General features: G+C 40.8%; 2 protein-coding genes across 18 annotated transcripts; both read left to right on the top strand.

Annotated features, from left to right (window-relative positions):
* Positions 1–23147: 23147 nt before the first annotated feature.
* On the top strand, positions 23148–98834 carry PDCD1LG2 (programmed cell death 1 ligand 2). Of its 11 annotated transcripts, none has more exons than XR_014301565.1 (9): positions 23153–24025; positions 35119–35187; positions 45944–46249; positions 55275–55541; positions 61789–61923; positions 67243–67292; positions 87219–88057; positions 98275–98497; positions 98615–98834. XR_014301565.1 is itself a non-coding variant. In XM_082694328.1 (7 exons), exons 2-7 carry the CDS (start codon positions 35133–35135, stop codon positions 77962–77964), a joined length of 819 nt encoding a protein of 272 aa, XP_082550454.1. In that variant the 5' UTR covers positions 23153–24025; positions 35044–35132; the 3' UTR covers positions 77965–80361. The 11 variants fall into 11 exon arrangements, 4 of the variants coding, with proteins under 4 accessions (XP_082550455.1, XP_082550453.1, XP_082550454.1 ...); XR_014301567.1 differs by lacking the exons at positions 98275–98497; positions 98615–98834 and adding an exon at positions 91833–92169 and having other exon boundaries at positions 87219–87457; positions 87998–88057; XR_014301571.1 differs by lacking the exons at positions 87219–88057; positions 98275–98497; positions 98615–98834 and adding exons at positions 75528–77411; positions 77536–77689; positions 77959–80361.
* A 26183-nt stretch (positions 98835–125017) lies between these two features.
* RIC1 (RIC1 homolog, RAB6A GEF complex partner 1) lies at positions 125018–267642 on the top strand. 7 transcript variants are annotated; one of them, XM_082694266.1, is made up of 26 exons: positions 125018–126406; positions 159246–159353; positions 188675–188754; positions 210197–210304; positions 216186–216328; positions 216633–216766; positions 220856–220947; positions 227999–228087; positions 234989–235133; positions 235790–235838; positions 238289–238441; positions 240110–240313; positions 245393–245431; positions 245763–245873; positions 246613–246702; positions 247317–247477; positions 248444–248582; positions 256198–256314; positions 256790–257518; positions 258983–259141; positions 259230–259366; positions 261173–261459; positions 262078–262266; positions 264233–264410; positions 264552–264740; positions 265532–267642. In XM_082694266.1, exons 1-26 carry the CDS (start codon positions 126263–126265, stop codon positions 265818–265820), a joined length of 4263 nt encoding a protein of 1420 aa, XP_082550392.1. In that variant the 5' UTR covers positions 125018–126262; the 3' UTR covers positions 265821–267642. The 7 variants fall into 7 exon arrangements, with proteins under 7 accessions (XP_082550392.1, XP_082550391.1, XP_082550390.1 ...); XM_082694265.1 differs by having other exon boundaries at positions 262075–262266; XM_082694264.1 differs by having other exon boundaries at positions 216630–216766.
* The last annotated feature ends 331 nt before the right edge of the window (positions 267643–267973 follow it).

The raw sequence follows: 267973 nt of genomic DNA, 5'->3' as shown, positions 1-267973 counted from the left end.
TCGCCAGGTTTACACACTTCACAGCACCCACCACAGCACACCCCCCCCGCAATGTCCATAACCCCACCACCCTTTCCCAACCCCCCTGCCCCCAGCAACTCTCAGTTTGTTCTGCAAGATTAAGAGTCTCTTATGTAAAACCATTTCTTTTTTTTTAAATCGAGATTAATTTTCCAGGGCGCCTGGTGGCTCAGTCGATTACGTGCCTGCCTTCAGCTCAGGTGGTGATCCCAGGGTCCTGGGATTGAGCCCCACATCGGGCTCCCTGCCCAGCAGGGAGTATGCTTCTCCATCTCCCGCTGCCCTTACCCCCACTCGTGCATTCTCTCTCTCTCTCTCAAATAAATAAAATATTTAAAAATTAATAAATCAAAATTAATTTTGTATTTATTATTTAAATTGTATTTTTTAATTAAAAAAGTCTTAAGTTGAAATGTTTAATTTTTCCTTCCACAAAGTAAAATAACTGAATTAAAGTTGTGTTGGACTGAAGGTCTAAGTTGATCATCTTAATAATTTTGGATTTTTTTATTATGTTAAAATTAAGTAGAATTTCTTTTCTTTTTCAGTTTGCACATTTAAAATTCTGGCATTGATCCCTTTTTGATTCATCTGGGCCTCTCAAGTCAGTAAATGCTGAGCTACCACAAAACAGGAATTACTTACATAAGATAGTGTAACTTATTTAGGGACAATTTAGAAAATGTTTATTTGGATAGCTATGTTTTGTTTTTAAGGAAAGGTACTTCACATCTTGGTAATTTCAGAACAGACTGTTCTCTAGTGGAGAGCATTCCTCTTTTTACACCTCAAGTCAAAAATTTCTGTCTATTTTTAAGTCAGATTGAAAACAAAAGATAGCAAAACAATGACCTGCTTGGTTTCTCACTAAACAGAACTGAGCCTGTAAGTGAGAACTTGTCCTCTTTGTTTAAACAAACATTCATTCAGTGCATACTGTATCTCCTAGACTCTATGTAGAATAGAGAGATGAACCCACGGTCTAAGGTACCCTTGAAAACACAAGGACTGAAACATACTATCATAAATTGTGGGCACAGCTTCTCCTCCCAAAACAAAAGACAAAAATAACAGTGTTTGAAAAGCCACTGCAGCACCAGAAAGTAATTAAAGCAGTCTGAATTCAACCACTATACTCTGTACCACTCAAGTCATATTTTATCAAGGCTTTGCACAAAAAAAAAGAAAGAAAGAAAGAAAGAAAGAAAGAAAGAAAGAAAGAAAGAAAGAAAGAAAGAAAGAAAGAAAGAAAGAGAGAGAAAGAAAGAAAGGGCTTTGCAAAGTTCTTTAATGTATTTTGGTGCCTCGTTGGTCCTAACCCGAATGTAGTATTTTTGTGGTTTCATCCGTTCTAGTGCCATATCAGAGCACTAGAACATATGAAAGAGATTAAATAAATAGTATTAAGATTTTTAAAAATATTTACTGCATCTTGGGCAATCTTCTCCGTGCTTTGTGTGTGTGATCCAATCAGTCTTCCTAAAAATCTCTGTGAGGTATATACTGATACCACCTCTTCCCCTGTTTATCTATCCTTGGACTCTTCTGTTACATTGATCAATTCATTTGTTTTGTCCTTGGGGTTTTTCGTCTAGAAAATGTTGTTAAATTAGTATTAAAGGGTTTGAAATCTTACTCTTGGCCTCAGGACAACACTTGAAGTTGTGATTTTTTTCATCTGCAGCCCTCGCCATGCTGTGGCAGGCACCAAGGCTCCCACCCTGGGGGAATTTACACAATGAGAAGATACTGCATCTCTTTCTCCTACTGTTTTCCTTCCCACTTTCACCCCAAATCTTTATTCAGTCTCTTCCTCTCTGAATATGTTTGTCTCTTTATAAGTATGAAAGCATACTCACCACTTACTTTTTTATTGGATATCTTCTCCTCATGCATTATTTTAAAAGCAGATGAATATGGGATTTAATATATTTTTTAAAAAACAGGAAATTAAGTTATACTAATCTATGTATGCTTAAATGAATTTTTTCTACTATAAATCCAGTGCACTCTAATTTTAGAAAAATATTTTGGTCTTTCACCCTGAAAAATAGATATTTGAATTCTACAAGGAAGTGATTTTATTCCAATTTAGCAACCGCCATAAAATGATATATCCTTTCTATTTTAACTTAAACATCTATAATAAAAAATAAATATTGCATGTAACTGCATTCCTAGAATATTTGCTCATAGCCACAACATTGTAAGAGCAAATAAACTTTATCTCATATTCTCACATCTGGAGTAGAGTAGAGTCATGTAACAATATGCAAAGCAAATTTCCTGTTGGGATGTCTGCTGGCCCCATGGGACAATACTTGACTAAAACAAAAACAGTGGGTATTGTCTATCATTTCCCCATTCTGTTAATGTTTTTTTGGGTTCCCAGTCACTGGAACCAAAATATCAGGACCACATTTACTCCTCTCTTTTCCGCATAACTGAGCTTCAATATTGATCTAATCCTCTTTCACAGATCTCTTGTTCCAACTACTTCTTTGGTGAACTCTCTGATACCATACCCTTTGGGCCTTTACATCAGAATGTTCATATTTGTTCAAGCAATAGGAAGACCATTATCTTAAATAGCAAGAAGTATACAGGTAGAATGGCTCTGTCTCTGTTTCTCTGTAATTCTCTTGGCCCCACTCTACTGGGTGGTTGACTCTATGCCCAAGCTTTTATCATGACAGCTGTGGTAGTTCCACACCCTGGTCACATGCCCATCCCAAAACCAGTTGTTGGCAAGGATTTACTCAGGAGTCCGGTATAAAATCATCTTTCTCTGTGTCACAGGAGGATAGATACCTTAACTAAGTCAGGGCCTTGCCACCATGGAAGATGGGGGTTTGAATGTTGACAGACAACCAACAGTGTCTCCTCCAGACCCTAACTACTTCAGTTTGAATAAAAGCAGCTTCCTCCTGATCATGCTCCCTGCCTTCTGTTTTTAGCCCCCATTTTCTCAATATTTATAATAAAGCCACTATAATTCTCCTTCAACATATTTCTGTCATCATAGCACTTTCTTTTTTTTTTTTTCTTTTTTTTTTTTTTTTAAAGATTTTATTTTTTTATTTGACAGAGAGAGATCACAAGTAGGCAGAGAGGCAGGCAGAGAGAGAGAGGAGGAAGCAGGCTCCCTGTGGAGCAGAGAGCCCGATGCGGGACTCGATCCCAGGACCCTGAGATCATGACCTGAGCCGAAGGCAGTGGCTAAACCCACTGAGCCACCCAGGCGCCCCTCATAGCACTTTCTTAATACTCTGGTGGCTCCTCACTGAGTGTAGGATAAACTCTGAACACCTTGGCCTCCCCATTTAAGACCCCCACAATGAGCTTCCAACCCTTTATCCTTCCTTCTCCCTATTCCCTTATAACAGGCGTGGGCATTTTAAAATTTTCTGTAAAGGGCCAGAGAGTAAATATTTTGAGCTTTGTGGGCCCCATGATCTCTGTTGTAACTACTCAACTCTGCCATTATAGTGTAAAAGCAGCCTTACATAATATGTAAACAAAGGAGTGGGGCTATGTTTTGATAAAACTTTATTCACAAAAACAGAGTAGACCAGATTTAGTCCCCAGACCACACTTTGACTAACTCTGCCTTTTAAAAAAACCCTTACTCCACTGACCCTTAAACTGCCATAAGCAAAACCCCTTTAAAGCCATAAAGAAGAAAAAGAGGTTGTGGTTTGAGGCATTGCCACACACGTGGGCTATTTGGCAGGCTCTGGGCTTCACATATGATACATCATCAAAATTTACTATAGCAGCAAGATATTTTGTAAACGGGGGTGTCTGGGTGGCTCAGTGGGTTGGGCCTCTACTTTTGGCTCAGGTCATGATCTCAGGGTCCTGGGATGGAGCCCCGCGTCGGGCTCTCTATGAGACAGGGAGCCTGCTTCCCCTTCTCCCTCTGCCTGCCTTTCTGCTTACTTGTGATCTCTTTCTCTGTCAAATAAATAAATAGAATCTTAAAAAAAAAAAAAAACTTTTTTGTAAATATATTAATTCAATTATCATACTGATTCAAAGATCAAAAGATCTGGTAGGGTTCTATTTCAAATCTTTTCCAAGCTGTGGTACCTGGGTTGCTATACTGAGACAAATAAATGGGTTCATTTCTCTGCCATGCAGATAATGTCTGGGCAAGTCATCAGTTCAACTCTTCTCCCTATCCTCACTGGGAGATACACACCTTAACTCATGCAATCTTTTTTTTTTCTCCATAATGCTATTACTTTTTTAAAATTGTGGTAAAATATACATAACATAAAATTTAATCTGAACCATTTTTAAGTGCACAGATATATTCATGTTGTGCAATCATGACCACCATCTCCATAGCTCTTTTCATCTTAAAAATTGACACTTTATACCCAGGGAATAATAACACCCTATTCCCCACCTCACCTTCCCCTTGGCAACCACTCATCTACTTTGTGTCTCTATGATTTTGATTACTCTAAAATATTTCTTTTATGTGGAATCACACAGTAATTGTCTTTCGATGACTGACTTATTTAACTTAGCATAATGTCTGTAAGGTTCAACCAGATTGTAACACATGTCAGAATTTCTTTTCTTTTTAAGGTTTAATACTACTATTCCATTCAATGCATATGCTGTATTTTCTTATCTGCCCATCGGCACCTAAGGTTGCTTGCAAGTTTTAGCTATTTTAAATAATGCTGTCATGAACATGGACATACAAATATCTCTTTAGAGATCAATTATTTTCTTCATATATATTCAAAAGCAGAATTGGTGGATGATATGGTAATCCCATTTTTAATTGAGGAATTGCCACATTTTTTTCCACAGTGGCTATATATTTTACATTCCCATTAACAAGGTGCAAGGTTTCCAATTTCTACACATTCTCACCAACATGTTATTTTCCTGGTTTTTTGGCAGTAGCCATTCTAGGGTTTGAGATGGTATCTATTATGGTTTTGATTTGCATTTCTCCTATGATTAGTGATGCTGAGCATCTTTTCATGTGCTTATGTGCTATTTGTGTGTATGGGAAAATGGGTATTAGTTTTATTTTAAATGTTTGGGAGAAATCACCAGTGAAGCCATCAGGTCCAGGACTTTTCTTTGTTGGGAGATTTTTTTTTTTAAGATTTTATTATTTTTTTATTTGAGAGAGAGCATGTGAAGCAAGTGGAGTGGGAGAGAGAGAAAGAGAAGCAGACTCCCCACTAAGCAGGGGATCCCAGGACCCTGGGATCATGACCTGAGCCAAAGGCAGACGCTTAACTGACTGAGCCACGCAGGTGCCCCATTGGAAAATTTTTGATTACTCGTTAGTCGTTTGAATCTTGTTACTAGTTATAGTTCTGTTCAGATTTTCTATTTTTTTATAGCATAGTTTTGGTAGATTTTATTTCTAGGAATTTATCTATTTCATGGATGTTATCCAGTTTTTTGGCATATAGTTGTTCATAGTACTCCTTAATAATCCCTCTGTTTTTGTTGAATTAGGGGTAATGTCACCACTTTGATTTCTGATTTTGATAATTCAAATCTTTTTTTCTTAGTTCATCTATCCAGAGGTCTGTCAATTTTGTTTTTCTTTTCAAATAAACAAATTTTGGTTCCATTTATTTTTTTCCTGTTGGTTTTCTACTCTCTTTTTTGTTTATCTCTGCTCTAATCTTTATTATTTCCTTCCTTCTGCTAGCTTTGGGTTTAATTTGCTGATCTTTTTCTAGTTCCTTAAGTTATATATAGTTGGGCTGTTGATTGGAGATCTTTCTGGTTTTTTAATGTGTTTATAGCTATAAGTTTCCCCTTAGGACTGTTTTCACTGCACTCACAAATTTTGGTTTGCTGTAGTTTTTTTTTCATCCATTGCTAAGTATTTTCTAATTCCCCTTGTGATTTCCTCTTTGGACCATTGGTTGTTTAAGAGGGTGTTGTTCAGTTTTTAGAAATTTGTGAATTTTCCAGTTTTACTTCTTATTGATTTCTAACTTCATCTATGGTGGTCAGAGAAGGCATTTGATGATATTTATCATACAATTATACCTATAGTGTGATGTGCATTTGAGAAGAATCTGCTGTAATCTGCTGTTGTGGGGTACAGTGTCCTGTATATGTCTGACAGATCTAGTCAGTTTGTTGTGTTGTTCAAGTCCTCTATTTACCTACTGTTTATTCTATCCATTATTGAGAGTGGGGTATTGACATGTCCAGCTATTATTATAAAAAGATTTCTCCCTTCAATTCTGTCAGTTGTTGCTTCATATATTTTGATGGTCTGTAGTTAGGTTTGTAAATGTATTTATAAGTATTACATCTTCTTGCAAATTAAATTTTTATTAATATATAATGTCCTTCTTTGCCTCACAAACTTGTTGGTTTTAAAGTTAGTTTTGTCTGATATTCGTATAGATGTCCCTACTGTCTTTGAGTTACTATTTGTGTGGAATACATTTTCCAACCTTTTACTTTCAATCTTTGGACCTTTGGAGCTGAAGTGTCTTATAGACTGCATATAGTTGGATTATGTGTTTTTTTTTTTTAATTTTTTATTTTTTATAAACATATATTTTTATCCCCAGGGGTACAGGTCTGTGAATCACCAGGTTTACACACTTCACAGCACTCACCAAAGCACATACCCTCCCCAATGTTCATAATCCCACCCCCTTCTCCCAAACCCCCTCCCCCCAGCAACCCTCAGTTTGTTTTGTGAGATTAAGAGTCACTTATGGTTTGCCTCCCTCCCAATCCCATCTTGTTTCATTTATTCTTCTCCTACCCACTTAAGCCTCCATGTTGCATCCTGTTGATCTTTGTTTTTTGATAGGAGAGTTTAATTGATTTGAATTTATTGATTTATTTATTTAATTATTTATTTATTTGACACAGTGAGAGAGGTAACACAAGCAGAGGGAGTGGGAGAGGGAGAAGCAGGTTTCCTGCCAAGCAGGGAGCCCCATGTGGGCCTTGATCCCAGGACCTTGGGATCTGAGCCGAAGGCAGATACTTAATGACTGAGCCACCCAGGGACCCCATAATCCACTTAAATTTAAAGTAATTATGGATAAGGTAGGACTTAGTTTTGTCATGTTTCTATTTCCTGTAAGCCTTATAGCTGTTTTGTTCTTCATTTAGTGCATTACTGTCTTCTTTCATGTTTAGTTGATTTTTTTTTTTTTTTGGTAGAGAGATGTTTAAATCCATTTCTCTCTCTCACTTTTTTGTGCGTATATATTCTATAGCTATTTTCTTTGAGATTACCATGGGATTACATTTAACATTCTAAATTTACAATGCTCTGATTTGGATTTATGCCACATTAACTTCAATAACATACAAAAATCCTGATCCTTTATGCATTGTCCTCATCCATTTTGATTATTGAAGTCACAAATTACACCTTTTATATAACATAAAGTAATAATTCTTTTTAGCACATTAATTTCTTAAATCATTTAGAAAACAAAAAGTGCATTATTACCATAATTCTAGCTTTTATAATTACCTGTATATTTATCTTTACTGAGATTTTATTTCTTCATTTGGTTTCGAGTTACTGTCTATTGTTTTATTTCACCCTGCAGGACCCCCTTGAGCATTTCTTGCAGAGCAAGTCTAGTGTTAATAACTATCAGCTCACTGCCTTCTGGCTTCCAAAGTTTCTGATGAGAAATCTGCTAGTTATTTTATTGAGGATCACTTGTATGTGATGAGTTGCTTCTCTCTGCTGCTTTCAAGTTTCTCTGTCTTTTAAAAGTTTGACTATAATGTGTCTTAGTGGAGTTCAGAACTTAAAGTTCATTGAGCTTCTTGGATGCTTATATTCATGTCTTTAATCAAATTTAGGACGTTTTCAGCCATTATTGCTTCTGAGAAACAGAAAGAAAAGACATAAGTATGCAGGTCCTGGCTCATTTGATGGGGTGCCACATGTCCCTTTGGCTCTGTTTACCTTTCTTCAATGTCTTTTCTTTCTGTTTCTCAGACTTGACAATTTCCACTGTCTCATTCTCAAGTTAACAGATTCTTTCTTCTGCCCATTCAAATCTGCCTTTGAATCCCTCTTGTGAATTTTTCATGTCAGGTATTGTACTTTTCAGCTCCATAATTTCTTTTTGGTTTCTTCTTAGGTTTTCTCTCTCTTTACCATCTTTCCATTTTGTTCATACATCATTTTCTTGACTTTCTCCATGTCATTCTTTAGTTATTTGAACACCTTTAAAAGTCGTTTTGGAGGGGCGCCTGGGTGGCTCAGTGGGTTAAGCCGCTGCTTTCGGCTCAGGTCATGATCTCAGGGTCCTGGGATCGAGTCCCGCATTGGGCCCTCTGCTCAGCAGGGAGCCTGCTTCCCTCTCTTTCTCTCTCCACCTACCTCTCCATCTACTTGTGATTTCTCTCTGTCAAATAAATAAATAAAATCTTAAAAAAAAAAAAGTCATTTTGGAGTTCTTGTCTAGTAGATCTGCCATCAGGTCTTTTTCAGGGATAGCTTATGTTGATTTATTTTTTTCTTTGCACCATACTTTCCTGATACCTTGTATGCCTTATTTGTTGTTATTGTTATAGAAAACAAGACATTTGAATCTAATAATGTAACTGGAAATCAAATTCTCCACATTCCTCTGAGTTTGCTGCTTTGTTACGATTTTCTTTGTTATTATTGTTATTGTTGTTGTTGTTGTTGTTGTAGGCTGTCTCTGTACCAAGGATCAAACTAAGGTGTAAACTTAAGGTCTTCTCCAGTCTTTCCTGAACCTGTTCCTTTCCTTGGCCATATACAGTCACTTTTACATTTTTTCCAATATATGCCATTGTTTTAAATGTCCTCGTCTTTAATGTCTGGCTCCCCAGAGGGAAGAAAGAGAAAAATGATAGGGATGGAGTAAGGAAAAGGGTGCTGACCCTTTAAGACCCCTGGAAATCACTTCAGCTGGATGTGGAGGGGATTGCAGCAAGGAGAGGAGGTGCAACAACAATGGCCACTGCCTCTTTGTCTGTACCTCTATGATCTGATCCAGCCATCACTGATCAGAGCACGGATCCTCAGTATTGGGAGGACAGAGTCTTTTTCCCCTTCCCTGGCTCCCACAAGCTGTGTGTGAGCTACTCCAGGAACATGTGCATAGCTAGCTTCCTGCCGCAAGACTCAGGGTGGGGAATGGGCAGCTGCTATTGTGCTATGAGCTGAAATGTATCAGAATTAACTGCAATTTACCATGCCTTCCCCTGCAAATGGCAGAACTTCCATAGACTCCAGAGTTCCTGAATAGCTGTATCAGACAGATTCTGTCAATGTAATTATTGTCCAGGTGGTGAGACAGACTCCTGGTGCTTTTCTACTCCATCGTCTTCCTCCCACCGGCTCATGCAGTCTTATCCAGGGATTACACTGCCTCCATCTCCCTGGCGGTGGGGGAGGGACAAAAGACAGAAGAAACAAAAGGTTATAATCTCAGGATTATATCCTGAGATATACATCTTTCCATTTTGTTCATACATCATTTTCTTGACTTTCTCCATGCCATTCTGTTAGACCTACATGTATCAAACACTGGTGAAGAGACTGCTTTAGTGACCCACCATAAAACATGCCAATGGTTAAAGTATTTCCAATAGTTATAGGAATCACATACATGTCAGAAAAGACTAAAGTTTGGCTTGTTTATTTAGTTAGTTTGCACCTATATCAACAAAGAGTATAATAAAACTCTATTAAAAAATAGGATGGGGCGCCTGTGGGCTCAGTTGGTTAAGTGTTCAACTCTTGATTTCAGCTCAGGTCATGATCTCAGGATTGAGACCTGCATCAGGCTCTACTCCAGGCATGGAGTCTGCTTGAAATTTTCTCTCTCCCTCTCCCTCTGCCCCTTTCCAAACCCCCCTCCCCCAAAAAGAAAAGAAAATAGGATAGTAGAGTGAGTGAGAGCAGGGGCTCTAGAGTTAGGCTGTTTGGGCTTGAATTCTGGATGTACCGCTTCCTGTTTATTTGACCTTGGATAAGTTACTTAACTTTGCTTCTTCATGTGTATAATGGAGGCAATAATAATATCTCACTTAAGAGAGCTGTTAAGATAATTATGAGTTAATATGTAGAAAGAAAAAACCTCAAGCACATTATAAATACTGAATATGAGTTGGTGGAAGAATATATATGTTCTGTCCCTAGGCATGTAAAATTTCTATAAACAAAAGGACAGAGTCAGTATCCACCTAGGTAGGCAGTTTGCTCTGTGTAGTCATTCAGGGACTCAGATGGTTAATGGCTCTGTTATATTCAGTATGTGGTTTCCAAAGTTCCCTTGTCGGGGCGGGGGGGGTCTCCTTACAGCTTATTAAGCTAGAAAAGTACAGAGAAGCTGGATGGAAGGATTTTATAAGCCAAGTTTGGAGACAGTGCACATTTCCTCTCCCCTTCCATTGGTAGAAATCTATCACACGATCATACCCGTTGCAAGGGAGGCTGGGATGTATCGTCTGTATGTCTAGTCTGCTGAAACGAGAGGTGTATATGAGTTTGGAGGGAGAGCTATCAGTGTGGGTTATAGCTGATCATCTAGACAAAACCATATTGGTCCTGGTATCCCAGCAAGAAGGGTATATTGAATTGAAATAGCTATAATGTCATTGGCCTCTATTGCAGGTATTTTCACAAAGCAACTGTTTGAAACTGGTCATTACCTACAGATGAGGACGTTCTTCACTTCATCCCCCGGTGTACTTTCTAAGTGCATTCAGAAAAAGGTCCCTTTTTTTTTTTTTAAAGATTTTATTTATTTATTTGACAGAGAGAGATCACAAGTAGGCAGAGAGGCAGGCAGAGAGAGAGAGAGAGGAGGAAGCAGACTCCCTGCTGAGCAGAGAGCCCGATACAGGACTCGATCCCAGGACCCTGAGATCGTGACCTGAGCCGAAGGCAGCGGCTTAACCCACTGAGCCACCCAGGCGCCCGAAAAAGGTCCCTTTGATCTTGATGCCAAAATAGTTGTGTTTTCTTTTTTTCTTTTTTAAGATTTTATTTATTTGACAGAGATCACAAGTAGAGAGGCAGGCAGAGAGAGAGGATGGGAAGCAGGCTCCCTGCTGAGCAGAGAGCCTGATGCGGAGCTTGATCCCAGGACCCTGGAATCATGACCTGAGCTGAAGGCAGAGGCTTTCTGCATTCAGAGCCACCCAGGTGCCCCATAGTTGTGTTTTCTCAAGTGAGAATTTGTTTTGTTTTACCACCCAACCTGGAAATATTATTAATTGTTTAAATGTCCATTGTTGGCTTGGAAAGCTTAGAGCCAATTTTATTTTTTCATTCAACTAATATTTACTGAGTATTTACTACATATCAAGCTTTGAGCTAGATTCTGAAGGTGCAAGAGACAAGAGAACAGACACAGCATGGCTCCTGCCTCGTGAACTTGCTCCGGATGAGGGTCTGGGGGTGGAGATGGAAATACGTAATAAGCAACTGCATGCTCACATCAGGGGCAACAAGACCCATGAATAAGAGACCAAGGTAAAATTAATCAGTAAGGAACTGATTTTAAACACAGTGAGTAGGGCAGGAGCTTCTTTGAAAAGCTAACATTTAAACTGTGCTGCACAAGAGTTGGTATGCTTCCCGGCGGGAGCTACAATTTGCACAAAAGCTTTGAGGTGGGACTGAGCTTGGCAGGATCAGGGGATAGATTGGCGCAGCCAGAGTGATCGGACAGTGGCAGGTGAGGTAGGGAGGAAGGTATGAAATTGAAACATGAGCCATACAGGGCTTGGGGTGCATCATGAAGCGTTTGGTTTCCATTCTAAATGCAATGGGAAGTTGTCAAAGGTTTTCAGGAGGAAAATGATTGATCCTGCTTGTGTTGTGAGATCACTTTTGCTGTGGTGTAGACAAAGCACTGAACGGGCATAGAAGCAGGGAGAATAGTCAGACGATGGGTGTTGTAAGTCTGGAAAAAAGCAGACGGCAGCCCAGCTACAGCAAGCCCGTATATTCTGACAGGGAGCACATTCCCGGCTTGTGCCCAGGGAGAAGCGGAGCCTCCGGTTTGATCTTATTCCTATTTCCCTCCCTTTTCTTGGCCCACTTTTCACTTGCGCTCTTGTGCTGTATGTTAAAGACCCTTAAATCCTTGCTGGATATTCGATATAGTCCTAGAATCCTAGGCTATAGATCCCTCCTTCTTCCAAGAGTGATTCATGATATTGCCAAGAAGGAATAAGTATTGTTTCTCAAGAGGTTTGGTGTTTCTGGGTAAATAAGAGAATTAAGCTGGAAAGACAGGTGGGACTTTTAGAGAAAGTGGGTCCAGAAAACCCAAACTGCTACTAAGAACAATTTGTAAATGGAGGTCATGGAGCTCTGAAAGACGTTTCTCTTTGATACTTCTCCTGGGTTAAATGAAAGAGAGATACTGAGGAATTCTGTGGAACATCAGGGAAACCTCCAGTTTGGTGCCTACAAAGAGAGGAGCTACCATTGGGGAACCAAAGGGTAAACGTGGAGAGTGGGAAGTACAGCAGGAGACTGCTTCCTCAAAATCAGAATGGTTATGAGGGTGCTCTGGTTTGAACTTCAAGAACTTACTGGAAATGAATAATGTCACACACGCGCGCACACAGACATCTATTGAAATGACGTAGCAAATGTCTTGCAAGTGAGCTTGTGGCAAGTTAAGTTCCATGATTATCCTTAAATCTCCTAAGGGAGAAGAGACATTGACTGCCCAGTGTGGGTATGGACAGGGAGTGAATATCCTGGCTGCTGTACCCATAATGGAAAGGTGCTGCTCCCTCTCTTCAGGCCAGTCCACCCAGCCAGTTCAATTTCCTTCCTTCCTAGCCAATGCACCACACACACTTGCTAACTCTGTCTACTCTTTCTGGTCACTTACCCCAGAATCTCTGTCATTTCACTGTTAGTTTCATGTCATGGGTCAGGCCTCTGGCTGGACCTTTGACAGCCTTGGGTACCTCATTTGACTCAACTCTCTTCCTGTTTTATAGAGCAGTGAGGTCATAATTTAATGACCTTAGACATACCATATATGGAGTAAAATGTTAAATTTGATTACTTAATAACACTTAGAAAATTAACAACTTGTAGATTTATATTTGCATGAATGAAATATGGATGTATATATACATAAGTAGATTATATGGACATAGAGATATACACACATATCAGAATGTTTGCATGGGAAAGAGATCAATAATGCCTATGTGTCTATTGGATACAAAGTAGCTATAGCCTATGAGGAAGAGACCAAGGGAACAGGAAGGGAAGAGTAAAGTAACCAGAGCCTACAAAGAGTAGAAGCAAAGATGCCCACATACCTTCTACTTTTAATTCAAATACATCACTGTCAGATCCCGCCACTAGAATCCCCATGGTTCTGCCCCTAAAGATGCTGTTCTCTTCTCTAACCCCAAGCCAGGAAGGGCTCCATTCAATCCTCTTTGCTTTGTCAGGTTTGATATTCTTAAGAGGTCTCACTTTGGGGCACCTGGGTGGTTCATTCAGTTAACTGTCTGCCTTCGGCTCAGGTCCTGATCCTGGGGTCCTGGCATCGATCCCCGTGGCCGGGCTCCCTGCTTAGTGGGGATTCTGCTTCTCCCTCTGCCCCTCATCTTGCTCATGCTCTCTCTCTCTCAAATAAATTTAAAAACCTTGAAAAAAAAAAAAAAGAGGCCTCACTTTGACTAACAGGCTGAAGAACTCACATTGGCTTCTCTAAGGATATATACATATATATATCCTGATCATTTTGGGAGTGTTTAGTTGAAGATAGATGCCCATTATTACAAACATGAGGAGGAGCAATAGTAAGTAGAAGAACTTGGAGCTAGACTATGGGAGTTCACTCAGTTCTCCCGTTTACTCAATATATGACCTCCAGCAAATAGTCTACCCTATACATGCCTCAGCTTCCCTATTTATAAATGAGACTAATGAGAGTACCTATCTTATAGGGGTCTTGGGAGAGATAATTGAGTTCATACACATAAAGCACTTGGAACTGCCCTGACAATATTTAGACCTCTGTGAATATTAGCCTATATTACTGTTTCCCCTTCAGGAGGAATTACTACAGGTAGTAGCTGCTTATTCCATTCATTCTGTCTAATCCTCCCCCACACCAAACCAGTGTGATGGAATGTTCCACCATACCTGACGTGGTCAGGAAAGGAGGCTGGAGTGAAATTAGTGGAGTGGCTGGCCTCTGGTTTAGGGTGAAGGACCAGGTGTTTCTTCGCTTTCCTCCACCTGTAAGAAGAGCTAGTGTGAACTGACCAAGTCTAGATGTGGTCCAGCCTGTGTCGCTTTCCTTCCCATACTTGATTCATCTTTTATTAGTCTCTGGACAGTAGAAGGTGCTGAGTCATATGGCCACCACTCATGTCTCTTGCTGCACATCCCAGCTTTATTTGCTAAGGAAAATGCTCAGATTATTGGCCAGTTGATGAGGAACGTTAGGAAAAATCTTCCCCCAAACATGATTGGAGTAAAATACCATTGGACATTATACCCTCAGAAAGTTCCTCAAAAGTTAAGTGACGTTTTCAACCAAATGAACTTCCCTATCTGATTTCCTGGAAAAGCCAGATATTCAAAGAAATTGCATGGCCACAGTAGCCCAACGAGATCAGTAAATTCTCCCACTGAGTTCCTTCTCAGGTCTGAAAAATTACCTGCTGGTATAGGAACATGTTTGAAACTTGTGGGCAGGGATGCCTCTAAATATTTGCCTCCTGCAAACTGACCTCTTGCCCACTTGCCCTCCCACAACTAGGTCTTGAGTTGCTGCAAAAAATACAAGTTGCTGGCTTTGTAAGTGCCGTTAAGCCAGATGACTTGCCCGTATCTTTTTCCACAGGATGTGTTATTCTAGTGGGACTTGTGTCTTCAGGTGTATATCCTTTGATCCAGAGATAACCCTTATAGCAAATTTTCCCAAGGAAATAGTCAAACAAGGGCCCAGAGCTCACTGGGTGGGGTCTTTTATGGCACCATTGTTTTGTAATATCAACAATATGAGAAATAACCTAAGTGGCCATCAATAATGACAGCTCAGATACTAATGTACCTTACAACGAAATACTCATCAGTCTTTACAAAAAATCATGAGATCTATAATTACTGATATGGAAAGATACTTACAATATCTTTGATGAGTGATAAAAGCACTTCAATGAACAACATCCTAATATAATTACATGTGTTAAAATTACATTCATATATATATATATCTCCAGAGACCTATAGAAAATTATGTTCACCAAAATATTAGTGGTTATCTCAGGTATGGTTTTTTTGATCTTTACTATTTTTAATTAATTAATTAATTAACTTTAAAGATTTTATTTATTTATTTGACAGAGAGAGAGATCACAAGTAAGCAGAGAGGCAGACAGAGAGAGATGGGTGGAAGCAGGCTCCCCGCCAAGCAGAGAGCTTGATGCGGGGCTCAATCCCAGGACCCCGAGTTCATGACCCGAGTCAAAGGCAGAGGCCTTAACCCACTGAGCCACCCAGTGCCCCAATCTTTACTAATTTTTTTTTAAAGATTTATTTATTTATTTGACAGACAGAGATCACAAGTAGGCAGAAAGGCAGGCAGAGAGAGAGGAAGGAAAGCAGGCTCCCTGCTGAGCAAAGCCCGATGCGGGGCTCGATCCCAGGACCCTGAGATCACGACCCGAGCTGAAGGCAGCGGCTTAACCCTCTGAGCCACCCAGGCGCCCCTCTTTACTAATTTTTAATTTAAAACATCTTTTATAATAATACGGGGTGTCATTTTGGAATTAAAAAACAAAGCTTTCTATATTTTAATTCTGAGGGGGAAACATGAGCTAGGTTTTAATCATATTTTTACAAATATGATTTTGGGTTTACCATACCAATCAGGTAGTAGCATAAGAATAAAGAACATTTATTGAGCACTTGCTGTGTGCTAACAGGCCCTGTTCTAAGCACTCTTCATGTATCAAACCATTTAATCTATACAGTATTCGACATTTTAGGGTTATCCTTATTTTATAAATAACGAAACAGGTACCAAGAGAGAAAAATCATTTGTCCAAACCCCCATGGCTGGCACAAGATGAAACCTATTTGGACAGGGTCTCTGATCGTGATTCCTGTGCTGCTCCAAGCCCAGTTCACCTGCCCTTTATCTGCAGCGAGGAGCAGAAGGTGCAGAGATGTGAGAAGGAGAAGGACTCTGTTTTCTTCCCCTGTTGTTCGGAACCCTCTTCAGCCTCTCCCTGTTCACCTGTTCACTTAACTCCTGTGGACTTCAGTTTCCTCTTTTGTAAAACAAGACTTCTTAGACCTCCCAGCTTAAAATGACTGAGGCCCCTGTATACTATACATGGACTAGTAGCTACTCCTATTGTAGCACTTAACCCCTGCCCCCCACTGTTACCACCAACACCCTATCTCGGGATGAGAGACAGGCTCCCGTGTCCAGTACATATTGTAATGGCCACTGTTTTCGGTTCTCACCTTCCTTTCCTCCCTTTTACTCACTATTCTTCATAAGGATGGCAGTGACCAAAGTAATCAACCCGTGATATTCTCTAGTGCTGAGCCATCAGTTAGAGTATGCTGGAGCCATCAAAATCACCTGATCAAAGTTTCCCCCAAAATGCCTATTTCTGCACCCCAACCATGGAGATTTTCTATCAGGAGGTCTGTGGTAGTATCCAGGTAGCTCTAGGCTTTTAAAGTTCCCCAGGGGATTCTGATGTGCAGCCACGTTTGGGAAAAACTGATCTGGGTCAATGTCTTCAAAACATGAGTCAGCTGTCTTCTCCTGTCTCTGACTGTGTTTGAAAAGATGAATCATCATTTCACTTTCTTTTCTTTTCTAACGAGTTGAAACCAAGAGTCAATATGAAAACTTCTTATTTCCTTTATCTGGCGTTAAACCCCCTCCTCTTCATCCAAGCACTGCCTCTTCTTTTAAAAATCTTAAGGGCAAAGGACATCGGTCTCGGAATGTGGAGAAGAGTCCCTCCTCCATTCAGTCCTGGGACCATGTTGTAGCCCTAATGAGCAATGGTTAGGGAGTCCTTGGATGAAAGGGCTATATGATTTCTGATTTCTAAAAGAAATAGATGTTTGGTCGTTGGTCTCTATTTCTGGCACAGGGCTCTGCAGTCCCTTGGAATTTCCTAAGTGACAAGAGCTATGTTTTTGTTACATCAGTGAGTGAATTTCGGATGCACCTAAGTTTGGGCTGGTTGCCAGGAGAGCCAACCATGTGACTGAGGCTTGAAATTTGGCGTCTTAACTCCCAGACCTCCTGGCAGGAGAGAGGTGTCAGAAGTTAAATCAATCACCAATGGCCAATGATTTCAACAATCATGGCTATGGAATGAAGCCTCCATAAAAACCCAAAACGAGAGGGTTCAGAGTGCTTCCAGGTTGGGGAATCAGAAGACTTCCACATGCCACTGTGCTGGGCCCAAAGTCTACCAGGACAGGAGGGCCTTTGTTTGGGATCTTACCCTTTGTATCTCTTCATCTGACTGTTGATTAGTATTTTTTTTTTTAATGTCCTTTGTAATAAGTCAGCAATCTAGTGAATAAACAGGTTTCCTGAGCTCTGCAAGCCTCTTCGGGAAATTAACCAAACTCCAAGAGGGGTCATAGGAACCTCCAATCAGTAACTGCTCCATCGGAAGTCCAGGTAGCAGCGTGGACTTGGAACTGGCATATGAAGTGGGGTCAGTCTTGTAGGACTGAGCCCTCAACCTATGGAATCTGATATTTTCTCTGGGTAGTTGGGTCAGAACTGAGTTGAATTGTAAGATTCCCAACTGGTGTCCAAGAGCTGCTTGATTGGTATAGGAAAAATCCACCCCAACCACTTCAGGTTGGCTTTGGGGAACCTTCCTTCCTGAGTTACTGGGATACTGAGATACTGCTGCATCTTAGAGCGGGCCTCAATGTCTGGGGCCAGCAGTCTTGCCTCCCTCTCTCCTCTCAGAGATGAGTCAGGACCAGGAAACAGGAGAAACATTGGGATCCATGAAGATTATTTAGTTCCTTAGTTTTACCTTATCCTTCTCCCCCAAACCACCACAGCTGAGGCCAGGCCTAGGTCAGCATATAACAGTGAGGGAATCTCAGCTTCCTCTGCCTCTCTGTGTAATTAACAAGTGTCTGATATAACACTTGTGCAGAAATTCAAAATGTTTTGGAATTTCAAATTTCCAAAACTAATTCCAAACCTAATGGTTTTGAAATTCCAGCAAAATTCTAGCAAACCTAATGCTGAAACCATGGGCCAGACAGCAGAAGGAACTAGAACAAGGACCAGAATTCCAGTCAGGGCTATCTCTCTCTCTTCTCTGCTGCCTTCTTTCATTCCTCTCTGACGAGCTTCTGTGAGCTACGTGGCTGAAGCGGCCTCTACCTCCCGCCCGTCCTCCCGCCCCCCTTGCCTGTTGGGTGGAGAGTGAGCTTCATCGTATCTCAGTCCAGTTTCATAATTTGCAGCTCACTTATGACCCAGTTCAGTTCCAGTTCTCTTAACAAGTTTTTGAGATATAATTCACTTACCATACAATTCACCCATTTAAAGTGTACCATTCAGGGGCGCCTGGGTGGCTCAGTGGGTTAAGCCTCTGCCTTAGGCTCTGGTCATGATCTCAGAGTCCTGGGATTGAGCCCTCCATCGGGCTCTCTGCTCAGCGGGGAGCCTGCTTCCCTTCCTCTCTCTCTGCCTGCCTCTCTGCCTGCTTGTGATCTCTCTCTGTCAAATAAATAAATAAATAAAATCTTTAAAAACTAAATAAATAAAGTGTACCATTCAGTAGCTTTTTTTATGTGGACAGAGTTGTGCAGCAAACACTACAATCAATTTTAAAACATTCTTATCAACCCAAAATGAAGCCCCATACTCTTTAGTAGTCCTGCCTCCACATCCCCTCCTATTCCCAGTCCTAGGGCACCCCTAACTATATTCTGTCTCTAGAGATTGTCTATTATAGACATTTCATATCCGTGCAATTATACAGTATGTGATTTTTTTTTAAAAAAAGATTTTTACTTATTTATTTGACAGAGAGAGACACAGCGAAAGAGGGAACACAAGCAGGGGGAGAGGAAGAGGGAGAAACAGAGTAGGGAGCTCAATGCGGGGCTCGATCCCAGGACTCTGGGATCATGAGCTGAGCCGAAGGCAGACGCTTTGCGCCTGAGCCACCCAGACGCCCCAGTATGTGATCTTTTGGGATTGCCTTCTTTCTCTGAGCATGACATTGTCGAGGTTCATCCACACTCTAGACTGAATCAGTACTTCATTCACTTTTGAGGCTGACTGCTGTTCCCCTGGGTGGGTACACCAGCGTGGACTTATGCATTCACCGGCTGCTGGACAGTTGAGTTTGCTCCACTTGCGGCTATGACTGATGCTGCTACAAACGTTGGGGCACACATGTTTGTATGGACATGTATTTCATTTTCTCTTGGTTATATTCCTTTCTAGGAGGGAGTGCTTGGTCATATGGTAACTCTAGGTTTAACATTTAGGGAACTGCCAGAGCCCAGTCCCACTTGAAATTCCCATCTCATATTTCTTTCAGTCTTCCCCTTACTCCCAGGACAGGGTAAACATTGGTTCAGCTGTCTTGCTGGGGGAGAGACAAATACCCCAGGCTGGGTCTGGTTCAGGCCAGTAAGTGTGGCCTCTGGTACGGGCCTAGGACCCCGATGCCTGTGGCTTAGTTCCCGTCTGTGCCCCCTGAGGACGCAGAAGCCATGGAGTCTTTGATGGTCACTGAGGGCTCCATGGAGTCTTTGATGGTCACTGAGGGCTCCATGGAGTCTTTGATGGTCACTGAGGGCTCCATGGAGTCTTTGATGGTCACTGAGGGCTCCATGGAGTCTTTGATGGTCACTGAGGGCTCCATGGAGTCTTTGATGGTCACTGAGGGCTCCATGGAGTCTTTGATGGTCACTGAGGGCTCCATGGAGTCTTTGATGGTCACTGAGGGCTCCATGGAGTCTTTGATGGTCACTGAGGGCTCCAGGGCCTGAGATGTGGGGTGTCCCTATTTTCTTCATCCCTGAAAATACCCCCACAGCCTTTCCCCTCCCCGGGCATGGTGTGCTTCAGGGAAACTTCCCCGCCCCTTCAGAAACTCCCAGCAAGAAGCAGGTGTCACATTTTCTTAAGAGCACTCTCAAACCTCAGGATATCCAACATCCCTTTCTTTCCCCCAAAGATGAGAGGGGAAAAGTCCACCTCCCCTTCAGGTCCCCAGAATGTCCTCCATGTCTCTGGAATCCGTATCTTGTATTACACATCAGAGAGGCTAGTGGACCAGGTCCGCCTCCGCCACTCGTCCGCTCTCGGCCCTGTTTCCTGGCCCTGGACCTCAGAGACTTCCCTTACTGAATCCGACCTTTGTGACTGCAGTAACTTCTCCACGAGAAGCTGTCTCCCAGGTGTTTCTCCCTGTGCAGTCGCCTGGGAGGAGGTGGGCAGGAAGCGTTCTTGGTCGGTAACTCTCGTCAACCTATTCAACCTAAAATAAACCTCCCTTTTCTCTGAGTTGCTTTCAGGAAGGAACCAAACCTTGACCTTCTTGCTTCTAAAAACAAACATCCATCTCTGGTGTTCTGGCCAGAACACCCTTCCCATCTGCAATCTCCCTTTCCTCAGGGAAAGGCTATGCCTTCCTTCACAGACAGGGGCCAAGTGGGATCCAAGCCCCGTGGGTGACGTCCGTAGGATCTCCAGAGGCGGAACTCCAGTCCCTGGGCTGAACATGGGTGGAGGAGGGGCGGTTTTCAGGATGGCCCCCAGGTGGTCTCCTCTCCCCTCTCCGCCTCCAGCTACCCATGACTTTCTCCATTTTCAAGAGAGGGGGCTAGCCATCATTGCTAGTCATCACCTTCCAGATAAACCTATAGAATTTGGGTTCTCTGGGAGCAGAGAGGGAGCTGTCCTGCTGCTGTCCTTGGGGAGGGCGCTGAGACTGGTTCCAGATAAGCTGCTCCTTCCTCGAAGTTCTCACCCCTCTTGATCTTGGCTCATTTCCCCAAAACCCTGGCTGCACTTCTCTCTCACCCTTAGGCTGTGTTCTCTTATTTAATTTATTTATTTTTCTCTATAATGTGAAGCAGGGTGGAAAGGAGTGGACTTTTTTTTTTTTTGACTCTGCACTAGCTAACGCTGATTTAGCTCCTGCTGTTTGACAAGGACTCTTCCAGGGGCTTTCCATGAACACTTACATCACATCACATTACATTACATACACAGCATTTGGAGGAAAAATATCTGGGGAAGAAAGGATAGAAGTGACTTCTGCCCTGCATTCACAAGGTGACCCTGGTGAAGCTGTGCCATCTCTCTTTGCATCAGTTTTCCCTTCTACAGAACAGTTGGGTGGGGCCTTGTAGGCTGGTAGTGTACCCTATGATGTTATTGCTGTGCTGCTCATACTGCATTATTTATGACCTGGATCCTGATATTCTATTACCAAGCATCAGTGCAACACGTAGTGGTCTGTATCCTACCCACCCCTGCACGTGCACACGCACCCACACACACAATTCAGCTATGCCTCCCCAGGATCTTTTATTATAAAGGGAACAACACTGAATTAAATAAATTGGGAACAGACATATGCTCTTGGCCAAATTCTTAAAATGTTTTCTTGTTGCTCTTGTTTAGGAGTTGAACTGTCCTGTCCATTACTGATTCTAAAGGATTATTTTTCTTTGTCTTTACAGAAGTCCTTTGTGTCCATGGCAAGTTACTTGGGAAGTAAAGGTAAAAGAAGGCACCTTTAAAAAAAAAAAAAATCACCTGCAAATACTGCACCCAGAAACACCACTCTTAACACTTTGGCGTCTATCCTGCTGGTGTTTTGTTGAAGCGTATGGATTTAGGAGGCAAGCAGATGTGCTGAGATTCCAGTTTGAGGTGCTTTGGGGCGCTGTTGTCAAAACACCCCAGGCTTCCCCCATCTGAGGTGAGTCTGTTTTCCTAAACCTCAGTTGCGCAGAGAAGAGCTGGGAGTGAAGAAGTAGGCAGAGAGGGAGGTGCTTAGACCAGACAGAGGAAGGCATACCGTGGGAGTGCGGCTCTCTCTTCAAGACAAGCAGGAGCGCCAGCGGGGGGTGTGGGGATCCCGAAGACACTAAACTTGAGAGCCACACAGGGGACACAGCCCACTCCTCAGACCATCAGGTAGCTGGGGAAGAAGGTCAGGGAAGAGCAGACCTCCGCCCTGCCACTGCCTACCTGGAGCTGAGGGTGGAGAAGCAGGTCCCCAGGGGGAGGCTGGCTTCCCGCAGACACAGCCCCATCCTTGGGGTCTAGGCAGCAGTCCCATCTGTAGCCAATACAAGTTTCGGTCCCTCTTGTTTGAGGGATACATTTAAAAGAACAGGAGGAAAGGAGAACCCCACTTTTTCAGAAGAAAACCAATGAAGGGGAAGGCATGGAGAGAGGACGAGAAAACATTAAAGAAATATGGTTAAAAAAACAGGTCCTATCCGCGCTTCAGAGCCCTGTCCCTGCGCACCCCATCCTTATGAGCCCGAACGGACGGGGCGGAGACACCGGGTTGGTCATCCAGACTTGCGTCTGAGTTGGCCTTCTCTCGCACCTGCTTTGAGTCTTACTAGTGAAAAGCCTCACAATGTAGTGGGATCACAGCGGCCTAAGTTCAAATGCAACCTCGACTCTTGCTTCATGTGTAAAATGGGCCTAATGGTGTCTAGACCACACATCGCTCCGAGAAAGAAATGGAGTACTATAGTGGGTTAGTGTTCCCCAAATATTCATGAGGCCCTGGAGCCTCAGAATATGACCTTATTTGAAGTAGGGTATTTGCAGGTGTAATTAATTAAGACGAGGTCATCCTGGATTAGGGTGGGCAATAATCCAATGGCTGGTGTCCTTCTAAGAAGAGGAAAGGGGGCCGCCTGGGTGGCTCAGTGGGTTAAAGCCTCTGCCTTTGGCTCGGGTCATGATCCCACGGGGTCCTGGGATCGAGCCCCGCATCGGGCCCTCTGCTCAGCGGGGAGCCTGCTTCCTCCTCTCTCTTTCTCTGCCTGCCTCTCTGCCTACCTGTGATCTCTGTCTGTCAAATAAATAAATAAATAAAATCTTAAAAAAAAAAAAAAAGAAGAGGAAAGGACATTTGAAGAACTAAAGTCATGTGAAGATGGAGACAGAGATTAGAGTGGTCAGCTACAATCCCAGAATGCCAAGGCTTGCCAGAATCTGCCAGAAGCTAGGAAGAGGCAAGGGAGCATTCTTCCCTGAAGCCTTCACAGGTCGTGTGGCCTGTTTTCACACGTCTGTCGCCTCCAGAAATGTGAGAGCGCTGGGAGCACAGTGTCTGTTGTTTGAAGCCACACCATCTTGTGGTAACTCCTGACGACATCCCTGGGAAACTCACACTGGAACCTCAACCTGTGTGAGCTTCCAGGCGCAGAGTGAGAACATGCTGGCGTTCTTTCGCAACCCCTCCTGCCACGATGCTTGCGCCTGCTTCCCCAGGGACATGGTTCAAGGAGTACCTGAGGGCCAAGAAGCCATGCTTAAAAGCAAAACCAAAACTTCTCAGGAGGCTGGGCTTCGGTCAGTTCCTCACAGCCAGTTTTGGTTTGAATTACCCTCCTGTTACAAGGAAGCCTGAGCTGGATGGAGAGGATATCTTCTCCTCCGTTGCCTCAAGGACTTTAAGTGACGGTTTTTCTTGACCCACCCGTGTAGGTCCCTCTGCCAGCCAGAAGGAGTCCTGCCTTGGAGCTACTGCTTGTTGTAGTGCTCAAGGCATACCCTACATTTGTTTTGTTTTGTTTTGTTTTGGCCGTTTGTTGGCTTCCAGGAGGGGATCTGATGCAAGGGCAACTATTGTTGTATTTTCCTTTGCGTCTTTCCCTGAGGAGAGGTACCAAGTTCTGCTGCGAGTAGCTAAGAGGCTGAGACTCTCTCCTATCTTGAGCCGGTGTTGCAGATGGTGATGAGGCCACCACGGTTGGGTAAGTGCGGGCAGACTTTCACTCCACACCACTGGGGGCAGGAGGAAATCTGCCTTGGCAGTTGTGCTCACAGACACCAACAAGCTCATTTCTGGCTGTCTCCAAAAGAGTGGGATTTCTCCTCCTTGCTCGTCTACTTATTACTCGTGTTGGAAAGTTTTAGGAGATGAGGGTTTGTTTGTTTGTTTCTGCATGTAATAAATGCTCAGGGAAAAAGAAACGAACTGTCTTGAGATTGCCTCTCAGCTTACCATTTGGGGAGGATCATTGGAACTTAAAAATTTGTGTCTTTTTTTACAATAGACATCTTTTGTGGTTATCCCTTTGGCAGGCAATCACCAGTCCAGGTGAGCCAGTGTTTACAAGCTATGCTCTAAGGATAAGCTGTTGAAAACACAGAAGTGCAACAACAAAAATGGACCTACAATTAAATTAACTTATAATACAGGCAACCGTTAGTTTAAAAAGCAACATGATTTGATTAGAGCAAGTTTAGCTAAATGAGAGAAACCTGCGGCCTCCGTTCTTATTGCTCTCTGCCGGGGTGTAGATAGTAGAAAAGAGGTGACTATGGGTTCTCATGGGAGAGGTCGAAAGGAGCGGCTTGAGTGAAATTCCCTACAGATAAGGCCTTCTAACGCTGAACTCTCATGGTTCTGTGGAATGGAATCACAGAGAGCCGTTGACAGAATGCACAGCAAGAATACTCAGTGTCCACAATAATCAGACACGGTCTCGGGAGTCAAATGCCAATTCCTTGGATATTCTCCAAGCTCCCTTCCAAGCCTGAGAGTCGAGGAGAGGATGAACCACATTGCTCTGAGAGCAGAAGCGGTCTGCGCATGTTCACCGCTTGAACTCTCACTACCAGCAGCTCTTCCTTGCCTGCAGCTTCCAGGTGTCTTCTCCATATTTCGCTTGTGTGGGAGCCTTTCCCTTCAGCCAGAGCTCTTCCTGGGCAAGGACTGCGCCTTTCAGCTTCTCTCAATCCCAAGTGCCTGGCACAGTGCATAGGTGACATGAGGGAATCTCAAAGTTTAGCCAGCCCCAGTCACCTCATTGCCTTCCAGCCCTCTCTACCCTCTCGAAGGGCTTGTTCCACTTCTAATTTTCCAGACCTCTGTTATCAACCCCCTCTGCTTCTTAGAGTTTTCCTCCCTGGGCCCTGAGAAGCTATGGTGGGGAAGCTTCTCATACTCTTAGGACCATTTCTTCTTTGCCTTCTTCTCTTGTCTCCTATGCCCACTCTCCTAATTTGGGGGCATTCGTCAGACTTCAGACCTTTTTCTCTAACCTGTGTTTTTAAGAAAGTTGATTCATTCCCCAATGTCAATTAATATTTGCATATTGGAATAACTTTTTTATCTTTATCTCTTTCACTGAATTGTGTCCCAAACTTTAGGCTTTCATTTTTCTTATATTGTTTCAATTCCTTCATGACTCAAACCCAATTCATTTCATAGAACTCAGCTCGAAAACCTGGCTCCTGATCTAGTATTTCCTTCGTCTCACCCTTCTGCTGTGGCGTCAGTATGGTCGGAATTGTCAGGTCTCAAAACCACAGTCCACTTGTTGCCTCTCCTTCTTTCCTGAATGGATGGTCACTTGTTAGTTGCTTTGTCGATTGTTTTGTGAATTGCCTTGTAGTCAGTTTCTCCTTCCTCTGCCTTTCTTCCCTTTTCTGACCCTGAATCGGGGACTTAACCAAATATTTGGATTAATACCATGACCCTCTAATTGAGTGACTAGCATTCCATGTCACTCCCTCAGTTCCATATGGATTAAAAAAAAAAAAAAATGAAAAAGAAAAGAACAAAAAATCCCAGCAGCTTTCATCTATTTTAAATACTCCTTTTAGTAACTGTCACTATCTCTTCCTGGCAGCTCTACCTGGCATTAAGCCCTTGACATTTTTGGCTCAACCTGCATTTCCAGTGTAGATATGGTACTCCCAGTACCCGTCAACAAGCTCTGTGTGTGTGAACCTCTGAGATTATCTCTAACATTTCTTCAGGGCCTCAAGAGTAGCTTCAACTCTCCAAAGCCCACTCATCTTAGAAGTATCCTTCCACCCGTCAGCTTCCATGGTTTGGGCATTTCCATGCAACACCTTTCACATCACTTCTTACCATTTTTCGTGTGTACAGAATTTTGGCTTTCTGACTATGATACCATGTCTTCAAGGGCAGGAACCCTTTCTTACTTGAACCCTTTTCTTGATTCCGCACTTTGATTTGAATTGATTCCCTAACTTGAAGACTTGCAAAAAAGTGGGAGCATAGTGTTTGTTGGCTAAAGAGTTGAGATGCAATTTGAATTTAAGTTAAACTTGAACTGAGGTTAAATAGACTATTGTCCCCTAATGCCTAGCTCAAAGACCACACAGTCAAAAGAAACAGCTTCCCTAGTGACCTGGCAGAGAGCAAAGGCAGGGCAGCAATCTGAGCAGGACTTTTCACCAATCTAAAAAGAGTATCTTTTGCTTCCTCTCTCTCTCTCAAGCCTGAGAACTTGTGAGTGAGAGTCCCTTCATGACTCTTCGTAGAGGCGCCAGGAAATGTTCTTGAATCTTTTTTCCTATGCTTTTCTGTTCTGTTTTACACCACGATGACATCTCAACTGCTAGGGTGTGTTCATGGGCAGCATTGTTAAGAATTACCCAGAAATTAATTAAGAATTATCTGGAAATAAAGAAATTCTGCTAAACTGATTAAATGATTGAAAACTGATTTTTTTCTGCTCATGTTCTTATGTACCCCTTTGAGGGTAGCTTGCCTGAGAACAGATAGCTACAATGAGCATCTGTCTGAGGAAAGCTCCAGCCCAAACAGCTCATACGTAAGGAATATACAATTAAGATAAAAACGAAAAGCCGTGCAGCCCTAGACAGTAAGATACTTAACATCCAGACCAAGGTAAATTTTAAAAGGCGAGACTGAAGAGGAGGTACGGTTGTTTGAACACATTCATTTCATCTCATGGTGAAGAGTCATCTCTATGCTCTTTTGGCCAAAGGAGAGCCTTACATATGGATGCTTTATAAACTATCATTGAGTTATTTAATTTTGGTAATGTACTCTATAAGTTCTCCAAATAAACTCTTTCAGGCTTTGCCAGCATGAATAGAAAAGAATTCATACTTTCCTAATATTGAAGGTTTCCAGAATCTGCTCTTTCAGAAAATGTCATTTTCCTAAAGCACCCAGAGGGCAAAGATCTCATTGAGGTAGACTGGCCTTTTGAGAGAGATTGGTGAGGGGCTTGAGGTACCTATGCAAATATTCTTTGGGGAGACAACCTTGTAAATAATCCTACTAAAGAGATATTCTTTTACTCTCCCATCTCTTGTGGAAGCACTTCCTTCCACATGCACCTTCGCGCAAGCAATTTTAAGGGGGCGGGTGATGTCCCCACCCCGTTAGCAGCCCATTCCACTGTCAGTGACTTAAACTGATGAAAATTTCTTTCTTATTTGGGGCCAAAATTATTAACCAAATTAAGTTTTCTGTTTCTCCAATAGACAACGGAGTCAACTTGGGGGCCAGTAGTCTCAGAGTATGATGCTAAATTGCCATGCATGCACTCATTCATCTGTCCATTCAGGGAACAGTCGTAATTGGTTATAAATAGTTATGAACACTCATGAAACACACACACACGCACACATACACGCAAACACACACAAAGAAAAAGAAAATTATTATAAGGACCTAACACAGTTCAAAGAACTCTTGTTCTAGCACAGAAGACCGATGTGTATGTAACCAGTTACTATACCAGCGTGGAGGTAAGTGCTATTAACACTAGTTAATAGCAGATAACAATTAAGGCAAGAGGAACAGCTGAGAGCAGTTAGGAAAGGCTTATCTCCTTGTGTTGAAGGCAGAAGAACGTAAGGCCACTTAAGGAAATATTTTTGACTCAGGACAGTTTCTTTGAGCTCAAGTAGAAATTGAGATAGAGAGAAAATAAGATTAGACAAGATAAAGTAAGATCAGAAATGAGAGATTAGGGGGCGCCTGGGTGGCTCAGTGGGTTAAGCCACTGCCTTCGGCTCAGGTCATGATCTCAGGGTCCTGGGATCGAGTCCCACATCAGGCTCTCTGCTCCACAGGGAGCCTGCTTCCTCCTCTCTCTCTCTGCCTGCCTCTCTGCCTACTTGTAATCTCTCTCTGTCAAATAAAAAAATAAAATCTTAAAAAAAAAAAAAAAAAAAAAGAAATGAGAGATTAGACACTCAGAGCCCCTGTGAGGACCTAGTCATGGAGAGCACATGTATTATTTCTGTGACTGAGGCAGGAGGGACCAGATCACAAAGGGTTGTATAGTCCACGCTAAGGCCTTATAAATGGTGGGAGCTTTGAAGTCTTTCCAGCAGGAGTGTCATGATCACATTTGGTAATTCCTTGTTCAGGAGATTCTTCTGTACAGGTGAAGGGCTCATTCCTTCAGCCAGTATTATCGGACTGCCAACGGCCCACCGGCCACGGCTCTAGAGACTGAAGGAAAGTAGTACGCAAAACAAAGATGTCAGTCATTTTAGTGATATTCTTACGTACCATAGCAGCTGATAATCTAATATAAATGTAATCTAATATAAATGAATACATTATATGGTATGTTAGGTGGGATTGAGTGCCCTGGAAAAGAGGAAAGTTGGGCATGCTGGAGAGAGAGGCACTGCTCCCGCAATCAGCACGAGGCAGTCTCACCAGAGAGCAAGGGAAGTCTCTGGATATGGGGAGGCGCACCCTGGCAGCAAGGTCAGCGCTTGGGCAGTGGATCTGAGAAAGAAGCCCACAGGCCTGGGAGCAGGCTTAGGGCCGTTTAGAGATTTCCAGAGTCCCAGGATCCCAGACTGCAATGGGTGGTGGGGTCAAGAGCTCCAGAGGACACTGTCAGTTCTGCAAATGCTTCACACTGCAGGGAGAGGCATGGCCACTCTTGGGTCTTCTAAAGTATGGGGCGCAAGACAAATGTCTCTCTTGCCTGGGCTACTAGACAGCCTTAGGATTTTATTCTCAGTGAAATGTTGAGTCATCAAAGGATTTTGAGCAGGAAGCGCTGCTTCAATATAAGGAGGAATGATAAGAATTAAGGTGATAGCAGTGGGGTTGTAAAAAGAAAAGGCATCACCCAGAAATATCCCAACACAGAATTAACAGGACTGGGGGATGGACTGGATTTTCAAGATGAGAGATGTGTGAGTTTAAGATGACACACGCAAGATTCTGGCTTGAGGTGGCTGTTATTATTATTATTGGCATTATAGGAAAAGGGGGCACAAAGAGTTTTAATAAAGCGTCCAGGGTCTTAAAGGCTCATAATTTCTAGACCCAGGATTTGAGCTCAAATGTGTCTGACTTTAGAGGTTGAGATCTTATCCATTGCACAGAAGATAATACCCCTAGAAGGTTGGAAAGTACCTTCTTAACAGTGTCTATCTCTCTCTGGGCCAAAGAAGACATTGTACAAGGAAAGTCCCCGCAGATGGGCAAAGAAGAGAGGGAAGTTACAGCCAGAGGGGAGTGAGCCAGACATCCTTTCTGTTGCCAGAGCATGTTACACGCTCTTGTTTTGAGCTCCAGAAATGCTGATGCTGGGCAAGTGCAGCATTAGGATGATACCTTGTCTGCGTACATTTGCATTTCAATAAGGAGCAGGGTCTTCAAGTCCAGCTAAGGTCCAGCATTTCCCTATGGAAAGCACTTGATGGGGCTCCCAGTTGATACCACCTAATGTGTCCCTCCCTAAAATGAGAACAAGACTACAGCCCACTGTGGACCTCACAGTCTCTTCTAGCTACTGCCTCATTGCTCGTTCCCATTATAACACTCTTCTCTGAAATGCTGCCTGTATTCTCCTGTCTCTGCACCCTTACCCTTATTTTCTCTCCACTTTACACCGGCTCTCATCTGCACAAATCCCCCCCACCCATGTCCTGCTTGGCAGGCTCACTCATGACCTCCACGCTGCTAATGGCAGCTCTCAGCAGCATTTGGCTCAACCGAGCACTCCCTCCTTATAGCACTGCCTTTTAAGCTCTTTCATTATAATTGAGGTATGGGGAGGCCAACAGATCAGGAGATAACTGCTAGTGAAAAAAAAAAGTTTGTTGTTCTCAGACCCAGAGAGAAGGAGGCATGCCACACTTTAGGGGCCACACAGGGAGGCATCAGGGTCAGACAGGAGGCAGAGCAGAAGGGGAAATGTGGCTAGAAGTCTTTATTGTGGTTTCCACAAGAAGGAGTGGGCAAGGCAGGGTAGGCAGGCTTCAATTGTCTAGTTTGAAATAGCTCATCAGGATTTGGAACAGAGGGGCTCTCCCTTGTTGTGTGGTACCTGGCCCTGGGGAGGTTAGGGCCATAAAGGAGAAGATTGAAGTTAGGGGTTCTCAGTTGTTTCATTTGCACTTGAAAGGCCTCCCCTGCGTGAGTTGTTTACTATCTCTAGGAACTGGCTAATCCTGGGAGGGGCAACCTTGCAGGATCAGCAGGCATCAGAATACAGAAAATAAAAGACTTGATTAATTTCCATTTTTGCCCTTTCCCTGGATCTTCTTTGCTAGTGCCATCCCTCCCAGAGATCCCTGCATGTTGGAATCCCCCACATCTCAATCCTTGGACGCTTCTTCTCTCCAGTGTCTCTTGTGGTGATGTCATGCAGCTCCCTGGCATTAGGTAACAAGTAGCCATTGAGGACTCCCAAATTTCTCTCTACCCCAAACTCTAGACTGTTATCCAATTGCTTACTAAACATCTTCATGTGAATGACTAGAGTCTCAAACCATGTACTGATTTCTGCTCCTTAATCTGTTTTTTTTCCATCTTCTCCAGTTTAAAGTTAGCCCTTTGCTTTTCCTAGAGCTTCAGCCTGAAGGGTAACCCTACGGTCTTGCACACATTTAGTGGCCCACGGAGCTGCTCTCAAGGAACATAGGCTGTGGATGCCATCTTGGTGCTCTCGCTCTGCCCTGCTTCCACTCAGCAGTGGAAAGCAGTGATCCAGAAGAAAGATGATATGGTCATCTGGAGCCCAGATTTTTGTGACCGACTCTAGAGAACACCTCCAGATTGCCTGGCCTTGGTGGCCAATAGGACTTACAGTTCCAGCCCACAGGACTGTATTATTTGCATATATCACTAGTTGCTGCCTAAGGATCTGACTTTCAACCAACCTGAATCTAGGTGCTAAGATCCTCCTCTTTGGGCTACTGACAGGTCTTGGCATATCCTCCACTGCTGGAAGCTATTAAAAATAAAATCGATGGCTTAGACAAGCACAAAGGTTTGTAGGACAACCAAGAACTGAGGCACGGTTAGAGATCAAGTTTCATTTCCTACATAAGATCAGTTTTTCATGAGAGGGAGTTGTTTCATCTTCTGTGTAGAAACACAGAGAATCAGGCAAAATGAAGTAACTAAGGAATATATTCCAAAGTCTTCAATAAATAACGTCGGAAATATTGGACAGCCATACACAATAGAATTAAACTGGACCACTCTTCTACACCATGCACAGAAATTAATTCAAAATGGATTAAAGACTTGAATCTAAGACCTGAAACCAAAAACGTCCTGGAAGAAAACATAGATGATGAGCTCCTTGACATTGGAGTTGGTGATGATTTTTTAATCTGACACCAACCAAAACCAAAAACAACAAAAGCAAAAATTAAACTTAAAAAGTATCAAACTAAAAAGCTTCTGCACATCAAAGGAAACCATCAATAAATTTAAGTCAACCTGCTGAATGGGAGAAATATTTGCAAATCATGTATCTGATAAAGGGTTAATATTAGTCCAAAATACCTAAAGAACTCACACAACTCAATAGTAACGCGCGCACACACACACAGAGTCAAAATAAAAATGGGTAGAGGATCTGATTAGATATTTTTCAAAAAAAGACAAATAACCAACAGGTTCATGAAAAGATGCTCAACATCAGTAATCACCAAGGAAATGCAAATCAAAACCACCATGAGTTATCACCTCACACTTATTAGAATGGCGAGTATCAAAAAGATAAGAGAAAACAAGTGTTGGTGAGGATGTGGAGAAGTGGAAATCCCTATGCACACTGGAGTCTAAGTTGGTATAGCCACTGTGGGAAACAGTGTGGAGGTTCCTAAAAAAATGATAAATAAAAAATAAAACTACCATATGATCCAACTACCATATGATTCCACTTCTGGGTGTTTATCTGAAGAAAATGAAAATGCTAACACAAAAAGATATATGTACCCCATGTTTGTTGCAGTATTATTTTCAATAGCCAAGACATGAATCAACCTGCTTTCCTGTGTGTACGTGTGTGCATGTAATGGAATATTACTCAGCCAAAAAAAGAATGAAACTTTGCTATTTGCATCAACATGGATGGACCTCAAGAGTATTATTACACTAAGTGAGTTAAGTCAGAGAAAGATGAATGCTGTATGGTTTCACTTATGTGTGGAATCTAAAACAAATAAACAAACCAAGCTCATAGATACAGAGAACAGATTGGTGGTTGCCAGAGGTAGGGGTTAAGGGGGTGGGAGAAATGGGTAAACTGGGTTTTTTTTCCCTAGTTTTTAAAAAATTGGAAGAAAAAATAGGACATCGTAGAGAAAGGTTAATTGCATGCTTGGGCAGCAGAGACATGAAATCAGCTTAAGGCAACTTGTGCAGAAAGCAAACAAGCTTCCCAAGATTAATAGGAATGTGTGAAAAGCAAACAGAGGCTACCTTGAAGGAACTTCTAGTGGCTAAAATTACAGTGATTAAGACTATAAAAGAACAATTATTGGGGCACCTGGGTGGCTCAGTTGATTAAATGACTGCCTTCTGCTTAGGTCATGATCCCAGGGTGCTGGGGTTGAGCCCCGCTTCAGGTTCCTCACTCAGCAGGGAGCCTGTTTCTCCCCCTCTCTCTGCCTGGTACTCTGTCTGCTTGTGCTCTCTCTCTGTCTATGTCAAATAAATAAACAAACTCCTTTAAAAAAAAAAAAAAGAACAATTATTATTATTTTTAAAAGCCCTCCAAATGGATCAGGGACCTAAATATAAGAACTAAAACTATAAAATACTCAGAAGAAAATATAGATGTAAGTCTTTGTAACCTTGGATTTGGCAATGGTTTCTTAGATATGCCACCTAAAGCATAACCAATAAAAGAAAAAAATAGATAAATTGGGCTTCATCAGAATTAAATTAATTTGTGCTTTAAAATTAAATTAAAATATTTGTGTTTCAAAGAACGCTATCAAGGAACTGAAAAGACAATTTGCAGAATGAGAGAACGTATTGGCACATTATGTATTTGATACTTTGGCAGTTTCTCAAAAAGTTAAACAAAGAATTACCATTTAGCCAAGCAATTCCACTCCTACATATCCAAGAGAATTGAAAACATGTCTACACAGAAGTTTGTACGTGAATGTTCATAGCAGCATTATTCTAAAAGCCAACAACTAGAAACAGCCCAAATGTCCATCAACTGATGAATGGATAAACAAGATGTATATTCATACAATGAAATACTATTCAATCATGAAAAGGAATGAGGTACCAATACATGCTACAACATAAATGAATCTTGAAAATATTAAGCTCAGTGAAAACAGCTAGATTCAAAAGGCCACATAGTATATGATTCCATTTTTATGAAATATCCAGAATGAGCAAAACAATAGAGACAGAAAGTATGTTGGTGGTTGCTAGAGATTGGAAGGACAGGGGAGGGGAATTGGGAAATTACCATCAATGGGTAGTGGGTTCCTTTTTAGGGTGATGAAAATAATCCAAAATTAGATAGTGGTGTGGATTTCACAATTCTGTGAATATACTGAAAACCACTGAATTGTACCACTAAATTGTCTGTATTTTAAGTATATATGAATATATGCATACACACACACTCTTTTATTGTATGTCAATTATACTTCAAGAAGGCTGTTGGAAAAAGTAAGTTTAAAGAACAAATATATATTTGTATATAATATATTCCTCTCTACAGACCACTTCTCACCTCCACCAGCACCATCATTCAAACCAAACTATCATCTCTGTGAAAACATTCCTCACTGATCCTCCTGCTTCTAATCTTGTCCAACCCACTGTCCTTCCCAAGTCTCTATTGTCTATGACAAAGCTGAGTCCTCTTTTGAAAATGTAATGAGATCATGTTGTTCACCTGATCCCAGATCCTCTGCTGGCTTTCCATCACACTCAGAGAAGCATCTGACTTAGACGTATGGCTCCAACCAATTTCCCTTGGAAAAATAGTTCCATGGCCAGTAAAATTTGGAAAGTCTCTTTGAAGACAGACTAGTTCACAGTGATATATCCTGTCCCTTTTGCCTCAACCACAAAAAGTGCTTGGATTTGAGAAAGCCTGAGAACAAAGGTAGAAGTGTAGGAGGGCTAGCAGGACCAAAGTCAGGCACCCACTCAGTGTAGCCAGTTCTGTGCTCTTCCTGTCTAAACTTCTTAGTAACATGTAGTTCAAATAATCGGCAAACTTGATCACAACACTCAAAAGAGCCTGACGCTCTCCTGCTCAGGCAAATATCAAGTGTTTATTGAGAATCTCTCTCTGCTCTACTGAGCCCTGTCCTTGAGTATCTGACTCCCAGAGTTCAAGGCCACCTGAAGAAGTTGGTGTGCACTATTCATTTGACAGTCATTTGGTTTTCAAGGACCCACTACTGAAAAAACTATGGGAGGTTTTGTGGAGGAGACAAAGAGGCTCAGATAATTACCAGTGTGGGTGACTCATGAGAACAGGTTCGTAGTCAGGAAAGGAAGAAGAGCTTCTGATTTGGATCGATGAAGAACACCTTGCTTCCTCTTACCTCGTCTCCCATCTCCTCCAGGCAACAACTTTGAACTTCTCTTCCTGGGGGTCCACCATGACTCTGCTGCCTCCAAGATGACCAGAAGGCAGTAGGCTCCAGTACAACGGAGCCCCTGGGAGAGAAGCTAAAACTTCTCTTCTAGGGGCTTGTTTATGTGTCATTTTCCTGTTTTCAGGAATGAGCAAGTCACCCAATCACGAGACCCAGCAAAACTGTAGGAAGCGCTGAGACATTCAATTGTCTGTTTCAGATTGGATACAGACCATGTTCCTCCTTCCGCTAATTTTGAGCCTGGGAATGCAGCTTCATCAGACAGCAGGTAAGAACGGGCGAAAGGAGGGGGTCTGAGGAAGAGGAGTAAGCAGTTGCCCCCAGCTGAAGCCGATGATGAGAATGGGGTCCTCATGCTGAAGTCGTTCTCTGACAGGAAGTGGGATTACTCTGTTACGTGCACAGTAAAAAGAATGGTGCCCAGGTGGCCTGTGCTTGCCCATGTCCCTGTCTTACAGAAACAATAACCATTGGGCAGATGAGGAAACTGGAATTCAGAGAAGTTATTTAATTTACCCAAGATTATGTAGTTAATAGACGCCACAGACAAGCTTTCTACACAACTAATGTCCTTTCTGCAAGGACATCAGCTAGGTGATGTTGATAAACAAGCATGGCAGGCAGCTCCTAATCTTCCCCCTTTGGAAGGGGATTTTGGAATTAAGTTTGACTATAGACATATATTCAGTGTTGATACTGGATGTTCACAAAACCAAAAAGTATGATTGATGGATTATGTTGAAGAATTAACCAAAAGATGAGGTGCCCGAGCAGCTCAGTTGTTAAGTATCCGCCTTCAGCTCAGGTCATGATCCCAGGGTCCTGAGATCGAGCTGTCTCTCCCTCTCTGTCAAATAAATAAATGATATCTTTTTAAAAAGAGAGAATTAACCAAAAGGAAAGTATAAACAAGTTGTATCTTGCTTTCTCCTCAAGTTTAGAATTCTTCTCTGCTTTCCACTATACATTATGCAGATGATATCAGTTCAAACAAATATTAATTACCTGCCTAAATTGGACTGCTTTCTCCTCAGGGGTCTTTTTGTTTTTTGTTAAGTCTGATCATTTCCCATCTCCCTAATTAAGGAGTTTTAACTTCAAAGGTTTCTCATAGAGGCTATCTGAGCGGCAAAATGTAACAAAAGGGTCTGAGGATGGAAAAAAACGTTTATTTCTGGGGAGGGGAAGCAGTCCAGGATGAGGATTAAGAAGGACAATCTTTTTTTTTTTTTTAAAGATTTTATTTATTTATTAGAGAGAGAGAGCGTGCAAGAGAGGGAACACAAGCAGGGGGAGTGGGAGAGGGAGAAGCAGGCTTCCCACTGAGCAGGGAGCTCCACGTGGGGCTCGATCCCAGGACCCTGGGATCATGACCTGAGCCGAAGGAGATGCTTAATGGCTGAGCCACTCAGGCGCCCCAGGAAGGACAATGTTAACTAGTATGTTTCCCAGGTGTTGTTTTTTTTTAACAAGAAATACGCATTTATTTGTGTATTAAAAGAAGTATTATGCCCTTACTTGTCTATTAAAAGAAATATAAAAAAATTACACTTGTATGATAAAAATATAAATTTTAAGATATAAGAATTATTTTCAAAAGAATGCTTTCAAAAGCATTTGAAGGCATCAGATTATAGCACCAGGTGCCTGAGGACAGCCGCAGCTCTCAGGGCGGCCACCCTGCTGGCCTCCTCCCCCTCACTGTGCTTGTTCACCCCTAAACTTTCTCACCCCAAAACTTCCTCTCTTTGAGAAAGAAAAAAAGATAATATAATTCTTTATTACTTTCTCTATGTAAATTTCTATTTTTAAATTTTAAAAAGAATGCTCATAACAGCATTGTTAATCCTTCCAGAAAAGAAGCCCAAAACAACCAAATCCACATTAATCAACAGGATAATGCATAAATTGTGGTATATGAACAGAATGGAAAAACACACAGCATTCAAATAAATTAATTGCAAAAATATGCAACTACATTTAAGAGTCTTAGTAACATAATATTGATTAAAAAATACAAAAAAATCAAACACGGAATACAACATATAGTACAATGGCCTTTTTATAAACGATATATACCTATAGCTATATATATTGCAATATACCTATATATGTATAATATATGCATATAATGCATGTGATATGCATATCATAATGATATGATATAAGCAGTATATATATGTGTATGTGTGTGTGTATATGTATATGTATGTATGTGTGTGTGTGTGTGTCTGCTACATACCTAGAGATGTGTGTGTGTATATTATAGAGCTAGAAAATAAGCCAGAGATTAATAAACACAATATTCAGGATGCTGATTACCTTTGGTGGAGATGTATGTCATTAGTAATGTTCTGGTTCTTGGGGTAGGTAATGGATTCGCAGGAGTTCATTTTCTTTGATTTGATATCCTTTAAAAATTTTTTGTAATTTAAACTTCTTTGTTGTAAAAGATGCCACAGGCAGAGAAAACCACATGAAACAAGTGTAAACCATCATGTTGCTGTAAGATGAATGCTTGTAACCAGTCACCCATGTCAAGTGGTAGACCTGTACCAGCCTTCCCTGAAAACATTCCCCTGCCCCAGTCCTACATAACCTCCCCCCAATAACACTCTACTATCTACCCTTTTCTCCATTAAAAAATTTTCCTAAATATCATTAAAAGAAATATTAGTAAGCACTCAGCAAAATATGTTCTTTATAGTTTCTGAATCAGCAAATACAGATATCGCTCATTTTAAAGTGAATCTATATATTTCATTGGATATGCTGTAATTTATTTAACCAGTCCTTTATTGAGAGAAATTACAGTTATTTAAAAAGCAATCGTTTCTTGCTAGATTAATGCTTGAAAAAATGTGTTTCCTAAAGACTGTGATGAAGGCTGACTCTGAGTATGACCCACATAAACCATTGACCATGAACCCTTTCCTTACTTGCCTGTCTGTGGGTGCTCTGTTCTGTTGTCTATCGAACAGCTTAATTGGCAGAATACATTTTCATTTCATTGTTTAAACATTTATTTATTTTCAAATTGACATACAGCAACATTTAGTCTTTTTAATAGAAACATCTACGAGTTTTTGGCAAACAATGCCACAATCAAGATCCAGAACAGTTCCACCACTTGCCAAGCAAACAAACACAAGACACTCCCCAACTCTTAAAGCGAGGTACCCACTGATCTATTCTCTGTCCTATAGTTTTAAATTTTCCAGATAATCCCATACATGGGATTATCTGCTACATACCTAGAGATGTGCTTTTTTCTGGCTTCTTTCGCTTAGCATAAAGCAATTGAAGATTTTGTTTATTCATTCATTCATTCATTCATTCATTCGAGAGAGAGAGAAAGCACAAGCAGGCAAAGCAGCAGGCAGAGGGAGAGGGAGGAGCTGCTGGCTCCCCAGTGAGCAAGGAACCTGATGTGGGACTCAATCCCAGGACCCGGGATCACGACCTGAGCTGAAGGCAGATACTCCAACTGAGCCACCCAGGCGCCCCATCATAACGCAACTGAGATTTACCCATGCTTTTATAGTATCAGGAACTCATTCCTTTCTGTTGCTGAGTAGTATTCCCTATAGAGACCAAATTTTGCTTATTCATTCCCCAGCTGAGCTGAAGGACTTTTGGGTTGTTTCCTGTTTTGGGCAATTATGAATCAAGTTACTATAAGTGCTAATGTATAGATTTTTGTTAGAACATACGTTTTCATTTCACCTGGGTAAATACTTGGGAGTAGGATCGCTGGGTCATGTGGTAAGTATATACTTAATTTTATAAGAAACCAGCAAACCTCTCCATAGTAGCTGGATTTCTTTGCTTTCCCAGCAGCAAAGTATAAGCACTCCAGTTGTTGCATTCCTGGGAGCCCTTGGCATTGACATTTTTGTGTTTTATAAAGTCATTTTAATAAGTGTGTTGAAGTATCTCTTTGTGGCTTAATTTGCATTTTCCTAGTATGTCATGATGATAAGCGTATTTTCACATGGCAATTGGACATATCCATATGCCTTCTTTGGTAAAGTTTGTATTCAAACTATTTGACCATTTTTAATTGGTTTATTCATTTTCTTACTTAGTTTTAGAGTTCTTTGTATAATCCAAATGCAAGTCCTTTAACAGATGTGTGATATGCAAGTATTTTCTCTCAGTCTGCGGCTCATCTTTTCATTCTCTTAACAGTGTCTTTTTTACACAGCAAAGATTTTAAGTTTGGTGGAATCCAGCTTATCCTTGTTTCTCACACGGACTATGCTTCTGGCATCATGTCTGAGAACTCTGCCCAGGCCAAGCGCTCAAAGATTTTCTCCTATGTTTTCTTCTAAACACATGATAGTTGTACATTTTACATTTAGGTTTATGATCCATCCTGAGCTAATTGTCATATAAGATATAAAGTATAGGTTGAAGGTAATTCTTTTTCTTTTCCGTGTGTGGATGTCCAGTTTCTTCAGCCTCTTTTGTTGAAAAGACTATCCTTTCTTTATTGAATTGCCTCTGCACATGTGTCGAACATCAATTGGTCATATTCGTGTGGGTCTATTTCTGGACTCCATTCTGCGTCTGTTCTTTGCGTGTACCCTTTCCCTCATAGCACACTCTTCTGATATCTCTAATATTGTAATTCTTTTTTTCTTATGTTTTTATTTCAAAACCTAAGGTCATCTTGTAACCGAGACACGGTTAAGGGGAAATATTCATTTCTGTATTTTCTCATGTCTTGGAGGAAAAGTAGCTCCAATTATTATTCCTTTTATTCATATTTTTCCTTCTTCCTTCATCCTCCAGGGAGGGATAAAAGCCAGGGGGTCACATGACCATGGTGACACTTGAGGTCACTCTGGGGTGGGGACCACACCTTGGGTCACTCCACTTAACCTATCTTCAGGCTCTGAAACTACTTCTTCAGATCCCTGAGGTATACAAAGCAGAACTATCAGGCTGCAGAAAGGATTTCTAAGAGCTGACATGTCCCCATGCAGTATTCCTACAAAGAGGAGTAGATGAGTCAGGAGCCCAGAGCAGGCTTCTATCCTAAACTAACAACTAGAGCTTTCTGAAGGCTGTGGTTGTGTCAAGCAGACCCCACCTTTCAAGTTCATTAAGTACAGAGTCTGAAAAAACTTCAACTTCTGTTATTAAATGGAAAAAAAATGTATAAAATTAGCTTGAAGGGGAAGCTATCTTGGGAAGTAATGCAAATGATTTGTTTTGTGTTTCTGGAGACGTGACAGGTGCTGGCTCCTATAGATGCCTGATTGCAAATAAAAGACAATTTTCCTACGAACTTTCAGAAAGGCTCCAGCATTACTGAAGCCAGCTGCTTTCATTTGCTTAAGGAAAATGCATGTATGAATTTTTCATGCCCTGGCCAAATGTGTTACCCTTTAATTTACTCAGGGAGCCAGAATGAATGGGAAAACCTGCTTTGTTTTGTTTTTGTCTGCTTAATTTTGTAGTTGCAGAAACTTTCCAATGTTCTCCTTTGTCTCATAACTTCAGGAGTTCAATGCTAGGTTGAAGCTTAATATAATAACCTCTAATTTCAAGCTGTATTACAAAAGTATAGTCATCAAAACAATATGGCATTGGCATAAAAACAGACATATAGGTCAATCAAATGGAATAAAGAACCCAGAAATACACACACACACATACGCACACACCCACACAAACCAAATTATATTTTCCTTACCATAAAGTTGAAAAGTATATCTATCTCCTTCATGGATATCATATATACACACCAGTGGATACATTGTCGTATCTGTAGAGTTGTTAGTATAGGTTTTCGAGACACAGAGATACGAACTGGAATTCCAACTCCATGAGTTACCACTCTTGACCTTGGGCAAGTTGTATCACTTCTGTAAGCCTAAGTTTCACCATCCATGAGATAGGCATGATAACTCCTGCCTTGCAGGGTTTGGGGAACTCCAAAGGAGATGATGAAGTAAAGATTAGCCCAGTGTCTGCCTCACTGTGTTGAATAAATGTTGAGGATTACTCTGCTTCCCAGTGAGAGCCCAAGTGCAGGCTCATGTTAAAAGAATGCTTCTCAGACAGTGACGTCCACATGAACCACCTCTGCTTTGTTAAAAGGTGGAGTCTGCTTCTCTAGGTCTGAGGCTGGGCCTGAGATTGGAAATCCCTTGCTTGCTTCCAGGTGAAGCTGAGGCGGGATCATAAAAGATATTTGCCTGTGCAGGTATTTTGTTTATCTAACCTATGCTTCCTAATACTCTGCACATTAGAAGCTTCCAAGGAAATCTTTAAAAAAATAATGGATGCTAGCCTCACAAAAGGATTAGAATTTATATTTAAAGAATCCAAGGTGGGGTCTGGTATTTTTTTAAAAAGCCTTCCGAGTGATTCCAATAATGGCCACAGTTGAGGCACCCTGCTTGGTGACTGTGATGTGCATCCAGGCTTGAGAAACATGTCTTCATGCAGTTGTTTGCAACTGTAATTTTATTGCCTCTGTAATTTACATCAAGTAAGAATAATTTAGGATCTTAAAAGTATATTGCATTTCCTGAACTCCTCATTTTTATGGGGTAATCAAGCTCTCAGCTTTGCACATCTTAGAAGATTTAATTGAGAAAAATTACACCAAATGCAATTAGTCCTCTAGTTTTCTGAGCTACTCAGATATTTGATTCAGGTTTGCTAATTACTCTTTCCTCTTACGAACATTAGCTGAAAAATATCACCTGCCTAAGAGGTAACATGCTTTATACCTACAACCCCTACACACACTCTGCACAAAGCAGAGGAGAAAAGAAGCAAGCAGAAAATGGACTTTTGTCAAAGGCCCAGAGTGTAAAGAGGGGAGTTCTGCTGTCTGCTATGGGGAGTTCCAGAGGAAGTTACTTCTCTCTCTCTCATGAGAAAGCCTAAGTGCGGTAGATAAATTTGCTAAATAAATTCAATAGAGGCAACACCCAAGGTCCTCCGACACATATATCAGACTTAGCAACTGAACTTACTTGCAAATCCCATTTATCCTCCCTGCTTCCTGCTGTATCATGTGTGGGGAAAAAAAAAAAAAATTCCTGAACCTGGCACACGGAAGACGGTTGCTGATGTACCAGATGGATGAGTAAATATTCCTCTGCAGGCCAGAGTGGATTGGGTAGCAGGTAGCTCTGTCTTGGTTAAAAGAGGACTTAGTAACTCAACGTTTGGCGATGACCCCCATCAGAAAGGGATCTACCCTTAAGAGGTCCTTTTAGAGACACCCAGAGTGAGAGTTACTACGAGTGGATGTCATGAAATGGAATCATGCAGGAAGTTCGGAAGCACAAATCTCTGTTCACGTGTGTCATCTCACAGTCTTCCCAACCTGTCCACAGGCAAATGCGGGCGTGATCAGCAGTGTTTGACCGAGAAGCACTCATGTTCTAGATCTGCCTCAGCCCCAGCCTGCTGGCAGATGTGAATTCTTTCCTGTACTGCAAAACTGTCAGAAAGGCGTGTTAATGTTCTAGTCATGGTGAAAACAGGGCTTGCAAAATGTAAACTCGCCCAGTTGTTCTTGAGAAAGCTCAAGTTTGGGCGTCACTACCAAGTGTGCTGTGTGATGATTAAGAATGCCCTCCAGCTTGTGCCCCAGGGGCAAGTTGCAGTTTGATGAGAGGAAGACAGAAGTGGTCAGGCTCATCCTCTCTTACTTCTCCCTCTTGCTGCCATTTGCCAAACTCTTAAGTGGGAGGAACTATGTGCCAGGTGCTGAAGACACCAAAACAAACAGCCTGGTCACTACCTTCAAAGTCTTGCAGCATTGTAGGAGGAGAAACTCAGGTCAGAAGAGAATTGCAGTGTGAACCATTTAAGCAATAGGAAACCCAAAATTTACTAGTACTTTATTTATTTATTTTAAGATTTTATTTATTCACTTGACAGACAGAGATCACAACTAGGCAGAGAGGCAGGCAGAGAGAGAGGAGAAAGCAGGCTCCCCGCTGAGCAGAGAACCCGATGTGGGACTCGATCCCAGGACCCTGGGATCATGACCCGAGCCAAAGGCAGAGGCTTTAACCCACTGAGCCACCCAGGCACCCTTTACTAGTACTTTAAAATCTATTGCCCAGTAGGTTCCTGGGTGGCTTAGTCAGTTAAGCATCTGCCTTTGGCTCAGGTCGTGATCCCAGGGTCCTGGGATGGAGCCCTGCAATGTGACGTCTCCCTCTCCTCTGCCCCTCCCCCTCAAACTGTGCTCTTTCAAACAAATAAATAAAATCTTTCAAGAAAAAAATCTATTGCCCAGGATGGTCAGGGAATGGGCTGTCCTGGTTAATAAAATATCACAGTTAATGAAGAATGGCCCTCGGAGCACCTGGATGACTCAGGGGGTTAAGCCTCTGCCTTCAGCTTAAGTCATGATCTCAGGGTCCTGGGATCAAGGCCCACATCAGACTCTCTGCTCAGCAGGGAGCCTGCTTCCCCCTCTCTCTGCCTGCCTCTCTGCCTACTTGTGATCTGTCTCTGTCAAATAAATAAATAAAATCCTTAAAAAAAAAAAAAAAGAATGGCCCTTGTTAGGTCCGTTATGAAACGAAATGAGACTGAGACAAAGTGAAAGTTATTTAAAGCTTTATTTTATGATAAGTATTAGAAGTCAGACTGATTGGTCAGGGGAACGAGACTGAGACAAGGTGAAAGTTATACAAAGTTCTATTTTATGTCAAGCATTAGAAGTCAGACTGACCGGCCAGGGCCATCTCTGAAGAGAGCGACCACCCCCAGCTTACAGGCTCAAGAATTGACTAACTGACCGGTCAGGGCCGCCTCCGAAGAGGGCGACCCTCTCCATCTTACAGATTACCTTTTATAGAGCAAAAGTCTGGCCACACATAGGTGGCCAATGAGATTGTAGTCATGTTAGGTCACACTAGGTGGCCAATTGAATTATAATTTACCCTATAGTAGCTGTTTGACCCAACCTATTACTCTGGTCAGAATGGGTGCTCAAGGTTGGCGCCCAAACTGTGGGGTTTACATTCTTTGGTGGTTAGGGAAAAAGCATGTGTGTTTTTTACTGATTGGATGTCTCCACCCGGCCCGACTCGTCCTTGTATTCTGGGCTCTGTTACCAAGAACTGGCCGACCTGGCCTTGTATTCTGGGCTCTGTTATTAGGACTGGCTGACCATATTTTACTGGTTCCCCAGACTTGCTGCTAAGTAAGTTCCTCTGGGGGAAGGGAGCAGGGTCAGTTTAAGTTTTATTGCACAAACAAGAAAATGGCTTTTAACCAAGATGGAGTTGCTCTGGCTAAATAGGTCCTTACAGCCCTGTGTTACATGTACAGATTACCACTTTCCCAAGAATTTTAACAGGGTACAAAAGACAGGAACCAGTGTTTGCTGACCACCTATCCCCTGCCAAAATAAGGCACTGCATACTTGCCATTTTGTCTAATATTCACCACAGTACTTAGATGCAGATATTAACCTTACACATTTATAGATAAAGAGAGACTCACAGAGCTAAATGACATATTCAAGATCAAAGAGCTCATAATCTCACCCCAGTCGCTCTGTCACTAGACCCCATGCTCTTACTGTACTGCTTTTTGTAATAGTAACATCTCCTTGAATAGCATATGCTTAGAAGCCACAAATATTTGTTGAATGGACGTCTTGACTAATTAAATGAATGAATGAAGCAAGCTGTCCTGAATATAATTTGATCTAGTCTTTTGTCATCGTTCAGAAATTACGTTAAGATCTTGCCACACCTCTGTGTAATGAATATCCATTCACTAATGATGGAGGTGACATAACCTTGTGCAGTTTCCCACAGTGTCTTCATGCACACACTATCTTCATTAGTTTTACTTTGCTTTACAACTCTTCATGCCGTTGTTTTTATAGAATTCCTTTAAATCAACTCAGCTTTTATTCTTTGAGAACAACGGAAAACAAGGACCACTGTTACTGGTAAACAGAGGATATAAGCAAAAATAAATGTGATGAAAGCAGTGTTATTAAATTCTACCCCGATACCTACAGTATCTGCCTGGGAGCTTTCTCTTTTATTAAAGGGAGAAATAGCCGTTATTGGAGGTATGAGAATCTAGTTGCAAATTATATGTTACTTGAAGGGTTGAAACAGGATTAAAGAGGAAATAAATTCCTCTCTGAATAACTCAGTTCCCTTTAGGCCTTAATTCTACCTTAAATATAATTATTTTGCATGCTTCATATTTGCCTCCTATTTTGGGACATACTGTTGCAGTAACTATAGAATTTTAGCGAAACAACTAATTGGCTCCCAATTTTAACTTCACTAACTGTGTGTCCTGGCGTGAACCTCTTTGAGCCAGTTTCCTCAACTGTAAAGCAGTAATAGTAATACATATTTCATGGTTGTATTTTCAGGATTAAATGATGTAGTTATAGAAGCCTAGCACAGTGCCTGGTGCATAGTAGGTCTACACTAAATATTAGTTCTATTCTTCCTTTCTCCTTACTGACAGAAAAGAAGAACCTTGTCCAGTGGGCTGATGTGACACGGTGGTTAAGGGCACACCTGGGTCTGATCCAGGCTACTTCCCTGTGCCTCAGTTTCATTTTCTAACAAGACGATGGCTCTATTTTGCTGGCTTTCTGGGAAAACTCAATGAGATTGTGTGTTAGCAGAGGACTAACCCCTAGTAAGAACTCAACAGATGATAACTATGATTACTCCCAGTCACGAGAGGAGGTCGTCTTTGGCAGGGTTGATATAATCTGATCCATACAGAGAAAATGAGCCCGGGTGAGAGGCGAGAAGACAATAATCAGCCACACAGGTGGGGCGTGTTGAGAGAAGTAGCTCAAAACAGTGGGTCAAGAGCTCCACTCTTGCCCAGACAGGACAGGGCACTGGAGAGGAAGGAACCTGAAGGACGGCTCAGTTCGTGACAGGTGTCTCCCGCACCAGGGCGTGGGATGGGCCCCTCAGCTCCCACTCTGTCCAGAACTGAGTTGTGAAGGCAAACAGTGGGAGAACGCCTTGTTTTTTGTTCAGCTTTATTTACAGTGACGGCCCCTAAGGAACTGTACACAGTGGACTATGGGAGCAATGTGACCCTGGAGTGTCACTTTGACACTGGAGGTCATGTGGAACTCAGAAACTTAAAGGCCAGTTTGCAGAAGATGGAAAACTATACATCCTTGCAGAGTGAAAGAGCCAGCTTGCTGGAAGAGCAGCTGCCCCTGGGGAAGGCCTCCTTCCACATCCCTCGAGTGCAGCTGACGGACGCGGGCCAGTACCGCTGCCTCATCATCTACGGCCTCGCCTGGGACTACAAGTACCTGACTCTGAAAGTCAAAGGTGAGTCGTTTCCAGGGCGGGAATCTGTGGAGGCATCTGCACAAGCAAAAACCAGGAGGATGGTTGCACAGAGATGGGGCTATCTTAGAGAAAACAGAAGCACCTGCCCAGAAATATTTTCTTAAAATATATCTGAGTATAAGGTAGCTGAGGTGAGGGTACGTCAGGGTAGGAGCTGCAGGAATGATGTGGGTCTAGAGGGAAGGCAGGAAATGGGTCCCTGAAAGCCGGGAGGGTGCCTAAGATAAGCTTTGCCTGCTCACACTTCCCCCAAGGAACAACACTGGCTTGATCATTAAGCTCCTCTTTAAGAGAAACTTACTCCTCTAGTCCAGAGCATTTCGAACGATGGTTTGCTGGCCATTCGTGGAATAAAGCATCGATTTAGTGAGTAGCAACCAGGTGGGTGTCTTTCTTCAAATAAAATGAATAGATCAGAAGGCATCACATAATAGGGCTGAATGTCATTTTGTGAAACTCTTGTTTCAGAGATAAGGGGTGTGTGTGTGTGTGTGCGCGCACATTGGATTGTGATGTAAAATATTTTTTCTCACTGTGGGACACGGTCCCAAAAGTTTGGAGAACGCTGTTCTAGTCCAAGCTTCACGTATTGCAAATGAAGCAGCCGAAGTCCAAGAAGTGAAGGGTGGTGGGCTTGGGGAGCCCAGTCAGGTCCAACGCTGTCCCACTTCCTCTAGACTGAGGGCTCTCCTCACCACAACACAAGCCAAGAACCTAAGTCTGAAGAAATCTTCAAGGTCATGTTTGCTTTGGAAAAGGCCATTTTGAGAAAGCCTTCTAACAAAAGAACAGACTCGGTTCTGTTCCTAGCTTGTGTCTTTCAGCCCACACTGACTGATCTGGGTTTTCTCTGTCCTCTCCAGTCTCACCCAGTAAGCCTCAGAGGATCTGTACTGTCTTCTGGAAAGTCCATAGACTTCGGACCCTAAAGACCATGGAGCTTGGTAGCAATGTTGTGACTTCATGATCTGGGACAAGAAGGATAAAGCGGGAGGATTAGACATGAGGGTAAATGCTTTCACCTGTGATCCTGGGCAGGCTATTGCACCTTTACAATCACAAATTTTTCTTATTTGTAAAAGGATAGCCATAGTAGCATCTACCACAGAGGATTATTATACAAATTTAAAAAGATACTGAACCTAAGGAAGTGAGCATGGTTCTTGGCATGTGGTGAGTGTCTGGAGAGCTGGTCCAAAGACCTCCTCTGACCTCAGCTTTCAGTAAGTCATGAGGAGAGTTATTAGCCTGGATGTAACTGCCTTCTCTCTTAATTGCATTTCCCGCACCCACAACTGGGATGAACTCCAGAACTTTGAAGTTCGTCTGATCTCAATTAATGGGAGGAAAGCAGGCTCTACATTCTCACGATCCCCTAATGAATTCAGTGTCTGCCCCCCTAGCGCACTGCCTCCGTGTTTGTTAACCTCTGCTTGAATGCTATAATGCATCGTAGGGTCCCTGGGCAACCTGGGGCCAGTCCTTCCACTCCTCTCCAGCTGAGGGCTGCCCCTCCTTCCTGGGATGCCACGCTGCCAGCTTCATCACCTAGAGCAGAGATGGTCAGCTGCAGACCAGTGTATTCCTTAAATCTTAATTATTTATTCTTTAAATCCTTGTTGCTCTTCGAACGATGGTATATGTGGATCACAGGATTTTCTGAGGGTTCGCGGGGGCCCGGGCAATTTTAGGAAATGAGTTTCTAATTCTTCCTCTTCCCCACGTATTCTTTCCCCAAATTGAGTGTGCCCGAGAATTAGGCTTCCAGGCAAGTCTCTTGGGGTTCCCCTAAAACACTTCCTCTTTTATCATTGGCTTCTTCCATTTCATAAGAAGTGTACCTCTCACCAATGTGGTGTGTTGCCTCCGGGTGTAGAAAAACTCTTCCTTGCTAAACAAAAGACTAATCGGAAATATTGATACCGTATCAAACTGATGACTAACAAATCCTTCTGCAAAACAGGTGATACCAAATTCTGTTTTCAGCAAAGCTGGAGGAGGGCCTAGTACAGTTAAGAGCTGATGCTAAAAAAATGAAGTAGGGGTTGTTGTTGTTGTTGTTGTTGTTTTGCCAAATAAATCATAAGGCTATTGAGCATGAAATGATATCTCTATAACAAAACTCCTCCCACACCCACTACTTGTTTATATGAGTAAGTTTCCTTAGTATTTCTTGTCATAAAAATGGAAAAATTGAAATAGAGCTGAGGCTAGTCTTGCCTCATTCCAGCAACCATATGCATCCTTGGATACATGAACAAATTGAAAAAGAGAGCCCCACCCATCCCCTTAAGGGATACATTTCCAGAAAACTTCTTTTTTTTTTTTTTTTTTCAGTATTCCAAGATTCATTGTTTATGCACCACACCCATGGAGGACATTAGGAGAAGGACAACTCTTATCTTTTAATCATTATCAATATTCATAATATTTTAAATTTTGATTTTAGGTGTTCTGATAATAGAAATTAGATTTCAGTGCAGAAGGAAACTGAATACTTGAAGCCTTGTGATCACAAGCAAAAAAATTAATCTCAATAGCTATACATATTTTGTTGTTGCACAGAAATATGAGGATCCCCAATACAACATGTTGAGATTGGATAGAATCCTGTAGAAAAAAGTGGAATCGGAGCTGAAGGTCATGGAATGAAACAGTATGAAAAAGATAGTTTAAAGCTCTGACCATTACAGGAGAATTTTTTAAAAGATTTTATTTCTTTATTTGAGAGAGGGAGAGAACACACAGGGAGAAGCAGGCTCCCTGCTGAGGAGGGAGCCTAATGTGGGACTCAGTCCCAGGTCCCTGAGATCATGACCTGAGCCGAAGCAGATGCCTAACCGACTGAGCCTCCCAGGTGCCCCTACAGGAGAATTTTTTTTATTTTATTTTTTAAATTTATTTGACAGACAGAGATCACAAGTAGGCAGAGAGGCAGGCAGAGAGAGAGGGGGAAGCAGGCTCCCCGCTGAGCAGAGAGCCCGATGCGGGGCTCGATTCCAGGACGCTGGGATCGAGACCTCAGCCAAAGGCAGAGGCCCCAGCCCACTGAGCCACCCAGGCACCTACAGGAGAATTTGTATATGTATTTTTCCAAGGACAGGGGAGTGTATAAAAGATACCTCCTATGATGTCTAGACAGCATTAGGTACATATCTAAGAGGGAAATCATTGTTTTACTTAAAATATATAATGTTTATAAAATGATAAACATTATATATTTTTCCAATACCCACACTTAGAAAAAAATTTAAGAACCTACCTAATAAATATGTGAGACAGTGCATACTGTGTCACAGCCTTTAAGAGGAATGTAAGCAAAAAACAGGAAAAGTTGAAGACCATCGCCTGAGAGTATCCGATCGTGATCAGGGGAGACCCAGTGCCTCAGTTAGGATCTGCTTCAATAAAACAGGACAGGAAGAAGTCTGTACTTTTTCCTTAAAATGCCTGATCTATGGCATAAACTTGAAAACAGGTTTATAGCACCTACTTCGATATCTGGGCAGTAGTTGATATTAAATATAGTGAAAAGAGAACTACTTTTTTTAAAGCACAGGAAAAACAGTATTAGGTAGAAGGGCTGGAGAGGCTAAAAGACCCAGGATCACAGGGACCAGACAGGCAGCTGTAGCGAGGAACCTGTCTGAGAGAGGGTAGGGAGCGTGGCTGCAGAGAAGAGGCCGGAGAGCCCAGCGACTGAGCCCGCACGCTGAGAACTGGCCTGAGCCAAGGATCCCAGACAGACCCCGAAGTCCTGGGAACAGAAAGGCCAAACCAGCCCCCAAAGGCCTAGTAGGAAATGAGGAGGGGGATGGGAGAGCGCCGACCCCCAGAGCGGACTGAGGCTCACAGAAGTCTTCCAAATCCACAAAAAGGCCCAGGCTAGATGGGAGTTCCACTTGAGCGAGCAGAGGAAGGAGGCAACAAGGCTTCCATTTTCTCTCCCCATGGCCTTGACCCTGAGGACGGGATGACAAAGGACCTGGAGAGGAAACGGCCCAAGGGAAGCAGGGCAGCCTTGAAAGGGTAAGGGACAGTGGCCTCTGGACCTAGAGAAAGCATTGGCTTAAAGCACTTACTGATGGGGCTAAGTCTCTCCCTTTCCTCCTTTGGGGAACCAAAAAGGCAATAAGGAAAGCTGGAGTTTGACAATGACCTTCTGAATTCCGCAGTGGGCAAAAGCTCCCGGGGAGTACAAGCTGTGTAACCCAAGGGTCCTCCCCAGTCATCCGACAGAGGAATTGGGAGCAAGCCTAAAGGATTTCCCTCAGCGATTCCTAGAAACCTGCCTACATTCTGTAAGACCAAGGCGTGTGCAACTACATTTTTTCACCTTCGTTACCATCCTTACGATGATAGAGCAGATAATGCCACCTGCTGCTTATCTCTATTTCAGAGATGCCAGAGTGTGGCCAGTCGCGTAGGGATCCTTCAGTCAGAGACGACCAGGGAGACAGAGACCATTCAAACCGGCAGAAATTTAAATTTGAAAACAGAAATTCTTTTACTAGAACAGAGTGACTAATCAGGGGGAACAGGGAGGCAAATCAGCAATAACGAGAAGCTGCTGCCTGCACTGCACTGGAGGGAGAGGAAGAGCGCAGGGCTAATGGAGCTCAGCGACCGGAGTCACGGAGACGCTAGAACCACAGCAGGCCCATCCAGCGGCAGCAGGAGGAAGGAAGAGCTGTGCGGGCTGCTGGAGAGGCTCTTGGAGCATAGGGTATTGGGGGGAAACACCGTAACTTCTCCCTCCTGTTTGCCCTCCAGACTTCCCACTGTGCCTCCTGTGGGCTGTCGGGAGCCTGGGAGACCCGGCCTGCAGGAGTCAGCCTTCACGCAGTGCAGAGCAGAGCAGAACACTTGCAGGATGGATTTGAGGACAGACAGGCCCAGGATCCACACAGCACAAATCTTGTGCGTAAACTGGTAAAATGTGAGATGAATGGTGGTGTAATTGACCACAACTGTAGCAGACTCAACAGCTGGGAGGTGTTGACTCAAAGCTGACAAAGGGTGATAGATGCTCTTGGGTCAACCAGGAGACAGTCTGCAGGAGCCCACAGAGTTGTTATAGCCAACAAAGCTGTACCTGGATCATTCATTTAATAACATTTATGACTTCAGGCTGCATGAAAACCCCAATGTGGGCCTAAAATGTGCTCAACACATGGAAGTAGTCATCCTGTGCTTCATACTGCTTAGGTAAAATCTGGAATATAGATCATGTTACATTGGAAAACAAAGTGAATCCAAAGACTGGTATGTGGAACTGGGTCTAAAAACTGTCCTGTGAGATATGTTTGAAGAAAGTAGGCATGTTTTACCCAGAAGGGAAAGACTATATGGAATCTTGCCACTTACCTTCAAATACCCAAAGGATCATATTCAGCAGCTAATGATCATTGCTAATATTAATTGAATTTTTACTATGCTCTAGGCACCTAGCTCATTCAGTCACTCTAACACCTCTGTTAAGGATAGTTATTATCATACCTGGTTATAAAGGAGAAACTTGAGGGCTTTAAAGGTCACATAACCAGCCATTGGCTCAAGCCTAATCTAACCACGTTCTTAACTACTATGTAGCTCATACATTGACTTAGTAAACCAGACAGTTATCCAGGGGTTGAAGCTGCCAAGAGGCAAAGTTTGACTTGGGAGAAGAATGATCTTTCCAGTGAAAGTTTAACTTTCTTATTGTCCAATCATGGTAATGGCTGCTCCTAGCAGGAGAAGTTTCCATTTATAGATGCATTTAGCCAAAAGTTAGTTCTCTAGCAGCTTACCGATATCAGAAAAGATAATCTTTTAAAAAAAGGAAGAAAAAAGAAAAGATAATCTTTATTTTATTTATTGTTTTTTAATTATTTGTTTGTTTATTTTATCTTTTTTTGTTTATTTCTTTTATCTTAATTAAAGATAAAAAGGGACATTTCATCAGGATAAAGAAGTCAATATGAGAGGGAGATGTGTTTATGTCTAACAACATAACTTCAGAACATATAACACACACAAAAATTCTCTAAAAGCAGAAGTAGATCCATAATCTTTTGGAGATTTCAGCTCATCTCTATTACAACAGGTGAAGTAAACAAATAGAAGAATTGTGTAAACATAGGCATCTTGGCCTATTGACACGTGTGAAACTTATACCCAACAAGAGCCGAGTAGGAAGTTGGACTCGTTTGAATTGTAAGATCACTTTTAGCTCTGAAATTCTAAAATTTACTCATCATTTCCTACGAATAGCCCCCTTGATGCAGCTTCCCCATTGTGTGTGGCTGATAGTGATGCCTTTCCCCCACTTCCCGAACTGCACAAGGCTGTGGAGGCGTCTTTAATATTGTATACATGCCGGTTGTGAGTGCCCATCCCTTTTCCCCACCTTGCTGGTTCTTCTAGTTGAACATCTCTCTCATCTTCTCCATCATTTGTATATCCCAGGTTACAGACTCAGCCTCCCTTCTGATTCTTGACCCTCCTACCGATGAAATCACCTCTCAACATGGCCCCCAAGAGCAGCTTCTTGTTCTGAGCTCCCCTGCAGGAATGGGCCAGACCTTCATATGCAACACATTGCATCCATTTGTTCTCCTCCATCCCTCCCCCAAGACCCCAGTGCTTACAGAAATCACCTGCACTGTAATAGGATAAATGATCGTAAGAGGACATCAAGCCAAGTGGAAATAGTATAGATAAATAAAATGAAAGATAAGCGAGTCCTCAAAATGCATGCTTCAGATACTGTTAAATTGCCAGAGGTAGATAAAAATTGGCTTAAAGGAGACTGGTAAGTCTAACCAGTTCAAGTTCTCAGTAGGCTGCTTCAAACCTGATTCTCCTCATGTTCTACTAGTCCCGTGTGCCCCTAAGTCCCCGCCCTTCCTGTGTCTGTTGCTCCATCCCCAAACATTTTGCTATTACATAGACAATCATCCTCTTATGATGATTCAGAATAATGTAGCCATGAAGGGCATGAGTTCAAGTCCCCCACCCCACCCCAGATTCCAGCTGTTTCCCTGTTTATAAAATAGGACAATGAATTTTACCTAACTCCTCGGGTCCTTACAGAGTTTAAATGAGATAATGTATGTTAAAGAGATAGAATCAGATTTCAGAGCCACTCACCTCTGTTCCTCTCTAAGCTATACATACAAGAATCAATAACCAAATGGGAAATGAACTCCATTTTTTAAATTCATAACCAGATGAGCACATGATTTTCTCCTTTTCCCTCTCCCAACCTCAGGGCTTCTTCGGTGGTCTACACTGGAGAACAAAGTGAATCCAAATACTCTTTTTTCTTGCACCCTCATCTTAGCTTAGAGTTCAGGTTTGCAGAAAACCCTGAAGTTACTCATTTATCCAGCATCATGGGTGAGAAAGTTCACCTCACCCACCCAGTTACAAGCAGAAGGTGGAAAACCATGAGTAGGGAAGATACCAGAGGTTTTTGAGCTAGGCCAGCCAGTGCGCCCAGCTGAGTAGCTTTCCCACATGGAGGCAAGAACTTAAGAGAGGGCTGCGGGGGACGCCTGGGTGGCTCAGTTGGTTAAGCAGCTGCCTTCGGCTCAGGTCATGATCCCAGCGTCCTGGGATCGAGTCCCACATCGGGCTCCTTGCTCAGCAGAGAGCCTGCTTCTCCCTCTACCTCTGCCTGCCATTCTGTCTGCCTGTGCTCTCTCTCTTCCCCTCTCTCTCTCTGATAAATAAATTAAAAAAAAAAAAAAGTAAAAAAAAAAAGAGAGAGAGGGCTGCGGGTTGTGAACTGCGCTTCAAGACTCAGTCACCCAGTCCAGAGAACTGTGACCCACTGAGCATCTTTGACCATAACTAATCAAGTTAGCAACTCCTAACACAGGGACACAAAGGGGCAAAAATTGTGAAGAGGGGCCTGAACATTCCTTTCCCCTCTGCAGGATGTAAAATCACAGGGCACAAAGTTGAGCACCTAGAAAACCCTTAGTACCTCACTGTTAACGTGATTTTAAGTTAAAATCACTTTTCACAAAGGGTATGCTCATTTCTACTCCTCCCAACAATTTAAGAAAAATAGTTTTGTCACCCTTGTGCCATATATGCGATAAAAATTTGCATCAAAATTCTGTTTCTTAAATATTTCCTACCTAATGAAAGCTAGTATGCATTTCTTCTTCCCTTCACTGAAAAATCAACAGGTTACTTCCTATATTCCTTGGTATTTGCATGTGTTATTAATATTTGTTTTAGGCTATCATCTGAAATAATTGGACAATTTGTCCCTGTGTCTTCAATGTCACTTCAATGTCACTTGTATTCATTTTAGATCTGTTTCCTAGAGGGCAGGGAGCAATGTTTGATTAATTCACTCAGCATGTACCACAAGTGTGTGCGGCTCACTGTGTGTGTGTGTGTGTGTGTGTGTGTTGGACAGGAGAAGCAAGTAACAGATATAGTCCATTCTTGACTACTTATAGACAGACTCTAGGTCTTTGTTTTTTCTCCTCCTAATCTCACAGAGAAGAAAGGAAAGAGGGAAGTGGGAAGAGAATTTTCTCCTGTAGAAGCAGCAACAAATAAACCAAGAATATGGGGATGATCAAGGGATTTTATTTATCCCCTCTCTTTTCTCCAGTCCTCAGCCGTGAAATAATTTGGAATAATACAGGAAGCCACAGAGTGTGGTGGGATAAAGTACTGTTGAGATGTGCAATCAGACTTCCGGTGTGCAAACATCGACTCTCCCAGTTATTAGCCCCGTGACTCTGGGAAAAATACTCAATCTCACTTCAGTTACTTCCAACAAAAATTGGGACTATCAACGATGCCATTTTTGTTATAAGAATTATATCATTCAGTGTAAATGGGATGCTATTTGAGGCAAAGAAATGTGTAAAATAAGGCCATTATTACTTAGTATCGATAATGATAATTTTATTCATTTCACATGTTATCAAGTCCAAAGCCGTCTCGGAACCAGAAAAGCAAGATTATTTCTTTTTCTTCTTTTATTATCCAGCTTCCTACAAGGAAATAAACACCTATTTACTTAGGATCCCGGGGGTAGATGAGGTAGAGCTCACCTGCCAGGCCGAAGGTTATCCGTTGGCAGAAGTATACTGGGAAGACGTCAGCGCTCCTGCCAACACCAGCCACATCAAGACCGCTGATGGCCTCTACCAGGTCACCAGCATTCTGCGCCTCAAGCTGCACCCCGGCAGGAACGTCAGCTGTGTGTTCTGGAACGCTAACATGGACGAACGTACCTCAGCCGTCATTGAATATGGTGAGAGTGGTAAGAGTGGCTCCCCCCTTCCTAACTCCCTCGGTCAGGGCTTAGGCAGGAAAGAGATGGCACACTCAGAATGAGTCATTTGAGGACAGAGGGATGAAAGACCTATGTATGAAGGTGCGGCAGGATTTAGAGAAGCTAGTAAGCATATTGCAGGACCCTGGGGCCTCCCCAGTCAGAGAAGCAGTTACCACTGTTGGAGGGATTACTGAATCCTGGGAAAGGGAGCTGCAGGGAAAGTGCCCCTTGACCTGAGCAGTGGCCTCCAATAGAGGGACTCCGCCACCTGTAACAACTCTGCATGATGGAAGCTGGGCCAATGAACTCCCCGGCCTCCGCCTCCTCCCACCCGCCAATCTCCTGCTGGTGTCTCCCATTGGCTGAAGCCACTAGAAGTCAGAAAACAAGGGAGTCCACTGATGGGTTCCATCAAGGTCAACCTCTCAGAGCTCCGAGCACAGTGTGGCAGTGTAGAGAATGGATCTGAAGAGGAAACAGAAAATATCCAGCACAAAAGCTAGTCGCTGTGACTCAGGCACAGTGCAAGGAATCAGCAGGATGGATATTACTTTGCTGGCTTTGCTGATAATCAAGTGGTTATGGGGTTTCCAAGGAAAACTGGTCTTTTGTAAAATCAGAGCCTTTGCTGAGTATGCTGAGTCCCACCCTTTAGATCTTCAGACACCAGGACAATTTCAAACGATTTTGGGAGTCAGGCTATTTTTTATTTGCTGAAAAAGACCATTTATTTGCTGAGTAAGAGCAACTTATATCTAGTACCAAATTTCTTTCATAAGAGGTCACTTTACCACCAAGCACGTCATAATTTTCCTAGTGCTCCTATAACAAATTACTGCAAACTTCCTGGGCGTAAGACAACATTAATTAACTTACGCTTCTGAGAATCAGAAACCCAAAAGGGGCTGTGCTGGGTTCAAACCAAGGTGTTGATAGGGTGACAGAGCCTCTAAGGGAGAGTTCCTTTTCTCATCTTTCCCAGTTTCTAGAGATCACCTGCCTTCCTTAGCTCATGGTTCCTTCCTCCCCCTGCAGAGCCAAAAGCTACATCCCTGAGACCTCTGCTTCTGTGTCCTCACATCGGTCTTTAATTCTCCTGCCTTGCTCTTCCACCTTATAAAGACCCTTCTAATTTCATTGGATGCCTTCCCGCAACCCAATAATTCAGGTTAACTTTCCCATTTCAGGGTCCTGAATATAATCACATCTGCAAAATCCCTTTTCCCATGTGGGATAACATGTTCACAGGTTTCAGGGATTCAAACATGGACCTCTTTGAGGGGACTCAGTATTCTCCTACCATACCAGCAAAGGACATAATCTCCGAATAAAGGACAGTCCCTAGCACTACTTAATATGACTTTATAGAAAATACACTGTGTTGTCATTGTATTTCACCTTTTGCCCTTCATGTTAGTTAGGCAAAACAGAGCATGCGATAGGAGCTTGTGTAGCATCTAAGTATTTGGGTGGCGACCTCAGGGAGCAAAAAAGAGAGGTTGGGGAGATTCAGACAGAGCAGAAGGAAAACTAAACATAAGAGTACATTATCAAATTTGTTGCTGTTGGGAAAACAGAGCCCAGATACCCAAGGACCACCTGAGAAGTGTTCAGATGGCCTCCTCAGATGCTCACTCAGAGCACATCAAGTGGAGGTCATCTGCTCTCACCCCTGCAGATTGACAGTGGTGTCCAGGATTGCACAGTCCATTCCCCCATGAGCTATGCATGCATGTGTGCTGAGTGAGCGCCCCACCCCAGCATCTGCACTGAAAGAAAAGTAGCCATTTGAGGTGATTGAAATCCATTTAGACTTCTGCTGAGCCATGGCTGAAGTTAGAGGTGAAGTGAGAAGCAGTGGGGTAGGACTACAGCGGTCTGTCCCTTGCATGCTCAAGTTCAACTATGACCCTACATTAAGTCCACTGTGACTAAGCCTTCAGGCTGGGAGGCAGCCATGATCTCTTCAAAAGATTTCATATGCAAGAATTCAGAGAACAGATTACAGTTCCTGCTGCTACAGTTGATCCCAAGCCATAACTGGTCATTGAGATCTCTCTCATCCACCGGACAGTCTAGGTTTCCCTCACTCAGCACTTCAGATGGCACAGTCTGCTTCTCTTGGGGTAGGAAGAGGACTGGAGACTCTGAGTTTCAGGCCTGAGAGAACTGAGCCTTTAGTTGCCTTGCCCTGAACAGTGGTCGCAATTACCTTTTCATTGTTACTATCGAGCAGGTCACAAAAATCAGAGACTCACGTGGTGAGGAAGGGGAGCTGATGAGCCCAGGAGCCATGTCAGGGGGTGGTTGCATGGCTACAACTCTGGCAAGGATGGGTGAAAGATCTCTAGCTGCACAAAGGTCTCCTTATCTCTTCACCAGCTGCATGTATGAGTGATCTCCCAGAAGATCCTGAGCGGATGTAGACCCACAAGCTGTTGAGTCTGCGGTCAGCTACGCTGGCTTCCATGGAAAGAAGGGCCACCCTACTTCATCTGTAACTTTTCACTAGTTCAAGGTTTCCAGAGGAATGATCAGTGTGCCCTTTCACTTCTCCACCACAAAGAAAAAAATACTGATGTAATCAGTGGTGCAAAGGCTAGATTCTCGTTATTTCTAAATTCATCTTACCCAGGCCCCTATTTCCCTGACCCTTCTGGAAAACCACATTCCATCCAAAGTATTAGCTTGCACTTAACTAGGCAAGAGATTCCACACAGCAAAGGACAGTTAAGCAATTCCAAGAAAAATAAATCCCCCTGTGATTGTTAGCATTTAAATGCCTCTAAAGTTCTAGTATGAATCAGTTACAGCTCAGTTTTCATAAGGTGACAAGTCTGGGGATCGTCACTGTGATAAAAAGAGATAGAAAATTTTTAAAGACCAACTTGCCTAGTTTACCATTTTTACTAGAAGTTGACCCTAAAAATGAGGCGTTTCTTATGACTTCATTTCTACCAAGATACTTAAGAGTTATATCCATGCTTCTACCCACTGACATTGTTCCTGGGTTCTAGTCAGCTCCCCTTCCTCACCATGTGCTCTCTGAACTTGTTTGCACATCTCCCACTCTCGTGATTTCTTTGCTCAGGCAGTTTCTCTCCACATAAAATATAATCACCCTCTTCACCAACTTGAAGCCCACCCTCTCTCCAGAGCAGCTTAGATAACTCCGGCACACAAGAGGTTTTTACCTTATCTCTCCTCCTAAAACTGGTTACATGTACCATGACTTTGTTTGCCTGTGACTATATATGTCTTTTATTGTTCGTTGCTATTTTACTTTCCATGTATTTTAATTGTTCACATGGGTCTTCTTTATACCCAGATGAAAGCAAAAACAGAGCAGTCTCCCTATTCTAAGTATTCAATAAATGACAGATTAGTGGGTTGGAAGATGAGCCTTAATAATCCCAGTCCCATTATCCCAGCTTCCAGACTGTGTGGGCTGCCAGATATCAGCAGTCAAATGATCTCGTTTGTGGTCCAAATACCAGCAACAAATGACCAAAGTCATACATCCTCCCACGGTTCCTCACATCTAATTCTCAAAGGGATTTTTAAGTTGCCTTATGACTGTCCCCTTTCTACTCATTCTCATCAGTTGTGCTGCTCATTGCTGACTTCTGTGACCTACCACATACTTCTTCAGAAGTCAAAGAGAGTGTGGTGATGGGAGGTGCTCCAGTGGCTCTAGGATATGACTGAACATCTTAATTTTTAACCAGAAATGAAAGGTCAATGAAACCATTTTCTTTTTGAAACAGGGGTTCTTCTGCTTGGCCAGTTGTTGCATTTTCATGAGGACATGTAATGAAATTGGAGACTGGAAATGACTCTAACAACATTCTTGTGGGGTGGGAAGTGAAGCCTTCCCAAAAGACCTGGAGGGGACTCTCTGACAGTCTTCAAGAGTCTTTAAATCCTCTTTCTGCTGCTGTTAGCTTTGAGAACATGAACATAGAACCGAGACATCCTAGAACTTGGTCTCACATTTGTAGAATAAGGGTGAATAATGATAGATGCCTTAGAGCATGATTGTGGGGATTGAATGAAACATGCTTGCAATGTGGAAATGGGGAAAAAGATAGTGTCTCTAACAAGAGTGCATGGGATTGTGGCAAGGATAAAACATAGTTCTCCATTGCATCATTGTATCATTGTTAAGTAACATGTAATTATTGTAAAATAATCTATAAGAATATATATTAGGGTATAGACTAGGCTTCCATAACAGAGAGACCTCAAAATATGACTCCAACAAGACGGGAACATATTTCTCTCCTATGTAATATTTAAAGACAGAAGGTGACTCAAAGCAGGGAAGTATCTACATTCTGTTCCTTCTGGGTTCTTTCCATCTTCTTGCTCCCCCATTCTGTAGAATATTGTCTCTTTGGAACTGTCAAAGCTGGATGACTACCACATCCATGTTTCCAAAAGGGAGAAGAATGGTGGAAGACAGATCCATTATCTGAAGGCCAAGACTCAGAAGACCCATGACCTGAACTGAGTTTTCATGGTTGGTCATGCCTAACTGCAGGGGAAGCTCCAAAATATAGTCTTGAGGAGCCGTGTGTCCAGCTAATGCCCTAATAGGGAAGACAGAGTGGATTTAAGGGATAAACATCAGTCTGCCACAAGATAACTAAGGACAGGAAGAATTGGGCCAGGCAGACTAGGTAGACAGATGATTAATTTATCACCCCAAATCCTTATCGACATCTTTCATGTAAATGGTATTTGGGTCTATAGGGGATTCAGAGGTGACTCAGGTGAAGTCTTTGCACTCCAAATCCTTACAGGTTGAGCACAACGATGTTCATTGTTAGAAAATCTTCAGGGATGGATAGAGCTTATGTATGTGGAAGGGGCTTTGAAGGAACCTGCAAAGGACACAGGTTTGCAGGGTGGTGCTGTGGCAGGGATTTCTCCTGCTGTGAGGACTCTGAAGGTCCCAGGGCTCCTTGACTCATGTAGCCACTGCAGTGGTTCTTAGTAAGCATTTCCTAAAAAGTAAAGAAGCAGTTGTAGTCAGTGTGGGTTATCCAACGTGTAGATGAGCAGAGCTTCTGAATCCTTTCTTCCTTACTGTTTTCAGTAGAGACAAATACCTGTGGGGCCTGAGCTTTCGATCAAACAGGCTCACAACCCTGACTTTGCCACTTAGTTAGCAGTGATAACCTCAGATAGATTATTAAGTATCTCTGAGCCTTACTTTCTGAGCTTTAAAATGAGAGGCTCAGATTAAATGATCGTCTCAGCTAAAACAATCAATGATTCTCAGAAGGTATTGAGATGGGAGAGAGGGAAGGCAGTTGGCAGGACCGAGCCCTTCCTCCTCAGCAGTTTTGCCAGGTTTTTCCTGGACTAGGCTCTTGTGTTTATTCTGTATAAATTACTCCACAGGGCAAAATTCAGGCTTTTGGAAAAAAGTACAGCTTACTTTGGGTAGTCTTCTACCTCCTATTATGAAGCCCCCTCCAGTCCTTCCCATTGTCAGTCTGGAGCCCTTATTTTAATCTATAGATACCCACAGCTCTCCTCCACAAGACCTTCCCTGGTCTCCAAAATTGTTCATCTCATCCACCTCTCTACTAAACTCACATTTTCCTCAGTGCCAGAACATTGATTAGCTGAGCCAAGGAAAGAGCTCATTGTAGTGATTCATACTGCGGTATGAATGATTGGATTTTGTATGTTAACACTATTTACAATATTATATTTTCCCAAAAGATCCTGTTCATTCTTGAAATTGAATGATTAATGGCATGGCTTCTGAGCACTGCAAGTGCTTGACAATGGAGAGAGAAGACATGTTTGGGTTCAGGGACTATCCTACTGGAAACAAAATTGATAATGATAGGTAGATAGATAGATGGATGGAGGTATCAGAACGATGAAAAACACAGAATCTGGAACCAGACAGCCTAGGTTATATCTCAGCTCTGTCTCTTACTGTGTAACTTTGGGAAAGTTTCCTCGACTCTCTGCACCTCACTGTCTTTATCAGGAAAATGAGGGTCATTGCAAATCCTGCCACGTAGGGGGTTGTGAGAAGGAAATGAGATAGTACACGCAGCACACACAGATTAGTACCTGGCATGGAATAAATGCTCGCTGCACATTGGCTGTGTTGGCTATAATCTACTCAGAGGGCCAACTTGTTGGTTTGCCTCTAAGCTACCATGTAATGTGATTCTGGTGCTTTTCTTTCATCCAGGTGGCAAAGAACCTGAAACCTCTTCAAACTGGCTGCTTCCTGTTTTCATCCCTTCCTTCATCATTGTTTTGATATTCGTAGCTACAATGATAGGCCTAAGAAAACAGCTCTTCCAAAAGCTTCCTTTTAGAAAAGGTAAGTACCTAAGTTTTATTCAAGGTAACTGAATGGACTGGTGTCTGCAGTGTGGGGCTCTCTCCAGTGGCCTACAGCTTCCCAGTTTCCCACGAATCTCCTCAAAGCGTCACTTTGGGCTCAGAGGGCCCATCCTGATGATTTTTCCCCAGAAGATAATGGCTCTAGTCCTCAGTGAGCTGAAATCCCCACGCTGTTTTAAAAGGAATGTTTTGTTCCTGTGCTAAAATAGTTCGCTTTGTTCTTTGAGCTAAGAAGTGTCATTAGCCTCATGAGATCAGTGTTATTTTGGCAATGTGGATGGCTGTGTGTCAGAGTTCGTGGGTAGAAGGCTACCAAGATCGCTTCAGGCGATTCCTTCAGTTCTCATCCCTCGATTCCCCCAACTGGGTATAAGGCTGAGCTAAGCCTTCCCCCAAGCCCCCAGGAATCTGAATGCCCTGGTTCGTAAGGAAAGGAGAAAAGTGTGTGAGGCCATTTGGGGACAGGAAAAGCGCCTGTTTTGATGGTGCCCTGAAGTCTTTCAGCAGCTCCAGGAGTCCTTCCGTAGCCTGTCCTATTGTCACCCATCCACTCCTGTTGTGCAACATTTGAACCATGGCCACGATATCTGCAGACTGTCTGGTACTTTCCTAAGCTATTCCTTTGTCAGCACCCAGTGAGCTCCTCCCAAAGTCTCCACATGGCCTTGTCTATAGAAAAGAGATGACATGTGGAAATAATTCCTTAGGAATTCAGTGTGGCCACTCTTTGAGAATTGGGGGACCTTTAGGTTGTTGTCATGCTACATCTATAGTCTAACTTCTGTGTTCTCTTCTGCCATAAGATATTCTCTCCTTCTGCTCTGATACTCTCTCTCGTGCTCTGTTTGTCCATTGCCCTATGTATGCATCAACTTGTGTGCTAACCACAAAACCCTCTACTATAAAATCTGAGGTATTATTGTCAACAGAAAGGGGGATGAGGGTTGAGGAGGAAGGAAGAAGTGAAGAAGGAAGGGAGGAAAAGAGGAAGAAGGAGAAAAGAAAAAGAAAGAGAGAGAAATTATAGAAATGGAGAAGAGCATCTCACCATAAAGGAGGATTTCCAGCATCTGATAGAACTTTAACTAAACGAGATCACTTCTGCAAGTGACCCCAGAGAAGCATGGCAGATGCCCCTCATTAGAATCTTGACTTCTGCCATCTTCTTTCTCCTCTCCCTTGCACACCCCTCAGAAACAGATTTATACCTAGTTCCAGGCCTGGGGCCTGCGAACCCTTCAGTCACCTCAGGAATGAGCAAGAATTTTCTGTCCTGACTCTTTGGAAGAATGAAATGGGTCATACTCAAGATAGAGAAGAAAAACTTCTTCGCCTCAACCTTCATCCCAGTCTCAAGAAGGGGCAAGGATATCTGTAGCTCCAAGCTGGGTGTAAGACTCGGGTGCCAACTGTGGTGGGAGACCCTTGTTGCTAACGAGAGTTAAGCGACTAAATCTGCAGATGGTTCCTTTTTTGTTTTGAATGAGCCAGAGTAAAATCATGGCTGCCTATATAATACCCACTCGTCACCCCCACCCCACCACTCGCGTGCACTGAGATCTGTTTTCTCTCATGGGAGACACATGCACATGCGGAAATGCATCTGCCATGCGCACAGACTCATGTGTCATGGAAAAAGGTTGAGAATGGCTGGCACTGTTAGTCAAGCTTCAAGCCAGGGTCAGAAGGCTAGGTCTGCACCCAGTGCTGCCATGTATTAGCTCCATGATCTTGTATGAGTCACCTAACTTCTCTGAGATGGCTTTTCTACCTGTAAATGGGTGGTTACATGAGAATGAGCTCTTCATGGCTTATCAACCCAACCTCACTGTCCCTCTCAGAGTTCACCTGAACTAGAACAGGACCTTCCAAGCTGTCTCCCTCCATCCACTCCTGCCACATCCGATATGGTCTATTTTCACTTATAGCTGGAACAGGCTTTCAGGGCACTGAATTAGAAGAACATGCAGCCAAGAATACTTTATCCAGCAAGACTGACATTCAAAATGGATGGAGAGATAAAGAGTTTCCAAGACCGGCAAGGCTTAAAAGACTATGCAACCACCAAGCTGACACTGGAACAGGCTTTTAAATGCCACAAGTCTACCATGTCTCCATGATTGGACCTCCTCCATGGCTTCCTTCAATTCTGAGTTTTCTCAGGCAACATTCTCTCTCCTCTTCCTCCTCCTTCTTCTTCTTCTTTTAAAATTCATCATTATCTTTCATTTTTAGTAATTTTGTTCAACATCAATTTTTATATTAACAACATACAATGTATTATTGGTTTCAGAGGTACAGGTCTGAAATTCATTTTATATAACACCCAGTGCTCATTACATCACGTACCCTCCTTAATGTCCATCCCCCAATTACCCCACCCCCCTTCCCTCGGGCAACCCTCAACATTTGTTCTTCTTAAAGTACTTCTTTCTCCTTGTTCACCGAAGTTTGTCATCCTTCAAATCCCAGTGAAGCTGCCACTTCATCAAGCCTCCCCTGATTCTGCCCCCTCGTCACACCCATTACAGCAAATCCCCTTGTGAGATGCTTCCGTAGTACCTACGTCCTCTTTCAATACACTCAGCACACCCTTATATATCTAGGGCCCCTTTTAATACCCTGGGCCCCAAATGCAATTGCCTCCCTTTCAATTTTCCAATTAATTCCTTGAGCACCCACTTGCCTGTCTTAGCCAGAAGTCCAATGTCTCCCTCTTACAGCTTCTACTTCCCCACCTCCCACAGACTGTCAGGAGGCTAAATTCGCCAACAGTGCTCCTGCTTCCGAACAGGCCGGGAGGCTCCTGGGGAGCCAGGTCAGTTCCCCAGCGGGCCCTGGTTTTGAGCTGCTGCTATTCCCACTCCTGCCATGTGCATCTCTATTCCCTCTGGGGAGGGAGGTTCTCCATCCCCCAGTCTTGCTCGTCTAGATCCCGACACAGACCAGAATGATCCAACATGACTACTTTCTGGCTCCCCTCACTTGTTCTGCCATTGCTCCCACAGCAAGACCCTCGGGAGCTGATGAGGCTGAAAGGGCTTCCTGCTTTAACTACCGCTGCGCCCAACCAGCCTCCTCGCCTCAAGGCCTTCACGTTAAGCCTGAGATGTCAGTCTTAACTTCCTTCTCTTGAGCTCCTCTTAGGGCCGGTGCTGTCCTGAACTTCTCAATCTATCTGAGAGAGTCAAGTAAAGGGGTGGCGATCTCAGCCCCGTTTGCCAAGAAGACCCCTTGGCTCCATTTACCCACCGATGTCTCAGTGCCCAGCTCTGCACACCATGATGCCTGGGGAGGGCAGCCGGGGTCGGTCCATAAAACGTTCTGCTTTCCGTCTCTACATAAGAGGAGCCCTCAAAGGTTCAGGGCTCCAGGTGACTCACTAGGTTCTGGAGAAGAATCTGGCAACTTCTATTGTAAAAATTATATCAAGTTCTTCTTCATAAGCGTAAGAGCTGTGTTTCTCTGATTCACTAATACATGTCCACTGTCTGAGACATTTCTTGGCATATGTAGATATTCAATAACGTTTTACACATTGAGCCCACTATATGCAGGTGCCCATGCTAACCTGCTCTTTATGGTGCAATAGCCATTCATGGTCATTTAAGTTTAAATTAAATAAAAATTTAATTCCTTGGTCACATCTTCAGTGCTTATACCTTGTTAATATTCAATAGTGGCAGTGGGACTAGAGGCCACTGCTTTGGACAGAGAAAATATACAAAACTTTCATCTTTGCAGAAAGTTCTGTTGGACAGCACTGAGCTAGACCCTTTACAAATTCTTGTTCCATTAATTTTGCAAAAACCGTGAGGCAAGGAGTAGTGTGTATATTGCAGATGAAGAAACAGAAATTCATAAAATATTCCCAACGTCATATAGCTGGGGTGTGAACACATGTCTGTCAGACACTAAAATGTGTGGGCTTTTTTGTTACCAAAGTGTTTAAAAAAAATTGGCTCAACCTGAAGAGTATTATTTTGAGCAATGGAAGGAGAGAGTTTCAAACCAAAAGAATCGAGGGGCTTGATTGTTGGCTGAGCCAATGGCAAAGCCAAGAACAGAATCCACAAAGTGTTGCCTAGATATCCAGAGACCAGATACCTAGGACATGCCTGTGGATCTTACTCACAGTATTTCTCAACCTCTCTAGGGTAAGGAACCATTTAGTCTTATATTTCTAATGTGCTAGGGTCAATGCTTTTGTAATATAAATACTAAAAATGGGATTACTAAAAAATAAAATAAAAAGACATACTAGCCCAGCTTTTACTGGATTCAATAAATATATGACATTTCAATGAACATCAAGGAAAAAACACAGTAAAAGAATTACTATAAAACTTTCTAAAGGTTTATGCTAGATCTCTGTAACTGTCTCATAGTGGGTTGGTAAGCAGTAGGTCACGTACCACCACTAACCCATGAGCTCTACACTTTGAATGGCACTGCCCTAAAAGACTGAGCCAGAAGTTTACAGGGATTTAAACCAAAGACCAAATATATTGGCCAAAGGTTGTGTAAGAACCACAGAATGGCAGCGATAACCCCAAGCCTTAGAGAGCAGTGCCCTGAAACTCCACCGTGTAAGGGCAATTTCTGTGGGTTAACTCCTAGACTCCTTTCAAATGTGAATCCTCTTAGAAGAGATGGCAATGCTGGATGGAGTCCCTCAAAGTCCAGGTCAAGGTCAGTATTATCATGAGGGAGTTCCTAAAAAGCTGGTGTGCAGAGCAAAAGCAGAATTAGGGATTCCCTGAGTTCAGGAACCTAGGCATCAAGCTCAAAGAAAATCAGAGTGAGGGGGGATGTGTGATGTCAGGGGTTGAAAAGAGAAGAAACCAGGGGAACATTGGTGAGCGGCATCCCATTATGTGAACTTGTGCTTCTGCCCCCGAGTTACTTTGGAATATTATCTGTCATGTCCACCGTAGTGTGAATTAATTGGTCCGACCTCTTGAAGTGAAGAGCAAAGCAGAAAATGGACAGAGAGTTCTGAAGCTGGAAGTTTCCTGGGCTGATTATTCAAATCAGCAGTGCCTCAGCCTCCCAGTGCCTCGGACCAGTGACTGAGAAAGGAACGGAAAGTAGAGGACTGCCTTGTTTGCAGTTTTCACCTAAGGGCACAATTCTCCCCTGTCTGTCCTTTAGCCTGAGGTCTAGAGCCACAGTGCACACTTGGACTTCTGCATGTGATTTATTTGGATTAAACTTTGTTTTGCTGTGTTTTCATCTAGAAACAGAATACTTTTCTCGTTACTCGTATTCCATCACTGGGATTTCTCTTTTTCAGACACAACAAAAAAATCTGTCGCCGCCATGAGGAGGGAAGTGGACAGAGCTGTGAGTACTCATGGTTTCTCTCACCTTTTTGTCTCCCAACTTGAATTAAGCAATGGCCCCTGTACTGTGAATGCACGAAGAGCAACGGGAAGCTTTCAGCCTGTACAGAACCTTCCCGTTGAATGGCACTCCCACTAGTTGTAACAACACACCCTTCTTGGGAAGATAAGGGTGTTTGGGTACAGCCGTAGAAAGTTGTAGAGACTTCAGTCTGTCTCTATTCCTAAGGGCGGCTGCACAGGACATCTGGGCTTAGATACTAAATAACACGGTTAACACTTAACAGCAAGGGAAGATATTCAACAGCAAAGCAATCAACAGCTCATGGTTTTGCAATGATCACTAAGTACACTATTGGCCGCTTGGGGTCAAGAATTTGATGGGGGAGGAGTAGAAGGCTCTCTGTGAGGCTGACAAGGCTTGGAGCTGGAGTTTGTAGATGTGACGTGGAGGTCAGGAGAATTGGGGTTGCTAAAATCACTCAGGCTGGGGAGATGCTGTTTTGGGGACCCACAGGCCTGGGTCATATTGCACAGTGGGTATCTCTAACTTTCTTGGGAAAGCCACCCTTCCTTTTGTAATCTAGCAATCATGTGATGTGACACATGAATTCATGAGTTCACCAGAATTAGAGGCAATTCACAGAAATTTCTAAATAACCTTGTTGTCAGCTACTCAAAATATTCAGAGCTGGTCATTTGAGAATTCGGCTGAATGTATCTATAAAATTCCAGAGACACTAACCGTAAAACAACTCTAGAAAACTTATAATACCGGGATCTGTGTCTGGCTAATACAGGACACATGGCAACTCGTGAGCACAGAGTATGACTGGAAGGGATGAAGTTTGGCCCGCCCCCTCCCCCGCACCTGCGGCCACCTCCCTGAAAGCCACTCGTGAAATACACCCATTACCATAATACCTGTCCCAAGGAGCAAACGCCGCTCAGACCTGGACTCTACTTGAGGTCCGGTTGTGCTGTGTTTCTCTGAATCAGCAGCGAGATTTTCTTGACTCAAAAAAGCTTCAGATTAATGCTGGCCATCCTAATTGAAACACCTGTTTCTTGAGAAAGAACACTCCTGTGTTCCTGTAGATCGGTCCTCTTGATCTACAGGAGCGTTCCCTGGGAGCGGCCTCAGCATCTGTCTGAGTTTCATGAGCTCCAGGCTTTGTGTAAGTGTTTCCTTCAGTTGCTGAGTGTGAGGAGGGTAGAGTGAAAGTCCCGAGAGCAGAGGTGGTAAAGTCAGATGCCCACAGGGCCAGGCAGGTGCTGAAGTGAGGAAAAAGGACATTCTTTAACCACATCGGGAATGGTGATAAAATGGAGGCCTAGTGCTGTCAATTTAGCACTAGCCTAACGCTGTCCGAGAAGATGGAAATCCAAAATTTTATAAAATGTCCTGGTTATTAAATGCTGCCTGAAAGTGTTTCAAATCCCAAACAAAGCAAATAAAACATGTCCATAGGCTAATTGAGCCTATTAATGACCAGTTGAAGCCTCTGTCCTAGAAAGTATTGTATCTGAGTAACGAAGGCAGAACCGTCTGTCTGAGGAATGAGGGATGCTCAAAGGCTTGCAACCATTTCAAATGTCCCATCCTATGGCCCCCACATGGTGTGAATATTGTACTGCTTATAGAGTGATTTCTTTGGATTAACATGGTACCACAACCATTTTTAACAATACATCTCCTTATAAACAGAGAAGTGTCATACCCTTTTTTAGTGGCATCTGAAATTAAAAATAAAGTGAATATCTTGGCCAAAAGTCAAAGTAAAGAAATTAGACTAATTCTCTTTTCCCCCAACTGATTACATATAGTCACCCTTTGTACCCTCCAACCGGGGGAAGGGAGAGTCAAGGAGGTGAGAGACTGATGCTCGCTCTCTGTCTTCGTCACCCCTCCCTTGCTCTTGCCTGAGAATACGGGGTGTGCTGTAAAGAGGTCAGGACCACTTAGGTCTACACCACAGAGGACTCATATAGGAATAGTCCTGGTACTGTTACTTACAAGAGTAACAAATTAGAAATAATCAGATGTGAATCAACAGGGAGAACAGATGAATACAGTGTATATATAACTAGAGTGTGTGTATATATATATAGAGAGAGAGAGAGAGAGTATATATATAATATAGAGAGTGTATATATAAAATGGAAGTACCAGCACTGGATGTATTTTGGGGATGGATAACTCTGAAAAGTATAATTTTGAGAGGAAAAATAGATTTCAGAAAGATATAGACAGTATACTGGCAATTACAGAGTTTTGAAAGCTGACAAAGAACTTTACATAGTGTTTATGGAAATAGTCATGTGAAGTGAAAGTACAAAAACAGCAAGGAAATCATAAACACCAATTTTAACCTCTTCAGCTGGGTGGTAGGCATACAGACGTAAACAGTATTCCGGGAGTGGGGGTGCAAATCTTGATATTATTCTGGGGGGGTGTGCAAATGTTGATATTATCCTGGGGGGGCATGCAAATCTTGATATCATTCAGGGGGTGGGTACACAAATGTTGATATCATTCTGGGTGTGGGTATGCAGATGTTGATGATATCATTCTTATACTTTGTTCTGTGCCTGAAATATTTCTCTTTTGTAAAAAAGAGATCATGATTAAAAATCAAGAGAATTAGATTCAACTTTTTCTGTGAGCTAGCTATACAGTTTTAGGTAAGATCAACCCCCTTTCTGGGCTTCAGTTTTGTAAAACTGAAAACCTAGAAGATTGGACCAAAAGCGGAGGAGGGCAAACAGGCCCCTGTCAGGTTCAGGAGGTGCCTGGGCAGAGGTGAGGAAGGTTTGGGAGACTATTTCTAGGTGCGGAGTGTGGTGATTGATGGACGATGTCTGCTTTGGGTGAGGGGTGGTGGGGGGGAGTCATAGATCTTGGCCATATAATTTGCTAAACTTGGAATAGATGCTCTTATGCAAAAAACAGTTTTGTGTTTGTCTGTCTGTCAAATAAAACACAAAGATACATGACATTTATCTGTCATGTACCCACATATTTTAACACCTGGGTAGTCCTGACACATTATGTTGTGTTTGATGTGTTCCATTTGCATTCAAAGTTATTTGTGGGTTGGTTCAAATGTAGAAATTGACAGTGATCAATGGCAGTGGAATATTAAAGGAAAAAATGGCTCATTTTTACTTAGCATAATGTTTTATGATTTTGTCAAGACAAATACCAATGTGTTAGATTTCAGCAGATTTTTTTTTTAAGTTCCTCCCTATAAAGTCACTCACCAGTTGTTAACTCTTTATGGAGAACTAATTTAGCATTTTGGAGACTATCCCCCCAGGAAGAAGAGGGAACAGGACATGGAAATACTGATTTGGGGAATGGAAAGAGGATGGGTCTGGGGCCCCTGTTTGGGTTGCCAAGAAAACCTGATACCTGTTGCTGAGGGAGGGGTACTTGGGGCTTCTCCCGGGGAACAGAACCACAGAACCACTTGGAGACTGGCAAGTGTGAATGAAATCTGTAGGGCAGGCTTGCGGTCCACAAGTTCACTAAGACTTGAAATACGGAATCCAGAATTTGTTGAGTAGGCCAGCATGCTGGGAACTCAGGTGGGATATCTATACTACAGTCTGAGGCAGAATTCCTTCTCTGGGGAACCTTGGTTGCTCTTAAACTGATTCACTGAGACCCACCCACATTCTAGAAGGTAATCTGCTTTATGTAAGGTCACCTGATGGCAATAGTTGAGCTAAACTGACACAGAAAGTTAATCATCACTGCCACCAACACGTGAAGGGGGCAGTCTTGACTGGAGTAAGTGGATTTGTCAGACTTCCCTGAACCTTAAAAAAATAGAAGCAAGTGACTCTCTGTTATCTGGTCACAGATTTGTCCAAGAGGCTAGGGCTCTGTCTAAAACCCCTTGAGGCATGAACCTGCCACCCCAGATATGTGTGCAGACTCACTATTTAGGGTTTTCTGCTTAGCTCACTGCCTCTCTCAGCAACAAAAGGATGTGTGTGGCCTCGGCACCCTGCACCTGATGTGTTTTAGAATCATAAATAGCTGAGTAAATATGGAGGAGGCAGGACAACACTGTCAGCAAAATTCTCTGACAGAACTTAACTGAAGGCTTTGGAAATGATTTGTCTGCCTGACTGTTCCTTTGTCTGTGTTTCTTGTAGTTTCTTCTGCAGTAAATGTAAAAGGTAACTGATGGTGACCAAATTTGTCTCCCTACTGAAAGATAAATCTTGCTTAATTTTAGTTGTTGGGCAGGTCAAAACTTTGAGAACATTTTTCAAATTACATCATTTTTTTTTTTCAGAACAAAAATGAAAAATAAAAAGGCATAAAGGAAACAAAAATAATTTATAATCCATTGCACACAGATTACCATGGTTAATACTTAATATTACTTTAATTTCTAATAGCTTTCTGTATTTAAATTTCATAAAATTAAATTATAATGCATCTATAACTTGGTATAGTTTTTTAACTTAATTTTATGTCATTAGTATTACCTATGTGCTAAAAGTATAATTAATAGTTTTCATATTTTATTGTATACATGGACTGGGATTTATCTTAACTAATTCCCTCTTGCTGGACATTTCATGTCTACCTCATAGTCTTTTATGTTTTTGTCATTTAAGTATCATCACAATAGCCTTATACATAAATTTCTGCGTGCAGCTCTGATTATTACCATGGGTAAACTCTAAGATGCAAAATTACTACAGTAAACCTATAGATACTTCTAAGACTCTCAAACTGTACTGCTGAATTGTCCTCTAAAAAGTTGTACCAATTTGTACTAGCAATATATGAAAGAGCTAGTTTAATCATTATACCTATCCCAATGCTGGATGTTATTATTTTTAAATTTTGCTAATTTAGAAATTAAGAACCGAACATCTTTCTTTCTTGCTTACTCTCTCTCTCTGTCTCTCTCTCTCTTTCTTTCTTTCTTTCTTTAGAGAGAGTGTGAGCAAGGGTGGGGTAGAAGGGTGGAGGGAGAGAGAATCTAGAGCAGGCTCCACGACCAGCACAGAGCCCAATCTCACAACCCTGCAATCAAGATCTGAGCCAAAATGAAGAGATGGACGCTCAACCGACTGAGCCGCCCAGGCAACCCCATCATTATTTTGCATTTTCAAGTTATTAGTGAGATAAAACATCTTCATAAATGTATAGGTTTTATCTTCTTTTGGGAACTGTCTATGCATCTTTTGTCCATCTTTTTACTTATGTCTTCACTTAGAGTTAACAGTAACCCATTTCCTGTGATATATTTTATATATTTCCCCCTGATCTGTCACTTACTATTAAGTTGGTTTTTTTCTTATCCTGAGAAAACAGGCATTGGGTATAGTAAAATTAGGTTCAGAGGACCACATTATAAACATTGATGTCCTATATGTGATATATTATTAAAAGAAAGTAAGTATAGGGGCACCTGGGTGGCTCAGTCAGTTAAGCATCTATCTTTGGCTCAGTCATGACCTCAGTGTCCTGGGATCAAATCCTGTACTGGGCTCCCTGCGGAGGGAGCCTGCTTCTCCCTCTTCCTCTGCTTGTGCTCTCTCTCTCTCTCTCTCAAATAAATAAAATCTCAAAAAAGGAAAATATATTAATTATAACATTTATGCTATGTAACAGCTTACGGCGAGTAGGATCTGCTGTCCCCAGAGGACTGAGTCACACATTTCTAGAAAGCAGGTGCAGTGTCTTCTTCTTCCTTTCAAAGCCTATCACATCCTAGGATGTGTTGTACTTTCAGTAGCTGCCTTTGAAATGATGGTTGACCAAAGTGAACATTCTGCTCTCCACTGATACGTGTCAGCTCAGAAGGAATGGTGAGCTACAGCCAGGGGCCAAATCACTTCCTGTTTTTGTAAGCAAAATTTTGTTGAAGCACAGCCATGTTCAATGCTGTCCTCTAGCTTTCCCCCCACCCTTTCCCCTGCATCCGACAGCAGAGTTGAGTGACTGTGGCAGAAACCATATAGCCCATAAAGTTGAAATATTTCACAATCAAGCCCTACAGAAAGCATGTGCTGACCCCTGACCCACAAGTTCCCCATGGCTCTGTGCCTTCTCTCACACGAATGTACCCGGTCTTGCTCTCAGTGCTCTAACGCTACCCCCAGCTCCGATCTCAGCTCCGTAAAGTCTGAGGACAGAGCCCCACAGGCGTCCAGCCAACTCAGGGCCCTCAGGGCTCTCACCCTCCCACACACATCTCTGCCCTCCCAGCTCTGCCTCACCCCCAAGCCACCTATGTGGGGACAGTGTCAGGTGTTCAGGCGGCATCCTGGCCCCCCTGTTTTTAGTCACATTCACCTACTGCATGGAGTCTTGGGACACACATGTCTGACGAGACGTCTGCTCAGATAAATAGTCTCCCTTCCCACTTAAGAAGGGAAGAGCTTGGTGGTTTTGCTTCATTGACCAGAGACTGACATGAGACCTGATTCATGTGGGAGTGCCCAGCAGTACTAGCTCAGGTGACAGCTGTGTAGAGCCCGGTTTTCTATTCCCTGGTTCCGCCTAGAACTCTCTAGGCAGCTCTGGGAGAGGTGTTGCCTGTTCTTATTCTTGTGCAGATTCAGAATTCTCAGTCTCCCCTGATGAGACTTCAAGGCCTTCACTTTAATGTAATAAAATCAAAAGACTCAGATCTAACTCAGTGTGGCCAAAGAGACAGCTCATTGTCATTTTTCTCCACGGTGAATATGATGATGTTTAGTGCAATTTCACAGAGTTCCTGGATCTCTTGCTTTTCTGTATGTGATAGGATTGGACTTCTCTACAACTAGTCTGTGGTTAGGTGTGGTCATGTGATTTGCTTTGGTCAACCAAACCTAAGCATAAGTGACATGTGTTACTTCTGGGTAGAAGATATAAGGGCTAGCTTATGCTTTGTTTTATTTTCTTTTTCCATCTGGAGTGCTAACCAGCAACATGTGAGGTAGTAATTGCTTCCTCAGCCTGGGTCTCTGAATAACTTCAAATAACAGAGTCCCTTGCCGACCTCAGTGAACATGGAATAAATTTTTGTTTATTATACAGAGTTTTGGTGATTGTTACTGCAGCATAAACAAGTCTCATCCTGACTGATACAACAGGAGAAAACAGGAACCTCTACTCAATATGGCATATAATCCCATTTACAATTCTGTTTCTGAGGAATGAAAACATTGGGGAAATGCTTTCTAAATAACAAAAAGAAAAGAGGGGTAAGATACAAATATATACTTACCATATCATTAATGCTTTATTTAAAAAAATGTTTTTAATATACCACCACACCCTTTTCTCCCAAAGAAGTGAAGTAAAAATACTTGAATGCCCATAATCATTGTCTTTACATGAAGGAAGCTTGTATTGTTTTCTTCTTTTATAGTTCCTGAATTTTTTTGTACTTGAATACATTATTAAATGTCCCAGTGTATCATTTTTAAGTACTCAGCAGTGCGTGTTAGACAAAAAAGGATCTCTGTCCTCATCTGTCATTCTATGTATCACCTCTTTCATATCCCAGCATATCAAATGCATTGTATAGAACTCTCCACTGGGTCCTCATCAGCTTCAGGGAGTCCTCTTTCAAGGACACATACCAGTGTCTTAGTCGCCTTTCAGAGGTTCCTAACCCAGTGAACCTAGAAGGACTAGATGCATACTCCAAGGATATAAGAGGTCAGGTCTGGTCCCATGGCTTCTTCTTCTCACACAGGCAACCAAGCCATCAAGCAGTATAACTTCAGCAGTATAACCATCGATACATATCATGGTCCTTTAAAAAAGTTATGCTCGTCATCACCACACGGTTCATTAGCAGTTACAAACCATGTAACCTGACTTCCTCATTTTACAGATGGCAGGATTTGAGCTAAGAGGTGTTAAGTGACTTTCTTGAATGAAATCACGATAGAAAAATGAAAGGTTTTGTGATTCCCAGTAGAGTGCTAGTCATTCTCTCATTCCCTCCGAAACACGTCATGTCTGCTATTTGCATGACTCTCAAGTAGGCTATGTGGGAAGTGTAAGGATGAATGAAGCCCAGAAGTAGTACTCCAAGATTCTTACGATCAGGAATTGGAGATAAGGTGTTCAAAATCCTGTTCTCATTGGCGTAATTTGGGCTAGGATTAAAGAAGCCAGATTTCTATAGACCCTCCAGCAATTGATCAGATATCTGGGTTTTTGTTGTTTTCTTCTGTTGCATGAGACTCTTGTCTTCCCCCATAGGAACTTCCACCTGAGGACTGCCTACAACCTCCACACTCATTATGACACCAGTGCCTCGTTCCCCTTTTCTCTTCAGTGAGCGCCAACCTTTTCTTTCTTTTCCCCTGATAACCTTTCATAAAGGAAATATTAGATGGAATACTTGTATGCCATGAGTGGGGGAAAGCTCAGTCCTCTTGTGTGTCTCCTTTACTCTCACTACTGCATACACACCTCGGACATGAATGCATGGGGTTTCTTCTCTACCAGGAAATTCTCTGCAACACCCGCTTGGTGTCCTGTGGCTTAACTCAGCTCTGACACTATCTACCTGGAAATAGCATGAGATCCCACCCATGAAGGGCTCAGTCCCACCAGACTGCCCTCCCGGACTTCCACTCCCCACTTCAGATGCCAAGGGCGAGTCCAGGTGGTCAACTGTACGTCTGATCAATCAGCTAAAAATCTGAGGTTCCCGCTGTCCCTTCCTTGGGTTCGATGAATTTGCTAGAGTGGGTCACAGAGCTCAGGAAAACGGTTTACTTACTGTGGACCAGTCTATTATAAAAGGTTATGAAGTGGTATGACGAACATCAGATGGAAGAAACACACAGGGCAGGGTATGTGGGGTGCCCATGCTGTATGCACGCCTCACTCTCCTAGCACCAACATGTGCTCACCCGTGCAGAAGCTCTCGGAAGCCCTATTTTAGGGGTTGTTGTGGGGGCTTTATCAGATAGGCATAACCGATCATTAACTCCATCTTCTCTTTTCCTCTCCCTGGAGAGTGGGGATGAGAGTGGGAAATGGGGCTGAAAATCCCAACCTGCTAATCATAGCTTGGTCTTTCTGGTGACCAGCCCCCGTCTAGGAGTTCAGCAAGAGTCACCTCTTTACAACAAAAGACAGTGCTATCATCCAGGAAATTTCAAGGGATTTGGGAACTCCGTCAGGAAGTGAAGGCTGAACATTAGAACAAGAGATGTTCCTAGTGCTCTTATCTCATAGGAAATTACAAGGATTTTAGGAATTCTATGCAGGAACCTGGGGCAGAGACCAGTACATACATTTTCTATGACCTCACAAAAGTAGATTAAAACCATAGCGAGACTAGACTGAGAGATACAAACATCCTACTGTAGGTCCCTGCAAAGGCCTCTAAGGGGCACATGTGCTTTTTGGAACATACTCAGAAAACCACGTAGCTCTCAAACTACCACTTTATCCCATGCCCACCTTATTTACATATCCTCACAATCCCCAGAGACCCCCACCCCATGTCCAGCTTCCTGCCACGCAGCGCCCAGCTGTTCCCTGGAGGAGGAGACACTAGCAGCCCCATCCACCTGGGCTCATGAGTTACTAATTGTGCCAGAAGTCAGTGTAGTTTTTTATAGTTTTCTGTGGCTTTACAAGAAGTACAAACACAACATGAGAGTTCAGAGATGGGGGAAAAAAATAGCACTTTAGGGTGGGGATAATCAGGGAAGAGGGAAGTTTTCATGGAGGAGGTGACATTTGAACCAGGCAAGAATGGAAATAGCAGACTATTCTAGAGGGAGGAGACCAGGGGGAGGGGACATGGGCATCCATGGGAAAAGGCGTGGGCTCCTGGCCTGGTAAGAGCCAGTGGGGAGATAAGAGGAAAGACCGCCGGGGCCATTGTGGGAGCCAGGAGTTCCAGGCATAGAGGTTAGATTGTACTCATCAGGCTTAGCGCCTCAGTCAGGTCTCAGCCGGAAGCAGAGGGCACCCTCAGGAGGGGTGACTGAGGCACACTTCTAAGTTTTTACTAGTTACAAAGACAGGAGGAAGGTTGAACACCCTGGAACTGGCAAGAACAAGGAAGAGTTGACCACCCCAGGCCTGAAGGGGAAAAGGGAAGAAGGAGTTGCCACAAGGCTGGTGAGACACAGTGGGAGAGGGCCACCCACAAGGATAACGCCAGTCGGCCACCGGTCAGGAGGCTGCGGAAGCACGCGCGCCCCAGCCTCACTGTGCTGCCCGTTGCGGTCTTCTCTACCTCCAGCCTGCGGGGGAAGCATGGAGTGGAAGCTAGGGAGAGAGCCCAGGGAGCAGTCCGGTGCCTTCCTCCTGGGACCTGAGCCCGGAGAGGAGAATGAGTCTGAAAGAAACGGTGGAAATGTCTGGTGTGATGGAGAATGAGCAAAGGCTTTGAACAGGTGAGCCCATGAACCGAGCTGACTACAAGCCAGAGGATGGGCGGAACGAGGCTCTTGCGTCAGGTCTGGAGAGAGAGGTTGGAGACACGGACCCAGGACAGTGGTGGAGTGGTAGAGGCAGTGGTGCAGACAAAGGTCAGGAACTATGCTGCTTTCAGATACACGACCTTTTCTGCTTTGGCAGTCTCTCACTCCAATCCGATTTTTGAGAGCTTATATATTTTCTAACCAGAAAACTGATTTTCCTATTTGTGGACTTCTCTCCCCAGATTTGAACCTGTGGTTTCAGGAGCTGGGGTGACCTGACGGGACATCCTTAAGAAGCTTCTGGACTCTGAACAAGAGAGAGGCAGCACCTGGCCACGTGTGCTCAGAGGAAGCCAGGCACCCCACCCCTCCCAGATCCAGGCGCTCACCTCCACAGCCTGTGACTCTAAGCAAAGCACGATAGCACTTTAGGAAATGGCCACCCTGGATCGTAGACCCCAATGAGTGTTCTGAGGCTCCTTCTTGCTGCCAGGCTGAAAACAAACGGAATTTCTGCCCCCTGCTTTTCCAGAGTGATTTCCAGAAGCAGAGATGAGTGGAAATTTTCAGTTGCAGAAGTGGACCCATTGCCAATAGTTATTTTTATCAGCAGTTTCTTCTTGATTCCAGAAAAGCCTATTGAGTCCATGAACTCACAGAACTTTAAACAAAGTCAAGCCATAATTGGCGTATCGTATGGCTTAGTGGAATCTGGAAAGAATCTGAGTCATTTTAATTAACAGAAAGCATTTAAGTACACAGTGGACAACTCTAATTGTGGAGAAAGGCCATTGAGTATTTCTGTGAGATCTAAATCACAAAGCATTTGTTTTAACCTGTAATGGCACCATACTAAATGATTTTTTTTAAACTCCATCTTCCCTTTTAAAAATGCTGTTTTGTTTTATTTTTTAACCTCAGAAGCCAAGGGCATACATTAAAAAAAACCAAAACGCTAATATGCCGTACATGTAAAGATTTCAGATGGGTTCCCATGATGGTCCAAGCCCCAATTGAAGGCTCCTTTCCTGGCCCTCTCTCTGACTCTGAACTCCACCTTTCAGTGTCTCTGTCCCTGTCCGTGACACAGTGACACTCACGAGTCAAGACCTTTGATGGCTGGCACTGTAGAAATGCTGTGGGAGCCCCTTGTATGTGTCGTCGAGGGGGACGACGGTAACCGCATGCTGCGACAACCGGTGAATCCTCTTAAATTTGGTCTGTGTGCTGCAGTCGGGAAGTTCGGAGCACTAGTTGTCCTATGACGTACCCAGATGTGTGCACTGTTGAGCTCAGCAGAGTCCTAGGTTCGCGGCCTCTCTCTCTCTCAGTCTGGAGCCATGAGGATTGGGGCGCATGTGATCGCTTCCCCTTAGACAGGGAGCTCCTGCGGGGCAAGGAGGGAGCAGATTTGACTAACGCTGCAGCGAGCTGCCTCAGGCACGACTGACTCTAAGACGCCTCCTAATACGGAAGAGCACGGCTACATGTAACATTCTTACTTTCTGTGACCTTAATATCATTGGCTAACAAGAAGGTAATGGCAATCCTTAAAAACAGAAGAACTGGAGGAGTTGTGTGTCTTTAAAAAAGAAAAAAGTACCTTTTACAAAAGAAGCAAAAATAACATTTGAGCGAGTTTGAGGAATTGAGAAAGGCCGAACAAACAGAAATTACCGATGATCTCATCAGCTCAACACAAGTATTTTCGTTTTTGCTGTTGGCGTTTGGTCCTCGTCCAGACATGTACACGATTTCAGCCATAGTTGTGACCGTCTGTCCTTTTTTTTTTTTTTTTTCAAATTTGTCATTGTACCACGGGTTCCCACCCATGTGGCTGACTAGTCCTCCTAAGTATCATTTTTGATGAATGCGTGAGTCACAGATCATAATGAGTGGGGATTGGGCCACTCTCCTCATCCTCTGACCGCTATAAGCCCATATTTTGACTAGCGGCCTACAGTGACATTTAGGGTTCCTAAGGATTAGTATCATTTCAGAGTAGTGTTTAGGAATCCCTGAAAAGCCTGGGTATTTCCATTTCCCCCAGTGCACAGACACCTTCATAATGACCTCAAATCCCTTTGGGGATGGCTTTGAGGAAGATCTATAGTATGCAGCGTTGTTGCAGGGTCCTTTCTGAGAACTGGGGAAGAAGCTATGACTCTCAGTTGTGAAAACTCAAGTCAGATTTCTATTATATAAATCAAGTGATGCTTTGGTAGGCTGGCTGTCAACTTCATTCTTATTAGGGCCAACCACCACTGAAGATTCCCTGCAAGTAGAGAATTCTGATTACTATTCTGGGATCATATCCTCTCCCCTGAAAGCAGGAAGCCCGTCTCAGGGGCAGCATCTCCTCCCAGCACCCTTGGCATGCAGAAAACAGCCACCTGGAAGTGTCCACGGTGGCTGGGGCTCCCTCACTAATGCATTTCTCAATGCTTTGGTGAAGAGAATATTCCTTGGGCCCTTTGAAGGTGAGGAAAGATGCACAGGTTCCATATGATAAATTACTCCATTATCCCTAACTCCTTAAGCCTTTAGGATCCTTCCTGTACATTATTCCACAGAAATTCTATTAACTCAATGTCACTGTTGAACACAGGTTTCAGCCAAACAACTAAATAAACAGACCACTCCCAGCTGCTCGAACTCCTACATTCATTTCAGCTTGCTTCCACTGTATAACAAACCTGACGACTTATGTTTCTCACTTATGCTTTTATGATTGTGTACATTAGCAATTCAAGCTGGGTTCCGCGGGGGCGACTCATTTCTGCATCAGCTGGGCCCACTCACACATTTGCAATCAGTTGACAGATTGCTTGGAGAATGCTGGTCTTAGGAGGCCTCACTCACTTGTCTTGAAGTTGGTGCTGGCTGTGGGCTGAGCCATTCACCTTCGGGAGGTCTATCCATGCTTTTTTTCAGTATGGAAGCTGATCCAAAACAGCAAAAAAGAGGGCCAATCCCAACGTGCAAGTAGTTTTCAGGTTTCTGTTTGCATCACAGTTGCTAATGTCTCAGTGGCCAAAGCAAGTCAGATAGCTAGGCCAAAATCAATGTGGGAGGGACTTATGTGAGGGCCTGATCTACAAAATGGTATGATCCCCGGGGGGCTATTGCTGGAACAATCTACCCAAGCATTAAGTCCAAAAACCTATGAAGAGCAGATTATATCAGGGTTACCTACATTTAGCCCCAGTCCAATGTTGTATTCTGTTTTCCTTGGTCCGGTACCCTTAGAGTCCATCTCAGTGTAGATTAGTTAGGTTTCTTCTAGTATAAATTTAACAAAATCATGTAATTCTTTTGGAGTAAAGCCTTCTCCTCCAGAACAAGACTCTGCCCTTCTCCCCCTGAATATGCTGGGATCTGACTCTAAATAAAAGCCCAAAGACCATGAGAGCTGAGAGCAGTGGGGTTTGAAAAGGATGGGGATCTCCATGCAAGGGGACTCTCTCATCTGTGCTAATTACAGGTTTCCAAGCAAAGGAAGTCTGGTTTCATCAAATTGAAAATAAGAGGCTTCTTCCAAGGGAAGCCCAGGGATATTGAGGCATTAGGGGCAGTCAAAATTTTCAGCTTCGTCCAAGTCCGCCCAACATTCCTGTTCCTAGTCGTCAGGGTCCCATTCTTCTAAAGACCTGCCTCAGCTTTCCCATGTGAGACTTGGCCAGTCTGTGACTGTTGGACTTGGGTCTGATTGTTTAGATACATCTGTCCTATAGCTAAAAGGAATAAGAGCTAAAAGGGCAGGCTCAGAAGCCCTCTGATGCGCTGAAGACGATTTGAGCTTTTGAGCTGTAAGCTCTGGGCCATTAGTGTGTCTCCAAAACCCTGTGTCCTGCTGACACTCCACCTAGCTTGGACAGCCCCTAGTGTAATGAATCCCAGAGCCACTGTTTGCTGACTACCTGGTCCCATTTTCTGCTGGTCAAGAGTTCAGCTCTGAGTTTGAAGCAAATCCAGCCCAGCGTCCTGTTTTACAGAGTCTGTTTCCTAGGATTACTCCTGGTATCCAGTCCTGTACCAGCCAGGGTCTGGTCAGGAAAGTGGAGTGGATTTAATATTAGGAATTGGTTATAAAGATATTGGAAGGTAGAAAGAGCAAAACGTAGATAGCCAAGAAACCCAAATATTAGAGCTTCAGACAGCAGCTAACTTTCTGACCTGCTTACCAAAGTGACAAGTGCAGGAACTGGAAACAGGAAGGAATTCTCCGCCTCCCGCATTCCCATGCCCTTGGGCCTCCTATCTATTGAACTTCCCGGGAAGTCAGCTGGCAAGGGAATCTGGTAGATACAGTTTGCTGAATTCCAGCCCCTTCCTGGAAGGAAGGTAGGTTTGGAACTGAGAACAGGAGGTAAAGAACCAACCAGTTCCTGAGCCAAAAGCTATCTAGGTAAATGGAGATATATTCCCTGAGAGAGGAAAGCACAGAAGCAATGGATTCCAGTTACACTGCAGCACAAGGAACGTTCTTAAACTTTGTGGCATTTGCCCATATAACAAGAGCCTAACATATGTTTGGACAAGAAGATAGCAATAGGGAACTGCTTTGGCCAAGAACATAGAATAAAATAAATTAATTTTTAAATGCATTTTGTAGAAGAAGTTGTATCAGTTGCATCATTTGGTTGCAAGTGAAAGAAAACCTGATGCAAATGGGCTTATATTAAAAAAATAGAATGCACTGGCTTATGTCACCAAACGGCCAAAGGTGTGGGTGGGCACCGGGGTCTAATGTTAACATCAGGATCCAGTTTCTTTCTACCCTCTCTTCCCTCTGCTTAGCTTTTGTCGACCTATTGTCAAACACGACTTTGTATTCTCATCAGCAGGCTCCTCTTAGAGGAAGTAAGCTCCAAATAGCATGTTTTCCTCTCAGTTCTGTTTGTCCTATAACAATAGAATTCCATGTTAAAACAGAACAGCTACAAGAAGTACGGAGGAAGCAACTAATGCCCAGAATTCCGGGTTGTACAGATTGAACAGTAATATAACCAGGCTTAAGAAAGGGGGGTGTTAAAAAGAACAAAGAGAAAAGAAATGTAATCAGACTGCTGGTCAAATCAGGCAACTCCCCAGTGTCTTGATCCCCTTTGCTTTAAAACTCAGCACATGAAATGCTCAACTTATAGGTAATTTAAAGTTTAAATCAAAACAAAATTTAAGGAAGCATTTTCAGTCATAACATTGGAAAAATTTTTTTTTAAGATTTTATTTATTTATCTGACAGAGAGAGACAGTGAGAGAGGGAACACAAGCAGGGGAACTGGGAGAGGGTAGAAGCAAGCCCCCCGCTGAGCAGAGAGCCTGCTTGGGGCTCGATCCCAGGACCCTGGGATAATGACCTGAGCTGAAGGCAAATCCTCAACTGACTGAGCCACCCAGGCAAATCCTTTTTATTGATAACATACACTGCTCCAGAATGTGTTGTTAAATTGGTGGACTCATAAATTGTTAGTGGTCATATAAATCAGTACAATTTTTTTTAGATGTATTTGTCTATAGATCAGAAACCATGCAATTTGTCATACCATTTGTTTAAGTAATTATACTCTATAAATCTGAAATAATCCAAAAAGATATAGAAAGCTAAAGATATAGAGACTTTAATGGCAAATATAAATACGTGGGTTTTTTAAAGATTTCATTTATTTACTTGACAGAGAGAGAGAGAGCGTGCACAAGAAGAGGGAGAGACAGGCAGAGGGAGAGGGAGAAGCAGGTTCTCCACAGAGCAGGAAACCTGATGTGGGGCTCCATCCCAGGATCCTGGGATCAAGACCTGAGCCAAAAGCAGATGCTTTACCCACTGGGTTACCCAGGCGCCCCAAAATGTGTGATTTTTTTTAGAAAAAAAGCTTTGCCATAACACTGAGTAAGGAAAAAAAAAAAAAGCAAAGTATATAACTCTATGCTCAGTTAAAGTTTTTTTTTAAAAATGAACTAAAAAAAATATGTTTGGATATGTAGTAAGAACCATGTCTAGGTTTATACTTTTACCCCAAAATACCATTCTAATGATTTTTCTAAAGGAATCCACAGACTGAAGTAAAATGTGTCTTATATGACAAAATGTACTAATTACTATCTTATCTGAGTGGCCCCAAACTGAAAATAACCCGTCAAACAAAATACAAGTGAGTTAGTCATAGTAATTTGTATTTGGAATGCAGACTATTATCTAGTCATAAAATGACAGTTATAAAGATCATATGGAAATATGGAATAGTTGTTGTGATATAGTTTTCTCTATTTTACAAAAAATTTTGGTATTGTACAGCACTTTTGCAAAGTATTATTTTAAGTGTTCCCTTTGGCAACACCTATACTAAAACTGGAAAGATAGAATGTTAGCATGGCCCTGTGCACACAATTCTGCAAAGCATTCCATGTTAAAATATAGATATATATCGTGATATGGAAACCAGAGCTCGCTCTGCTTATTGACCGTTGAAACACGGTGATACTTGGAAATAGCAGTGGTACTTCCGGCAGTGTATTATTAGAAATATGAAATATCAGTCATTTCTATCAGAGATTTTGAGAACTACGAGTTTACTTATATGTGGATTCTAAACAAAACAAATGAGCAAACAATAAAAGAGAAAGAGTCTCATAGTTACAGAGAACAAACTGGTGGGGACAAGGGGAGGAGTGAGGAAGTGGGCAAAATAGGGGCAGGGGTGGAAGGGGTGTAAGCTTCCGGTTATCAAATAAATAAGTCACAGCATAGGGAATATTGTCAATAGTAGGGTAATAATTCTGTACAGTGGCAGACGGTGACTAGACTTATTGTGATCCTTTCATAAAGTACGTACATGTCGAATCACTATGTTATATACCTGAAACTAAGGAATTTTATATAGCAACAAAAAAATATGAAGTTCACTTCCACAAAGTCCTGCTTTTAGCACGTTTGGGAAGAAAATCCAAAATCCTATATTCCTTCCTTTTTTCCTTCCTCCTCTCCTGTGCTGTCTCACCTGTGAAATGAGAATGAGAATGGGAATAACAGTCTCTGTCTCTGTCAGCGTGGTGAGATTATGGCCAATTTTTATTTTCTTTATTTTCTTCCTATATTTGGAAGGTTTTAAGAAACACATTTTACATTTTATTTATTTGTTTTATGTGCCAGAGAGAGACAGAGAGAACACAAGCAGGGGGAGCAGCAAGCTGAGGGAGAAGCAGGCCCCCCTGCTGAGCAGGGAGCCTGAAGTGGGGCTGGACCTCAGGACACTGGGACCATGGCCTGAGCCAAAGGCAGATGCCTAACACACTGAGCCACCCAGACATCCCAACATTTTATATTTTAAATCTGAAAAAACAATAAAATTAATGTTTTAAATTAAATTATTTCACTTAAATTTAAAAGATTTTTTTTTTAATATTTTGAAATTTTAGGGGCACCGGGGTGGCTCAGTCAATTATGCCTCTGCCATCAGCTCAGGTCAGGATCCCAGAGTCCTGAGATCCAGCCCCACATCGGGCTCTCTGCTCAGTGAGGAGCCTGCTTCCCCCTCAGCCTCTGCCCTTCTTCCTGCTCGTGCTCTCTTTCTCTCAAATAAATAAATAAAATAATTTTAGAGTTTCAATGTTTATCTCTCGAAAATTAAAAGGTTGCATGAATGGCAAATATTATAGTATTTTTGGCAACAATTTTATGAGCACAGCCCCTATTTTTTCCCTCATGTCAGGTGCCCATTTTCACCCATGTTTTTAAGAAACACTCAAAAGAAACTAAAAGAAAAGTTGACTAAGTGAAAGTGCGCAGAGGCGCGAAGGTTGCCAGCATCCTGCCCGCTCAGTCAGGTGTGGCGCCGGCCTCTGCACACAGCGCATGACGGGACTGTGACAGACCGTGTGACACACACATGTGATGGGTGAGCGCCTCCCTTCTGCTCCACGTTGCGTGCTCCACATTGCGCCCTGGGGACTTGACCTCAGAAACCACCCTCCTGGGGGCAGGCAGGTCAGAGGTGGGGAGTGAGAGGGGTCTTTCCAAAACACACACATCGTTTGAGTTCTTGTCTAAAAATGAAGAGAAGGGGAGAACCGTGTGTGTAAGGTGCTGGAATGTGACGTTTGGAAGATGTTCCGGGAAATGCCGGTCCCACCATCTCCAGCTCGGTCCCCCTGAGAGGTGAAATGAAAAGTTCGAACCCGAGTCCAGAGTCTCTCATGATCTTATGTAACCCCAAACTGAGGGTTACAGAGGGAGGTGGGCGGGGGGATGGGGTGACCGAGTGACAGGCATTAAGGAGGGCACGTGTGGTGATGAGCATTGGGTGTTCTATATAGGCCACTAATGAAATGCTGAACACTAAAAAAAGAAGAAAAGTTCAAGCCCAGGCTGCCAGACACTGCACTTTTCTGAGTGTTCATCAGTGAGATTAGGGGTTCATTGGACTCCCCAACAACATCTTCTCCCTTTCAGGGCCATCTTGGGGGAAAGGCTGCTGGTCTAGTCCCAGGGACCCATCACAGTCCATGTTGGGGTCTTAGACCACCCCCCCTCCGCCAAGTCAGCACCATGTGAGATGTGAGGCGCACGTTCTCTAGGAGATAATCCGCACTTTCAGGGATTCTCAAGGGGCTGGAGAAATCCACACGGGAAAAGTTGTAGAAACAGCAAAGCCACCCGTTGCATGGAGCACTGGGTGTTATACACAAACAACGAATCACAGAACGCTGCATCAAAAACTAATGATGTGGGGCGCCTCGGTGACTCAGTGGGTTAAGCCGCTGCCTTCGCTCAGGTCATGATCTCAGGGTCCTGGGATCGAGTTCCGCATCGGGCTCTCTGCTCGGCAGGGAGCCTGCTTCCTTCTCTCTCTCTCTCTGCCTGCCTCTCAGTGTACTTGTAATTTCTCTCTGTCAAATAAATAAATAAAATCTTTAAAAAAAAAAAAACTAATGATGTACTGTATAGTGACTAACAACATGATTAGAAAAAAAAAAAAAAAAGCAAGGCCACTCACAGTTAAGTGATGAGAGGAAACAGACCATAAGACTCAAGGAATTGGAGTGGGTGGGAGGGAAAAGCACAAGACTAGGGAGGGAATGAGAAATGTGTGGGCCTAGAAGATTCTTAGTGACAAGTAAGGAATAGATCAGTAGTGGAGGCAGGGCTGATACTCGCAAACTTCGCGGACCTGCCCAGCAGTGGTGATGGACCACAGGCTGGGGAAGCCTCTGGAGGGTGGTTGTTGAGTGGTGGCCGGGGATATCTGGGGAACCTGGGGAAGCAGCAAGAGGGTCAGGATGGTGGGGGTCACTCAGGGTGCTTGGGACAGTGACTATTTTCTATCTAGATAGTTCTATCTAGTATCTCTATACTAGTTCTATCTAGTATCCAGTATCTGCTGAAAATCAGTCCTGAATGAGGGCAAAATGTATAAGAACGTGTAATACTTGCTTTTGTATCTGGCATTTCATTTGATCTACCTATCTGTGGATCTATTTATCTGTCTTTCTGTCTGTCCACAAGAAACCAAAAACACAGGTGAAGGGGCGGACATGGGTCTGAAGGCAGCCATCACTCATCTTTCATTCAGTCCCTTCACCATGCCTCTCATGAACTCGGGGCCCCTGGGTGTTGGCAGCTGGGCCCGGAGCTGAGGAGTCCATCCAGAGCTGGAATTGTCACCTGGGAACCGGAAGTCATGCCACAAGCCCTGACAGAATCTGAAAATGGCAACAGGAGGAAACAAGTGAATCATCATCTGAGTATGGATCCAAGTGAGGCGTCAGGGGAGGCGGGTCTGACAGGGAGGCAGGAACCCATCAGAAATCCAATCACGGTGTTTTGTCAGGAACTTATAGCTCTCCAGCATTGCAAACAGGTTTGAGAAGGAAACAAATAGAGCCTGAACCAACTGGACTCGAGAATAGTAATATTACCATCATTTCGATTTCCGTGGCTCGTTAAGATTTGCACAGCATTTTCAAATATCTAGTTGAGCCTTCCTGACAAGTGGTAAAGCAAATAGTGCAAAGATTCTCATCTACTGCTAGGGCAAATCAGGTTTGGAGAAGGAGAGTAACTTGCCCATTTCTTTTAAGTAGGGTTACCAGTTGAGTAGCTCAAGGAGAGGCCATAAACACAGAACATCTTCATTTTCATTCCAGCACATACAAAGAGTTGCATTGATATGCATACACATCAATGAATATGGTTGGGGAAAGAGCTCAGACTGACAAAGCATCTATTTTTAAAAATTGTCTTTTTTTCTGTTTACCTCTGTCTTAATTAGCAACCCACATAAGGACAAGAAGGTGAGCCTGTGCTGTCTGAAGACTAAAAAAGCAGAGAGAATAATCAGTCAGGTAAGCAAGAGTTTTCTAATTTGGGGTGACTGGGTGGCTCAGTGGGTTAAAGCCTCTGCCTTCGGCTCAGGTCATGATCCCAGGTTCCTGGATTGAGTCCCGCGTCTGGCTCTTTGCTCCGCGGGGAGCCTGCTTCCTCCCCTCTCTCTCTCTGCCTGCTTGTGATCTTTGTCTGTCAAATAAATGATTAAAATCTTAAAAAAAAAAAAAGAGTTTTCTAATTTAAGATCTCAGCCTGACTAAGTCAAGACCAAGGAGAGAGAGGGAGTATGAAGTCTTTCTTTCAGGTGTGTGGGCACCGAAGGTAGAAGAAGCTTGCTTTGATAGTAGTGAATGTGAAAAAAAATCTCAGGACGTAATGAAAAATGATGAGTAACATCATATTCATAAAGTACAAATGTGCCATAACCACAAATGGGGGTTGAATTGAAATCCAACTGCTAAAAAGCTAAGAATTTGAACACATCTGATAGCAGGATACTGTTTAGGATTGTGAACAAATAGTTTTGATGCAACTTCTCAGTCTAGACCAGCCTGCATCTAGGGTGTTTTGTTCTATTCTCGGCCCTACTTAACTGGGACATTGATTGATGGGAATAGATCTGGAGTGGGACGCCCAAAATAGTGACAGGGCTGGAAAACATTGTTGATTAGGAATACATAAGGGAGTTGGGTGTATTTCTCCCTTGATAAGAATTATCAAGGGAAAACATGAAAGCCGAGTTCAAGAGGTATGAGTTACACTGAAGTAGAGTTTGACCTAGAACTGGCAAGAACTCACTAACAACTAGAGCTACTCACCAAAGTTCATCTCCCAGTTGTTAGAAATATTCACACATCCTGGAACTATGTTCCCGAAGGAGCTATACTCATAAGGTCTCCTTTTTATCCTAAGATCTGTAACTGTTCAAACTAGTCTCTCAACTTCCTTCAGGGTCAGGTGGGAGCTGGGGAGTGATGGTAGACTGAGATGGATTCCAGCTCTCCCCTGTCTGATGAATTGGTTCTAGGGTGGAGTTTCACTTCTGTTTCACAGTGATACCACAGACTGGGATCTTGCATCAGCAGCATGACTCTCAAGATCTTATCCTCAAATGAACTTTCTTCTGCCAAGATATTCTAACCAATCTATCATCAGATGAGCCCAGTTTCCGTACCTCATTGGCATGGTTCCTTGAGAACTAGGTCAACTTGCCACAGTCCTTTTTTTTCTTTTTCTTTTTCTTTTTTTTTTTGGCACAGAAAGGGAGAGGTAGAGAGCACAAGCAGTGGGGGAGCTGCAGACAGGGAGAAGGAAAAGCAGGCTCTCTACCAAGCAGGGAGCCCAATGCAGAACTTGATCCCAGGACCCTGGGATTATGACCTGAGCAGAAGGCAGACACTTAATTGACTGAGCCACCCAGGCGCCCAGCCATATTCCTTTCTCAGTATTCTTACCTTTTCCCTCTAAACTCTGTTTGTAAACCCAAACATCCTGTTTTCAACACTCCTTGTGTCTAGGAGCAGAGTGAGGCTAATGACACAATGAAAGACTAATTCAAGGGTGGGAAATACCTGCCTTTTACCTGGAGGATAACATCAGGATTGAGGAAGAGCAGAGGGCTTGGTTTTAAGGCGCTAGGCAGGTGTCCTACTACCTCAGAGACCTGCATGCAGATAGGATCAGTCACTGCAGGCAAAGGAAGTGGTTGTGTCTGGGCGCGTGAAGAGGGATCCCGGGAAGTCCTGGTCCTTCCCACTATACTGACACCACCTGCACGTCTCCATCTTTCTGTCTGAGCACTCACCTTCCGAGATTATTTCCTTTAGGCCTCAAAGCCTTTTTAGACTTCAAGAAGCTCCCTAGGAGCTACTGATTAACTCAACCAAGGCAATAAACAAACTAAGACTTGGGAGAAAGGGCCATTTTTAGAAATGTAGGGTCCAGGGCTCTCCTTGGAAGATGTCGTCATGGGAAAACCACACTGTTATCTTTTTCATGTATTTACCACAGATTTGGTGCTAAGCACTATATACTAGGCACAAGGGAGACAGAGATAGTAAGACATCGTTCTTGTCCTCAAGGGACTTGCAGATCATAGAAGTCGTCTTTCTGACCTTTTAAATAGTTGTTTACTATATACAAGGAAAGATGTCATAGGATGACTCAAATGGGGAAAGCAGTTGGGGTATGTGTTGTTGGTTAACCCACGACGGGGCCTTTATCCTGCAGTCATGAAGGCGGTGGAGAGGGGTTGGCTAGAAACCACTGGCTTGGTCAATGGAGGACAGTACACCCAGGGAGGGAACAGGGATCCTGGAAGAACTGGAGGGATGTCCAACAAAACCTCTCAGTCAGGAGCTGGGGCCATACATTTTTCTGTAGGGTTTTATGTTTTCAGGCAGTCCTTTAGGAATTAAGGAGCCACCACTGCCCACCCCCCCCAACCCCAACCCCTGCTCCCCTGGCAACACCAGTAAGGCTGGGGAGCTAGAATTCCTCAGGACTTTCTTTTGGTGTCTCAGGCAGAGGAAGGCAGATGAGAGACATAGCATGCTGTAAAAGCAGACTGTTCACCGCAAAACACTGGGGGATAATGAAACTCTCCCTCACTAACAGCAGCTAACTTCAGCAGAGATACACCACCTTGGGGAGGCACTGGCAAAAGCTCATGGGGAAAGGGGGAAATGGAGACAGATTTCATAAAGTTTCCTAGTTGGGTTTATATGACCTTTACCAGCTTGCCTTGAGACCTAGAGATGAAGGCCTGAGTGAAACTGCTCTGCCACTGATTAGGGACACACCCACAGGCTGGCTGTCTGAGCCTGTTTGAGCCTGTTTCCTCACAGGTCAGGAGTGAGGATAACATACTTAGTACTCACCCCCATTAGTATGTAACCAAATAGCCAAAGCCATTCCAGTTAGGATCTTGGTTTTACATTTATGTGATTAAACTAATTATTAAGTCTCCCCTGCCCCGAAAGAATCAACCTCAAAGGTAAATTTAAAATGTTCTTTCTAGGGCACCTGGGTGGCTCAGTGGGTTAAGCCGCTGCCTTTGGCTCAGGTCATGATCTCAGGGTCCTGGGATCAAGTCCCTCATCAGGCTCTCTGCTTGGCAGGGAGTCTGCTTCCTCCTCTCTCTCTCTGCCTGCCTCTCTGCCTACTTGTGATCTCTCTCTCTGTCAAATAAATAAATAAAATCTTTAATAAAAATAAAATGTTCTTTCTGGGGGAAAAAAAATCTGGCAACTTAGAAATAGCAGCTTCAAAATAAATAAATAAAAGAAAAAGAAAGAAGAAATAGCAGCTTCTCTCTACTGCCACACCCCAACTTCCTATTTCCAGCAATTAAGATGTCATGAAATATTGGCCCCCAGTTTAAGCTGGGGCGCCTCATTACATAGGGCGATTTTCAGTTAAGAGCTTATTTCCTGAAAACCCCAGGCTTTTCACTGCTAGTTGAGCAGACTCTGTTGTCCCACAATGTAGGTTTTGAGACAAATGAGCATCCTAGTGGGAATCATTCACTGAGCTTTGGTTAGCTGGTGCCCAAGTGAAAGTGAGGAAGGAAGGAACCAGCAGGGAGGTCCTGCTGTGGGCTGCTCTGCGTATACCACTAAATTTAACCCCTTCGAACAATTTGGAGAGATAAATAGAATTATCCTCATTTTTCGGTTGAGAAATGGAAGCTGAGGGCCCCATGTCCAAAGTAATGCAACTGTCAACTAGGCAGTAGTCCTGGGGCCCAAATACATTGCTCTCTAACTCCCAAATTTCTTACACAAACCGCAGAGGAAAATGTACTTTGGAGTTCATCTAAGCAAGACATAATTAAGAAGTACAATGAACTGGGAGATACGTTCACTACTTCTACGCACACATAAGTGATTTTCTCTCCATTGGACACTCACTTCCGGTTGTAACTGAAACCAAGCTGCCCGGGTTCAAGTTCAGACACTTCCTCTCCACTCAGCCAACTGCCACAAAGGAAAAAGAAGTGGCGAAAGGCAGTTTCAGGTCCATCATCAGCAAACTCGACTAACCTTCTCTGGTCGCGAGGAGTCAAGGGACCACCACATGTGTCCAGCCAGGACATCCAGCAGTTGCCTGCGAGAGCGACACCAATCCATTGTTTCCCAATACCCGTTGTTCTAGTCGTCTGGCCCCAACAGTCGAAGCTGAAAAACCATCCTGCTTCCCAAGCAAAACCATGTTTATGTGTAAAGGCACCTTTGTGTTCTGCCGTTTGATATTCACTGCCATACCTCTGGTCGCTCTCAGGAAGCACTGGCTACACAGGTCTTTGCAGACCAGGGATTTTTTTTAGGGGAGGGGGGTCCACACTTGGAGACACAGACCACACTTGGCCAAGAACGGTTACCCTCTCACTCTGAATTACAACAGCTGACCTCAGTTCCTTCCAAGATAAATCCCACCACTTGACCCTCAATGTGGTCTGCACCTATCAATTAATTGCAGATTACTTTCTTCCTCTTTTTGTCTTTTTTTTTTTCTTGTTTTATTTCAAGCAACCCAAAGGCCCGCCTAAAGCAATCTTCAATGGCTACAGATGTTCTGAAGGAAATAGAGAGATGAAGAGCTCTAGACCTTATTTTCTTTTCAGCGATTCCTGTATAACTGAGCCCAACTGTTATTTTTTATCTTGAAAATTAAAGCTGCCCCTGGAGGTTCTAGGGTAGGACTTTGCTATTTGCATGTTTCTTCCCCTGCCTTCCCCTTTGGCTACCCCGCACCCACGGGTTTAGAGGAACTGGCTACCTGTGGGAAGGAGGTAGAGAGATCACGTAAGCAAAGCTACCAGCCCAGGGTAAGCACCTGACTTGGCCTTTCTGCAGTCACATTGCACAATTCAATTTAAAAGCCAACGCAAATACCATCCTACCACCAACTATACCTTTCCTTTGTCAACTCTATTTTATGGTAACATGATTTTTCATCACTGAGTGATGAGACTGTGATGACCTTAAGGGATTTCTATGCTGAATTCCCAGAAACAGTTTGGGGGAAGAATATTACTTCTCTTTTGCTTCACCTCTCCAAAGTTCCCTCCTGTGCACCTCAAATTTACTCTTCAACCCACTCTTCTTTTGAGGGAAATGAGTCTATGTTTCCCCACACATCCCACTCTTACACCTCAGTGGCCAAAACACAGAAAAACCAGAGCCAGTCCCTCAGCCAATTGCAGGAATAACCTCCCACAGGGGCTGAAACCTCATTTGAGCCTGGATTTCCACCCCTCACCCCACCCCCGCCTCAGGATTCCTCTTGGAGAAAAAGAATCAGGGCAGCCCCCATGGAGAGGACTGAGCATAGAACAAAAACCCCAGAGCCTTCCAGCTTCAAGCATTTCTTTGGCTCCCATGAGCCACCTGCGGCTGGAAGGAGAAAAGTCTAGCACAGGAAAGACAGCAGAAGCTCTGGAGAGGGATTTCTCAGGAGACCTGAACAAGTGTGCAGAGAGCTCTGTGGTGACTAGGAATGCGAAGATATCAGTGCCTGACAAACAGCAGGTGCTCAATATCTACTTATACTAATTGAACGATTGCATGAATGAATGAATGAATGAATGGGGCAAAGAGAAAAGGTGGAAGAGATGAGAGCTGGGTACAGAGGACACTCGCCTGCCTTTCCTCCTAGGATCTTTCGTAGGGTTATTTCCATTTTTTCCACTGGCTCCAGGATGGTGCACAGACATCACCTCCAGGCCGAAGGCTTCTCCATCGGTCCATCCTTAGTGCTGGCAAGACTTAGGTGTCCACTTCCACACCTCCCAGGCAAAGGCTCAAGATAAAGCAACCTGGGTAGTTCAGGCAAAAGGAAAAGGAAAAGGTGAACCAAGAAGCCTGCATTCTCTTCCTTCTGTTTCAATTTACTGGGGCTTCCGGGAGAGTTAAATTCTTCAGGCCCTGTTATCCATGACTGAACTGTAGCTAATATCACTGAAGCACCCGGATGGGAAATCCACTGATGGACCATAGACAATATCTAGAGAATACGCCTTCAAAACAAACCCTTAGTTCTTAGCAGCCCTTTCCTAAACCAGTGCTCCTCGAACTTTAATGCACCCTTGAACCTCTGGAGAGCTTTACCATATCATTAATGAAGTATACTGGACATACAATATTACATCACTTTCCGGTGCACAACATGGTGACTTGACATTTGTATATGCAGCAAAATGTTCACCTTCATAAACCAGTTACCATCTGTCACCATACAAAGTTAATAGTTATTTTTTAAATACAATGTTATTAACTACATGCCCCATGTTGTACGTTACATACCTAGAACTTACTTATTTTATAACTGGAAGCTTGTACTTTTTTTTTTTTTTAAGATTTTATTTATTTATTTGACAGAGAGCACAAGTAGGCAGAGAGGGCGGAAGGAAGCAGGCTCCCCGCCAAGCAGAGAGCCCGATGCGGGCTCGATCCCAGAACCCTGGGATCATGACCTGAACCAAAGGCAGAGGCTTTAACTCACTGAGCCACCCAGGTGTCCCTGGAATCTTATACCTTTTGATCCCCTTCTCCCATTTTGCCTCACTCAACCTGCTCTCTGTATCTGAGTCTGGGTTTGGTTTGATTGGGTTTGTTTAGGTCCTAGCTCAGATTATTTGCCAAAAGTGTCTTGCAGCTTTAATTCTTGAGAAGCCCGCCCCATCCTCGTGCACCTGCTGGACACTCTGAACATCATCGGTGACTTGCAGAGTCCCAGACGTGCCGGGTTCTTCACATCTGGGTGGCTTTGTCCGTCCTCCCTCTGCTCTTCAGCCCCTTCCCTGGATGAGCTCCTTCATAGCTCAGCTCACGTGTAACTTCTCCTGGGGAAGGCTAGATGTGAAATATTCTTCCACTACTTGGTAGAATTCACCGGTGAAGCTGTCCTGTCCTGGACTTTTGTCCATTGGGAGATTTTTGATTACTGATTCAATCTCCTTTCTAGTAATCAGTCCAGATTTTTTTCTTTCTTCCTGATTCAGTCTTGAAAGATTGTATGTTTCTAGGTTGTCTAATGTGTTGACGTAGCCGTCACTTACAATCCTTTGTATTTCTGTTATGTCAGGTGTAACTGGTCTTTCATTCCTGATTTTATTTGACCCTCTCTCTTCTCGTGGTAAGTCTAGCTAACAGCTTCTGTCAATTTCCAAAGAACCAGCTCCTGGTTTTGCGGATCTTTTCTATGATCTTTTTAGCCTCTATTTCATTTATTTCCATTCTGGTCTTTACTATTTCCTTCCTTCTGCTAACTTTGGGTTCCATTTGTTCTTCATTTTCTAGTTGTTTAAGTGTAAGGTTAGGTTGTTTCTTCAAGATTTTTCTTGTTTCTTGAGGCAGACTGGTGTTGCCATGAACTTCCCTCCTAGAAACTCTTGCTGCATCCCATAGATTTTAGTGTGTCATTTTTCTGTTTTCACCTATCTCTGGGTATTTTTTCATTTCTCCTTTTAATTTCTTTGATGGCCCAGTGGTTGCTCAGTAGCACAGTGTTTAATCTCCTCATATTTGTGGATTTCCCAGCTTCCTTCTTATGATCAATTTCTGGTTTCTCACCATTGTGGTTGGGAAAGATGCTTGACAAAATTTCAGTCTTCTTAAATTTGTTTTGTTTTGCCGAACAGGTGATCTGTCCTGGAGATTGTTCCATGTGTAATTGAGAATGTGAATTCTGCTTTTGGATAGAATGTTCTTTATGTATCTCTGAAGTCCATCCGGTCTAACGCAATGTTTAAAGCTGATGTTTCTTTATTAATATTCTGTCAGTGCATGACCTATCCATTGACGCATGTGGTATCTGCATGGATATATACATGTCCTTTCTCGCTCCGCCTCCCTCTTCTCCTCAAGGTCTCTGAGGTTTGCTGTTTTTTCTTTTTTTTGGGGGGGGGTTGTTGTTTTTTTCATTTTTTAAAGTTCTTTTTACTTTTTGCTGCTCTGTCTCAGAGGGTTTCCGTGTCTTGTCCTCCAACTCATTGGTCTGTTCTGTTTCATCCAGTCTGCTGTGCTCAGTTATTGTGCTCTCCAGCTCTGTGACTTCTGCTTGTTGTTTTCTTCTCTTTGTTTGGTCTCCCTCTTGAAGCCCTTGCTCTGTTCATCCCTTCTCCTGGGCTCAGCAAGCACTATCATGGCTAGGGCTTGGGATCTTTCTCAGGCAGACCACTTACAGCCCTATCGGTAAGGTCTTTTCCTGAGGTTTTGTCTTTCTCTCTCATTTAGAATGGCTTCTCTGTTTCTTCATTTTGCCTGATGCTGTGTTTCTGCAGAAGAGCTGAAACAGCGGCCTCTTTCAGGGTTGAAGGAACAGCCTTGTGGGAGTGATGAATCTTCTTATTCACCCTTGTCCTAGTTCTCAGTTGTCGCTTGAACCTTTATGATTATCTCAACGGCCTGGTTTATTTTTGATAAGTCTCTGCTGTTAACCGTGTTCCAAGGCCTATCAGTGTTCCAAGGGGAAAAATCTCACTCGCAGCCACTTTCAGAATGACTGGAAGTCAGACCCACACAGAGGAGCTTTTGAAGTATGCAGAATGTACAGTCCTGTGAGGCCACGGTCATTAAGCCCTTCTGATCTCCAGGTTGGGAGCTCTGGATGTGTCCCTGGGCAATTGTTTCAAAAACCAGGGCTCCAGGTAAATGGAGAAGCTCCTTCCTGTGAGGTCTGACCAAGCTATGACAGGGCCACGGGGGTGTGCAAAGATGGTGTCTCCTGAGACGTTTTCTGGGAGCACCTCCACAGCCTCTAGCTGTGTGGCAACCGCGAAGCCTGGCTCTCAGTCTGAAGCTCCAGGATAAGAAAACAGGCCTTTCTCACATGAAAACTGGGACTGTGTTTCAGTAAGCTGCCTGTGCAGTGCCCTGGCCACACACCTGGCATTCTGATAGCTCAGGATCCCTGCCCCACCCCCGGCCTTGGCCACCAGGGCCAAGTGAACAAGGGGCAGCCTCGATGTGGTTGGCAGGGGCTGCTGGCTTCTAGCAGGGCCGCTGGAAAGTGCATAGCTGACACCCACTGGCACCTCTGCCTTGGGAGAGACTCGACTATCCCTGACGCCCAACAGATGTCCCCGGACCAGCAGATGAATCTCCTCTAAGTACAGCCTAAGGGAATTTCAAATTTGCGCTTTTGTACTGGATCCTGGGGTGAGCGAGCCCCCCCCCCCCCACGCACGCCGTTTGAAAGGAGACCCTTCGTTTTCTAGAGCACTTTGGGTCCCATTGGTTTAGCGAGCTCGTTTCTCTGGCACAGACCCCAAGAGTTGGGGTGCCTGATGGGAGGCACCAACCTTTGTTCCTCCAGGAAAAACCCCAGATGGGTGAGACCCCCCCCACCGGATATCCCCACAATGGGTCGGTGGCTTTTTTAGCCGAGACCGTATCTACGGTCTCTCTATCCATCTTGATGTTGTCCTTTTATCCTTTGTTGTGGGGAGCAGTTCAGTAGGGAATTTTCAGACCAATTTCAGAGGGAAAGAAGGTGGGCTCAGGACCTTCCTACACAGCCATCTTGAAACCCCCCCGCCCCAAAGAGCTGATTAAAATGCAGGTCCTGATTCAGCAGGCGGGGTGGGACCCAGGATTCTACAGTTCTCACAGTGTGTCTGGTGAAGCCGAAGCTGCCCGAAGGAGAGCCAGACTTGGAGTAGCACGGGCCTAGAGTTTGGGTCTTAGCTTAGATCGTTGTTAAAGTGTCTTCCAGATTCGATTTTTGTCAAGTCTCCCCCACTCTCGCGCACCTGCTGCACACTCTGGACATCATCAGTGACTTGCAGAGCCCCAGACGTGCCAGGCTCTTAGACCTGTGTGGCTTTGTCCATCTTCCCTCTGCCCTTCACCCCCCTTCGCTGGATGAGCTCCTTCTCGGCTCCACTCACCTGTAACCTCTCCCAGGGAACCTTCCCCAGCTCTCCAGCCTACCAGGCAGTCAGGTCCTCTCTCCTCTGTGCTCATCACACTGTACCATAAGATACTGTCTACATGTCCTTGTTCATAGTATAGGGTGGCTCAGGTTATGCCCTACACAGGGGTCCTTGGCCAAGGAGGCAAGAAGGGGCTGAAATCCATTCTGTTCCCACTTGTTGTCCCTGAGCCCCGGCACAGAGCTGCTTCCACCAGGAGGAAGGGCTGACTTTTTCCAGATCACACAAAGGAGCTGACGGTCTTTTCTGCCAGATGTGGGGTCTCATTCATCTCTCGGTTCCCATCTCCTCGCACAGTGCCTGTCATGGCTCAGCATTCAGGAACACGTTTGAACGAAGGAATGATGGGAGAAAGAAATGAAGAGCTACAGAGAGGAAGGCTCAGACAATAACTTCATTCAGTCCTCAGGGTAAAGCAGCTGAACCATGAGCAAGAGATCTGGGAATTTGCTAGTGTGCTGCTGGAAAGACCAGAGGACCAGGTCCTCCAAGCCCCAACTTACGAAAGGGATTATAACAGGTATTATGAAAAGAGATGGAAAGGCTGCAGTCAGCGCCTGTAGAAAACTCATCAGAAAGAGCAAAGAAACAGGCTGCCCGCAAGCACTCCTGACTTGTAATGTCTTTTCGAGTCGAGGGGAAGAGGAGGGAGACTCCGAAGATACTGTTTGCTCAGAAGCTTCTGAAAGCAGCAGTCTCTACAGCAAAAACATCCTGAGGACAAGAAGAGGTGATGACAAAACCATGAATTTGCCTAGAGGGGCTGAAGCCAGAAACAAGAGGTGAAGGTCCCAGCTTGTAAAAGTGAGTCTCCTCTGACCGCAAAGACTCTGGGCTTGGTGGAGAAAGGTCCAGCCCGGACAGTCTTTTCACCAGGGCGGGGGGCGGGGGGTCCTTTGGTCTGCTTTGTGAGAGTTCCTCCGTTGTGTCCACATGAGCACTGCTCTGACAAGACTGTGAGCTTCCAGAAGTGGGGACTCAGACTCAGGCCTCTTTTATCTTCCTGGGATCACGTGCTGCTCTATGAAATGAAGTCGGTGCTGGACTTGCACAGCGGCCACCGCTGATAAAACAAGGAAGGGTGAAGGTCTAAGAATCCTCAGTCAAATTCCAGAATTTCACTTTGGAATGGTGCAAGAAATTCCTTTGGGAGACATACTGATACCTTGCAGAAACCCAACCTGGACTTTGCCTCTTACATCACCTTCTTCTTGTTCAGACCGGTTTCTGAAGATACAGGCATAGTTCTGGAGTAAGGGGAACTGAGAATCTTGAGTATGGTAGGCTATCCTGTGACTTCAGGATCACATGTTCAAAACAAAACCTAAATTCAGCACGCGCGCGCGCACACACACACACACACACAGAGAGAAAGGAATGTGGGGTAAGATCTCTAGATCGACATTTATCTCTTATCAGAATTTAATCCCAGATTTCCTTGCCTCCAGCCAGTGTGGCAAATAATCAGAAAGAGCCAGACAGCTCTTACGGCATATCTTTCCGTCCAAGGGACTCTCTGTTCTTGTTATCTAGGATGAACTTTGTGATCAGATGACATACAATCACTGTCAAGAAGAATAGAGATGAGATCTTTCTAAGAGATCACCACCCTAACACTTAACACTAAAAGCTGCCCAACAGCTGGTGGGCTTCTTGAGGCGAGAACTGAGTACATACAAAGTTTCCTCTTTTTAAGGCAATAAAAAATGCTGAGTTCATATACTTGTTCCCTGTCTCATTTCTAGACAGAAGGCAGGCTAGTTAATTTCTTGTTTTACTTTCCTAAGAAAATAAGCCATGTTGCAACTGTTAATTTAAAAAAAAATTGTTTTCAGGTCTTAAAAAACAATGCTCATTTTAGAAAAATGTGGAAATCGTCAAGGAGTTCAAAAAAGAAAGGTCCCTCTGAATGCCAGCAACTAGCACAAACTTACCCATATATTGCTGTAGCTTTTTAAAAGTCAGAGAGAAAATCAGCATAGGAAAAGCTACCTGCACATATTCACTAGTGGGTCAGATGCAGGCTATGTTCTTACCTTGGGGGAGCAGTGCAATAGTGGAAAAAAACTCATCTGAAAATGTGAAATGTCAGATCCAAAAATTAAGACACCGTGTGACTGCTGATCATGACTTCCCCTGGATAAGAATGCACATTTCCTGATCTATAACATGACTTCCTGTTTTAAAACAGTTTGGAGAGGTTTGGACACACTTGTGTGCGGTCTCTACCTTTTGGAGGAAAGCTTCAAGCACCTTCTCAGATACTGGGATATCTCTTATGGTTGGTGTGCACGAGCACACATGCACGCATGCACACACTCACACACACACACACACACACACACACACACACACATACAAATCCATTTGGGAGAGTTTAGAGAAATCCCAACACATTATTTATCAGGTAATACCCGGGTATCCTTTTGATAAAGGTCAACTCTGGCTATTTTATTACTGATAAGATGTTTCTTCTGAGTGTCCACGACATTTTTCCTTCTTACCCAGCTCTTCTTTCTTGAGTTCTTTCCCTGGTTCTCAGAAGACATTGGAAGAGATCTCACTTCCTTGGACACCTCACAGTAGACAGCTGAATGTCTTACTCTGTGATCCTGGCATTGCCTTGAGGCTGATTTCTGGAGCTTCAAACTTTGATTTAAGCACCCAAACTGCTGGAGTCGGTACGTGTGGCTTGGCCTCGCGGCAAGGACGATCACCACGCCCTACCCATGCACCAGGCACTGTTCTTTGTGCCTTACAAATACCAACTCCTAAAATCCTCATCATTAAATCCTTGTAACCTTCCCACGAGCTGGACACCATAATTCCCTATTTCACATATGAGGGACAGAGAGTGGTTTGCCTGAAGTTGCAGGGCTGATAAGTGGCAAAGCCATGATAGAACCAGGCAGCCCAGGTCTGTCCATCAGCAGCCAGAACATTCAAGAACATCCATCTCAGTCCATTTTCCCAAGTGGAAAATTACATTGATTCCTTCTGTCTACCTCCATCCCTGACATGTCGCCTTGAGTGACTGAATATGAAGTTCTAAGAGCTGCATCCTTGAACCACTTCTTTCCTTGAGGTCCCTGGGAGAAGCCACCTGCTCGCCCGTGCAGACTTGTGCGCTCCTTGTCCAATGAGGTACAATGGAGGCCAACACTCTGCCTGCATTACTAGGGGCATGGAGGTGAGTTTTCTTGTTCATTTAGCATAAAGAGTCGCTCAGGTTGAGGACTGCTGCCCCGTCCCTCCTCGGCTATGACAAGAGAAGGTCTCCTGGGTGTCAGCTTCACATGATCGGCCTCAAACAGAGACAGGTCATGTGCTCCCGAGAGCACAACTTCTTATCTCAGCTTTCCTGCTCACTGCAGTTCATCACTGGGAAGAATTTCAAGAAATGAGCATGAGTGATAAAAACTTTGTTGGCTGACGTGCATAAACCCCACCAGCTTTCATTTTGTCAGCAGGGAACATAACTGACATGACTCAGGCAAAACCAGAAACCCTCAAGGTGCCCTATGAACAACGCTGTTCTTGGATGAGACCCCATAAGACCCGGGGATGGCAGAGCTGGAATGGAAATTCAACATCGTCCTGTCCCCCTGCCTTTTACAGAGAAGGAAACTGAGGCCCATGGTCGTGGTAACAAAACTCATTTGTGGCTTTAAAAATATGTCTCTCCTTGTTGGCGTATTTCCTTTTAAAAAAAAGAGAAGAACAAGAAGTAACTTGTCTGGCCTTCTAGAAATGGCTCATGGAATCAAGCTCGTGACACAAAGTCAGCACTCTATCACCTTGTACGCAGGAAATTAATGACCACCGCAACCCCAGAATGGGTCATCTCAGACCCTTGGGTTGACGCAGGGCCATGAAAATGGACAAGTGCCTAGACTTGGGTCTCTTAGCTATGGTGCCTCTCACTGCCCATCTCCAGCCCATCCTTTAGCATCTGTTGGTCTCTACTACCCTTGGCAGGCTGCAGATACGCTCCAGCAAAGGTCCTCTCTTGATCACAAGTCCAATACTAGGAGTTCTTTTTTTTTTTTTTTTAATTTTTGTTTGTTTATTTATTTATGAGAGAGAGAGAGAGCACAAGCAGGGGGAGCAGCAGAGGGAGAGGGAGAAATGGGCTCCCCGCTGAGCAGGGAGTCCAATGTGGAGCTCGATCCCAGGACCCTGAGATCATGACTTGAGCCAAAGTCAGACGCTTAGCCCCCTGAGTCACCCAGGTGTCCCCCACCACTCAGGTTTCTTGCCACTGCTTTTGGGGCCCAGGTGTCAGGGCAGGTCATCATAGGCACCCCTCCTGGCTGTCCCTGCACCAGAGGTCTCATCCTGTCTGAGCATTGTACAAACGGGCAAGCAAACCCCCAACTCTCACAGAACCTCCCCCAAGACCACTCCCTCCAATTCCCTATCCCATTCTTCCTCCTCCTGAGCAGCAGGCCACCTCTTTTTCTCTTTGCCTGGCCACCCCAGTTCTTATCATCCCAGAGACTTTCCAAAGCAAGGGCGATAACGCATCCCCGAGGCTAGAAAGCTCTGACCTCTGAGACACCCCTGACCCTGGGTTTGTACTCTTCCTTCCATTCACAGGGAGGCTAGAAAACCACCTCCCTGTTCTCCTGAACCCATTGTCTGTGTCATGGTGTATTTAATGTCTGACCGTCTCTGGATTATAAATTTCATGAATTAAGGAACAGGGCTAGGTTAAGGTTAGGATGAGTGGTCGATAGAAATAACAAGATTCTCCTTGAAGGTTAGTCTCAGAGACAGAAAGGGGTAGAATAACGTTGAAAACTATTGAGAAGAATACACTTACCGGCTTACGAACAAATTTACCATGAAAGATGTCAAAGGCAGCAGTCAAGGATGATTCTGAGATTTTTTTAAATTGACCCACCCAAATGTGCCACGGGACAGTGAGGGGAAGATGGGGCTTGGTAAAGGGTGGCAGGCGCTAGAGGGCTTGGGAACAGTGAGTCTGGTTTGAAAACTGGAAGACCCTGAGGGAAGTTGTCCTGCAGCACACAGGTTTGCAGGCCTCATTGTGAGCAACAAAATCCAAATGAAATTGCAAAGTGGGTAAAATTATCCTTAGAAATTCTGTTCTCTTTTAGGATCCATGTCAGGTCCCCAGTTCCCTAATATTTTGCTGATCCTCACCCACATCTGATCTTCAGAAGCAGGGGCGCCCGGGTGGCTTAGGGGATCTGAAACCCTTGATTTCAGCTCAGGTCTGGATCTCGGGGTTGTGAGTTCCAGCCCTGCATGGGGCTCCATGCTGGGCAAGGAATCGACTTAAAAAAAAAAAACAAGGATGATCTGATCACGTCAGGTAATCCCAGTTGAAAAGGTTGACTACTGATGAGACACAATGCGCTAGCTCTCTCGTGTTACACTTGAATGCTAACGTGGAAGCATAGCCTCAACTCAAAGGAATGGTCATAACACCACTCGTCAGAGGGTTTATTCCAGCTCTTGCTATATGCGGGGCACTGCTCCAAGCCGCGATGCTCTTTCCAGCACCATAAGGTAAGAAACATTTTATAAACGGGAAACCTGAGACCCTGGGATGCTAAGTGATGTGTCCAACATCGCACTGCCAGCTCAGATTGAAGCAGGAAGCATTCCCTAGCATGGCAACTCCAGAGTCTGTTCTTGGAACCGCTCTCCTGGGAATGAAAGCATAGGCATAGAAATTTAAGAAGAGTTGAAATGTGTAGGAAACTGTGTGGGTGGCTGAGGAAACACTTGGGAAAATTCCGATGCCATGTGCGGGTGACTCTAGTCTCATCCTGCTGACTGGTGACGACGATGACATGGGCTCTGCCCAGAGCTAACTCCAGATGAGTGACTTAGTATCTTTCTGTTTCATTTTCCTTATATATAAAAGAAGGAGAATCAACCCATCTACAAGGTTATTTCTTATAGCAACGTTTGTAATAGCAAGCAGCTGGAAACAGCCTAAATGTCTCTTGAGAGGAGACTAGCTAAAAGATGACTGTAAACCCATAAGATAGAATATAATGCTCCCATGAAAAAGCAGTAAGGGAAAGCTCTATATACTGCTAAAGATTGAGTTCTAGAATATTTTTTTATACATACACACACACAAACCATGGTGCAGAACTAGGTATATCATGTGTTACAATTTGAATAAATAAATGAAACAAGAATCTGTAGATTCCTTTATATTGTGCGTGCCAACATAGGAAACCAGTAGAACTGGCTGCTTCAGGGGAACGGGGTGGGTAGGGAACAAAGAGAAAAGAGGAGGGAACCTGTCCCTGTCATGCACCCAATGGAGAAGGGTGCCATGCCCACCCTTGTGCTAGCTACAGAGAGGAATCATTACCATGCCTAGGCCCCAAGGAACAAGGGAGTGAGGGGGAGAGAGAGTTGTAGGTACAGAAGGAGCCCCTGGACAGATGCTGGAACCCTTCCTAGATGCACCCACAGCCCAGCAGGGAAGGAGCTGGGGAAATAAATACCCTGACCCTGTTCTCCTCCTGCCCTCAACTCTGTTTTCAGTGCTGTCCCCTGGGAAAACCCTGCAAGAAGCCCAAGGGCAGGGAACATAATCAAGGCATCCTTAGAGGTGAGCATTTTAAAATAAAACAAGAAAAAAAAAATTTTTTTTTTAAATACATAAAACAAGAGGGCGCCTGGGTGGCTCAGTGGGTTAAAGCCTCTGCCTTTGGCTCAGGTCATGTTCTCAGGGTCCTGGGATCAAGTCCTGTGTCCGGCTCTCTGCTCAGCAGGGGGCCTGCTTCTCCCCCCCGCCCCCGCCTCTGCCTGCCTCTCTGCTACTTGTGATCTCTTTCCGTGTGTCAAATAAATAAATAAAATATTTTTAAAAAAATAAAATAAAACAAGAAACAAAGGGTTAGAGCAGATGGTTTCTGAACCTCTCCCTCCCTTCGAACTCTACTTCCTTGAAATCATACCCCATAGCTCCATCTAGTGTCCAAATGGTGCCTCACTGTTCTGAGCTCGGTGTCCCCTTAGGGGAATTCTAACGCAAGTCAGTCTCTCTGCCCCTAATCACTGGCTCGTGGAAGCCGTTTCCACTGTGAATTATACCTATCTGGTAAATGATCGTATCCCCTAAAAGTAAAGAATACTTATTTTGGGACGCAGAATATTTGTTGTTGGTGGTTTTTCTTTTCTTTTAAAAAGATAGTGGAAATTTACTTAAATTCAACTTTGAACTAACTAGTTACGATGTTTTCTCAAACTTCAAATTGTTAAATAAACGTAAGCAGCACTTGATCAAGACTGTAAATCTTCTATAAGCCCAGTTTTGAGCTTGTCACTCCCCTCTTTATATGTCCTTAATGCAGCGTATCTCAACCCTGCCTTCAAAATACCCATGGAGGGTATTAGCAAGCTCCTACCGATGCCTCCAGCTTTGGTTTTCTTTTTTCAACATCCCTTGCTATTGGGGGTCTTTAATGGTTCCATACAAATTTTAGGAGTGTTTGTTCTAGCTCTGTGAAAAATATTTTGATAGAGATTCCATTGGATGTGTTGATTGTTTTGGGTAACATGGATATTTTAACAATATTTACTCTTCCAGTCCATGAGCATGGACTGTTTTTCCATTTCTTCTCCAATTTGTCTTCCTCCATTTCATTCATAAATGTTCTATAGTTTCCAAACTACAGATCTTTTACCTCTTGGTAAGTTTCATTCCTAGGGATCTTACGGTTTTGGTGCAATTGTAAATGGGGTCGATTCCCTGATTTCTCTTTCTTCTGCCTCATTGTCAGTGTATAGAAATGCAACTGACTTCTGTGGATTGATTTTGTATCCTGCATCTTTGCTGAATTCCTGTATTAGTCCTAGCAATTTTTTCATGGAGTCCTTTGGGTTTTCTACAAAGAGTATCATGTTGTCTGTAAAGAGTGAAAGTTTGACTTCTCTGTCGATTTGGTTTCTTTTATTTCTTTTTGTTGTCTGATTGCTGGTTCTAGGACATCCAGTACTATGTAGAACAGCAGCGGTGAAAGTTGACATTCCTGTCATGTTCCTGACCTTAGGGTGAAAGCTCCCAGGTTTTCCCTGTTGAGGATGTCAGTGGCTGTGGGTTTTTTGTATATGGCTTTTATGATATTGAAATCTATTCCTTCTATCCTTACATTGCAGAGAGTTTTTATCAAGAAAGGCTGCTGTCTGGGGCGCCTGGGTGGCTCAGTGGGTTAAAGCCACTGCCTTCGGCTCAGGTCATGGTCTCAGGGTCCTGGGATGGAGTCCCACGTCGGGCTCTCTGCTCCCTCTCTCTCTCTCTCTCTGCCTGCCTCTCTGCCTACTTGTGATCTCTCTCTGTCAAATAAATAAATAAAATCTTTAAAAAAAAAAAAAAGGCTGCTGTATTTTGTCAAATGTTTTTTCTGCATCTATTGAGAGAATCATATGATTCTTATTTTTCTTTTATTAATGTGGTGAATCACATTGATCTATTTGTGGATGTTGAACCACACTTGCAGCACAGGAATAAATCCCACTTGGTCGTAGTGAATAATTCTTTTAATGTACTGTTGGATCCTATTAGCTAGTATCTTATTGAGAATTTTCGCATCCGTGTTCATCAGGGATATTGGTCTGAATTCTCCTTTTTGGTGAGGTCTTTGTCTGGTCTTGGGTATTTTGGTGAGTTCTTTTTTGTTTGTTTGTTTTAAAGATTTTATTTATTTGAGGGGCGCCTGAGTGGCTCAGTGGATTGAAGCCTCTGCCTTTGGCTCGGGTCATGATCCCAGGGTCCTGGGATCGAGCCCCACATCGGGCTCTCTGCTTGACAGGGAGCCTGCTTCCTCCTCTCTCTCTGCCTGCCTCTCTGCCTACTTGAGATCTCTGTTTGTCAAATAAATAAATAAAATCTTAAAAAAAAAAAGATTTTATTTATTTGAGAGAGAGAAAGCGATAAGCACGCACAATCAGGGGGAGTGGCAGGCAGAGGGAGAAGCAGGCTCCCCGATAAGCAGGGAGCCTGATGCGAGACCCGGTCCCAGGACTCTGAGATCAAGACCTGAGCCAAAGGTAGACACTTCACTGACTGAGCCACTGAGGTGCTCTTTTTTTAGTGTGTTCTTTGTACTGATTTGGTAGCAAGGTAATGCTTGCCTCATAGAATGAGTTTGGCAGTTTGCCTTCTATTTCTGTTTTTTAAAACAGCCTCAGAAGAATGGATTTTAATTCTTCTTTAAATGTGTGGTAGAATTCCGCTGGGAAGCCATCTGCCCTGGACTCATACTTGTCGAGAGGTTTTTGATTACTGCTTTGGTTTCTTTGCTGGTTATGGGTCTGTTCATGTTTTCTGTTTCTCCCTATTTCCATTTTGTTAGTTCGTGTGTTTCTAGGGATTCATCCATTTCTTCCAGATTGCCTAATTTGTTGGTATATGATTGCTCATAATATATTCTTAAAATTGTTTGTATTTCTATGGTGTTGGTTGTGTTCTTTCCTCTTTCATTCATAATTTTATTTATTTGGGGCCTTTCTTTTTTCTTTTTGGTAAGTCTGGCTAGGGGTTTATTGATCTTATTAATTTTGTCCAAGACAAGCTTCTAGTTTTGTTGTTTTGTTCTACTGTGTTTTTTTTAATTTGTGTATCATTGATTTCTGTTCTAATCTTTATTATTTCTATTCTTGTGCTGGATTTAGGCTGTATTTGTTGTTCTTTCTCCAGCTCTTTTAGGTGTAAGGTTAGGTTATGTATTTGAGACTTTTCTTGCTTCTTGAGAAAGGCCTGTATTGCTATATACTTCCCTCCTAGGACCACCTTTCCTGCATCCCAAAGATTCTGAACTGTCATGATTTCATTTTCATTTGCTTCCATTTATTTTTTAAATTTTTCTTTAATTTCCTGATTCGCCCATTCATTCTTTAGGAGGATGCTCTTTAACCTCCCTGTATTTGTGTTTCTTCCAATTTTTTTTCTTGTGGTTGACTTCAAGTTTTAAAGCATTGTGGTCCAAAAATATGCAGGGCATAATCTCAATCTTATTGTACCAATTAAGACCTGATTTGTGACCCAGTATGTGACCTATTCTGGAGAATGTTCCATGTGCCCTTGAGATGAATGTGTATTCTGCTGCTTTAGATGAAATGCTCTGAATATATCTGTGATATCCATCTGGTTCAGTGTGTCATTCAAAGCCCTTGTTTCCATGTTGATTTTTTGCTTCATTGATCTGTCCATTGCTGTGAGTTGGTCGTTAAAGCCCCCTACTGTTATTGTATTATTATCTATGTGTTTCTTTAATTTTGTTATTAATTGGTTTGTATATTTGGCTACTCCCAAGTTAGGGGCATAAATATTTACAATTGTTAGATCTTCTTGTTGGATAGACTCTTTTATTATGATATTGTATACTTCTTCATCTCTTATTATAATCTTTGATTTACAGTTTGGTTTGTCTAATATAAGAATGGCTACTCCAGCTCTCTTTTGATGTCCATTGGCATGATAACTGGTTCTCCATACCCTCATTTTCAATCTGGAGGCATCTTTGGGTCTAAAATGAGTCTCTTATAAGCAGCATTTTGATGGGTCCTGGGTTTTTGCCCTTAATCCATTTTCATACCTATGTCTTTTGATTGGAGCATATAATCTACTTATATTCAAAGTAATTATTGAAATATATGGTTTAGTACCATTGCGATACCTGTACAGTCACTGTTTCTGTCGATGGTCTTTCTTCCTTTCTGGTGTTTGTTACTTTTGGGCTTTCCCTTTGCTCAAGGGAGCTCCTTTACTATTTCTTGCAGGGCTGGTGTAGTGTTCACAAAGTCCTTTAGTTTTGGTTTGTCCTGGAAACTTTATCTCTCCTTCTATTTTGAATGACAGTGTTGTTGGATAAAATATTTTTAGCTGCATATTTTTCCCATTTAGCACATTAAATATATCATGCCAGTCCTTTCTGGCCTGCCAGCCTTATGATTCTATCCTTGTAGGTTAAGGACCTCTTATTCTAAGCTGCTTCCAGGATTTTCTCTCTGAAATTTGCAAGCTTCACTATTATATGTCAAAGTATTGACCTACTTATTTACTTATTTTATTTTGAGGGGGTTTCTCTGTGCCACCTGGACTTGAAAGCCTGTTTCCTTCCCTCAGATTAGGGAAGTTCTCAGCTATAATTTGGTCATATAAACACTCTTTCCTTCTCTCCTATTCTTCATCTTTCAGATATTATTTTATTATCCAGATATTATTTTGCCTTATGGAATCTCTGAGTTCTCTAAGTCTCCCTTCATGATCCAGTAGCTGCCTCTCTTTCCTTCTTTTCCACTTCCTTATTTTCCATCATTTTATCTTCCATATCACTGACTTTCTCCTCTACCTCATTTATCCTCACATTCAGTGCCTCCATTTGGGACTGCATCTTGGTAATAGTCCCCAGAGTGGGTTGTCAGGATGTAAGTGGGGTAAGCAAGGGCAAACTGGAACCCACAAGGATAGGCCGGACTCTGCATTAGCATCTCAACACTTCTAAACCTCTAGTACATTCATCACGGACTTAAACATACGCTCAACCCTAGAGTTGGAGAAGCTGAAGGAGATCCTACAGGAGTCAGAGGAATTATAACAGACCTCAATGTGAGGAAATATGGCCACTCCTTCACTTCCACTTTCTTTACTGAGCACAAAATATATTTTTTCTTTTCACATGAGAAGTCTAAGAGGCTTAGGGAAGTGAAGTGACTTGTAACCTAGAAGCCCATATGTACATATATATTTAATTCTAGTATAGTTAACATATAATGCTTTATTAGTTTCAGATGTACAGTATAGTAATTCGGCAATTCTGTACATTACTCAGTGCTCATCATGATCGGTGGCTCTTAATCCCCTTCACCTAGTCACTCCCCACCCCCACCCCAGCCTCCCCTTTGGTAACCAACAGTGTGTTCTCTGTAGTTAAGAATCAGGTTTTTTTATTTGTTTCTTTTTTTCTTCATCTTGTTTCAGAAATTCCACATATGAGTGAAACCCTATGGTATTTGTCTTTCTGTGACGACATATCACTTAGCATAATACTCTCTAGATCCATCCATATTATTGTAAATAACAAGATTTCATTCTTTTTTAGGGTTGAATAATATACCATTGTGTATATACACCACATTCTTTATCCATGTATCTATTGATAGACACTTGAGCTACTTCCATAATTTGGCTATTGTAAATAATGCTGCAAAAAAAAAAAATAGGGGTGCATGTATCTTTTTGAATCAGTGTTTTCATATTCTTTGGGTAAATGCCCACAGTAGAATTCCTGGATCATCTGGTAATTCTATTTGTAATTTTTTGAGGAAGCTCCACACTGTTTTCCACAGTGGTTGTGCCTGTTTACATTCCAATCAGCAGTGCAAGAGGGTTCCTTTTTCTCCACATCCTTGCCAACATTTGTTCTTATGCTGTTGATTTTAGCTATTCTGACAGGTGGGAACTGATATCTCATTGTGGTTTTGATTTGCATTTTCCTGATGAAGTGTGCTGTTCAGCGTCATTCCATGTGTCAGTTGGCCATCTGTATGTCTTCCTTGGAGAAATGTCTATTCATGTCTTCTGCCCATTTTCAAATTGGATTATTTGGTTTTTGGTGTTAAGTTGTATAAGTTCTTTATATATTTTGGAAACTACCTCCTTATTGGATATGTTGTTTGCAAATATCTTCTCCCATTCAAGTAGGTTACCTTTCAGTTTTATTGATGGTTTCCTTTGCTGTGCAGAAGTTTTTATTTTGATGAACCCTCAATAGTTAGTTTATTTTTGCTTTTATTTCCCTTGCCTCAGGAGACATACCTAGAAAAATGTTGCTACAGCCAATATCAGAACTTACAGCCTGTGGTCTCTTCTATAGCAATTTAATACTTTAGGTCTCATATATAGGCCTTTAATCTATTCTGGGTTTTAGTTTTGTATATTCTGTAACAAAGTGGCCCAGCTGCATGTAGGTGTCCAATTTTCCCAACACCATTTGTTGAAGAGACTGTCTTTCCCATTGTGTATTCTTGCCTCTTTTGTCATTGATTAATTGACCGTATAATCATGGGTCTATTCCTGGGCTCTCTATTCTTTTCCATTGATCCATGTGTCTCTTTTTCTGCCAGCACCATTCTGTTTTGATTGCTACAGCTTTGTAGTATATCTTGAAATCTGGGATTGTGTTATCTCTGGTTCTGTTCTTCATTTTCAAGATTGCTTTGGTTATTTGAGATCTTTTGTGCTTCTGTACAAATTTTAGAATTATTTGTTCTAGTTCTCTGAAAAATGCTATTGATATTTTGGTAGGCATTGCAGTAGATGTGTAGATTGCTTTAAGCAATATGGGCATCTTAACAATATTTGTTCTCTTGGGATGCCTGGGTGGCTCATTTGGTTAAGCCGCTGCTTTCGGCTCAGGTCATGATTCCAGGGTCCTGGATCAAGTCCCACATGGGGCCCCTTTCTCAGCAGAGATCCCGCTTCTCCCTCTGCCTGCTCTGACTGCCACTCCCCCTACTGTGCTGTCTCTCTCTCTCTCTGACAAATAAATAAATAAAACCTTTAAAAACAAGCAAGCAAGCAAACAAACAAACAAACAATATTTGTTCTCTTAACCCATGAACATGAAATATCTTTCTGTTTGTTTGTGTCACTTTCAATTTCTTTCGTGTTTTGTAGTTTTCAGAGTGCAGGTCTCTCACATCCTGGGTTAAGTTTGTTCCTAGGTATTTTCTTCTTTTTGGTGCAATTAAAATAGGATGGTTTTCTTAATTCCTTTTTCTGCTATGTCATTATTAGTGTATAGAAATGTAACAGATTTCTGTACATTGATTTTGTATTTTGCAACCTTACTGAACTCATTTATCAGTTCTAGTAGTTTTCTAGAAGACTATTTTTAACAATATCTTTACACATCTGAAACTCCTTTCAAAGGAATACATGTCAGCATTTTGGATCTGGGTACATGCTTTTCCTCCTCTCCAAGGGACATTCCTGACCTATGTACTTGTGCCTGTTACCTCTGATGATATCATACATGCAGATTTAGGTAGCTTTGCAATAACAGACGTACCTTTATTATTATTCTCCAAAGGAAACTACTTATTCCACTGCAAATAGATGTGATTTCAGGACTGATTTCCTCCTGGATCTTGATAATATAAACTTAACTAAATCTGAGCACTGCATCCAAATGTTCATTTCATTTAAATGTGAATTAAGGGCTTTGAGCTAAGGCCAAGTTCTCAATCCTCTATCCAAATCTGGTACCAAATTATCCATGGTTGCTCTGTGACTGTTGATCTAAGGGGGACAAGAACACTGTTTGGCAGAATAGGAGACTAAAATTTTTTTTAACATTTTTATTTATTAGAGAAGGAGAGAGGAGCAGGGGGAGCAGCAGACAGAGGGAGAAGCAGGCTCCTTGCTGAGCAAGAAGCCCGATGCGGGACTAGATCCCAGGACGCTGAGATCGTGACCTGAGCTGAAGGCAGACATTTAAACGACTGAGCCACCCAGACATCCCTAGGAGGCTAAATTCTTAAACTTCATTTCTCTCTTCTTGACTAATCATCTAGATGGAGTTTAAATCCACTGCCAAAACATAACATTAGAATTCAAATTATTTGGAGCACCTGACTGGCTCAGTTGGAAGAACATGTGAGCTTTGATCTCAGGGTTGTGAGTTCAAGGTCCACATTAGGTGTGGAACCTACTTAGAAAAAAAAAAAAAAGAATTAAAATTATTTAAGGGAGAGAATGATGTCTTTGTCAATGCATTTATTCTGAGCAATAATAATACAACAAAGTTCCAGTGATGGGTAAAGTTTGGCTAATCTTCTCAAGAATATTACAACAATATATAACTTGAAGTGACTTTTTCTCCCTCTGTATCTAAACTTATTGGACTAAGAGTAATTAATTAGAGTTGAATGCAATTTTATATTAGATGTTTTGCTACGATTTTATATTTTAAATAACAAATACTTTCTTTTATTTTATAATTAATGTAGTTTTAATGATTTAAGCACAGGATTATTCCCATATGCTTCTACACATATGTTTACAAACACTTGTATTTTAATGAAAGAAACTACAAATAAATACTTTAGTTTAAATCATTTCAGTAAAAGAAAATCTAGTTCCATAAAATAACAAATTGGAAGATGATGATTTAAATTTGCAATTTTTCCTCTGCCAAACTATTTGTCATAGAAACCTTTAAATGGTATGTTCCACTACTAACATTAAAATACCATTTAATTCACCAAAATGTGATTCATAGTCCCCCTTTCTAGGAGTGTATTTTTACAAAGTGAGGTTTTTCAGTACTTCTTTCTTTTAAGTCATTCTGTTCTTTTTTGCTAATTTATTTTGGCTATTCATAAGATAGCTTACAACAAAATGCCCCCCACAACCCACAGATTTATAAATATTATACTCCTGGGGTTATACTCTGTTATGGTTATTTTTCAGAGACCTTGAAAGACAGACAGGCAAACTTCCTTCTGCAAAGAGGAAAAAGCCACCAATCGACTGAGCAAAGACTGGTCCACAGACAGACGGTAATAGGCTGCTTTGACCTTCGCCTTCTTTAGTTTTTTGTGTCTTGACTTGAGTTAAGGTGTCTGGATATGCGGCCCTGGGCTGTGGGTAACTGCCACAAACTGGATTTTCAGGGAAGCAGACTCAGAGACAGATTAGGGTACAGGGAAGTGCTCTTGGAATTCAACCACTCTATGCCCTGACCTAGGTCAATATTAAAGCAGAAAAACAGCGCCTTCCACCCCAGGCCAAGAGACGGATGAGCCTAGTTGGGTATACGACCCAGCCATCCCTCTCCACTGAAGCTACACCTTCCAGTGCCCATTCTGGAGGACATGTTTATTTTCATGAAGGCAGGAAATACTTTTTCATCCAGGATTTGTAAATACTCATCACTAAACATTTTTTTGGAATTTGTAATTTTAATTATAATTTTCAATTATATTTTCAATCAATGAGCAATTTAGAGAAATACAACACTGTACTAAAATAAACTTTGTGTTTCAGATACTATCTTGGGAATTGGAAAATTAGTGTTTTCTGCCTTTTAGAAAATATAAATTTTTTCTTCCAAGTTTGCTTTTGTTGTTGTCTTTACATGGTCACATAAGGCTCTCTATAACCATCTGTGTCCCTTCCCAAAATCTGTGCTTGCTGTCAGTTAGGTAGAGATGTTTAGCAGCAAAGAAAAATCTGGGCAGGACCCACCCAGCTTTTATATCCCGCATGGCTGAACTTTAATGGAAGTTTTAGCTTTTCCAAAAGTCTGGTCTTCGCTGACTGGGGAGGAAAAACAGTTGGAAAAAAAAAAAAAAATGCTTTGAGCAATGTGAACCATGTAATTTCATTTGAACTGAGGAATTCCAAAAATACTTGCTTATTGAAAGGGCAGTTATGTTTTTGTGTTGGAATTTGTTATGGAGAATAAGAAGTACTAGCCCTTTCCTCCCTACTTTTTCTCATAAACATTGAAAAAAATTAAAGACTGTCTGAGTGGCTGGGTAGGAAAATAGTGTGGAGGGGGTAAAGTGGACCACATAGTGGGCCTGTCCCAGAACCCGTCCCTTGCTTGCTGGCGGGGCGTGTCTGTCTACTCTTTGGTGACCTTTTGAGACCAATTCATCTTGAGACAACCCTCTCCTCACTCTGATGAGAATTCAGGGCTCTGTCTGGCCATGTCTTCAAGACTACAGTAGTTGGACTGAAACCCAGAAATTCTGTCAGTTCTGCTCACTGATGCCAACATAAATGCCATGGCAGCATCAAGATGGAGACTTCTGGGCAACATGGTCAAGCAGAATATTTTCAGGTCATGTCTGACTTTAGATCTCTGTGAGGAGATCAGGGGTTAATAAAAATGTTCATAACTAGCATTTTGGGGAAGAGGTACTATGTGCTGATCACAACATTGGGGGCTTTTACATGAATGACACACTTTAATCCCACAACAATCCTCTGTGGAGTTTTGAAAGCTAGAGGGGTTAAGAACCCCGATTTTGAAACCAATCAGTCTGTCCCCAGAGTCTTTGATCTTTTTCCCAGTTCTTTGAGCCCTGGCTTTTGATCATGGGTTTCGGGATACTAGATTAGAATCTCAGACACCAGTGAAGCAGATACTGTTGGTCCCTGACCGGGTCTCCTTGGTGCACCACCTTGCAATGGCTTTTTCTAGTGGCTGGAAGTCCAGTTGTGGGCACGGAAGCTGCGTATGTAGAGATTCAATACCTCCCGGGAGCAGTCCTCCATGAATGACTGATCAGAGTTACTGTATAAATCTGAGCTCCCTCAGTTCTCAGGGAGAGTAACTCAGAGACATGGGTTCTACACTGGCTCCCAGAATTCCTCAGAGGGACTAAGCACCTATTACCCATCGCGCTAACCAGGCTTGAAAACACCCCTTTGTTGGCTGTCTTCCCACCTCGTCTTACTGGCCCTGCAGACACTGCCTCACGTCACCCCCAAAATAAACTGTGTGTGTTCTTGTTTCAGGTCAGCCTCCAGGGGAACCAAGATGAAGCTAAAGAGTAAAGGAGGGTGAGCCTACGAAGGAAGAGAACTCAGTCAGAAGAGATGCTGCATTGCTGGGGGGGGTAGGGTGGGGAAGCTCCTCACAGGTGGTTCCCTGTTCTGGAAGGTGATGGTGCCTGTGAGACAGGAGAGAAAGGTTTTGGAGGGTTATTGAATCTGGACTCCCTGGTGGTTACTTGACTGCTTGGTTGGGTGGAATTCTTTCAGAAGTTTCCTTTTTCTCTGTCCTTTTTTAACTTATATTTCTCCGAATTTTCATGAAAAGTAAGAGAACCCAAGAAATGCAATTATTAATAACTGGAATAATAAAACAAGATAGAAATGTCAACATGTTCTCCATGGAACCCTGAGGATGTAATTGTAAGTAAATGGAAGAGGAAAAAGTACAGATATAATTTCAGAGGAGGTATAACTTACAGGTAACATATGGCCTGACTATAATAACGCTATATACTGTTTCATATTAAATTAGGTCTTTTACCAACTTTACTACACTTACAGGATAGTTCCTTTACTTGTGACTCTATGCTTTTTGTTGATAAACTGGACTTCTCATGGTACTTAAATACATTTTCAGGGACTAACATAAGCATGGGAAACTCTTGCTTTGTTAAGGTTAATGGCAATATCAAGTGTTAACTGTTGTGTTGAAAATTTAATTTTTTTATGTCTTTAATTCTTTGATTGTTTTTGATTTCATATACTCAACTTCACATCTGCATTCATGGAGTTTTGCCTGGAACTGGACAACTTTAAAATTTATTATATGCTGGTGGAATTGTCTGAATAAGCGTGTTTTGAAACTTTTGATTGGGGGTATTGTTATTAATGCTTTCATGATGAAGAAACTTAGAAATGCCCATTATTTTTTAAAAGATTTTATTTATTTAGCTATCTGACACAGAGAGAGAGAGATGGCAAGTAGGAAGAGAGGCAGGCAAGCAGGCTCCCTGCGGGGCTGGATCCTGGGACCCTGAGATTATGACCTGAGCCAAAGGCAGAGGCTTAACCCACTGAGCTACCCAGGTGCCCCATGAAATGCCCATTATTTTTATAAAATCTGTAGATTAAAGGGATAAAGATGATAGCCAATATTGTAATAACATTGTATGGTAACAGATGGTGATTACACTTACAATAGGGAACATAGTGCAATGTACAGAAATGTTGAATCACTATGTTGTACCCCTGAAACTAATATAACATTGTATATCAACTATACTTCAATAATGGACTTTTTTAAAAATAGAGGATGATAAATGAGTATTTCTTCTAGTGAGTACTTTAGCCACAAGAGGGAACCGTATGAGCAAAAATAGGGTATTTTGAGGTAATCTTTAGAGAATTTTAGCACCCACTCCCCAGCCCTTGAGTCTTGAAACATCCCAATATGTTTGCCACATTTTAGCCAAATTGTGTTTTCACCAGAGATCTGGGCTACAGAGCTGAGTAACCCCTCATTGCCTTTCAACAGACATTAACAGATAAACTGTTTTTTTAAGCTACCATAACATGGGAAGTCATGGCAAAATAAGGACAATGGCCAACTTCCTTTTCAAATCCACATATTAGGCTGGTCTATACCAAGGTGCTTCCCCTTACCTAGTTAAGGTAAAAACATTCTTGCCATTTTTTCTTTGTTATAGAGGAATCGTGAGACAACTTCTGAAAACAATGAGCTTGTTTAGGGCTGGGAAAGTGTAGGTAGAAGGGAGAAATTGGGGCACTGTGCCCCTTCTCAGAGTCCAGCAGAAGAAGATCTTCTTATGCTGGGAAGCAACAGGAGGTGCAGCCGAAGGCAAGGAAACAGTCAAACCCTAGGGACCTTTGGAGGAAAGTCAGAGCCTGCAGCGTTACCTTGGGTATTTTTAGGAAATCACTTGGGTAGGGAGAGAGTCTTCCTTTGGTGAATCATATATTGAATGAGGGGGGTGGGTTAATGTTGTTAATAGCATCCAATTATTAAAAGGTTAATTCCTGATTAATTTATTGCCCCTGACATCATAATTGGGTAATGTAATTCCTTCTCTCTCTACCTTGCACTGTTTATTTCCAGGAATTCACATGACCCTTTGGATAAATTATTGTCTTTGTTTTTGCTTAAGCTACAAAGGATGTTATCCTCCAGGTGAATGTGAAAATACTGATCTCATTCATTTTCTTAGCGGAGTAATTTTTTTTTTTTTTTTTTTTTGCATGAAGAGCTGGGTAAGAAACAAATATTCTTAGGAATTAAAAAATTTAATCAATAAGTCAGCCCTGACATAAATTATTATGTATATTTAGTTAGTGAGGATATAAGTTTATGGAAGGAGACAGTAGAGTGAAGTTGTTAAACGTTGGGTTTCTGGGCTCAAGTTTGGACTTCACCACTTCCTATGTCTGTGAACCTTCGGCCTATAAACCCCAGTTTCTTCATCTGTAAAGTAGGGATAATATCTGCCACATATGATTATTAAGAGGATAAAAATTAATGCAGAGTGCTTAGAGCAGTCTCTAGCACACAATAAGGGCTGGATGAATGCTAGTTACTATCATCATTTGTGAAAAAGCACCAACCATTAGGAAGGTCTTTGTGTCTAAGGCATGAAGTACTCTGAGCTCTTGGTTTCTAGCACTAAAAAAAAAAAAAAAAAGTGACAATCTAGGGTGTCTGGCTGTCTCAGTAGGTAAAGCTTGTGACTCTTAACCTCGGGGTTGTAGGTTTGAACCCCACACTGTGTGTCGAGATTACTTAAAAAAATAAAATCCTAAAAAAAAAAAAAGTGGAATCTGATTAGATAGGTATTATCATCTTCATTCTACGGATGGGGAACAGTTAAGTGGAGCTGCGAGGACCCACAGTGCAGCGTGAAATTCATGGGGTTGCCAGGCAGTCCATTAGTATGATGGGCTTAACTCACCCACAAAGGTTGCTATTGAATGACCTCAGGTCACACGAACCACTTCCGTCTCATCCGGTTCATCAGCGTTTTGCATCCTTCAGATAGCTCTCTCATCAGGAGATCAGGATCATTCAGGTTTGCCAGAGAAGGGATCCGGATCACATTAAGTAGGAATGCAGGGCACCTTCTGACTTGTCTGAGTGCTGATAGGACCACGGAGCAGAGATTCTAGCGCATGCGCAGAGAGTATCAACAGGGGCAACAGGGGCACTTCCACTATTTTACTCATCAACTCTTTATCAACCTTATTAGTAAGGATGAGAATCACTGGGATGTTTGTTAAAAATGCTAACTCCTGGCTTAGGACCTGGCTAAGGAATCTGCATTTTAAATGTGTCTTTGGGTAATTTCGATACCGGTGACTTAGCAGACCACACTTGGTGAAATCTCAGCTCCTCAATAACAAATTAGCATACTTAAAAAACAACAACATTGATTTTTTCTTCCGGTGATAGAAGAAAAACTTTGGGCATGCTAACAATAAAAAAGAAAGTAGAAGCCATTTGTAATTATACTTTCTATAGATGATGATTACCAATATCTTGATGGCTGTCCCTCTAGACCTTCTTTTTAAAACATGCAGCCTAGGGACACCTGGCTGGGGGCTCAGCTAGTTAAGCATCTGGTTTTGGCTCAGGTCATGATCCCCTGGTCCTGGGATGGGGTGGGGGAGGGGGGCGCCTCCAAGCCTGGGAGTCGGCTTCTCCCTTTGCCCCTCCCCCGTGCTCAGGCTCTCACTCATGTGCACGCTCTCTCTCTTTCTCAAATGAATAAAAAATTCTTAAAAAAATATATTCCTGTTGAGTCTAGAAACTGGACTATTTACTATTTAAAACCTATTCGGACTCTGATGTCACCCTCGTAAAAGTTTTGTCATTCTTCCAGCATAAGGATTAACTGCGTTCGGACTGAAATTACATCCTCTGCACCTTGGAAGCTCAAGAACACATCTTTAAGTGCAGACCTGCTGACATGTCATAATGTCAAAGGCAGTAACAACATTTCTTCAAAGATCACATGCAGGTGGCCAGCAAGTATGTGAAAAGTTGTTCAGTATCCCTCACCATCAGAGAAATGCAAATCAAAACCACAACAAGCTGTCATTTCACACCCGCGAAGACGGATGCTCTTATAAAAATGAAAAATATCAAGCGCTGGTGAGGATGTGGAGACGTTGGAAACCTTGTGCACTGTTGGCAGGATGGTGAAACGGCACAGCCTCCATGGAAAACCACATGGAGGTTCCTAAAACATTAAAAATAGAAATGCATGCAGCAATTCCACTTCTGGGTCTATGTTGAAAGCAGCTACTTGAACAAAGTTCACAGCAGATTTTTCACAAGAGACAACATGTAGAAGCAACCCAATTGCCCACCAATGGATAAATGGGTAAACAAAATGTGGTATGTATATACACACACAGACACAAGGGGATATTATTCAGCTTTAAAAGGGAAGGAAATCTTGTCACAGGCTACAACACGGATGCACCTCGAAGACATCACGCTCAGTGAAATAAGTCAGTGATGGAAAGACAAGTACCCTACAATTCCACCTATGTGAGGAATCTGAAGTAGTAAAAAAAAAAAAAAAATTTCCCACAGAAACAGAAAGTAGAATGGTGTTTATAAGTGGAAGGGGGAAAAGAGAAGTTATTGTTTAATGAATACAGTTTCAGTTTTGCAAGATAAAAAAGTTCTGGTGACGTGTTTCACAATTATAAATGTATTTAAGATAGTGAACTGATCGCTTAGAAATGGTTAAGGTGGTAGATTTTATGTTATGTGTTTACCACAGTTAAAGAATATAAACCAAACTGAAAATAAAATAAAATATATTTTTAAGTGAAAAAAAAAAAGAATATAAACCATACTACAAGATAATTAGGGCAGTGCTGCCCTTTTATAACATTTTGAATTGCTATAAAACAGTGATGTTATACAGTTAATGTTAAGGTTTGGTTTGATAAAACATTTTCATGGAAACTGCTAATCTGTATTCACTTGGGGTTTATAATTCTTGAAGTTGTCAGGTTAAACCTAGTGACAACATAACAATGGATGAGAATAGGACAGAAGTAAAAATTACTAGATACTGGAATGGGTTTTTTTTAAGTGGGTATTAAATTTGACCAAGCTCACTGATAAACCTGAGATATAAAGGAATAACACAATAAACTGTGAATTTTTGTCCAGACTAGTGAAGACATGTTTGTCTGAATACATAGGGAGGAGGAGGAGGAGGAGGGAGAAAGAGAGGTGTGGGGAGAGATCTAATTAGAATTATGGTGAACTCTCTTATTATGTCATCCTATGGAGTTAAACCATTTCTCTCTCCAACTCCTCCTGCTATTTTAGTAAAACATGCACACAGAAAATTCAGGTATGGCATTTTTTATACTGGAAAACTGGTTGAGACATAGTCAAACAGAACTATTGTTACTGTTGGTGAATTTGAGTGAAATTTAGGTCTGTTTCCAACATTTTTTTAGTTTCTAAGAAGACCAAAGTGAAGGGAAGGAATAGTAACTCTTTTTCCATTTTGCTTGATCATGAACAATAGGCTTTCTCATCTCCAGCCCAGAATCTTGTTTACAACCACGAAGTTCCATTAATAAAAAGCCATCCTGACCCTATGGTTAATTAAGTGATTCCAAGTCATATTTCATACTGTTGGGAAGCTTTGGAACAAGGCAGATTGGTTGGTTATATGTGACTCAAGTTACTGAGATGCTCTTTTTCTTTTTTTAAAGCTATTTATTTATTTTAAATATTTTTAATTTAAATTCAATTAATTAGCATATAGTGTATTATTAGTTTCAGAGGTAGAAACTAACAACTCATTGGTCTTATAAAATACCCGGTGCTCATCACATCATGTGCCCTCCCTGATGTTCATTATCCAGTTACCCCATCCCCCCATGCACCACACCCACAAAATCTCTCAGTTTGTTTCTTATGATTAAGAGTTTCTCATGGTTTTTCTACCTTTCTGATTTCATCCAGTTTTGTTTTTTCAAGCAAATGATCCTTTGTTTTGTTTCTTAAATTCCACATATTAGTGAGGTCATATGATAATTGTCATTCTCTGATTGACTTATTTTGCTTAACATAATACCCTCTAGCTCCATCCACATCCTTGCAAATGGCAAGATTTCATTTTTTGATGGCTGAGTAGTACCCCATGTTCTTTAGCCATTCATCTGTCGATAGACATCTGGCTATTGTGGACACTGCTGCTATAAACATTGGAGTTCAGGTGCCCCTTTGGATCACTACATTTGTATCTTTGGGGTAAATACCTAGTAGATGCTCTTTTTAATTTAAATCTTTATATTTGTTATTACTGAAAATTTCAACCATACAGAAAAGGAGAGCAAGTAACACAGTGAATTCCCAAGTACCCATCACTTACCTTCCAAGATGATCTACTCTTGGCCCAACCTTTTTCATAAAGAACTCCTTCTCTTACTCACCCCCAGGCTCCTTACTCCAAAGCAAGACTCAGACATCAAATCATTTGTGCTCAGATATTCATCACCCATCTTCCAAGCAGGGTAAGTGATACTCAGAGTCCAGCCCAGAAGCAAATGTAGCAATTGCATATTTTGAGAGTGTAATAAAGATGAATGTTAAAAGTGTATTAAAGAGGCATAAACTGAAGCACATCATCGTCAGTGAATATTTTCATAGTCTCTTACGGAGGTCCCCAGACATCCAGAGTGGTACATTCGTGACCCGAATCCTGTGCTGGTTTTGTGCCATTGTCAAAAGTCTGTGAATGTGTCAAGTCCACAGAGCCTTTCCTCGTAATCCTCCTCTGACTAGTCTTGGGACCACGCCCGAAACTCCACGTTATGGCATTACTCCCTTTGATCTGCCAGCACTGTGGGCCCCACTGAAAGCCGGACAAGTGGGACTTTATCAATCGTTATCAGTTTAATTCTGTTTCACATAACTTTTTTCCTCATTACAAAAGTAATGTGAGTTCATGATAGACAATGTAGAAAATACAAAAAAGCCCCAAAGAGAACATAAACAGCACCCATATCAGGGGTAAATAATATATTAGTGCTTGTCTTCCATTTTTTTTCCCTGGGCACACATACACTTTTTTTCCCCCATGAAACAGGATATTTTACGTTTCGTCTTTAATTTGTTTTCATTACTTAATAATATATTGTAAATATACTTCTCTATGATTAAATATTCTTCTCCAACATAATTTTTTACTTCTATAAAATATTCCATTCTAAGAAAGTGCTATAATTACTGTCCTTTTGGGGACATTTAGATTATTTTCTTTTAGTGACACCTCGTGGGACACATTCTTTTTTTTTTTTATTAAGAGAGAACGCAGTTAAGAGAGTGCACAGGTGAGGCTGGGTGGGAGGGAGTGAGGGGAAGGGCAGAGAGGGAGAAGGAGAGAAAGAATCTTAAGCAGGCTCCATGCCCAGTGTAGAAATGGATCCAGAGCTCAAACTCACGACTCTGAGATCATGACCTGAGCTGAAATCAAAAGTTGGACACTTAACCAGCTGAACCATCCAGGCACCCCTGTGGGATACATTCTTAAAGCTGAACTCTACATACCAGTGTTTGTTTCCTTAGAAAATAATCATTGGCTAGAAATAGTTGGAGCCAGGGGTATGTATGCTTAAAGATCTCTCCATTTTTAAATGTAATTCCAACTACACTTTAGAAAAACTGCACCAAATTATACTCCCATCAACAGTTTATAAATGTACTTCTGTTTCTGTGCATCCTTATCAACGTTATTTCTTGTACAAAAGTCTGTTCGTTTGAAAACACGTACCTGTTAGTTTTTATTGGCCAACTTAGTCTTAGCTTAGACTAGAGTTCTGTAAAGTTTAGCTAGAGTTATGGTGCTGGAATAGAAGAAGAAGGAAGATCGAGGGCATAGAATTGCTAGTGTATTTTACAAAGTAAGGTTAGACTAGGATATTTGAAAGCTGGAAAAGTCAGTTCATAAGGTTTCTACCACAGTAAGGAACTCTTAAGTAAGGGCTTGAGGAGAATCAAATATGGCACTCACCCCACCCCCTAGCCCCTCACTGCCTCCAGCCGCTAGCAGAGTTCAATTCAATCAAGTCTCAAGACGAGGGGCTCTGCAGAGAGGAGCACTTCTTTTCAGGCTCCTCCACTACACTGGTCCTGCTTGCTGAGTGAAATAAGTCAAGTAGAGAGAGTCAATTATCATATGGTTTCACTTATTTGTGGAGCATAACAAATAGCATGGAGGACAAGGGGAGTTAGAGAGAAGGGAGTTGGAAATTGGAAGGGGAGGTGAACCATGAGAGACTATGGACTCTGAAAAACAATCTGAGGGGTTTGAAGTGCGGGGGGGGGGGGGTTTGGGGGAACCAGGTGGTGGGTATTAGAGAGGGCACGGATTGCATGGAGCACTGGGTGTGGTGCAAAAACAAGGAATACTGTTATGCTGAAAATAAAAAAAAATGAGAATAAATATCACACGAATATTATCCTCATTGAAGATTTGCTGTGGAACGAAATCAAGTCATATATTTGAAAATACTTTGTAAACCTTAAGTGCCACAAGATGTAGCAAGGGAATTAGATTCTAAAGGCAGCAAGTAGGGGCACCTGGGTGGCTCAGTCAGTTAAGAGTCCAGCTCTTGATTTCGGCTCAGGTCATAATTTCAGGGTTGTGAGATGGAGCCACCCTTCAGGCTCTGCGCTGGGTGTGGAGCCTGCTTAAGATTCTCTCCCCCCCACAAACTAACTAACTAAATAAATAACCTCAGCAAGTAAAATCAAAACTGAGTGCAAAAAAAAAAAAATTACTTGTAAGTTCCTTATATTACACATGTGTGCAGTAAGATGCTCTCAGAAGGCACAGGAGCACAAAGTCTCTCTGAAAGGGAGCTGGGACAAATACATTCTCAGTAAAATGGCCAGAGGAATTGCTGCACTGTAACTGATTCACTTTCTCTTTCTGCCAAGAGCATAGCTGGATCTGAGTAAGTCAGATAAAAGTATGATGCAACACTGTTGTTCTACAGTTTTATTTTTTAAGTCAAGAAACCTCCCAGGGTCTCTTTATTTGTCTGATGGTGTACTTCAGCTGGATCAGGGTTTTCCTTCCAATTTTTATTTGACACATATTTTCAGAGTTTACTATTCTAAGTGTGTGCCAGGCTGCTCTGTTGCATGTTGGCGAAAAAAAACCAGGAAGGAGACACAGGCTGACCACAAGAGGCCAGTGAGAGGTGAGGCAGTTTCAGCTTTGATTTGAGGAATCCTGGGTTCTTTGATCACCTTCTGGGGAATGCAGTGAATGTTTAAAAAAATTAAGTTACATTCTTTGTTATGAGTACCAGCTGCAACGCTACATCTGATACGTATTAGGTTACTTTGTTTCTTCCCCTGCTATGTGGCTACTTTTTAATGTAACATTTGCTTTAAACCTAGGTTAATTCAACTATTTTTTAGTTTTAAAAAATGTGGAAAAATGCAAGCTGAACAAAAAGAACGGACAATGAGAAGCAAGCTTTTTATTCTAGGCACCCCCCCCCACACACACACACTCCATCCCCATTCACACCGTCCTCCTATCCAAAGGTAATCGCTGGGTCAATACTTAAACAGTTGTTAAGGTGATCCCTGGGGTCCAGAAGTCAAACAACCAACTACAGAGATTCTAAAGTCCGTTCCAGCTCAGAAATTATGTCCAAGTCTTTTGCAACATATACTCTACTAAGGGTGCAAAAAAGAGAGAGCCTTGCCTTGTCTAACGTTGTGGTTGGCAAAGGCACAGATGACTACAAACTGAATTCAAAAATTACACACTAGATTTGGAAACATGAAGGCAAAGTCTGAGACACGTTCATGGTAGGAGGTTTATTCACGGATTAAATAAAGTCCCCCTCTGGGCTGTAAACTCCATGAGGGCAGGAACTCTATCGCGAGCTTTCACTGCGGATCTCGACACCCTGCAGAGGTTCACGCGGCCCAGGACCCACCACCCAGCACCTGGGTGGAGGTGGAGGCGTGGGGCGGAAGGGAAAGTCACGTGACTTGATCGGGGCGCACCCCCCCCCCCCCCCGCCCCACGGGCCTCACCAATCCGCGAAAGGAAGTCAGATTTGGCTAGGCCTGGCAGGAGGCCTGCTCCGCGGGCCCAGTCACCCCGCAGCGGCGTCTCGCCCAGTTCGGCCCCCTTTCCTGTGGGTCTCGGGCTGCTGCCCCGCCCACCCGGCCCAAACAAAATATTCCAGATTGTAAGTGGGAGGCTCAAAGGGGCCAGCAGGGGGCAAAAGCGCTTGCGTACTGACGCAGCGTGGCGGCCGCTCTTGAAGATTGGGGCGGAGCTTCCGAAAGCAGAGCGAGGGGGAGGGGAGAAGCCGCCAATGCGCGTGCGCGCGACAGCCCTCCCCGGCCCGACCCACGCGGCGCGGCGTGGTGACGCCCGTGCGGCCCGAGGAAGGGGTGGGGCCGGGCCGGGGCGGGCCTCCGCGCTCCTCCCGCCCCCTCTCCATCCCGACTCTTCCTCCCCCTGCCTCCCCCACAGTGGGCCCCGTCAGCCCGAGGGTTCCTTCGTCGCTCAGCTTCGCGTCGGCCCGGCCCGGCCCGGCCCGGCCCGCGGGCAGATGCCCCGAGCTGCCGCTGCCGACGCCGCCGAGTCGGCCGGTGGCGGTGTGGGAGGCGGGCGTCCGGCCCCGGGCCGCTGAGTGTGACGGACGGGGCCGGGGGCCGCCGGGCGCCGCGGCGTCGGCGGCTCCGCGCGGGCCATGTATTTCCTGAGCGGCTGGCCCAAGAGGCTGCTGTGCCCTCTGGGCACCCCGGCCGAGGCGCCCTTCCACGTTCAGTCCGACCCCCAGAGGACTTTCTTCGCCGTGCTGGCCCCGGTCCGCCTCAGCATCTGGTACAGCCGAGTAAGTAGAGCCGCCCGCCGCCTCGCGCCGCTCCCTCCGCGGCGCCCCGGCGCGGTCCCGCCCTTAACTTCCACCCGGAGTCCCGCGCCCCTGCCCCTCGGCGCCGGACCCGCGGCTCCTCACCCGCGGCTCCTCGCGGCCGCGTCCCGGTTCGGCCGGGGCTCGCGGGCAGAGGCGGCGGCCGCCGAGCAGCCGGGCGCCTCCCCGCGCCGGAGCGGCGGCCGCGCACCGCGCACTCCCCGCGCGCTCCCTCGGCCGAGCCCGGACTTGCCCTCCGCTCCCTTCCCCCATTCCCCGAGGGGCGAATTTGTTTAAACTTTCCGCAAATGGAAAGCTGGGAGCTGGGAGTCCGCAGGCCGTGGTTCGGGAGTTGCGGAGAGCCTGTCGGGCTTCGCGCAGTGCAGACGTCCCGGGCCTGCGAGAACTCACTCCAGCAGCCGCGGCCGGGATCTGCGGTTTGACCAAGGGTCCGCCTGTCCTGCTCCTCGCTTCACCCCCAAACATCTGCCCGCTCTCCGGCCAGGGCCCTTCTCTGCTGCTCTTGCACTCTGCGTTGGAGAATTCCGGGGGGCTTCGGAGGAGCTGGCGTTGAACTCGGGTCTGGCCGCGCTGCTCCCGGGTGTTTAACACCTGGAAATCATCGGACTGGGGAAAGCAGGAAACGGAGTTCTGTGCTGGCTCTGCGAGTCCTGCTGTTTCGTTCGTGTATCTAATTACCGAGTAGATCAGGGCGGGGGGAGGCTTCAGAAACCAGTGGTGAATGGGACACTCTCCATTTCCCGTGGACGCGGCTCGAGGTCAGTCTTTAAAAGCTTCAGAATTAAAGTTCTTTTTTTTTTTTTTCCCCTCCCCGAAGAAGGCGGTACTAACCGACGTCAGAGTGAAGTTTTCCCTTTTGATAGCTAACTTGTCCGCGTGGAAATAGGTTGTGACCTTGGCTTTATTACATCTGTGTGGCACACGGGCTTTACTGGCTTGAGTTAAATTAGTGAAAACCCTCAACTGTCTTGTACTGACCATTTGAATCCTTACATAAAGCCCTTGACTATTCTCACCCACAGCCCTGGTAGAAGTGATGATGGGATTTAGATTATTTCTGGTATCTTTTTCTGTGGCCGTCATAGGCTGTACATCAAACTGCCATTAAGTTTGGGCCGATTTAATTTTTAAATATGTATCAAGACAAAAGAGGTTGTTACATAACCAGGAGTGTGACCGTTCAGTCTGGTGCTTGATTTCGTTTTTGACTATGCATATTGTATATCATTTGGTTTTTAAATGAGATACTAATTCATTTACGTTGTGTAGCTTATTTACGTTGGGTAGTTTATTTCTTTGGGCATATATAACTATTATCTTTAAAGTAGCATGCAGAAAAAAGTAATTAGAACTTCAGTGTTAAGTTGTATTCTAAATTTAGTATGAATTTATACTCTAATATAACAGACTGAAATTTAACTATCTCTAAAAAGGTGGACCTAATTTAAGTTTAGGCAGAACTAACTTGGTATGAAGGATGAATAGGCCAGAGGCCTGTAGGTTACTTCATTGTTCTTTAAAAGAAACAAAAATATACCTCAGCTTTCTTAGGGATATTTTATTAAAAATGATTTTTGCTTTTGCAGTTGGATACTATGTAAGTTAGGCAGTCATGGAATTTAAAACAACTACTACTCCTTCCTTTAAGCTTTCATCTTACACCTATAGATACCTACTTTCTACGGAAGTCCTAGGATCATTACCATTAAGACACAATGTGCAGTTAGGTCTAGGGACTCTGGGCTCACAAGTATCAGGTTAAATGAAATGCAGGTATACCTTAGGGGAGGCTGCATGTTACTGTAGACTTTATGGTTAACCTTGATCTCTGGCATCAGCTTCATCACTTTAAAAATGAAGATTGGATCAGATGATTTTAGGGACACCTTGGTGGCTCAGTCAGTTAAGCTGCTGCCTTCAGCTCAGGTCATGATCCCAGGATCCTGGGATTGAGTGCTGCATCAGGCTCCTTGTCCCACATTGGGCTCCTTGCTTAGCGTGGAGCCTGCTTCTCTCTCTGTCTCTGCCTGCCACTCTGCATGATTGTGTGCTCGCACCTGCTCTCTCTCTCTCTCTGAGAAATAAATAAATAAAATTAAAAAAAAAAAAAAAAAAGATTGGATCAGATGATTTTAAGGTCCGTGATTATATAGCTGGGGTGATGAGAAACAGGTGACAGATTCCAGCTTTGAACCTCTTCTACTTGAAGAGATTTTTTTTCACTCAGGGTTTTTTGGGTTTCGTTTTGTTTAATTTCTAACCTTACTGAAACTAAGGTAAAATCAATTTCAGTTAGGAAACTTCTTTTAAAGATGAAAACAACTCTAGCTAAATAGAGGAGCTATCAGTTGCTGTGCAGTAGAGTGAATTGGTTTAAAATGTTCACCTGGGAAGATGAAAGCTTTGCTTTTGGAGAGAGATTATACATACAGGTAATTTTATAGAATAAAGTGAACATGGAAGATCTAAAGAAGGGTTTTTATGGAGTTGAGGTCTTAAAAACTGCTATGAGGACATTTGGAGACAAGGAGAGACTTGCATTAAGAGGTGAAGATACAATAGGATTTGCTTATTTGAAATTTTGTTGGGTCTCTCAGTAAGTTAAAGTCGCTTGGGGATGAATTTTTAAAAAGAGAAAATGTGCATTTAATAGTCTAATCTGTTTTTTTTTTTCAAATGTCCAAAAGAGTTGTTACGTTTAAAATGTTGATTAGTCATGAGATTATAAAAACATTTTTACAGTAAAATCTCTAAGAAATACTTGTGTACATTTTATGGTCTTTTTAGTGAAAAAAATTTTTTAGGATTTTATTTATTTGACAGAGCGAGAAAGGGAACATAGGCAGGGGGAGTGGGAGAGAGAGAAGCATTTTTAGTGTGAAGGTGTAACTTGTTTTCATTGTAACATGTTGATGTAAATTTGTTTTCTCTAATTTGTGATTCTACTTAGAAGTTCTAAAAATTGCTTAGGAGTTTACAACAGGGATCATCCATATATTCTGGAACCCAAAAAAGGATGCTTAAAAAATGGTTGAGCACATATATGTTAGGTTGGGGTGGTAAAGGTATGACTTAATTGACGGGGCAGTTGACCATTATTTCTGCTAAGCATATTGTGAAAGGACTAGTTTCAGCTTTGGGACTGAAGTTGCTGTTTATATCATGTTATGATTTATGACTAACCCATTTATGGGTGTTGTGGGAGATTGTGTTTTGTACATACTAGGGAGCCTAGAATTATTTTTCTAATATACTGTTGAAGTATAAATATTAAAGTCCACGTATGTGAACCACAAAATGATACCTTAGAATGCTGTAATTCTAAATTAGTCTTATCTCCATTTTCAGGTCATAATTTCATATATATAAATTACCCTTAGAAGTATTTTTGAACATCTTCTATGGAAGATTGCATAAATAGGCGATGTATGAAAGGAATGAAGGGGCGTGTAAAACGTACCAAAACACTTTATCCAAAGATGTTAGTGTATTGATAATCAATGAGAATTTTGTGAGCTATCACTGCGAAGGTTGCTAATAAAGAGCTGAAATATGCAAATAATTACTGAGTTTATGAAATTAATTATGTGTCGTTGAGTAAACCTAACTAGTAACTTATGTCCTTGTTGGTGTATGCTAGTAATAGAGAACTATGAAATAGATGTTCAAAGCAGCCACATTGTAGGATTAAGTATATGGTTACCTGTGGACCTCAGGAAGGTCATTCAGTTTGTACCTAGATTTTCCCAGTCTCCCATTTCTTACTTTCTCAGTTCTGTTCTATTGTGGACTGCCTCCAGAGAGCATTCTGTGTGAACTCACCGCTTGGAAGTCTTTTAGGGTTTATTATTGGTTAAAGAATGAAGTTCAAACTCCTTAGTTTGCTGTCAGACACGCTTCCCTCTTGGGATGCTCACTTGCCCCATCTCTGCCTATCAGAATATCAGCCATCCTTTAGCTGCTGTTGAAATCCTGCTTTCTCTGAGTCATTATTTACCATAACCAGAAAAGTTCATTTTTTTGATGAACTAATCTTTGTATTGTAAGTTTTGCACACATGATTTAATTCTCCAGTTAGATTTTAAGTTTCTGGAGGGCAGAAATGATCTTTCATACTATCCATCATAATGCCTTGTACAAAAGCATATGCTTAATAAATATTTTAAAAATAATTTAGGGTATCCTATGCATAGCACAGAATTTTTTAAGATTTAATAAATGGAAGGTTTTTAAATGTTGACATGTAATAAAAATAAACATGGTAGTATTAAATTACAAGTTAAAGTCAGAAAAAGTTATTTTAGAGGGTTATTTAAATGAAAGTGAATTAAGTATTTTTTATTCAGTTATATTGGAAAAGTATATGTGTATATACAGTTCAGTTATATTAGAAAAGAGTAGTACATGTTATTCACAGTAGCCAAGATAGGGAAACAACCTAAGTGTCAGTGGACGAATAGATAAAGAAGATTTTGGTATATATTCACAATGGAATATTCTTCAGCCACAAGAAATAAGGGTAGCTTTCCAATTGCAGCAACTTGGATGGACCTTGAGGGCATTATGTTAAGTAAAATTAGAGACAGATACTGTATGATGGCACTTGTGGAATATAAAAAAGCCAAATGCATAGACAGACAGACAGGCGAGAATGGTGGTTCACCAGAGGCTAGGAGGTGTGGCCAAAAGAGAATTGTTCAAAGGGTACAAACTTTAGCTATCAGGTGATTTCGGGGGATTTAATGTACAGCATAATGAGACTAGTTCCCAATACCGTTTTATATACTTGAAAGTTGCCAAGAGAGTAGATCTGCAGTGTTCTCACTATGGAAAAGAAAGGATAAACAGGGGGTGCAGGAGTCAGCTAACACTCTGCTGGTGATCATTTTGCAAGATACCAGTGCATCAAACAACATGCTGTACATAAACCTATGCAGTGTTGTGTGCCGGTTATAACTCTGTAAGCTAGGGAGGAAAAGTGCTACATGGTAATGGGTCCTCTACCAAAACTTAAACGGTCGTGCAGTTTTATAACCACCGGTTGAACTCCTGGCTCCCAGTTTGTGTTTATATTGAAGTGATCTGTGGAAAGGGTGCTCTCCCAGAAAAGCAGCAGTATAAACATTTTAAATAAAGACACTTCACCCATCTTCTTCAGGTGCTTGTGCATCATTGATGTGATCCATATTACAGGTAAACATTCTTTCTGATTTTAATGTGGACTAGGTGCTTTACATCATGGGAAGCAGTGTTTCTTGTATTTAAGTCCTTCTTCGCATGCCTCGTTCATGACTTTTGCCCTGTCCTTACAGTACTTCTCCAGTCCACCTTTTAAACTTGAAATTCTCTTTCAAAGTAATTTTTATCTTTACAGTAAATGGAAAGCTAGCACCCCTTTGATGAATACAGGGTTACTGTATGAGGAAACACTGTAATGAAAATCTAGGTTCCTGCCAAAGGCTCTTGCCCTTTTCTTAAAAGGAGCAGTTAGCAGTTACACGAGAAGTGTTTAGAGGTAAGCTAGCACCACTCACAGATTTCCTCTTTATCTACATCAAAAAGATTGAAGAAGAATTGGAAAAATTATTTTCTCACTGTATGATTAAATAGTACAGTGACTGTCCCTAAAATGGTGGTGTAGGAAATGCTGTGTTAAGGCATTGTATTTATTGCTAAATACGCAATTTATCAAATTAGAATAAATTTCCAGTTTAAAAGTATGTAAAAATAGTCTAGAATTCATGTTTGCCACAAAGTGAATTACTTAATTAAAAATATTTTATTGATTACCAAGCATCAGTTGATTGGAATCAAGGTATCTTACCTTTCTTTTAAATTCATTACAATTGCTTTATTTTGAGTCGCTATCTCAAATCTGTCTCCCCAAGTGATTTGCCTTATATCCATAATAGAGCATACATAAATTTACAAATGGGATTTTGAATATTACTATGGGTATAGAATAGTATAGTAGAATTTGTAGTGGTTTAATTTTCTAACAGCTTTATTATAAATAAAGTATAGCATAAAATGTAAAAGAAGTATATTGTAAATGTACACTGATTTTTAGTGCATTTATGGTGTTGTACAGCCATCATCACAGTCTAGTTTTAGGACATTTATAGCATCCCAAAAAGTATCATGCCCATTTGCATTTAACTTCTGCTCCCAGTCCAGCCCCAGCTACTGTTTTTGTGGTATTCCTTTTCATAGCTGAGTATTAGTCCATTGGTGGCTATACCACGTCCTAAAAATACGTTTACCAGTTGATCGATGTTTGGTTGTTTCTTTCTTGGGGTCATTATGGGTAATGCCGCTACAAACAACTGTATATATGTCTTTGCAAGAGTATATATCATTTCTTGTGGGGAGATACTGAGGAGTGGAGCTATTGGGTCATATAGTAAGTTGATGTTTAACTTTTTAGGAAACCTCCAAACTATTGCACAGTGCTGCTAGAATTTTACAGTCTACCAGCAAAGTACGAAAGTTTCTGTTTCTCCACCTCCTTCTCAACGCTTGCTGTGTGGGGTTTTTTCATTAGTCAATTTAGTGGGTTTGTAATGGTATCTCAGTGTGACTTTAATTTGTACTTTCCTAATGACTGAGGATGTTTAGTATCTTTTTAGGAGCTTATTAGTAATTTGTGTACCTTATTTGATGAAATATGTATTCAGGTCCTCTTCCCCCACCTCCCCTTTTCTGTTTGGAGTGTTTTTGCCTTCATGAGTTGTGAGGGTTTTGGATTTTCAGGTTCTTAGTGGTGTCTTTTGGAGAATAGAAGCTTAATTTTGGTTCAGCCTAGGTTTTGGTTTTTGTTTTTTCTTAATGAATCATGCTTTTTATGTGTTTAAAAAAACCTTTGGCCAATGTAAGGACATAGCATCTTATGTTTTATAAGTTTTATAATTTGAGTTCTCATACATAGGTTTGTCATCCATTTTCAGTTGACTTTTTTGTTTGTAAAGATCGAAGTTCAGTTTTTTTGTTTTTTGTTTTTTGTTTTTTAACATATAGATCCAGTTGTCTTAGCACAGTTTGTCGGAAAGATTCTTTCCTACTGAATTGCATTGGCACCTTTGTCAAACAATAAGGGATTATTTCTGAGTTTTCTGTTTTCTTTTATTCATCAGTATGTCTGTTATGCAAGCATCACACTGTAGCTCTATATAACAAGTTCAGAAATTGGGTGGTAAAAGTCATACTTTCAAAATTATTTTGCGTATTCTAGATCCTTTGTATTGCTGTATAAATTTTAGAATAATCTTTTCAATTTCAACCCCCCCAAAAAACAAAAATAAAACAAAAATCAGGATTTTCCGGGCATTGCACTAAAAACATAGATCAGTAGAGAGAATTGGTATCTTAGTGGTATAGAATATTCCAGTCTATGAATGTGCTATGCAGTGTCTTTCCATTTATTTAGATTAAAAAATTTTTTTCTTAGCAGTATTTTGTAGTTTTCAATGCACAGGTCTTTTGTTAATTTTTTTCTCAAGTAATTTTATTTCTCTTTTGTTGTGCTCTTGGGGATATAATTGTTAATTTCATTTTCAGATTGTTATACATATATAAGTGCAAAATTGATTTTTGTGTATTGCTGTTTTGCAACCTTGCCAAAAGTTACTATCATAGGTGTCTTTTTTTGTTGTTTGTTTGTTTGTTTTTGGTTTTTAGATTTATTTATTTTAGAGGAAGAGAAAGTGTGAGTGTGCATGTGCAACTGGGGGAAAGGGCAGAGGGAGAGGGAAAGAGAATCTCAAGCGGACTCTGTGCTGAGCACAGAACCCTTCATGGGACGGATCTCACAACCCTGAGATCATGGCCTGATTCAAAACCAACAGTTTGATGCTCAACCAACTGAGCTACCTGCATGCCCCTCAGTTTTTATAGTTAGAACTGATAAACAAATTCAGCAGAATTTCAAGGCACACAATCAACATGCAGAAATCAGCTGCATAGCTATACAATAACAATGAACATTCACAGATGAAGCTAAGAAGACAATTTACAATAGCATCAAAAAGAATTAAATACTTAGGATTAAACTTAACTTAAAAGGTGAAAGACTTGTATGCTGAAAACTATAAAACCATTGATGAAAGAAAATAGAGATGTAAGTAAATGGAAATAAATCCCATATTCACAGATTATTAAGATCCAGTATTTCCAGAGTGGTTTACAGATTCAGTGGGATCCCAATGGTTTTTTTTTTTTTTTTTTTTTTTTTGTATCTGTCATTGTAATATCATGTAGAATATTTTCCTTGCCCTTGAAATCCTTTGTGTACCAAATATTTGATAAGCACCAATTTTATTTTCAGTTCAGTTTTTAAAAAGGAATCCTTTTTAAAATTTAATCATTTCATTGAATCATCTCATGGGTTCTTTACAAGTATGTGGTTTAATTTCCAAATATTTGAAGATTTCCCAGATTCTTTGTTGTTGATTCCTAACTTAATTCCATTGTTTGGGACTATATTTTGAATGATTTTATTCCTTTAAGATCATTAAGACCTGTTTTATGGATTAGCATATGCTTTGTGTTAGAAAACGTTTGATGTGCACTTGTAAAGAATATTTTGCTGTTGACAGAGTGCTCTCTAAATGGTAGATTAAATTGGTTGACATGGTCCTTCAAGTCTTCTGTATCCTTGTTAATGTTCAGTTTAGCTCTGTCAGTTATTGAGAGTAGAGATTGAAATCTCCAATTCTATTGTTAAATTGTTTTCTGTTTCAATTCTCTTGGCTTTTGCTTCATATATTTTTGGGCTGCATAGTTAGGTTTGTATACATTTGTATACATTTATAATGGTTTTATTTGCCTTTTTTTTTTTTTAAGATTTTATTTGACAGAGATCACAAGTAGGCAGAGAGGCAGGCAGAGAGAGAGGAGGAAGCAGGCTCCCTGCTGAGCAGAGAGCCCGATGCGAGGCTCGATCCCAGGACCCTGAAATCATGACCTGAGCTGAAAGCAGAGGCTTTAACCCACCGAGCCACCCAGGCACCCCTTTATTTGCCTTTTGTATTGACCTTTTTATCAGTATTCGTTCTCTCTCTCCACTAATGTTTCTTTTCGTAAAGTCTGTTTTGTTGTGTATTAATACACAGTTTTCTTATGGTTGCCACTTGTGTGACATACCTTTTCTGCCCTTTTACTTTCACAGACTAATGACATTTTTGAGTCAAAGTATAAGTCTTGTATGAACAAAGTTAATTTAGATCTTGCTTTTATTGTTGTTTCCCACCCCACCCCCCATCCCAGTCTGGTAATCTCTGCCATTTGATTGGAGTGTTTAGTCCGTTCACATGTAATTACTGGTAGGTTGGGTTTATATTAGCTCTTTAGGTGTTTTGTTTTCTGTATTTCTCATGTCCTTTGTTTACTTGTTACTCTTTTAATTTTGTTTACTTGTTACTCTTTTAATTACTTTAATTTCTCTTTTTTTCTTTCTTTAAAGATTTTGTTTATTTGCAAGTTTGCCCAGCAGCAGTGGGGTGGGGTAGAGGGAGAAGCAACTCCCCACTGAGCAAGGAACCCAATGTAGGACTCTGTCCCAGGACCCTGGGATCATAACCTGAGCCACCCACATGCCCAGGTGCTTTGATTTCTTAACCATATTTTTCTGATTTATTTTGTTGACAGTTTCTCTGGTGGTTACCATGTGTATATCATTACATACACCTCAGGTTAATACTGAATTCTGGTAAAATACAGCAATTTTTTCAGCCTCCTTTTTACTCTCATGGCTTTTTAAATTTTTTGAGTGTCCTTGACAGTGTTACATAGTTGCAGGTGTACAGCAAGGTGATTCAACGTCTCTATACATTATGCTGTGCTCACCACAAGTGTAGCTACTTTATAACCTATTACAGTCTTATTGACTATGTTCCTTTTTTTTTTTTTTTTTTAAGATTTATTTATTTATTTATTTGACAGACAGAGATCGCAAGTAGGCAGAGAGGCAGGCAGAGAGAGAGAGGAGGAAGCAGGCTCCCCGCCGAGCAGAGAGCCTGATGCAGGACTCCATCCCAGAACTCCGGGATCATGACCCGAGCCGAAGGCAGAGGCCCCAACCCACTGAGCCACCCAGGCGCCTCTATTGACTATGTTCCTTATGCAGTACTTATCCCTGTGACTTCTTCATTCCATAACTGGATTTGCTTATTACTTTTTTTTTTTTTTAAGATTCTATTTATGAGGGATAAAGAGAGGGAGGGAGGGTGGGCTGCAGGCAGAGGAAGAGGGAAAACAGGCTCTGGAGGAAGCCTGATATGGGACTTGATCCCAGAACGCTAGGATCATAACCTGAGCTGAAGGCAGATGCTTAACTGACTGAGCCACCCAGGTGTCCCTATTTTTCAGTTTTTTAAAGTGGTGAAATATACCTAACAAATTTACCTTTATAATAATTTGAAATGTATAATTCTGTGGCGCTAAGTACATTCACACTGTTGTGCAGCCCTTACCATCCATTCCCAAAATGTTTCTCTTCTTCCCAAATTGAAACTCCATGCCCAGTAAACAATAATTCCCTAATTCTCCCTTGTCCTTTTACCGGGCAATCACCGTTCTACTTTCTGTCTCTCTTCATTCCACCATTGTGGAAACAGAGTATTTGGCCTTTATTGACAAATTTATTTCATTTGGCATGTTTTCAGGGTTCTTTTATGTTCTAGTATGTACTAACATTTGCTTCCTTTTTAAGGCTGAATAATATTTTATTGTGCGTAAATATTTTGTTTATTCATTCATTCATTGATGGACACTTGGGTTGCTTCCATTTTTTTGGCTCTTATGAGTAATGCTGCTGGAACGTTGGTATTCAGGCCCCTGCTTTTGGTTCTTTGGTGAATATATCCCAAAGTGGAATATGTGGGTTGTATGGTAATTCTGCATTTAATTTTTTGAGAAATCGTCATATTATTCTTTATAGTAGCTGCACCATTTTACATTCCCACCAGCAGTTCACAAGGATCCCAGCTTCTCCACATCTTCACCAACACTGGTTCTTTTTTGTCTTTTTGTTGGTAGTCATCCTCATGCGTGCAAAGTGGTATCTCATTGTGGTTTTGATTTCCATTTATGTAATAGCAAGGGATGTTGAGTATCATTGCCTAACTCAATGTCTGAAAGTTTTTATCCTGTGTTTTAAAAGTTTTACAGTTTTATCTCTTATTTCTAGGTCTGTGCTCCTTTTTGAGTCAGTTTTTGGGTCAAATTTTGTTTTTTCATGTGGATGTCAAGTTTTCCCTGTGCTTTCTGTTGAAAAGGCTATTCTTTCCTCTCACTGAATGTTCTTGGCATCCTTATGAAATGTTTTTTTAACAATACATACAAGGCTTTATTCCTGAGTTCTGTGTTTTATTTTGTTCTATATGTCAGTCTTTATGCCTGTATGGTACTGTGTTTTCATTATCATAGTTTTATAGTAAGTTTTGATTCAGAAAGTGTGAGACTTCCAACTTAGTTCTTTTTCTTTTTCCAAGATTGTTTTGAGTGTTTGGGATCCCTTGAGATTCCATATTATTTATTTATTTATTTTAAAAGACCTTTTTTTTTTTTTTTAATTTGACAGTGAGAGAGAGATCACAAGTAGGCAGAGAGGCAGGCAGAGAGAGAGGGGGAAGCAGCCTCCCCGTTGAGCAGAGAGCTCGATCCCAGGACCCCGAGATCATGATCTGAGCCCAAGGCAGAGGCCTAACCCACTGAGCCACCCAGGCGCCCCAAATTTTTAAGGTGAATTTTCATATTCCTGCCACCCCCCATGCTGTTGAGATTTTGAAAGGGATTACATTGAATCTATAGATTGCCTTGGGTCGGATTGACATATTAACATCATCTTGTAATTCAGGAACAGAGGAGGTCTTTTTCACTTATCTGCATCTTCCATTTATTTCAGCAACATTTTTGTGGTTTTTAATGTACAGGTGTTTCACTTCGTTGGTTAAACTTAATCCTAAGTATGCTGTGTTCTTTTTGATGCTACTCTAAGTGGATTTGTTTTCCTAATTTCATTTTTGGATGTTCATTATTACATAGAAATGCATCTGACTTTTGTATATGGATACTATATCCTTAAATTGTGCTAAGTTTATCACTTCTAACAATTGTGTGTGGAGTCTGTAGGATTTTCTGCACTTAAGGTCATGTTATTAGAGACCAGAAATAATTTTTCATACTTTTTTCCAATTTGGATGCCTTTTATTTTCCTCACTGACTGCTTTGATCAGGATTTCCAGTCCTATTTAAAATGGAGGTAGTAAAAGTGAGCATCTCGGTCTTGTTCCTGACATTAAAGGAAAAGCGTTTCAGTTTTTCACCATTGAATGTAATATTGGCTGTAGGTTTTCAAACGTGGTTTTTGTTATGTTGAGGTGGTTTCCTTTGGTTGGTAGTTTGTTGAATGTTTTGATCATGAAAAGGTGTTGAGTTTTGTCAAATGCTTTTTCTGATTTCACGGAAATGGTCATGTATGTTTCCTCCATTCTATTAATGTGGTGCATTCCACTGATTGCTTTTCATGTGTTTAATCAACCTTGCATTCAGGAATAAATCACATGGGTCATAGTTTATAATTCTTATGGGATTAAATTTGGTTTGCTAGTGTTTTGTTGAGGGTTTCTGCATCTGTATTCTTTGGGAATATTGACCTGTATGTAGTTTTCTTTTCTGTATCAGCGTAATGTTGCCTCATAGAATAAGTTAGTAAACGTTCCAGCCTCAATTTTTTGGAAGAGTTTGAGTGAAGAATTGGTGGTAATTTTCCTTTAAATGTTGGTAGAATCCACTAGCCATGTGGTCCTGGGCTGCTTTTTGTTGGGAGGTTTTCAGTTACTGATTCAGACTTTTTATTAGTTACAGGTTTATTCAGGGTTCTCCTTTTTTTATGATTAAGTCTTGGTTGGTTGTGTTTTTTGTTTTTTGGTTTTTTTTTAAGATTTTGTTTATTAGACAGAGATCACAAGTAGGCAGAAAGGCAGGCAGAGAGAGAGGAAGGGAAGCAGGCTCCCTACTGAGCAGAGAGCCCAACTCCACTTGGGGCTTGATCCCAGGACCCTGGGATCGTGACCTGAGCCGAAGGCAGGTGGTTGTGTGTTTTTAAGAATTTGTTCATTTCACCTAGATTATCTAATTTATTAGCATATAATTCATAGTATCTTCTCTCTCGTTTTTGAGTTTGGTTATTTGAGTCTTTTTTTTTTTTTTCTTAGTCTAGCTAAGGTTTCATAATTTTGTTGATCTTTCTGAAGAACCATTTCTTGGTTTCTTTGATTTTTCTTTCTCTTTAAAAAAAAAAAATTTATTCACTTAGCATGAAAGAGGGAGGGTATGAGCACACAAGCATGGATGGGAGGCAGAGGGAGAAGCAGGCTCCCCACTGAGCTGGGAGACCAATGTGGGGCTCTTTCCCAGGACCCTGGGATCATGAATTGAGCCAAACGCAGAAGCTTAACTGGGTGAGCCACCCAGGTGCCCTGATTTTCTCTTATTTTTTAAATTCATTTTATTTCTCTCTTCTTTCATCTTTATTATTTCCTTATTCTAGCTTTGAGTTAAGTTGTTCTTCTTGTATTCCTATAAGAGGTGAGATTGGTTTGAGACCTTTTTTTCTCTTAATATAACCATTTACAATAAGACATTTCCCATTTTTCACTGTTTTTGTTGCATCCCATACATTTTGGTTTTGTGTTTTAATTTAAGGTATTTTCTGTTTTCCCTTGTCATTTTTTTTCTTTCCCATTGGTTGTTTAAGAATGTGTTTCTTAGGGATGCCTGGCTGTCTCAGTCTGTTAAGCAGCTGCCTTTGGCTTGGGTTATGATCTCCAGGTCCTGGGATCAAGCCCACATTGGGCTCTCTGCTGATGGGGGAGCCTGCTTTTTCCTCTCCTTCTGCTACTCTCCCTGCTTGTGCACTCTCTCTTTGTCAAATAAATAAATAAAATCTTAAAAAAAATTTTTTTTTAATATGTTGCTTAATTTCCACATAATTTGTGAGTTTCCTGGTTTCTTTTTGTTGTTGATCTTTATTTTCATTGTGTTGTGATCAGAAAAAATACTTTTGATTGTTGTTTCAGTCTTCATAAGTTTATTAAGACTTGTTTTGTGGCCTAATTTATGGCCCATCTTGGAGAATATTCCATGTGGACTCAGCAAAAACGTGTGTTTTTCTGTTGTGTAGAGTGATCTGTATGTGTATAAGGTCCATGTAGTTCATAGTGCTCTTCAAGTAATCTGTTCACTTATTTTGTGTCTCATTGTTCATTTTCTGTTACCTTTTTTGAAATATTGTGTGGTATGTTACATCTGTGTATGTTGTAAACATATGGAAATACGGTGTATTATATAATGTCCTTGAACAACACAGGGATTAGGGATACTGACCCTGTGCAGTCATAAGTCCATGTATAACTTTTGATTCCCCCAAACTTGACTACTAATAGCTTACTGTTGACTGGAAACCTTACTGATAACAGTTGGTTAACACATATTTTGTAGATTGTATTATATATTGTATTCTTATAATAAGATAATTCAGAGAAAAGAATATAAGAAAATTGTAAGGAATAAAAGATGTATTACTGTATTTATTGAAAAAAAGTCTGCATATAAGTGGACTTTCACAGTTCAAACCTGTGTTACTCAAGGTTCAATCATATTTTTAAAAACTATTGTCTCATAAACCCTGATATTTTTTAGCAAAACTAAAGAAAAAAATAAAAATATGTATTTATATTTATGTGTGTATTTAACATTTTTTTAGCTCTGTATTTCTTCCTTTGGATTTGAGTTACCATCTGTGTCAGTAGTTCTCCCCACAACCTACCACCTGGTTCAGTGATTTGCTAGGAAGTTTTGTAGTACTCAGCATATAGTCCTACTCATGTCTCTTACTTGTTTCAACACAAGAATACAAAGCAAATTTGCTAAAGGTAAGTCTCATTGGGGATAATCTCTTGGAACCAGGTGTAAGCTTTCAATAGTTCTTTTTCAGTGCATTCGTGTAAGATGTGCTTATTTCTTCAGCATCAGATTTTTGTGACTGCATATGAGCAGTGTTGACTACCAGGGAAGCTCATTATAGACTCATACCCTAAGGATTTTACTGGGGCCTTTCTACCTATCCCCACCCTGAAGGAAAACAGGTGCTTTAGCATAAGCCATGTGTTTTGTAGAGTTTAGGCACATTTAGCAATTTTATCAGTTAAACAGTAGTAGGAGCCCTCCCCAAATCCAAGTTCCCAGATGCCAGCTAAGGGTCAACCTTACATGCAGGCCTTTTTTAGTATAGCAGTCTCAGGCTTGTTAACTTTTCTTTGCATGCCATTTGATGTCATTTCTTTTTTTTCTGAGATATTGCTTAGTATTTTTGTAAGGCAGGTTTGCTAGCAACAAATTCTCAGTCTGTTTATCTGGAAATTTCTTTGCTTCCAGTTTTGAAGAATAATTCTGTTAGATATAGCATTCATGATTGACAGGGGTATTTTGTTTGTTGTTTTGGCATTTATGTATTTTGTTTCATTGTCTTCTGGCCTCCATTGTTTCTGGTGAGAAGTCAGCTGTTCATCATATTTTGTTCTTTTGTGTGTATCAGTCATTTTATTTTTGTTCTTCCAACATTTACTTGTTGGCTTTCAATAGTTTGTGGTGTATGTATGTAGATATTTATCTCACTTCAAACATTGTGAATCTGTGGCTTAATGTCTTTTATCAAACTTGGGGCATTCACAGCCATTATTTCTTCAAATTTGTTTTTAATCCTTTGTAACATTTTAGGTTACTTCACTTGTCCCACAGCATCTGATCCTGTCTTTACTTCAGACTTTTTTCTCTCTGTTTTTTAGATTGGATAATTTTATTGAACTATCTTCATGGTTATATATTTTTAAAAATTTTTTGTTTTCTCAAGTATGTTGAGTGTGTATAATGAAGCTTTCATTTCAGTTATTATACTTTTAAATTTTAGAATTTTTAGAATTGGTTCTTTATTGAGATTCCCCACTTTTTGAGGTATTACTATATTTTTCTTTATTTCTTTAATATATTTGTCATGACTATTGTGAAATTTTGTCTAGTATTCTAGGCTCACTCAGAGTTTCTTTTTCCATCAGTCTGGGTTACACTTGACCAGTTTCTTTGTAGGTCTTCAGTTTTTTGCTTATAATTGGACATTCTAGATACTTTGTGTTCTCAGGGTTATTGTTGCTGATTTTGTGTTCTAGTATTGTTTTTTAGTAACGTTTCCAATTTAATTTGTAGAATTAATCTCCCCTACAATGTGCAGTCACTGACTGGCTTCTCTGCTTTATTTTTTCTTATTTTTGGTTTCCTATGGATTCCTATGGGTTGCGTCTATGTTTACCTAAAACATCTTGAGCTAGTAGGTGTCCATTCTTTGTGGATTAATCTGTTTGTGTGTTGGGAAGTGCTTGCAAAGTTCAGTGCATTTTTTTGTGTCAGGTCCAGCTTTTACTTCCTGCTGGGCCTTTCTGTGCCTTTCCTGGGCATAGCCTTCCATTGAGCCCGTGATGTGTGGGGGAGCTTGGCCTTCCTTTGCTCTTCTCTGTGCATTTACACAGCCTCTCTGTTAGACAGGGATAAGTGGAGAGTTTGGGTCCTTTGGGTTTTCCTCTTCATAAGAAAGAAATATTGTCTCAGAGTGAACTAGGGATATGTGCTGGGCTTTTCTGTTCCCTCTCTGGCTTTCTCATTTCCAGGATCTCCCTGGAAGATTTTGCCTAAAGCAGATCCGGATCCTTTAGCTAGCAGCACTGTCAACCTTCCAAGAAGTTTGCTATTTTTACTGACAGTGCTAAAGAGTGCAATGCCCTCTGCTCCATGTCAGGGCAGCCCACCCCTAGCCGCAGAGTTGCTGCTGCTTCATGGACAGCGCCATACTGTGGTTCTGCTGCCTTCCAGTAAAGCTTTGGGGAGAGAATAGGAACAGTCAGAAAAGAACATCATCTGTTCCCATCGTTCTTAGCTGAAGTGCAGCAGTTTTCATGAATAAATATTTCTTAAAATTTTATTTGCCTTTCCCAGATATTTGAAGTGGTTGTTTTGACAGTTGTATGGTGGTTTTTTGGGGGGAGGATTTGCCAGCATCTTTGCTCTGCCATAGTTGTAAGTCCTTGTGTTTTAACTTTTGGTAGGCGATTTTGTTTTCTTGACTTAATGGGGTAAAATTGATCAAATTGGCTGTTTGTGTCCATTTTCAGTCATATATTTAGAAAAAATAAAGTACTTTTTTTCTGCAGGAAGATGTAATTGTTGATTTAATTTTGTTGTCTTGCCGTTTGGGAGACTGAGCTGTTTGGTTCCTGTGTGTGTGCACGAGCGCGCACACCCATGACTCTGAAGAGTCAGAACTTACACGTGGATTTTCAGCTGTGGGGGTTGGCTCTCCTAACTCCGGTGGTGTTCAGGGATCAACTGTACCCAAGGTTCATGCACTCCTTTGGATTATTATGTCTTTTTAGTTGCTTAGCCTAGAACAGTCTTTTCTCCCGCTCTCATTTTTCGGTACAGAGTTATTTTATTTTTAGTAGATTAGGCCACTTCCCTTGTAGACAACCCCACACTCTGGATTTGTCTAAATTTTAATGTTTTCGTGTATTTTCCATATTTCTTGTAAATTGGAAATTATGTTTAAAGGCTTAAGGTTAGATATATCCAGTGTAACTACTTTATGGACACTGTAGTCATGAAATTAATTTTAAAGGTGTTTCCATTTAAGAGCACTTATTAATTGAGGTAATTTTCCATGGCATATAGAATAGTAACAGGGTAGGAGAGAAAACAGCCTGATTTCAGGAGCTTGAAAATGGGCATCATGCATTTCTCAAGTATTACTCATTTCATATAGGAGAGAAAGAACTAGCTGAAGTTTGTTACCTTGGGTACATGCTGTTGCTCATCTGAGTTTAATGCTAAGAGTAGTGGTGTTGAGTTTGAGACACAAGCTGCAGTTATTAGCTGTTACACTGAAGGAAAATAGCATTTTGGAAGTGGAGGAATTTGGAAGCAAGAAATTACTCATCATTACTGACATAGTATCAATAGAAGAAACTGTGCTGAAAACAATACCTAATGGACTGTCAACAACCAAACAAAGCCTTTTTGAAAATCATTTAACATATTAGTAATCTTTCCTGCCTTTGTAAACAGCTCTCACTATACTGAAATGTGGCATATTTATTTACTTTTGGCCTTTTTTTGTTGTTGTTTAGGTAAAATTTGCGTACAGTGAAACTGACAAGTGTATTTACTTATATAACCACTGTTCCAATCAAGGTTGAGAATATATTTGTCATTCCAAAAAGTGCCCTGTGCCCACTTATAGTATGTCTACTGCCCTTCTGTCCCCCTAGGCATTTGGTGGTTTGCCTTGATTTAAACTGTATACTGTCACAGAGTTGGTACTGATCTTGTTGTCATTGCCTAAGCTCTAGTGGGAATATACTGGTATCTTAAGCAGGAATTTTGCATAAATTATCTTAGGGAAATAATTGGGAGTTTTGTTCAGTAGTATTTTTAATGTGATTTTAAAATATTAAATAATGAAATAGCAACAAATATTTATAGTGCTTACTGAATGCCAGGCACTCTGCCAAATGCTGTATTATCAATCTTCACAGCAGTGAGATCCAAGGAAGTAAGTTGTATGATGTTTATTTTAAAGATGTAGAAACTGAAGCACAGGAGAAGTAGTTTGTCCAAGCTTATAAAGCTAGTAAATGGCACAGCCAGTATTTGAGTCTTGCATTCAGACTTGAGAGTCTGTATTCTTAGCTTCTATATTGTATTCTTTATTAGGATATGTGGGCTAAGTAGACTTTTCTGAGCTGACCAGGGAACCTTATCATGGTGTATAATGAATTTACTATAGAAACACAAGAATTCCAGTTAAACAACTTAAAATTTCAACTGTTGAAGCAGAACCTCTTTAAAAGTTGGTGACCCCAGTGTAAAAAAAAAGTAGGCAATGGATTTGAATAATTATTTCTCTAAAGATAATATACAGATGGCCAATAAATACATAAAAGGCTTCTCAACATGCTTTAGTCATTAGGGAAATAGAAATCAAAACCACAGGATATCGGGGCACCTGGGTGGCTCAGTGGGTTAAAGCCTCTGCCTTCAGCTCAGGTCATGATCCCAGGGTCCTGGGATCAAGCCCCACATTGGGTTATCTGCTCCGCAGGGAGCCTTCTTCCCCCTCTCTCTGCCTGCCTCTCTGCCTACTTGTGATTTCTGTCAAATAAATAAATAAAATCTTTAAAAAACCACAGCGTACCACTTCACAGTCATTAGAATGGCTACAGTCAAAAAGACAGTAGGTAACAGGTGTTGATAAGGATGCAGAGATATTAGAGCCTTCATGAACTGCTGATGAGAATACAAAATCCTGGAGGAAAAGTTTGATAGTTCCTCAAAAAGTTAAGCATAGAGTTATCATATGGCCAGACATTTCCATTTCTTTTTTTTTTTCTTTTTAAATATTTTATTTATTTGAGAGAGAGATAACATGATTGGCCTGGGGGGGGGGGCGGGGAGGAGAGGAGAAACAGGCTCCGTTCCAGGACCCTGGAATCATGACCTGAGCCAAAGACAGACACTTAACTGAGCCACCCAGGTGCCACTCCATTTCTAAGTATATACCCCAAAACAATTGATAACAGGTGTTCAAAGAGAAACTTGTTCCAACAGAAATGAACATCGCAATCCTTACCACAAGAGCTAAAAAGTGGAAACAACCCAGATGTCCCATCAGCAGATGAATGGGTAAACACGACATGCTCTGTGTGTACAAGGGAATATTACTCTGTCATAGAAGGGAGGCAGTACTGGTACCTGGTATAAAATGGATGAACCCTAGCACATTATGCAAAGTGAAAGAAGCCAGACGCTGTGAAGACATGCAGGGAGAAGATGGCCACATGACCGGAGTAATGCATTTACAAGCCAAGGTGTGGTAGGGTGTACCAAGGATTGTAGGCCAAAAAAAAAAAAAAAAAAAAAAAAATAAGGAAGGAGTTTCTGCTAGATCTGTCATGGCCCAGCTGACTCCTGGATTTAAATTTCTGTTTTAAGGCACCCAAATTTTGGTATTTGTAATAGCTGCACTAGGAAGCTAATAGAACATCCTAAATTGTTATGTAATCTCTAATGAGCTATTTCTGAAAACAGGATGTCATATAAAATTTAAAAGATCGGTCTTGAGTCTTTTACAGGAAATTACCAAGTACAGCTGTTACCGTAAACCCAACTAAAAATACTAGGAAGCATGTAGACATTATAGATACACTGTTCTATTAAGAATGTACATGTGGCATACTTCCCTTAATTTAATAACAATAGTGACAGTTGTATTAAGTTTTTCAATTTACACAGTTCATTGAATTAGACTTTGTATGGTCAGAGGATCCCCCCTACACCCCAACATTTCTCATTTCAGAATTTCTTTTTAATCAGAAAAAAAGTCATATTTCTAAATTCAAATGTTTTTATCAAGAAGAGGGCAAATAAGTTGTGGTATACTCAGTATAGGAAGTGAATGAATTACAGAAGAGTGAGGATACCACAAAATTGAAGAAAGTGATTATATGTTAGTGAGTTACAGTTGCATATAATCAGGCAAGGGCACTTGGACTTCAAGTTATTGATAGTGAATCATTTCTGTAGCTGGATGGTGGGTTTGCCAGTATTCATCTTATTCTGTATACTTTTTTTTATACTTTATTTAGACATAAAAATCAGCTTAAAATCAGCAGTCTGTGGAAACAACTGTTTGAAGTGGTGGATTACTAAGAATTTATAAATGTGGTTATCCTTATGGATATTTAAGGAATATAAAACTTAGGATATTAGTCACTGTAACAGAATTAGTAAGGATCTGTTTTAATAGCATGAAATTTTATACAAAAAGATTCATACATAACCTTGGGACCCTATTTTCTCTATTGTCATGGGTTATAAGAAAATACCTAATAGACGACTTTGGGTCTACGTGTATTTAGAAACAGAAGCGTGCCATAAGGACCAAACTGCTGCCTAGATTGTCTTTTTGGTAAAGCCAATAATTTGGGGGCCTTTAAACATGTTGGTTTCTGCTACTTACAGTCAAAGTAGTACTTACATTTGTGCACAATGTAAGTCACCAGAGGAGAGGTGAGACTGAAGACCACTTGTTTCTGTTTCATATAAAAACTTAGTTTTAGGGGCACCTGGGTGGCTCAGTGGGTTAAGCCTCTGCCTTCAGCTCAGGTCATGATCTCGGTCCTGGGATTGAGCCCCACATCAGGCTCTCTGCTCAGCCGGGAGCCTGCTTCCCCTTTCTCTCTGCCTGCCTCTCTGACTACTTGTGATCTCTCTCTCTCTCTGTCAAATAAATAAATAAATAGAATAATCTTAAAAGAATTTAGTTTTATAAGCCCACATTATTCTTTCATTTTGATATAGGTGCAAGCAGAGTAAAAATCTCCGACTTGCTATGCTTTCTGACTCCCAAATTAGATACGTTACTTACTTTTAGAAATGAAAAGTTTATAAAATATGTAAGTATTGAAGTGTTAAGAAATGAAAAATTAGTAAATGCTCAAATGTGGTTTTAAGTTAGTGATTAAATATCACTATTCAACTCTTCTACGTTATTAATTCAGTAGGCAAATTGTCATTACTGATAATTACGAAACCTATTTTAAAATCTGCATTTCTGATTGAGTTGGTTAATGTCTTTGTCACCAGCATTAAAAAATCTTTCACATAAACTGGTAAAAGATATTAAAAATCATGAAAAATAAGTATAGGGGCACCTGGTGGCTCAGTGGGTTAAAGCCTCTGCCTTTACCTCCAGTCATGATCTCAGGATCCTAGGATCAAGTCCCACATCAGGCTCTTTGCTCGGCGGGGAGCCTGCCTCCCCCTCTTTCTCTTCCTGCTGCTCCACCTACTTGTGATCTCTGTCTGTCAAATAAATAAATAAAATCTTAAAAAAAAAGGTATAAAGAAATAGTTTGTTCTAATTTGGATCTTCATTTGTATGTATTTTAGATTCTAAGCAAATTACAACCAGTTTTTGTATTTGCCTTCTTTTTGTCCCTCCTCCCTTCTTTGTAGTTCAGGCTTTTTGAGGCTTTTACGACAGATTGTATGTGCTTTTCTTCTTTTCAATTTTTAAAAGGACCATCCAAGATAACTTGTCTAACTTTTTAAACAACTTTTTGAGGTATAATTGACGTGAAATTGCACATTTACAGTGTAAATTTGATTAGATGTGACTTGTATACACTCATCAACCATCACCATAATCCTGACAGTAAACACCCATCATCCCCAGATATTTGCTCTGACCTCTTTGTAGTTGCTTCCCATTGTCCTCCATCTCCAGGCAGTCACTCGTCTCCTTGCTTTCTCTTGCTGCAGACTGGATTGCCTGTTCTGAAGTTTTATGTAAGTAGAATCATCGAGTATGTGCTTGTTTTTCTTCTTGCATATCTTTCATGTGGCACTAATTATAAGGAAGATTTTAACATCAGTACGGTATTATTAACTAAAGTATGGATCTCATTGACAGGTTCCTTAATTTTTCTCCTGATGTTCTCTATGTGTTCTAGACTTCTGTTCTCTATGCCACATTGCATGTGGTGATTTTTTCTCAGTCTCTTCCATTCTGTAATATTCTTAAGTTTTTCCTTGTCCTTTATGACCTCTTGATCTCTTTGAAGAGTAGTGATTAGTTATTTAGTAGAATATCAGGTTGGGTTTATTTTCTCATGAATGGGATAAGCTTAAGTATTTTTGGAAAAACTACCAGAAAAATATGTCCTCCTTAGTGTATCATGTCACAGAGTTCATGGTGTTCTTATATGTGGTTATTGCTGATATGTGACCTTGATCACCTCGTGTCTGTGAGATTTCTTCACTGTAAAGTTACTGTCTTTTGTAGTTAAAAAGTAATTTCTGGGAGATACTGTGCATATCCTGTTTTTTCCCAAAACTTGTGCTTTCTGATTTTATCTTCCATCACTGGATCTTGTCTGCAGCTGTTACTATGTGGTGTTCACCTAAGGATAAATCTCTATGTCTTTTAATTTTAACTTACATATTTAATAATTGGAATTCTGATGTAAGGAGAAGCTCGCCCTTTACTCTGATTTATTCAGTTATTTATATCAGTATGGCTTCGAAGGTACTGATGTGAAAATGTTGGAGTTTGGGGGTGCCTGGGTGGCACAGTCCGTTAAACGTCTCCCTTCGGCTCAGGTCATGATCCCGCAGTCCTGGGATTCAGCAGGGAGTCTGCTTCCTCTTTCTCTTCTCCTCCCCATCACATACACATATCCGTGCTCACGCACTCACACACACACTCTGTCTCTCTTAGATAAATAAATCTTTTAAAAAGTTGGAGTTTGAAGTGAACAGTCAAAGAATTCTTGAGGCATCTTTGGTGCAAAAAGGGTGGTTTTATTAATGTATGGGGACAGGACCTGTGGGCAGAAAGGGCTGCACGGGGGTCGTGAGGAGTGGTTGATTATATACTTTCAAGTTGGGAGGGGGTTAGGAAGAGCGAAGTTTCTAAGGAGTTTGCAAGCCAGGTTTCTAGGACCTTGAGGGGCTAGATGTTCAAAAGAGATCGTTTACTACTGTCCAGTAAAACCTTAGTCATGAGACCCTTCCGATGTGTATCAGTGGGCCATCTGCTTGGAGGGTGATTACTAACCTATATTTTGGGGAGTAGAGATAAAGGAAGTTTCCAAAGGAACTTTTATATGTTAAAGGAGACATACAGGACCCTGGAGGTTGGGCTAATTTTAAGCTAAATTATTAACATTGAGGTAGTTTCCTAGAGGAAGTTCACTCTGCCTGTCTCGAGGACTTTTTGTCTTTTGCCTTTCTTCTCCACATCAATACTTGCGTGTTAAAATTCAATATGGTAATTATTTTGTTTAAATTTTTTGCCTCCTTTATAAAACTGGTTATTTACTTACTAAGTTCTAAAAATTGTCTTTATATGGGGTGCCTGGGTGGCTCAGTTGGTTAAGAGGCTGGCTCTCGATTTCAGCTCAGGTCATGATGTTTGAGTCCTGGGACTGAGTACGGAGTCGGGCTCCTTGCTCAGTGGGGTGTCTGCTTGAGGATTCTCTCTCTCCCTCTGCCCTTTTCCCAGTTACGCACGTATACATGCATGTGTGCTTGTGTAAATAAAATCTTTGAAAAACCTTGTGTACTGGGTACTAGTCATTGATGCAGAAATGTAATTTGCAGATATTTTTTTCTAGTCTGTAGTGTGTTTTCTTTTTTAGCAATGTCTTTTGAAGAGAGACATTTAATTTTTGTAAGGACTTGTTAATTTTAATTTTTTTCTTTCATGAATCATACTTTTTATGTCTTATCTAAGAAATTTTTGCCTTAGCCCAAGGCCAGAGATGATTTTCTATAATAACTTGTGAACTAATATATTTATATGGTGCAAAGTATGGACTACAGCTCTTTCTATTCATAGGCTATCTTATTGTCACAGTGCCATTTGTTGAAATGATCCTCCCTACATTGAACTGACTTTGTACCTTCCATTTGACTTCTCTGTTTCTAGATTGTTGCAGTGATTCTCTTTCATTGATCCGTTTTGATGCTAATAGTATACTGACTTGGTTATTATGACTTTATAATAGTTCTTAAGTTCAGGTAGCATAAATTCTCCGTGTTCTTTTTAGAAATTGGTTTGCTGTTCAAATTTAGAACAAATTTAGTTCCCTTTGAAACTAAGGTTTCACTTCTGGATTGTTAAAATGAATTCTGTATAGTCTTCCTAAGTACATTTCTTCTCTTTATCCATTGTAAGTACTGTCCAAAGTACTTTTGTTTTTGGTTTTGAAACAGAGTATAAAAACTTTATTGATAAGGATTCAGATTCCACACTACAATTTTTTAAGGAACTATGCTTTGTCAAGTTCTGGTGTAGTATCAAAGAATATTTACAGTTATTTAAGAAGTCTCAACTATAAATTTGTGTAAAATTGGATTTTTTTTAATACTTCAGTTAAAATAACATGTCACAATAGACTCTGGAAGTAGATAAGAGAATCTAGCCATAGTCTATTATATTAGGCTTTAAAAGCGTGGTAAAATAGTTCCACTGCCTATCTTTTTGATGTAGAAATAAAGTTATTAAAAACTATTATTTATGTTAACATACAAATTTTATTGCAATGCAAGTGCATAACAAGATATTCTCTTTAAGATTTTTGAGGGTATAATATATCATTAGCTATGGGTATGTGTTGTACAGCAGATCTCTAGAACTTAACCTTGCTTAACTGAAACTTTGTCATTGATTGGCAGCTCCCCATTCTCCTCTCTCCCCAACTCCTGGCGACCACCATTTCACTTTGACACTATGAATTTAACTATTTAGATAAGTGGAATCAGACATTCTTTCATAGTTTCAGGTGGTAATTTTAAGTCTTTAACCCATTTTGAATTGATTTTTGTGTATGGTATTAGATAAAAGTCCAGTTTTATTCTTTTGCATGTGGTTGTCCAATCTTTCCAGCACCATTTGTTAATGAGACTATACTTTTTCCATTGTATATACTTAGAACACTGTTAAAGATCAGTCAACCTGCTCTTGTGGATTTATTTCTGGGCTCTCTGTTACATCGGCTTGAGCCTGTCTTTATGCCATAACTATACTGTTTGAATTACTGTGGTTTTGTAGTATATTTAGAAATCAAGAAGTGGTGATGCCTCTACCTTTGTTCTTGGTCATGATTGACTTGACTGTTTGGAGTCTTTTGTACTTCCGTATGAATTTAAGAATTTTTTTTCTACTTCTGTGAAAAGTACCATTGTGATTTTGATGGACATAGCTTTGGATTTGTAGATTGCTTTGGGTAGTATGGAGATTTTAACAATAGTAAGTCTTCCAATTCATTAACATGGGATGTCTTCCCATTTTAAAAATTTCTTTTATCAGTATTTTGTAGTTTTTAGTGTACAAGCTTTTCACCACTGTAGTTCTTTAGTCCTAAGATTTTATTATTTTTGGTGCTATTAAGATTGTTTCCTAATTTCCTTTTCAGATAGCTAATTTTTTAAAAGATTTAATTTATTTATTTGATAGAGTGAGACACAGCGAGAGAGGAAATACAAGCAGTGGGAGAGGGAGAAGCAGGCTTCCTGCCAAGCAGGAAGCCCGATGCAAGGCTTGATCCCAGGACCCCGGGATCATGACCTGAGCGGAAGGCAGACGCTTAATGACTGAGGCACCCAGGCGCCTCCAGATTGCTCATTGTTAAGTGATTAGAAATACAGTTGATTTTTGTATGTCAATTTTGTATTCTAACACTTGACCTAATTCCTTTATTTGTTATTAGTTTCTTTTAAATGGAATCTTTAGTGTTTTCATTATATAATATCATATTGTTGGCAAACAGACAGTTTTATTTCTTCCTTTCTGACTTGGATGCTTTTTATTTCTTTCTCTTCACTAATTGGTCTGGCTAGGACATCCAGTACTATGTTGAATGGAGGTGGCGTTAGGCATCCTGGACTTGTTCCTGGTCTTAGAGGAGAATCTTTCAATTTTCCCTGTTGGGTATGATTTAAGCTATAGGTCTTAAATGGCCTTCTTTACACTGAAGTACTTTACTTTCATTTATAGTTTAAAAGCTTTTCTTCTGAAAGGGTGTTGAATTTCATCACATACTTTTTCATCTATTGAGATGATTATGTGAATTTTATGCTTTATTCTGGTAACATGGTGTATCATATTAATTGACTTATATATTGACCCACACTTGCATCTCAAGAATATAAGTCAAATTTGGTTGTGGTGTATTTTTTTTTTCATGTGCTGTTGAATTCACTTTTCTACTCATTCTTTGAGGATTTTTGCATCTGTAGTCAGAAATAGTAACCTATGATTTTCTTTACCAGTAGTGCCTTTATCTGGCTTCGTATCTGTGTATTGCAATCCTCATAAAATGAATTTGAAAGTGTTCCTCCTGCTTCAGTATTTTGATAGAGTTTGAGAAGGACTGGCATTAATTCTTCATTAAATGTTTGGTAGAATTTATCAGTGAAGCCATCTGGTCCTGCGCTTTTCTTTGTTGGGAGGTTTTTGATTAACAGATTTAATCTGCATACTGGTTATGGGTCTTTTCAGATTTTCTGTTTCTTCATGATTCAGTCTTGAGAGGTTCTATATTCTAGGAATTTTCTTATTTCTTCAGTGTTGTCCAGTTTGCTGACATAGAGTTGTTTATAGTTATCTTTGTGATCCTTTGTATTTTTCTGGTATCAGTTGTCATGTCTTATTTTATATTTCTTTGAGTGTGTGTGTGTGGTTTTTTTTTTATTAAGTCTAGCTGGAGTTTTGTCAGTATTATCTTTTCAAAAAACTTTTTTTTCCCTATTATTTTACTATCCTTTATTTCATTTATTTCTGCTCTTTATAATTGTCTTCCTTTCTATTGATTTTGGACTTAGTTTCTTCTTTTCGTTTCTTGAGGTATATAAAATTAGTTTGATTCTAGATCTTCTGTTTTAATGTAGAGATTTATTGCTTTTAAACTCCCTTCTTTGTACTGCTTTTGCTATATCCCATGGTTTGGTATGTTGTATTTTTAGGTTTTATCTGTTTCCAGGTATTTTCTAATTTCCTTTCTGATTTCTTCTTTGACTCTCATTATTGTTCAAGGACGTGTTTAATTTCCACATATTTGTGAGTTTTCTTTCTTACTCTTTCTCTTTCTTTCCTTCCCTCCCTCCCATCCTTCCTTTTTCTTCTTCTTTCCTTCTTCTCTCCCTTTCTTCCTCCCTCCCTTGACTCCCTCCCTCCCTCTTTCTTTCCCTCTCCACCCCCCCTGCTTTTTTCCTGTTGATTTTTAATTCCATTCCATTGTGATCAAAAAAGATAGTTGATTTGATTTCAGTCTTAAATTTAAGACTTGTGATCTAACACGAGATCTGTCCTGGTGAATGTTACATATACACTGAAGAAGAATTGTGTGTTCTGCTGTTTGCAGAAAGTTCTGCATAGACATTTTAGCTTCATTTGATCTGTAGTGTTGTTCTGGTCTTCAGTATCTTCGTAGATTTTTGTGTCCATGTTCTGTCCATTACTGGAAGTGGGACATTGAAATGCCCTACTGTTGTACTGCTGTTTACTACTTTATTCAGTTCTGCACATATTTGCTTTGTTTATTTAGATGCTCTGATGTTACACATAATATACTAGTGTGTCTATTATTTATAATTGTTAGGTCTTCCTGGTGAATTTACCTTTTTATCATATAAGATCTTTTATCTTTTTTGACACTTTTTGACTTAAAGTCCGTTTTGGCTGATATAACCTTCTGTCTTCTCCTTTGGTTACTGTTTGCATGGAGTAACTTTTTCATCTTGTCGCTTTCAGCCTATGTATGTTCTTAAACCTAATGTGGTTTCTGGTAAGCAAGTCTAGTGGTAATGAACTCTCTCAGCTTTTGTTTGTTTAGGAAAGACTATCTTGCCTTCATTTTTGAAGGACACTATTACTGGATATACTCTTCTTAGTTGGCAGCTTTTTTTCTTTCAGCTCTTTATCCCACACCCTTCTGGCTTGTAAGGTTTCTGCTGAGAAACCCACTTCTTGTATTATGAGGTTCCTTTTTACATGACAAGTTGCCTTTTCCTTGTGCTTTCAAAATACTCACTGCTTTTACTTTTGACAGTTTGATTATAATTTTTCTCAGTGTGTATTTCTTTGAATTTCTCTTTTTCAGGTTTTTCTGGGCTTCTTAGATCTGTATGTCCTTTTCCTCCCCCAGATTTGGGAATTTTTCAGACATTATTTTTTTGAATAAGGGTTCAGGTCATTACTCTTTATCTTTTCCTGCTGCGCATACATTGGTCTGCTTTTTTGGTGTCTGTCCCATAGGTTCCTTAAGCTTTCTGTATTCTTTTTCATTTTTTTCTTACTGGTCTTGTGATTGAATGATTTCCAGTGACATTTCTTAGAGTTCCCTGATCCTTTCTTCTGCTTGATCTAGTCTGCTGTTGAACTTCTCTATTAAATTTCTTACTAAAGTTATATTCTTCAGCTTTATGATTTCTGTTTGTTATTATTGTATACTTCCTTTCTTTTGTTGAAATTCTCACTTTGTTCATCCATTGTTCTTTCAACTGCAGCATTTTTATGATGGTTATTTTGAATTATCTTTCTGGTAAATCTTATAGCTGTGTTTCATTTGGGTCTGTTTTTGGAGATTAATCTTCTTTCCTTGGTTTGGAACACATTGTCCTATTTCTTCAACTTCCTTGACTGACTTTTGGTGTCTGTGCATTAGACAGAACAGTTACAGCCCCACTCTTCATGGACTGGTCTAATATTTTAGAAGACACCTCCCTGCCCCGCTGTCAGTCTGGCCAGAGATTCTGGTGACCACTCAACCCTTCATGCTAGTCCAACACTCCTCCTCCTCCTCCTCTTCTTCTTCTTTTTTTTCCTGTGTCTCCCAAGTGTCTAAGGTATGCTGAATCCCCTCAATGCACTGTAACAAGTGAACTAAAGCCATTCCTGAGGTGTCCTTCAGAAAAGGTGGATTGTTCTATGCTCCATCCAGTCTCTCCCTGTGGAGAAGGTGGCAGCTGTTCTCCCCACCCCCATCCACTAGCTCTGTGCTGAGTCAGGGGAGGGGCTATGGGAATTGCTACCCAAATTCTATTTCTGCTGTCACAATCTCCCTGGTGGCTAGATTAGCCAGGTCTTATCAATGTCTCATGAAAGGCAGGAGACCCTCTTGCCTCCCTTTGGGCAGCCCCCAGAAAATTGGGGCATTGGATTTGCGGGTTTTTCTCCTTCCCAAGTAGAAGCTGGAGGTGGAGGGTTTTATCCTGTGTTGGGGGTGGGGCTTCTGGCAGAAGGGTGTCCCATATCTCCCTAGCAGCTTTGGTGAGTCTGATTTTGTGTTCATCCAGCCTTCAGGTACCTGTCAGATATTAGATTCTGGATTTCTCACCAAAGGGAGTTTTTCTGTGAATTGTTCCTGAATTGATGTATTTGTTGGCGGGGAGAAGAGACCAGAGCTTCCTACTCTCCCATCTTGCTGATGTCACTCCTGCCAAGATACTGATTTTTAATTTTTAGTTGATATTTGAAGTACAAACAACTGATTTCTAGCAATTTTAATGTATTGGGGTTATTGCTAGCTTCTTAGAAACTTTTGAATTTTGCTTTTAGAGATTAAAGAAAGGTTTTAAGGGAATGATCTATGTAACACTTTACAAATGCTAATGTAAAAGAGGGTAGCGTAAAAACTGTATTCTAGTTGGTAAATGTGTCTGCTATAGGAATATACTTAGCAGTTCCAAACTAGTCTGTACAAATAGTAGAGTTGAACAAAGAGCTAAATTAATTGTATGAAATGATAACAAAGAAAAGTTACAATTAAGGGACAAAGACTAGAACAAGCCACATTGTGCTTGATTATCCTCCATTGTTTCTGTGTGTAAATATGTACATATGTATACGTGGAAAGAAATGTAGAGATAATATGTCATATATGGTTTAGTATAAGTTTGTATGTTTTCCTACTGTATTTGCTGAGAGGACCTAGAAGCAGTGACACCCCACTAGCAATATTCATCTTGTTTCCAGATCTTGTTTTTCATTATTTTTAAAAATACTTTATTTATTTGACAGGGAGTGCATAAGCGGGGGTGGGGGGTAGCGGCAGATAGTGGGAGAACAGGTTTCTGGTTGAGCAGGGACCCCAGTGCGAGACTCGATCCTAGGACTTGGGGGTCATGACTTGAGACAAAGGGAGCCGCTTAACCAACTGAGCCACCCAGCTGCCCGCAGATCTTTTTTAAATACGATTCTCTAATAAAAATGAAACAGAGGTCTCTGGAAAAATGGCTGCTTCTGGGACAGTGGCAGGGAAAGTGCAAGGTGACCCTCTGGAACTTCTCATACTACCAGAAAGTGGATGTCCAGTTGTTTCAGCACCATTTGATGAAAACACTACGTGTTCTCCATTGTATTACCTTTGCTCTTTTGTTGGAGATCACTTGACTGGTTTTTTTTGTGGGTCTATTTCTGGGCTCTCTGTTCTGTTGATCTGTTTTCTGTTCTTTGGCCAATACCACATTGTCTTCATGACTGTGTCTTTATAGTAAGTCTTGAAGTAGCATCAAGTTCTTCAACTTAGTTCTTCTCCTTCAATATTGAGTTGGCCATTCTGGGTCTTTTGCCTCCATATAAACTTTATAGAGTCATCCTGTTGCTGTCTCTTAAATAATTTGCTGTGATTTTGATTTGGATTGTGTTGAGTCTGTAGTGCTAGTTCTAAGAACTAGCATTATGACAATATTGGATCTTCCCGTCCATGAACTTGGAATATCCCTCCCTTTATGTAGTTCATTTTAAATTGTTCATCAGAGTTTTGTAGTTTTCCTTATATAGATCTTTTACATATTTAATTAGATTTATGCCTAAATACATTTTGGATTGCTAATACAAATGCTGTTGTGTTTTTAATTTCAACTTCTGCTTGTTCATTGCTGTTAAATAAGCAGTTGATTTTTTTTTTTTCTTTAAAGATTTTATTTATTTATTTGACAGAGAGATCACAATTAGGCAGAGAGGCAGGCAAGAGAGAGGGGTGGGGGAAGCAGGCCCGCAGCTGAGCAGAGAGCCTGATGCAGGGCTTGATCCCAGGACCCTGAGATCCTGACCTGAGCTGAAGGCAGAGGCTCAACCCACTGAGACACCCAGATGCCCCAACAATTGATTTTTGTAGGACCATCACATCCTGTAACCTTACTAATAATTGTTATCACCATGTTATTTTGTTGGTGGTTCCTTTGGATTACTATGTAGGCAGTTGTGTTATATATAAACAAACAAAGTTGTACTTCTTCCCAATCTGTTACCTTTTATTTTATTTTCTTAGTACATTAGCAAGGACTTCCAGTGTGATTTTGAAAAGGAGTGGTGAGAGGGAGTGTCTTTACCTAGTTCTTGAGTTTAGCAGAAAAGCTTCTAGTTTCTTAACAGTGAGTATGTTGTTAGTTACAGGTTCGTTGTAGGTATTCTTTGTCAGATTGAAGAAGTTCCCCTTAGTCTTAGCTTATCACGAGTTTTGATCATGAATGGGTACTGAATTTTGTTAAGTTCTTTTTCTTTGTGTATTGGTGTGATCATGTGGTTTTTCTTCTTCAGCCTGTTGATGTGTAATGGATTACATTAATTTCCGCATTTTGATCCAGCCTTACATACCTGGAGTAATTCCACTTGGTTGTAGTATTTCATTCTTTTTAACATTGTTGCATTAGATTTGCTAATATTTTGTTGAGAATTTTTACAGCTATATTTATGAGAGATATTGGTCTGCTGTTTTATATTCTTGTAATTTTTTGTCTGGTTTTAGTTTTTGACTGATGCTGACCTCAGAAAGTGTTAGGAAGTAGTCTCTCTGCTTCTGTTTTCTGGAATAGATTGTGGAGAATTTGTATAATTTCTTCCTAAATGTTCGGTAGAATTCACTAGAGAACCCATCTTGCCTGTTTCTGTTTTTGAAAGTTACTTACTATCAATTTAATAACTTTAGTAGATACACTTCTTTTCAGATCATTTTTCCTTTCGGTTCTTTTCAGTTGATTTGTTGGGCTAATTAGGGCTCATGGCTTCTGTTGTTATCTTTTATACACGTTTAGAATTATTAAAAGATTTTCAGAGTACTCCATGATAAATTATTTTAAATTTGTTTTGTATATATTTTATGGGATACTAATAAAATATCTTTCCTTCCAGCCTAGTGTGTTAATTGTAACTTACAAGGAACCTGAAAAATCATCTTCTCAGTTCGGATCCTACAAACAAGCTGAATGGAGGCCAGATAGTACCATGATAGCTGTGTCAGTAAGTAGAGTTTTAAATTTTAATAGTGTTTTCTTGTGAAATCGTAACATTGCATCTGAACTTGATTATTTTAGCTGACTTCATTTCAGTCTTTCCCACCCATTAGCATTTATCTCTCCTGATAGGAATTGCTGTACGATTCTTCTGTTGCTATTCTTAATTATATCTTTTTGTGATTCTTCTGTTTCTTCCCATCCCCCAAATAGTGCCCTGTATCCTTTTCTCTTTATTCTTTTCATTTTCCTGTTTTGTCCTTGAAGTCTAATCCAAAATCATAAAGCTTTCACCTCTGTTCTCATGGGGATGCTTCCAAATTTATGTTTTAAGGCAGTCCTTAAGGATGTCTCACAAAAATGGTAGTAGTTATATTTCTTGTCACATTAAATTTTCATATCCCTTTGGATCTATTTCTGCATTTCTTCTCTGTTCCATTAATGTGCTTGGATCTGGTCAATTTTACCTTATCCATCTGCGTTTTGTCACTGTCATTTTTTGGACTGTCATCACCTAATTTGAATAGCAGTCATATATATTAATTTTTATTGAGCATCTAGTATGTAAGTACTATTATAATCACTACAAGTGGATCATTGCATTTAAATTTTATTTATTTATTTATTTATTTATTTTTAAAGGTTTTTTTTTTTTTTTTAAGATTTTATTTATTTATTTGTCATAGAGAGAGACGTGAGAGCAAGCACAGGCAGACAGAGTGGCAGGCAGAGGCAGAGGGAGAAGCAGGCTCCCTGACGAGCAAGGAGCCCGATGCGGGACTCGATCCCAGGACGCTGGGATCATGACCTGGGCCGAAGGCAGCGGCTCAACAAACTGAGCCACCCAGGCGTCCCGCATTTAAATTTTAAATTGACACCTGAAATCCATACCGTTGTCTTTCATAATATATGAAATTATATTAAAAGCTGAGGAAATAAGTTTTATTCAAAGTTATACAGCTGGTGTATATTGGAAAGAAGGGATTAAATTAGGTATTTAGATTCCATTTACTGTAAAGGTATAACTTCTAGTATGCTTTGCTTTATTGTGCATTGACGTTACTGCATATTTTATAAATTGAAGGTTTGGTAATTTTGGAAATTCTCACAATATTTCAAGACTTCATTATTGTTATAATTGTTATAGTCATTTGTGATCCGTGATCTTTGATGTTACTATTGAAATTGTTTTAGCGTGCCACAAACAGTGCCCACAAAGATAGCAAACTTAATCGATGAATCTTGTGACGGTGTGTGCTGTGACTGTTCTACTGTTCTACTGATCCACTGTTTCCCTGTCTTTCTCCGTGGGTCTCCCAGTCTCCTAAAAAACAATTATATGGAAATCAGGTCAGTTAATAACCCCACAATGGCCTGTAAGTGTTGAACTGGAAGGAGGAGCTGCAGGCCTCTCGCTGTCCCCCGAAGGCTAGACGTGACCAAAGCTTGGGGAGGGAGGCATGTTGAAAGCTGAGGCCTCTGATGCCGGTTAGCCAAGTTGTGAATCGAAGGAAAAGCTCCTAAAGGAAATTGAAAGTCCTACCTCAGTGAACACACGAACGATAGGAAAGTGAAACAGCTTTATTGCTGCTACAGAGAAGCTTCAGTGGAGAAGAGGTCCAGCCAGCCACGACATTCTCCTCAGCCAAAGCGGAAGGCCCTGACTCCCTCCGGTTCCGTGCAGGCAGAGAGAGGGCAGGAAGCTGCAGGAACGAAGCCTGACACGAGCAGAGATCCGGGCTTGAGGTTTCAGGAAGGAGGCCGCGTCCGGGACCCGAAAGCGCAAGGCGAAGCAGCACGCGCTGCCGTGGGAGCTGCAGCAAGTGACCAGGAGATCCGGGTGATCCGGAAGATCGAGATCGTTCCCGAAGGCGGCCGCACTGACCAGCAGATTTTCAGGGTGACACGAAAGCCTCCCATGGGAAGAACGTGCCATCAAGGACTTTCCCGGCTAGACAGGAGGAGTCAGTGCTGCCTTGACAGCTTCCACGGACAGGCTGATCGTCTGGTCGGGGCCAGTGCGACAGGTGACTTTTAACGTGTGGCAGGTGCTGATTTATCACGTCTCCAGTCCTAGGGCCTTAGGAATTACGGCAAGTCTCCTGTGCCTGTGCTCTGTGAATGGAGCAGCAGAACCTAGAGGACAGGACACCTGTTCACAGCATGGTGTACTGCATATTTAGCCCATTGTTGAGACCCGCCTAAGGAAAAAAAGAAAAAAGATATCATCACTTAGCGACTGTGCACCTGATGGCCCCAGAGTTCTGATGGAGTCGGACAGCGAGCTTTACGTTGTTTTCATGTCTGCTAACACAGCAACTGTTCCGCAGCCCGTGGATCAAGGAGTCATTTCAACTGGAAATGAGTCTTTTTTAATTTTTTTAATTAATTATGTTCATTTTTTATTGGAGTATAACAGAGTGGTCTCCTAGTTTCAGGTGCGCAGGGGTGCAGTATCATGATTCAGCAGTGGTTACTGGGCGCCCATCAGGATAAGTGTGCTCTTGGTCCCCCGCATCGCTCCCCATCCCCCCTCCCCTTCCGGCAACCCCCTCTGCCTGCCCCTCTGGCAACCACCGGTTGGCTCTCTGTGCTTAGGAGTCTTTGTCTCTGTTTTATTTCTTACTCAAGTCTTCTTCCTTAAGGAGTACCTTTCGCAGGACTCTACCTGCTGTACGTAGCGATTCCTCGGACGGATCTGGGCAAGGTCAGTTGAAAACCTTCTGGGAAAGATTCACCGTCCTAGATGCGCGGGAGAGCATTCATGGTTCATGGGGAGCGATCATCATGTCCGCGTTACCAGGAGTTTGGAAGAAGTAGATTCCAGTGTTCATGGAGGACTTTGAGGGGCTCAGGACTTCAGAGGAAGAGGTCACTGCAGGAGTGGTGGAGGTAGCAAGAGAGCCAGCGTCAGAAGTGGAGCCGGAGGACGGGACGGACCCGCTGCCGAGTCCGGATACAGCGTGGACGGATGAAGAGCTGCTGCTGACGAGCGAGCAGAGAAAGTGGTTTGTGGAGGTGGGATCTGCTCCCGGGGGAGGTGCCGCGAAGACTGTTGAAATGACAACAGAGGGTTTAGAATATCGCATCCGCTTAGTGCATAGAGCAGCACGTGGGTTTGGGAGGTTTGTTTGACCCCACAATTGTGAGAGTTTTGTGGGTAAAAGCTATCAGACAGCATTGCAGGCTGCCCAGAAAGTTTCATGAAGGGAAGAGTCAGTCGATGCAGCAAACTTCATTGTTGTTTGAAGAAGTGGCCTCAGCCACCCTGACCTTCAGCAACTGCCACCCTGTTCAGTCAGCAGCCATGACCGGCAAAAAGATTTTGAGTTGCAGAAAGCTCAGATGATAGCGTTTTGCTAGCAATCACGTATTTTTTAATTAAGGTATTACGTTGTATTTTTATTTTTATTTTTATTATTTTTAAAGATTTTATTTATTTGACAGACAGAGACCACAAGTAGGCAGAGAGGCAGGCAGAGAGAGAGGGAGAAGCAGGCTCTCTGTTGAGCAGAGACCGGGGCGGGACTCAATCCCAGGACCCCGGGATCATGACCTGAGCCGAAGGCAGAGGCTTTAACCCACTGAGCCACCCGGGCACCCCAATTACGTTGTATTTTTAAACATAATGCTCTTGCATACCGAAAAATCAACAGTATAGTATAAATATAACTTGTATATGCGCTGGAATTCCTAATTTGTTTATTGTGAAATTCACTTTACTGACTTGTTCTGGAACTGAAGCCACAGCATCTCAGAGGTATGCCTGTCTTCTTAACTTCTACGTTAACTTACCTCTCTGCTTTCTGTCCTTTTTTTAGTCTATGCTATATAGTGCTGACCAGGTTAATCATCAGAAAATGGTCCACATTATCAAAATATAGAGGAGTTCCTCAGTTCTGCAGACTTCCAGCTACCTACCAGTCTACACTCCTGCCTGTTTTTGTAAGGATAATGGATTAAAAATAGTTCAGCATATTTAAATTATTAAGAAAAAGTCAAAGAGAAATATTTTTGACATCTGAAAATTATGAATTTTATTAAATGTTTTTTAATTTGGAGTGTAATTAATATACAGTGTTAATTATTTTCAGGTTAAAAAATTATTCAGTAATTCTGTACATTTCTCAGTGCTCATCAAGATAAGTGTACTCTTGGGACGCCTGGTGGCTCATTGGGTTAATAGGCCTCTGCCTTCAGCTCAGGTCAGGGTCCTGGGATTGAGTCCAACATCAGGCTGTCTGCTCAGCAGGGAACCTGCTTCCCCTTCTCTCTGCCTGCCTCTCTGCCTACTTGTGATTTCTGTCTGTCAAATAAATAAAATCTTTGGGGAAAAAAAAAATAAGTGTACTTTTAATTCCCTTTATATATTTCACCCATCCTCCCCACACAACTCTTCTGCAGCAGTCACCAGTTTGTTCTCTCTTGTATTTTAGAGTCTGGTTTTTTTTTTCCTCTTGTTTCTTAAATTCTACAAATGAGTGCAAAACATATGGTATGTGTCTTTTTCTAACTTTCTTAGCATTCTACTGTCCAGGTCCATCCATGTCGTTGTTGATGGCAAGATTTCAGTCATTTTTATGGCTGAGTAATATTCCATTGCATATATATGTACCTCACTTCTTTTTCCTTTCATCTGGGGATGGATTCTTGGGTTGTTTCGTAATTTGTCTGTTATAAATAATGCTTCAGTAAACATGGGAGTGCGTATATTTTTTCAAGTAAGTGATATTTACCCAAAGAATATTTGGGTATTTACCAAATATTTTCATATTCTTTGGGTAAATACCCAATAGTGGAATTATTGGAACAGATGGGATTTCTATTTTTAATTTTTTAAGGAGCCTCCATATTACTTTCCACAGTAGTTGCTACAATTTGCATTCCCACCAGAAGTGCATGATGGTTCCTTTTCTCTATGTCTTCACTAACAGTTACTTCTTGTGTTTTTGTTTGTTTTGTCTGTTGGAGGCTCAGGTGGCACATGACTGTTCATAAAATTACTTCAGAGGTAGGAGCTCTTGTGTTTTTGGTTCTAGCTATTCTGACAGTAATAAGGTGATATCTCCTTGTGGTTTTGATTTGCATTTTCCTGATGATGAGTGATGTTGACCATCTAGTCATGTGCCTGTTGGCCATCTGTATGTCTTCTTGGGAAATAACATCTGTGCAGGTCCTCTGCCCATTTTTAATTGGATTATTTGAGGGTTTTTTGGTTGTTGAGTTGTGTAAGTTTATATATTTTGGGTACTAATCCCTTATCAGATACATCATTTGCAAATACCTTATCCCATTTAGTAGGTGACTTTTGTGTTTTGCTAGTTTCCTACCCTGTGCGAAAAGCTTTGTATTTTGGTTTCGTCTCTATAGTTTGTTTGCTTTTGTTTGCCTTGTCAGAGGAGACAATCTAGACAAATGATTCTTTAGCCAAACTCAACTGAATTACTGCCTGTGTTTTCCTCTAGGGATTTTATGATCAGGTCTCACATTTAGGTCTGTAATCCTTTCTGGGTTTAGTTTTGTGTGTGGTGTAAGAAGGTGGTTCAGTTTCATTCTTTTGAATGTCACTGTCCAGTTTTCCCAGCATTATTTGCTGAAGAGAGACTGTCTTTTCTCTATTGTATGTTCTTACCTTCTTTTTAAAAAGTGAATTGACCATGTAATTGTTGGTTTATTTCTGGGCTCTTTATTCTGTTATATTGATCTATGTGTCTTTGTGCCAGTACCATGCTATTTTGATTACGACAGCTTCATTGTATATGTTGTAGTCTGGAATTGTGATTACCTACAGTTTTGTTCCTCTTTTTCAAGGTTGCTTTGGCTATTTGGGTTCTTTTGCAGTTTCATACAAATTGTGCCTTTTTTTTTTCCTAGCTCTGTGAAAAAAAGTTGTTAATATTTTGATAAATACTGCATTAAATCTGTAGATTGCTTTAGGTAGCATGGACATTTTAACAATATTGGTTCTTCCAGTCCATGAGCATGGAATATCTTTCCATTTGTTTGTGTCACCTTCAGTTTCTTTCATCGGTGTTTTATAGTTTTCAGAGTCTTAAGTCTTACCTCGGTTAATTTTATTCTTAGGTATTTTATTCTTTTTAGTGTAATTGTAAATGGGATTATTTTCTACATTTCTTTTTCTGCTACTTCATTATTAATTATAGAAACGAACAAAATTTCTTTTTTTTTTTTTTAAGATTTTATTTATTTATTTGACAGAGAACACAAGTAGCAGATAGGCAGGCAGAGAGAGAGAGAGAGAGAGAGAGAGAGAAGCAGGCTCTGCACTGAGCAGAGAGCCTGATGCGGGGCTCGATCCCAGGGTGCTGGGATCATGACCTGGGCCGAAGGCAGAGGCTTTAACCCGCTGAGCCATCCAGGCGCCCCAGAAACGAACAAAATTTTTATATATTAATTTAGTATCATGACTTTACTGAATTCGTTTATCAGTTCTAGTAGTACTTTGGTAGGTGGAGTCTTGAGGATTTTCTATATGTAGTATCATGTTATCTGCGAATAGTGAAAGTTTTACCTTACTAATTTGATTTTTTTCTTTTCTTTTTGGTCTAATTGGTGTGGCTAGATCTTTGACTACTATGTTGAATAAAAATGGTGAGAATGGACATTTTTGTCTTATTATGTTGAGGTATTTTTACTCTAAAATTTCTTTGAGAGTTTTTATCCTAGATGAAAGTGATGCTTTTGTCAGATGCTTTCTCTGCATCTATTGAAATGATCATATGACTTTTATCCTTTGTCTTGTTAATGTGATGTATCATGTTGATTTTGAGCTTACTGAACTACCTTTACTTCCCTGGAATAAATCCCACTTGATTGTGGTGAGGTTTTTTTTTTTTTTTTTTAATGTACTGTTGTATTCTGTTTGCCAATACTTTGTTGTGGATTTTTCACCTGTGTTCATCAGAGATAGTGGTTTTTAATTTTCTTTCTTTGTAATATCTTTGTCTGGTTTTTGTATTAGGGTAATGCTGGCCTCATGGAATAAATTTGGGTAATGCTGGCCTCATAGAGTACTTGGGAAGCTTTTTTTGTTTCTCTTCTGTTTTGGGGGGAATAGTTTGAAAAGAATAGGTATTAACTCTAACTGTTCGGTAGAGTTTACCAGAGAAGCTTTATGGACTTTTGTTTGCTGGGAGTTTCTTAATTACTGGTTCAGTTTCTTTGCTGGTAATTGATCTGTTCAAATCTTCTATTTTGTCCTGCTTTCATTTTGAAGATTAATATATTTCTAGGTATGTATCCATTTCTTCTAGGTCATTCACTTTGTGGGCCTGTAATTTTTTATAATATTCTCCTGAAATCCTTTGTATTTCTGTGGTGTCTGTTAATTCTCCTCCTTCATCTGATATTAGTTACTTGAGTTCTTTCTCTCTTGTTTTGATGAGTCTGGCTAAAGGTTTATCAATTTTGTTTATCTTTTCAGTGAACCGGCTCCTGGTTTCATTGACCTATTGTACAGGTGTGTGTGCATGTGGGGGGGTCTGTGTATGTATTTTTGCTCTAGTCTTTATTATTTATTTTCTTCTACTGGCTTTGGGTTTTCTTTGTTCTTTTCCTCTCTCCTCTACCTTTAAGGTTAGTTGAAGGATTTTCTTGTTTTTTGAGGTAGGGTTGTGTTGCTATAATCTTTCCTCTTAGAATTTTGCCACATCCCAAAGATTTTAGGCTCTTTATCTTTAGTTTTCCTTGTTTCCATGTAGGTTTTCATTTTTTGTTTGATTTCTTCATTGACCCATTCAATGTATAGTAACATATTATTTATTCTCCTTGTTTTTTGTTCTTTCCAGATTTTTACTTGTGATTGATTTCTAGTTCCATTCCCTTATGTTCAGAAAAGATGCATGATATGATTTCAGTCTTTTTAAAAATTTATTGAGATTTGTTTTGTGTCCTAATGTGTAATCTGTTTTGGGGAGGTATACCACATGTGTATGAAAATAATGTGTAATCTATTGGTTTTGGATAGAACATCCTGAGTATTTTTTTAGGTCCATATGGTCCAGTGTGTTATTGAGAGCCATTGTTTCCTTGTTCACTTGTCTGGTTGACCTGTCTGTTGATGCAAGTGGGGTGTTAAAGTCTTCTGCTGTTACTATATTACTGTTGATTTCTTTCTTTATGTCTGCTGCTAGTTGATTTATGTATTTTGGAGCTCGCACATTGAGTGCATAAATAGTTAAAATTGTTGCATGCTCCTGTTGGATTGTTCCTGTATCATTTTGTAGTGTCCTTTGTTTCTTGTTACAGTCTTAAATTCTAAATTCTTTTCATTTATCTTTGCATGTAAATGTTTTCCATCCCTTCCCTTTGAATATGCATGTGTCTTTAGGTCTGAAGTAAGTGTTAGGCAGCATAAAGATGGCCCTTACTTTTTTATCCATTCAGTCAACCAATATCTTTTGACTAGAACATTAATCCATTTACATTTAAGGTAATTATCATTAGATATGTACTTAATGGCATTTGTTACTTGTTTAATGGTTGTTTTTGTAATTGTCTGTTTTTCCCTTGCTCTCATATCTTGTGGTTGGATGTCCTTTAGCAATATGCTTTTATTCCATTCACTTTTTTAAAAAAAGATTTTATTTATTTATTTGACACAGAGAGAGCACAAGTAGGCAGAGTAGTGGATAGAGGGAGAGGGAGAAGCAGGCTCCCTGCTGAGCAGAGAGCCCAATGTGGGTTTGGATCCCAGGACCCTGGGATCATGACCTGAGCCGAAGGCTGCCACTTAGCCCACTGAGCCACTCAGGCGCCCCTTCATTCACTTTTTGTGTGTCTGTTACAGGTTTTTGATTTGTGGTTACCATTAGGTTCATATATAGCATCTTATGCAGATGACAGTTAAGTTTGAACCCATTCTAAAAGCACTGAATTTTTACTTCTGTGCATGTTTTATGTGATTACATACTTCATACCATTTTATTTTGTATATTCCATGACTGAATTTTATGGGTATAATTGATACTACTGATTTTGTGCTTTAATTGCTGCACAGGTTTTTTTTTTTAAGTGATTAATCTATGTTTATATTTACCTGTGGAATTTCATAACTTTCTTACTGCTGATTATTGCCTTCTCACTCAAAAAATTCTCTTTACTATTTCTTGTGAAGCTGACTTAATGGTGATTAACCCCTGTAACTTTTGTTTGTTTGGGAAACTCTGTCCTGTTCTGAATGATGACCTTTCTGGGTAGATACTCGCAGTTCCACATTTTATTCTTTTCAGGACTTAGATCATGGCCCTCTCTTCTAGCCAGCGGTTTCTGCTGAAAAACCAGAGAGATTTTTAGCTATTACTTATTTAGATAAATTTTCTGCCCCTTTTTCTCTCTCTACTCTTTCTGGGATCCTTATAAATTGCACGCTGATATGCTTGATGATGTTGCTGGTTTACCTGTACAGATTTTCACTTTTTATTGTTCTTTTACTTTTTGCTGCTCAGCTGCGTTGCTTTCCATTATTCTGGACTCCAGGTCACTTATGGGTTCTTCTGCCTCCTCTAATCTACTGTTCATTCCCTCTAAGGTATTTTTTTCCAGTAAGCCCTCTAGGGTATTTTAAAATTTATTGCAGTATTCCCAGCTCACTGAAATTAATAGAAAAATTTGAATATTTGAAGAATATCTTCATAAAAATAAAAAATGAAAATGAAGGTACAACCAAAGTAAGTTTAGCTGGTTTTTAATGCATTGAGAAATGTTACAGTACTGCTCATTTTATTTGAATAGTCAGTGTAGAGTGTGAAATGACTGAGAATTACTCCCTGTGAAAAACCCATATGGGAGAACTTCAGGTGAAAAGATTTTAAAGAAGTTGAGAAAACACTAATCAGTACAACCTGAAGTAGAGTCCACTATGGTATGTTTTAACTGATAGTGACAAAAATACACGCGGATCAGAAAAAGGCTTAGTTGGACAGCTTACACAGCTAGTCCACGTGGAGGTGTTGAATGCCCATGGCCATTTTAAGTTGCTAAAAATTGAAGCTGGAGATCCTGACCTGCCCAGTTCCATGGATGTCTGATGACTTAGCAATCAGAGGTAAAGATTTATTGTGATTTTTTTTTTTTTTTTAGACATTGGGGCTGATTTTGAAATTTTTTGAGAGGAATCACTCATCAGACACTCACTTAATCACCAGACACTGACTAATCTGGCAGGTAACTTTTGCTGCAAACTTGGTAATGCTTCCACCTGAATTCAGTCAGAGCTACAAGTCAGTGCTTATATGTGAGATTCACATCTGAGATTTATATTTATACATCAAGTCATTTTGGTGACAACTACTATTGTTTGAATCATAGGAAATGTCAGGCTGCTTTTTTATTTCCCCTGCTGTCAAAAATTAAAAACTAAGGTATGTATTTCCAACAAAAATTAGCAGTAGATATATTTTCTGAGCTTGTACCCAGGCCCAATAGCATATTTCAGAACTTGATGCAATTGGAAAGAAGATGTCCATATTTCATAATCCATTTAATTGTGCAAATGAGGAGTGTTTTCACTCAGTCTTCATTTGGAAGTGATTAATCTACCACGTAAAGTCATGTTAAAAAGCAAACATCAGGAGAAGAATATAGTAGACTTGCATACTTACCTACCAGTTGATGACTATATTAAGTTAAAATCATTTGCTCAGGGATTCGTATCAGTATTTGGCACTACTTATGAGAAAAAAACTTCGAATAGAATATGTAAGCTCTCATTCTAGTCCAGTAATTAATAGAAGAAACTTTACAGTCAGTTTTGATGAGGGGGAGCACTGACTTTAAACCCCAGTTAAGCAAGAATTTTATCCCTATAAAAAGAATTTCATTCTTTTTAGTGGATTTGTATTACAAAGAAAATTTGTGCTCTGTTTTCATTACCATTATATTTAGATTTTTTTAAAGGTAAAATTTATGAGAACTTGTTTTCTCTCTGTATTATTCTCTTTTGTTTTTCTATATATATTATGCTTTGATATCTTGAGGCCTTGGGGACCCTGGAGGGATAGCCTTTCCCAAGGCCAGGCAATTTCTAGAGATAGTAAAAGACTCACCTATTACTGCGCTTTTGATATGCACACCAAACAATACATAGCCTCTACCCCCAGACATCATCCTTACCGAGCTCTTACACTATGGCCACTGTTCCCTCTGCCCTCATTACCCGTGGGCCAGGAACAGGTAACTAGAGACAGTCCCTATGTCCTAGTAAAGAGAAAATTAGTCTTGTTGGCTTTCTTTTTAGAGCAGAAATAACTTCACATTAATTTATCAACCTTTTACACTGTACTAAATATTAAGAAAACAAAGAAGGTAGAAGAAATTATTCCTTCCTTCAATTTGTAGAGATAAAATGCATATACAGAAGAAAAGATAAAGCCTTCTATTTTTTTGGCTATCGAGAATCCATTTTTTATTTGGCATAGTTATTGTTTATAGTCTTTTTTTTTCCCTTAAGATTTTATTTTTAAGTAATCTCTGCACCCAGTGTGCGGCTCGAACTCACAACCGCAAGATCAAGAGTTGCATGCTCGACTGACTGAACCACCCATGCGCTCCTGTTTAGAGTCTTTATCTACAACTTTGTGGAGATGTGGCAATGAATGTAATTTTAACTTGCGGTTTATATTAAATATACTGAGAAAATGCTGACCTGGTCCAAGTGATTTATCATCTCTATTTGTATAATTTAAGACATGAATTTGTTTTAGCTCATGAATTTTTAAATACATAAAAGATCGTTAAGTGGAGTTGATGAAGAATAAACTTTATTTTTTAGAGTATTTTTAGGTTCACAGCAAAACTGAGGGGAAGGCATAGAGATTTTCTTGGTATCTCCTCCCCCAGCACCCCTCCCCACCCCCTATTATCCACATCCCCCACCAGAATAGTACTTCGTTACTACGGAGGAACCTGCCTTCCACACACCATTATCACCTGGAGTCCCTAGTATCCATTATGGTACACTTTTGGTGTTGTACATTCTGTGGGTTTGGACAAATATAATGGCATGCCCACCAGTGTATATACAGAGTAGTTTCACTGCTTGAAAAATCCTCTGCTCTACCTGTGATCCCTTTTTCTGTAACCTTTGCAGGTACTGATCTTTCTCATTCTTTTCCTAATTTTGCCTTTTCCCACATGTCCTGTGTTTGGAATCATACAGTGTGTAGCCTTTTCAGATTGGCTTCTTTCACTTGGCAATATGCGTTTAAGGCTCCTCTATGTCTTCATGGCGTGGTAGCTCATTTCTTTTTAGCACTGTATATATTCTTGTTTGGGTACACCGCAGTGTTTTTATCCATTCACTTACTGAAGAACATCTTGGTTGCATCCAAATTTTGGCAGTTATGAATAAAGCAGCTGTAAACATCTACTTGCAGGTTTTTGTGTGGATACACGTTTTCAACGCCTTTGGGTAAATACCGAGGAGTGTGTTTGCTGGTTTGTATGGTAAGACTATGTGTAGTTTTGAAAGGTACTGCCAAACTGGCCTGTGTTGGTAGCCTTACCATTTTGTACTCCTGTCTGCAATGAGTGAGAGTCCCTGTTGTTCCACATCTTTAACAGTATTTGGTGTTGTTAATGTTTTGGATTTTGGCTGTTGTGATAGGCATATGGTGATATTTCATTCCTTAAATTTGCTTTTTCCTGATTAACTTTATGATGTGGAGCATCTTTTCATAAAACGCTTATCTGCCATCTGTGCATTTTGATGAGGTGTCTGTGAAGGTGTTTGGCCTAGTTTTTAATTGAGTAGTTTTCATTTTCTTGAACTTTCTGAGTTCTTTATTTTGGATCCTCGTCCATTCTCACATATGTCTTTGTTAAGTACTTTCTTCCACTTCGTGGCTTGTCTTTGTATTCTTTTGACTGATTTTGGTAGAGAACACATTTTTAACTTTAAATGAAGTCCAGTTTATCTTTTCTTTCTTTGGTATCATGCCTTTGGTGTTATATCTAAACGTTTGGTGTTGTATCTAAACCCAAGTTCACCTAGATTTTCTGTTATCTTCTAGGAGTTTTATAGTTTTAAGAATTGGATTTTTTGGAAGTTTTAATTTTTATTTTTAAATTTTAAATTATTTAAAAAAATTTATTTGTGTGGAGAGAGAGAGAGAGAGAGAGAGCAGGTGTGCCCAAGCAGGGGGAGTGGCAGGCAGAGGGAAAAGCAGGCTCCCCACTGAGCAGGGAACCCAGTGCAGGACCCTGGGATCATGACCTGAGCTGAAGGCGAACACTTAACCAACTGAACCATCCAGGCATCCCTAAAGTTTTAATTTTTAAGTTATAATGTTAATATATCTTTGATGAAGAAAACCTGAGAAACACAAGAAAAAAATCACCAATAATTCCAACAGTCACAGATAATCATTAATTTTTATTTATATCCATATATCTTTTTATGAATATTTGGAGATACTTATTTAATAGCAATTAGAATATGAAAACTGTTGAAGTCTATTTATCTTTAAATACAAAGTGATGTTACTGTAAGTGCTAATGTCACTTATTAATAGGGAGCATATTTGATAAATCTAAGTCCCACATATAGAGGATTATCTAAAACATTCTTTATGAAAAGCAATCATATAGTTTTGTAATCTGCTTTTTTGACATACTGTATCATGAACATTGTCTCACTTCAACATTTTTCTGTAACTTGATTTGGACTGCATACCATCATAACTTACAGAGGAGTGGATTTTAAAGTTGATGAATAGGTATAAGATTTTTCATAATTTACACCGAAATTATGAAATTTACACATTACACATTACTCTGTAATTTGATTTTTTTTCCACTTAGTATATTATGACTGTTCTTCCATGTTAGCATATTACACTTCTAACTTAATAATTTTATAATTTGTATAATATTTCACAGTGTGGAAGTTTCTTATTTACTCTTCTTTTTTTGATGGACTTTTGGCAACTACAAGCAGTGATATAATAAACATTATTATACATATGTCCTTTTTGTGTTGGTACATTTATTTCTTTAGGGCAATTTACCCTATGTAGTAGTAGTAGTCAAAGGATACATCTTTATTTTTCTTAATTAATGTTGCCGAGTTATTTTTCAGCAAAATTATATCCGCTCCAGAGTTATTCCTAAGTTTTTATAAGATTCCTGTTTTCCTGCTTTTATGTCTAAAATGGATGAAAAACGGTCTTGTCATTTTAATTCTATTTGTTTCATTGCTGGTGAGGTTTCACCATCTCTTGATGTATGAATTAGCTCTTTGCAGTTTTGTTTCTGCAGATTGCCTGTGTTTATCCATTTTTTTAACCTAGAATATTCCATGTTAGTTTGATGTTCTTTTCACTGTAGCTCCAGGTTCCAAGAGTGTTTTCTGCATATGGTAGGCATTCATACATAAATTAAGTAAATACTATCTGAGCATTCCATTCTTTAAGCACAGTAAAGGATATTCTGTCTAGCTGTAGGATTCTTAGATTTGAGATTCTTTTTTTCTGGTCATAAGGTATTGTTCCAGTATCTTCCGGTTTCTAGTGTTACTGGTGAGAAGTCTAGTGATAATCTTTTCTCCTTCCTTGGTAGGCAACCGCGTCATCTTTTTCTCTGTATGATTTTTCTCTTTTTGATTAAAATTCAGTTGTTTTTGCTTATTATCTGTAGATACATATCCTTTCATATTACACTGTCTCCTTCTGTCCCCCTCCCCTCCACCTTCCTATTAAACTTGAATCTCAGATGTAGTGAGAGAGTTTTCTTCTCTTATTCTCTAATCAATTTGAGTTTGTTCTTCATGTGTCTTATTTCCAGTGGTGATTTTTTCTCTTTGTTTTGTGTCATGTAATTGTTTCTCTTTGATCTTCAGGAGTAAAATCTTTGGCTCCCATAAAGGGTTATTCTTTATCACTTATTCTTTGTATTTGTCTGATTTTCCTAGTAGGAAATGTTTAGTTCTGAAAAGTCTTGTTTATGTTCTCATAGTACCTCCTGAGAACCCTCAATTTTTTCTCCATAGTTTGCTTCCATTCTTCTCATTTGTGTGGCCCATTAGTAGGATCCATCTATTTTAGCTGTTTCATTTGTTAACAGAGCTTCCAGTATAAATGGAACTTAACTTTCTTGTGTTCCATCAGCCACCCATAGGGGTCAGGCTTTCATGTGGGTCTCTCTGACAGTGCAGACCCCCAGATGTTGGCTAAAATGACAGCTTGCAGAGGTAGACAAGCTCCTAAAGTCTTGTTCTCTCTCAAGGGTTATTATTAGTCTCCTCTACTGTCTGGTGGTGTGTGTGTAGGCGGGGTGGGTGGGGGGAAGCTAATGGCTTTTTCAGACCAGGAGGTGTGGCAGTGGTTCAGTTCACCATTGCAGCCTCTACCCTAAGCCTCCTGAAGTCATCAGGGTTATGTGGACAGCCTGTGTCCATGTCCAGGATCAGGCACATTCAGCCTTGGGGGGAGTAACCATGGGATTCTGCATTTTACGTTCCTTAGAGAACTTTGAAATCCCAGATCTTTGCTGAGTGCCTCAAGGAGTAAAGAATAGCAAAGGCTTCCCTCTGCCTAGTCCCTTAGCATGTATTCTCTCCCACAAGAACTCAAGAGATCTTGGTGACCTGGTTACCTTCAGACTCATCCAGCACACACTTTGGCAACTATACTCTGAGAGAAGGAAGAGTGATTAAGAATGTGGGCTCAGGGACGCCTGGGTGGCTCAGTTGGTTAAGCAGCTGCCTTCGGCTCAGGTCATGATCCCAGGGTCCTGGGATCGAGTCCCACATCGGGCTCCTTGCTCGGCGGGGAGCCTGCTTCTCCCTCTGCCTCTGCCTGCCTCTTTGTCTGCCTGTGCTCGCTTGCTCTCTCTCCCTCTGTCTCTTACAAATAAATAAATAAAATCTTAAAAAAAAAAAAAAAAAAAGAATGTGGGCTCAGTCTGTCTTAACAGGATCCAGAAGTTAAAGTAAGCCATTTCTATTGTCCAACTTTTTGTTTGCCTCTGTCTACAAAAGAGATTATTTTTAACTTTCCAAAGAGATTATTTTAAATTTTCTTTTCTTCTTCTTCTCCCCCTCCTCCTCCTCTTTCTTTTTAAAGAGAGAAAGGTGAGTGAGCTGGGGGGAAGAGGGACAGAGAGAGAGAGAGAGAATCTCAGGCAGGCTCCACACTGGGCCACCCAGGTGCCCCTTAATTTTCATTTCTTACAATGTAATGTAGGCTAAAACAGATGGAGAAATTCTCATCAATCATATGGTAGAAAGGCCACTGATAGTTTTGTAATCTGTCCAGTAAGACAGGCACTCTTCTTTGTAAATAATCATTTGTACTAAAAGATAATCTATCAAGGTGAATTTGGGAATAATATTTGGGGCACATGGATGACTTAGTCAGTCAGTTAAGTGTCTGACTCTTGATTTTAGCTCAGGTCATGATCTTGGGGTTGTGGGATTGAGCCCCGGCCTCAGGCTCCACGCTCAACGGAGAGCCTGTTTGAGATTCTTTTCCTCTCCCTCTGTGCTCTCTCTAGAATAAATGAAAATAAAAAAGTTAATTGTATACAACCATGGAATGGGTATCGGGTAAGTGAACTTTCCAGGTAACCAAACTTTGATTGGATTCTGAAGCTTTACTGATTTTGATGGTCCTTCTCCTCAAATGTATTACACATTTTCTTAGCCTCTTACGTGAAATACGTTGATTACAAATTAACTACTGAAGATTCAGAGTTACGGTAGCAAATTTTGGGGGTGTCTAGTATGTTCTAGGCTCTATTTAAATGCCTTATGTGTATTAAAATTAATTCTTCATAACAGTTTTCTAAAGTAGATTATTTTTGCCCATCATATAGCTGAGCTAAGAAAGGTAAAGTAACATGCCCAAGATCACAGAGATACCATGTACCTAAGAGCATATGTCTGATAATGGAATTCTAAGCCATGCAGCCTTGTTCTAGAGGTCCAAAGTCTTAATTCTGCTTTACTGCCTTTCATTATTAGCCTGGTTATTTATTCCTACTAGCTCTTGCGGAATGAAGCTGAACCTACAAGGTACTTTGAAACTTGCTTTCACAAAATGCTATTGATAGAATGTGTAAGGAAGGATACCCAGTTGCGTGACCATGTACCTCTGCCAATTAAGTAAGGGCCAGAGCAGCCACACTGGGTACTTCCCTTACTGTCTGACCTTCCCCACTCAAGTATTGTCACTGTGTGCTCTCACTTGTCAGTTAATACAAGATTCAATTTCTGTATCACCAACAGAACCATAGTCACTTCCTTATCAACTGGTACCTTAAAAAGAAATCTCACTGTTTTTTAATGGGGTGTGGGAGAGAAAATCTTTTACCATTTTAAGAATTGGTATGTATGTTTTTGGGGAGAGTGTTTTCTCTGAATTTCAGAAATAAAATATCATTTTTGTAGACATGATTCCAAGCTATAATTATCCCTAAAATTTTCCTCAATTTTAGATAGTAGATGGCCAGGCACAGGGAGCGTTAAAGTTACTTTTAATTACTGTCTCATTTTTGGACTCTGACACATAGTAGTCCAGCATCTTTAGTCATATGTTCTTAGTGTTTTATAGCAGGAAAAAACACTGGAGTCCTTTGATGGTGCACTCACATCCGATCGCCGGTGTGGGGCTGAGTCCTGTCTCCAGTTTGCTGCTATGCTCTTCCGTTCTTCTCACTGCCATAACCTCAGTGCGGGTCTTTTTATATCTTACCTAGGTTGCCTACAGCTAAAAACTTTTAGCTCTTTTTTTCTCCACTCAGAGTGCATCTTAATTATGTACACTGATTTCTAAATCAGAGCTCTTCCTTTTATTTTCAAACCTTTCAGTGGCTTTCTGTTGCATTCAAAGTGTGTTCCAAACACGTGGCCTGGTTCTCGGGACCTCCTGGGTTCTGGCCCCAACCTGCCCTTCCAAGTCTATTTTCTCCTGCAACCTTGACTGTTCCCCTCACACCTAGCTAAATGGAAGGATAGCAACTTGAAAGTGAGTGTAACATGAATCAGAATGTAACTTACTTGTGAATAAGGGAAAGACAGTTTAATTCAGAATTCCTGTTGTTGTTGCATTTTTTTTCTCTCTCTCTCCCAGCATGTGAATGTATTGAGTCCCCAAATCACAGCTGAAAGCAAGTCTTCTGACAGAGTGGGATAGAGCAAGGTGCGGAGGAGCCCAGGCCTGCACACAGTCCCTATTCATCTCTTTTTTTTTCCCTTTCATTTTTAGAATGTTTTAGAAGTGATTACTGTGCAGTTCTCCTGAATCTCTCTGAATTTTGTTTTCATTTCCATAACTTGATGTTCTTAGTCTTTCTTTAAATTCTGCTGTTCCGTAGAATTATTATTATTCATATGTACTATTTATTGAACCATTATCTCAAATCTTGGTTTAAAGCAACCATTTGTTTACTCGTATTCTGTGACATGCTTTGGGTTTGGTCAGGTTCTCCTGGTCTCACCTGTAGTCCCCTGGTGCTTAATGATCCAAGTGGTTTCAGTCCTCCTCTGACAATCAGCGGGAGAGAGCAAAAGCTGCTATAAGTACCATCACTTTCATTTCTTTTTTCCAGATCGGCTATATTGAGGTATAGTTTATACAGTAAATACATGTTTTAAGTGTACAAGTGGATAACATTTGAAACCATGACTACAATCAGGATAGTTTCCTTGTTCCTTTAACCCCCCCCCCCCCCCCCCCGCACCGTGACCCACCTCCCTTCAACCACTCATTTCCTTTCTGTCACTACAGATTAGTATTCTGTCTTACTGATGTACTGCAACTGGTTTGACCTTTCATCTCTTGCTGGGCTTTGAGTTTTCAGTTTTTGGCTGTTCCAAGCAAACCGCTTATGAGCATTTACATACATGCAAATATTTATGTGGACATATATTTCCTTTTATGGTCTGTTAGTACCCAAGAGTGAAATCACTGAATCATGAGATAAGTGAATGTTTACTTTCGAAGGAAATGCCAAGCTTTTTTCTGAAGTAGCCGTGTCTTTTTGTGTTCTTTGTGGCAGCACGTGAGATCTCTCTTTCCCCTTTGCCAACATATGGTACGGTAGGACTTTTTAATTTTAGCTGTTCTAATGGGTGTATAGTTGTATCTCATTAAAGAGTTAATTTTTATTTCTCTAATGAAAAATGACTTTGAACATCTTTTTGTTTATTTCCCTTGTATGTCTTTTGTGGTAAAACATGTGTTCAGATCATTTGCTCATTTTATTGATTGGATTCTTTGCTTTCTTATTGTCAGAGTCCTAGAGTTCTTAATCTGTTTTGGGTATAAGTCCTGTATTACATATGTACTTTATAAAAAATTTCTTTTTTTTTTTTTTTTTTTTAAATTTTATTTATTTATTTGAAAGACGGAGATCACAAGTAGGCAGAGAGGCAGGCAGAGAGAGAGAGAGAGGGAAGCAGGCTTCCTGCGGAGCAGGGAGCCCGATGCGGGGCTCGATCCCAGGACCCTGAGATCATGACCCGAGCCAAAGGCAGCAGCCCAAACCCACTGAGCCACCCAGGCGCCCCAAAAATTTCTTTTTTTTTTATAAAAAATTTCTCTTAATAGGTGTCTTGTCTTTTCATTCTCCTAGCATTGTTTTTTGAATGATTAATTTTGATGAAGTTCAGTTCATTGATTTTTTAATTTTATGCTTCATATTTTTATATCCTTTTATAGATGTATAATATATATGTGTGTATATGTATATACATATACATATAAACCCACATACACAAATATATATTTTTAGGATTTATTTATTTTTAGAGAGGGACAGTGCAGGGAGGGGCAGAGGGAGAGAAGAGAATACCAAGCAGAGTCCTGCTGAGTACAAGGCCCGAAGTGGGGCTTGGTCCCATGACCCTGAGATAGGACCTAAGCTGAAATTGACTCACTTAACCAACTAAGCTGCCCATCTTGTAGAGATTTTACTGTTTAGGTTAGGTTTTTATATTTAGGTCTGTGATATATTTTGAGGTAATGCTGTACATGTTGCAAGGTATGGATCCAAGTTCTATTTGTTTAAAAGGTTATTGCCTCTACACTAAATTTCTTTGCATCTTTGTCAAAAACAGTTGTTCACATATATCTATGTTTTTGTCTATAATTGCTTTTATGATGTGTTTATTTGCCTGTCTTTGTTAATACAGCATCATTTTGATTAGCTTTGTAATTTGAAATCATAGTGTTAGTTTTCCAAATACTTTGTTTTCAAAATTCCTTTCACTGTTGTAGGATGCTTTATTTCCATATGAATTTTAGAATAACCTTGTTGGTTTCTTTAAACGAGGGGTTTTTTGTTTGTTTTTAAGATTTTATTCATTCCAGAGAGGGAGGGAGAGTAGAGGGACGAGCAGAGGAACAGGGACAATCAGGCTATGCGCTGAGCATGGGGCCTGACACAGGGCTTAATCCCAGGACCCTGAGATCATGACCTGAGTGAAACCAGGGGTTGGACACTTAACTGACGGAGCCATTCAGGTGCCCTAACCTTGTCAATTTTGGGGAAAGTGCCTGCTGAGATTTTGATTGAGATTGCATTGAATCTGTGGATCTGTTTGGGGAGAGTTACCATGTTAGCAGTATTGAACCTTTTGACCTATAACAAGAGAAATCTCTTGATTTATTTAGATACTTTTAACTTGTGTTTTATTATCAGTGTACAGCTACTTCATATCTTTTGCTAGATTTCTTCCTAAGTAGTTGCTATTTTTGATCCTGTTGAACACAACATGTTAATTTTCTGGTTGTTCTTTATGTATGTAGAAATGCACTGGATTTTTCTGTATTGATCTTATGTATCACAGTCAATGCTAAACTCACTCTGGTACAGTTTTGTAGGGTGCATCAGATTTTCTGAATAGATAACAATGGCAAAGGAGAGTTTTCATTTTTCCTTCCTAACTTAGATACCTTTTATTTCTTTTTCATGCCTGACTTTACCAGTTACATTGTCCAGTACAATGTTGAGCAGAAGAAAAGCATTCGATGTTTCACTGTTAAGGATGAGGATGTTCTAGGTGTTATGCAGATCCCCTTCATCAGGTCGTGGAAGTTTTTCCTTTCTTGCTAATTTGCTGACAGTTTTTAATTAGGAATGCTTTATAGGAAGTTTAATTCTTTTTTTGAATTTATTGAGACTATCATATGGTTTTTCTTTTTTGGCTTATTAATGTGAAATAACATTTTATTGATTTTTTTTAATGTTAAACCAACCCTGCATTTCTGAATAAACCCCTTTTACTTATGATGTATTTTCCTGATAATATATTGTTAAATTTTATGTGCTGAAATTTTGTTTAGAAGTTTTACATCTATGTTAATAAGAGATGCTGATCTGTAGTTTTTCTTATGTCTCTGGCTTTGGTTTGAGGGTAATACTGAACTCATAAAATGACATAGGAAGTGCCCTTTCCTCTTTGGTTTTCTAGAAGAGTTTGTGTCAATTTGGTATTTCTTTCTTAAATATTTGGTAGAATTCACCAAATTCCATCTGAGCATATAGTTTTCTTGTGGAAAGGATTTTAGTTGAAATTTTAAGTTTCTTGAATAGACATTCATTAGGTCTATAAGGTTACTTGCATTGGCAGTTTCTGTCTTTCAAGAAATTTGTCCTTTTCATTCAAGTTGTAAACTTTTTGTTATGGCTATTCCCTATACTCCCTCTTTATTCTTTTAATAACTCTAGAATCCATAGTGATGTCACCTCTCTCATTTCTGATAGTGCTTTTTAATGGGGTGTGGGAGAGAAAATCTTTTACCTCCCACGCCAGGCCAATATGAGTAGAGGTGTATCAGTTTTAATGATCTCATTAAAAAAAAAAACAACAACAACCTGGAATTGGGTTTCATTGATTTTATTTTTGTTTTGTATTTCATTGATGTCCACTTTGACCTTGGTATTTCCTCTTTTTAGTTTATTCGCTTTGGGTTTCATTTGCTCATCTATTTCTCGTTTAAGGTAAAAGCTAATGTCACTGATCTGGGATTTTTCGTTTTGTCTAATACAGCTCTTTAAGGCTTTAAAATTACCCCTCAAGTGCTGCCGTAGCAATATCCCACAAGTTTTAGCATACTGTATTTTTTCAATTTCCTTTTGATGTCTTCTTTGATCATGAATTATTTTAAAGCATATTATTTAGTTTTAAAATATTTGAGTTTTCCAGAAATCTGTTATTGATTTTTAGTTTAATTCTGCTGGGGTCAGGGAACATAAATTGTACCCATTTTATTTTTACATATGGCAAAACCACAACATACATGTTCAAATAGTCAGTTAGCTTTTAAAGAAGTTTAACTGAAACAAATGAAATTTGGATTAAATTTACTACAATTGCTTTTTCTAACGTCTACCTCTACCATTGGGGGCTCTTTTTATATGTATATTAGGCCACATGAAGTTGTCCCACAACTCACTAGTGCTCTTTCAGCTTTTGGGGGGGGGGTGTTCATTTGGAAAATCTTTATTGTCACGCTTTTATGACCAGTGGATTTTTCTTTTGCAGCATTTAAGCTGCCATTAGTCACATCTGCTGTATTTTTAATCTCTTATTTTAGTTTTACTCTCTTAAAAATGGTTTAGGTTTTCTTTATTTCCTAAACTTTTAAACATGGGGAATACGGTTATAACAGTTTTGATACCCCTTTGTTTAGTTCTAACATTTAATTGAGTTTGGGATCATTCTTGATGTGACTGGTTTTTCTCCTCATTGTGTCTCGTGTCTTCCTGCTTATCTGCATATGTGGTAATGTTTGGATGCCAGACCTTGTTATTTTACTTTGTTGTCTGATGGATATTTTTGTGGTCCTATAAATCTTGAGTTTTGTTCTGGTATGAAGTGACGATTACTCGGATGATGTCAGGGATGTTCATGTCTTAAGCTTTGTAATATGGGTTTAGAAGAGCACTCAGTGAAGCTAATTATTCCCCACTACTGAGGTCAGACCTTTCTAAGATGACCACAGGAATACCTGAGGACTACTTTTCTGAGCATTCTTACTAATTCCCTGTGAATTGTGAGGGCTGCCGTCTGACTGTGGGCCAGCACTGTTGGCAGCACTGTCCGAGCGCTGTTCTCTTCACTGATCCTTTTGGTTTGGCTTCTCTCCCGACTGGAGTCGCTTCCGCACATGCCTGTGTATGGTACTCTCGGGCTTTTTTCTGTGTGCAGCTCTCTCCTCTCTGGTACTTTTTGTATGAATTGTAGCTGCCTTATTCCTCTTGGGCCCTCAACTTCGTCTCAAGTTAGGGAGTCTGCCAGGCTCCGCTTTAGTTCCCCGTTTCAGTGCTGAGACCTGGAAACTTTCCCAAGGGAGTAAGCGGGGCAATTACAGAACTCCATCGCGCCTCCTCTCTCAGGGGTCCCTGGCCTCCTGGCTTCGCGTTGCTGTTTGGAAAACCATTGTTTCGGGTTTTATGCAGGTTTCTGTTTTGTTTTGTTTTTTTAGATGGGAGCATAAATTGGCTTCACCTTCATCCATCATCTTAGTTGAAAACAGAAGCTGCTCCCCCCGCTTTTAAATTAGTACTCTGGTATAAAAGTATTGTAGTAAGTATTAGAAATTATCATTCTGTTGAGTACTCATGTCAAAAGATTCATCACTTATTTTTGAGTTGTGTGTTGTTTATAGCTGTTTTTATCATTTCCCTTTGAAATATATTCATGTGTGTGAATGTACAGAATCTAAAATACTGTATACAGAAGTGGTACGTAATTGTCTTCATGGTAGGATTTGTGTGATTAATTTTATGTATTTGAATATGTATAATAAATGAAGCTAAAAACACTAAACACCATTTACAAACCAGTGTAAAGAATTAAATAGTGGGGTGGCTGGGTGGCTCGGTGGGTTAATAAGCCTCTGCTTTCGGCTCAGATCATGATCTCAGGGTCCTGGGATCAAGCCCCGCATTGGGCTCTCTGCTCAGCAGGGAGCCTGCTTTTCCCCCCTTCTCTCTGCCTGCCTGTGATCTCCTCTGTCAAATAAATAAAATTTAAAAAAAAAAAATAGTGCTAATCTGTTATTTCAGCCTTATTTGAAGCCTAACATGACAGTCTGTTGGGATAAAAGATGCATCTCTAAATCATCAAATCCTTGTCTATTAATTATTATAGAAATCTTTGGGATGCATCACTCAGGTCGTTGAGCCCAGATGCATGAATCTCCTCTTCTTCATGATAAAAGTAGCATGTCCTAAGGAAGAAATGCACAATGACTTGAATTCTGAAGTATGTGGTGAATTCATGTCCAGTGGAATCCTTGATTGGATAATGGTAGAGGAAGGTACTGGGATTGCTTCCTACAGGTGAAGCATTAGCTTTATGTAACAGTTGATTTGCATCAGGACACAGCTGGATTTAAATTCTTCTTGTTTATAGAAAATTGCTTTTATATGATGTATGTCATGCATCAATCATAAAATAATTTTTAAAATACATTTAATTTTGAGTAGCAAGGAGAAACTTCCAAAATGTCCAACAAAGCAAAATACAAACAAGCAGTTAATAATAATGCCATCCAGGGAAATAGAACTCAAAACCATAATGAGATACCACTTCATATTAGTCAGAATGGCTAAAATTGACAAGTCAGGAAACGACAGATGTTGGTGAGGATGCGGAGAATGGGGAACCCCCCTCCTACACTGTTGGTGGCAATACAAGCTGGTGCAGCCACTCTGGAAAACAGCATGGAGGTTCCTCAAAAAGTTGAAAATAGAGCTACCCTAATGCCCCAGTAATTGCACTACTGGGTATTTACCCCAAAGACACAAATGTAGTGAACCAAAGGGGCATGTGCACCCAAATGTTTATAGCAGCAATGTGCACAATAGCCAAACTATGGAAAGAGCCTAGATATCTATCACCAGATGAATGGATAAAGAAGTTGTGGTACATATATGCAGTGGAATATTATGCAGCCATCAAAAAAGAAATCTTGCCATTTGCAATGACATGGAGGGAACTAGAGGGTATTGTGCTAAGCGAAATAAGTCAGAGAAAGACAGTTGACATATGATCTCACTGATATATGGAATTTGAGGAACAAGGCAGAAGGTCATAGGGGAAGAGAGGAAAAAATGAAGAAGAAACCAGAGAGGGAGACAAACCATAAAAAATTCTTAATCTCAGGAAACAAGCCTGAGGATTGCTGAAGTGGAGGGGCTTGTGAGGGGTGGGGTGGCTAGGTGATGGACATTGGGGAAGGTATGTGCTATGGTGAGTGCTGTGAATTGTGTAAGACTGATGAATCACATACCCGAAACAAATAATACCCCTGAAACAAATAATACATTTTATGTTAATAATAATGATGATGATGATGATGACAATGATAAATAATATCATTTCACCTACAGATTTCAAACTCTTCTTTTTAAACTGTTGAATTTCCCTGATGGCTAATGATGATGAACATTTTTTCATGTGTCTGCTAGCCATTTGTATGTCTCCATTGGAGAAGTGTCTGATCATATCTTCTGCCCATTTTTTGACATGATTATCTGTTTTTTGGATGTTGAGTTTGAGACGTTCTTTATAGATCTTGGATATCAGCCCTTTGTCTGTAGTGTTATTTGCGAATATCATCTCCCATTCTGTGGGTCGTCTCTTTATTTTGTACTGTTTCCTTTGCTGTGTAGAAGCTTTTTATCTTGATGAAGTCCAAAAAGGTCATTTTCGCTTTTGCTTCCTTGGCCTTTGGAGATGTATTTTGAAAGAAGTTGCTGTGGCTGATGTTGAAGAGGTTGCTGCCGATGTTCTCCATATTGAGAATACCACCTTTTACCATTTAGAATGGCCAAGATTAACAAGGCAGGAAACAACAAGTTTTGGAGAGAATGTGCAAAAGGGGAACCCTCTTACACTGCTGGTGGGAATGCAAGTTGGAGCAGCAACTTTGGAAAAGTTGCTGAGATTCCTCAAAAAATTAAAAATAGAGCTATCTTATGACCCGGCAATTGCACTACTGGGTATTTACCCCAAAGATACAGGTGTAGTGAAGAGAAGGGCCATATGTATCCCAGTGTTCATAGCAGCAATGGCCACAATAGCTAAACTGTGGAGAAAGCCAAAATGCCCTTCAACAGACAAATGGATAGAGCAGATGTGGTCCATATATACAATGGAATATTACTCAGCCATAAGAAAGGATGAATGCCCAACTGTTGAATCAGCATGGATCTAGAGGAGATTATGCTGAGTGAACTGTGTCAGGCAGAGAAAGTCAGTTATCATATGGTTTAACGTACTTATGGAGCATAAGGAATAACTTGGAGGACATTAGGAGGAGGAAAGGAAAACTGAATTGGGGGATATCGGGGGTGGGTGTGGGTGGGAGACAAACCATGAGAGACTATGGAGTCTGAGGAACAAACTGAGGGTTTTCAGAGGGGGGTGAGCTTGGTGGGAGATATTAAGGAGGGCACATATTTCATGGAACACGGGTGTTGTACGTAAACAATGAATCCTGGAACACTGCATCAAAAACGAATGATGTGAACACCTGGGTGGCTCAGTCGTTAAGTATCTGCCTTCAGCTCAGGTCAGATCCCAGGGTCCTGGGTTCCAGCCCCACATTTGGCTCCCTTCTCCGCGGGAAACCTGCTTTTCCCTCTCCCACTCCCCTGCTGTGTTCCTGCTCTCACTATCTATCAAATAAATAAAATCTTACAAAAACAACAGGGGTGCCTGGGTGGCTCAGTGGGTTAAAGCCTCTGCCTTCGGCTCAGGTCATGATCTCAGGGTCCTGGGATTGAGCCCTGCATGGGGCTGTCTGCTCAGCAGGGAGTCTGTCCCCCCCACCCGCCTGCCTTTCTGCCTACTTGTGATCTCTGTCTGTCAAATAAATAAAATCTTTAAAAAAACAAAAAAACTAGTGTATATTTTATGGTGACTAACATAATAATAAAAAAATAAACTGGAATTATCTGAGGTAGTTTGCATGGTTTTTCAAATCTCTGTTTGCAATTTGCAGTTGAAAAAAAAAGAAGCTTCTCTGACTGAATATTCATCCCTCTCTGAATCATTAATGCATTATTAATATCCCTTAAAATTGTTTCGGGAAAGTTCTTTTTTTGCTAAGTGGTGTTACTAGAGACAAGTCTGTGCCATTCTCTATTTAAGTAGTGATTTCTCTTACCCTCTTGATAACCTTTATCCTTGTATGTCTGTGACCCTTATTCATTGATATACAAAAGAAAGAGACATAAGGACTTGTCACTCAAGTTACCTAGAAAAATTTCTAGGCCTTTGCAATTGCAACCACAGAATCTAGTAAAATAAGTCTTGGAGGAAAAAAAAATTGAGATATAGGATGATACTGGGAAAGAGGACTCCGAGGTTCTTTATTTTATCTTTTCATTTTCTTAAGATTAGGGGTGTGTGTGTGTATGTGTGTGTTTGGGGGAGAGAGAGAGAGAGCAAGAGGCAGACAATGGGGATGCATATTAGAAGAAGCAGTAATTGTATGCTTATTTGCAGTATTTTGGTGGTGGGAAGAGAAAAGCCATTGTAACACTACATAATAACAGTATAGTTAACAACAAAGTTGCTACTTTTTTTTTTTTTAAGATTTTATTTATTTGACAGAGAGAGATCACAAGTAGTCACAGAGAGAGAGAGAGAGTAGAGAGAGAGAGAGGAGGAAGCTGGCTCCCTGCCGAGCAGAGAGCCCGATGCGGGACTTGATCCCAGAACTCTGAGATCATGACCTGAGCCGAAGGCAGAGGCTTAACCCACTGAGCCACCCAGGTTCCCCAAAGATGCTACTTTTTAAGGATGATCATCTATTTCCAAAACTTTTAAAATTGTTCCTAGACTTGTTTGAGGACAGGATTGTTTAGGAAAAGGTCAGTGAGATCTGGAAGTATATAGCATTTATATACATGTGAAACTAGAGATCCTAGTAAAGATTGTTACAAAATGCTGGTATAGTCAATCAAGCCATTCTTTGTAATTTTTTCTAGTATACCCTGTGCATAAAATTTCTAAATACTGCTGCAAAATGATGCTTTATTTTTCCTGGCATTATAATCTTCTAAGCACTTGTTAAAATTATGAGTATATTATTAGCATTTGATATTCTGAAATGTTGAATTTTTGACCTTGAGTGACTGATTTCCCAGACAGCATTTGTATGTTATTTATGTAAATGGTGGACCATATTATTTTACTTTTCTCGCCATATAAGTGAATAATACAGTTTACAAATTTCAAAGTCACTACTCTGTGTAGAGGTTATGATGTCTGCTATGGTTTCATTTGAATCTGTTTTCCTTTGGTCCTAGATTCTCCACATTTGAAGAAGGTAAAATTGCACCTGAGGAATTAGAATGATGATCTCAGCCTCTTATGTTTTGTGTCCCAATATATTAAAGTAGAATTTTGGAGTATATTATGAAATAGTAAAGTTTATAGCTTAAACAAAACACCTGATTGCTGAAGAAATTGTTTTTCCTCTGGCATTCTTTTAAGTGAAGAACAGAAGCAAGTACTAGAAAGAAATATGAAACGTTGAATAATTTTTTTCCATTTTCTTTGTACTTTGGATAAAGCTTACCTGCTTCTAAAATAACACTTCAGTATTAATATTTAGTAGTTTGGGCCAAACAGTTGCCACTTCTCTCAGGCTTGAAAATGGTTAGAAACAGCTAAATATAGTATTGTGTGTTTTTCTACAAATGTAAAGTGTTTGAACCTCACAATTGACAGATATGTGCCATGATTATGTAATGTTTCAGTACAATTTATATTTTAAAAGTATTTTGTTAACTTAGAAAAATAAACTGGTATTCAAATTTGGAAATGAGGATTCTGTTTATCTTCTGTATCTCAGTATATTTTATAGTAAACAGGCCAATTGATTGATTTTGAAATATATATAAATATGTTATTCTGAAGTTATATTGTGTAAACTTTGAGTGAACTTTATCATAATACTACTGTTTGGTGACATTGTTGTTTTAAAATATTAGGAAAAAATATTTGCCATATTGCAGAGTTCAAAAAGCTATGTATATTTTATAAAATAATCATCTGTTATTGAATACTATAAATATTTTAGAGTATTAAGGTCTACAATCTGTTATAAACTATCGATTTCAATGGCATTATGAAGTATTAAAATATAAAAGCTCTTTTTCATGGGTTATATTAAACAAGATGGATTATATTAAAGCCATTTTTAAATTGTATAGACTATAGCTGTTCAAAAGAGGGTTCCCACGAGAGAAGTGTTTTCAAAGTGAGAATATATAAAAATAAAATTTAAGGTTTTAGTCATAGCCTTACCCTTTAATTCATGGCAAATAAAATTTATCTTTCAGACTGCATATGGCTACATCTTGTTTTTTCATATTACATCTCCAAGAGGGGACAAGTACCTCTATGAACCAGTGTATCCCAAGTAAGTTTGTTGTCTTTCATTCTTTTAGTAATTGGTTTGCTTCTTTGTACTCATAAAAACATTCCAGTTTTGCATTGTCTGAAGTGAATAAAATAAAGCCAAGCCAGTACTTTAAAAATCGTATTTCAAAAATTACCAATTCTTTGAGCTGTCATTGATTAATTGAATAAAGAATAAAAATGTCTGAGAATCTTGGGTGAATGTACTATAGATCCCTTCTTGGACATTCAGGGTCACTACTAATATAATCAAGCATTATTAGGGAGGAGCTAAAAATGTCATGAGGGAAGGGAGGGAAAATCAGGAAAGGTATAGGTACTTCGTTCTGTATATTTTTGTATGTGCGTAGGAGAAAATATGTACCCCAAACAGTGGTTAACTCTTGGATGGAACTTGAAAGAACAAGGACTTTGATCTTCAAACTATGTTGTTCTGTATATTTTTCATTCTTTTCCTTAACTTTTTTGCCCCACATTTGAAAGAAAAGAATGTTTTATGGAAAGAGCTTTTAAAATAAAAGGACATAACAGTTTTAAAACATATCCTTTTTTTTTTTTTTAAGATTTTATTTATTTAATGAGAAAGAGTGAGCAAGTGACCATGAGCAGCGGTGAAGGGAGCCAGAGGGGAAAGACTTGCCACTGTGCAGAGAGCCTGCTGCAGGGCTCCATCCTAGGACCTTGAGCCACAGGCAGATGCTTAACCAGCTAAGCCACTCTAAGCACCCCCCGCTTTTTTTTAAGAAACAACAAACCATTAAAGCTGGATGACTCTATAAATAAATATTTATTACATTTCTAGATGGATGGTGGAGATGGCCAGATTTTATTGGATATGTAAGAAATTAGAGGGAAAGTAGATTTCAATATATGAAAGTTTACATTTCTGAAAATTAATAGGAAGAGAGAACAATGTTAAAAAGGCAGCAAACTGGGGAAAATTTTCTTAGTAAATAGGACCAAGGCTTAAAAACTATTTTTCTATTTCATAAAGTATTTCATATAATTTTTTTAATAAACTGCATCTTAAGAAGACATATAAATTGCTAAGAAACACAAAGATTTCAAAAGGTAAATAGGTGAAAGTGATCTCATAAGAGGAAATAAAACTAAAAAAAAAAGAGAAAATTTTTATTTAGTAACTCAGACCAAACACTAGTAACTCAAAACATTAAATACAAATTTTTTTGAAACCTACATATTTTAATATGTAAAAATAATCTTTTTTTTTTTAAGAATTAAAAAATATTTTTAAAGATTTAATCATTTTAGAGAGAGAGAGAACATAGGCAGTGCATGTGAGCTGAGGAAGGGAGAGAGAAAATCCTCAAGAAAATCCACTGAACATGGAACATGGAGCCCGACATGGAGCTCAGTCCCAGGATCTTGGGATCATGACCTGAGCCACCCAGGTGCCCCAATATGTAAAAATATTATTATTACTTTTCTAATTATTACTGTGCTAGCAGAGGACTGTCAAAATATGTTCTTACATGCTTCCAATAGTAGATATACACAGAAGTGTAATGATACAGAATTTTGGTATGGAAGTTAACTGTGGTATATTCCCACATACTATGCAGTCATTAAATATATTTAGAAAAATTTACACACTTGAGAACTTGACCATATTAAATGCCAAGAGAAGAAATGAGGCACACTAAATTATGTATGTAATATGACCACATCAACTTTGCAAAAGAAAACAAATATTCTCTTTAAAAAAAACAGAGTAGTATATATTTATAGTAATTGCTCCTGAATGGTAGAACTGTTGTGATTTTTTTCATCTTCTTTCAACTCTTGAATTTTCCAGAATTTTTGATTTGCATACACTATATTCAATGTGTTTTTTTAAAAAACATATTTGCAGGCACCTGGTGGCTCAGTGGGTTAAGCCTCTGCCTTCAGCTCAGGTCAATAATCTCAGGGTCCTGGGATCAAGCCCCGCATCGGGCTCCCTGCTTAGCTCTCTACTCAGTGGGGAGCCTGCCTCTGTTCCTACTTGTGTTTTTACTCTCTGTCAGATAAATAAAATCTTATAATAATAAAAATGTATTTGAAAAATATAACGAAAAGCCAAAATGTTTTTTAAAAATTGTGTTATGAAAATTGTTTAATACTTGTCAAAATTCTTGAGAAAACAGTTTGGGAAAAGCTAATGTAGGCCATGTAGGATGTAACTCTGAATGCTTTATCATAGATTTTAAGAAACTATCTAGATTTTCTTGATGCCATAAGCCACTTGTTTTGGTAATCCAGTATTAGTTGAGGTGTAAGTTGAATTTCGGAAATCTTTTGTACTAATTTGATTTTTTTCAATAAATATCTTTAATGCAAAAACCCTTCAATATATAAATTGTACTGTTTAAAATGTTATAGACATTTTGATAGGATGTATTTATAAATTTTAAATTCAGTTTTGTGGATAATATATAATGTGTTTTTTTCATTCTAAGTGATAATTTTGTGAGCCTTTTGAAGAACTGTTGTAATTAGCATCTTCAATTACCTTGTACATTTTGAACTAGCATGTTTGAACCCATTTTATTGCTCTATTCAGACATGCGCCTGAAAATGCTTAATTTATACTAGTATAGTATATAACGTAGTATAAATTATACTAGTATTCCATTTTTCAAGTCACTAACATGATTACATAGGTTTACAGCGATTTGGAATGGTATTTTGAAACTCACTGTGTTGCAGAGAATTTAAAAAGTTTCTACTTTCTGATTTTAAGACTGCAGAGGATGCCCCTTTACTAGTAGTGCAGACGGTGCATGAGCTTTGCTGTGTTTGACTGTATGTTGGACTAGAGAACTAAAGAAATGTATTTTTAAAAATTTGGGCTCAATGATCACAGGTTTCAGTGTGTGGCTCAGTAAAATGTGTTTGGCCTTTATATGGCATGAGTTGTGTGTTGCCTTAGCCAAAAAGCTAGGCTTTGGCCTTATGTAGACCTGGGATTGAATGTCCACTCTTCTCTTCTCTTAGCCAGATAACTTATGTCAAGTTATTTAATACCTCCAAAATCAGTTTCCTCATCTGTAGAATGAGGTAGCAGTAGTAATTATTTCATAGGATTAAATGAGATTATGCATATTAAATGTTTAGATAACTGACTAGTATGTGGGAAAATTAATGGACAACTGCTTTTGTTAATACTATTATTAATATATTTTTCCTTCACCAAATTTTTACTTCATTTCTAATATTTTAAGTGATTTTATATATACATAAGTATATAAGAAGTGATTTAATATGTAAATTATATATGTATAGTATATGTTAAGTGACTTATTTTTAATATTTACATATTTTTAAAATATTTACACTATTTTAATTCACAATATTTTTAATATTTAAATAATATTTAATATTTGACTTCTTTTCCAGTTTAACTTCTAGTAACTGCTACATAAATCAAACAAAATACCTTATAGGGAAACAGTTTTATAGCACAGGGAATTGGAATGAGCCTGTTGTGTATTTTAATGCTGGGCTGCTATCTAGTTGGGTTACTTAGTCTGCTTAGTTCTTTAGTTTTTCTGTAGGACCTATTTATAAAATAAGAATAAAAATATTTTTTCTTCAGTTGTTTGGAGGATTATAGGAGTACATGTTTTTAAAACTGGGAAAGTGGTTCATACACGGGTTTGAGGCGAGTTTAAAAAAATGTTTAGTTTTGACAGTGTATCTTTGTCATCTGTGCCGTTGTGAGCACTTAACTCAGTTCAGGACACTGTTCTGAGCACTTTTTCAGACTCCTGTAATCTTGGTAACACCCTGTGAGGTGATTAGGTACAACTACTGCAGCACAGAGGCCAACTAACTTAGCAGCAGTCGCTCACTAGCAAGTGGCATGGCCGTGATTCAGACGTAAGTGCTGTTGCTGGCCTGTGTATACTCTTACTCACCAATACTTTACTGCCTCAGCCCTATTTATGCCCATCTGGTCATCTGCTTCTTGGGGGTTTGGGGGGAGTAGTGAATTAAAAACCAGAGAAATGATCTGGAATGGTTTATACGTAGCAGTTGTGAACAGTAGTGTACTTGAGGCCAGTAGTTAGTCCTACTCTTCTCAATTGTAGAGACACTTATTGTCTCTTGTTTCTCTTCTCTAAATTTTATGAGTTCATCACATGAGTTTTTCTAGAGTGTCTCAGCTTCCCTGTATTATATGACAGGTTCTTAACCTTAGACTGCTTATCAGCTTCCAATATGCTCCACCTGAGAACAGGTCAGATGTCCTGTGATCTTTCCTAGTTTCCACATAATGGTGTTGGCAGCGTCCATCCCGTTCATGTTGGGAGTCAGCCTTCAACAATTGTGGCAGTCTTATCAAATGACTCTTTATGCCTCAAAGGTCATTTACTCTTTGATTAATGTTTCATTTGTTTGTTTTTCATCTTTTTATACACTTCATTCTGTATAAAAATGTCCATTCGTGTTAGCTACACAGACCATTGGACAGAGTTGTCCGCTAAAGGTCCTTGGCCTATTCTTTCATACCTTGGAACTTGCATTGAAATTTATGGAGGAAACTGCCAGGGATAAATCAGAAATAACTTGTGTATAGCATTAGGATGTATTGATTTGATATAAGTGTAGTAGTTCTTGAAACTGTGAGTCATATTTAATTTTATCATAATGAAATAATGTCAACTAATATGTCATCATAATGTATACTTTAAGAGCAGAGACTTTTTTCTTTTATTCTGTCTTTCCACTCTTACTGTCAACTTCTTTTGTCAGACACCAGCCTCACTAGTAAGAGGACAAAGTTCTAAAAAAAAAAAAAAAAAAAAAAAAGTTATACTAAAATTCAGTACATTTAATTATCAAATATTAAATATATAGAGATTATCTCCGGGGAGGGGGGGGGGCGAGAAACACTCCAGAACAACTACCAACTCAAACCTTTTGGGCCACCTGGGTGGCTCAGTCGGTTAAGCATCTGCCTTCAGCTCAGGTCATGATCCCAGGCTCCTGAGATGGAGTCCTGCATCAGGCTCCCTGCTCAGTGGGCAGTCTGCTTCTCCCTCCTCTCTGCCCCCAACCCTGCCCCCCCCCACATGCTGTGCTTGCTCATTCTCTCAAATAAAATCTTCAAAACAAACAAACAAACAAACAAACAAAAAACCCTGAAAAAACCAATTCAAACCTCTCATTTCCTTTTTCGCACACCCAACATAGTTTATATTAGATTTTGAGACTTCTTACTAGCTGTTAATGAAATAGTGTCAGGTAGGCAGCAGGTAGAGGATAGCTCATTGAGGTGAACAGTTTCTAACCTCAACACAGCTTACCCTTTGAAACATTTAAGGGGCAGGAACATTTACTGAAATTAATTACATTTAGAGGAGAAAAGGTCTGAAGTAGAGATGTGAAAGTTTCCCTCAACATTTGTTACTTCCTTTTTGCTAATAAATTTTTAGTGTTTTCTGGAAAATAAACTTTAACCGCTTTATTTCCCCTTAAGGCTCTATTGATTTAAAGTGTTATTTCTAACAATGTACCTTGTTATAAATTCAGTTTGTAAACTTGACAAGTATGTTAGTTATCCTAACATTTTTTATTCCCTTTGATCTTCTCAAAATATTACATTGTATAATTTGATTTCAATATGTATACATTCTGTAAATATAGGTGTGTATTACATATTTTGTGTCCATTAGCTTACATTATAATTGCATGAGCACTTAATAATAAGATAGTGAAGTTAATGTATAAATTCTGGGCACTGAAAGCTATTCCCCTGTTGACCATGCTTCTAACACTGGTACCCGAATGCAAAGAATTATAGAAGTGTTAAAAATCTCTGGTCAAATCAGAAAGTCACATAGCTTTTATCAGACCGAAGGCTTTCTGAATGTGTGATAATGTAAACAAAAAAATTTTTTTAAATATAAAAGGCCTGGATGGGGCTGGAAGAGATTATGCTGAGTGAAATAAGTCAAGCAGAGAGAGTCAATTATATGGTTTCACTTATTTGTGGAGCATAAGAAATAACATGGACGACATGGGGAGATGAAGAGGAGAAGGGAGTTGAGGGAAATTGGAGAGGGAGACGAACCATGAGAGACTGTGGACTCTGAGAAACAATCTGGGGGTTTTGAAGGGGCAGCGGGTGGGAGGTTGGGTGAGCCTGCTGGTGGGTGTTATGGAGGGCATGGATTGCATGGAGCACTGGGTGTGGTGCATAAACAATGAATTCTGGTGCACTGAAAAGAAATTTAAAACATTAAAAAAAAATAAAAAAAGGCCTAGTGATGAGGATGCTCTCTCTTTCAAGAAAACTCTTTATCCATACATCTTTTCTTTTAAATTTTGAATTTTTTGGCTCCAAAACTGTTGTAGATACTGGGAATACAACAGTGGGAAAAGGGGGGGGAAAAACAGATGACAAACCCTACTCGTAGAGCTAGCACTCTTCTAGTAGATGATGATATATAAGGAAAATACATTACAAATTTGACAAATATGACAAGTCCGTTGTCACCTGATAATGTTTCTGTGGAGAAAAATAAAGTAGGAAAATGGATTATGACATTTGAAAAGATCTCAGACTAGGGAACAAAACATACCAGGGGAAAAACATTCTAGATTGGAGAGATTCAGTAGTTAAGAAAGTTAGTGACATTATTGTGAATACATTTAGGTTCTGCCTAATAATTTACAGATTAAATTAGAAGTGGGGGGACTGGCACCTGGGTGTCTCAGTTGGTTAAGCATCCAACTCTTGATTGCAGCTCAGGGTCACGATCTCATTGTGGTGAAATCAGCCTTCCTGTCAGTCTCGGGGCTGGGTGTGGAGCCTGTTTAATATTGTCTCTCCTAATCCCTCTGCCCCCCCCCCCCCATGAACATATACACACACGCTCTCTCTCTTCCTTTCTTTTTCTCTCTTTCAAAAATAAATAATAATATTAAAAGAAGTGGGAAACATTTTACTAAGTGTAAAAATATGAAAAATTATATTCTTATTTTTAAATAAGTTAATCTTGGGAAAGCCTATGACCAGTTCCCTTTTTTGTAAGGAGTATATTCTTCCTGCTCAGTAACCTCAGCAGTTGACTGTATCATGTCCTGTGTATTCTGCCCTCTATATATTCTGCTTATTCAGCCTTTTCTGTATCCCTCATGTCTCTATTTCTTCCCAGTCCCTAGCAACAAACCCAAAGTCCCTTTACTTTGGGTTTTCTTTTCTCCTGGATTATTGTATATTGTCGTAAACATATTTTATGGTTTTCCCCTAAATGAATTTCTAATATAAAATTTAATTGCCATTTTCCTACATAAAAAATTTCTCTGGCTTTCCTTAGCTCTCAGGATCAATCCTGTTGCTTTTTTTGAGTTTTATTTTACTCATCTGAAAAATAGAGTAAATGCCTTCTACTTCATAAAGATATCATTACAGCACCATAAATTACGGTACAGTACCTCCAGTAACGCGTTAATGTTCCCCAGGGCTTTGTTCTGAGTTCCTTTTTACACAATCTCCCTGGCTTTAATTATTCAGTATATGTGGATGAGATCCAGATCTGCTTCTTTAATTTAGTACTACTTTCTGGAGCTTCGTGCTCACCTTTCCAGGACAGATCGTTTCAATGGCCCTGCAGGCCGCCTCAGATTCACCGCTTCTCAGCCTAACTCACCTTCTCCTCTCCGAGGAAGCCAAACATGCTGTTGCTTTTCTAACATTCTTTTGCAGTTACCATGATTATTTCTGCAGTTGTAGGTGGTTGAAACCTTGGAATCTTTATTTCCTTACTTCTCAGATTTGTTTGGTAATCGACTTGTATTGTATTGACTGATAGCTCTTCAGTGTCTCTAGAATTTGCCTCTCGCTGTTTCATTTTCCTTGGCTCAGCAGAGGCCCTACTTCTCGCCTTTTGGAAAACCTTATTTACTAACTTGTGCTCTTCTCTTAGTTTCTTTCTCTTACCTACAGAAATCCATCCTGTGCATTGATAGCAGATTTGTTTTTCTAAACAGACTTGGTAATGTGGATTCTTGTCTCAGATACTCTTTTTACAGGTCTGTACTAACTTTATTCTAAATCAGTTTAACATCTGTCTCTAATAATAAAAAAACACTAACAACGTGCATCAGTACTTTCTGGAATGATAATGTTTTCGAAAGATCCTATGAGTAAACTTTTTATTTCCATTTTTTTGATTGTTTAAAACACACATAACATTTTCCATCCCAGCCATTTTCTGAGTATACAGTTATGCTTCATCTAAGTGGAATCATACAGTGTTTAACTTGTGACTGGCTTATATCATTCAGTATAATGTCCTCAAGGTTCATCTGTTTCGTAGCATATTTCAGAATTTTCTACTGAAAGCTGAATACTACTCCATTATATGTATGTACAGGAACCTGTGGCACTTCACAGATACTGTGTTTGTACAGATTATGGGTGTGTGCACCCTGTGTTGAACACATCAATTAGTATCCTCTTTTCAGTAGCATTTGTACATTTCATGTCTCTTCACATGTTGGTAATTAGCAATATTTCAAGCTTTTTAATTATTATTTGTTATGGTGATATGTGATCAGTGACCTTTGATGTTACTGATGTAATTGTTTTGAGGTGCCATGGACTGTGCTCATAAAAGATGGTGAATTCAAGTGCTAAGTGTGGTGTGTATTCTGTCTGCTCCACTGACCAGCCATTTCCCTGTCTTTCTCCCTGACCTCTTTATTCCCTAAGACACAACAATATTGAAATCAGGTCAGTTAATAACCCCACAATGGCCTGTAAGTGTTGAACTGGAAGGAAGAGGACAGCCTCTCGCTGTCCCCCGAAGGCTAGACGTGACTAAAGCTTGGGGAGGGAGGCATGTTGAAAGCTGAGGCCTCTGATGCCGGTTAGCCAAGTTGTGAATCGAAGGAAAAGCTCCTGAAGGAAATTGAAAGTCCTACCTCAGTGAACACACGAACGATAGGAAAGTGAAACAGCTTTATTGCTGCTACAGAGAAGCTTCAGTGGAGAAGAGGTCCAGCCAGCCACGACATTCTCCTCAGCCAAAGCGGAAGGCCCTGACTCCCTCCGGTTCCGTGCAGGCAGAGAGAGGGCAGGAAGCTGCAGGAACGAAGCCTGACACGAGCAGAGATCCGGGCTTGAGGTTTCAGGAAGGAGGCCGCGTCCGGGACCCGAAAGCGCAAGGCGAAGCAGCACGCGCTGCCGTGGGAGCTGCAGCAAGTGACCAGGAGATCCGGGTGATCCGGAAGATCGAGATCGTTCCCGAAGGCGGCCGCACTGACCAGCAGATTTTCAGGGTGACACGAAAGCCTCCCATGGGAAGAACGTGCCATCAAGGACTTTCCCGGCTAGACAGGAGGAGTCAGTGCTGCCTTGACGGCTTCCACGGACAGGCTGATCGTCTGGTCGGGGCCAGTGCGACAGGTGACTTTTAACGTGTGGCAGGTGCTGATTTATCACGTCTCCAGTCCTAGGGCCTTAGGAATTACGGCAAGTCTCCTGTGCCTGTGCTCTGTGAATGGAGCAGCAGAACCTAGAGGACAGGACACCTGTTCACAGCATGGTGTACTGCATATTTAGCCCATTGTTGAGACCTGCCTAAGGAAAAAAAGAAAAAAGATATCATCACTTAGCGACTGTGCACCTGATGGCCCCAGAGTTCTGATGGAGTCGGACAGCGAGCTTTACGTTGTTTTCATGTCTGCTAACACAGCAACTGTTCCGCAGCCCGTGGATCAAGGAGTCATTTCAACTGGAAATGAGTCTTTTTTAATTTTTTTAATTAATTATGTTCATTTTTTATTGGAGTATAACAGAGTGGTCTCCTAGTTTCAGGTGCGCAGGGGTGCAGTATCATGATTCAGCAGTGGTTACTGGGCGCCCATCAGGATAAGTGTGCTCTTGGTCCCCCGCATCGCTCCCCATCCCCCCTCCCCTTCCGGCAACCCCCTCTGCCTGCCCCTCTGGCAACCACCGGTTGGCTCTCTGTGCTTAGGAGTCTTTGTCTCTGTTTTATTTCTTACTCAAGTCTTCTTCCTTAAGGAGTACCTTTCGCAGGACTCTACCTGCTGTACGTAGCGATTCCTCGGACGGATCTGGGCAAGGTCAGTTGAAAACCTTCTGGGAAAGATTCACCGTCCTAGATGCGCGGGAGAGCATTCATGGTTCATGGGGAGCGATCATCATGTCCGCGTTACCAGGAGTTTGGAAGAAGTAGATTCCAGTGTTCATGGAGGACTTTGAGGGGCTCAGGACTTCAGAGGAAGAGGTCACTGCAGGAGTGGTGGAGGTAGCAAGAGAGCCAGCGTCAGAAGTGGAGCCGGAGGACGGGACGGACCCGCTGCCGAGTCCGGATACAGCGTGGACGGATGAAGAGCTGCTGCTGACGAGCGAGCAGAGAAAGTGGTTTGTGGAGGTGGGATCTGCTCCCGGGGGAGGTGCCGCGAAGACTGTTGAAATGACAACAGAGGGTTTAGAATATCGCATCCGCTTAGTGCATAGAGCAGCACGTGGGTTTGGGAGGTTTGTTTGACCCCACAATTGTGAGAGTTTTGTGGGTAAAAGCTATCAGACAGCATTGCAGGCTGCCCAGAAAGTTTCATGAAGGGAAGAGTCAGTCGATGCAGCAAACTTCATTGTTGTTTGAAGAAGTGGCCTCAGCCACCCTGACCTTCAGCAACTGCCACCCTGTTCAGTCAGCAGCCATGACCGGCCAAAAGATTTTGAGTTGCAGAAAGCTCAGATGATAGCGTTTTGCTAGCAATCAGGTATTTTTTTAATTAAGGTACGTACGTTGAATTTTTAAACATACATAATGCTCTTGCATACCGAAAAATCAACAGAATGGTGTAAATATAACTTGTATATGTGCTGGAAGATCAAAAAAATTCATCTGAGTTGATTTTTGCAAAATTTGCTTGTTATGGGGGTCTGGAACTGAAGCCACACTGTCTCTGAAGAATGTCTGCAGTACATTGTGCTTACTTCTCCTCTGTGGATGGACATTCGGGTTCCTTGCATATTTTATCTGTTGTGGATAATGCTGCTATGAACAGGTGTGTTCACATGTCTTTGAGACCCGGATTTCAGTTTTATTTGGGTTTATACCCCAGAGTAGAATTTCTGTATTATATAGTAATTTTGTTTTTCATTTTTTGAGAAACTGCTGTAACATATTTCTCAGTTGTTGTATCTTTTCATAATCCCAACAGAGCACAAGGATTCTAATTCCTACACATCCTTGCCAACACTTTCTAAGTTTTTGTTTTTAGTTTTGATTTGTAGTTCCCTAATGATTAGTGATACTGAGTATTTTCTGTTTGTTGAAGTCCTTAATGAGGCTGTTTGGTTTTTGTTTTTGTGGAGTTTTAAGAATTCTCTACATGTTTGGGATATTAATCCCTTATAAATGTTTGTTGCAACCATAAGATACTCTTAATCTCACAGAACAAACTGAGGGTTGCTGGGGGAGAGGAGGGTCGGGAGAGGGGGGTTGAGTTATGGACACTGGGGAAGATAGGTGCTATGGTGAGTGCTGTGAAGTGTGTAAACCTGGCGATTCACAGACCTGTACCCCAGGGGCTAATAATGCATTGTATGTTAATAAGAAATAAAAAATTAAAAAAAAAATATTTGTTGCTGTCCCGTTACCACAAAACGAAAGCCAAACTCTGGCCTGGCGTTTAAAACCTCATTTTCCCCTACCTTTAGCACACTGAAAGCACAATTCCTGTGTAATGGCTGTGTTCATTTGCTATTTACTTGGTGTGCCTCCCCAACTGTGTGCTTTACATAACAGAGCACTTTGAGGTAGTTGAGAAGCTAAAGTCAAACATCTTACATATAAAGCTTTTCCCTCAACTCCCTTACTCTCCCTTGCACCCGAGAAATGACTGATTCCTCAAATACAATCTCATAGCACTTAAAAATCTCATAGCACTGATAATCCATGACTATGTTCTTATGAAAACAAAGAAACAATGAAAAGTGAAATTTTGAACCTTATCTGCCTTTTTGGATTCCAATCCCAGTTTGCTGGGCAGTAAGCTTTGTATCTTTGGGTAAATAAAAACCTTGGAATAGAATTGCTGGGTCCTGTCACATGCCTGATGATTTTAGATTGGTTGATGTAAACTGTGTGACATTATCGAGTGTCTGAGTTTTCTTTCTTTTCTCTGGGCAATGTTGAGATTATTTTGGATGGCAGTTAAGTTGTAGATCTCCTTGATTCTTTTGAGGCTTGTTTGTATGTTTTTAAGGTGGCTTCAGCATTTACTCCAGGTTAGCTGAGCCTTTCCGAGCTGTCCAAGGAATGTCCTAGTCCTTAAACAAGGTCTTTGGTCTCTGGCTGGTCAGAACTGGAATGTCTCCCAACCCTGCAGGAGCTTTGCAGCTGAAAATGCTGGTGGTTATTCATTGGGAGGCAGTGTGGGGTCTCACCATATATTTACACAGCTTAGTATTCACAAAGACTTGAGGGGAACCTTTTTCTGTATCTTCTGCTCCTGGTACTGTTTTCCATAAATGGCTGCTTCTACTTCCCTGAACATAACAAGATTGTCATGTTGTGTTTGGGTTCTCCTGCCCTACATGGTCGTCTGGAGAGTGGCTTCTATTAGAGAAGTTACTTTTGTTTTTGTTTTTCTTCACAGTCTTGTGTTTCCTGTTATCCAGTGTCTCAGTATAGTTGTTGTCTCTATTTTCTCCAATTTTCTTTATTGTTCCTGGAGGGCTACCTTCGTTCTAGTTCCTCTATTACTATAATAAATAATAAAGTGGAACCTGCCCATAAATCAACTCAAACAGTTTTGTTTCTTTTATTGGAATGTGTTTTATCACATCTAGATACCATTATTTTATTTCATCCAGAAATACTTTGATTATTGATACTCTAGTAGAATTGTGTTGACTACAAATGGTAACACATGAGGTAGGAGTGTGAGGAAAGAAATCTTGTTGAGCCTTTCCATTAACTATGATTGGAGAACCAAAGCTTCTTGGTCCCAGAATTCATCTAGGATTGCTGGAACTTACTAGATTAAGTGTAGCACATTCCAAAATCATTTTAAGATTCAAAAAGCTGAGCTGCTAAAGGAGCAGATCTTAGAAGTTCTCATCACAAAGTGATAGGATATAATTATTATGTTTTGTATCTTAAACTTACACAGATTCTATGTCAGTTATACCTCAATAAAATGAGGGGGAAAAGGATTTGAAAATCTGAAATGAGATTCCTCTTCATTGTCATTATCAAACGCTTGTCGTTTGCCTCCTATTATTATTTGTACAGGGTGCTAGAGAGGTGTAAGGTGCGAGCGGAAGAGACAACTCTTTAGAGATAATGGCGATATACAGCAGCAAATGCCAAATGAATGAATGTTCCCCAAAGTGATAATAGCATTAAGGGAAAGTGCTAGGTTGTGAGGGAAAGTTTTGTTCTTAGGATTTGAGCTATACTTGAAAGATCAGACTCAGGTAGTCACGTTGATAGGAGAAACACTGTATAATTAGCTGTACTCTTAAAGTTCCTGTCCATCCCCTCCATCTCCCAAACCCATGAGGTTGTGTACCACACTGTTATTTTCTTTGGCTGGCACTGAAAGTATTTGAGATATCCTGCATAATAGAGTTTGTTGAAAGAAATGCCCGTTGAGTTTCATTGTGTAGTGACAGTTTTTAGTATCACCTTATTTAATCCTCCAAAACCTATTTGACATAAATCAAAGGCATTTTTTTCTTTTAAGACGTCTCTGTAATTTCTGTGACAAATTTCTAAGTACAGTAGTTTGAGTTTTGATTTTTGTCAGTTTCATGGGAAGCTGCTTCCTCCTCAAGGCTCTGGGAAGTTCGATTAGTTGACCTACTGTATGGAAGCATTTCATTTTTTATTGCCCTTTGGAGGCCACCTGTTGACGTGAATGCCTTGCATTCATTAGAATGAAAGCTGGGAAACATAATTCACAAAAAATATATTAATTTCTCCTTTATTTTGAAGGATAATTTTTCTGGGTATAGAATTTTTGGTTGAGGTGTGTCATCCCATTGCCTCTGGCTTTCTTGGTTTTTGATGAGAAACTGGCTTCTAATCTTAACTGAGGATCTCTTGTTGTGTATGACTCACTTTTCTTGCTGCATTCAAGATTCTCTTTGTCTCTCGGGGTGCCTGGGTGGCTCAGTCAGTTAAGCATCTGCCTTTTGCTCAGGTCATGATCCCAGGGTCCTGGGATCGAGCCCCACATTGGACTCCCTGCCCGTGGGGCGTCTGCTTCTCTCTGTCCCTCCCCCTGATCTTGCTCGCTCTCTCTGTCTCAAATAAATAAATAAAATCTTTAAAAAAAAAGAAGAAGAAGAAGAAGAATAGTGCCTCGCACCATACAAGGCACTGTTTCAAGTACTTCTTTAAAAAAAAAAAAAGATTCTCTGATAGAAGCCATTCTCCAGATGACCATGTAGGGCAGGAAAACCAAGTAGAATTTTTAAATTCTATTTGGAGTTTTCCGAACTTACTGGATGGTTAGAGTTTTATCTTTGTAGGTTTTTGTTTGTTTGTTTTGTTTGGTTTTTAACCATTATTTGTTCAGATAGTCTTCCTGCTCCTTTCTTTTGCCTTGTGTTTAGGACTGACATTACACCTTTGTTGGTCTGGAATGTAGTGTCCCACAAGTCTCTTTAAACAGTGCTCATTTTTCTTCATTCTTTTTCTTTCTTCTTCTCAGATGACATCATTAATAAAAATCACACACAAACAGTAATCAAGAACTGTTAATTTATTGAGTTTTACTGGACCATAGTCTTAACTATTAGTTACGTGATGTAGTATACAATATGATCGACGTAGGCCATGTCCCTGTTACAGAGGATAAAACAGCATCGTGTACCAGGTTTGGTTCTTAAAGCATCTGCCTAGAAGTGGAGCAAGTAATTCCCCCTTGTGATTTAGGTCAAAATCAATCACATGACCAAACAATTTTAAGTGGGCAGAAAAGCACAGTTCTCTCCGCCCAGGAGTGAAGAATATATTATTTGTCAATAGTTTGAATGACAGCCATATGTGCACAGTGTGATTGTACCTGTCTGTCTCTGACAAGCCTCTCTTACTAAGCAGGAACTGTAATTCTCATCAGCTTTTATTATCTCTTTTCAAAAATGACTTGGATAAAGTCTGAAAAGACATTTCTACTGCTACTGTCCAATCCTAAGCCTCCCTCATGTACTCTTATTGACAGTCTCCTATTAATCTACAGATGCTCCTCCCTCCCCCCACTCCGTCCGCCGTCTATTTCTTTCTGCAGATGAAGTTATTATTAGTCTCCTCAACTCTCTAGTAGTTTTCAGTGGCCGCAGGTTCACATGTCAGTTCCTTCGCTTACTAACTCTGTGACCATGAACAAAATTCTTAATATGTCTAAGCTTTAGTTTCTTTTCTGGAACAAGGGGAGAAACTCATGCCTGTCTCAAAGGATTATAAACATTCAGTTGAGATAATGTGTGCAGAACATTTTGTAAACCATACTTTGTAAATGCTCAGTTTATTGCTGTATTTCCTGACGGGGCTTTTTATAACCTGGTTTTATTGTTCCAGTCTCAGCTTCCGTGATTCCCTTTCAGAAGTCTGATGCTATACTCTCAAATTACTGTTGAACTCCAAGTAATGATATTTTCTATGAGAAATTTAGATTTTTAATTGATGTAATTCTTAACATTTTACTAAATTTTATTATATTTGGAAGATGACATGGAAACTTCCATGTGAAATTTATCTCTAATTTTATAAGGGAGTCATTGTGGAGTCAGGATTTGCTTAAATTTGTTTAAAATTCTTAGAATACTTTAGCTCTATAATAAATAAGAGTATTTATATAAAGGAAAATAGAGGGCTTCCAGTTTGAAGGTCATGATAAGGTTTTTGCATCCTTGCTTTTGAAAATAACTAACAGAATAAAAAGCTGAAATACTGTTTTCCCTCTTTAATGAAAGTTAGAAGCATCTTTAACCCTTGAGCTAAAAATTGGAGAAGGAAGAATATCAAACCAAAAAGCCTAAGGTTACTTACATGATGCTGATAAAAAAGCAAGCTTTATAAATACAGAGAATAAACAGGAGTTTATTAGGAGGAGTTGGGGGTGGGTCGGCTAAATGGGTTGAAGGAAAGTCGGAAATCTAGGCTTCCAGTTATGGAGGGAGTAAGCCATAGGGCACGGCATCAGGAATACAGTCATTGGCATTGGGATAGCACTGCACAGTGACACATGTAACTACACTTGGCATGAGCACAGCATAATGTATACACTTAACCAAATCACTGTTTTGTACACCTGAAACTAATGTTAACATTGTGTATCACCTGTACTTCAGTTTGAACAATACAAGAATGAAGAAAAAGAAAAGCAACTCATTTGATCTGCAAAACCATGGAGAGACTCAGGAATTAAATGCGGTAGTACTGGAGAACATAAAAGTGAGCCAGGGGCCATAAATGGGATTGGTTTAAAAAACTGAATAAAAAAATAAGGAGTTTTATGTTTCTGCATCACAGGTGACAGAAAACATATTGTCTAATTAAGCCAGAGGGATTCCAGACACAGTAAGGCAAGGAGAGATGCTGAGCTCAAGGTGGGGGGGTCGGTGAAAGTTGTCATACTGAACAGTAAGATGTCACGCTTTCTTCCCCTGCTTGGTTCCAGACTGGCCACCTTCCATGCTTAAATATCCCAGGCAGGATTGAGGAATCCTTCCTGGGGCAATTAAAGTCCAGAAAATTGACCCAACAGGCTCTGATATTTGAAGACCTCAAGAAAAATACCAGCTGGCCACTACCAGTTGACAAGCCCAGCCTGAACACAGAGCTTATAATTGGCTCTTTCTTGTTAACCTGTTCAACGTGAGCGAACGGCCAGGGATTGATTTTTCGTCATCTTAGGAAAGCTTCCAGTGTAAAAAAAAGACACACAACAGAAAAAAGGAAGCTCAAAGGAAGCAGGCAATGCAGGAACAAAGCCACTTTGAGGAAATGATAATTTGCAGCCTCAGACAGGTATTTAATTAAAAGGAGAAACATGGTGCTGTGCAAAGAAAGGGGAGGTGGGTGAGAAAGTTTCCTGGAAGGAAAAGACAATAGAAGAAATTTCACATTCAGTGAAGCTTTGGAAGAAATAGTTGAGGAACTCTACCAGAAAGAGAGGAAAAAGGGGGAGAATTAGGAGTTCCAGGAAGAAATGAGAGAAGTGGAAAATTAGTATGCTAAGTAAACAAAGACATAAATTTCCCAGACCCAAACTAAAGACCAGCCTGTAGGTGCTTCGTGCAAACAGTGATAAGTTCACATGCTTATAAAAAAGTATGTTCTGAAATTTTAGAACCCTCTAGAAATCAAAGATCAGTCCTAAAATCTTCCAGATAGGAAAAACATCAAAAAATAGTCTGTGAATAAGAATGTCCTCAAACTCCAAGCCACACATTAAAAGTCGAAAAGACGTTGGTGAAAAGCCTTTAAAATGCTGAAAGAAATACATTGGGTTGAGCCTTTCTTAAGGAATTTGTAATGCAGTGGGAAACCCTAAATCCGTCCCCCACATTCAGAAGTTACCAGTACTTGTCTCTCCCAACGCTTGTATGCTTTTGGTATTTTGAAGCAAGTTTCAGATACCGTATCATTTCAGCCCTAAATAGATTTATCAGTAACAAGTAGACATCTTAAATAAAGCTATAATCTTATTATATCTAACAAAATTAATAATTTATTAATATCATCAAATACTTTGTGTTTTCTTTATTTTAACACAAGGCTGTCTTCTTAGGAATTGGTTTCTTCAGACCAGAATCTCTTGCATTTGGTGGATAGGTCTTAAGTTTCTGCTTTTTACATAATGGTTTTATGTGGATTTATTCATTTTATTAATTTCCTGGATTTGTTGTTTTGATGGGGATAACAAAATTGTGATTTTTTTAAAATTCTACCATTCCTTCTGCATTCCGTAGCTGTCGTTATGTAAAAAAGAACTTTCATTATCTGTTTGATGTTTACCCTGAAATGTAGTGCATTTAGGAAAAACAGAAGAGATGCTTCTTTACCTTTTCTCACAGTACTGAGTTGTGTTCTCAGAACTTCCAGAGGTCACCAGCTAATGAGTGTGTTTAGTATTACTGTAACTGCAGGAGTTTTTACATTTTTGAGTTCTTATTAATTGCAGTCATTCTTTCAAATCAGATTGTCACATCTTCAGCTTGTGGGGGGAGCCCTTAAAAATGGTGGTATTTAAATGACATCCTTGCTGTCAGACCCAAGGCTTATATTAACATATCTTGCCCCTGTCTCTGAGTAAGTCAGCCCTCCAAAGAGCTTTGGTTTCTTTCCGTGCAAAATGGTATTTTGAAGACCAGGACGTGATGCTGATTGTTATTTGGTTGTATTTGCTTTTAGGGCCTTTTAGCATACAGAGATAGAAAGTAACTTTTACAAAGAGATAATTTTATTGTGAGTTAATACTGAAACCTTTAATGCAAATTAAAGATTAAGCTAAGAGTCAAAGGTTTTAAAAGCTTTGAAATTTTAAAAAATTTTAAAAGTTAAAGTTTTAGTTCTCTAGTTTTATATTTGTATATTTAATATATTTGTATATTTTATTGATAACCTTGGTTCCTAATAATGTAAACATAATTTCTTAATTGCTTTATCCTATTGTATACATAGTAATTCCAAAAATAATATCACTATTATTGTAACAATATTATTACTAAATACAGTTTGATTCTTTGAGGATTTGGATCCTTAGGAGATTTCCCACCCAGAGTGCACACAATACTATTTGAAATCTTATTTATGCTGTTTGCTCAGTACAGAATAAAATTTGCTTATTTGTCCTGCTAGCTTGATATGCAGTTAAGTTCCTTTTCTGTTTTTAGAGATTGGGTTTTTTTTATTTTGTTGTTGATTTTAATTTTAATTTGGTTTATTACATGAAATATTTTCATGTCCCAAAGTTTTAAAAAATGTAGCATTCTTTACCCTGTATTCTGTCTTCCATTGGAGATAGCCATTTTCGTTGTAGTTTTGGCCATCCTTTTCATTTTTAAAATATGAGCACATGCACTTAAACATTTGTATTTCCTGCGCTGTCGTCCAGATATAGCAGATTAGTGTTTTGCACTTTAAGTTTTCTCACTCCACAAGAGATCCTGGAGATCATTCCAAGAAGTTGAAAGTGTTCTTCCACATTGCCTTTTTTTTTTTTTTTTTTTTTCTGGCTGCACAATATTTTATTTCTTGTAATGCATATTTTGATTATAAAAATCTTCTGATGTAATAAATTGCATTGCATGAGCATTGTTTTGGGTTGGGATGTGCAGCCTAAAATTTTATACCAAAATACTCATTCAGGTGTCAAAATAAAGACATTTCAGACTTGAAAGTTATAAATTTATACCACATACACCCTTCCAGGAAGCCATAATACATGACCCAAGTAAGAGGAATACAAAAAATAAAATAAGGGCTCATAGGAGAGAAGCAAAGAAATGACAAAGGAGACTATCGAGATGATAGCTGTGCATTACACTTCGGAGGACAGGACAGCGGGCACCGAGGAGGGATGCCTGGGGGGAAGAAGGAAGTAATGAGTTACGGGACAGGTTTGAGCACGTGCAATGGTAAGTGTTGTTTTTGTCAGAGCTGTTAAGGAGTCTGAGAAGACTTTGGTGAAAGTTTAAAGAAAACCAAGCAAATGAAAGCGTGGAGTAAAACTTCAGGAAGATTAACAAGCTATGTAAGAAAAGAAATGTAGTCACTGAATACCTTTATTTATTTATGGAGAGAGAGACAGATGACAAGTGGAGCAGAGGGGGAGAGGGAATCTCAAGCAGGCTCCACACCTGGGACGGGGTTGGACATGAGGCTTGATCTCCTGACCCTGAGATCATGACCTGAGCTGAAACCAAGAGTCTCACTCTTAACTGAGCCACCCAGATGGCCCTAATCACTCAGTACTTCTTGAAATAAAAATTATTTAACCATCATAGTGAAAAACTTTCTGTATAATTATGTTAGGAGGATGAGGGGAAAGGAGAGAATGAGAAGTTAGTAGATAATACCTGAATAATGATGCCAGAACAGTGTGAAGGTACTATGGAAAAACATGAGGGTAAATAGAAGAAGGTAATTGGTAAAAGTACTGAAGCTGCTTATGTCCTAATCGAAGAATACTTCTGGTTTTTTCCTTTGTCATAAGCTTTCTAGCACTATTTGTTTAAATTATGTGTATGCATTAGTTTGAGAAATAACTTGAAAACTAGACGTATGAGAAGAATGTCTCAGGAAATTCATTATAGTGCGTGCGTGCGGGCGTGCGTGTGTGTGTGATTAGCAGTCCAGATATGAGTTCTGTAAGCTAATAACTCCCGGGGTCCTCCTTGGCGGCTCTCACAGCAAGCGCATTAATTGAACAGGAACCTCTGCAATTTAACTTTAACCAGTTTAGCCATTCAGGCATACAGAGGGAATCAAATATTCCAGGTCATGGCTGTAGCAGAAAAGATAAAGCGCCTCAAACTTCTATATGGAAAATAATCTAAAACCAGAAAGTAAGCAGACAAGTATCAAAAAAAAAAAAAAAAAAGCTGTCGAACATGTTAGACTGTTAACACTTAATTTTAATAGTATAGGTGACTGGGGAGGGAGAAATGGCAGACTCATTGTTGCCAAGAGTAAGTGACGGGTGATAATAAGGGAGGAGACAGCCGTGGAACCCCAGCACAGGAGTTGAGAAGGAATGGCCCCACGTCACATAGAGATAGATTCCAAAACTACTGAATAGTCCTTCAGAGGGGTTGGGTGTGGCAGCTCAGCAATGTTGCCGTTGACGTAATAACCACTCTTGGTTAGACATTTGATACGAGGGAGCTATCAGATTTAGCCATTTTATGCTGTTTATTACCAAGGTTTATGTGAATTATTTCCTGTTGCATGCCTGAATTGACCTTAATTCTGATACATTCCCAAAGGATAGGGGAATCAAGGACGAGGGGTGGTGTAGGGTAAGAGGAGGTGAGGATTTGGATCACTGAAGACATGCCCTAGGTGGGAAGGTGTATACTTTCCATAGATGCCCACCTCCGAAAGAGCCATCAGTCACTTAGAAATGTCTTTTGGTTGTCTAAGAATTTGCTTTTAGTGTGTGTGTGTGTCCTAAGATTCTTTGCTCTTCTCCCTCTACTCCTACTTCCCCAACACAAATTACCTTGGTTAGACTCATTGTTCTAATTGGTATCTCTGCTATAATGGAATTTAAGTCTGCTTTTCATTTGAGAAGCTAAAGGATTAATAAATAATGCCTGATTTCTAAGTTTGTTTATGTTTACTTTATCTGATTGGGTATAGGTATATATGAGTCACAAAGTGGAGAATTCAATATCTTTCTTTTTAATATGGTATATTTGCTATTTATTTTTTTAGAGGAAGTCCACAAATGAAGGGGACACCCCATTTTAAGGAAGAACAATGTGCTCCAGCATTAAATTTAGAAATGAGGAAAATACTGGATTTGCAAGCACCCATCATGAGGTATAGTACTTTGGTTAAATTTAGCATTTTGTGATGACAATATGTAATAAAGTTGGTTAATCACATGACCAATAGGAAAGTTGATCTCATTTTTTGTCCACTGAGGATAATTTTTTTTAGCTCTAAATTCTTGATTAACCCTTAGATGATACATTATTATACTTCAGTTATTTCATAAAGCCTATAAATTGAGTATACCAACCATAATTTTATTCAGAAATTTAGAGTTTTTGGTAAGTCTGAAATTATTTGAATGATACAACATAGTGCATATTACTTGAATTGATACTGATAAAAATCACATAAATTGAGGAAAAGAAAAAGTGTCTTTGTTTCCAAAACCTTCAAAGATTTTGGGAAATATGTGGATACTTGGATGAAAGTTAAGCTTCCTTTTTTTCTTTTAAGATTTTATTTATTTATTTGACAGAGCACAAGTAGGCAGAAAGGCAGGCAGAGAGAGAGGGGGAAGCAGGCTCCCTGCTGAGCAGAGAGCCCGATACGGGGCTCGATCCCAGGACTCTCAGATCATGACCTGAGACAAAGGCAGAGGCTTTAACCTACTGAGACACCCAGCCGCCCTGAAAGTTAAGCTTTCTGATTTTAGTATGAATAAGAAGCCCAGAAATACCAAATACAAAAAAATATTTTATAGCCATTGGTAGAAAAAATAAGTGTGTATGTAATTTGGCTTTATTTCATTAATTGCTTTGCATTTGACATTTTAGTTGTCTATGATGTGTGGATCTTATTACAAGTTTTTTTTTTTTTAAGATTTTATTTATTTATTTGACAGACAGAGATCACAAGCAGGCAGACAGGCAGGCAGAGAGAGGGAGAGGAGAAAGCAGGCTCCCTGCAGAGCAGAGAGCCCAATGTGGGACTCAGATCCCAGGACCCTGAGATCATGACCTGAGCCGAAGGCAGTGGCTTAACCCACTGAGCCACCCAGGCGCCCCACAAGTATATTTTTTAACTTAAAGTTTTTTTACTACAGTATCTTTTCTTTTTTAATAATTCTTTTTAACTGAATCCGGAGTTAACATTGAACTCCAAGAACTTTTCACTGTTTTTGTTTCCACGCATATATATTCATGAAATTATAGTGGTGATATTCCAGCCTTCTGTGCATCAAAATGGCCAATATTTATCTTTATTGATAACACTTGCTTTTAAAAAAATGATAAATACTAGCCAAAAGAGGTATTCTAATTCAAAATTCATTTTGTTAGGAGTCATTAAAATCTTCTTCCCAAATGTCTGCAGATAACTTCTTATGAAAGGGAACATTGATAAATTAGATTATATAAAAGTTAAAAAAAGAAACTAGGGGGAAAAAAACACCATAAATGGTTTCAGAGGTACCTAAAAAACAGCATAAATTGTGAAAACAAGGAAATAACTGTCAGTGAATATATCAAAAGGCAAGTTTTCACAACACATAAAGATTTCCTGTGGTGAGAAAAAGACAATAGAACAAATGGACACAATATAAACAGTTTCATTGTCTATATTCCAGTTAATACATTACATAGTACCTCTCCTTAGTCTCCTTTAGGAGATTAAATAAGTGACTTCTACATATGAACAGTTAGGTAACATACTGCTGTTGGAGAGATCAGGTTGAGGAGAACTTTATAAGTTGGTTGTGGGAGTGTTAATTTATACAGTGTGTATGGAAATTGATTAGGCAAGGTCTGTCAAAGTTGCATATATTCATGGTCCGTGTCCAGCATTTCTCTTTCTAGGAATTAATCCTACAAATATTTCAAATTACATGCTTATAGGGTTTTTCATTGTTTACAGTAACAAAAGATCAAAAACTACCTAAATGTCAGTCAGTAGGGAGCTATTTAAATAAATTTTCTTACTTTTACACAATGCGAACAACATGCATCTATAGAAAAAATGATGGCTTTTTTTTTCTTTAATGGGGATGGAGGGGCACAGGGAGAAGTAGAGAGAGGGTTTTTTGTTTGTTTGTTTGTTTTAAAGATTCTGTTTATTTATTTGACACAGAGAGATCACAAGTAGGCAGAGAGGCAGGCAGAGACAGAGGGGGAGGCAGGCTCCCTGCCAAGCAGAGAGCCCAAATGCTGGATCCCAGGACCCTGAGATCATGACCTGAGCCGAAGGCAGAGGCTGCTACTTTCGAATATACAAGTTTAGGTGACTGGAAATCTCTAAGATTTTTCTCAAAACTTGAGAAAAATAATTGCATTTTAGAGAAGTATTATTATTAGTACCTGTAATACATACTTTTTGGAAATATGATTAGAGATCAGCTGTGTGATCCTGCATTAAGGTAGAAGACATGCTATTTGGACTTTATAACCAACTATTTTCCTGCCCACAACCAAAAATAGAAGTCATATGTAATTAGAGATAATGATTAAACTATTGCTTATGGGCATAATATGGCAAGACCTTTGCCATATTTTAGTTTTTGCTTGAAGAAAGAATAGGATTAGTGATAAGCATCCAACATTTGTCATTATTTGAGGATCCAGAATGTTTCGAAGGTGAGAAGTACTAATATAATATATAATTAAAACTCTTAATCTGTTTCTCTAATTCTACATAATACATACTAGTAAATACCACAGTTTATTCCATATCCTTCTCCCTGGCACTTAGAAGAGCCCTATGTAATATATAGTATTTAATATTTGTTACGGGTGCCTGGGTGGCTCAGTTGGTTAAACAACTGCCTTCTGCTCAGGTCACAATCCTGGAGTCCCAGGATCGAGTCCTGCATGCATCAGGCTCCCAGCTCAGGAGTCTGCTTCTCTCTCTGACCTTTTCACCTCTCATGCTCGCTCTCACTCTCTCTCTCTCAAATAATTAAATAAAAAATCTTTTTAAAAAAATCACCACTTCTCTGGTGTTAGCCTTTAATATTTGTTAGGCCATTAAATACATTTACATACTTCAGAATTGATAATTATGAATTAGATATTTCCCATTAATAATATTTGATTAATCAGAAATGGTAATCTGCTTTCAGGATCCTACTGTTAGCTTCTAAGATCCTAAATTAAGGGGGGGAAAAGGCTCCTCTGGCATATCAGTTATCTGTTAAAAAGCCCATGAAGTCAGATTGGGGAGGCTCTCTGAAGGTGTAACTTAGAATACATTTATGTATATTTTGTGTATATTTATACTTAGGGGTGACTTTCAAAATACTTAAAAACCAGGGGAGGGTGATAAGAAATGTGATAGTATTGATCAATACAGAATCCTGATATATCCCCTTGTGCCGAGAATTAATCCTTTAGTTGTTCGGTCTTTGTGACACTGGCAGCCACTGGGCACATACTCACGTGGCATGGACTGAGGCCTTTTTGCTACCTTTGTGGAAATACTCCGTATTTTAACAATTCATACCAGCCTTTGTTTTAGTGAGTTTGTTTACTTTCAGTTGAATGAGGAGGATCTTCTCTTTTCCTCTGGATTCTTCATGATGTTTATTATAGTTTAACGGTATGATCTTTTAATTCCAACGTCGGGATTAATGGATGCTATTTATATGGGTAGATTTTTCTTTTGACTCTGGGTCACATTTTGCTGTTTCTTCACACAGCTGGTAATTTCTTTATCCTAGCACTGTGGATGACAATGTGGAGTTTCTGAATTCTGTTAACTTTGTCAGAAGAGCACTGAGTTTTGCTTGGTAGGCAGTTAAATTACTGCAGGGTGACCCCAATCTTGTTCTTGTCATATGCAGTGATTCTGCTGTGGAAGTAGGAGTGGGGAGAAGGAGGATGTAGTTGGGGAAAACCTAGGCTGACTCCTGCAAACTGAAGGTCACTGGTACAACAGTGACTGTCCCGCTAAACTGCTTCTCTTGACATGTAGCAGATCTAAAACATACATTTTTTATATTATATTCACCACATGTTACATATAAATTTTACACTAAAATATAATCTGAAGGGGAAAAATAAATACTTCAGAGGTAAAACTTCCATAAACTCCCTTGATTACAAAATACTCTGAAGTTGAAGAAATGGAACTGCGTAAGGTCACATCTTATTCTATTCTTTTTAATATTTTTATAGTAGAGAAGAAAACACAATCAGTTCTTCAGTGTCTGAACTCCTTGGGGAATGAGTCATTGAAGTCCACTTGTAAAGAATTGAAGGTTTACTGTAAGAATTAAAATATTGCAAACTTTCCCTTCCCCTGACAGTATGCATTACAATATTTCTGAAATAGACTCTTCACACTTAATAGTATATAATAGCATATATTATAGGCACATCACATTTTTCATGTTTTCATTCGAGCATTTGATACTTTAATATTTTAAAGATTTTATTTCTTTGAGAGAGCACAAGCGGAGGGAGCCGCCGAAAGGGGGAGAAGCAGGCTCCCCGCTCAACTGGGAGCCTGACGCTGGCCTCCTTGGATCATGGCTTGAGAGGAAAGCAGATGCTTAACCAGCTGAGCCACCTCGGCGCCCCAAGCATTCGATGCTCTTGACTACTCTTTCTTCAGTCCAACTTACTCCCTTGGCTTCCTTGATAGAGCAGTTTCCACTGGTTCCCCTTTTCTTTCTCTGTGCCGGTACCTTTCCCCTTTCCTTTTCCTTTCTCCTTTCTGCTGCCTCCCGCAAGCGTTTAGTACCAAATACAACTAGCACTGCCTTAAGGGTTGGGCACACAAGAGTAAGCAAAGTGAGCATTTATTTGCCATTAGGTAAGTATATGTTAAATCTCTGTAAATAAGTTAAGTGCTGGGATCATACTCTATAATTACCTCTCATCAACCGAGCAGGCTTCTGAAAGGAGAAACTTTTTTTTTTTTTTCCACCTCAAAATTTCAAAAATCATTTACTAATTTTAATGCAGAGCATAGCACCTGTCATAGAGTGTGGGCTTTATAGATGGCTTGTTGTGCGAATGAACGTGAGGCTCAGTGATGCTCTAGAAATACTGGGATCTAGAACTATGGGTGCCAGTAAAGTAGCCTCTAGTCAAATGAAGTTCCTTGACTATAATTCAAGGAACTTCATTTGAATTATAGTCAAGGAACTTCATTTGAAGTAGTTAAAAGTAAACAAAGTTAACCTATTGTGTGGAGCACTGGGTTGGTGCATAAACAATGAATCTTGGAACACTGAAAAAATACAACAGTTATGTTCTTTGGTTACAGTAGCCATATTTCAGGTATACAGCCCGCACATGGGGCTGTTGGCTACCATGTTCAATAGCACAGATGCAGAGCATTTCCATCACTGCAGAAGGTTCTGTTGGCCGGGGCTAGAGGATTGCTACCTCTGCTTTTAGCTCCAGATTGTCAGCCTGTCATAAGTTGTTCTTTATTTTTTTTTAAAGATTTTATTTATTTTATTTGACAGATAGAAATCACAAGTAGGCAGAGAGGCAGGCAGGGAGAGAGAGGAGGAAGCAGACTCCCTGCCGAGCAGAGAGCCCGATGCGGGGCTCGATCCCAGGACCCTGGGATCATGACCTGAGCCGAAGGCAGAGGCTTTAACCCACTGAGCCACCCAGGCGCCCCATAAGTTTTTCTTTTTATTATTTTCTTGTCTTTTTCCTTTCTTGTCCGCTTTCATTTATCCTTCCATCTTTGAATATGCTATTTCAGTATTTCTAGTTTTTTAGAAAACTGGTTGATCAAGTTTGTGACAATGAATGCCCACAGTCTTTTATTTTTTCCAGAATTTCTGATTCTAGATCAAATTACATATAGGTGAACCTACTAGACAGCTAAGTTACAGATGAATAACAGTTTTGTAAGTTGGTTCATGATCCTCTCTCTTTGAATAGGCTCCAGAGCAATCACATTCATAACTCACTGCTTTTCCAGTATGCTCGCTTAACAGGTAATTGGTTCTAAATTGCTTATCTCCCTTCAGTTTGCAGTCTGTGCTGGAGGATCTCCTCGTAGCTACTTCTGATGGCCTGCTTCATCTTATTCACTGGGAAGGAATGACAAATGGAAGGAAGGCTATTAATCTTTGCACAGTACCTTTTTCAGTAGATCTGCAATCATCTAGAGGTAGTTATACCTTCTGCATGGGGTAGAACCTGATGTTTAATGTTTGATATAATCTGCTTAGATATTTGCTATAGGTGAATATTGATTTTTCTATTTTGAAATTAATTATACAGGGGGAGTGTGTGTGTGTGTGTGTGTGTGTGTGTGTGTGTGTGTGTAGGAAGGAATGTTTTAATAGTTTGGTATTCTTAGATCATTATTTTTGCCCTTTTAACTGTTCTTACAGGGTTTGCAAACAAAAATGTGAAAGCGTTATTTACTGTACTTATATTCACGTTTCATGTGCTTGTGTTTTCATCAGCAGGTTCATTCCTGGGTTTTGCTGATGTGCACATCAGAGACATGGAATACTGCGCCACACTTGATGGGTTTGCTGTTGTGTTTAATGATGGTAAAATTGGATTTATTACACCAGTGTCAAGTAGATTTACTGCAGAGGTAAATTTACTATGGAATGTTTATTTTCTTTATTTTACATTTATTAATTTTAGTTTTGTTGTTAAGTCCCTCCCCTACTTTCTTATTTAAGATTTTAGGGTTATTGTTAACTAATTTTTAAGTCAAAGTAATATATATAATACTTAAAATAATACAAGTAGACAATTCTATTAGATATGTTGAAGAAAAATGATAGTTCGCTTCGCTATTTCCTGCTCCCTTCACCTCCACTTTCCATTCTCAGAGACAACCATTTTATTTTTTTTCACTGGTTATTTTGTTATCTATCTTTACCACTCTGAGTGTTTTCTTTAACTTTTAGTTTTTAGGCTGTTTATTGACTTCTGCTGCAGGAAAAGACCATTTGTTTCCCTGTTGCTAGCACATTCATATATTCTTCCTATCTTCCTAGTAGTTACTATAATTTTGATCAATTACTATTCATTATTTATATTGTTATTGCTTTATAAATCCTAAGCCATGTGATATGTTTTGATTATTTTTTCTTTCCTGCACATTTCCCTTTCCACTGGAAATTAATAATTGTTTGTTTTTTGTTTATTTTTTATGTACTTAACACTAACTCAACCCCAGATTGTCTGTGGTTTGTGTAGATATCTTCTCAATTCTTTCAGACACATTAGACGTTCTCTTTGTTTCATCTTCTTGAAGAAATTTCTTTTGGAAGCTTCTGGATTGCTCCAGACTGAACTGCTTGCTCACTGTACCTTTAACAGTTGTACTTTTGGGTTTTCATCATCTATCACTTGAGGATTTGCTTCTTTCCTTTAGTTGTATGTGATCTTTTCAAAGTTAATGACTAACATATGATAAGTTAATATATTAATTTGGTTGCTGTGACAGAGACCCAGAGTAAAAATTGGATGCACTGAAAGCTGTGTGGATTTTGATGGGTTTGGTTGACCCTGTTCTTCACCATAGGGTGAGCTAACTAGATTGTGTCCTTTCCTTTCCTATGTCCAGTGCTCATCGGAAGAGAGTCCTGTAGTTTTTTCCAGAGACTATATATCTGGCTGGCCCAATATTCTGGGTTTTAAGTTATGGTGGTGTTAGAGGATCTGAATTCACTTATCTGTGTTGTCAGTGTGGTCGGTCCAGAGACCACTAGGGTTTTTTATTTTGTTTTTCTCTGAAGAAAAATCTCCAGTTTTCTGTTGGAGGGAAGGTGAGTTATTTCTTAGCTGCTCAGATTGTGAAGATATTATGGGAACCCAGCTGTTGCCTAAACAGGCTTTAAAAATCTGAAAGTCCTATTACTTTTAGTTCAACCTTTATGAGAAATCTCAATCCTCAAGCCTTTTTTGCATCCTACAATGTTAATTTAGTTGTTTCTCAACATTCTTGAATGCAGGTGAAGGATTCTACTCCTCCATATGCTACCTAGCTTTTAAAATGTTCTCATACTTCCTCCTCTCCTTTTCATTGTCCTTGTCAGTTTATGCTGTTGAAAAAATCTTCTCTGTTAGAAAACTTGGGGCTTTAAGAGTCAGAGAAGCTAAGTATTCACATTCAGTGTACTCTCTTTAACTGGAAAAGATTGTAAGTTTTTGTTTGTTTTTAGAAAGAGAAAGAGAGAGCATGAGCAGGGGGAGGGCAAAGGAAGAGGGAGACTTGTCCCTCCTGAGCAGGGAGCCCTGCATGGGGCTCAATCCTAAGACCCCTAGATCATGACCTGAGCTGAAGGCAGATGCTAAACCTGCTGAGCCACCCACAGGTGCCCCAGATTCTAAGTTTTTAAGGGCATATTGTTTTCTGTGTAGTATCAGCTTTAATATCCCTAAAACTGTTTTTCATTATCATCTTTATTCACATCGTGAAGTATTAAATAGTACATTTGTGGTAATATGTCAGTATATAAAAACAAAAATAAACTTTTGAAGAATTTAATTTTTTACAAGGTATATTTGTAATTATGTTTGGGATTTAAATGTTTTTATTGAAAACAAAAGGCTGAAAAGGTGGCTCAATTCTGAGTATCAGCTTTTATCTTTTATTTATTTATTTATTTTTTTAAAATTTTATTTGTCAGAGAGTACGTACAAGCAGGGGACACTGCAGTTGGAGGGAGAAGCAGCCTCCGTGCTGGGCAAGGAGCCCAATACAGAACTTGATTCCAGGACCCTGATATCATGACCTTTGGCAGTTGCTTAACTGACTAAGCCATCCCGGCGCCCCATAGCTTTTATCATTTTTTATTAGTATTTGTTTCAAGAAAATTTTCCAGGAAACTAAGAATTTTTTAAAATAATGAAGAGCAGATGGGCATTATCAAATAAGTTAGAAAATATAAATTAGGGAAATATGTATGTTTATTATTGGTAATTGGGAAATAAAATAATGACCTATTTATATGTTTCATATATATATATATATGCATGCATGCATTATTTAGATGCTTTGTAAAAATGTTGTTTGGCATTTTTGATGCATTTAACAGATGTATTAAAATATGTCAGATTATGCCACTCTTCTGCTCAGAACCCTCTAATAGTACTAGATAATTAGGACAAACCTACTGAAGACAACTAGAAAAGCTGGAGAAAAAAATTTTTTAATGTGCCTCAAGACTTTGGAGAGCTAGCAAGTCTGCAAAGAATTACCTGGCAAGGGGGCAGAGGCCCAGTGAGCTAAGCCCAGTGTGTGAGGTCACAGTGAGCATGAACAGCAGAGCTGTACATGGTGACTTGATGGTTCTCACAGATGTGCTAAGGGAAAGCAGCTGGACATGAAAGAATATGTGCTATGATTTTATGTAAAATTAAAAATAGAAATATAGGCCATTTTAATTAGAGTTTATATGGTCGCATATTCTTGGTCTAAAGGAAAAGAAGGACGTGATTACCAATCAAGTCTGGATATTGGTTACTTCTGTGGGGTGAGGGGGTATTGATCAGGAGGAACCTGTTGGGGGCTTTTAGATTCTGATCATTCTTGGCCTGAGTGCTCGCTAATTCCACAAGGTCTGCTTTGGGATATTACTGAGATGTGCAGTCTTGACTTTTTGTATTCTTCTCTAATGTATTATTCATAATGGAAAACTTATTAAAAATTGAAGATACTTCAGTGATTCCCTATATGTAAATTAAAGGAAAAGCCAAGGAAATTTTTATTGTGGCTTTTAAAGCCCTGTAAATTTGGCCTCGTTTTACATCTGTGATCTCCTCTTCTGTGACTTCTCCTTCCCTCCTTGCTCTCCACTCCATGTGCTCGGGCTTCTTTGATCTACACTGAACATGCCAGAAATGCTACACAGTAGGGCCTTTGTACTTGGTATATCTTCTTGAGTACTTTCCTCAAAATACACCTGCATGGGAAAAACTGTTTAATATTGTATCCTTCTCCCATACTGTTTCCTATGATTGCTTTATTATTTTTTTCTGTAGTATTTATCAGTCTCTACAACACTGTACAATTTTTATTTTAACTTGACAGCCTCCTAACAAATAGAAGGCAAAGATTTTGGCATTTTTGAGTACGTGCCACATCCTTAACACCTTAAACAGTGCTGGGTGAATAGTGGGCCCCTGGAAAACACTTGCCTCAGAAATCAGTTAATTTTAATCTAAGCAGTGGTTCGGGGAAATAATGCTCAGTGCTACCTTTACCACTTTTTTATCATCTAAAATAGTTTGTTGTTTTTTTGAAAAACAAAATTCCTACAGAAAAGGAAATAAATATGCCACATTTAGATAATTGATTATATAGCTCACTTGGGGATTAAATAAAGTCTACAGTATTGGATCTTATAGTGTTTATTATTGTGATCATCCAAAAAGAAAGTGCTATATTGCAGTGTGCTGTGTTTTTGTGCTTATTAAACTAATAGTCATGATGATCTTTGCCTTAGAATTTATAATCTAAGATATCCTTGATTTGACAAATAAAAAACAGATGGTAGAGCTGAATCTATTCTGTTTTCTATAGTAAAAAAAAATAACATATAAGCTTAATAGTTTCATTCACTTATTGAATACTTGTTGAATGAAACAGTATGTTTAATGAAGGAAAATTATACTAATTACAGCTTATTTGGACTTTTAAAACCTTCATTATTTTTCTTTATTACAGCAGCTTCATGGAGTTTGGCCACAAGATGTTGTTGATGGAACTTGTGTAGCAGTAAATAACAAGTATCGACTCATGGCATTTGGTTGCGCAAGGTAATTAATAGAGACGTCTTCATTTTTTAAAAAAAGATTTTATTTATTTATTTGACAGAGAGATCACAAGTAGGCAGAGAGGCAGGCAGAGGGGGAGGGGGAAGTAGGCCCCCTGCTGAGCAGGGAGCCTGATGCGGGGCTCAATCCCAGGACCCTGAGATCATGACCTAAACTGAAGGCAGAGGCTTAACTCACTGAGCCACCCAAGCACCCTGATATGACTTCATTTTAAGAGTCATTGTCAAAAATAATGGGCTTTTTAAAAAATATATTTTTACATATTTTTTAAACATAAAGTGTTCTAAATATACTTGTAAACTTTTTCATGGCTATCATAATTTAGTAATCAGCCTTAATATAAAATCTGAAAACATTTTATTAGATTGAAGCAAACAGATCTAAAGATTTAGGATAATTGAGTGTTGTAACGGTGAGCTTTTCTTCAGTGGTAGGAACTTATAACTTGAGTTACAAGTTCAAAAGATGAAGTCAGCCTAAATTTAAGTTCCTTATTATTTAAAAGAGAATTAGGAAGATTTTTTTTTAAGATTTTATTTATTTATCTGACAGAGATCACAGGTAGGCAGAGAGAGAGGAAGGGAAGCAGGCTCCCCGCTGAACAGAGAGTCCGATGCGGGGCTCGATCCCAGGACTCTGGGATCACAGCCCAAGCCGAAGGCAGAGGCCCTAGCCCACTGAGCCACCCAGGCGCCCCTATTTTTCTTTTTTAAAAATAATCCCTTCTTCTGGCTAGTATCCAAAATCTATAAAGAACTTAAACTCAACACTCAAAAAATAAAAAATCAGTTAAGAAATTGGCAGAAAACAACAGAATTCTGCAAAGAACACAACAGATAGCTTATAGACACATGAGAAAATGCTCGACATCACTCATCAGGGAAATAAAATCAGAGTCACAATGAGATATCACCTCACACCAGTTAGAATGACTAAAATGAACAGCTCAGGAAACAGTAGATGTTGGTGAGGATGTGGAGAAAGGGGAACCTTCTCACATTGTTGTTAGGAATGCAAACTTGTATGGCCACTCTGGAAAACAGTATGGAGGTTCCTCAAAAAGTTAAAAATAAGACTTACCCTATGACCCTGCAATTGCACTACTGGGTATTTATCCAACGGATACAAAAATGCTGATTTGAAGGGGGTACATGCACCCCAGTGTTTATAGCCGCATTATCCACAGTACCCAGAACACAGAACCCAAAAGTCCATTAACTGATGAATGGCTAAGTAAGAGGTGGTATACATGTACAATGGAATATTATGCAGCCATCAAAAAGAATGAAATCTTGAAATTGCAATGACATGGATGGAACTGGAGTGTACTATGCTAAGCAAAATCGGTCAGAGAAAGATACCATGTGAGGTCTTTAAAAAAAAAAAAAAAGATTTTACTTACTTGAGAAAGAGCATAAGCTGGGGGAGGGACAAAGGAAGAGGGACAGGTGGACTCTCTGCTGGAGCAGGCACAGGACTCCATCCCAGGACCCTGAGACCATGACCTGAGCCAAAGTCAGATACTTAACTGAACAGAGCCACCCAGGTGCCCCAACAAATACGGTATGATGAACATAGGGGAGAGAAGGAAAAATAAAATAAAAATAGAAGGAGGCAAACCATAAGAGATTCTTTTTTTTTTTTTTAAAGATTTTGTTTATTTGACAGAGAAATCACAAGTAGGCAGAGAGGAAGGCAGAGAGAGAGAGAGGGGAGGAAGCAGGCTCCCTGCGGAGCAGAGAGTCCGACGCGGGGCTCGATCCCAGGACCCTGGGACCATGATCCGAGCCGAAGGCAGAGGCTTTAACCCACTGAGCCACCCAGGCACCCCCCATAAGAGATTCTTAACAGTAGGGAACAAACAGGGTTGCTGGAGGGGAAGTTGGTGGGGGGATGGGCTAGACAGGCAATGAGCATTAAGGAGGGCAGTTGTGATGAGCACTGGGTGTTGTGTGCAACTGACCAGTCACTAAATTCTTCCCCTGAAACTAATACTACACGATTTTACTAAATAGAATTTAAATAAAATCTGTAAAATAAAATTTAAATAAATAAAATAAAATTTAAATAAAATAATACTACACTATATGTTAACTAAGTAGAATTTAAATAAAAATCCTTTTTAAGACATCAGTGTTGACATTGCCTTTGAATTTGTGGATGTGCCTTAATGAACAAATTTAAAGCTCACACATAGGATCAATTTCTTGTTTTAATTCTGACAGTGCAGGTTTTAGAACTAAAATACTGAGTGAGTACAGATTATTCACTCAACAAGTATCTTTGCATCTCCCATGCACCAGGCACAATTCTAAGCACTTGGGATATGTTAGAAAATAATAAGATACCAGACTTGATCGAGTTTATATTTTAGCTCAAATAAAAAGATTATATTAGAATCTTAATAGTAATGCCTTACAATATATAGGGTGCTTTTTTAGCCTCAAAACTCTCTTAAATACGAAATTTCATTTTGCCCTCAAAGTGAGACTTAATGGTTCTATAGAACATACATCTAGTACTATCTCTAGCTACATCGAGTTGAGTATCACAATATTTTGATTAGTGTAAATAATACATGTTATAAATCATACATAATCTGTGAAGTGGTGAATCCTACATACTGCTTCTCAGGAGATAAATGTAGAAATAGAAGTTAATTCAGCTCAGTATAAGAAAGAAAGAAAAGTGTATTTTTTTCTTATTCATAGATTTGATTTGGTTACATTTTGTTTAGATATTTTAAATCTATGTTTATTAGCACATTTTGCCTGTAATTTTTTTCTTATTCCACTAATTAATCGAAGTTATGCTTGTGTCACGAAGCAAATTGAAGACCTATTCCTCTCTTTCTCTGTTTGAATGTCTGCTTGAATTTGTCATTGAAGCTATCTGAGCCTAGAATTTTCTTTGTGGGAAGTTTTTGATTACTGATTCAATTCAGTTTTAAAAGTAAATTTAAGGGTTAGATTTTTCTCTTTTCTTAAGTCATTTTGACAAGTTAGATTTTTCCAGGAATTGGTATCTTTCATTTCACTGTCAAATAAATTGGCTGAAAATTTATAATATCCTTTTTAACTTTCGTATTATAAAATAAAAACATACTTACAGGTAAGTGCATGGTCCAGATACTCAGATTTACAAATATTACAAACGCCCCTCTGTTCACAAACCGGGTTAAGAAATTGAGTGTTGCGAGCCAGCCCCAGTACTTACTAAATCCCAACTCCCATCTCCCAACACAATTAAAGTAACCAATTTTCTGTCTTTGTGATGATCGTTTCCTTGTCTTTATAGTTTTACCACCCCTGCGTGTGATCCTAAAGAGCATAATTCAGGTTTACCTGATTTTGAACTTTATGGGAGTAGAATCATATTCTAAATACATTTTGGGTCTTCTTGCTTCATGCTGTTTGCCAGTAGCAAAAATCATTTTTTGATTGATTTATAGTGTTCCAGTATATGAACGTGTCATAATTTATCTGATTTGTTGTTTAACGGACATTTATATTGTTTTCTTGGTTTATAAAAAAGGGGGAACATTTTCTTACATAACTCAGTGTCTTTGTCACATATGAGAAAATTAATGATACATCCCAAATAAGATCTAATTCTCAATCAATACTCAGACTAACCCAATTGTCACCAAAATTTCTTTTATAGCTTCTTGTTTTAACCAGAGTAAATAAAAATTAGTGATTTGTGTTTGGTTACTGTTTCCATGTAGTTGCCTTTTTCCTGTAACAACCCATACACCTTTTTCTTATTTTCATGACATCAACTCTTTTTTTATTTTTAAGATTTTATTTATTTGGGGGCGCCTGGTGGCTCAGTGGGTTAAAGCCTCTGCCTTTGTTCGGCTCAGGTCATGATCTCAGGGTCCTGGGATCGAGCCCCACATCAGGCTCTCTGCTCACTGGGGAGCCTGCTTCCCCTTGTCTCTCTGCCTGCCTCTCTGCCTACTTGTGATTTCTGTCTGTCAAATAAGTAAATAAAAGTCTTTTAAAAAGAAAAAAAAAAGACATTTATTTGACAGAGATACAGAGAGAAAACACAGCAAGGGGAATGGGAGAGGAAGAAGCAGGCTTCCTGCTGAGCAGGGAGCCCAATGTGGGCCTTGATCCCAGGACACTGGAATCATGACCTGAGCCGAAGGTAGATGCTTAACGACTGGCCACGCAGGTGCCCTAGACATCAGCTTTTTAAGAGTTCAGGCCAGTTGTTTATAGAATGTCCTGCACTCTAAATGTTTTTCGTTTTCTCTAAACCAGCCATGACTGGAACCTTGAAGCTGGCTCTTGCCGAGCCAGTCCAGTCAGACATGGGAGCATCTGACAGGACCAGTGGGGCGGGGGTCCCACACCGCCTGCAGTCGGGGCGGCCTTGCGGGGCTGCTAGGGCCAGATGGGAGAGCCCACCAGAGGTTCTCTGCTCCTTTCCCAGGGCAATGAAGGTGGAATCTCAGCCTTTGGCCTCTGTCGTCTCACTTTTCATCAGTTGGGAGAGTACCAGACCTTTTTTTTGGTGGGGGGATGGTGACGCTGGGTTGGGGTGGAGGTTTTGTGATTGTCACTGTGTGACAGAACAGACCAGTGGCTTCTAGGTCTTCCAGCTCTTATCAGGACACTCAACTGTAGCTGCTGTCCTTCGAGTTCTGTAAGAAGCTGACTTTCGTCTTGGATGCCAGTTTGCAAGGGGATCAGTCTTACAACTTACCTGTCCTGGGATCGAGTCCCCCCGTTGGGCTCCCTGCTCAGCGGGGAGTTTGCTGCTCCCTCTCCCCTGCTCATGCTCTCTCACTATCTGTCCCTCTCTCTCAAATAACTAAGGAAAATCTTAAAAAAGAAAAGGGGTGGGAAGGTTTGACCAGATGCTGGTTAAACATTTTTATCATGTGGTGTTATGTACTTGCTGTGGCACTGTGTAGCAATAAGGTTAAGTTGTCCTTGTATTAGTGATACTAATTTTGTATTAGTGATACTAAATTTGGTCATTTGTGATTGTAGCCATATCTCTGTTATAGAGAGAGCTTGTTTTGCTTTGAGATTAATGAGTGGTGTCTTATGCATGAAGAAATATTTTTCTCTTAGAATGGGTGAACGAGAAGTGGAAATAACAATAATTTAAACAATATAGGCCTTATAGAATACGTAAAAGGTTAGCTGTCAGTCTTTATAAGTGTTGACTTAGCTCCTGTTTCTTGTATTAGAAATCGTGGACTCTCCTCACTTACTCATTAGAGCTCAGCAACCCAGAGTTCCCACTTGACCGTTGCCAGGTGCAAAACGAAAACAAGTAAAACCTGTGGGCTACTTAGTGCTGTCTTTCAGCAAAGTGTCGAACTGGGCAGGTAGCCTGGAGCGATACCTATTCCCGGGCATTTGGCTTCTGACTAAGCTGGAATAACAAACCAGATTCTCTCTCCCACGTCGGGGAGAAAATGGACAAAAATATGGAAGAATAAGACAATATGAGTTAGAGACTGAGAATATCAGGCAACAGAGGACACCGGTCCGTAAAAGATAGGAAATAAATAAAACTCTACGAATGCCTCAGCTTTAATTACATTGAAAGAGTTTCCAGGCTGCAGCACAAGGCTGGAGAGACAGAACCTGGCAGATTGCTTAGGTTGAGTTACAGGGAAGTGAAAATCTGGGGAGACCAAAGCAGCTAGGACTCGGGACAGCCAGCCAGAGACAACAGAGTGGCACAAAGAAGGCGCTCCAGAGTGCTGGAGAGGGTCTCTCCTGAGTATTCGGTATGGAGATCCAAAAAGAGATCCAAATGAAACATTGTAGGAGAAAAGAATAATAAACCTGAAAAACATAGCCAGAGAAATTATTCAGAATGAAAGAGAGAGGAAACAGATTGAAAACCACAGCATCAGTGAGCTGTGCGGTAAGTTCATGTGGCCTCTTCGTGCAGGTGTTTCACTGAGCCCCAGTCCTGATCCTTAAGAAGAGCTGACCCGGCTGGATGAGGGTCAGAACATTCATGTTAGATTTTGGTCAAAAATAGTTCCATAAGCAAAAATGATATTTTTTATGATCATCATTAGGTCAATTTTGAAATGTAGCTTAGAAGTAATATTATAAAGTTTTTGTTTTGGTTTCTGGCCCTTCCTAAAATTGGCACTTGTTAAGATTTCTTAAATGAAATCATTATATATACCACTTTCACAAAATAACATATGCCATGTGTGTAGATACAAAAAATGGTGTTGGGTAGAAAATATAATCAAGTGAAAATCTGTAAATTACTATCCAGCATGAGAAATAGCGCATTAGCAGGGTGGATGCAGCCCCGGCTTCCCCCTCTTCTTTATTTATTTAATTTTTTAATGATTTTGTTTATTTGGCAAAGAGAGACAGGGAAAGTGGGGACACAAGCAGGGGAAGTGGAAGAAGAAGAAACCGGCTTCCCGCTGAGCAGGAGCCCAACGTGGGTCTCCATCCAAGGACCCTAGGATCATGACCTGAGCTGAAGGCAGGTGCTTAACAACTGAGCCACCCAGGCGCCCTGTCCCTCTCTTATTTAATGTCCCTCCTTCTCCACCAGAGACGGTGTGTCCATTAGCTCTTTATTGCATTTTTACCACAAATGTATTTACTATGTTTTGAATGTTTTTGAATAGAAGCAGAATTATACTACATATGTACATCCTGACTATGTGTTTTAATGCCTGTCGCTGCTGTACTAGACCGCTGTACGAGCAGAGCACAGTTTATGCTTCCTTTCTCTTGCTGGACACTTCAGGTTGCTGCGGCTGTTGTGCGTTTATACATAGTACTACAGCGAACATTGTGCGTGCCTTTTGATAACATAGACAAGAATATTCCTGGGATATATTTAGAGGGAAATTTTTCCTGGGTTACAAATATGCACTTGTTCAGATTTATGAGACTGCAAATCATTTACAAAATGGTTTTAGCCTAGTTTATGCTCTTACCAGCAGAACATAACAGTTCCACAGTAATGCTCTCTATATTTGTATTTCTCTTTTTTTTATTAAAGGCTTGTTTGTTTTTCTCAGTGGTTCTGTACAGGTATATACAATAGATAACACCACCGGAGCTATGCTGCTGTCCCATAAACTAGAGCTAACAGCGAAACAGTATCCTGGTGAGTCCTTTTTTTCTTTTATTTTTGATGTACAGGTAATGGTGTGGATGGGTAGTGACTGGGGATTTTAAATGATGCGTGCTCTCGGTCAAATACAGTTAACACGTAACTGTATTTTGCCTGGCCCAGGTACTAGGGTTTCCTGGTACCTAGAAAGGCTCCCAAGGATCCTTCTTTTATTGTTTGATTAGTCTTCTGTGTCCTCACTAGTTTTAGCCTTTATAGTCTTTCTCTGGACTCTGCTCTAGTCTTTTACCTGATTTCATTGCCTTTGTTATTTTATGCCTTCCAATTCAGTTTATTCATTCAGCAAATACTTATAAAATACCTGCTGTAGGCCAGACATTGTTTTAACTAGTGGATACACATCGTTAAACAAAGCAGTCTTTTTCTGAACTCAGTAGTGAATCTTGAGTGGACCCTCAGACCCTTTGGATTAATTCCAAAGTCTTTGTCATTGAAAGGCTTTTGACCAAAACTAACAGAGAACCCAAGTTGCTGTGGCTTAAATAGGATTTATTTTCTCTGCTAGCAAGAAATCCAAAGGTGAGTTGCTGCTGGCGTTTGGTCTTTCCTTCATGGCCTCAGCTTCTGAGCTGCAAGCATTGCTCCTATGTTTGAGTCAAGAAGAAAGGAGGAAATAGGGCATATTTGGTTTTTTGATCAGGAAAGCAAAAGGTTTCTCAGCAGCAGCCTCACCTGTTCCAGCCATCTTCCTCTTCATCTGGTTGGTCACTTTATGTCTCATTAGCTACCTTAGGATTTTCCCAGCCTTTCTGGTAGAAGTGGGCAAGGGAGAAAGAGGCTGGAAATGGATGTGGCATTAACCAGCCAATGGCGTCTACCGCATGATGGCACGTAGGTCTTTTGCTGAACATTTCTGGCATTATTTCTTAGTTCAGTCAGCCCTTACTGTCTCCATACTTTTACCACAGCACCTCTACGTTAAAAGAAATACCAGACGTTGTTTATTAGGTAGTTAGGTCTAAATCCTAGTAGCATTTTCAAAAAGTAATACACGTAAATGGAAAGAAAAATAGTATTTTATTTTAATTCGTAAACACTATTTTTTTGCTAATAGGTTGTCTGTGCTTATTGGACACTGTACAGTTTCTCAGACCTTGGAGTCAGATTGGGTCCAGTCACCCACATTTCCTGTTCCACGTTGATTTTCACATGACACTTTTTCTACAACAACTCCTAAAAAGCCATCTTTACAAAGATGTAACATCATCAAAATAAATGTAGTCACAGCCTAATATAGCTGTGAACTGCCTGAGCTAATAACTTACATTGTGTCTAACAGATACTATATATCACTCTATTTATTTGATATTGTCTCATGAAGATTGTCTCATGGTATCCTGGATACCCTGCACACAGACCTAGGAACTGCAGTCTGACTCTTCACCAAACCACCTGCAGATTCTTGAGAGAGGGTCTATGTATATTGGTCTTCCAAGATACAGCTTAAATGAAATCTCGTTTTATGAACTAGACAGAATACTATTCCCTCCTGTGCCTCAATATATTTTGCATATACTATCTTTCTTATCATTGTTAATGTTTTATTGAACTTACCAACTTACAGGTCTTGTTTTCTGCTAGCTCCAGGGTAGGAATGTAGGATTTTTCTATCTGTACCGAGTGAGTTCAGTTTAGTGAGAGGCATAGTTAATGAGTGTGATGAATGAATCAGTATGTTTTTAAGCCAGTGACCTTGGCACAATTGTTTTAACAGGCAGTTAGAATCTCACTACTATGTTTTATGAGTTTGATACTATACTTGGTTCTGTATGTGCATTAATAATTGGGACCCTTTTCAGACTGTGTTCTGTTCCTCTCCCAAATTTAGATATGCTCCTGTATTGAGAATAATTGCTCATTAGAGGGTATTATGCTACGTGAAATAAGTCATCAAAGAAAGACAATTATCATATGCTCTGTCTGATATGAGGAATTTGAGGGGCAGGGCGGGGGACTGCATGGGGGAGGGATGGAAAAAGTGAAACGATGGGCTCAGGAGGGACAGAAACCATCAGAGACTCTTAATCTCACCAAACAAACTGAGGGTTGCTGGGGGGAGGGAGGAAAGGGATGGGGTGGCTGTGTGATGGACTTCAGGGAGGGTGTGTGCTATGGTGAGTGCCGTGAAGTGTGTAAACCTGATGATTCACAGACCTGTACCCCTAGGGCAAATAATACATTATATCTTTAAAAATGAAAAAAAAAAAAGAATAATTGCTGTATAACTATACAAAGCTCTCTATTGGGGTCAGAAAAATGAGGACACCCATCTAAATCTAATCCAATAATAAAAATTCTCATGAGCCTCAAGGAAGAAGCTAAGGTATCTCACGTCAGAATCTCAGGAAGCATTTAATACATAACTGTTAATGTTGACTTAGTATTACCCACATCTATACCAGTATTTTTCCCCATCGTGTCCTTTTAACATCTCACATCTTCCACTTGAGACCATTTTCTGTCTATAATACGTCCTTCAGAATTTTCTCTAGTGAAGTTTTAGGGGGAAGGGGTGGGGTCTGAAGATGTATTTATTTTGCCCCTGTAATTTAATTATGGTTTAACTTGTTATACCATTTTAGATGGGCAGTTACTGTGTGTATATTGAAGTTGTTCAGGTACCATCCAGTTTCACTGTTGCTCTTGGGATCTCTGATCAAGTTGTGTTTCCTTTTCAGGAGATTGAGTTTTTTTCTCTTTGTTTACTTTTAAGATTTTTTCTTTGTCTTTGGGATAGTTTCACTGTGATTTGGAACGTGAAGACTTTTTTCTAATTTTTTTTTTTTTTTTTTTTTAATCTTGTTTGAGATTCAGGCATTCTGGATCTGAGAATTCATATTGTCCAGCTGTTCTGGAAGATACTCAGCCATTATTTCTCTGCATATTGCCTCTTATTTAATCTCTTTTTCTGGAAGTTTAATCAGACTTGCATTGTACTGTTTACAGGTTTGGTTTTTTTGTTTTGTTTTGTTTATTTATTTATTTGACAGACATCACAAGTAGGCAGAGAGGCAGGCAGAGAGAGGAGGAAGCAGGCTCCCTGCTGAGCAGAGAGCCCGATGTGGGACTCCATCCCAGGACCCTGGGATCATGACCAGAGCTGAAGGCAGAGGCTTTAACCCCCTGAGCCACCCAGGCGCCCCTGTTTACAGGTTTCTTAAGCTGCCTTTTAACATTTTTCTTTTTTTTGTTTCTCTGAACTATGTTCTAGAAAATTTTTCCCTGTCTTCTGGTACATGTGTTCTCTTCATTTATGTTTAGTATTCTTCTTCATCTGTCCATTTTAATTACTGTATTTTTTATTTCCAGAGTGTTTACTTAGCTTTCTAATCTGTATGCATCCTGCTCCTAGTTTCATTATTCTTTTATTTCTTTAGGTATTAAAAAATGGTTTTTATATTCTTTGTTAGTCTCAGTATTTGAAACCTTTCTTTCTGAGTTTGGGTTCTCATGAATTTGTTTATATATTTTGGGTTTTTTTTTTTTTTTTTTTTTTTTTGTTTTTTTTTTTTTTTTTTTTTTACTGAGAGCTGTTTAATTTCCTTCAGATTTATTTATTTGAATGCTTTGTGACCTAAATTGAATTTGAGTTCTTCCGAAGAGGATTTATGTGTGTTTAGGGCAAGTTATGTGAGAGTACTACATCAGTCTGGAATCCTTTGCCTTATATTCTCTATTTGTAATTTTCTTTGAGTCATACAAGTTGCATAAATTACATATGAGAGTGAGGACTGACTTGTTTCAGATTCCCGGGGACTTTATTTTCCATTCATGGAAAACACATGAAAGTATCCTTTGCTATTTCTTTACCTTCCACACGGTAGAGTTTATTTCTCATTCTCCCTTATACCGTGAATGTAGCCTTCTGTAGCCCCTCCCATTGAGTGGTGTCTTCTCTTAGGTACTCTGAGCTTGCTCTCCGCTCTGTCACGTGCTATGAGTCATCAGAAATAGAAGTCAGGGCTTCCAGGGTTTGGCAGAAAAATTCAGGGCACAAGCACTTTGTACACTTACTTACCTCTCAGCATTTTTAGTCGTTTGAGGTGTTAAGTATTCTAAGATTTTTTTTTTTTTTTTTTTTTTTTTTGACAGAGATCACAAGTAGGCAGAGAGGCAGGCAGGGGGCGGGGAGGTGGGAAGCAGGCTCCCTGCAGAGCAGAGAGCCCAGTGCAGGGCTTGATCCCAGGACCCCGGGATCATGACCTGAGCCGAAGACAGAGGCCTTAACCCACTGAGCCACCCAGGCGCCCCATGGTTTCTTTTTTTAATCCATACTTAGTTTTCCTGCCCAGTATTAAACCATTGAAATTAAAAAACAATAATAATAATAACACCTTATTTCTTTAGTTGCATGGTCACGTTTACGTGTTTAGTAGTCACATGTAGCTGGGGGCTGCCTCTTAGACCAAGCAGGTGGGCAGGTGGGAAGTCATTGCCGCAGGAAGTGCTCCCGCTGCTCCTGTTGGGCAGCACTGCGCGCGGTTCTTGAGATCGTTCTTCCTTCTCGGGCTCGTGGATGCCATTTCCCCCTTTGGTGACCTGCCAAGTCTCACTCCCGGGGTCTTTGTTGTGAGAGAATTCTGCCAGCCTCAATTACATGGGCCGTAAACCTGCTTGCTCCGGGAGGCTTGTAGGAGGACTGACATCTGAAGCAGGGGTGAGTCTGCTCGCTTCCTTCAGGCAGCGCCGGCTGAGTTTGACCAGCCACGGTGACTGGGAGTCCTTCTGTCACGCTGCACCTTCCCTTTGGACTCTCCGACTTCATGCTGGTCTCAGACACTTTGTCTTCCTAGAGGATGTCAGTCCGCACTCCTTTGTCGTTGCTGGGGCTCACCCCAGCCTTCCATTCCCGTAATTCTAGCCTCTCTCCCCTCCCTGGTCCCAGCCCTTCACTCTCAGCCCAGGTACTAACCAATCTCACAGTAGGTTTTCTCCTTTCTTTTGGCTTCTGGAACTTTTTCTTTCTTGTAAGTTCAGCTCTATAACTAAATGTCTGGGTTACTTTTTTAATATTTTTCTCAATACACAGATTATATCACAGTCTATGTTCATTGTAGGTTGTTACCACCTAGATAAATTTCCCGTAGTCCTGACACATGAAGATTAAGTTTACCACCGCTGATATTTTATTATGGATCTCTGCAATTAGATTTTAATATGTACATAATGCTTGGAAAGTGGGTATGCATATATGTGCATGCATATGTCTATTTCATGTGGGGTAGTAAGTATATACCCTCCCCTTTTCAGTTAACATTAACATCCTTCTATGACGGTGAAAACCCATGTTTTTTTCCTTGCACATGGAATTGCATTCATTTGTAAACTTCAGTTTGATTTTGTGCTTCTTCTTGGTAGTATATGTATTTATTTTAAAATTTTATTTATTAGAACACATGTATGTGACCTGGGGGGAGAGGCAAGTGGGGAGCGAAAGCAGGCTGAGCGGGGAGCCCGACGCGGGGCTCGGTCCCAGGACCCTGGGAACATGACCTGAGCCGAAGGCAGGCACTTCACTGACTGAGCTCCCCCTCCAGTGGCCCCCTTGGTTTGTTTTTAAATTTCTCCCCTGGACAAGTATTAAGTATAGTAATAAGATGTGATGTTTCTTATGTATATTCCTATTTATTTATTTATTTATTTATTTATTTATTTATTTTTTACATATACAAATTGTTTAATTAAGAACAGCTCCTAATTTACATTCAGCTGACCAAGCTTCATATTGATTTTAATTTTATTTTCTTCAACATTTTTTTTATTTTTTATTTTTTATAAACCACACACAAAAATAGACTCAAAATGGATGAAGGATCCCATTTATTTTACATCTGCCTGAATAACCTGCTGTTCACTATGGGGGGGAGTGCTAAAGTGAGGTTGTCTTAGTAGACAAAAACCTATATACTTCCCCTTTGTAGTAAATCTTCTGTATTTTATAGCAGAAATGTATTACTACTGCAAATGAAAAGAATTTGAAACAAAGTGATACGCAGCTGGTTTTGAATTGCTGACAGGAAATACTATCATGTTTCATTTAACCCTGCAGTAGGGAAACTTGGCTTTTACTGCACAGTGAAATTACAGGATTGAAAGAACAATTACTATTAGTTAAAAGATGATATGAGCACCTGGAGTCCTCAAGCTGGAGTTTACCTACGTAATTCTAATAGAAGTTTAAACTTCAGTTTGTTTTAACGTGGATTCCTTGAGTGGGGAGCATGAAGATAATGGTAGGACATTATTTTACATTTTAAAACACCTGCTTTGCGAACTACGTTGACATTTAGTGTAGGATGATTCAAGGGAAGCCTTATCCCCATTTTACAGAAACCGAACTGACCAAAGCCAAAGACTTTTAAAATGACACAATTATAGTTATCCAGGCTGATAGTGGCCCCAAATGGTTCTCATTTCTTTTCAATTTCTTGGCAGGGGCGCCTGGGTGGCTCAGTGGGTTAAGCCGCTGCCTTCGGCTCAGGTCATGATCTCAGGGTCCTGGGATCGAGTCCCGCATCAGGCTCTCTGCTCAGCGGGGAGCCTGCTTCCTCCTCTCTCTCTCTCTCTGCCTGCCTCTCTGCCTACTTGTGATCTCTTCCTCTCTCTCTCTCTCTCTCTCAGTCTGTCAAATAAATAAATAAATCTTTAAAAATAAATAAATAAATGAATGAATAAATTTCTTGGCAGCCGAGTTTGTTCTGCTTCAATCAAGGCTAATGTGACTTTTTGTGACCTTAAATGAGTAGGATTCATCTCATTATTTGAAGGAGACATATCTTTCTGTTCATTTGCAATTTGAAAAAATACAGACTGTAAAAAATACTGTTTCTGAAGGAATCATTTATTTTTAACTCTCCTCACAATTTCTTAACAGATATTTGGAACAAAACAGGAGCTGTTAAATTAGTCAGATGGTCCCCTGACAACAGTGTTGTGACGGTGACCTGGGAGAGCGGAGGCCTCTCTCTGTGGAGTGTGTTTGGAGCCCAGCTGATCTGTACGCTTGGAGGCGATTTTGCGTGAGTGAATAAAGACAAGTTCTAGATAAAATAACTCCGTTATCTCCCAGAAAATACACATACACAGAAATTTTTTGTCATACAGCTATCCTGCCTTATTTGATGCTTATTTGTCTTGGGGTTAACCAAGACAATTTGTAAGGTTCAGAATTCATTTGTTCAGAATGTGCTGATTCTCTAAACATCCATCCTTTTAAAATTCATTGTTCATTCCGCAAAATGCATTTGTTTGTTGAATCCCTACTGTAGAAATGGTAGCATGTTAGATTCGAGGCTAAATCACATACCGTTTTGCCTTCAAGTAGCTTATAATCTAATAAGAGCAATAAGCCATGCACATAAGTCACTAGTGGGAAATAGAAAATTGCATTATCTTGCTGGGTTGAGATCTCTTCCCACTCCTTATGGTGCTATGAACCTCAGTCCTGACAAAATGAATACCCGTTCCCAAACTGCATGATTCTATCGAGAATCATGGACCTAAAAGACTATGTGTAGGTGATATACTTAGATATATCAACAAGCAGTCTCATGTTTCATGCATTATTATCTACTTCTGTTCTTAAAGGAACAAAATCAATTTGAGTTTTTAAAAACTTAAAGCCAAATATATGTAATAGAAAACTTTTTTAAATTGAGTTTCTGTTCTATTTCAGCTATAGGTCTGATGGTACCAAAAAAGATCCCCTTAAGATCAACTCTATGGTAAGTACTTCCTATAAAATATTGGCATCGTGTGGGGCGCCTGGCTGGCTCAGTTGGTTGCGCATCCAGCTCTTGATCTCAGCTCGGGTCTTAATCTCTGGATCTCTGAGTTCAAGCCCAGCACTGGGCTCTAAGCTTGGCATGGACCTACTTTAAAAAAGTGTGTGTGTATTTCTATAGTATGAGAAACTTTGATTTTACTTCTGCCTTTTTTTTTTTTAACTCTTCTTGGCCTGATTTTACAAAACTATTTTTATTTTAGCAGACTCTTCTACAGTTCTTGCTTTGCTGTCCAGTTTTCAGTATGTACTTGCTTTCAGTTTTGCTTATATGTCTAGCAAACCCCTGTTATGTTTGTGAACATAGTGACTATTCAAATCAGGCCTTTGGTTTTCCAGAGCATACGTCCAGAGCTAGTGACTCACTAGCATCCACTTCTCATGGCCTTCTTTCTTTTAACATGATGTGAACTGCTCAGTGGATATTTTTCCGCGAGGTGCTTGGACATTATCTGAGCATATTTTTAAAACGTTTCCTGTAGATACCTGTCAGGAGAATTGAAGTCAATGTTGTCAGTATTGTTATTACATATTTTTAAGAGTTCCTGTAGAAAACAGTGAAGTGTAATCCCTGTCTTTACGTAAGAACATTTTCTTATTGTAGCCCTTCTGTGCGTCATCTTTGTCAAGTTGGTGGCTGTGAGGTTTACTCATTGCCCTTCGTCCTTTGCTCCACAGAGGAAGGCATTTTCTGATCTTGGGTTTCTTAAAGAACGAAAACCACCATGGCTGTCTTGGTAGTGGTTCTCAGCACCATCAAGGACCCTACTTACTGTCTCTCTCCACCTCCATATTTTAAAATAAGTTTTTGAATAAATTATTTCTATAACTGCCCATCAGTGCTTCTGAATGGCACATAACAACCAGTGTTGTTAGCCTCACTAAGGTGGTATTTTAATCACAAACTAAGAATGTAAACATTTCAGTTAACTGTTTAACTTTTTTTTTTTTTTTAAAGATTTTATTTATTTATTTGACAGAGAGAAATCACAAGTAGGTGGAGAGGCAGGCAGAGAGAGAGAGAGGGAAGCAGGCTCTCTGCTCAGCAGAGAGCCCAATGCGGGACTCGATCCCAGGACCCTGAGATCATGACCTGAGCCGAAGGCAGCGGCTTAACCCACTGAGCCACCCAGGCGCCCCAACTGTTTAACTTTTATTGTGGGAGAGCAAGACTTCTATGAAGCTTTTGAAATTTAGCAACAATTTATTTTCCCTCTACTATTTTCTTGACCTTGTAGATTGTGAATTACTAACCTTTAAAACAAAAACAAAAAACTTGGCCCTGGAGAGTTTATTTGAACCTTCTTATTTTATAAAGGTTGACGTATATACCCAGAGAAAACCAAATAACTTAGCCAAGGTTCTACAGCAGAGTGGGGCCAGGCTGGAATGAAAACGTAGAAACTTCCATTGGTGTGTTCTTTGCTCGGTACAAGACTGCATCTGTTTTGGGTGCTTCTTTGTCAAGTTTCAGCTGGGTCACACGGGGTGGGGGGGATCTTCCTCTGTAAGGAATTTCTTTGTATTTGAGAGGCAGTTAAATTAATGGAGAAGTTAAAGAGAGCACTGGGTATTTCTTGGGATTTGGAGTGAAGATTGAGATGTAGAATCTGTAGACGCATATTTGGGAGTCCTTGTGCAGGGGCTGCCCTCTTTACAGGAAGGCCAAGAGGAAAGGGCTCTTTTGTACTTTGATGAGAAATGCCCTCCCGGGGCCTCATATTCCATCTGAGGAAACCAGTAAGTCCAGCAGGGCAGAGGAGGCCTTCCTGACCAAACTCAAGAGCCCCAGAATGGGGCCCCTTGGGGTGACTCCTGTCCCCACCCCTTCTGTAATATTAGTGGCAGGTGACGGCTGGGACGACCCAGAAGGCAGATGTCCGCACGGGCACTGTGCGAGAGGGAGCGGGACCCGGGGCACAGAGGAAAAGGGGCAGCTGAGTGGTTGCAGACAGGAGGCCGGGTTGAGCCATCCAGGACGATGATGAGCTGGTTGGGGTGGTGCTGGTGACCTCCAGGCTCCTGCTGTCTGGACACGTGCTGGCTCTTCCACCAGCTGGCCCAGACTCCCCCAGCAAGCAGTTTAATCCTTCAGAACCTCTGATTGCTCACTAAAGTGGACAACACTGACCTCACCACCACAGACTTGCTTTGCATAAAACACACACACACACACACACACACACACACCCTACCCCCCCGCCCCCCCTTCCAGGTAGAGAGCTGTGATAGTGGGTTCCACTGGAGAGGGCTATGTAGCTTCTCATGGTTTCTCCAGCCTTTAGAAGTCACTGGTAAGGCTCTTGTTGGCTGTTTCGGGATTTGAATATTTGAAGCTAGGAGAGGATTACAGACTTCATTGCCCTGATTTTTCTTCCCGTTCTCTCCAAGAGCTGGGGTGCAGAAGGCTATCATCTCTGGGTGGTCAGCGGCTTTGGTGCTCACAACACTGGAATTGAGTCTGATTCCAAGAGTGTAGTTAAACAGCCTGGCCTTCTGCTGTTTCAGTTTATCAAGAGTGTACTCACTGTAAACCCCTGTATGGTAAGTTTTTTAAAGTACAACTGTTTACTTTTAGTGGCCTTCATAGTAGACTATCAGATTCGTCTAAAATTGGTGGATTATTTTCTTTCTTGTTCATTTTTGTGATTTTTGTATTTCTTTTTAATAATTTATAGAAAAATTTTACTTCTCAGCAGCTTTTAGTTTTTGTTTTTTAAATAGGATCATAAGCACTTTGAGGGAAAGCAGTGTTTACAGATTTACTTGACTAACCTAGTCTCTATTTAAAAAGAATTTCCCAAAGTGTGCTCCACAAGGCACTGCTTAGAAGAATCGGTAGCATATACACAGGATAAGGGAAATTTCTGTTGTCATATAAGCAAAATAAAGAAGCTAAGGCTGCAGAAATTTCCTTATTGTAGGACTCCAGGGTCTTTAATATGCCTAATGTGAATCATAAAAACCCAGGAGTTGGTATATGAAAAACAGTGCGCAAAGCTTTTTTAACTATGAATTTTTAGGGAGTGATTTAAAGAAAGTATGCCTGGAAACCTTATTTGGGAAACACTGCCCCAAATTATAATTTAAACTCCTCATGTTTTATCATTCTGGAACAATATACTAATATTATATATTGTTAATATGTAACAGTATGTGTTACACGTCAGAAGCATATATCTTAATATCTGCCATCAATCGTTTTTTAAATATTTGGTACAACCAGTTTCTAATTAAAATTGATAATTACAATCCATTGAGAAAGAATATGACAGTAGCCTGGATCTGAGACTTCATGACTCTAGATGAAGAATAAGGATCCGCAGAAAAACAAGAGTTCAGTCATTCTTTCTCCCCTCCCCATCCCAAATTATAATGTAAAGGCAGATTTTATGAGTTTTCTGTCAAGACAGCATTTGGGCTGCCATGGAAAAATGAGGGGCTTTGGTGCCCTTCTGTCTGATGGAATGAATGGTCAGTGAATAAAGTGCCCACAGTTAGTGCTGACCTTCTCTCTGAAAACCAAGGCGTCATCACTAAGAGGAGAAATTGTCTTATTTGTCTGAATATTCTCAGAGCCCATTGCAGTCCTTGGCACTAACCAAGCATTTACCCAAGTGAATATTGAGTTGCTTTGATCCAGGACCACTGACTGGGGCTACTCTGCCTCCTCCCCATGGCTTAAAAGAACCTTGGTGTCCAGTATTCCCATTCGTAATCCTCCGCTGCTTCTTGCCATGGGCACAGGGTGAACACACACACGCACAGTTTGCCCAGTTAATGTCTTCTTATCATTATCACACCATAATGTGAGGTATTTTATGTGAAACTCATTTGTAACCTGTAGATAATGAGTAGTTCTGTTCAGTTTTCAGATGGAAAATCTCTCATAGCATTGCCATTTTGGAGTAATAAGGAAGATACTGCTGTAGTCATTGTAGACTGGGTCGCATTTTGGCATCTGTGATAAAACAGACTTCAACAAAAGTTCTGTTTGCCCTGGGAAGTAATCATTAAACTGTTGCCTGTTCCCTGTAAATGTAACAGTGCCCGTGATCATTATGTAGTCTTGTCTGCGAGTAAAATCGACGTTGAGATACATGGCGCATTTCCTATGATAAACCTAAGTCAAGGTATTACTTTTGTTTTCCATTATCTGATTTCAGGTTTTTTTATTTGCTTTCCTCCTTTCTTCCTTTCTTCCTCCTGTAGAGTAACCAGGAGCAAGTGCTGCTTCAGGGGGAGGACCGATTGTACTTGAACTGCGGCGAGGCCTCGCAAATGCAGAGTGCCAGGGGTTCCTCAGCACGCTCTGAGCGCAAGGCCGGTGGGGGCAGGAGCCCCTTTGCAGACAGCGGTTTGGAGTCTCCGGGTTTAAGCTCTTTGCTTGGACATCGGCATTGGCATGTGGTACAGGTAAGTCTCAGCTGCTCACTGTTGACTTAGTCCTTGGGGGACTAGCACCTGGAGCGGAGTTACAGATTTCTTCTGTTGCTTTAGAAAACTGAGAAACTTTTTAACCTTTTTGACTGTCACCTCTCTCTTCTGCTTTTCTGTCTTCTTGTGTTCCTTTCTTGCCTCTGACGTAGCACAGATCCCCACCTGTTTTAAGCCTACTAGTCCAAAAACTCCCAAATTTATGCTTTTCCCTCTGAACAAGCACAACTTTGTACTTCTTCCGTTGCCTCCTCCCGCCCCGTTTTGGTACAAATTTAGCTCTGTGGATTGGCACAGGCAAAAGTGTAGTGATTTCATGGAAAGTGACAGTGTCAGCTAAGACCCTGAACAGCTGACCTTGTAGTCCTAGTGGGTACATGTTGAAGTTAGCTGCCTGACTTTAAAGCCAAATTGCAGACTTGCGGTCACACTCTAGAACCTTATTATTAATAATTTTATTATTACAAAAATCTTGTTCCAAGTCACTTACTCATTCTGGTATAACTTTTAAATTAGCAGTTTCTTTTAATAATTCTGATAAATTGGCATTTAACGTGGACATCAATTCTGAATTTTGATACCAAATAAAATTAATTTGGGTAAATCAATAAATTGAAGTTTCTTGAGAGAAACTTTCATACACAATTGTAGGAGTTCTGAGTGTGTCTTCCTTCCCCCGCTGATACCCAAGTGCCTTAGGTATGTCTGAGCCTGCTCTTGCCTTGGTTTTCACTGGGTTCTGTCTCCACAATTCTTGACCCTCCCTTCTCCGTTCTGTGCTGATACTTTATTCGCTCACTCAGCTCCCATGTTAGTTTTAGTTGACTTTGAGTGGAGATGATGAGAGACACGAATGGTCAGAATGTGAAACGTTGAAAGAGGAGTGTCTCTCGCACTGACGTGGTATACACCCAAAGAAAATGTATCTGACATTAATAAATTCATAAAATCAAACTGTGCATACCATTTGATAAGTAGTAACAGTTATGAAATAAAACTGCATCGGCTGCCTCCTTGACTAAAATTTTCCACTGCTCCCTTCTCTCCTATAGCCATTCCTCTGCTATTTTCATTTCCCCATACTTTGAACTATTCATTCTACACTGACCTAGCATCAATGCCAGTTCTGCCTAGCCAGGTCTGTGTTGCCAGAGCCAAGTAGAGCAGAGGATCAAAGAAGGTAGGTCTGGAACTCAAAAATCCATCAGGCAATAACAAAAATCTAATTTCCTTCCAGCTCAAAAATTCTGTGATTCTGTGATTCTTAGCCATCACTGAAGTATCCTATACTAGTAGCGTATCACACTGAGTTTACCACCTTAGACAAAGTAGGTACGAGCAAGATTCTTTCATGATTTTGTTCTTTAGATATTGGAATTATTCAGAAGGATGAACTTGTTTGACTCGAGCTTAACCTAGTTTTTTCCTTTCCCTAAAACTAATAAAAATAATGTCAGAGCTGTATAACAGTTAAGTTATAATAGACTCATAGAATTTTTGGAGCTGGAAGGACCATAGAGATCATGTAGTCCAACTGGATTTGTTACATTGAGGAAACTGAGGCTCAGAGAAGTTAGGTGACTTGCCCAAGGGCACATAGGAGAGCAGTGTCCAGCTTAAGGAATGTCAGACTTATCCTTACTATAAGTAAAGTAACAGTCTAACAACTAGGTATTAAGTGTTGAATCATGTAATGTACTGTTGACCTTGAGCTAAGACCTAGAATGTGCCCATTGAAATAGACAGTGTTTCATTACAGTTTGCCCTGTACTTTGTTTGCTGGCACACCAACCAGATGCATCAGTGCGGCATCGTGGGAGTGTTTTGGTTTGGTGGTTTACAGTGTCTCTGCAGTGCTAATGCTTTACCTTCTGGGTCTTAACCAGTAGTAATGATTCCCTGAAGAAACACGGGTGCCTGTTTAATTTTTCCTTCAACATACACTCTGGTCTGGGATAAATGCCCACATCCTCCGTCAGAGTGACTTTGTTTACGCGACTTCTATTTTGTTCTTACACAGCTTAGAGTTCATCAAATAAGCTCCAACTAATTCTGCTTCTCTTGTCTGTTCCTCATCTAGACAACGGGATTTTTCGTTCGTTTAGACCTTCTACCTTACACTTGTTAGTTTCCTGATCAGAAGATTCTATGTTAAATATGTTTCTTTCTTTTAACTTAATACATACACTTACTTGTCAACAGCAGGGTTGGTAGCTGCTGGTAGAAGTGGTGCTGTGTGTGTGTGTGTGTGTGTGTGTGTGTGTATGTGTTTAAATTTAGTTTTCCTAGCTACAGATTTTAAAAACTTCAAAAGTAGTTTGACAAGCAGAACACAAATAATGTGGAATTATAACAACACCCTCATGGTTTTAGGGTGCACTCCTGCTTGCACTGCCATTTAACACTCAGAACTTCGTATGATACAAACATTTCTTACAGACATTACAAGTATAAATCATTATCATCCACTGTTCTGAAATGTTGGTTTTGTAATTTAACTGGCTAACCATTTGGGAAAAAATAGGCTTACAAAATATGCTAAGGCTGTCAACAGAGGATTGTAAAGACTCTTTCATTTATAAATGATTGGCAGACCTTCTGAGGACCGTCTCAGATGCATCAGATGCGGGGTTTGGCACGGGGCAGGTCTGCCAGCAGACCTGCTGGCTCTCACAGTCTCACAGCAACGGACAGAAGCGGTCTAGGTAGGAGACAGGGTTTTAGCAAAATGACTTGAAGGGGGGAAGAAGGTAGATTGAGGTTTTTTAAGAGGCTGAGGAATCCTAAGATGCTGAGAATGGAGATTATGTACCTTAGCACTCAGGCTCCCAGTGGCGTGGCGTGGTGTGACTTTTGTGCCCTGAGTATGCAGTCCTGGCCTGACTTCTTCATGATTTATTAGCTGCTTCTTGCCTTACTTCTGCCATTTCCTGTTCTCAGTGTAAGGGGCAGAGCTCAAAGCTCAGGTGACACGTAGATCCATAAATGTGACCTACTAGGGAAAATGAATGTTTCATTTTCACTTTTCATTTCATAGCATCTTCAGACACAACTGTATCAGAAGTAAAGCTTCATTTTAAACTTAAACTCAAGCTTTGAAAATAAATCATTTATAGTTTGTGGCACTTCCTACATTTTGGGGGTTAAAAGAATAAAAAATTTTTTTTTCTTACAGATACTCATTAGAGTGTAGACCGTTTGATAAAACTCTACCTTGGTGCCATGCTGAGGAACCCTTCAAGCTGGAATCCGCGTTGGCATTGGGATCCCAGCTCACACTTTACCCACCCCCATGTTTCTTAAATACTTAGGAAACATCAGGGTCAGGGGAAGTCCTTTTTCACGTTCTGGATGGCTGGCTCAGTTATACTCCAGGGACATCCTTCTTCAAGTGACTACTTTGATTTTCTTCATCCAAAGAGAGAATTCACTTAACAGACTCACACAAAACTACTTTGAGCTCTTCTGTCCCCGCCTGATCATTCCCTCAGATTACCAGGCTTCTGAACCGACGCCACCCTTCCCAGGACTTTAGTAACTGGCCTGTGTGGTACAGTGAATCTGTTAAGATAGGAGTTAAGCCTTTTTCAAGCATATATCATGGCACCGTTACCCTTGATTCTGCAGGGTGAGGTTCTACAAACTGGCACTAGGATTGAGAACTTGTAATAACAGAACCAAAAGCTGTTACTTTATTTGGATTTTAGGCTGACTTACAAGATAATAAGTGAAGTCTAACAGATAGCTTTATGAGTAAATTTTATCAAGGTTAATACAGATATTTTTAGCATATTACTTTTAATTCGATTTTAGTTTTGTCTTCACATTACACAAAGAATCTTATTGGATTTGATTGCATTGTACTGGATTTTTAATTTGGCTTTCCTTTTTAAAAAATATGTAATACGTGGAGTACAATGAAAATGAATTCAAATAAATTGAGGTTCTCTTATTCAAGGAATAGAAGAGTTTTTCCCTTGTTCTGTCTGTTGTTCTGATAATTTTCATGCCATACTCACCATGTGCTCATAAAAACTGCTTAATCAGTAGGCTAGAGGAGAAGTCAGTCTCAGTAAAGCTAGAATTTTTTTTATCTATGTTAATGTCTTATGGAAGAATCTTTTAAATTTAAAATTCTTGCTAGAGTGATACAAAGATACCATGTACAGAGATGTAAGACAGATGACACAGGAGGAAGGTGTATTTCCTACTTCCATTGCAGATTAAGTGTTACTATCTGTAATTCAAAGTTGTTACAGATGAATAGGTTAAATACCTCAGTAAAAAGAGTAGCTTAGACAGATGCTTACCTGTGTATGGATGTTTAGAGAGAGAATAAAGACTAACCAGTACTTATCTCTGGAGCAATGGATAGAACAGAATTTCATTTTTTTTATTTTGTACATTTTTTTAAAGGTTTTTTTATTTATTTGACAGACAAAGATCACAAGTAGGCTGAGAGAGACAGAGAAGGAAGCAGGTTCCTTGCTGAGCAGAGAGCCCGATGCAGGGCTCCATCCCAGGACCCTGAGATCATGACCTGAGCCGAAGGCAGAGGCTTTAACCCATTGAGCCACCCAGGCACCCCAATTTTGTACATTTTTATATTGCTTAAATTTTATAAGCAGTGTTTTGCTATTTTGATCAGAAGACATAAAAGTAATAAAAATACCTCCCATTAAAAAGCAAAAACAAAACTTGCTGAGGCCCTCAAACTCTTCATTTCTACAGTTCCTGCTTGCCCTCGTGGCTGGTTCTCTCAGTCTGTTTGTATGGCATATTCAGTATTTAATATAAACAAAAACAGTGTAGAGAAAAAGCAGTGTAGGAAAGCCTGATCTAGCCACCCATAATGAAATGGTGAAGACAGGAGATGTGAAATATGGACTGGTATTTCAAAGTAAATTCCAAATACTCTGCTAGTAATACCCACTATTCGGGAACACTTTAAACGTTGTACAGGAAAGTGAATATCATATTGTGATGTTAATGCTTTAAGTGCTTTAAGTTTAAATATGTTGCAGGAGTCTTACCAAATTGATGTATTATTTTCTGTAGATTTCCAACACCTATCTAGAGAGCAATTGGCCTATACGGGTGAGTTACTTGTTATTTTGTTGGGGTTAATTTTTATTGGATAGTATTTGCTGCAGGAGGCATTCTGGGAATTGAGCCTTTTTTCAGTGGGCGCGTTGATAATAAAATTTTAATACTCGATCCCTTGTACATTGTTAACGTATTAACATCAGTAATTTGATGAAATGTAACTTGTGTATACATATTCAGATTTTTTAATTTAGCACTTTCATTTAATTCACTTAGCAAACATTTATTAACAGTCTATTTGCGTGACACAATAATGCTAAGTTCTTTATATTTAAGTATATACATTTGCAAGGAAGAGTTCTTAATTTTTTCTTTGAATTAGTTTTCAGCTATTGATAAACTTGGACAGAATATTGCTGTGGTTGGCAAGTTTGGTTTTGCACATTACTCTTTACTCACCAAAAAATGGAAACTTTTTGGAAACATTACCCAGGTTAGTCTTTTTGAAATTAAAAACTGATTTCTCAGAATATAAGTGCACTACCGTATGAAATAACTCTAAGCCACTAGTCATTAAAAAATAATACCAAATATTAAAAAATGGTGTTGGATTACATCTAAGGTCAGTTCTAATGAAGTACTTGATAAAGCATTTTGTATTGAGAAGATTGGTTTGTTTTTAATTGGAGGATTTACTCTTCCATATTGAGTTCATCAGATGTGGTCAGAATCAACTTCCACTGAATTTGAGATCATTTCCCGCTTGTTTGTATATGATGTGAAGTTGTGGGTAGCACAGAAACATGTGCAGTTGGAAAAGACAAGGATTAATGTGTAGTGGCAGCCTGCGGGGCACTTCAGGGGCCTCACTGACCTTCACCACCCAGAGAGGGCACAGTTGTTACCCTTTTATAAGAAAGAAACCAGGATTCAGAGTCAAGCAGCTGGTAAGTTGTAAAGCAGGATTTTAAACCAAAGTCTGTTGAATAAGGGAATAATGGTGCTACATGGCACCCAATTATTGATAGAAATGTTAATTTTTTCAAAATAGAATATAAATTATTATTCATAAAGGCCTAGAGTGATACTTAATTTGGGGGGGGTAAAGAATAGAGCAGAAATAATTTAAGCTCTCATTGTTTGCTTAGGAATACTTGATAAGTGTGTTACTTATTGTAATTTCTGGCAGCATATAAATAAAGATAAATATGTTTTTTAAATTATCTTTTAAGGAGCAAAATATGATTGTGACAGGTGGCTTAGCCTGGTGGAATGATTTTATTGTCCTGGCATGTTATAACATAAGTGACCGTCAAGAAGAGGTAAGGCTTGTTTTCTCTCAGGGATAACAGATTTTTATATTTTAAAGATGTTAAGCACTATCTGGTTTAATAGAAATGAATATAGCATTTTATTTTTTCATTAAGAATTTGGCATTTGGCTTTTTTACCTAAATCAGACCCTCATATCAGATTACTGCTTTGAAGACAGGTTTTTTTTTAAGGGATAATCAGAACTTCTGAGACAACTTTTTCTAAGGATTTTTAGCTGTTAGACATTGTCTGTGAAGTTTGTAAATAACGCAGGTTGTTCCTAAGGATGGCTGCCCTTAGAGATTTATTAATTTGTTGGTTTGTATGTTTATGTTTTTAGAAAGTGCTGGTCTACTTTTATCAGGTCTGGATACGCAGGTCTCGAGAAGGAGTACCTCATAATAGTACATTCCCAATTTTAGTTGCTTCATCTTTTGGTTTTTTGTAGAATGAGGCTATCCTGTGAAATTATAAAATTTATCCATTTATTGCGAAAGCTCAGATTGGTCTTTAAACTTCTCTTACTTGAAGTCAGTAGATTAAAAAAACAGCATGTCTAGAGTATTTAGCTGCCTGAGGTGTAGGTGTCTTGTTTTTACAGTTTTTCATTCTTTGTTCTTCAGCTCAGAGTCTACCTGCGCACATCAAACCTGGACAATGCCTTCGCCCATGTCACCCGAGCACAAGCGGAAACACTGCTGCTTAGTGTCTTCCGGGACGTGGTGGTAGTGTTCAGAGCAGATTGTTCCATCTGCCTGTACAGCATTGAAAGAAAGTCTGATGGGTAAGTGCATGGCGTGCGACTGTCACTTTTTGCTTCTGTATACTGTGCTTCCTCGTCATTTTTATTTTCTCAAAAGTTAACCTGTGTTTAGTTTCCTTTGTTTTAGAAGTGAAAAAAGTAAATTTTGTATTTAGTGATGTTCACGCAGTTATTTTTAGCTACCTGAATAAATAGTTTGCACCAACCTCTTCAGCTGCTCTTACTGCACTTGTTCGGGGGGAAAATCTGGTTTGGGATGGGGTAACTTGGGTACTAATTTTTTTCACAGCCTTGAAAATAAGTGGTTACTAACTATCCTAATGTTCTGGACATGTGGGGAAATTTGAAGGAGTTCACTGGCCTAAGGCCTTGGGAAGTGTGTCCTTAGCAGACTCTGTCGATTCGCACTGAGCGAGGCAGCTGCGGTCTGCCGCGGGAGGGGCTGGCGGCCCTGGTGCTGCTGCGCACTGCCTGCATTCTTCTGGGTGGCCGGTCGGCTGGTAGCCTTTAGACCATGCCTCTTGAGTTTTATTTTGCTCTTGTGATCTGTGTGTGTGTGTGTGTGTGTGTGTGTGTGTGTAAATAGCCCTAAAGTGTGTATTTGCTGAAATAGCTTAGTGATTAAGGAATACTGTAGAGATAGATATAAGAGATTTTACTAGCCTCTCATGGAAGCCATGTCCTTTCTCAACCAACTTAACTATTCCTCTTTTTTCCTTCCTAGTTTCCCTAGGTTTTTTTTCTTCCCTTCTACATTGTATTCCCTTTCTTTCTCCCTTATTTCCATTTGTATTCTCTGGATATCTCAACCTCACCAGTCTGCTGCCAGAACGATGCTTGAAGGGGAGGGAATAATGGGTGGAAGGCATCTGGCTCCTCCAAACGCATGAAATTTGTACTGTTAGTAGTGGAAAAGAAAGAAAAACAAAAAAACCTGCTGGCATTGATGTTGAGGTGTATGGTATCTTTCTCTCTCTTTTTTTGCAGTCCGAGTACTACTGCTGGCATTCAAGTTCTTCAAGAAGTGTCCATGTCACGCTACATTCCTCACCCTTTCCTGGTAGTTTCAGTCACTCTCACTTCCGTGAGCACAGAGAATGGAATCACCCTGAAGATGCCGCAGCAGGTACCGTACCGTCGTTGGGGCTCTGGAGAGCTTCTCTCAGTTTTTAGCATTTTAAGTTGCTTACAGAAGCTATTTGTTCAGCAAGTATCAAGTTTCTAAAATGTGCTTTGCATGAAGATGCTGGGCTACAGTGGCAAACTAAACAAACTTGGTTTCTGCTCAGACAATAAAGAAACAATTACATGCATAAATAGTTAAAATTGGGATGTGTGTGCCAGGAACCCGTATAGGTCACTCAGAGTGTAGAATGAACACCTGGAATAGTCCAACAGTCAGAAATTTCTGTACCACTTAAGTGACAGCCCGAAGACAGGTGGTCACCTGTGTAAAGAGCAGGAATCTCAGATCAGTGGGAACAGTAGTGCAGAGGCCTATCAGTAAGAAAAATGGAAGAACTTCAGGGTGGTTGGACTTTATCTTAAAGTCTAAAGTGTTTTAAGCTGAGTATTACTAGATCTCAGCTTTGTAATGTCTAGTCTAACTATAAGGGGGAAAATGAACCAGAGTAGGACAAAATTGGATTTAGGAAAGGTAACTGGGAGGCCACTGAATAAAGGGTGTTAGTGACCCTAAACTTGGCAGTGAAAGAGAAGGGAAAAAGTGGAATACTGAATATAAAATACAGAGAACTCCATGATTAGTCAACTAAACTATAAGGAAAGAAAATAATGCTGTAGTTTCTGATTAAACCCACGAAGTTGGGGGGCGGGGGGAAAACCCACGAAGTTGTGTAACTTCCTATTCCAAGTCTCCTTCTGTTACACAGACGGTTCCCAAGTTTTGTGTCAGTGTGGAACCTGTTTTCAAAGGATTAACTATGTGGATTTATAACTATGTAGATGTATCTATCATTTCTATCTTCCCAGTCTGTCTTTTACTTCCTATTAAGGCACTTCCATTCATCTTCAGAATCTAGAGCCCATTTCCTCTGCAAAGTATGTTTCATGGTAGCCAGAGAGTCACAGATGATAAGGGAAAGTTCTGTTTCACAAAAGAATTGTAGCTAGAAGATGTGGAAGGAAGGTAAGATTACAGAATCACCATTTTGCTGCCCCTAAGGAAATAACTGAATCAGAAAGTGATCATGATCGATGAAGCCATCGCATGAAAGGTTGGTGGGGAACTTCACAGTGAGGGGATCAGGTGGCCAGATCTAAGCCTTATTAATCAATACTAGCATTACTACAAGTAGGAGAACCAGGTGTGGCCTGCTTCCTGGGGAGATGCATCCTAAAGTTCACATGAGGAATTACTGCCCAAAACACTGAACCTGAATTAAATGAGGCTTCTAGAGTCAAGTTTCATTCATAGGAAATACAGGGGTAGAGGTTTTGTTTAACACCACAAGGAAGCACAATGTAGAACCTTCTGTAGGACAGCTACAAGTCAGTAATGTGGCAGGGTTGGGGATGGTAAGGGGAGACTCTTCTAAAGAATTCTTTAGAGCCATACCGACCAAATGCAGTGCTCAAGCCCCATTTGTATCCCGATTCAAACTGGCTATAAAAAGACACTATTAAAACACTTAGAGATACTCAGTATGCACTAAGAGGTGACATTAAGGAATATTTGTAGATTTTATTAGATTTGGTATTGGTATTATGATTATACCAGCAAATATCCACGTACTTCATCGCCTTTTAAAATACTTTGGTGTAAAAAAAAAAAAAAAAATTAAAATTAAAAAAAATAATAATAATAAAATAAAATACTTTGGTGTAGGGGTACCCGGCTTGCTCAGTTGGTGGGGCAGGTGACTCTTGAACTCAGGTTTGGGAGTTCAATCCCCACCTTGGGTGTAGAGATTATTTAAAAAATATTTAAAAATATAATAAAATACTTGAGCAAAATAAGTGAGAAAAGGGTAGATGGGGCAAATGTGGCAAAATCTTGAATAATTGTGAATTTGTGTGATCAGAATATGGGGGTTCATTGTATGATTCTCTATACTTTGACGTTTTCTCTCTCATGTTTGAAGTTTTCATATTAGGAGAAATAAAGGGACTCCCTGTGTCCCAGATACAGTGGGCGAGCGGCGGCGCCGGTAGTACTGGGGCAAAGCTTTCCAGCAGACCATGAAGAATGTGTCTCATCGTCACTCGGCATCCGGGAAATGCAAATCAAAACTGCAGTGAGATGTCACCTCACACCTGTCAGAATGGCTAAAATAAAAAAAACACAAGAAACAAGCATTGGCAAAAATGGGGAGAAAAAGGAACTGTCATGCGGAGGTGGTGGGAATGCGAGCTGGTGCAGCCGTGGGGGAAAACAGCGTGGAGGTGCCTCAGAGTTAAAAATAGAGCTGCCCTGTGATCCAGTAATCACACTACTGGGTATTTACGCCCCAAAATACACAAACACTAAATCAGAGGAATACATGCACCCCTATATTTATTGCAACATTATTTACAATTGCCGAATTATGGAAGCAGCCCAGGTGTCTGTTGGTAGACGAATGGTTAAAGATACGGTCTATACACTATGGAGTATTACTCAGCCATAAAAGGGGCGCCCAGATGTCTCGGTCAATTTAGCGTCTGCCTTCCGCTCAGGTCATGATCCTGAGGTCCTGGGATCCAGTTCCATGTCAGACTTTCTGCTCAGCGGGAGTCGGCCTTGTCCTCTGTCTGCCCCTCCCCGCTCTCATGCTCACAAGCACTCTCTCTCTCAAATATAAAATCTTTAAAAATACATAAAAAGAATGAAATCTTGTCATTTGCAATGACACAGAAGAATGTAGAGAGTATAATGCTAAGTGAAATAAGAGAAAGACAAATAACATATGATTTTACTCATATGTGGAATTTAAGAAACAGAACAAATGAGCAAAGGAAAAAGACAAAACAAGAAACGGACTCTTAACTGTAGAGAACAAACCGATGGTTACCAGAAGGGAGATAAATAGGTGGGTGGGGGTAGGGATGGAGGAATGCCCTTGTGATGAGCGCTGATTGATGTATGGAAATACTGAATCGCTGTATTACACACCACCTGAAACTAATATGACACTGCATGTTAAGTATACTGGAATTTTAAAAAAAAAAAAAAACGCCTCTCACAAAGAGGAGAGATCTGATGTGGTGAAGAGCAGATAAAGAAGTTAAGTTGACTGTGAAGAGTGACAGTCTGACGTCTTCCTTGCCAGTTTGGATGCCTTTTATTTCTTTTTGTTGTCTGACTGCTGAGCCTAGGACTTTGATAATACTCAATGTAGAAAACCTGAAAAACTCCATTAAAAAATAGCTAGAACTGATAGAGGAATTCAGCAAAGGCACAGGATATGAAATCAGTGTAGAGAAAGCTGTTGAATTTCTATACACCAGTATTGAAGCAGCCCAGAAAGAAGTCAGTCCCATTTACTGTAGCCCCTAACCATAAGATACCTCGGAATACCTAACTAAAGAGCCAAAAGGTGTGTATACTGAAAACTATAGAACATGTATGAGAGAAACTGAAGAGGACACAAAGAAATGGAAAAACATTCCATGCTCTTGGATTGGAAGAACAAATATTGTTTAAAAGACATCTGTACTACTCAAGGCAACCTACGCATAAAATGAAGTCCCTATCAAAATACCACCAGCATTCTGCACAGAGTTGGAGTGAATGACTCTAAAAATCGTGTGGAACCAGAAAAAAAGCCCGAATAGCCAAAGCAATGTTTAAGATGCAGAGCAAAGCAAGAGACATCATGATTCTGGACTTGAAGCTATATTACAAAGCTGTGCTCATCAAGACAGTATGGTACTGGCACAAAAACACACACACAGCTCACTGGAACAGAATAGAGAGCCCAGAAGTGGACCCTCAGCTCTGGTCAACTAACATTCAACAAAGTGGAAAAGAATATCCAGAGGAAAAAAGTCTCTTCAACAAATGATTCTGGGAAAATTGGACAGCCACCTTCAGAAGAATGAAACTAGACCACTTTCTCACACCATACACAAGAATAAACTCAAAATAGATGAAAGACCTACATGTGAAACCATCAAAATCCTAGAGGAGAAAAGCAGGCAGCAACCTCTTTGAGCTTGGGTGCAGCGGCTTCTTGCTGCACTAGTCTCTGGAGGCAAGGGAAATGAAAGCAAGAATGAACTATTGGGCCCTCATTAAGATAAAAAGCTACTGCACAGCGAAGGAGACAGCCAACAAAACTGAAAGGCAACCTACGGAATGGGAGAATATATTTGCAAATGACATATCAGATAAAGGGTTAGTATCCAAAGCTAGGTGTTTTACACAACTAACGAATCATTGAACACTACATCAAAAACTAATGATGTACTATACAGTGACTAACTGAACATTATTAAAAAAATATCTATAAAGAACTCAATACCCAAAAAACAAATAATCCAGGTAAAAAATGGATAGAAGGTATAAAGAGACACTTTTCCAAAGAAGACATCCAGGTGGCGAACAGACACGTGAAAAGATGCTCAACATCATCCATCATCAGGGAAATGCAAATCAAAACCCCAGTGAGATACCACCTCACACTTGTCAGAATGGCTGACATCAACAACACATGATACAACAGTTGGTGAGGATGTGGAGAAAGGGGACCCTTCTTACACGGCTGGTGGGAGTGCACGCTGGTGCAGAGTGCAGCCACTCTGGAAGACAGTTTGGAGGTTCCTCAAAAAGTTAAAAATAGACATAGCAAATGCAGTACTATGACCCAGTAATTGGACTACTAGATTGTTATCCAGAGGATACAAACATACAGATTGAAAGGAGCACCCACATCCCAGTGTGTATAGCAGCGTTATCAACAATAGCCAAAGTACAGAAAGAGCCCAAATCTCCATCAGTTGGTAAATGGGGTGTGCATACACACCCATCCACTCCATCCACGTGCGTGTGTCATGGAGTGTTACTCGGCCATCAGAAAGAATGAAATCTGGCCATTGGTACCAGCATGGATGGAACTAGAGGTTGTTACGCTAAGTAAAGTAACTCAGAGAAAGACATGCGATTTCACTCATACGTGGAATTTAGGAAACAAAACACATGACACGGGAAGGGTAGGAAAAATAAAAACAGAGGGAGGCAAACCATAGGAGACTCTTAAATACAGAGAACACACTGAGGGGCTGGGGTAATGGGGTGACGGGCATCAGGGAGGACACTTCCAGTGAGCACCGGGTGTGATGTGTCGTTGATGCGTCACTAAATTCTACTCCTGAAGCCAATACTACACTGTGTGTTAACTAGCTTGAATTTAAATTTAAGGGGGAAAAAAATGAGTTGAAATGTAATAGGAATTAGATTGATTCCACCTTACACAGAGGGAAGACCAGGACTGCTACAGCAAAACAAGTCTTGATTTCATATTAAAAATTTTAAAAACCCTAACAGTGAAAGTTGTTTATCAGTAAGATAGCCTCCCTCCTAAGACTGGGCTCCTTGTCTCTGAAACTCATAAATATAAGAGTCATCTACTAAGGATATTTTTAGAGTAAGAGAAGGTGTGTTTGATCCTTTCAAATGTGGCATTTCGGGGATACAGGTAGTCCCTGCTTTAATGTTAAGTTCCTGGAAAGCTCATTAAACTTGCTGGAAAGTGCTGTTGCACTCCCCTGTTCTTCATGCTGTAATAGTGGTGGAAAGTGTTGAATGCGTGAATACAGCTGAAGGAAAGAGAAGTGGGTTTGTTTGTGTAATAAGATCATGTCAAATGTAGTGAAATTCACCATTTTCATACTTCCCAGGGGTCAGTACGGACATGAGTCCTATAGCGGTGACTTGCAGTAGCTTCTCAGAAGGTCTTTGCAAAGTGTCGGGGAGTCTCTGTGCCGGTCCGTGTGCTCTCTGGTCTGACTCTTGGTTTCCGTGTTCATTTCTCCTCTGCCCTCTGCCCTCCAGCTCTTAGAATAGTGCGCACCTTACAATTTCCATTTTTCCTTCTCCTACCTTGAAGCTTGTGTTGTGGAGAGGTGATCAGATCTTTAGTTTTCGTGTCATTACATGCAAAATGGGGACCCAAAGATTTCTTTCCAAGTGAAGTTCTTGAGCTTTGTGACAGTTGCTTGGAGATTTGTTATTTTTATTATTTTAATTTCTCTTCCTTGTAAATTAATGTAAGTTATTACACTCTACCTGCCTGGATGTGGCCTACCACCAGAATGAAGACAAAATCCATGAATCTTGTGGACCCTCTTGTCATTTCTTCTCCACAGTCCCAGTAGTGTCTGGCAGGCAGGACTAAGAGTGTTTTGTGTAACTGTTTTTGCAAATAGAATATGTAGGGCAGCTACCGTTCTCCGGACTGAACCCTAAATAATAATGGCAGCTTAAATGCAGCCTGCGCGCAGGCCCTGGCTGGGACGCCAGCCCGTAGCTTCTGAGTTCTCACCCTTTCCTTCCTAAAATTTTTTCCCTCTTGCTTTTTGTGACACTGTGCTCTCCTGGTGCCCTGCTCGCCTCCTCCCCGGCATACTTGGCTTCAGAAGGTTCATCTGACTCCCTCAGTTGACCAGCCGTGCTTAGATTCTGGTGTGTTCGTCCGTACTTCAGTCATCGCTCACGTTTTTATTTGCAAGTCTTAAGATTCCTTCAAATTTAATGATCAGTGAAATGAAACTGCTCAGTTTCCCCTTCCTTAGCTTCTGCTTGGAACTTCTACCCGTGGTAACCTCACCTCCTCTAGCACCCACCAAGGTGCGCCCCCTGAAATCCTGCTAGTTTACTTCTCTTTTCCAGCCTTTCAGGCCTAAGGCGTCAGTCGTTTTTTGTTTTGTTTCTGTAAATCCACATGCTCTTCTTCTTTACAAGTGGAAAAAGACTTCATGTCTGAGATGTACTTTAGAACAAAGCTTCTCAACTTGCAGCCAGGTGAGAGGGCTGAATGGGCAGTCACGTGTTGGGCTCTCTGCTTTAGGATTGGATTGAAATTTTCCGTAGCGAAAGGACAGACTGTTTCATTCATTCCTGACGTCAACACCTGTAATGTCTGTCTCTCCTGAGTAAGCCATCCTGAATAACCCAGAATTTTTAATAACTCCCTTATTCAAGAAATTCTAAGTAGTAGCTTATTTCCTGTCTTTTGTTTGTTTTTTAACCTGGCTTTCCAAGCCTTCCTTGAAAGTCCCATTACCACCCAGCGTTTTTCTCATGATATTCCTAATCTAGTCAGGTTTTTCTCCCTTTCCCTAAAGAGACGCTCCCTCTCCGCGTCATTCACAGCGGCGGCGTTCGGCGAGAGCCGACCCTTTCCTTCCTCCCGTGTGTCGTCGTCCTCGCCCTTCAAGGCCCGCCTCACCCTGTAAGCCTTCTCTAGCTAGGTCAGGCCGGTCACTGAAGTGATCTCTCATTACTGCGAACTGCTGAAGCGCTCCTAGTTATGTCAGCAAAATTCAGCTCTGCCCTGACTCAGGTTCACTTGCGTTCCTCAGTAGTTGCGTTCCTCAGTAGTTGCACTGTGGTAAAGCTTGTTACGCGCGAGCCAGCAAGCAGCTTGTAGTCCACATCACCCCACAGAACAGCTGTACACGGCTGTACACGGTGCACATTCGGGAGACGGTGGTGGTGGTTTTACTTGTAAACCATACAGAGCTGGGGGGAATGCTGAAAACGTCTGCATTAGCTGGAGTCCGTCCGGTGCTTCTTGCAGGCTCGCGACGCAGAGAGCATCATGCTGAATCTCGCCGGGCAGCTCATCATGATGCAGAGGGACAGGTCGGGCCCTCAGATCCGGGAGAAGGACAGTAACCCCAGCCAGAGGAAACTCGTGAGTAAAATGCAAGTCCTGTAGAGCATCAGAGATGAAGGAATAAAAAGAACGTAAGAGGAGAGTATCGTCTTGGGACTTGGAAACTGGGAAAGTATATAATATTAGTCTTTAAGCCTCCAGGTTTAAGACTGTTTGTGAATAAGAACATCCCGGAACAATAATGAGAGACCCATACCCCGGGTGATCTGCTTAGGCATTCTTGTTTGCTAATTCTAATCGGAAAGTAGGGTAAATTGGTGAAGTTTGTGGGGTTTCTTTGGTTTTGTTTTGTTTTGTTTTGTTTTTAGATTTAAATATGCATACTTTGAAAGGCAGGGTACTGTTCTGGATTCTGTTTCTAGATAGTGTCTCCTAATTTTCCGAAAAGAAGTTGTGCTATCATTTTGAAAGGCTTAAGAAATTAATGCCAAGGAACTTGAGAGTGTTCGAATTTAATAGGAAAAAAAATGGATTCTTGTCTCTGCTTCTCCAGCTGCCATTCTGCCCTCCTGTCGTCCTCGCCCAGTCTGTTGAGAATGTCTGGACTACGTGTCGCGCAAATAAACAGAAGCGTCACCTCCTGGAGGCCCTCTGGCTGAGCTGCGGAGGCGCAGGGATGAAAGTGTGGCTCCCGCTCTTCCCCAGGGATCACCGCAAGCCCCATTCCTTCTTGTCGCAGCGGATCATGCTGCCTTTTCACATCAACATCTACCCCCTGGCTGTTCTGTTTGAAGACGCGTTAGTGCTCGGTGCTGTCAACGACACTTTGCTCTATGATTCCTTGTACACTCGGAGCGGCGCCAGGGAGCAGCTGGAGGTGCTCTTCCCGTACTGTGTTGTGGAGAGAACCTCTCAGATCTACCTCCACCACATTCTGCGGCAGCTGCTGGTCAGGAACCTCGGGGAGCAGGCCTTGCTCTTAGCCCAGTCGTGCGCCGCTCTACCTTACTTCCCTCACGTGCTGGAGCTCATGCTCCACGAAGTGCTGGAAGAAGAAGCTACCTCACGGGAACCCATCCCCGACCCTCTGCTTCCCACTGTGGCCAAGTTCATCACCGAATTCCCCCTCTTCCTGCAGACAGTGGTTCATTGTGCCAGGAAGACTGAATACGCCCTGTGGAATTACCTTTTCGCAGCCGTTGGAAACCCCAAGGACTTGTTTGAGGAATGCTTGATGGCTCAGGATTTGGACACAGCTGCCTCTTACCTTATTATCTTACAGGTAACAGTTCTTTTCTTACAAAGTAAAGAATGAATGAGCCAAAATGAGAGGGGGAAAGAAATGTCCTATGTTGACACTGATGGTGTTCCCAAGGATTCTTGCAATCTGCAGTCTGGCTTTCTGTTCTATGCAGTATAACAACATAGACTAACATGCACATATTACACATAATATAACATTATATATAATATAATATATTAGATAATAAATATAATAAAGAAGAATTATTTTGAATATTAGTGAGTTTGAGCTAATGTTAGCTAATTTGAACTATTTGAGCCTCTCACAGTTAACAGATTTGTTTCCTTCTAGCGAGGAATCACCAAGGGGACTCTGGTTAAAGCCTGGCTCTTCCTAGCAGAGCACCTTATGTTAGGCTCCCCATAGCAGGCTGAGGAAGCACAGGCCTGCCACAGTAATTACCCTCAGTATGCGGTTCTTGTCAAAATAATGGGTTCTCTGAGACTCCTGAAAATTTGTCATTATATATATTTGACAGAAGGGCTTGTTCTTGTTGTTCTCAGTCGGATACAGATTTGAGAGGTACGCTTAGCCATGCTTTCAAATTACCACAAAGTTGTTTTCATTGATCTAAGAAGCTGACCATTAACTTGGTTTAAACTCTGCCTGAAGCACATGTCTCATCCGCTTACTTGCTTCATGACAACTGATTGAAGCCAGAGGAAATAGTCCAGCAGAGGTGGGATGGCCCTTAAAGTCTGATGCCCTGACTCATCTAAAAAAAAAAACACAGAATGATAAAAATAGCAACAAAATAAATGCAGCTGTGTTTTGTCTTGGACTTGGACTTCTAGTGATCTGCCAAGCAGTGGGACTGGCCACGTTCTCTGCAGCAGAATTCCAGCCTTGGCACATAATTACAGTTAAACTTGCCTGTGAGGTGCCTGTCCCTGAGGGCAGAGGCAGGCTATGTGGTAAGGTTTACGAAAGAATTCTTAAGGACGCTCTTTGTGTAGCCTTCCTACCGACTGCTGGCCAGAGCTGAGAGTGCTTTTGTCACAGCCTCAAAAACTGTCACAAGAGGGAGACCTGGGCCTCTGGGAGTCCGGCAAATCAGGTAGATTTGTTTCTTGCTTTTTTGCTGGTCTTCAGCAAGTTACTGAACTCCATTTCCTCATCTGTAGAACAGGAATGACACAACCACTTCACAGGGTCACCAGGAGCCAGGAAAGACAGAATATGGGTCAGGTTTATGTGAGGTATTTGACTTTTTTAGAAAGTTTAGGAAATCCTTATTTATGGTACACCAGCGGAGTGTTTGTCTCGCTTTTCCTTGCATGATACTTTCTGTTGATCCTTTTTGTTCTTACTATCAAACATTCCCCTATAGAGATAGAGCTGCCTTCCTTCTCTGGTATAGAAATCATAGCGCTACAGAGTTGCTCATACTTCCCAAATCATTTGCCATGTAAAAGGAATGCTTGTCTTTGGTTGATTTTGTAGAACATGGAAGTCCCGGCGGTCAGTAGGCAGCATGCCACGCTTCTGTTCAGCACAGCCCTGGAACAAGGCAAGTGGGACCTGTGTCGACACATGATGCGCTTTCTTAAAGCCATTGGCTCTGGGGAATCCGAGACCCCTCCATCCACACCTACTGCTCAGGTTGGTTGCAAAGTTGCACAGCCTCTCTAGGCCAGACACCTACACGACTTCTTTCTCTAACGGTCCTGCGCATCGTGTGTGATCTTAGGAACCCAGTTCAAGTGGCGGATTTGAGTTCTTCAGAAATCGAAGCATCAGTTTATCCCAGTCAGCTGAAAATGTTCCTGCTAGTAAATTCAGCTTACAGAAAACGCTGAGTATGCCATCTGGTCCTTCTGGAAAAAGGTAAAAGAATAACGAGCCGTTACTGCTTTGAGGGCATTCTGTGACACACATTGCATTTCAGGCCACTTGTAAACTTGGATCTTAGGAAAACAACCATTTGATCAAATACAGTTCTTTCTCCATTTCCAAAAGGCTTGAAGATCACGCAAATTGCTTCCCTCCTTCTGTCTTCCAGAGTCCCCTTTGTTATTCCTTGAATAGTTTCTGTCCCTTGTCCTAGAGTAGGTCTTGTGTACCCATTCTTTTTTTTTTTTTTTTTAATATTTTATTTATTTATTTGGCAGAGACACAGCAATAGAGGGAACACCAGCAGGGAGCGAGGGAGAGGGGGAAGCAGGCTCCCCCCTGAGCAGAGAGCCCGATGCGGGGCTCGATCCCAGGACCGTGAGATCATGACCTGAGCTAAAAGCGGAGGCTTAACCCACTGAGCCACCCAGATACCTCTTGTGTACCCATTCTGACGGAAGCTCACTTCAAATCACCCTGCTAATAGAGGACCAGAATAAAAAGGAAAGATAATTCTGCACGCAATCCAGAAGCCTTCTTATAGCCGTAGTTTTACCTTTCTTTCTGACTGTAACTCGGTAAAAGTCCCCATGCACTTGCCTCTCCTGTGACTCTTGACTAGAGAAGTCATTAAACAGTGGGAGAGCCCAGAGGAGGTGTATCCTGAGGACCGAAAGCTACATCACCCGTAGATGGGCTTTTGCCTCCTGAGAGGTTCCATGAACTCATACTGAACATTATACAATAGAATTTCCTCTAGTTTGTGAGGTCCTTGTGTCCTTCCTGTTGTTACGTGTTCTAAGCTCTTCTCTGGACTCTCCCTTAATCCCTTCTTTTATATTCTGTTTTCATTGTTCTACAATGCCTGACACAGAGTGAGCACTTCCTGAACATTTTCTTTTATGACAATTTACTACTTTCTTATCAGGGTCATTAATACCTCCCTTACTCCCGGCATCTACACACACAGTCGGGCCGTATCCGAGTGAGACGCAGCCGCGGCTCGGCTCGCTACAACAGTAGCTTCTCGGCGGCGCCGTCGCAGAGCGCGCTCGCGGGCCGGCGCGCGGGTCCCCACGAGCCAGGCGCTGCCGGAGCGCGTACCCGAGCGCGGCTTCTCATCCTTCTGACTTACAAGGGCCGGCACCATTGTGCACCACCTTGTGTGGGTGAAGAAACAGAGGCCCAGCGAGTCAGCTTGGTCAGGTTCACACAGGATCGAGCGCAGAGCCCGGATCTGCATCCGCACGGCCGGCCGGCACTGCCTCTCCCGGAAGGCACCGCAGGCCCAGTTACCCAACCAGTCAGCCCGTGTCAGCCCACATGAGTAAGGGATGACAGACTGCGTGTCGCCACGTATAAGTTCTTGGGCACCCGCCGTGCGTCCGCGCGCCTGCCCCTCCCCCAGCCCGTGCGCGGGCTTCGTTCTGCCGCGTCCCTTGCCCGTGTCTTCGATCTGATCTCCTCACCTCTCTCCACTGGGCTCTCCAGGCACAGCGGTTCTGGCCCCTTCTGTCCCGCAGCCCGTCAGCGCCCTCCTCTCGTTTGGCTTTGTCCATCTCCTCTCTTTGCTTCTGCCCTATTTCCATTCTAGAAGGGTCTTTTGAGAGCCTGCCGTGCTCCGGGTGGTGGTCAGCCGCCGCGGCATCCACGGAGGAAAGCCCTGGTGTCGGTCTTCGCTCGGGCAGAGCTGGATCGGGGCCGGCGCCCCTCGCTGTCAGCGTCCGCCTCGCTGCTGCGGCCAGCCGCGGGACATCGTCCGGGAGCGCTGGTTCTGCAGCTTTCTTGTCCCGCCTGCAGGTGGAGCAAGGACAGTGACTGCGCCGAGAACATGTACATTGACATGATGCTCTGGAGACACGCTCGGCGTCTCTTGGAAGAAGTTCGGCTGAAGGACCTCGGCTGCTTTGCAGCGCAGCTGGGCTTCGAGCTCATCAGTTGGCTGTGCAAGGAGCGCACTCGGGCCGCACGGGTGGACAACTTCGTGCTGGCCCTGAAGAGACTCCACAAAGACTTCCTGTGGCCGCTTCCCATCATCCCAGCCTCTTCTCTCAGTTCCCCTTTCAAGAACGGAAAATACCGAACAGGTAACGTAGGCTCGTGGCACTCGGTCGCAGGTTGGCCACCAGGTGAAAGTTGGCTGCGGGCACCACCACGCTCCCCTTCCGTGGCGAGCGGTAGAACGGCTTAGTCGTAGCCTCCAGAGAAGCGAAGCGGTGACTTCTCTGACGGACATTATGGAGAAGTGGTAGCAATGCATCTTTGAGAGTCCGGGCCGTCTTCTGATCTAGGAGATGACCAAGTGAAATCTTGGTGAAAGGAAAATTAAAAGATAAAGATTTTTAGTTGCGGTCTTTCGAAGAAGACTGTAGTCATGACCGTGACTCATGAGAGCTCAACCAGAAAGCTTTTCCTGTGGCGTTTCGAAACTACATCTCATCTTAAGAACCAAGGAAAAGACTTATAAGACGAACAGACTAAAGTCTGTCTCGTGCTGATGAGACGTGACGATGTAGGTTGACGGTTAGATGGCGCCGCATCGTCCGCTTCCCTGGTTTGCAGACGGACGACGCGGGGCAGTTGGCTTTGAACTTCCAGTGTTTGAGGGTGGCAGGGGAAGAAGCTGAAAATTCCCGAGGTGGGAATGGTGGTGCGCGCATCTTTTGAATTCCTGCTTTCTTGTTTTGGGGCCTGCCTTGCAGTAGGAGAGCAGCTGTTGAAGTCCCAGTCAGCGGACCCTTTTTTAAGCCTTGAGACAGACACGGGTGTGTCTCATGTACAACGAAGTCAGAGCTGGCTTGGCGACATCGGCCCCACCCCGCCCGAGATCGACCCAGCCTCATCCCATGGACCACAGATGCAAGACGCCTTCTTGTCACCTTTATCTAATAAAGGTAAATGTCATTTTAAATTCTCGCTTCTCCTTAGTTCCTTTGGAAGGTTTCTCTTCAGAACCAGAGCTCCATTCTTTCCAGCCGTGTCCTTGAAATAAGCCATTAGAATCTGCTAGAGAGGAGGTTAGTTTCTAGAACAAGGCCACGCTGGCCTGAACTATACTTTGCCATATTTATTTTAGATGAACGACATAGGTACAATCTCATTACAGACCAGCACTAACAGATGAAACTGTGTGCTTGATTTTAATGATACAGAAACACTAACTTTGAACTTCAAGTAAGTAAAATATTCGCTCTGTATAAAGAACACTATTCTTCTCATAAGTAGACATGGATCATAAAAAATTTTACTTCACTGTCTTCTGTTTTTTATTTTACTGATAAAAATTTGTAGTTTTCTTTTTCTCTTGCAAGTTCCTGTGTAATGTCCTTCATTTTGCCTCTTAGTCTTCAAAGCCTAATTTACTCTCCAGCCCTTTACCAAATAGCGAGTGCCAGCCTCTGCTCCTATGGGGTTAGTGGAGTTCCAGACGGAAGCAGCGTCAGAGTGATGCGTGTTGCCGAGACTCGTCCGGTCACGGGGCTAAGTGTCAGGCCGGCTGCTGTTTTCTTTGGGGGCAAAGCTCTTGCTTGCTGTCTTCACCATTTCTTGAGCTTTGCTACATGGAGAAGCTTACGGCTTTCGTCACTCTTGTTCAAATTGTAGAAGATACACATAATAGGTGCCACTTAAACCATTTTTAAGTATGTGGTTGAGTAGGATCAAGTGCATTCACGTTGCTGTGCAGCCGGCCTCCGGGACTCTTTGCCAAGCTAAGATTCTGTACCCAGTCCAGAACAGTTCCTTTTCTCCCTTCCCAGCCCTGGCAGCCGCCACTCTGCCTTCTGTCTCTGTGAACTTGACTAGAGATATGAAGTAATACCATTGCTCGCCTTTTTTTAATCGAAAACTCTTTGAAGCAATGATTTCAAATATATTTTAAAATTAGAGTTAATCGTGTCGCGGAAGCCTTGCCCGCCCCCATGTATCCGTGACCCGGCTTCAGCTCTTCCCAGCGCAGGACCACGTTTGTGTGATCTCTTCATATCTTATTGAACCAAATCCAACACCTGATATATTTTGTGGCCTTTTCAGTATGTACTTTAAAAGAACTCTTTAAAAAGTAATTCCATTACCACCCTTCCAGAATTTAACAATAATTCCTTAATATCAAATATCTAGTAAGTATTAAAATTCCAGTTGTTTCATAATGTAATTTTTTTTATGGTTAGGACCAAGAGCCAGGTAAGGTTCACACATTGTGGTTCTTTCTTTAAAACATGACTCTTTCCCTCCCCACCTTTTTTTTTTTTTTTTAAGATTTATTTATTTTAGAGAGCATAAGCAGGAGGGGCAGAGGGAGAGGGAGAGTGCAGGCTCTTGGCTGAGCGTGGAAACCAAAGCAGGCCTTGATCTCATGGACACGAGATCACAACCTGAGCCAAAACCAAGTCAGATGCTTAATCAACTGGGCCACCCGGGTGCCCACCCCGATCTTTTTTTTTTTTTTTTTTTTTTTTTAAACCCTTGCAGTTTGGATTTGCTTCCATGATTTTCTCAAAATGTGAGTGTTGATGACTGCATCTTCATGGTTTACCACTTTCTTCTGTATTTCTTATAAATTAGTAATTGAATCCAAAGGCCTGATCATGTTATAGCTAGGCGTTTTTCTTGGAGGCAGGCAAGACTGCTGCATAGACAGTAGGGCGCTTTTCCATCTGAAGGCGCATAATGCCTCATCTCTCTAATGGTTTTTTTTCTTAAAAATATCTACTACTGTTAATATAACATGGGAATTTTAGCAGTTGATTTAACATTTGGGTTTCAGAATTTTGAACAGAAATCAACATGTGAGAAACCATTAATTCATAAACATACTTTCTGCATGAAGCTAATTTGTAAGTTTTGGCACTTTTTCATCAGGTGACGAATGCAGTATCGGTTCAGCCACAGACTTGACTGAAAGTAGCTCCGTGGTGGACGGAGACTGGACAGTGGTGGATGAAAACTTCTCCACACTCAGTCTGACCCAGTCCGAGCTGGAGCACATCTCCATGGAGCTGGCGAGTAAGGGGCCTCACAAATCCCAGGTCCAGCTTCGGTGAGTCCCTCCCTCAGCATCCAGGCAGCAGAGGGCCTGCTCCAGGTCTTCGGGCAAATCGGGTGCGAGGCTTACTTTGCTGCCGACGATCGCCCTTTTCTACACCTTCTGAGCTTCGAACTTTCTGTTCTGCTCCCGTAGGTACTTGCTGCACATCTTCATGGAGGCGGGATGTCTGGACTGGTGCGTCGTCATAGGCCTGATTCTTAGAGAATCCTCGGTCATCAGCCAGATCGTGCTTCTCATCCAGTCTTCAGAGGTGGACGGAGAGACGCTGCAGAACATAAAGACGGGGCTGCACGCCGTGGCCCGATGGGCCTCCACAGACTGGTACGTGCGCGTCGGCTTCGGCTCCTTCCCGTGGCGGTCCTCGGGGCGGTCCTGTCCTTTCACAGGAGCGAGGTTTAGTTCTGGTTCATTTACTTGGAAATTGTTTAGGTTGGGAGAAGTAAAATGCTTTCACACGTTCCTTTCTGAAGTAGTTCTCTTAAATCACCATTCTGCGCCCGGCCAGGAACATAAATGACACAGTACAGATGCTCTGAGAATTGTTAGACTGGACCTTGAGGTCTGTGGTTCTGTGGTATTGCTGGTAATAATAACCTGAAAATATCTGCTTTGAAAAGATAAAAACATAAGGCACGTGTGAATTGAGGAGAGCACAGCACTTACTAGGAAGCCCGAATTAAGAGTTAATGGATAGAAGTGAGGAGCCTCAGAGTCTAGCCCCTTGTCACCAGCTACGTGTGGATTTGGGGTTTCCTGCACTTGGCTCTGGTTTTTTCCTTAGTTGCCAAATTCACTTAGAAGAGCTGTACTGTGTGCAGGTGCTTCCAGTCTGAAAAACCCTGTTGGTCCTCAGACTGTGCGGTATGCGCCGCGCTGCCGCAGTCGGAGAAGGCGCGGCAGCCTTGCTGCTCGAGCTCCGGAGCGTGAGGCAGCTGCGCCGGCCGCGGCCCTGCGCCGGCCACGGCACCTGAGCAGCATTTCCTCCTGCCCCGTGCCCCCCTCTCCCCAGCTCTCCGCCCTCACTGTGTCCCTGTTTAGCAGTTGGTCCAGAACTCTTAGGGAGCGCTGTGAGTGCGGCAGTGGCGAGCTAACGTCCTTTTCCCTCTGCTTAGTCCTGGATATAAGCCATTTTTAAACATCATTAAGCCGCAAGTGCAGAAGCTCAGCGAGCTCACGGAGGAGCAGGTCCAGCCCGAAGCCTTCCAGCCCGTCACCGTGGGCAAGACCCCCGAACACGCCGGTCCCCGTGCAGAGGAGAGCCGGGGCTCCTCGGGCCACGGAAGTGTCCCCCAGGGCGAGGTCGGAGGTGGCAGTCTGGTCAGCCGGGAGGAGGAGGACGTGACCCGAGCGCAGGAGGAGGAATCTTTTCAGGACGGGACTTACGACTGTTCTGTGTCCTAAGGCCGGTGGCGGCCGTCCCCGCGGGCAGTATTCCTTCGCAGCAGCGCGCCACTGAGGACACCGCGACCTCGTTGGACGATTGGACCAGAGAGAGAACTCAGAGACTCTGGTAAGGTAGTATTAAATTTTAACTCTTTCTCCTCTAGGAAATCTCGGACTCCGTGAAAATGTGATATCAAATCATTTTTCATAAAAAAATTTTTTAAGCTGCAATGGGAAGTAATAAAGAGTATTGTACAGTTGTACAGGAGGATGTTTTGGTTTTATTCTTAAAGAGTGGTAGCTCCTAAACCATAGGGATTGTTTTGCCCTAGATGAGCCTCCCTTTTTGGGACGTGTAGCTTCTTAAGTTTCCTGGTCCGGCGGGAGTCCAGGCTGCTTCTGGAAGGTAAATGCTGAGGCGCTTGCAGGAGCTCATTAGGCACTGAGCTCCCGTGTGCCCCTTTGGATCAAGAGCGCTGGACTCCCGCACTGGCCTCCTAGCAGAGGCCTGCCCGGGCCAGCAGTGGCCGTCGTGATGGGGACCTGTCCTTGGCTGTCTCTAGCCTTTAAATCCCAGTCCCGACTCGGTGGGAGCTACAGGCCTGTGAGTCAGTGCACCTGCTTCCCTTAGCGGCTCGGTCCCTGCAGAGGCCTGGGGGCGATTTCGATTATGCTGTTAGATACCACTAAACTATTTTGTATCAGAGAACTGTATCTTTTTGTGAATACTCTTGTATAAATAGACTCAAAGGGCACTGTCCATATTTTTAGGGCTTATATTATAATTGGTAAGGTTTGATGCTGGATTCTGCACGGCAGTACTCACTCTTGGAAGGAGATGGGGCCTGCTCTTCTTTCCAGACGGGAGCAGGTGTTCACAGGAACAAGCAGGGTTATTGGCTTGGTCATACAGTAATGGAAATGGTCACACCGATCATGAATGAAACAGGTTTTGTGCAAATTAATGTAGTTTCTTATTTATTGCTTTTGTAAATTGAATAAAAATGGACCTTTATGTAAATAGACTGCTGAATCCTGTACTATCACGGCTACTAAAAATCACTCTGTGAAGAATGCGTTCTTCATTGTAACTTTTAAAATATTTTATGTATTTCTAGATATGACTTAATGTTAGTTTTCATACATTATGAAAACCTATCTGCATACTCCTTAATGGCTTCAGACTAAACACATACCCACTGTATGTACTTCCAGTTACCTTATATCAGTATTAATTTACATAGTTTGTTTGTACTGTGCAATTTAAACAAAGGAATGCAATGTTATTTTTTACAAAAACAAACTTGTTTATTTTTGTAATAACAATTTATCTTGAGGTGGACCAAATTCATACCACTATGGAAAACAGCCTCTCTTCTCATAGTGCAATTACAGTTTAGAAATAAAACTTGGTCCTCTACCCTTGATTTTTAAAGTAAATGGCTAGATACAGTTGTCCTAGCCTGGGTTTCCTTGGAAGGGAAACTCAAAACCGTTTTGAAATTGCTTAGTTCAAAATTCATCAAACTTTTAAATTATTGAGTTTGGTAATTTACTATCATTTACTTTCAACATTACAAGTGCAATAATTTCACATACTAGAACAACTGGTTGGGATATGTGGTGATGGTACCTGGTCCTTCTGGTGCTACTTTATTTAAAGCTTTGTTTTAAACCACCTTTCCCTGAATCTTCTAAAAAAACGTGTCCCATGAGTACATGCAGCCCAGAAAGAAACTTACCTGAAACTTCTCCTGCCCTAGTCCATGAGGAGGAGAACGAGCATTATTTTTGTGTTTGGTGTGAATATACAGTCAATAAAATGATTTATCGTTGTAAACAGCTGTGCTCCTTTCCAGTCTCGCGTGTGCTGCTGGGTTCATCCCCCGTCACAGCAGGGCACCGGCAGGTTAACTGAGCTCCTGGGGCGAACCTGAACCTCCCGAATGAGTCTTTGTCCCTGAACTTGTTTCCCAAGTAATAGAAATGAGCGACCTGAACAAGAAAAATCGGCTGGTTTACAGAACGTTTCTGTTTGGTAATTTGTTATTTATTTTACTTTTTTAAATTTATATTTTTATTTTGCCTTGTTTGTTTCAAGTATCAACTGTTGAAGCATAATTTTAACCAATGAATTTAAGTATTCAGTATAACTATTTGAAGATTATTTG

The sequence above is a fragment of the Mustela nivalis genome (genome assembly GCF_964662115.1).
Source record: "Mustela nivalis genome assembly, chromosome: 13".
NCBI classification, from domain to species: domain Eukaryota; kingdom Metazoa; phylum Chordata; class Mammalia; order Carnivora; family Mustelidae; genus Mustela; species Mustela nivalis.
The sequence above is the reverse complement of the archived record's forward strand: the minus strand, read 5'-3'. Positions and strand labels throughout refer to the sequence as shown.

What these genes read in the sequence shown, in the direction of transcription:
- PDCD1LG2 (XM_082694327.1), top strand. Translation starts at nt 24,001, where the DNA reads ATGGTGATGAGGCCACCACGGTTGG. An exon ending in GCAGCTTCATCAGACAGCAG is followed by an intron (nt 35,188 to 45,943) that starts GTAAGAACGGGC and finishes TTTTTTGTTCAG; the next exon opens with CTTTATTTACAGTGACGGCC. An exon ending in CTCAGCCGTCATTGAATATG is followed by an intron (nt 55,542 to 61,788) that starts GTGAGAGTGGTA and finishes TCTTTCATCCAG; the next exon opens with GTGGCAAAGAACCTGAAACC.
- RIC1 (XM_082694263.1), top strand. Translation starts at nt 126,263, where the DNA reads ATGTATTTCCTGAGCGGCTGGCCCAAGAGGCTGCTGTGCCCTCTGGGC. An exon ending in CAAGTAGATTTACTGCAGAG is followed by an intron (nt 216,767 to 220,855) that starts GTAAATTTACTA and finishes TCTTTATTACAG; the next exon opens with CAGCTTCATGGAGTTTGGCC. An exon ending in TCTGGTCCTTCTGGAAAAAG is followed by an intron (nt 259,367 to 261,172) that starts GTAAAAGAATAA and finishes TCCCGCCTGCAG; the next exon opens with GTGGAGCAAGGACAGTGACT.